The sequence below is a fragment of the Streptopelia decaocto genome (genome assembly GCF_964273445.1).
Source record: "Streptopelia decaocto genome assembly, chromosome: 2".
NCBI lineage: Eukaryota > Metazoa > Chordata > Aves > Columbiformes > Columbidae > Streptopelia > Streptopelia decaocto.
This window is the reverse complement of record NC_138655.1, coordinates 125,899,222-126,187,579: the sequence shown is the minus strand read 5'-3', so window position 1 is coordinate 126,187,579 and position 288,358 is coordinate 125,899,222. Positions and strand designations below refer to the sequence as shown.

The window sequence follows — 288,358 nt, the reverse complement described above, 5'->3', positions numbered from 1 at the left end:
GTCAAGGATTACCTTCTATTTCAATCCACTAACTCCACAGTTCAGGCCTTCTGGACCTATTGCAGATATTCCCACATAGACTCAACTGCATCAAAGTCTTAATAAAACCTGAACAAATACAATCATGTTACATGTATCAAGAGAAGTCAGAAATCCATATTCAGGCTTCCTTCTCCCCAGCAGACATGTTTAGTATTGCCCCAATATTAGAATAGATGCCTCGGTGTGAACTGTCACACAGCACAACAGCTCCCCATCATCTAGTAGCCCAGCATTCTTAAGTGTTGTGCGTCTTACCAAGTCCCCAGAAAACACAGTAAAACAAAACTCATCAACCCAGATGTCACTATTTACTAACAGGCAACACAGCACTAAAATATCACTTCTGAAACTCCTTAAAAAAAAAAAAAAATCTGGTTTTAAAACCTGCTAAAAGAATTGCACTTTTAATTAATGAAACTACCACAGACCACTGAAGAAAAAGTTTCTGTATCTATCTGTCTCCTATGTCAGGGAATAACCACTGCAACAGTGAGATAAGCCAAACTGATAGGTTCAGTTATATGAAAGCTATTGTAATATTCAGGTAGAAAGACCACACAGCCTTATTTCCCTGTCAAAACCAGAAGTGTCTCATCAATAAAGATCTGTTGAGGCAACACTTCCCTACAAGAGATTCAGCAAATAAGTCAGTTAACTATTTAGAAAGATCTCTATTCCAGTGAAAGTAGAATCAGAAGCAAGCAACCTCAATTAGCACTCCTAACATTTAGTGCTGTATCAGTAACTTTTATCTGTACAAGTGAAACATCTAACAGAGACCTGCTTCTTTTTCCTTTTAAAAAATTTACTCTGGTATTGTAAGCAATCAATTACGCATGTTTGCTCAAAATAAAGGTAGTTAACAGTCTTAATAGAGCGTAAGGAAAATTGTATTCACAATATAAGGTTTTGTCTATATGCTATGCATACATATCTTGACAAATGTTTTCAGGTTAATTACTGTTTGACATCTCTTAACTACCATATGATCTCTGTATGTAGCACCGAGTGTGAGAGCCCTCTAATGGCTGCAGTGGAAACACGATCTGCAGCAGCCTGGAAACCAACCTACAGCCCACAGGGCAGCAGCTCAGCACAGCGGGGTCTATCCCCACAGGTCTGCAGAGGATTTTCTCCCAGTAACTACAGATACAGCCTTCAGAGATTTCCACCCTAAGAGGCGTCTGAAAGAAAGGAAGATACTTTAGTAAGGGTACTTCACAAAGGTTTAGTATATTGACCTCCGACCAACTCATATTCTATTACCTGCCTTAATACCCTTCTAAAAGCCAAAGTGTGCACCCATCCCAGATACAAGTGTATTCCTAAAAGATTACCATGGCGTCTGTAGGATTCCATTTGCATGTTTTAAGAAAGGCATCATTCATCTTGCTTGCTATGATGCACAGGAGCCATTAATCCTGTTTAAATCATTTAACTGCTCTCTACATTCAGTTCAGAGCTTATAGCAAAAACTGGATGGCTGCACAGCTCAGCCATGTATGACTCTATGAACTGCTACAGGCCAAAACATTTTACACTTCTAAGCACCAGTTTTTTCCCCAGGGAAATGAGGGAACAACCCCTATCAACTGATGGGTTCAGTCCTAAATTGTTCTAGGAAGACTTTACATGAAGTTTAAGAATTCCTTGAATTCATAGTGTATTGAAGGAACCAACAAAACATAAAGGAGAAAAATTATTTGGTTAAGATTGCTCTAGCCAAAAAAAGGCATCACTCAGCAAAACATTATTCCTCTAAATTCAAGACAGAAAGCAGAGGATTCAGCCTGATTTATGCATCTTGGATGGGGTAGGGGAAAAGGAGAGCAGCCTCCTCCATAGTTCAAACAATACATTGAAATTTGAACACCTGACTTACAGAAGCACCAGTAGGAACAGGTTAACAGCTGGAAGCTTTGAGGGCACAATTACAAACGCACACCCCAAGAGAAAAGGAGTGCTGCAGACCGATAGGCAGAGTACTGTCTCACAAGCAGTACCTCTAATATTCCACCACCTCAGAAATACAGTGACTGACTGCAGCATCTGTCTTTACTGCACTATGTATCCAGGGGTTCTCAGACAGTTATTGTGAATTTAACTATGCTGCTAGTCCTAAACAAGTTGCCATATGGTTAAAGATACTTCCTTATTTTCAGCTCTAACATTGTATTCTACAGTTACATATTTTTAAATTTAAAAACTTGTCCTCATTACTCTTACTAGAGCCTGCCAACATTAAGCTAAAAGAATGAAAAATCCTTTTTCATTTTGTCTTGAGCACCAAGTACATAAACGTTCACACTACTGGAAAAAAACCTTCAAATTAATTCACAGTAGATGAAGCCAGAACAGTCACTGGAATAATACAAAGGCCTCTGTAAACTCAGCTAATACCTTCATTCTTAAAAACTCACAGTGAAAGTGTATTTCACTCCCCCTTCAAGAAAGTTTGAAGTTCACCTCAAACTTCAGAGTATAAATGGATTCTTACTTCAGATTTTTTCATCTAGGTTGCAAAACTACTTAAGCTTTTTCTTGAGATGCATGTTTCATCTGAAGAACCCCTGATACTTATTTTTTATAGCCTGCATCATCTTAATTTTTATTTTCTCAGCTACGCTGGAAGTAGACATGAAAGCTTTTAAATGATATGTCTGTCCTAAAATACCAGCCTATCAAGTCATTCCTGGTAAAAATATGGACTGTATACCTGTTAGAGGACTTCAGATATCTGTTCCATTAAGGTATGCAGAAAAAAAACCTGTGAAATACAATTAAGGGAAAATTCTTTTGTTTCTTTGTAGCATCAAATCATCTTAATGCAAGACAGAATTCAGCATCTTGGTTTAGATGCAAGACAGAATTCAGCATCTTGGTTTAGAACACATACCTAGAAGGAAAAAATATTTCTATTTTGACAAGGAATTAATGTCTGTGCCAGACAATCATTCTAATGGAGATCCAAGAATACCATCTGGCTGGCTGGCTCATTCCAAGAATAATTCTGTCAGGTGGCAAAGCTTGTAAAAAGAGCATGAAAAGGCCACAGCACCAAGCAGCTCACTGGGACACACCAGGTAAGAACCTTAAAGTGTCATAGTTCTGTAACACCAAGTACATACAAGCACTGTATTTTTCTATCTTGTCTAAACGATTGTTTCTTTTGATAAAAAGCTGTCCCACACAGAATGTGTATGTACCCGCCCGCTGCAAGCAGACAGATCCACAAAAACTCACTACTGCCTACTAGTTAACAACATAGGCCACTGGATTTGATAATATAAAGAGGCACAAATTTGCAAAAAGCTCCAATTGTGCACCTATTTTGGAAAGGCCTTCAGCTACAGTCATATTAAACAGATGTGTTTCAACTTTCTGAATGCACACAAAAGAGATTTACCTACTGTTTTTGCATTATGCTTATAGGGTACTCCTAAAGAACATTAAAAATCCACGTTCTTTGTTATAACTTGTTACTTTTCCTGGCATATGCTACAAAATGCACAACTCCCAGATGGGAAAAAAAAAAATTGAGTTTCCTATGGGTGAGAAATGGCTAACAAAACTAGTACAACATGCTCTAATGGAAGAGAAAATAAATGGCACTCATAAGGCCTGGGCTATGCATTTTGCTGTGATGAGCCTTCTCAGCATGCTTGTGAGAACAGTTCGTATCTAACATCACCATTTCAAACATAGCGAACAATCAACTAGCTCACCAGATGGTCCTACGGCTAACACTTGGTCAAATAAACATAAAATATGCACTCTATGTAGATATCTTCTGTTTTATTTCTTCCTTTGTTCTCATTCAAAAGTCTCAACACCAATACACAGGCACTTTGCTTTCTTACAGCTACAGCATAAAGCCTGGAATACATCCCAGGGCAATCAAGCCAACTAGAACACTAGGCAAAAATGAAATTTGCATTTGCAAAGTAACAATTCCTTTATCAATAAACTGACATCACAGCTTTAACAGCCTGAATAGGCTGTTTAGGAACTTAAGTTGCAAAGGAAAGGGTCCTGATATTCAAAAAACTCTAGGTTTATTCATTTTATTAATAAATACTGAGTTTAACTGTGTAAGATTTTAAAACTTCATAAAGAAGCTGCTAACACAGAAGTGAAGTATAATCAAGCTATTAACTTTACAACAGTATTCTGAGAAAAACATGGCAAACTTATGGGAACACTTGACACAGTATCTTTAGTGACATGTAACAGTCTAAGCAGAGAAGAGGTTAACAGCTTTGCCTTTTCAGATCAATTTATGCTGTCAGAACACTGGAACAACTCTGCATAAAGTGGCTCCAAAATCTATTCCCTCACCACCCCCCTTGGTTAATAGGATTCCATCCAGAACACTCCTGAGAAGCAGCCCTTGGATGTTTTTCATGCTGCAACCATATTCCCTTACATGTCCAGGTCTGTAGCAACTCAGTTTCCTTGCCATTACATGTTTCACTAATACCTACTTTCTGGGTAAGTCTCTGCCCTAAACCTTTTGGAAATTCAAAGCACGTCATGCAATGCTGTTTGAATGTATGTATACATTCTCAAAGAGGCATAATTTCCTTTTTAGTCTGGAGAGACTGAGGTGTTTGAGTAGGAGAAAAGTAGACTAGGGTCCAACATACACACAAGACTGAATGCAGTTCTCAGTTCTACTCCTTCAAAACTGCAGCTACTAACTACTACAAAATTAAGTTTGTCACAACAGATTCACAGTAACTGGAATTCTCATACAGGGAAATAAATATCAATAGCTTTAACAAATCTTTATTATGCGGTCTTTCTCAAGGTAGATTAAAATTAGCTCTAGTATTATATTAGCATGTCATTGGAAGTTTGGAAAGCCAAGTCAAAATAAAAATTTATTTTAATTATTTCAAAACATATGACTAAAATCTACATAATTATTAAAATAGGCTTACAGATATTCTTTGATTAACAGTTTGCATCACATAACAAAGCTGTATTTTAAATGCAGTATTTTCTCACAATTTTAACATACAGGTATTGCTAAAATTTTTCCAAGTAAAAAAGCATACTCTACTGAGTAGCCAATACAGCTAATTACATTCTTGCATCTTAAGTTACTTGTAGGAATTTTAGGATTCTCTTCATTACTTTCCCAAAACTAGTAGTGATGCTCAAGACTGCAGGTACATAAACTGTCATTAATGAACATAACCACATTGATTATGTAGTCTAAAGAAAACCAGGACTTAAAGGGCTTCAGTTGAGTTACAACTTGACATCTTCTGTTCCACTGATTAAGAGCTCAGTTTTAAAATACAACTTCTTGGGCAAATAACTGCTTCCATTTTTTAACTGCAAGAGGTAACTGGTCAGTATTAGTTACTTAAATTGTGGTGTAAGAAAAAAATAAGTGTAACATGCAAACTGTACCTTAAAGCTCAAAATAAAATCCACATGCAAACAGTTTCTCCCATGCAAACTCTTCAACATTCCAGTTATCACAGAAAGCATGCAAATGACTAATAAAACCTGGAGGTCTGTCAACTCTTGCAACTTTAAACTTCAAACTACTCTAGCAAAAAACCAACTGTATTGGAACAGGTAAAATAGGAACACAAACTTCAACTTGAAGCAACTTCTTGAACAAGGTTATACTGCATATATCACTAAACTGAACTGTAGTAACATCAAGTTAATGACTTTAGATACTTTAAAGTAAGTCCTTGTTGATCAAACACTTTTGAGCACTGCTCTTCCTTTTCTGAAGTGATGTGCCTTCCTCTCCTGGAACGGGATAGGAGAAAATACAGGATTTTTATATATAATATATATATATCTGTGTGTGTACATATAATTATCACAATAAAGCAACTGAAGTTTTGTGAAAAGTATCTTGAGACATTCTGTCCTCTATCCACCCCCCTCCAAAACTGATAAATACAGTTTCTATATTCCTGTTTCAAAGTACATGCACCTAATTCACCTATCATTTTAAAAATAAAGGAAGCAAAGTCTTCTATATAGCATCAATAAACAACAAGTTATACACCGTTTCAAATTTAATCAGTTAACTGCAATTCTACAAAGACTGAAGACATTCAGCAAAAATATGATGACCAGCTACCAACCTGGACTACAGTTCACTGTTTAAAGAGTAGAGATTTTACACAAGTATAAAGAGCCACTACCCACATTGAGCGCTTAACCGGTACAAAAATTATCAAGGCTCAAACTCAACACACCCTCTGTCCAAACTAGGGAATAACCCACTGCCCTTTCAGCAATTTGCCATTGAGAAACTATTAGCCAGTCTTATGCTCTAAGTGTCTGCGAATTGACTGTTCAGCAATATTTTTATGCAGTCTTGCATTAAATCCACTGAATCCAATTTCAGCACTTGTTTCCAGCATTAAGCAACTGAGAATTAAACACATATTATCTCAGCGCATGCACAAGAAAAAAATTAAAATGGCATTCCACATACAACTCCCTTCATCTTTATGGTAGCCTGTAAGTGAACAACGTGAAGGTCAGGTGTGTTTTAGGGATTTTGCTTCGCAACGTACCTTGAAGTAGTCTTCTTGTGATACAAAGGTGTTCCTCAGCCGGTTCTCAGGGTTAAACAGACAGGATACAACTGTTTGTATGCTCCTGTCCACAGACTTCTGAAATACAGTTACAGGTGCATCTACAACAATACTCATTTTCTTAGCCCGCTACTAGCAATGTGGGTGTGTCACAGATTTACTTTGCATTCAGTATGCCTCTCAGCTGCATTACGTTTCCTGAGCTTTTGGCCTCTTAATCTTGAAAAACATAACAGTTCTGACCAGTGACATACCAGTTCAGTTGTGGAACAGGCTGAGAGCTGCAAAAATGAAGTCTCCTTTGGCCAACATCTAACTCTGAGTTCAGTTTTCTAAACAGGGGTGACCTTCCACAAAAGAAAGCGCAGAAGGGAGTAAAACACTACCAATTCAGATGCTTGAAGCTTAAAATAGATCTTCATAAAATAGTAGGCAGTACTCCCAAACCTGCTTTCTTAGTGACTGTAATTTCCCCCATAATTCTCAGCAGATTAAGTAAAGCCCTGACACTTAAAAACCTTGTGTGTTCTACTTCATTAAGTACAACATTTTAACAGTCCTCAGCACTCCAGACAAACACTAATAGTTTCAAGGAAACATGCAAGCCTTCTGAAGTTGTACACAGAAATCAGATACAGTGGATTGAGCAACTGGCTAAAGTGGCAACTATAACCTCAATTTCTATTATACTGGTCAGAAGCCTTCTTCACCAAACCACATAACGCTCATGTGCAAGTTTCTGGAAATAGGATGTATGACAAGAAAAGTAATCATTAAAATTTTGAGACAGTGCTTACCTTTTGTGGACTGTTAGTAGATGACTGTGTAGGCTCTGGAACAGCACATTCTGTCTGTATAAATTCTGGATCCTCAGTGCAGTGATAGCTTACTGAAGTATAAACCTGTAGAGTTTAAAATACCGCAGTTTCAGTAACACTGAAAACATGCACAATTTTGCTGTCATTGGTCCTCACCGATTCATAAGCTATGCCAGCTTTATCTTCACACTTTATCAAAAGTTTCATGAGTGGGGTAAATACTGTGTCCTGTTTAATTAAGAGAGTTCAACTTCCTTCTGTGAAGGATACATTCTAATAAATGTCTTCTCTCCCCACTAATCACCCTTGAGAGTTAGCTCCTCAACCTACTTCCTCCATGTATGGGTTTTGCCATCAAGTGTATTGAGCAATGAAGGCATTCAGTAAGAATGAGACTACCAGCAAGTAACTTCAAGAGATTAAGCACTAAAGTCAAATGGAAGAAGCAGCAAAACATTTACTACCACTGACCTTCCTAGAGTCACTTTTCTCTATGCAGTTCCTTTCCTTCATGCCAATATACTTTTTTTCCCAAAATGTAAAAAAAGTCTAGAAAAGCACTTTTCCCAGGATCTCAGTGGCAGGGTTCAGCAATTTCAGGGGGCAAACTTCACACACTCCCCCCCCAAATTAGTCATATATTTACCCAGAATTGACAGTAGTTTTCAGTTTCCTGCAACATCATTCTTAAAAATGTTATTTGCAATTATACACAGCAACTGTAAGACACTCCCAAAAAGCCCTTCAACATCAAAACTGTAATTTCAAGCTGATGATACCAGGAGATACAGAAGGCTGAAGTGTGAGCAAGACTATTCCTTTCTGAACACCATCCCTAACAATCAAAAGGTGTATCATATCCGACCTCATCACAACCAAGGTATTCCATTTATGAATGGAAATTGTGACTATCCACCAAACAAATAGGTAGGTATAAAGCAGACTGAACAATGAAGTCTCCTATCTCCTTACACGCCTGTCCTCTTAAGTCTGTAAAGATTAAGTTGCTTAACTGAGATAGTTGTAAAAAAGTTGTCTGGTCATATAATCAAGCTTACAACACTAATTCAAACCACCATGTACCCCTAGTCAAAAAACTCTGGTTTGCTACCATTTAAGAGATATACTGCAGCTCTATCATGTTCATGGACATTATTCAACAAAACTTATTTCAAGCCTACAGGGTAATCAGTATTCCAGTGACTTCTGAACTCCAGTGTGTTTCAGCTCCCTTTAAAGCAAAGGTAATTCTCACTAACAGAAATACAGACTTGCCATGAAAAGAAAAAGGCTGCTTCTCTGATGAGAAGCTGAAAGCAAAGCTTAGTACACATTAAGTATTCTTCTAATATGATCAGAGACAATTGTCAGATGTGCACAGGCAGTAATATATATGCACAATTTTCTTCATTTTTCCCCCATTTACCTTCCAGACATTCTACAGACATCTGCTGGGAATTAGCCTGAAATATCCTTAAGAAAATTATGTATTACAGTTTTTGAACACTTAATAGAAATTGTACTCAAATATAAGATCATACCCAAAGAACAACAAAAATATCTAAGACACAAGTTTAAGTTCCAGCACTGTTAAAGAAGTACAATGTTTTTTTTTCCTCTTTTGTAGATGTCACTTATGTAAAGTCACAGAAAGCAATTTCTTTAGAAGCCATCAACACCATCTACAGCCTGTGACAGCCTGATAAGTAAGGTATTTTGAGGTCTTCTAGACTTTAGAAAAATGTGGAACAATAAGCACTAATATTATACAGATCCTTTAAGTCAGGACTGTACATCAGGTCACCACTTGTTTTTCCTTCAACAGTTCATGAAAAACCAATTCTGTTCATGTTAAAATTCCAGGATTCCGTGATCAGAATGTAGAGAGTACCATCAAAAAAACAGGTAGTTCTGTTCTGCCAGGTAGCTCCTGAAAAAGGACTGTCAGTAGCAAATCCTAAAAAAAAATTCCCTACTCTTTCAGTAGTTACTAATTTGTATAGAGCAGATTACATGCAGATCCAGTCAACAACAAACAGTTTTATATTTTTTACGTATCAAGCTGTCAAAACAGCGTGTTAATAGAGAAGACAAAGTTCCATAAGTTAAACTTCGTAGACTTACCGGAGGCATAACATAATTTCTTTGCTCCCCAGCAAGCCATTGTGGTTGAACCTTAAACAATAATTGGACAAGAATCAGCATTTATTCATTCATTTCCAATACAAGTAAGCAACTGCTCTTTAAGAGCCATTATTTATATAATATTTCATGTCTGGATTTTTCATTAAACCATAGTTTACAGTCTTCTGTCCAGCAAGATGGCTTTTTCACATGTACCTCATGTAGTGTTTAGCACAAGGTCACCCTCACCAGGTTCAACTACCTCCTCCTTCCTCTTCTCATTCCAAGTTGTTTTTTTTTTTTTAAATTAATATTTCTAAAGATTTCTAATCAGAGCATCCACACTAAAAACATCTCAAATCTCCCATTACTAAACTACTTCTACTTCCGTTTCAATAAAACAACTTACCCACTTCAAAAGTCACTATATTGACTAAGCACCTTCCCAGATATTTCTAGCTCTATACAGAGCTCATGTAGTCTGACAAGACTCAGCAATTCTAAGTAACTAGCATCAACTACCTGCACTGTATAGTGGGCAGAAATGCAAAACTTAAGCTCCTTCCCATGAGAAAAAGTACTACAGATCCATGTACTTTTTGCTAACTTGGAAGTTGTTTAGCATCCTGTGTTTAACCAGCATGCTAACTTATTCAACAGTTTTAATCACATTAGGACAAAAGCATCAGTAATTTTGTTTCTACTTTTGATTTCTGTGAATCAGGAGCTGAAGGGAAATAGAAATCACAGAAAACAAAACACAGAAAGATCAGACTCCAGGTAACATTGTTCATTTCATTCCAGTTTTTATCAGGTATCAAACAACCTTTCTGCCACTACTAAAGAATTACATACCTGATAGTTGTAGGCTGGCTGATATCCTACAGGAACTTGTTGCTGTATCAATAAAGCTGGTGAACTGTACGGATATGTCTGCAAGAGAAAACTCTTAAAAATTCAAGTCTGAAGCAAGATAAAAACACGATATTTGTAGATGTATTTATCAAGCCAGGAGCACACTTCTAGAAGCATACAATCACATTCTTACTTGAATTCCTGTTTCAAAGCAGCATCATTATTTAAGAACCCTTACAGATTTCCCATGAGGCTTCAGCACTTCAGGCACGATAAAACTCTAGCAATTTGGATTCTAATGTGTATTACATATCTAAAAATCCAACATTTGCTTGTAGCTGATCTTTTAAGTCATTTCAGAAGTACAACTCATCCCACAAGCTTTCTAAAGTAGATCTGAAACAGACCAACTACCATGAAATTACAGACTACAGCCTGAAGACCAGTTTCTTTGAGCTAACAGCAAGCTAAGTATTATAGCTTAGACAATTTCCTAGCATTTCTTCACTGCAAGTATTTTGACATCATGTTAACCTGGAACCTTCTCAGCTTCTTCAGAGAATATTTAAAGGTACATTCCAGCATTTAAGATAGTTAGCTTCTCTCTCCTACACCATTTCACTTTCCAATATAAGGGATACTATCAAGCTATCTGCCTTAGAAAATAAATATTTCCTGCAAGTCACTGCAGTTTGTTCATTTGCTTAAGAAAATATACAAAACATAATCAGTTTGCAATTAATATTGCCCTGTTGTATTGCCATATCAGATAGGGTTAACACAGGAAGAGGCTGTAATCTGGAAAGCCTTCTATTCACAGTGTAATACTCATAACAAGGTCAAAAGTACTCTGCCCACACCTCAGTAAGAATGCTTATCTGAAGTACCAATAAAGTCATATCCTGTAGGCATACTGTACTGGTCACAGCTGTTAACAGCAGGTGTCGTAACACAGTGCTCTTAAAAGGACACAACAGCAGCTCAGAAACAAGAAAGAGTACCACCGTCAACTTCTGTTTCCATGATTTGACAAGAAAAAGAAAGCTAACAAACCACAGCAAAACAAACATCATCACAACACAAAACCACCACATTTTTTTCTGAGACAGGGCACCAGTACGTTAAATACCTGGATGCATTTGCTATGTGAAGTGCATCTGCAAAAAGTAACAAGATCACTTAAGAACTGTTATAAAACTTAATCTTAGCTCCACCTTCTAACAGTTCTCATTCTCAAAATAAACAGTATCTCCCTGTCTTCTGTTTTATAAAGACATTACACACCACTGAGTAATTTTTCAAAGTTGCCAGCATTTTTTAAGTGGTTTGAAGTTGGGCACTTCTTATTGGGAAAGTTAACATGAAAACAAGCAGATAAGAGAAGACTAATCTCAATACATATTCCTGATGTTGTATGTACTCGCACCTTCAAAAATATTTAATTATGATTCAAAAATCAGCGGCAGGAACAGCTTTACCTGAACATATTGTGTTACTGGGCTCATTACAGCTGGAGGTTGCATGTACGTCTCCGTATTTTGATTACCCCATACACTATGGAACTGTGGTGCAGGAGGATTGAAGACCAGTGGTCTGGGATGCACATAAGAACCTTGTTTTAAAGCAAAGAAACAAAGTATTAAAGCATTTGCATTATGCATTTCATTAGTAATCTGAATTCAAGCTGCAAAAAAACTGAAGTGTTTTGACTCTGGTTTAACTCAACATTGACTGTATCGGATTGTGCTACTGACACCGGTTCTATTATCAAAACTGTACAACATCAGACAAGTAGTGAGGTCATAAAATTCAGAACCGAAGTTTAACATACAGACATGTAATATACATATTACATCAGACAAAAAGGATTAGCGAGGATATTAGCCTATAATTAAGAAAAAATTTAATACATATTTGTAATATGAACAAATTTGTTTATAAATACTCACACAAGTTTTGTTGCTTTCTAATTGCTGGTCCCAGCTTCAGCCTTTTGCCATGGAAGTTGATTTGTGACTGAAAGACAGATTTTCTGTAAGCTGGACAACCAGTGAGGTAGGTGGCGTAATTTTAAAGAAACCATACTCTGCTTCTACACTACATATCATCAACTCACACACAGGCTCAGCCGCCACCAGCCGCCACCATTCCTCTCTCCCACCTCAACACCTTATGCCTTTTATCTTTACATCCATTTGCCTACTCACCAACTCTCCAAACCTATTCTGTATCACTTGCCTCAACGGCAACAAGCACTACTAGTAGTTTGCAACTACCCTATCAGTGACTACCAGTCTTTTGGTTCTATACACACAGATTTTAGCTGTTCTTGCCTCAGGAGGGCTGTTAATGTAGAGTAACCGTAGCCTAGATTCCCTGGCAAACCCATTACAACACAACTCACCTTCCTTCCCACACACTTCCTAACAGGCTTCATATAACATGTTAAAGCTGTCCATCTGATACTAAAGGAAACAGAAGGCTGTCTAAGCACTAACGTTACCTGCATGTTACCGTATTCTCTCTAGTGAAATTCATGTGCATTCCTTCAGAACATCCAAGAAATGTGCTCGTATTTGACTACTTTGGCCAAAGCATTTATGCAGCACACAGACTAATCCAGAAAGAATGAAACTCAAATATGGTTCACACGTTCCTACAATACTCAAACCCAGGAATGCAAGCATCTGAAAGACTCGCAGAACAGAGCTGGAAGCACTCCTCAGCAGTCAGCAAATGCTCAAGACATATGTAACTTCTCATTCTTCAAGTTCCACCCAAAGGCTTGTTCACACAGAAGGCAGGATTTCAGACTTCCAAGGATCAATTACTGAAGAAAAATTTCAAGCATTCTCCCTCCCTGCAGAAGCTGGATTCTGTGTTCTTTAGAGAAACTGCTCAGTTTCACCAACAGATGTAGCCTGAAATGGCACCACAATGTCCTTACAGCTCAAGATCTATTTGGACTGACTATAGAAGACTACCTGTACGATTTTTGTCTCTCCAAGATTACAGTTTAAGCCTAGAATATAGAATGTTGCTTTAATACGTTTAAGCAGATATGTTTATTCAGGGACTTACGAAATTCTCCACACGAAGTTCTATAAAGGGAATTCACCTTTGGGTCTGATCTTGCACTCTGCCAAGATGGTAACAAGAAACATGTTCCCTACCTATGAAGGTGTGCTCAGCACACACAACACTACTCAAAGTAGGTACTCTGTTTTACAGTGCAGAGGGCTACACTGAGGCTTACAAATGCTTTATACATACCAAGTGCAAGATTTGTCTCACCCCAATTAACACAAATTTACTACCAAGTATTAAAATAAGTATTAGATGCAGATACATAGTCTATCTAGAGTTCCTACCTCATGCAACTCTAAAAACTTGCCTGCTTCAGAAGAAAATATGCAATTTGCAGCTACAGCAGATACCTCACTAAGGTTTTTCCTCCTGTTTCTGCTAAGGAAAGTGCTTTGAACATGTAACAGCAACTTAACTTTAAAAATAAGTAGAATAATAGTAAAAAAGTTATTTCATCACCTTCATATACTGATAAAAATAGAATAAAGTACAACACAGGTGGAAAAGAACATCTCAAGAGTTTGACAGGTGTTTTTTCAATTGATCCTGCAATCCTGTTGTGCCCAGAACCACAACCACACCTCCTACTTGAGCAGTGAGAGCACTTGGAAGACAGGCCTCCCCTCCAAGCAGAAAGATATCTGTTCTGAACTGCAAACAGATTTACTCTGGACCAGAGTGCAGTTATAAATAGAATCAGACCTAGATCAGAAGAAAAATACTTTCAGGTTGCACAGAGATAGGCAGATAAACACAGACATCAAGAGTGATTCTAATCATGGAGAAGCTTTATCTTGTTTATTTACATAAAACACTGTGACCACTCAATACAGATAATGACTTAAATGGTTTAATGAGGTATCTCTGCTTATGACTTCAGTTCTAAAATGCAGATATTAATTATTCCCGTTTCCATTCCCTCCAGAAGCCAACAGCTTTGTAAGTTGATTTTTATCTGGAGATGCTTCCTCCTGCCAAGACAGTAATTTGTACTGCTTCTACACCTGAAACTTGCACTAAAAAGAAAATCTGCCATGTACTTCTGGGTCTTCCAAGACCTCTGGTATACAAAGGCACATCAGTAAATACTATATTAATAGACATATACTGAAGACTTTTAGTTTTGAAGAAATGCTCACAGAAAATCAGCAACATACATGGCTCAAATGACAATGCTACTCAAGAGCTCTCTACATTAGATTGTTGCCTCAGAGTGGGTATTCCACACTGATCTAGTACAATAAATGCAACCCATGGTAAAAGAAGTATTCTCAGATAAAGTCTGTTGCTCAATACAGCAGTATTTTTTGTCAGCATACCATAAGACTTAAAAGAACAGCAAGCTTCTGAAGCCTTTTGGTGAGAATCAAGAGTCTCCTGCTGCAGTTTCCCTGCCCTCCACTTTGTTCAAACATGTTCTCTTCCCCCTTAAGGAGCTGGACAGCCAGTGAACACATCTGAACACACCACAGAACACTAAATTTGTGCATGGCATGTTTATCTGTAATTGTCTTTCAGATCTACTTCCCTATCTGAGAGCTTCAGAAGCAACTGAGAGAGTGTTCATCCTCCAGAGACATGGGAATTTTCTGAGACAAAGACTTAACAGAGGAATGTATTTCAATACATGCTATTTTCACAGTCATTGCACGCAGTTTTGGATGAAAAAGGGACAATAAAGTTTCATCTGTATGACCAGCTATCAAAACCAAACAACAGATTTGGTTGTAAGTGTTGAGAATTGAAAGACTTAAAATTTCTCTGATACTGAACTCTAAAAGCAGAAGTGCTGTAAACAGTTCTGCCCCTTTATCTCCTGTGTGAACTACAGGAAAACCAAGCGACATGTGAACAGCTACATCTTAAATTCAAGGAGGCTTAAAAAAATACTTGCACTCCAGGTGACATCCAAATGCATAAATATAGCAAGAAAAAAACCCACATATTTAAACTGCTGAGACTTAAGTAAAAAACAAATGCTGTTTTCTATGTCACTGCTATTCCCAATAGTAACACTGACAGACCTGTGTGTCTGCCATAAGCACAAGGGTTCTGTGACAATCATCCAATACAGAAAGCAAGCTGCCAAAAAACCCACAAGGCTTTCAAGCACACAAATGAGTGAGAATAAGCAGAAATACAACAACATGAAACATTCAAGCACACCAAGGCTAATACTAATTTTGTTTCTTACAGAAATATAGAGATTCTACCACCAGTAGAGATTTTAGCAGGTTTACTTTCTGGGCAGCCCTAGAATTCCCTTGTCTTAATTTACTCTACAGGGTACATGACTTGGTTTCCCCTGAACATGGTTTCCAGCCTTCACATATCAACTTCTTCAGATAACTTAAGACAAAGAGCTTACTTCTACTATTTTCTGAACATCCACATTGTCCAGAAAAGATACAAATCCATACCTGAAAAGAAAAAACAGGTTATTCAGTAACCAGATTTTGATTTGTTAGCTAAATTATTTTGAACAAGACCAGTTAATAGCATATACACCAGGTACATTATATTGCATGTCAAAAGTATCAAGTAGAGCATTAGTTTCGAATTCAGCATGAAAATGTATTTACTGCTAACCAGCAGCATATACTACTGGGCCACATGAAAAGAACTGAATGCCAGATTTTAGAATAACTTGAAATAGAAGTAAGGGCTATTCTTCCATTTGAGCTACTCAAAATGAGCACTTTTGTTGATACTACTAAGAAAAACATGCACAACAATCTCTTTAAGTGTTAAGATCTGAATTATCATCTAATTTTGTATTTACCACAAAGGTTGATCAAAGCATGCATTACAGGAACACTGACACTAGTGGGGGAAGGGATCCTTGAAGTTTTTCAATTTATTTCACTGCCCCCCCCCCCTAGTTTATATAGTCTATAAAATGAAGATACTTTCAGAGCAGTTATATCAATCAACAGACTATCCCAATTTGTTATCGGTACTCAGAATATACCCTGGCTAACTGCACATCAAAATTCACCATGAAGACCAGCAAGGTATTATGAGGAAACAGATTTCCAGGTCACATGTTACTGCATATGCCCGAAGTAAAAAACATGACTTTTTAGGATCCATTCATGGAATCTTAGAAAAAAAATTGGGTAGAAGGAACCTCCAGAGGGTGAAGACTCCTTCTCAAAGCAGGGATAACTTAAACTGGGAAAGCTTCCTCAGAACTCAACAAGCTAAGGTCCTACACATCCTAATTTACATGCTTCACCACACAATTCAGAATTTTTATATATTTCCTTTGTTTGGAGTTTGCTCACTTAGTTTCACTCTTCACCCAAACAAGTTTAGTTGTTTTCTCTGTAACTTATCTCAGTGCCAGAAGAATGCAGTCCCATTGCCCTGAATAAACCATATAGCCCTCCCCTTAACCATCCTGAACTCTCTCCAGATTGCTGTCAACTACTCTGGCCATCAGAAAAGTTCTACGGAAAAACTGTCTGCATAAGTATCACACACGTTTCAAACTTTCTTTCCACCAGCTAAGTGAGAATAACCCTCTTTTCCCTGAACAGGTAGACTGAAATCAGATAAAAAAAAAACACACACACAGCTTTTTTTAATAAGATTATACAGATTTAGGAGCAATTTACATTTACAGGTTTCACAAAGTTAATTCACCACCACAGAAAACTGAACCTAGTGTTAAGACCTAAGCATGTCAAGGATGTTGCTAAGCAGCTACTCATAATGACAGAATTATATCCATGTAAGCAGCAACTTAAAACAATTATTTATATTCTACTCACCCTTTGGAAACACCAGTTCTGTCAGTGATTATTTTCACCTCTTTCACAGTACCATATCGTTCAAAGAAACTGCGAATTTCTGCTTCATTCATCTGAAAGAAACAAAGGCTTCAATGTCTTCAAACACCTCCAACTGTTCAGAACTAATTTAAAGCAGCCAATATCATTTTTTAAACCCATCTTCTACCGTAAGAACTAAAATTACTCAACTGTTTCATAACTCCTTCATGACACTACAATACCTTAAGATTGGTGAAGATACTGTGACACTGCAATACCTTCAGATCAGTAAATTGACTAAAAAAGAAAAGAGACAGCACACACCCCCAGTAGTTGAATTCCCATCTCCTTCCCACTGAAGGGCCATATACCTACGTAAAAAATTCAAAAGATATAAATACCCTTATATCAATTCCACCAACAAAGACTGTGTTTGGCATGATTTTTCCTTCTGGTAAAACATATCCTTGACTGGTTGTTGACAAACGGGTATTGTCCTCGGAGACACCTGCACACTGGGCCTCTGCATTTGCAGACTGAAAAATTTAAACAGATATAGACATTTCAGTAAAATTATTATAGTACACTTTAAGACACCAGAGTGCCTGCACCTTCATATCGATATAGTATAGGACAACGAATTTCAATAGCACCTTTCCAACTACTTAACGGAAGTACTTGCTGCAAATAGACCATTCATTGGAAAAGAAGTTGAAGTGATTATTCTAAGAAGCTTTAAAAAAAAAATTAAACCTACCTAGGCTACTTTAAGTAGCCCTGTCTGACCACGTAAAGCTCCGTGACCATTGTTGCTACTACTAAACACACAGTGAGAACACCAAAATAAGTCATTTCAGAACTTTACCAAACTCCTTTCAGATTTAATCAATAAATAACATTAAAGATACTGTAAATTGATTATCCAACAGAATAAATTCCATTATCTTCCTGGTCAAAAGCTTTAAATATGTGAGATGTGTGTAAGCTTACAAACAGCCTCAGAGCCCAGGTAACAGGGTTACACTACAAGTTAGTTGTAAGATGGGAAAAATCAGACCTTGATGGAATATTAATGCCGTTCATTTTCTCGGGAAAAAGAACTCATTAACTACAACAGGTATACAAATGACTGAAGACTTGAGTTGTCTGCACCATGGTAGGTTCTCAAACATGCACTGCCCATACAGAACTGCAAAGAATGTTCAGATTATAGAGCAACTATAGTCACAATGTGCTTTGCACACCCAGGCTGCAGATGCACCCTTTTGGTTCTAAATTTTTGTCACAATCTAGGGATTACAGATTCATTCAGTGCAGAGAAGATACAATGCTCCATAAACAAGCAATGATTCAATATTTTGTTCAGATGAACAGACCACACGCAATTCCATTTCTTGCAACTGATGGTAGAAAAAAATGTGTTCCATACTCTCCATAAGGCTCAAAGTGTGTTTAACAAAGTTATTTACAAGAACTAAAACACAACATAAGCAACACAGGCATCACAAATTCAATCCCTTCTTTCTTCCTCCTGAATGAACAGTTCTAGCTATGTGCCATGCTTTGCCTGGCTATAAGAACTACTCTGACCAGTCCAGTGTTACTCATGCCTCTACATTAATGCACTCCAAAACACTAACAAGTTTTTCCTTATGACTCAACTGACGTGGCTTTATCTGTACTTCAGACACCCCAAACTTTGATTTAGTCATTTAGTTGGTATTTTGAAATCTAATAATTTGCAATAGGTGGCATCCAATTTTTCAATTTAAGTTTTCATCTTTAATACACATTTAAACCACAGCTCTGAGCGATGAGCACTCATTCAAACTGGACACCAAGTAACAGAATGTGAAAACTACAGGAATCAAACTACACATGCGGCACAATTTGCCCAGCAATTAAACAAAGCCAAAACTAGAATTCAGCCCTCCAAATACGGTATCAGTGTGACCGAGCCTAATTTACAACACACCATTAGTAGAAGTCAGAGAGGGTTTGCCCCATCTCTTCCTTCTCCTGTACCTCCTCTGCACAAGTTTTAACACCTATCAGTTCAAATTAAACTGCCTGAACTCAATTTGGCAGGCAGATTACCACAAAGCAAGCAGTTTTTCACCCAATTAGTATCCTTCTGTTGTAGAGAACTGTATCAGCTTACTATGCTAACAGCCAAGCAGCAGATCCACCTCAGGATCAGTGGATGCAGAAGAGGAAATGGAGGAGGCTGAGCCTCTTCTGAGAAGCACTAAGCCATCAATTCAGTTCAAAACCACTTCATGTTAGGATCAGGTTCCATCACACCAGATACTGTTGCCTATGCTCAATTTACTCAATTGCTATGCTTCCTATTGCAAATTCTCAATAAAAGTTACACATAATTGCTTTCCCTTTATCTTTTAAGAACTCTCTCTACCCCCAGTGAAGCTGGACACCACAACTTCCATTGTTCCATGGTGGTAAAAATTGTGTAATAGAACATTTCTGCTGTAAACACAAGGGCAGTTGTCACCCTTCTTTCCTATTGTACAAGAACATCACCACACAAGGTAATCAGTCCTACATGTCACAAGAGAAAAATTTTGTAGTCCTTTTCAGACACATCCACTTCAGATCCCACCTCATTCTACAGTTACATAAACACTTGTGCTAAAGTAAGAACACAACAAGGGCAAAAGTGAAGCAAGAGCTGAGCAGGAGACCACTTCTGTGGCTGTACCCCCAGCTGAAGGCCACCTGAAGTTTGAGACTGCAGCTCCAGAGCAACCTCAGGCTGACCTAACTGTTGTCTTCTGTTCCTTCTGGATCTGTTTCAGTGAACCAGGCTAAAACATAAGTATTCACTCTGCTGGACAATTTCTCTGGCAACCTGGAAAGTGAAACAGCTCACAGCAGAGACACCCAGCAAGTGCCAGAACCAGCACAAGACAGTGGGCAGACAGATACTGCTGGCACACAAGTCGCAGGTGGCCCTGGCTGCCACGGAAGTGTAGCACTTGATTCTTACACGAATGATGCAAAACAATTTTCCATGAAAATACCTTTATTAAATGCTTTAACACATCAAATATCTAAAACACAGTGTAAACAGGCTGCTTAGGCATTCTAAGAACTGGTCAACATAAAAAATAAGCTTTAAGACTTTTTAATACATGTATTTATAACTTCAAAGGGAACGGTTGTTGAAAAAAGCACAGTGGAAAAGTCTTGTGGTACAAAGAGAGGAAACAAAATCTCCTCCTTCAAAAGTTACTTTTCAAGTCTTCAATACTACAATGCAAAACTTCTGCCAATTCAAACAAAGTACTTCCCTATCTAAAACCAAGTTATTTTACCAGTGCAAACTGTAATTCTTATTTTAATACCTAACGTAGTACTATGTAAACAAATGTAATTCTACACCGTACAGGCAAAGAACTCACACTGCTGCTGAATCAGTGTACAAAGCCTAAGCCCCCACAAGTTTTCAAAACACAGAAAGTCCTGAAGTTTATCAATTTGCTACACTGAAATTTTACCATCAGCCTAAGTGACCCAGCCCTTCAAAAAACACCTGAAGTGAGCTTCATTTGTCTATCCATCTCATGCAGTATCTCCAAAATCAAGTTTCTAGATGTCAGGGAACTTAGGGCTTATTCATTTTTTTTTTTTTTTTTTCAGTTTACTGAAATTAAAAGGTTCCTTATTCCTTCCTCTTACCAGGAGGTAAATTTCATCAGTTTGCTCTTTGCATTATTCCAGCATCAAGTCTGAGCTGATGCCAGGAAACTGGAGTAACCTTTTAATTACAGCAGTAATGAAGCTGGTTACTTTTGACAAAAAAAAAAAAAAAAAAAAAAAAGTGGAAAAGGACACCGTTAGCGCCAGACGGTGGAAACACCCAACTACTCAAGTGGGTTACAAACATCACAGTCTGACGCACCACTAGATGAAAACCTTTACTTTTCCCTTAGCCACACAAGTCCCTACTTTCTCAGGCATCTGCCTCTCTTCCCCCGACCTCACACATCTTTCGTTTAAAACAGGTATTAAACTTCCTCTAAATGTAAACATCTAAACCCCCCGATACGTGTCCCGCTGCGCAGTTTCTGTGCGCAGGAGCCGGTTTCCATGGCAGCGCCCTCCCCACAGAACAGGACTCCCGCCTGGGGAGCGCAGCGTCGCCTGCCCGCTCGGCAGCAGGTGGAGCCATCGGCAAGTGCTGTAACACGGGAACGCCTGCGACTGGCAAAGCTTAACTTCTGTTGTTCTGTTGGTTTACAGAACACCCTACTCTTGTGTTGAACAGTCTAGGTTACAGTCGCAAATTTTTCAGGTAAAAAAAAAAAATAAAATCCTGAAGAAACAGCAGGTCGCATGGTGAAGGAGCAACGTGCGGGTTCAGGCAGTAATTCCCCCTGACCGCATGGAGTCCACAAGCACTACACGAAGCCGTTTTTTTTTGGCAGGTGGAAATAAAACAGAGAACTTGAGGCCAGCGCGTTACGGAGCCGCCGCCCCGCAGCCATTTAACGGCCTCCGTCCATATGGGCTTCGCACGTCGCCATTAACGTAACAGCGTCGTTACCAGAGGGGACGCGGGGGCGAAGGAAGGCGTCCCTCTGAGGACAATGGAAGCTGTTTGAAAGACCCCGACGCCGGGGGCAAGGGTTCTACAGCCAAAGCCTAACGACAAGTGGGGATGGGAGTGCAAGCTGGGGGCAGACGGAGCCGCCCGCCGCCAGCGCAGCCTCGGCCCGCCGGCAGAAAGCGGCCATCGGAGCGGCGCCATGTGGCAGGGCCGCCACAAAATGGCCGCTCGTGGTGTGAAGCGCCTCCTGTCGCCAAGTCCGCACCAGGCCATGGAGCCGATGGCTGCGAGCCATGACACCTGGCCTCACACAAACCTTAGGCTTTTTACTTGCCGTATCCACTCTGTGACCTTAATCCCTCACCTCCTCTTAAGACTTTAAAACCTTCAAGATATTAAAAATGACAGAAACCTTCAGGGGTTCAACCCAGGCAGCGGCACTACGGCGGCTGTGGGGACCCCCCTTCCTCACCTGGAGAGCAAGCAAAAAAAGGTTAACGCTCAGCCCTCGCCTCCGCTCCCCGCGGGAGGACCCGAGCAAACCACTGCAGCCCCCAGTAAAAAGCCGCCCCACAGCTCAGCGTCCAAGCGCACCCCCTGGCCCCGCCCGGGCCGGCCACGGCGCCCCTTCCCTCCCCTCTTCTCCACTCACCATCATTCACCGAAGCTGAGGCGGCGCCCACACACTTAAAAATAAAGCAGGCCTTTAAAACAAAAACAATACGAACTTTTCAGAGAAGATAAACACCGTACAGGCCTCTATAGTTTTTCCTTTTTTTTTTTTTTCTTTTTTCTCTTTTTTTTTTTTTTCAGGTTAGAGAAAGGCGGCTGCTGTGGGGTACCGCTCGTCTCCTTAAGTAGCCCCAAGTGGAAGGGGCGGGGAGAGGCCACACCCGCCCCCTCACAGCCGGCACCGGCGCGGCCTGAGGGGCTCTCGGAGGGCTCGTCACTTCCCGGCCTGCCCCGCTCAGCTCTTCTCCTGTCTGTGTTTTGGTAGTGTCTGCAGACAAAGGCTGGACGGAAAGGCCGTGCCCTTTCTCTTTGTTAAGAGATTAGGTGGGACTGTTATTATTTGTGGCCTTGCTGTTTGAGTGCTGTGTGGTAGCAGCACATGCTTGTCATTTTGACGAGAGCTAGCACTTTGCTGAGGTTTGAGAGTGGTGTGTTGTTGAAGAGGCTTTCACTCACCTTGAGACAAAAGCTGAAGCTTTTTCATCAGTGTTTTCATGAACCAATATGTTATACAGCTGTTCTGGAGCAAGCTGCTGCCACCATATCTCTGCTGCCTGCACTGGAAACCAACCTGCTCTCCCTTCACCAAGTTCCCAAGAATTTTCTAGAAGGAAACCTCTCCGGAAGACCTTCTGGTTCTACAGTAATAACAATAAATGGGTCTTGCAAATTAGTTTTAAGTAGTTGCTTGCCACTGGTATCAAATGTTCAGAGCAGATACAGATTTTCACAAGTTTCAAGGAGAGGGGAAACGTACAGTTGGATTTGATCTTAAAGGTCTTTTCCAACTTAAATTAATTTATGATGCCTCACCAAAATAAACCGAGCCTTTGACTGTACTAGATTTTTGGTTTATGGTTTGTGTTTTGTTTGGGGTTTTTTTTGGGCAGGGGGGAGTGACTTTATTTTTTGGTTTTTCTTTGTTCGTTTTGAATGGCAAAGGCCTACGAATGATGCTTGTTTAGGATGAAAAATGGAAGTACAAAGCTACATTGATAAACTGAAGTGCATATAACAAGTAAGCTATTTTTTTCTGTGAGATTTTATTTCTTCTAATGCATAGGTTTGGTTTGGTTTTTTTTTTTTAACAATGTACCGAGTATTCATCTTTTTTCAGATGCTGATATTAATAGTCGAAAGTAGACTGCTGCTCTAAATATACCTGGACCCAGAGCAGGTTTAGGTATTAGCGATAACAAAGCTTTCATCACGGAAGATGTATTTATGTTAATTGCACGAGGGACTTTGTTAAAGCTAGTGGGGTTGCTGTGTTATCTAAAGGTAAGTGTATGTGTGGGCTTTCATGCAACTAATGCCCATTTACTTAAATAAAATAGATGTTCTACAATGCCATATCAGATGTTTTTAATTTTTATTTAAAATAGCTGAGGCCTTGAAAATATTGTCCAACAATTTAGGGAAAATATTACATAATATCTTTTTCAGTAAAATGAGTTTATATTTGGCCTTAAGAGTGGCAGTAGGTTAGTACCACTGTTTTTTAAGTACAAAAAGAGTAATTCTCCTTTTAATGTCTCTTGAAACTAAAGCTAGTCTTAATACTCCAAAATAGAGCAGAAGCCAGACTGAGGGTGAGATGTGGGTGTTTTTTTACCTTACTTACCTTTCTATGGCCCTAACTAGAAGGAGCCCCTGTGTGCTATGAAGTGGAGAATAACTGTCCTGGAAGTGATAAAACAAATACTGTTCCAAGAAAAAGAATTCTTTACCTTTTATCATGGAAATGGTGAGTATTGTCCTCTTCTACCAAAACTAGTATGATTACATTGTAATAGCAGAGCTGTGTAGTTGCTATAAAAAGTCACCCTTACCAAGGCGTTATAGATTCTAGTTTTGTGATGGTATCCTGAGCTGTGGACTGGGTTTGAGTTGGGATTCTGTCCTGTTTTTTTTCTAAACTCAGCTTCTAAAATTGGAGAACATCTGTTGCTTACAGCAAAGGAGAGAGTAATTTATTTTCCGCTGTGAATATACGAATCTCAAAGGAGGTAGGAGGAGTGGAGCAGGAAATTATTGTCTTGGTTTCTTTTATTAGTATTGCTACTGGAAGGGTTATTGCTAAATAACTTTATTTGTTCAATGCACTAAGTAGCAGAAGAAGAAACGGATTTTATAATCATCTGTATCATTTAGTTCCCTTTAACACACATTGAAAATAAAAACTGAGTATCTTAGCTGACTTGTGTTGTCCCAGAATCTTATGATTTTTAAGTAATCCAGGAGCTATGATCAGTTAGTGTGATTGTCTCAATGTTACCATAAAGATGAATCAAGGCTTGGCTTTCTGCCTTTAGGTTGTTTGCCTTTTTTTTTTTTTTCATTAGGGTTACTGGTAAATCAAAATAATTCAGGGGGTGCCTCTGGTTTGGGATGTCAGAGGCTGCAGAGGGTGAGGATTCTACAAAAAGTCTGGTGAAAAGTCATCAATCTGATACAAACAATGGTGGCTACATCTTATAATTTAATAGTCAGAAGTACATACTTTAAAGATCAAGTTAGACTTAGTCTTCCTAGATGTAGAAGTAAAACTGGATAGCAAAAATATCATACAGTATCTGAATTTTAGTAGCATTTCTTGGAACTCTTCTGCCGTTTTGAGACCTTTTCTTGAGAATCAGGTTGAGTCTGTGAAGCTAAAGGAGCTAATTGCTCTTAGGAAATAATGTGGACATGAAGAGGGACATAAAAGCTATTAGGTTAAGAACAACAGAAGAAGGTTTGAAGTTTTTAGACACCTGGGCAAACTTGCTTAAGAAAAAGATGCTGAGTTACCAGACAGAATTTGAATGTGTTTTCTGAGTTTCCTATTTCGTCCTGAAGAGCAAATGCCACATGCATTTCACAGCAGTCAGCTTTAAGGGATCATGCTGGATCTGCTTAAATTTTGGACATTTCCTTTACTGCTGTTTGCATTGGGAGAGCTATTTAAGGGGATACACCATGATTTTGTTATGAACATCTGTACTTAAAAAAAAAAAGTACATGCTGTTATAATTCATATTGAAATCACTAGCAGAGTTTCCATTTACTTCAGTAAGCAAAACAGAATCAATGTTCTTAATGGCATGGTGAAATCCTTGGAAATGTAGTAGATCATTTGCTGACTGATTTTTAAAAAATATTTTTCCCCCTATCTCTGTAAGAAGTAATGGAACACAAATTATTTTAAAAAGACACAGTGAATTTCTGCATGTATAAAATTCCAATAATATTACTTGTTTTTTTCCTTGACTTGCATAAGTATTATTTTGAACATTAATCCACTGTCTTAATTTTCAGGAGTGGAATTCCTTTGGGAGCTTATTATTCTAGGAACTGCATTACTTTAGAACGCTTTAATTACTCTGATAATAGATTTAACTCAATGCAATATACAGGCAATAATTCAGTGAAAACTTAACACCTAAACTGAACATACTTGAGTTACCTATAATCTAAGCCAGGACAATGCTGAAATAATTGTACGAGATTGTTCTGTGGTCAAAGTTATATTTAACACTACCAATTAATTGTGATTAGCCCTTAGGCATTGAAATTCTGACTAATTCATTAAATTTTAACCTGAATAGCTTTACCTGAATAACTGTGGGAAAGCTTTAGTTTGTACTCTGGCATGACTGAAAGAAAAAAAAAAATAATATATTGTCCAGATATGTAATATTCTTCATACAAACATTTTACAAGAATGAGTTGTACAAGTATGTAGGAACATGTGAAAACGGCTCTATGTGGTTCAGATCAGAAATCCCTCTGGGTCAGGATCTGTTCACAGTTGCCAGCAGGAGTGCTGAGGGAAAGGATGTGAAGACGGGACAGATGTAGAGTGATTTTTCTTGCTTGTGTTTCCTCCTTGTGTTTGGCAACCTCAAAAGCATCCCTTGAGGCCCCTTTGGTAATGTATTCAATAATACTTGGTGATTTTTCATGGATATTTATCTGGTAACTTTTTGAACTCGACTTAGACTTAGGCCTGCACACCAGAGTTTGGCACTGAGTGATGCAAGGCAAATAGGCGTTGTTTGGAAAAAGTACTTGTTGGCTTTTCTCCTGATAATTTCATTAAAGCCATTTATTTTATGTCTTAAAAGCCAACGTTTGTCCTTTTGTCACATTTTGATGCCATTCATGGCTTTATATGCCTCTGTAGTAGCTACCCTTCAGTTGTGTTAGCTTTCAGACTGAAGAGGCTTAACAATATTCCCTCTTCTCAGGTTAACAGCTTTCAGAATGGGTGAGTGGGCAGCTGCCTTGGCTTGCTCAGCCTCTCCCAGGGCAGCAGCTCCTGCGTTTGTTTAATCTGCTTTGCCTGCCTGTGTCACTGACTCAAGGCCTCAGCTGCAGCAGGAGCTCAGGACAGATCAGCCACTTCAGGCCCAAGGTGTTGTGCTGCCCTCCAAACAGAAATCCAGAACACTATTACCTACGTGTGATGAGACCACTGAGCTGGAGTTTGGAAGTGTGTTTCCCTAGGTCTTGTCCTTGAAATGAGTTGTCCTAAGGTGAAAAAGGCTTAAACACCAAAAGGTTGACTTTATTTGCACTGGTAGTTAAACAGGACAAGATATATATGTATATATAATTATTATCATTATCATTGTTATTATTTTTTTTTCAGTGAAAGAAAAAAAAACACTAAATAAGATGGACTAGAAATAAAAATTGTGTATAAAGAATCAACTTTGTTAAGAGCTGAGAAGCCACTGAAACAGAGTGAATAGGCAAGGGCTGCTCTGAATCGTTACCATATTGTATGCCTCTAATTTCTAGGAAGTTTTTTCGTTGCAAGGGGAGTTTGGAAATGTCTGCTTATCTCATTATAATGTTTCTTGGGTGTGCTGCACGTTCTTCTACCTTTACTCTGACCCTAGAGACTCTCAAAACTTTTCTTCCCTGAGCATGGTAAGGAGCACAAGTTGCTTGCAATGACAGGAGCTGTGTCCCATCTTTCAGGGAGTTTCACTGTAGTGCCTCTTGTGTTGAAAGAACAGGGTGTAGAAGCTAGAACAGACAAATAGAACAAATACTGTCTGTCACACAGGTTTCACTGCATGATGGCATTACTAATGTCATCTTGTAGCTTCCTTGCAGAGAATCACTCTTCCATCTGCTGTAGAAGAAAGAGGAGGAGGAAAAGCAGCATCCTTTAATGCTTTTCTATATACTTTATAGCGGGATGCCAGCCTTTACGGAAGCATACACCCAGGGCTCAGAGAACCCTCTCAACTGTCTGCCTTGGCCCTGATGTACCACTTCTGTTGCCCAGCTGTTGGCTTCTGAAAGATTTCAGTGTGCTTCTGAGCCTAATGGGTGCTCACGTGGTGCACTGCATACTGTGAATAGTTCTTTCTGGAGAAACACTAAAAATCCCCCTGCAATTCAGTGATTCTGAGAACTGAAATGTTTTTCCTCTTATGCCTCTGAGTCTAAAGATACCTTTTTGCATATACCATTTGGGCGCATTCTTTATGGCCTAAATTTCAACCAAGAGAGACCTCAGCAAAGAAATTACTTCTACAAAGTGTGCATTTTGCATTTGATGAAATAAACCCGACAGTTTGGTTTTTTATAATTTTTTATTTTTATAACAATTGTCTACTAGAAAGTATAGAGCCGAGAGAGGGATAACAGTACTTTTAAGCCTTCTGTTGTACAAAATTCTAATTAAAACTGCTATTTACAGTAGATGTTATAAACACTCTGAGCTTCTTAAGATTGTTTCTGACGACAGATTAAAAATCACATAGGCATTTGTCATGATTGAAATAGTTGGTTGCAGTCCTATGTGCATATCCAGACTCTCGTACACTAGTGTATAGAATTGGGAAACCCTAAAAAGAAAACTTGGTACACTGAATCTGCAGATGTTTGCTTGTATTTTGAATCTTGGACAAATCTTTCTGATTTTGGGCTGGTTTCATCTATGGCTTAAAGTCCACAGGCTTCTGTATCTTGTGATGTCTCAGATTTCTTAATACTGATTTCTAGTTTTAACTTCCTCTTGCACTGAACTCTACTTGCTGGGTTTGTTATTCTCTTAAATTCAAGCAAACTGCATTCTACCTTCCCTGAAAGTTTTCATCCTATGTGCTGACACTATGAAGAAGATGGGAAAGCACCAGTGGATCTTTGCCGTTTTTGCTCATGTAAGGAAAACTGCATCTTTATGCAAATACCTGACGCTGAGTTCCTCACAGCTGTGCTGACTGCTGCATTTGCAGACAGCCGGTTAGAACCCACACTATGGTTTTTGGAAGCAAAATAGCTGACCCATACTTAAGCTAAAAGGGTTTGTAACATTGCCCCATCAGCTCGTTACAGGAGCTGGAACAGGGGTTAAAGCTTCTCTCTTGCTTAGGATGATCTCCCACCTGGCACATAATGAGTCACCCAAAACCTTTCTCAGGTCTCCAAACAGCAGCATTTGGCTGCTTGGATTTATTTATGGATGCCATTAGACCGACATCTTCCTGACTGAAGTGAGAAGGAAGAGGACAATGACTGCTGTTGATCACCTGCTGGTTTCAGTATCAGAATTACATATTTACAGGAAACACTACATTTCTAGCTTGTGTTCTCCTTTCTTACACAAAGAGTTAAACAGTCAACAGTAGGATATTTGAGTTGTCGTTGGTTATTTGAGAGTTAATAGCAGGTTGAGTGAGCTCTTTAACAGCTATTAGACCAGTAACTACAGACCTTTTACAGACCCAGTGCTGAATAGCTGAGGATTATTTACATATGACTGTCTACAATTGACAGGTTTACTGGCAAAGCTGCCCTTGTACTGGTCATATCAACAAAGTCTAATGATGTAAACACAATTCATATCTACATGACAAATGGGCAGAAAGGCCCGTTTTCTGAAAGCGGCTGTGTTCCACTAGAGGAGAAATAGGGTATATTATCCAAGTTACTTGTTTTGTGTAACTGCATTTGCAGTAGAACTCGTAGTTGCATGTATATACTGAAAAAAAAGTTTATTCAGTCTCTATAGCAAGCACGTTACGCCAAAAACTCTTGTTGTGTAAGTAAATCCTACAAAATCTTTTGCAAACTTCGTACCTCAGCCTGTTTTCTAAAGCATCTAGAATTCTTTAGGATGGACAGTAGCTTCCTAAACATGCTTTTGCCAAGGGGAGCCAACAAATATGTTCAGATAGTTTCTGGTGTTACACCACTTTTTGTGACTTGCAGAGGTCGGTACTCACTAAGCCAGAAGTCATTAACTGCCTGCAAATTGCACTTGATGTTAGAGAGGTGTGGTTTTCCAAATCTTTCGTAATCTTTTATCTGTCAGGTGAAAATAATATATTCAAATCATGAATAAGAAAGATATAAGGTACTGACTACTTAAGGGTTATCATTGTAGTGTGTCTCTCACAAAGCTGATGCACATAGGTTTATAAAAAACAAAGTGCACTTCTTTTTTTTTATTTCCTTCCCAGGATTACAATATCATTTCATGATTGATCATCTGAACAGGCAGCCAAAATTGTTACTTTTCCAGCATTCAAAAACATTTGAATCAAAGGAAACAAGAGGAATGGCAGGTCTCGAGAATGGGCTATGTACAGGTCTTACAAATGTATTATCAGTCTAAACATATGCCAAATATGCTAGGTGATGATACTATCGTGTTATCTGCAATACTAGTCCTGTGGCCTGGCTCTCTGAAATCCTTCCTGGAAAAGTTCTGTATGGGCATTTTCATCTTCTTGCTTTCCCATTCCACTTCAATGTCAAAGTGTTGAGGCACCTCATTCCATCCTTTGTGTCAGGACAAAGCCAAGGTGATATCTGTGTGTGGCAAACAGGTGAGGCTGCTGCTCTGGCAGACAAATTCCTTTATTGCACAAGACAGAGGAAGAGAGAGAGGTTCCAGTCCCATGTGCCTTCTTCTGGTGTAATCTTTGTTATGCAGTTATTGTGGACTATAAAACAGTCCTGAGCCTCAAATAACATCAGGTTGTTTATGAAGTGAAACAGCTACAAGGCCTGAAGCCTAAAAGCCCTTCAGAAACTTTAGAATTGTGTGTATTTCCACTACAGTGTATTTGCTTTAATTTTTTCCTATACCTATTGAAAAAGGTCAAAATATTACGCCATACTAATTAATATTTTTTAATCAGATATTTAATTTTAAATGCTCTTACAAGGAGATCCCCTAAGACAGACCACTAGGCCAGCACAAACGTTCTTGTGAATTAAAGCCTAATGATTTTTTTTTTTTTTTTACTCCCATTTGGTCACAAGAAATTAAAATAGTCTACAAACTAGTCTGATTAATTCCATGTATGGGCAACTGTCATTCCTGAACAAACCATTTTTTTTAAACTAAAATGGAATGAGACACTTCTGTAGTAAGAATGGCCCCATATGGAATTAATCAGGAACAGTTCCATGTGTAGAAAAGCCTTAATTAACTTTTGAATGAGTTTCATTTGCAGTGTCTTTGCTGGAACGTATATTTGGATCTAGATACATGTGTATATATATATAGGATATATAGGATACTAAACTACTTGCAAACTGGGCACTGAATCTTTGGTTTGGAGTTTTTGCCAGAAGTCTTAATGACGAATTTTTTTTCCTTTCAAAAATCTTATTGTATATCGGTAGGAAATCGGAGTTGGAACAAGAATCTTTTAAAGTTCTTAGTTTGTTATGCTTTCTGATTTTATGTTACATGAGCAGCACTTTCTCTTTTTAAGTTTAGGTTCTTGATTTTACTAAAAAAGCCAAATAGCATAAACCTCTCACATGCTTTAATTACACTAACTAATATTGAATGTTCTGAAGTAAACTTTCACACTGTCAACTTCATTGCCAGAAGGACTGGAAATTTCTTTATTGAGGAAAATTTATAGATTAGTATGTTAATAGATGTTTATGTTTATAGATACAGTTGGTGTCCTTCCTGAGCTGTTTGATTTAGGACAAAATGATGACATCATAAGTCTACTGTTTTGGTTTATGCTGGTAATTAAAGTCTCTTAAGTTTGAAATATAGTACGGTCCATCCGTTTTTATTTAACAGTATAGTAAATCCCACTGTTATATCTGTGAATATTACTTCTGCCAGTGAAACTATATCAATTACAGAATAGAGAAGGATGTGTAAAACTAAAAAATACATTATTGTCTTTTATTTGTTTCTTTTGAGTACTCCTGAGCAGTAATTTAGCTCGATCTTTGAGAATTTCCATTGATCTGTTCTGTTTTTCTAATTTCCTTGAATATGAATGTCTTTTCACAATCTGGCTAGGTTTGAGTGCTAGTTTTGAGTTAATAGACATTTCTTTGAATTCATTCAAAATCATCATTTTGCATGTATAAATAATTTTCTCATTAGAAACATGGGGATTGTTTTAATGGTGTCTAGAAAACCACTAGTCAACTCTGATGTATCACAATGACTTGTATGTAATAAGAGAGGAAGGAGTATTGGAGAACAAAGCAGGTTCCCAATACTTCTGAGTGGCTTTGTATATAAAGTGTATCCAAAATCTGTTATTTATTTTTGTCTAAAAAAAAAAGTCTCTGTTTTATTCTTTGCTTTTAATAATTTCTTTAATTCCTGAATAGGTCTGATGTCAAGGGTATGTCAAGCCAGATTACTGGTGTCCCCCGTTGGTCTGGCACTTCACTTAAAAAAAGTTTTAAAATGCTATTTGTCAGGTGAAAAAAGAAGCAAAACTCTCAAAATCTTGTTTCCAAAGTGAACCATTTATTTCCTCATTTAGTGGAAGCATCAGTCACCTGCTCAGAAAACCCTTGCTTAACTGAATTGTCTGAATTAAAGTTTACACTGTTCCTTTTGTGTCCTCCAGACATTCCTTGACTTGTTAATCAGAATTCCATGAGAGATCTACTTGAAATCAGAAACTTTCGCTAAGAATCTGAGTGTTCACCACTTTGTTGTGCCTACAGTTTTTCAAAACATGGATATGCTCCACAGTTGCCACGATAGACTGGAAAATAATTATACAGAATGAAATAAGTGGAGGTGACTGTAGCTACTGATTGCAGTGGTGCTCAGAAATGACCAGGCATTGGACACCGGACTCGCGTACTGGGGTGGTGACACCAGGCCAAACTAACCCAAGCGCTTAGGCCTGATACCAGTCGTTCAGTAGAATTAAGCGGGATGTTTGAGGGTGTTTTGTTGATATTTTCTTGTAGCATTATAGCTGCACAGAAAATGAAGATAGGGCTGCAAAAGCATACTGGGGAAACTCTGTCACTGTGAGGATAACTCACATTCTGACCCAGAAGATGCTGGAAAGCCACCAAATCAGGGATTTGGCATTAAATCAAGTAAGACTGTTGGAATTTTACTTAGGGCTGTCTACACAAGATCATGTAGCCCTGAGATGTGTTAGAAACTTTTTGGACAATTATTTGTTTTAGAAAATGCTCTATGTTAAACTTACTATGAATTTCTTTTTTAAAAAGAGGAGGGGTGGGAGAGTGATTTAAGGAAGATCTCAATACAGGTGGAATTGTTACCTGTGTTCTTCCTTACTGTTGGAAGGAGGAAAACAATGAAAACCAATGAAATTGTATGCTGTAGAGCTGATAGGCAGAAGCATGTGAATTTGGACAATATAATTGCCTCATCAGCCTTTGGAAAACTCGTTCAGTTCTTTACATAGTTGAATTGCAGACTTTCAGAATTGATTTATAATGGCAGTTACTGAATAATGTTATTTACAGATCTTAATCTTAGCGCCAGGTATTTGCTGCTATGAATGTAGATTACTGCAGATTCACACTTCAGTGGAGCAATGAGAAAATGATAAACTCAGTGAAAAACTAAATTGCGTATTCTGTTATTGTTAACATCACTGGAATCTTCCCCCAATTGCCCACACATGCTGTTGTCCATCCTCCCAGGCCTTCTGTTTATCTCTTTGAAAACAGATTATGACATGCTTCAACTTTCTTATTAATGAGGTGGTTTCTCAGTCTTGGTTAAAGGAAAATAGGAAAGGAAGTTATATGTAACGGTTCATTTTGGAAGCAAGATTTTGAGAGGTTTGCTTTTAATTCCACCTTTTCATTCACTTAGTCACAGTGGAATATTTTCTGTCAATTTTGAATTACTCTTCTATGGCTGTTTTTATAGATACTTGTAGCTATCCTAAAGACAGTACCTGACCCTTCTGTTGAACACTGTTTGAATATGTGATCCAGCTTATTTTCACTCTTCATGACTACCTGACACAGTGTACTGCTGTGTAGAGGTAGCTGAGTTGCCTCGAATCATGTTGTTTCCATGACCAGAAACGATCTAACTAAGTTGATGCAGAGCTGCTGTACATGGAGGACACAAACAGTGAAGTAGGGACTCTGATTTGCAGTCGAAGGGAGACTCTTCAAAGAAGACTGAACCTTATAAAACTCAAGTTATGTTAGAAAAGGATAAAGTTTAGTGATTCAGCAATACCGCCAGCCCTCTGGCATTTCCCACTGCCTTGCAGGGTTGTACATGAGGACTGTGATGTTCCATGCGTCCCCCACAGCAGTCATTGCTCTGGCAGCCCCCGTAAATATTTCTGCATACATATCGTTTCCACACACAGAAATAGTTGCTTGTTGCTGGAGCTAAATCGCCTCTGCAGTAAGTATCATGATAGATGTCGCATATGCATTTAGTGCTGGATACCAGCTTCTTGTCGTATAGATAGTTCTGTCACTCTGATCCTTGCATGTGACTAAGCCTTGGAAGCAAATCTTGATATCTTCCTAGCGATCCTGTCTCACATTTTTATAATATTGACATCTCAAGCATTAACAAATCATGGTCTAGGTCACAAGTAATTGTTACATGACTTAAAAACTAGAAGCTTGAGAAAGACACAGGTTTCTGGTTCTTTTTTTTTGTCTGCTTTCTTGTCTTCCAGTGCTTTGGATTTGCATTTTAAAGCTCTTTTTAGCAACCAAAAATTAGAAAAGTTTTCTGCCAAAACCAAGTGTTCAAAAAAAAATTATAGGGCTCCAAAAATAATTGATTTTAGAAGTATGACATTTTATAAAAATACTTTGGTGTGGATTTCTGAGTGGGTGTCAATCTTTTGCTGCACATGTACTTCATTCTTTGGTGGCCTAGTCTGAGGAACAATAAATGTGCCAGTTGTGATAAAAACTGCATCTTTTACTTACTTTACTGCATTATCTTGATGCATCTACTTAATATTTGGCTTATCCACTTTGTAGTAGAGCGAGGGGATCTGAAAATGCCTGTATGAAGCTCTCGTGAGAAGAAATTGGTTAGTTTCAGAGAATAAAAATAAGATCTGCAAAGTGAATTATGTCCTTTATGTATGTTAAGATACAATTTCTGTTGCAGAGATGAGGATCTATCTAAATCTAGTTATTACACTTACTGTGTTGATAAATGTGCTAGATGTGTGTGAAATAAAGGTATAAACAGTTACACATGAATTTAATGTTCATGTTCAGAAAGCAAAGCACTAGCTGGCAGATGCTCAGTACTAAATATTGTTGGCTCAAGTGACATTTTACTTGGACCTTGTGTAGTCTGCATTAAAGCATTGGAAAGGCAGCTCTTTTAACAGCTAATTATGTAAGCCAGGGACTGAAAAGACTTAGTAGGTCAGGATGGTCCTAGTTAGGAAAAGGAAACAGAAAAGCATAATGCACATAAAGAATTCTATCATAGAAGTCTTGGAACATGATTTTGAAACTGGTAGCTCTCGAGTGTTTTCAGCCCTGAGTCTATATGAGCTATTTGCTGAGAATGACAACATTTCTATACTAATTTCATCAGGCACTGACCTTAGGTAGCCTGCCACACTGGCAGTCCAGCATTAAAATGAGCTGAGATCCTTGACTATAATGCTGAAATAACACCGGTGGAAATGATGCTGCTCAGGCAATTACTGATAGACTTTTGCCTAAAAAAATAAATTACTTCAATGATTCAGTTAACATGACAGTTGTTCTGCATTTCCCATTCATTATAAACGTGTGTTTTCTTCATTATAAAAATTGTGCTATTTGAATGGTTGTACTTGGATGGCAGTGATCCTTAGCTCCACAAGCCCAGCATTGACAAGGTGCAGGTGCATGTGTGGAAACAGATCTTCAGGTGTCTTCAAGAGAGGTGTTTGTGAAAATGTAGGGTTTGAAATATGTGCGGAGTTTGATGGGTGTCTGGCACATTCTATATCTACATTCTACCAATATCAATGCCAAATCTTTTTGTAGGTCAAAGTGGGTATTTAAGTAAAAATAAGTTTTGCTCAAGGTATGATAGTGTGGCTCAAGTATCCACATGAATACCTAGAGTCCCAGGCAGGCTTATATGACAAACATTGGAATATGTTCTCTTGCAGCGCTCTTGATATGTCAGCTTGTTTGTTCTTAGGACGTTCAGGTCCATTCACACATTTCACATGACATTTGCCCCTGCAACACATTGCAGTGTTGTGGAGTGGGACTACAAATGGAGCATGAGCATGGAAAAGTGACATATTCTGTATTAGGTATTCTAAACTATAGTTCTTATGCAGGGAAGCAACAGAAAGTTAGCTTGTTACTTACCGTATTATTTCTTTCTATTTACAAAGTAAAAAAAAAAAAAGTAATATACATTGGAGTGAAAAAAATGAAGTGGAAAGCTGTGACATTATCTCAATCTTCCTTCCTTTACAGTGCCATAGATTTTAGGCGATGTGAAGGTGTGTGTCCTGGTTTTGTGATGATTAAATGTGATGGTACTGTGGTAGTTCTGTGACGTGGCACTGATTGTAAAGAGATGCTCTGATCTGCACAGTCTGTTTAGGCAGTTGTGGTCCAGTCTTTGCCGTCCTTCTCCCAAGTTCATCTCCTAAAGATTAGGATGGGTGGCCCTTGGCATCTTTGCTCTGCCAGGGAGAAAGTATAGGGACAAATGTTAGGCTATGCTATCCTTCATTTTATCAACTGATAGGGCTTTCCTTTCATGTAGTAGACAGAACATCTGTGCCAGACAAATGAATTTGAAGGAGCTGTGATCCCATTTTATGAGGTGGTGCTTTTGGAGCACATTGTCGAGGAAGAGATCGGTGGGATCCCAACATCAGCACACTGCAACCTCCATCACAGGATGATGCCAGGCAGGTCCTGCCCTCCGAGGCAGGTCCTGACTCCTGACAAGATCACATTGACAAGGAAGCAATGAGAGGGAGAGAGAGACCCTTATCTCTAGTCCTTCTTAAAAGATTTGAATGTCATGATACTTGGCAACATGATTTTATGTTTTGATATCAATATAGTGAAAGATTCAAACAATATTGCTTCCAGCAGCTGTGGAGAATGTTAAAAAATGCAAGACAGTAAATAAGAAACATTCTTTGTCAGTTTTTAAGAGGGGGAAAAACTGAAAACCCCCAAGAAAATGAGAAAACAAAGAAGCGTTGGAGTATGTTGTTCATTCAGGGAGAACTGATGCAGTTTTGAATACCAAATCAGTATTATAATGGGTAAATAAGATAGTCTTATGCATTTTAATTTTTGTTGCTCTTACCTTGCAGTTCAACTTAATATTCTTCAAATGCCCACAATAAGCTGTTAAAGCCCATCTAGTGACAGTATTTACAGTAACCTTTTTTGGCGGCAATGTCTGTTTTTGTTGTTGTTTTTGTGTGCTTTTGGGGGTGTTTTTGTTTTGTTTTGTTTTAATTATTCCTGTTTCTATACACTATACCTAGTAAACATGGCACATGAGAGCCTGCAGACCCTACTGCAGTGTGGAGACCATCAAACATTCCTTCCCCATAAACTGTGGGTCAGTTTTCAACTGAAGACAGAAAGTATCATCTTGATTTTGAACACTGTAATGCTAGCAGCTGGATTATTGAAAAAAGCACAGTTCTCTTCTAAAGACTGGGACTTTTGTATGACAACCCTTGTGAAAAGCCAGGCTTAATCACATGCCTAATTGATGGTTGAGCTTTAATGAATATCTCATTCAAAATGTTGCTGCTGATAACTTGGGCCACTTCACGAAAAATATCCTGTCTCCCATGATAGTAGACAGTGCTAGTTGAATTTTTAGGAGAAAACAAATAAGCAAATTATTTGAGAGCATGAAGAAAGCATTGAAATACATGTATCTAACCTCTATAGCTGTCATGTTAAAAAGTAGCCATAAGGCATCCAGCATTTGGAAACTGTGTGTAAAGGGTTGATTTGTCTGTTTTTAATCAGAATCAAAAGAGTCTCTTTGATTTGGGTAGCAAAGATAACGAATTCGAGGTTAAAACTCAATTTTGAATTGCGCTGTTGTATTGAACAATAATGTGAAAATTATATTTGAGAGTCTGACATAAGCAAAGTCATTCTGAGTTAAGGAGACCTAGTCCCTCCAGAGTAGTTGTGCAGAGTTACCCTTCCTCCCTACAGCAAACACTGCAGCACATATACTGTACGAGTCCTGGAATGTATTTGCATCAGGTGAACAGAAGATACAGGAACATATTTTAACTGTGGTATTAAATTTGTTTGTTTGGAGAACTAGAGGGTTTCTATGTTTTTTATTTTATTTATTTATTTTTTTAAATCTCCTCCATAAATACCCTGTGAATTTAAAATTGTGATATGTGCTTAATTTTTAAGGTTTTAAATAAGTTTGTTTCTAAAATCTTTTTATCACATAAGAAATTAGTGAATGACCTATTTCAATAACAGGACTGCCGTGCTACTACACTGCTTCGTAAGCTATTATGCAAATATTTATACCCACTGTGGAGTGTCTGTTTATGACCCATGCTGAATAGTCTATGGAAAAATTAAGTTTCTTCAACCTTGATTAAAGTAGAACTACCAGAATTTCACTCACAGTCATCAGGCACTTCTCACTATTTATGATTTACTTGATCAGAATTTATTTTTATTCCTACTTGTTAATCTTTTAGACATACTGAGCTGACTTTAAACTCCTAGATGTGTTTTACCACTGTATTTAAACTATTAAGTTGAAACACCCCATTTTTATAAGCGATGTCTAATGCTCAAGGTTTCTGTGTCCCTCATTTAGAAAGAGCTGTGTTCTTACTACTACGTTCCTTGCAGAAGCGATAGTTTTACTGCTGTGTTGCAAACCTAGTGTGTCTGTGCTGGAAGCACTTTGATTTCATTGACTGATACTCTAATCCTGATGGACTGTGGATAGAACAGCCCTTAGCTCAATTAATTTAAGAATGTGAGGAAAAGAGAAATGCCATGTTGTGTTTGGAACAAGCCTTCCAGTTGCAACTACACTCATACTGTTCCAGTTTATTTGAGACTGAAGTATTCAAGTCAGCAACATAAATGGTTTATCTAAATCAACACCTACTACAACACCAGAAAAATGGTGCAAAATACAAAATTTAATGTTGAGTTCAGCCAACACTTGTGGTTTTTACTTTAAATTGTGGCTTGTTAAAAATTGTGATACTAATAGTTCTGATGCTGATGTTGTGGTTACTGAATAATCACAGCCTTACTCAAATAAGAGGAAGAGGGTTTTTGTCTCAATTGAATATTCAGCTTTGCTGGGTATTTTCCCTGGTGGATTCTGTGAAACTGGAACATTATATAGAGAATCTGGGTTGGACTGCAACAATCCTCTGTTGCACAGATGTCATGACTGCTTTTTATTACCCATAGTTAAGGAGGAAAAAAAAAGTGACAATGGTTTTGTCTTAGTGTTTTCAGACGTAGTTTATTTGTTTAATTCTAGGTTTTGTTAGCTTTTCCTAAAGTATTAAAACTGTCTTTCCACACATTTCCAGCTGATTAAAATGCATTCACTGCTGTAACCCTCTGTACAAACTACTTCGTAACTATGTGAAATAAACTCTTACGTAAAACAAATCAGTGACAAATGAATGCCACACAGATCAGAAGAATCCTGTTTTCTGAAACTATTCAAGAAGAAGAAAATTGATGGTCAATGTGTAATTTTAAGGTAGCTCCATTTTGCATACAGAAGACAAGCTCAGGGCTTTTTTACTTGTGCTATCTGCCAAGAACACGGGAATGAGAGTTTGCGCAAGTGAAAGCATGAACAACTCTACCTACAGCTAAATTAACTTGCAGAGTAGACTGCTCAAAAAACTACAGAAAAAATACACAGGCACTGTGTTTTATAGTCTTTCCGCCCAGATTTTTGCCGTTCTGTTTCCGTGCAGGAACAAAAGTCAGGAAGAGGAAGAGAAGCAGTCTTGGTGCCCACTCTCAGCCATCCCAAGGAATGGACAGGCCAGTGTAATTTCATCCTGCCCTTCATTTTGTTAACATCCCCAGGGAGGAAAAAATGGCTGTATTGTTGCAGCACCTACATGAGAGCCCTGTCCTATCCAAAGACAACTCTGATGGATGTATTAAAGCCTTTATCCTTCATATAAGATTACTTGATAGCACAAAATCTGAATGAAACCTCTTTCTCTGGCATCATGATTATGGGCCTGATTTTCTACACTTTGGCCAGGTTATTTTTTCACTGAATTTAATGGGAGAGTTACCCGAGTTAGAAGTTACACAACTGGATACTGGAGTTCCTCCTCCTGTCAGAAATTCAAGACTCAAACTATTACAATTTCACTGATTTCAGTGAAAGTACATTACAATGGCCATTAATAGTGTACCTGAGAAAAGGATCGATATCTGCATGTTTTCTACCATGTGATACAACAGGTATCAAAACAAAAGAACATTGAATTAAAAAAATCCACTTTTTTGTGTTCCTTCAGTTTTTTTACATATTACTTGAACACGAAGGGGTGGGGAGAGAAGAATTATGCAGCACAATCCTTGAAGCATTTTTATTTTTCTAGCTCATATATATACCTCTTGGGAGAGATTAAGACTTTTAATCTGTTGTAGCACTTACTCAATTTTTATGTTCTTTCAGCTGTTGCAGTGCTAATTTGTATTTTCATTTTGAATCAAAGTGTGCTTTAGCTAATTTATCTTCCTCGTTCTCCCTCATAAAATTCAAATGACTAGAAGTCACTGAATAGTCTTATGTGGGACCTCGCCTACACAGAAGAGTTTTATTCATGTTGATGTCAATGGCTTTACATTGCAATGGCCTTGTCCACTCAGGATTTATGAAAAGACTCAAAAAGTTCCAGTGATTCAATATTTCAAGAATAGTATCTTCAGGCTTTTGCTAGAGAGCATCAAGAGAGTTCTGAACTGAGACAATGGGCTGTGATCTCAGCCAGGACCTCATGACAGGTCAGTGATAAGGGTTTGAAACGCTCGTAAAAGAAAAATAACCATCTAATTGTAATCCTCTTTCTTATTGAGGAGCTGCCCACATCTTTGTCATAAGCCATAACTTCTGCCAGCTCATGACTTGGAGACCAGTAAGGCTTTTGATATGAGAACTTGTTAAAAGCCAAGAGCTGTTCTCAGGAAAAAAAGGCTTATCTGAATTCCAAAGGATTAATAGATCATGGACTTGAAATAACCACTCAGCCTCACAGTCTTGTCTTCAGTTGACATCCTAGCACTGAGAACGCTCAATCTATAAATGTTGCAGGAGACGCCACAACGGGTAAATATTTATTTTTAATTAATTTTTTCCTAATTGCAAATAATCGCGTTGCATGGTTATAGCTACAGTTGGATTGCTTTTGTCACGTGCAACTTGACATGATTGTGTTAAGTGGATGTGAGTCAATAATCTTTGTGAATATGATTCCTGCATGGTAAAAATAGAGATTGTTAAGGGCTCAGTTAAGAACTTACCACAATATTAAGAACTTAGTCCTTTACCTCACTAACCTCAATCCTTGTAGCAGTCAGTCTGGTTCCTCTTCCCGCTGCCTCACTGTAACATCTGGCATACCTGAGTTTTAAAAGTCACCATAGAAAAATATTTACAAAGTGCCTTGCAAATCAAGAGCTAACCAGTACATGAAGTAAATGTCAAAGAGAATATTAAAACCTCCATCAAATGCAGTAGTTTTAAGCATTTTCCAGCTATGAAGCAGCATATTTTCGATGCTACAATATTTAAGGTGGTATCTTTGCAAACCTGAGGCCTATGAAAATGTGTAAAGTGGACACAGATTTGTAATCCTGAACATACTGACAAATCATTCTAAGATTCCATTTTATTTTACTATATTTCACTTCCCCTTAGCTCCCCAAGAAATTTAAATGCAATGTTATGTGCACAAATTCTTTAAAGTCTCTCTCTGGCTGTTCTAATAATCCAAGTAAGAGATGTCTTATCATTTATTTTCAGAAGAAATAGCTATGACATTTCAGGCTTTCAGAATGTCAGGTGTGTAACATCAAAGCATATTTCCTGGACTTCTCTCAGCCTTCTTAAGAAGAACCTTCTCAACCTTCATTGACAGAGATCATCACATCATCACATTTTCCAGTGTAAAAGTATATGTATATTTGCAAATGCTACTACCATCCACAAAATTAATGACTTTAATGGTTTAATGACTTCATGGCTTACAAGCTCTGTAATCATCCTGTTGCAAGGCAGCTTGCAAAAGACACAATTGCAGTTGTCACTTATATCTCTGAAAGCTCTGACAAATAATTTTCTACCATGATGCACAATAGCTGACAAACCATAATGGCTGAACTATCTGGGGGCTTCCAGAGTTAGACAAGCCTCTAAGAAATAATGTGAGCAATAGCTATAGAACTAGATGTCATAAACTATCTGTCTGTTTTGATTGTTGGAAGATCTTGCAGAAACTGAGCAATTAATTTCTTATCTCTGTGACTGCACCAATGATGCTGTCAATGATAAAGTTTAGTGGTGTTTGCCCATTACAGAGTACTTGAAGGCAGTCCACCCACTCAAACTCTACCAACACAGAATGTTTCTGAGCAGCCCTATGGTTTAAGTGCTAGCAGCAAATGCTCTAAAAACCACAATCTTTAACAAGTCTGGAGTCACATGAATGAAAACTGACAGTCTGTGTGGATGACTATGTCTGAAGTAACAAATAATCTTTGATTATGTCGTGACGGGGGATGAAAAAAAGTAAAGAAGTTCTTCCAAAATCTACTCTGTGATTCAGTTTTGTGGTGGGGCGGGGAGGTTGTGACTGAGGTAGTGAATGCAACTGTATGACTGTCAAGAATACAAGGAAAGTATCAAAACCAGAAATAAAAACATAAACCGTGCTTCATTATTTCATAATAGCATCATAAGCTGTAACCACTCTTGACATTTTCAAGTTGACTTAAGGACTAGGTACACGCAGATCTTTGGTAACAGGATATAAAGAGAAAAATTACACAAATTAAAAAAATATTTTAAGTGTTGAAGAGTAAACATGTGACGTTTACCATGTCAGTTTGATGCTATAGTCATTAACTTTATTTCTTGTCTTTTCAGTTATTATAGTAGACTTTTGAATACATTGGTTTTAAAGAAAGACCCTAGCCTGGAAATGCCATCTCTGCAAAATAATTATGCTATACAGAATTTCTTGTGACAACATGTCTCAATTTCTAGGTCTTAGCAGCAAGCCAAGTTCATGAATGTTAAATCCACACATATATCCTATATTCATGCTACCGAGAGAAGGAAAGAGAGCAATGCATTAGTGAATGCAATGAATAAAAAAGATCAAGTTATGAAAACCAACAGAATGCCTACCGAGGTACTGGAAACCAAGAAATTGTGCGCAGGAGGTAAACACCGGGCCACATCTGGAATTGCATCTTTCAAATCAGAGAAGCTGAATGGAGTTATAATAGTTCATGTTTGTTCAAGTGTCTTCAACAGAAAGGTCACAGAAGTAGGGACATGTTACCAAAAAGCAAAAGGCTAGTGTAAAGCAGTGGTGCAAACAGGAGAGATACCTGCTCTTTGTCTCTACTGAGTTGATAGAATATGTCTGTTTTGAGATAATATTCAGACAGTTTTATTTTCTAAAAGTATCACGAAGTTGATAATTTTCAAAAGCACCGTGTATCTGGCATCATCCTGGATCCTGTCCTCTGTCGTTAAAATTTGTGTCAAAATCTATGCTGAGCAGAGATTATTCTCCCTCTGCAGCATGTGCCACTGCCATTGTCAGAGGCAGAGTCTGGGGATAACATGAACCGCTGGCTGGACCCAGGAGGGCACTTCTTGTGCTCCTAATTACTGAATCCAACAGAATGGTGGGAGATCCTTTCCTGAGGCTACAAGCAAGGGAGCGGGGAGAGAACAGTAACACAAGGCAGGACAACTTCTGTCCTAGAAACCTACATTTGCATCACATTACATATAATAGGAGAGCAAACCTTCCCTGCCTTTACAGCACTGCTTGTTTGAGTTTGAACCAAGTTAAAGCAATCTGATGGCTGCCAAAAAAAGGAGAAAATATTATGACCATATATTGGAACAATTTTAGTGTTTTTATCTAGCACTATAAAGGCAAACAAAGTGAACATCTGTTCTATTTAAACATTTGCTTTAAGAAAGCATATTTCACACAAGCTCATACCATACACATGCATATACATAAAGGAAAACTTCAACTCATTTCACTGAAGTGAATTCACAAGAGATTTTAAACATACCAATGCATAGAACAGCATCGGTGGATTTCAGGGGTTTGAATATTTGAATATTTCCTTCTGTACAGCAGGAGGAAAACAGGGGTGAGACACATGTTCTTTGTCTTGTATCTTTGAGAAATCCTTTGGAGGCCAGGAATTACTCAAAATACTTTTTTTCATAAGAGGTAGGAATATGCAGAATGTGTTTCACCTGGCCCTGAGTAAAAGAATGTCTAAGAAATTCCTGAAGGAAAGTATTATAGACTGCTCTCTGTTCTTTTAAACTATTTTTAAGAGGGTAAGGGTGGTTTTAAAAGTAGGCATTCCATTCACCTGGAAGATATGTTTCATATTTGTGTAGCGTGGGTTTGTTTTTTTTTTTTTAAGAAATTCTACTATTGTGTTGTTGGCACGTCACCTTTAATACAGTGATTCAAGCATCAAAATCTTTGTTTGAAAAGTATTGTTTGCATCAATGGGCCCAAATTATTTTTAACATGCATAGATCTGAGAGCAGTAGCTGATCTCAGTGTTGGTATAAGCAGTTATTATGCAGATGTTTCCCTTTTAGCTCTACCACTTTATCACAGCTCACAGCTTCTTACCTGCTCCAAGCCTGAAAAAGGAAGTTTATTTTTTTCTGGAATGCCTTTAAATAGCAAACTTCTGTATATGCTTAAAATCAACCATGTAATTTAGCAGCAAGGAATAAAAGGAGAAGGTGAGTTAAAACGGGACTTTTAATATCTTGAAAAACAAGTGACTGTTCAAACCTTCATGATGTATGTTACTGCTTTTCCCTGTCTCTGCTACTTGTTCCTTGCTTTCATCTGAAAGGGAGAAAAATAGGTGATAGGTGTCAATGACTCATTTTCTTGCTATTGAGGTTAATACTAAACTATTGACATCTTCCTGCAATGCATTATTCATTTATGTATAAACAAATCATATTGCATTTTAGGGACTAAACGATGTAATTTTGTTATGAACTTCTGGATTTTTAAAATAAATTTTAAAAACTAATCTAGATGCTTTCTTTTCCATCTACTGTTTAAAATTTAGCCTGAAGAGAGATGGAAAAGGTTTAAGAATATTTAAAGTGAGAGATGTTCATATTTACTCTAGACCAACAGTTCCCAACCATTATAGGCAGTCCTTGCACTTCCCCATCCTACTTTTCTCATTTGCAACACCACCTCTCTTCTATAGACACAAGGTGCTGGGCAAATTGCTTCAAATGGAGAGGGAATTTTAAGTTAGGTTCCAGCAGAGTCTGTCCTAAGGTAATTTCTATTTAAACTTTCATCTAAATATTGGCTGAAAGAATAGGGCACTACAGAGACAAACAGTGTAAAATATTATCAAAAAGCATATGGTTAAAAGAAAAACAAGTTAGTTTTGGTACTTCAGTGAACAAAGAACCCTGAGTGCATTTATTACCTTATACGAGTACTCATCCCATCAGTAATTTTGTTGAGAGATGTCTGAGAATGTTTTCATGTCCTACATGACCATTTACTCTTCTTACTTCTTATACATCTAACATCTAATTTAATCACTTGTCCTTTTCCTCTAAGCTTCACTCTGAATTTTATATCCTACCGTCCTGAATATAATACCTTTGTTTTATATTTAATTTTAAATAAAATAACTAATTGTGTCCTTTTCATAGTAAGTTTTCATGTTGTAGTATTTTTGAAAATATTAAATAGTTATTTCTCTCTATTTACTTTGCCAAACTCATTTAAAGAAGGTTTTTATTTACTTTGATATTATGTTTCCTAAAAATAAGAATAAATGTCCACCTTTGTGTAACAGAATAAGATGGGTTATAGATTTCTTTGTCATGTATAGTGTTGACTATAAGACAGACTATTCATTCCATTAGACTACCTGCCCTCTTGTGATGGATCATTTGACAGGTACCATAGGATCTTCAGAGATTTAAAAAAATATCTTATTATTTTTGAACAATTTAGCCAATATCATGTTTTTGTTAGGGAGGTGTCTAATCTACTTCATCTTCCTAATATTGCAGGCTTTTCTAGATCCTTGTCATGTTTGCTACTTAGAAATTAAAAGGTAGACAATTCTTCAAGTCTTAAAACTGTTTTACCATGTGTTTTTCTGAATAGAAGTCCCAGTCGGTAAATATAGTTGTCCTTGAGATTTTATTTTTCCTCTTTCACCCCTTGAAGTTAACACTGTACACCAGGCTACACAGTGAGTATGTATTTTTAGCTCAGACTAAATGTCTCCATTCTGTTTCCTTACAGACACTTCTTTTCAAAGTTATCCTTAAGGGATTACTTAGTAAAGCTTTAATGTTACAAACTTTGTTCCAAAGCAGAATTTACACACCTGAAAAGCAAACTGCAAATGTAAAAGTTCTGTTAAGTCTGCTGAATAACTTAAGAAGCTAGAACAAGTGGAGCATTTAGAACATGAACTACAAATTAGCTTTTTATCTTTCTCGCTCATGCCACTCACAAGTCCTTCTTGGTCTTAGAATCACAGAATGTCCTGAGTTGGAAGGAACCCACAAGGACCATCAAGTCCAACTCCTGTCCCTGCATGTGACAACTCCACAGTTCACACCATGTGTCTGAGAGTGTTGTCCAGTCTCTTCTTGAACACTGTCAGGCTTGGGGCTGTGACACCTCCCTGGGGAGCCTGTTCCAGTGCTCCACCACCCTCTGGGTGAAGAACCTTTTCCTAATGTCCAACCTAATCCTCCCCGGCACATATTCCTGCCACTTGTCTTCTCAGGTACTTCCCTTTGGGTTTTTTTGAAGACATATCTAGAGCTTGTAGAAAGATGTGATTGCAGCAGGTGTCAGCATGCCCAGCCCAGGTTAGTTCCCTGTCGCAGTACAAGTGGGCAGTGTGGTAAGTGACCTGAATGCATGTCCTCTGCTCCACGAGAGTGACATCTGTGCTGCTGCAACTTCACCTCTGTGGATATTCAATCATATTCCCTGGCTACTGTGCAGATGTCACTTTTGTGTATGTAGAGTTAACCACACTGTAAATTGCACCTCTCCATCTAGGAGCAAGGAAGGGTATTAAATGTTTATGGATTTGGGTTATGCGGCTTTTTGTTAGTTTGCCATTTACTAAATAACTGCTCACAGCCAGGCAGGTCTGTTATCTGGAGGATTTGTCTGTTAACTGGGCGGTTGTAAAGTGAGGAAGCAGTAGAGTGAAGCTGGTTTATACATGATGCTAGAAGAACACTAAAGTATGCATATTAATATCTAGCATGATAAATGTTTCTTTTGCCACAGCTGATGGAGATATATTAGTGAAATATACAGCATTTTAATGTTGAATTTGCAGTTCACTTCTTCAGATGAATGTACAATCTTCTTATGGCGATGTTTCTTTACTTATCCTTTCTGTATGCAATTTGCTGCATTTTGAAACTCATATTTATCATGGAATTGAATGCATACTAAAATAAACCAGAATGTATCTGCATTCATCTGTCACTGTGGTATTATCTGGTGCAGCTTCCCACTTCCCTTTCTGCCTCCAATGCCATAGGACCTTGCTTTACTATTTATTCACCCTCAGTAACTGCTCTTCATCTCATAAATCATGTTGACAATGAGCTAAATCCAAAATACACTCTATTTTAATGCAAGATTATGTTTTGCCCCTCGGGCACAGTTAAAAAGTACATAAGAAAGCACAGATTTTAATGTAATCATTTTTCTTGCTTTTTTTTTAGTGCTCCTGTGATCTTTCTCACTATGACTCCTACTTATTTTCTCAAATGATTTATTCAAATATCACTTGATTCCCAGTTTTATTTCCTTAGCCTTGACCGACCCAACTCCTCTTAGCTTTCTATATCTGTGCTAATTTTCTTTTGCTCCTTGGTTCTTTAATCCCTTTCAATGCATTTTCTCCCCATTCATACTGACACTCGTGTTTTGACTTCCTTAAATTTGTGGGTGCTAGAAATTCATGTGTTTCGAAAGAATGATACACATTTCTTCATTGGCTCATGTATTCTAAACCAAATCACTTCTCTTCTTTCTTGGTACCAACTCACACATAGTTCACTTAACAATTGGTTCCAAAGCAAAAAGGAAAAAAGGCTTCACAAAACAAAGTTTCAAGCATAAGGTATGTATAATTACCACCTGAAGTATGTTAATATGTTGTTCAACCCATAGGGGTGAGGCCTCTCTCAAGGAATTTATTTGCTGTACATTAAAATGGAAATTTTATTCTTACTACAGTAAGGATTTACTGTGAAGACTCAAGCTGAGATGAAAAATGCTTATGATTTTCTGAGCGAATATAGAAAATATGTTCAAATATGTATATTCATGTTTGTATTTTGCATATTATTTGCAGCAGCTGAGCCTCTGTACTTCTGGGTGTAGAAATTGTTCAGTTGCTGGGTCAAATTGCTTGCTCTTTCTCTCGCCACTTGTAAAATGTGGATATCGTTTATATTTGTAGTACTATAAGAATTAATGTTAGTAAACCAAAGATAAGTTATTATCCCTTGGCCTGATTACCATCTCATTTATATCAATACAAATCCCCTGGAAAGGATTACTCCCAATATTTGCTAATTTTTCTTAATTTCCTTGAAAAAAACCCTGCAATTTCTGTAGTCCTTAGGAAATTTCACTGATACTTGTTCGTTAAGCTTTAGTAAGTGATTTAGAGTAAAAGTGATTTGCTGTATTACTCTTTTTCTAGTTTTATCTATTCGTTTACTTATATTGTTGCAGTATCAGGAAAGCACCAGTGTTTCATAGTACAAATACTTAGTAAAAGTATGGTCTTTTCCAAAAAGAGATCAAAATCTCAGCGTTAGTTTAGACTTCCAGCTATGACTGACAAAGTCTAAAAATTTTAAAATACAGTGCGAGAATAAACCTGTAGGCAGCTGGATTGAGTATACAATAATATCAGACAGTATAGCCAAACAGTTGCACACCTGAAAATGTAAATAATTGATGTTAATCTCCTGTAGTAAGTCCTGGAAATTTCTAACATTAATCGTACCATAAATAGAGAGTCATTCACTATATCCCAACTAACTCGTTGTTGTCTTTTGCTTTGATAATCAAAGGTTGATCTCTGTTTTGTTCAAGGAAATGTGATTTGTGTATTCTTGACGTATTCAATAACCTTAATCACTGTCATTACTCTCTGGTTCAAATGGATGTGTCCTGAAAGAAACTGAGTTTTGTTGCTTTACGGTGCATTAACGTTTTAACATTATTTTGTAATTTTTTATTATCTTTCACCTGAGCTTATAAAATATACCTGCAAATATTCCTGAAAAAAAATGTTGCTAATATTGGAGAGCTAAGCACAAAAAATTGCACAAAGTGTTGTTCACGTTATAATAGAGCAGTAGCTTTTAGATGTTTTATATATGTGGACTATGATACATTTTTTTAATTAAACAATCACACTATTTCTTCACAGGGCTGATGCCGCAGTCATGAAAAAAACAGGTGGTGCTTATTTGTGAGGAAGCATCTGATATTGCATTTTCTCCTAAGGGTCTGAGATACGGCCCTCTAGGTTATTGCTCAGTGTATGTCAGTCTGTCAGTCAGCTCGCTTTTGAATATTGTTTTGCTACCTAATTATGAACACATCGTTCACCATTCGGAAGCCTATGCTGTGCCACCTCAGGTTTGCAACTTGAAATCTTCCAGGTACCAAGTGTCAAAGGATAAACCAGTATTCCTGACGAGCCAGGGCCCCCAGCCATGTGCTGTGTTGCTGCTGTGATGCTGACTGAGGCACAGATTAACAGGCGAAAGGCATCTGGGAACAGCTTTTGAAACAACTTGGGTCAGGGCAGCAATATGTGATTTTACATCACAGGACTCTCTCTTCTTGTAGTTTTCAGACCAATTTACCACACAGTTTTCCATCTCTGCAGCAAACGAGAAGGGTGATGCGGGAAAGAGGCTCAATTGCCCCACTCACCCTTCACATGCAGCATTGTGAGAGGTTGTACAATCATTTAATTGTAGACCTTGTAAATACAAATATGCACAATGAGTTGAAATTAAAGCATCATGGACAATCTTAATACTGACATATCAAAACTTGTAAAAATGCTTAATATTTTGTATTAAAGACTTTTTTTTTATGTGCATTTGCATGTGCAGGTGCATGTGGTTTTATCAATGCATGTTGAATAAAAGGAAATGTCATGCTGACATCTACAGAGTTCATCAGCAAAGCAGTTACTGCTATGGTAGCTGTACAAACTCCCGCCAACTCCAGCTGACAGGCCAGCTTGTATCAGCAGAGTGGTTGTCATCCTTCACATGAGCCATTTCTAGCCTTCTTTCAAAGGCAGTTAACAACAGCAGTCACAGTGGGATCTCAGCAGTTTTGTCTCACCTTAAAATCCCTTTGATTGCTCCTACTTTGTTGTCTTCCTCAGCTGGAGAGGGCAGGCAGGATAAGCTTGATTCTGCTCTTTGGCTGTTGTGCAGGCTCAGCATCCCAGATGCTCGGCTGAAATCCACTGAGTCATTTTCAGCATCACCCTTTGCATCTTCCACATCTGCAGATAAATTTATGCTGCACACTGCAGTGCAGCGGATGTGTAAATCACCTACTTATATGTGTATATGCACAGGTACTGTGAGTGTCCTAGCGGCAGCAGTGTGGAGCTCAGATAGGTTAATTTTTCTTGCCAATAACTCTCATTTGACAAGCTCATCTGCTTCAGCTGCCTGCTGATACACTTGGCTGCACCTGTTCAAAGTATCCAGAAAGAGTGTGCATACCCGGTGCTGTGATGACAACCACCGTCAATGGTTTTGTACCTCAGGGAGACTCTTTGATCTAGAAAACTGTATTTGTAGTTGGCAGCCAATACATGTTTTAAAATCAAATGCTTGTTTAATGAAGGGGAACACTGTGTGTGTCTTTTGATATTCTGTATCTGGATTCATCACTGCTTACAGTACATGACAGGTTTTGAAAAACAAAGCTGCTATGACTTTCCTTTCTGTTCTACTGCCTACTGGGATCGCAGATATTATAAAGTTATTGTTGGAGCAATTAGAGCAGTGGCAGTAAAGACAATACCTTTGAATCTCCGCTTTAAAATTCTGCATGAATATAGTTGTAGTCTATAATTTTATGTAGATGAGAATATGTGGCTCCAGTAAGCCACACTGATAGTGACAGATTTGAAAAGATGAAGAATTTATCTGAAAATTTCTGAAGTCAGAAAAGTTCTAAAGAGACAAAACCAGAGCTCAGAGTAACCCTGCCCTTCAACAGGTGAACTTTTAACTGATGATGACATGTCCATAAAGTAAGTAAATTAAAATCTTTAAAATGCAAGTGTTAAGAAAATAGGAACTTTGATAGTTCAGAGACAACTCAATCTTCCAGTTTATAAGAAAATACATTACTGTGACATAAGCCTCTTTTGCCAAAAAGATTTCCACTAAAATTAGCAGCAATAAAATAATTAATAATGGTGGTCTCTGTATTTCCAAAGTTATGTTTCAGAACTTTTTACAGCACCCAGTCAGAGCTCCTGTTTCTCTGAAACTTTTGATATGAGCATAGGCCTGACAATGACTGACAATTTTGCTGTTCTTTCCCTAATGCAAGTCACCACATATGTTATCCTTTCATTTACAAATTTATTAACCTTCATCTTGAAATTACTTAGCTTTTTGTTACCGCTTTTTGTCCTGGAGCCTCAAAACTCTCTGTACATCAAAAATATTTTTCTGTTTCCTGGGTTAAATATATCCATGATCCATTTTACATTTCTTATTAAAAAAAACCCTGTTCTCTGCATTGTATTTTTCTCCAAAGTGTCATTTACGATGTGATTTCTGTGTGGTCATTTTCCCTGACAGCCTTCATTTCTGCAGCCTGAGTACACTGCACTCTTTCAGTCGCGTGTCTGCGCGGGGCTCTGTGCTCTCTTTGCCACCTGAGCAGCCATGGCCCAGTGGGAATTCATCCCTCCTGAAGAGTACACAGGGTGTCTGTAGCATTTGAGAGGAAAATCCAGCAATTTTTGAAAGAGCATTGTTCAGGTATCTTTGCTGGAAACACCCCCCCTTTCACATTCTTCTTGATACTTGCCATTTTTTGCAGCTAGGCACGTTTTGTCTCATAGTTTGAGTGGCTCACAGTTTGCTGACAGTTTCCTGTGACTGTCTTGTGTGTTTCTTTGCTTCTGGCATTTCCAGCCCCCGGCTCATCGTGAGGATTCTTCCTGTTGCTTCCCAGCAGCATGACGGAGCATTTACTCTACCACATTTCATTCCGTTTTATTATTCTGTTTGTTAATAGCATCCAGATTTTCCCACTCTATAGCCTGATCTGTCTGTGGGTTGATGACCAACATATGTTGTCATATGTCGTATGTTACTGCCAGAAAGCAGAACCAGAACCCTGCATCTGAATAAAAAAACCTGGTTGAATCTCTGGTTTTTTTTGAATCAGAACAAAACCCAAACCTTACTTAGGTGGCCTTAAACTGCAAGAGAGTTCTTTTTTTGTTAAAGCTTCAACTTAATTTTTTTAAACTTTTGTGACTGCAGGACTTCAACCAGCACAAGCTCTGCTTTTGTACCGTGATGCCACCCTGTGCTGCTCACCAGGCACCAGCAGGACCTCTTCGACGCGGTGATATCCCAGATGAACTCTAATTAAACTGCGTCTGGCAAGGGAGCACTGGCCATTGCTATGAGTCCTCTCCTGCCCCCAGTGCTGGCAGCGCTGTGCAGAACCTGACTGGGCTCCATCCGCCTGAAGTCTCACAACAATCTCACCCGGGTACTCCACTGGAGAGCAGCGTGAGGGTTTCTAAAGCTCTTGGCATATGTACACTTGACATATGCGCATACATATATGAGTTCAATACCCTGTGTATGCAGGAGCAGAATCACAAGGGAAGGAACATCCATCTTCACCATCTCACAGGTGTCACTCATACTTGCAGTTTAGTGCAGCATCACAAGCTCATTCTTGCTCCTCAACTGTACTTACCAGGATTAGGAGGGGAGACTGGTGTGCTGAAGCTCAGGCAGCAAGGACCCTTATGTGTGCTGGTTCTTTAAATACAGTACACGTTTACCAATTCCTGTCTTTAATATTTTAAATTAACGTTTCAACATTTTAGAAATTTCCTTTATAAGCTTAAGGGTAGAATCACAATTCCAATTTATTTTAAAGTATTCATTTTTTTAACTCTACTCTGAAGACACACTATACAAAATAAAATAGATTTAATGGAAATTTTTAAAATTCCTGTAACCGTGGAAAACATAGGAATCTTTTCTTTATCCTCCTGAGAAATCTAACTCTAACTGCATAATTACGTGACTGCAATGAAAAATTACAGCATCAAAAGAGATGTACCTGGTTTTATATCTCATCCAAGTAAACTCTGTTTTGGCGTAAACTTACACAGGACGTAGCAAGGAAGTATGGTAGAAATTCAATCCATGCTTGGATTACCCATTTGTATGTCAGTGCCCTCAAGCATCTCTTAATACCTATAGATATGTTATGAAATCTTTAATTTATAAAGCCTTTAAAATTCTTTTGCTATGACCATGGCCTTCTTGGTGCATTGTATGTGCCTGAAGGTGAAGGTCAACTCTTGTTTTCCGTGGAAAAAGCATGAGAACCTGACGTGACCTGATCAATGAAAAATATTTAGCTAATATTCTCTAGGTTATTTCTGTCCTAAAAGGTGCTGAAGTTGATAAACCATTGACTAGATTTTTTTTCTACTATCAGTTGTTACACAGCACTGAATCAAATAATAAAAAACCTGATTTTTTTAAGAGCCATCTCTTAATTCACTAAACATTACCAAACTCATCATTTTAGCTTTATTTTCCCTCTTCACAGTGGTGGAGGTCTGTATAGTAGTTATTGCCATGTTTATTGACAAAAAGTCTCAAAATAACATGTAAACATGATATAAACAGCACATAGGGGAAGAAATTACAGTGATCGACACAACAGATGGGTAGACAGCATTTTGATCTTCTAGTTACCTGCTGCCAAAGTCAATCCAAATAACATGGCTCTAAAACACTACGGGCCACAAGGGAGAGAGAAAATAAGTTGAGCTATTAGTTGACCTAATGAAATCTCCCTTCCTGGTGATCTGTATTTCACATCTGTGTGGTTGTCCAGCTTCCTCCTCCTGTTCCATGTCTCCTCTGAACTCCCCTCCATTCCCTCTACTCTTCCCTTGCAGCCACCAAGGAGATGGGATGGCACGTGGTGTGGCAGACTGTGACCTGAATGGGGGCATTAATTACTGTGCCCTTTCTATTAGGCTTTTCTGTCCAGCTGCTGATTATCAGAAAATTTGCAGGAGCTTACTGTGTTTGAGTTCTCTGTGCATCTCTCAAATTCGTCTGAAATGGGCTCGTAGTTTCTATGATTTTTGGGGGTCAGTGGAGATACAGTATAGCTGCAGAAGCCTTATTTCCCTAGAAAAGCCACTTAAAAATCGCCTGAAGATGAAGTAGTTTAAATTAAGGCTTTGTTTGTTTGCTTCAGTTAAATAAATACATACCTGTGGGGATGGATGTGAGCTGGGACAGACACTATGTCCTTACAACTTTGACATAAACAAGAAAAACATCCTCCTTCTGGAGCAGACATGGCAGCGATTCCTAGTCCTGGACTACTCTAGTGAAAACGCAGAGTTTGAGGCAATCCACCCAGAAAAAAACAGTAAACTTCTTGCATTTTTTCATCAAGGACAGTTCTTCAGAGAATTATGCAGTGAAGAGCATTCATCGTAGTCCTTATCACTCAGCTGCCTGCATTTCCACTGGAAAAATAGTTCTTTCCATCAGTCCGGTCCAATATAGATTGTCCTGTTTTTCTTCAAAGTATTCACATTTTTCCTTTATACCTGCTAGTCTTCGTTAACATATGTAGAATGGTTTTCTATCCTGTCATGGAGTGGGATGGATCATGCTGTTACTAATCTCACAAACACCAGTACCGCAATTTTCATTCTCAGAATCAGGAAACATCGTCTGGGAAAACCAGTGTGGTGGTGCAATTTGGGTGCTGAACAGAAGAGGGTGCCTTTCAGATAGCAACCAAAACCTTGGCTGTGGACAGTGAAAACAGCCAGAGGTCGGCAGACTCCCAGTGCAAAAGGAAAACTTTCCCAGTGCAGCGAGGCTGCGCTGTACAGCCCAGAGAAGGACTTGCTCACCTGCTGCAAGCTGCTTGGACAATGTCAATAAAGGCTGTGACAAAGCTCCACGTGAACAGCAGGAGTATGAAACTACTTGTCCCTGGACCAGTGTTTTGATGTAGATAGAAATCCTGAGTGCAGCGTGCTGGGAGCGAGCTGTGCTGTTAATATTTCTGCTGCGTTTGGAAGGCGGCGGCAAGCTTATAGATTTCACGTTGGATACTCACACCGGAGTCCCCATACTGTTCAAATCAGTGCTTTAGAAAGTTGTCACTTACTCAATCAAGACTGTATCTCATAAACCACTTGAGGAAACAAATCCTGAGCTTGGCTGCCTGCATGTAAATGAGATTTTTGACTCATACTGCTGGATTCCCTGACATGTCTGCTCCTACAGGGGTAAGTTTGTATTAGCTGCATTCAACAAGAGGAAATGCTTCCACATTGTAAAACACTCCCATAACATTGACTCAAGTTTAATCGATTACATGAGGTAGTGCAAAGAGTAGTTATAGCTGTGTGAAGCCTTTTATTCAGAGTTAGAATTTGCCTTAGGGTGATAACCAGGCAATAAATTCTGAGTCAGCTGTCAATTTCTGTAGAATTGAGGCATCACAAGAGCTGAAGGATCTGCTCCAAACGTTTCTATCAAATAAATCATATCTCCTGAGTGGATATTTCCACAGTTTTTGACAAGGAAGAGAGAAAATATTGTCTTTGGGTAGATCTGGGGAAGCTAAATAAAGCTGTAATGATTGCAAGCCAACTGTGTCTACATGCAGGATTAATGCAAGTGTTCAGGGTGAAAAGGTGCTTTTCAATCTTGATTTACATTCTGTCTTTTGCAAATTAACAGAACCCTCACAGCCCTCACATGATCCTCATCGGAACATTTTTGTGTTTAAAACATATGCCATATGTTTGATTCTAATGCTTTTAAAAGAACTAATGATCAGTGTTTTCAGTAAGCAGCCTGGAATCCAGAGTTATCTGATGAGTCATTAAACAAGTAGAAGAACATTTACAGGACATACTACAATACATCGGCTTGGCAGAATTGAAATTTCACTTTTTCACATGCCACTTCAGATAGAGTTGTCTTTTCAGAGGAATATACTTTCCTCACTGGAACTGAACCAGGCACAGAAGAAGGTGCTGTAATTGTACTAGCCCCTCCAGTAAGACCATGACAAGTATTTTAATCTTCCCCTTAATTCTTACATTATTGTATGAAAACTTCATTCCAAACTATGTTTCATGTGTAAAACTGTTTAAAGTATGAAATCTAAAGTGTCTCCTGAACAACTGTAGCAACACTTCATTTCGAACTGGTAAAAACTATAATTATGAGTAACCAGAGTTTATAGTATTGTGCTACTTTGTCTTTGCTGAATGAAGTATTATAGAAATGCCTCAGTGTGTTGTAGTCACATTTACCCCAAACACGAGGTCAACCCTCAGAAGACCATTATGAGCTCTTCAAGAACAGTTACAGAAACCGAGGGAAAAGTGTTCCAACCTTGGAGAAGAAATATTGGCTCTCACAGAGGTAATAGAAAAAGGGACATCCTGTCTTTTGGCCATAAATTCAGCTTCACACAGATCATGTTCCTTTGCCCATTATTGTACAGTAAAAACTGAAAAGACTCAGAGAAGTGCGAAGTAAAATGATTTTCTTTATATGTGACATAGAAAACAAATGAGGAGTTGAAAATGTGGTGTGTGGTTGTTTTGCTCATCTTTCTCTTCCCCAAATACTCTGAATGCTCAGAAGTAGTCTACTATGCAAGTAATGGAACAGATCAGATACGTCTTTGCTGCAGTTTCAGAAGAATGATATAAAGCTACTTGTTTAGTCTGTCTTGTTAAGCAGAAATTACATGGCATTCTGACAGCGAAATAGACTAATAATCATAACAAATCTAATTCATCTCCGCTATGCTTTGAACTGGACTGAACTTTCTCTGCAAGAAGTATTATTCTGGAGGAATTAGAGGCAAAATCAATACACTGTGCTCATGATGCACATCAGTGGGTTGTCATAACAGTGATTATAAGTTCTCCATCAGTAGCCAGGGCTGCATGCTCAAGCTACTCTAACAGTTTCTCTCACCTGACAAAACAAGAGTGAGTTTGTACAGGCTGATGCCACCCTATCTTTTTATTTGAGTGAGTGTAGGAAAAGCTGGCAATCAACGCTGTAGACCTCTCTGCTCATTTGTCATTAATGAATGCTATGTTCTATTAAATGTTTTCTTCAGTAAATGGCCAGAAGTAGCCTCTATCACAGGTCGCTCTGCTTCGGTCATGACTTTCCATTTACTCTTTTCAGCACGCAAAGAATGTCAGAAAACTGAGGTTCACAAACAGTTGACAATTCATATCTTTGCAACTTCAATATTTTTCCTGAGAAAAAGAGGAGCCTTTGTATGTAGACAACAACCAGCATTGTATCCTCAGGCTAATGAAGAACTAAATGCTGTGATAATGCTTTGAAAGAACGATAAGAGACTGCAAAACTGAAAGGGAAATGTGAGGATTTCTTAAAGATATAAATGGCCAGGTGAAATGCATCAAAGCTGAGGCAGATTTTCCAAGGAGAAGGTAAATGCTGTTCTGTTACAGGTACTTGGAGTAGAAACATCAGTGTGCTGGGATTAAAGAGAAACCATCCATTGAAAACAGGAAAAATAGAAAATGTTTGTAGATTAGTATTGTGCTACTGAGGATCCACAATTTGCAAAGAATCTGGTTGTGAGAATATATAGCCCTGTTAGATGAGAGGATCAGAGTTTACATCTCAGTGCTGTTTGAGGGAAAACAGGGGCCTACTACTGCAGCTTATCTGATGGATAAATATGAAAAGTTTCACTGTGCACATCTTACTTGTGGCAACGTGGAGGTATTTTGGCATGTCCACCTGTAACCTGTGCTTTCTGTTAGTCTTTCCCATGTAAGATGCACAACAGGAGATGGAGGACCAGTCCTGTCAAACCTACTTAATCGTCTCCATGAGATACAAGCAGTGCTGTGCAATTCTCAAAGGAGCCTTTAGTGGGAATTATTTAATTCTATGTCAGTTTGTCAGTTTGTTTTGTAGTCACTTGGCTTCTTCTTTCCTGGCTGCATAATTAGTGCATACTAATTGAATAAACTTCTGAAACTTCTTTCTACATGGCTAGATAACATGTAATCATGTTCAAAATCTGATGGATTAGTAGCATTCAAGTAATGCTTTTTACTTGGTCTCTTACTGTTTGTATAATTTTTTTTTTGATTGATAGCTTTTGTATCTATTTGCCAATGCAATTTTTGCAGAGGAGCAAAGGATTACAAAGACAGGAAATTCCTGTAAGCTTTGGGCAAGTGACTGTCCCCAGTGAAGGGCTGATGTGTGACTGCAAGTGTTACCTGCTCTGGTTAATCTACTGCTACCCCATCAGCACAGGTGACTTGTCACCTACACACTCGTAGGGTGGTCACATCATACACGGTCTGTGTGGTCAGAGATGCTGAGGCGTGGTGCCGATGGGGAGGTAATGTGGGTTGGGAATTCAGGCTTTTAATACAAGCAAGGTCTTGCAGACACAGCGAGGGCAGCCCTGGTGTTTTCTGAGTGGAGGATGCAAGAGGTAGAGGGAAGGAATCATAGTGTACATGAATCCATAACAGACCAGGATTCACTAATTCCACTGCTTGTTGAATGACCTCTCATATTAAGGCAACAGTAATGAAATTACGCAGAAACGTCTGTAGTAATGAAGCAGGTCTGAGGCCAAGCCAGGAAGCCAAATCAGCAAAGCAATCACGGGATCAGCAAAGGAAATAGCTGGGCATGGCCGTATCTATAGTGCAACTCAGGCGAGGACCGATAGCAAGGGCCTGAGCTCGGATGCAGCTCCTGAGCCAAGGGGCAGAGGCCCCAGATAACGCGTCTTTTGGCTCTTTCTCTTACAAAGCTTTTCAGAGAAGCCTGATACGAAGTTAAACACCACCGTATCAAAGCTGACCTTGAAGAGTGGCAGCCAAACCCCTGGGAGGAGGGCAAAGGGTTAAGAGCTTGTAATGTGTGTTTGTGCACTCAGAACATGACAACACACAGTGAAACAGCTTTAAGGATGCAGGGTTGTTGGTTTGGGGTTTTTTTCATGTTGGACTTGAGCTCCTAAATCTGTTGGGTTTTTCTTCTGGAATAAAAATTGCACAAAGTGCTGAATTATTATTTATTCAAAAAAGCAGTGATCCAGCTGTGGTTTCTCATATGCAGATAAGTTTGGCTCCTGTTCTAATAAGACTTTGACCATATCTAGTAATTACCCTCCATACCTAGCTTTGTGTCTGCAGCTTCTCAGTAGTGACCCCTGGTTTGTAAGACAAAGACTATCTGGTTATCAGAAAAAACAGCCACAGCTACAGCAGAAAAAGCAGCATTAGAAGGTGGATGGGTTGCTCTGACCACCTTTATTCATAGAAAGCAAGCTATTGTGGGACACCTTGAAGGAGTTGTTTGAAGTAAATGTGCTGACTGAACCATGTGGTACTTGGCGCAGATCCTTGGCCAGAAGCACAGGTGCCCAAGTGCCCTTGTGTAGACAAGTTCTGAGTCACGTATTCACAGAAGTGTTCACCATTGAACGTTACTGGAAAGAAAGGTCATTTTGTGGAAAATTGGGTTTTAACATGTATAGGCTTCAGGCATTTTAATTAGACAGAGAGTTGGTTTGCTACCTAAGTATTCCTTTTCTGAGCTTCGCGCTTTGATCCTGCTGTACTGTATGGAAGATCTTGGCAACTGGGGACAGCTCGTTGCATTCAACCCTCGATAAGGGGCTACTACTGCTCAAGTGAGCGCTAGAAGGCACACAGGAGCTCTCAAAGGATTTGAATTGCTCTGGCAAAAGATTTGATGTTTGGAAGATATTAGAAAATTCTCATCTTTTCTGACCTCTGCTAATGCAACCTAATTGAAAGCTTGCTTAAAGATTGGAAAGAGCTGTTATTAAAAAAATCTGCAGCTTTGCTTCAGCTCAGCAGCTATAAGCCATAACACTCTTCTTCTCCCCCTTCTTTTTTTCTTCTGTTACTGCTGGAAAAAAATAAGAAAATACAGGATAGTTATATTAAAGTCAATAGGAGGCTTCAGTTTCGTTGTCATTGCAATTTAAACTCTTTGTCAGTAAAACTGAACAGTTATATTGAATATGAAGTGAGGTTTATGAGAATGTATGTCTGTGCCTTGTGTTACATCCACTGGTTTGTGTATCTCTTGTATTAGGTTACCCTCCCCAGCCCCGTGCATGAGCAGTAATACGATTAGCATATCGGCAGGGGGAATTTTCAGAGAAAAACACTGTGTCCTTATTTTGCATGGTAATAGATCAGAATTTCTCACAAATTGTGGAGGCATTCTTAACTTATTTAGTGTCATATATAGCTAATATGATTTTATAGAAGACAGATGCAAGCCTATGTAGTTAAATAATTGGTTTTCAGGACTGCTTCTGTGATGGCTGTTTATCTTTGTTGTCACAAACTGTTACACTGTGCCCATCGCTCCACTGCGTTACTATTAGAAGGAGCTCAATAATGTCAGATCAGATGAAGTTACAATGAATATATCATTTCCCATGAGTAATTACTTCTGCTGTGTTTATCTTGCTTTGGTTTGAATTTTTCCAGCTTCAGTTTCTATTAGTTTGCTTTTTCTTTCACTAGATGACAGGCAGGATAGGACAATACCATTTTCTCCTATAGATTTTAGGGGGGCTACCATAGGGTGCATCTGCCTTAGATCCCTGGTGCATCCCTGCGTCTGTGCCCAATTGTGTCTCCTGCACTCACGTTGCTTTGGTCCCAGCTTCTCTTTTGGATCAGAGCAGCTGGTTCCCTGTAGGAGAAAACCTGGGTGTGTCTGGAGGTTTTACCTCGGTTACTGTTCCAGATGGGAACAGCAGAGATGAGACTGCACTAAATTAGGCTCCGTGCTCTCTGCCCGGTCCTCCATCGCTGTCCCAACATCACCTCAACCCCTATGTGCCCTCATGGTGTGCCGTGCATGCCCTCAGCATCATGTTACAATAACACTGCCCTCACTTATTTTTTTGTTGGCACTTCAAATGGAAAAGACGGGGGAGGGGAAAAAAAAAAAAAAGAAGTGATGTTTTAGGATTACAAGGGCAACAGAGGAGACTTGAAATTAGTGCTGAGCACAGCCACCTCTGTTGCTGGCCCAGGGCAGCCTGTGCGCAAGTCGCTCTGCAGCCCTGAGTGGGGAGAGTGCATGGGGAGGACACCTTTCAGAGGGGGGGATGCTGCCTCCGAATCAAATTCCCTTCCCTGACAACCAAACATTTCCACTGATGTCAATCGGCTCTCTTCGATGCACTTAGAGGCTGTTGCACCCATGATGTAGTCAGGGGAGGGAGGGGATGTTCACGGTTGATGGCACCACTGAGAAGTGGGACATGCACGGGGGTGTGACTGGTGGCAATGGGGGCTGCGCAGGTGGGGTGGGGACAGATCCTGCCCTCTCCTTCTCTCTGGCTGCCTTCACCTGATGCTGTTCAGATGAATGAAAATGAAACGTGTTGCATTGTGTTTCATTTAGTTGTGTTGAGTTGAGTTAATAAAGATTTATTTTTAAAAAGAAAATTACATTTTCCTATCTGTCATTCCATCTCCCTCTTAGTAAAAGGTATACTTGAGTGAACAAAAAAGTGACAGGAATATACCTTAAGTGGCAAACCTTGAGCTCTGGAAGAAGGATGGACAGTTCTGTATTTCTAATTAATGACATTCTTCTTCTTAGGAGATTTGAAAAGTATCTGCTTCATAAACTTATTTTTTACAATCATGTTTAAATTTGTGTACAATATCTCCTATACTGAAAAATGGTAGTTATGCCCATCGTCTGTAAGGCTTTTTACTAGAAAAGCATGCTGTATCAGATAGAGATAAATGCCACAATTACTTCTATAAGATAATGGAGCCCTGAGTTTTTCCAGTTCTATTTGCACATTAGCCTGAAATGAACTTTCTTGCTCAGTGGTTTCATTTATATCATCATTTTCAGTCACTAAACCATAAAAAATATACACTCCAATTCCCCAATCACTTTTTAGCACTTCCTGAATTAGAAAAAGATTTCATTACTTCTTCTCAACTGAGTATTATCTACCTTCATTTAAAATATTGGGTTATATATAACTAGGAAGACTTTAGTCAGTTATGATGCTTTTTACTATATTTTCAGTCTTTTCCTCCTTGACTGTTTTGCCTTTCTCTGTTATCTGCAGGGAGAGTCCCAGCCCTGGCAATTTGTGCCGTTGTTAAGGGTTGATCAACATGTAGTTATTCCAACGCGAGAAGAATGTGAGGTGGTAGGGTTACAATTTCTTTTCCAGTAGAGCTACATTGCACAATTCCTCACACGCACCATTTATAGAAAGACTAACTGCTGTAGCTTTTTCTGCTGTTCCATGAGAGAATAAACTATCACAAGGCAAGCACCTTTAAATTGATGTACCAGGATGACACAAGCTAATCATACTCTTGTAACTTGTGTAGAACAAAATGGTGTAATTTCTGTGTGTAAACACCTTTTCCTATGCCAAAAGCTTAAAACCCGATCCCTCAGGTCACCATGTTTCTTCACTGCTTCCCTTCACCCCTCTTTCAGGCCACGTATATGAAGTATGTAGATCGCAGCATGCTGCATATCGGGTGTCTCCGACAGCTGCCAATGCACTGGCAGTATGTGCATAGCACCAATATTTCCAAATGCAAGAGGGAACCCAAAGACTTCAAAGGTTTTATAAGGTTTGCTCATGAATTACATTTTCTTCAGGTGGTGTTTCCAAGTTTGAAAAAAATAAATCTGTGTTTTCAAACCAAAGAGATGATCAGCCCCAAAAAGCAGACACTCTACTGACCACTTTTATAAGTCCTGAAGGGCACTCTGGGAGTGTCCCCAACAGTTCTGTAATATAATTTCTATTTTAATTTTATATACAATTTGTTGTGCTATCTATGCAGACCTTTTCTTTATTTTTTGGAAGGAAAATATCTGTGACAAGAGATAACTGGAGCCAAAGCAAGTAAACCTGACATGGTAGAATCTGGAAACTATATAGCAAAAGTACTCCCCATTCCTTTTATTGGAAGCAATGCCCATGCTTCCTCATATTTTACTATTTTATTGTGATGTATTTCTTCATATTGTAAGTTATTTTACAGTATTTTCAATTATTGTTTTGTGTACCTTCTAAAAGTGACATCATTTCAGCTGTTTATATGATGAGTCCTCTGATGGCAGTTAAATGGAAATCCCAGCTGAGTTTCTGTCTTCGATGTGCTAATTATGAGACAAACAGAGCAAAATCAAATGGTTGCATCTTGCAGTGTGTTATCTGTTTTAACTATTTAACTATGCTCTCTCTAAAAGTGTTTACACCTTACAAAACAAATTGTAGGTTGGTCTCGAGGGATTTGCTGAAATATACAAATAAAATGTATTATTTTCCTACCTAAATGCAATGGAATAATTTCAAAAGTCACTTGCCTGACGTACAGCTATCTGAAGTTCAGACTATTGAAAATAAAATTTAAATCAGATGCCACAGAATGTTTTGGACAGGGTTCAGACAATTTAGTTTTGTTATTTAATCAGAGCATGACAGGCATATGCATTTATTGATGTAATACTGCTGACTGGAAGAGTCAATGCATACAGAAAGACCACTGGAAGCAGCAGCTGCCACTGTCAACAGATTAAAAATCAAGGGAGAATTTTAAGTATGTTTCTATTAATTGAATATGTAATCATTTTACTTAGAAGGATTTTAATTACACTTAGTCTCAGTGTCCTCATTACGCACTTACACGGACTAAGTGTCTGTGATCTTGGAATAAAATATGGTTAGAGAGAAATAAAATGGGAGAATAGCAGAAATTAGATTTTAAAAGAGTGATAAATAACCGAGAGTGAAGACACAATGTCTGTGTAATTCTCCCAGCATAACTGTGAGTGTGAAACAAGAGCAACTGGACTTTCATTGCAAAGTTTCTGGGAGGTGGGTTTTTTTGTTTGTTTGTGTTTGGTTTATTGTTGGTTTTGGTTATATGAAATAATGTCATATAAGCCAATATATACACAGAGATTCTCTAGATTTTAGTCAAGTATGCCATATCCAGAAGATGAAGCTAAGATTCCCTGCCTAAACACAGTTCCCTTGCCCTACAGTCTGTCTTTTGCTCTGGGTGAGAAAGTATTTGGCTGTGCCTAGCTTACAGCTCTCAGGCTGACAGGTCTTCATTTTGAGCACTTGCTCTTGCATCCCAGTTCTTGTCTTTTATTGAAGGCTAGAGTACTTCTGTAGCTCATGTTCTTTGGGAGTGTTGTTTTTATTAATTTGTTTCAGGAAAAAAAAAAAAAAAAGGCAAAATATCAATTAAAAAATCACACACTGAGCGAAACAGATTCCTGTTTTATTCCATGGTTTTGATTGGACTCTGGGACGTGAGAAAAAGCACATTAAGAAATGGCACTGAGTGGAAACAAAGCAGCATAAGAGAGTGCAATGCTTGCGATTGATCTAAGGCAGAAGAGCCATTTTGCAAGTAGGGATGGGGGACAGAGATGCAATTAAAAAAGCCCAGATTGTGACTGGGACACCACAGGGAGAGACTTCTTCCAGAAACAGAAATAAATCTTGCAGGCAGCTTCAAACCATGCACAGTCTGGACGGTGCGGCATAGAGCAACCCTTCCCAGAACTGCTGGAGAGCATCACGGCACAAACCAAGCCGCCTGTCATTTTCAAAGCAAATAGGAAGTGCTTTATTCATTTTAAGTGGTAGTCAAGCACACCAGGCCCTGCTGCAGCTGCAACAGCCACCTTAGCTGGGAAGAAAAGCCACAATCGGCAGAAGGTAAACAGGCAAAACTTGAGTCTTATTCATGTCGGTGAGAATATGTGAAGATGAAGAGGGGAAGTGTTTGCCTCATCTTGCTGGTGCTGTGGAAGGAGGCTGTCGTGCTGCAGGAGGTGTGAAATCTGGAGCACAGCACTTGAGCATGTAGTCAATGCTAAAAAGTGAAAGCCTGTGGGCACAGCAGGGTCACAGGCTCTGGCAGGCACTGGCAGGCAGAAAAAGGCTTTTGTCTTTGCATTTCGGTGGGTTAGCATTAGTCAGAGCTGATCATAAGCTGTTCATGGCAAAAAGGCCTGGCCAAAAAACTCCCTGAGAATGCAGGGCACATGTTTTAATCTACAAATACATGTTTACAAGCAGACTGCACCTCCAGAATAAACTGTATTGGTGGCAGATGCTGTCTTCATCATTGGATAGCAGTTCAGTGGAACAAAGACTACAGAGCTCATTTATACATATATTGATCTGGAAAGAAAAGTAACAACCAAATAAACCTGGCTGGACTGAGATGAAATATGGAGTCTGATTAACTAAATTATTTGTGAAGTTAAGAGCTTAGAGAAAGTCCTAAACATGTTATCATTGAATAACCATAACAATGTTTCCCAGTTCCGATTTGAAAATTAAAGGGGCAAATTTCAATTTTAACTGGGTTTTGAAGGAACAAAGACAGAGATTCTTAAGGTGTTAATATTAAAATACAGGAAAATTGATAAATGAAGCAGAGACAAGCAAAAAAGTCCAAGCTGGTAGCAGGGAAATTGCTGGCCTCATAAAGCAAAACAGGTATAGACTTATTGAGACAGGCTGAAAAAAACAATCCAGCTCCATTTGTCACACACCAGCAGCGGCCTGCTGCTGTTCAGCAGTCTGTCCAGACAACAGAAGGAAGATTTTCAGTCCACTCACCGGCTGGTTTTTAAAAGGAAGAGGGTGAGGGATTCTCTTGTGGTGCTCGATATTGATACTCCTTCATAGGGATGAATAGCAGCTCCATCTTGCCACACCACTTCGAAGGAAAAGCAGGGACGGAGTGACGCATGTTGTTCCCTGAGGTGTGACTTGAGTGTCAGCAGCTAAAGGCTACATCAAATTAACCCTCTGCCCACTCCAGATTAGAAAAGCTGTGCATGAGATTTGATCAGATTTTATGCATCTTATGCACCTGGATTCTTCTGTCCCTTCCAACCTGTAGCACTTCCTGGATAATATTAGAGCCAGGACCTTCTTTTCCATTTTCTTTTCTCCCTTTCACACCTGTCAGTCACTCTTCACACCTGTCAGGGAAGGCCATTCCCTGGGGATCAGGCTGCACAGGGGTTTCTTGTCTTTCTCCCAAGGCCACCAGCTGCACTATCTCCAACGTGGCCCTGAGCCCAGGAGGCTGAAGCCCCAGGAGCTCCTGGGTGATCTGTAGAACTCATTTCATCTATTTAATCAGGGACTCCATCCTATCTGCCACCACTGACTGACCCTAACCTTCATTGTGTCCTCCTTCTGGTGGTCTCCAGAACTGCCTAATCTACTCTATGCTATCACTAAACTGGGTTCAAGGCAAGTAACATTTTCATTGCTAAAAGGTCAGCTTTGTTTACCAGCTTATGGGAGCAGGTGGTTCTTTGAGCCTCCTGAATAACAGTGCTTTCTACTGAATCTGTAAAGTGCATTTACAACTTAGATTGCTGATACATCTTTGAAGGAATACTATCTACAAATTAAGTACATTCTGGTTTGCCACAGGCTACAGTTTATTGGGCAAGAATTTAAGTAGTTTGCAGAGGAGTACAGCTGAGCTATAGGAATTTTGGTTACCCTGACTGTTGATCATACAGGTTGGTGGAAATGTCAAAATGAGAAACAAACTATTAAAAATACGTGAAGCTAAACTCTGACTCATATTTAGTGTTACCAAGTTAGAGAACAGAACAAGTGAAAACCAGATTGTCAGTACTGACAATTCATTCAACTTTTGGGTTCGTAAACCAAGTATGATCACATCCTTGGAAACCGAGATCAGAAATGCTGGGGACTCTCAGAAAGATGAAAAGACGGGTAGATGGAGCAAACCACCAGTAAAATTTGGCTCTTGGAGTGCACCATTTCCTTGTGAAAATCTTCAGATACCTACAGTGGAAAATAATGTTTGAAAATGCAGTGCTACCACAAGAAATAGCCAATGGTTACGTGATTGTTTTTGCATCAGAAGGATGCAGATTATGGAGAAATAGTGCTGTATTTAAATACCAGGAAGGAGGGAAATAAGGGCATCGATGTGAGTATTTTGTGTAAGAAAGACTCAAGCAATGAGTACAGCATGGAGCAGCCTTCACAGCAAGAGAGAACTGCTCCAGAATACAGCAGCGGTGGATTTATTGCCACGTGACAGAGCTGGTGCCAATGCTTCAAGGCAGCACCTGTTGGCTCAGGCAGCATTTCAGAGTAATTCAAATACCATCAGCTAATATATTGACCAGTATGTGAAATTCTGAATTATGCTGTGTTTGGGAAGGGAAGTTATGAGTAACCATCTCCCAAAGGGACTTTCCTATAAACCCCTGTGGTTTGCTGTAAACCCCTTTGCTATAAACCCTTTGGGTTTGCTATGAACGCCTTGGGAACAGATTTTATTCAGAATTTCATATGCAGGACTAGAATCTAAGCAATTAAAGAAACAGACCTCTCTCTGAGCAACCTGATCTGGTTGAAGATGTTCCTATTCGTTGCAGGGGGGTTGGACTAGATGACCTCTGAATGTCCCTTCCAACCCAAACTATTCTATGGCTCTATGATTTTCTCTTGCTTTAAAGCAGTATAACTAAACAGATCCCGTACAAAGTCTATGTAATTTATATGCTTTTGGAAACCCTAGTTATTGCAAAATGTATTTATTAATGGGTATCAGAAAGCTTGATAAAATGTAAAGAACTTAAAATAACCACTTTGGGAATATTTCAGTAACTTCTGCTTGGCAGAGTGGGAGGTGTTTTTTGTTGAGTCAGAAAGAACAGCATTGCTGAGGCTACAGCCACTGGTGGTGGAAGGTCACATTCTTGTGTCCATCGTCTTCCACCATGGATCCACATGAATCTTCATCGAAAATCAATGTCTTGGTCTACTGGCTGAGAATAGATACCTATTTCCAACTTCTTTCAGTAGTTTTTTTAAAATGGTTTTTCCTCCAGGTAATACGCACTATGCCATGTACAAATTTTATCCAGTACTGTTCGTGAGTACTGGTTTACTTAGAGTTTCAGTGCTGTGCATGATGAGGGATTATATGTATAAATGGTAGATGACACAGTTCTTTATGTATATTAAAGATGACTTCCCCATCATTTATTTTGCATTTTAAAAATACACAGATAAAAATATGATTAGCAATTACAAATAACATTTTCAAATTCAAATAAACCCTTGTCTGTTAAATCAATAAGCAGTGATTAGATTCATCTGATTCTGGGGATTAATTCGGTAAGTCAGCTTACTGTTCAGATCTGTAGAGAAAAAGGAAACCTGAATGCTATAATTAAGATATGCTTCACTCAGAGCAATGAACGTGTTTTAAAACTAGAGTGCATCAGAAAATCAAGTTTGGCCTGAGGTTTTTGAAGCTTTTGGTCTATTAAGTTATACTGATGGCAAAAATTTAGTATTTAACTTAAGAAGTAAATGCTGCAGATTCTAATAATTCTTTAATTGCAACAAAAATGAATACGAAATGTGAGCTTATTTGACTGGCAGGAAAAGTAAAAAAAAAAAAAAAAAAAAAGAAGTATTTTTGGCATATGAGCAGAAACAACCTTAATCAGTAACGATCTTTCCTTTAAATTATGGCCTAACGTTTGCAATTATTATAAGAGTTTTGGCCAGACATTTGTTTTTAAGAGGGCTATTTGTCCTTCTTAAACGGAGACGTGAGGGCAGCTCTGTTAGAAAATATTCTCTGAATGAATGAGGTGAATTATTCCAGCAGACAGGGAGCAGATGTACTGCAGATGAAATCATTGCCCTGCAGAAAAACTAAGGAATGTTACACGGTACATAACGCATTGTACTGGGATTCATACAATGTGAGTGGGCTCTTGCATTTCTGATCCTTATCACGTCTGAGGGTTTGTCTTTGGATGTGGACATCACTGAATTCTTTCGCGCTAGGAAAACAGTCCTTTGGTTCACAAGCAAAAAGTTTCAAGTGACTGAGCATCTAACTTTGGATAAACATTTGTATTATTGAAATCAGATATGTAAATATGCATATACATATTCCAAAATCCATTTGTATATGGTTTTGGTTTTAGTGTTTAGAGGTGAAAATACAATGCACATTCTTTATTCCTTTCAAATGCCTGGTGAGTCCTTAGCCATGAAGCATGTTCTAGCAGTGACCTCTGCCCAGCAAAAGCTGTTTCCTGTTGTCTTTCTGCCACTGTGATGGCTCTTCTATACACTGCCAAGGCTTAGTGTTCAGTCAAGTTATCTGGGTCTTGAAAATCATCTTGATATTTGTCTTCAAAAAGTAACCATAGGTTAGTCAATAATAGGTTGATTAACTTTCTCTGGAGATGTACCTTTTTAGTGTTTATGTATTGATTTCTTCTTCTAGCTACAGCACAATAAAATAATATGACAGAAAGTATACACCTAATTTGGTGATTCTCACTTAAGCAGCATACAAAAGAGGAATTAATTTTTCCTCTCTATCATCAAAACGGGACAGTACAAGAAGGATGTTAAAATTCTAGAAATATCCTGGGGTCTTGTACTTTCATTTGGCTATGGATTCATTTTATGACTGGACAACATGGTGAGGGAAATAAATCAACTTATAACCTTTTTTTCATACAGTACCATTACTCCAGCCTCACCTTGCTGATTGTGCTTGCTGCTAGCCGTTGTGTACAGACTATATTTCTCCCATTATATTGTTACCCAATTAAAAGGAGAAAAACCAAAAGTGAAGCTCAATCCAGAAGAGGTGCCTTGCATCTCATCCAGACGTTTAGTTAGTTGACCAAGCAATTTCTTTGCCCATCAGCAGCTGAAAGACAGTTTGACTCCTTGGCTTTGGCAATGCTATGTGCCATCTTGCAAAATAGCCAGCTAGTCCAGAGATGAGTTTTTTCCTGCAGCCGATGAGTTGGTCACACAGATAATACCCAGTTCTTGGCTGTTTGGGCCACCTACAAGAAATTGTGTTTTCCCCAGTCTTCTGATGGAAAGTGCTTGTGGGCAAAACAGCCACTAACATTGGCCCTGGTTGCCTGGGGGGAAGCATGTGAGACCTGGGAGCTCTTGCTGGGCTTTCCATCATGTATGTCCTTCCAGGTGACATCTTCCTAGTGCTCCAGCAGCAGGCAGACCTGTGGGAAGGCTTGCTGGGGAGCATCGTGTGGGAAGTATGGGGAGGAGGAGAGGAGACCCTAACCCTGCTGAGCTATGTCTTTAGTGGCCCACACTCATAGTTTGTGTTGGATACTGTTGTCCTAATGTATTCCCTTTTCCCTCTTCTTCCCAGGTTGATGGGCTTTAAACAATCTATTTTGCCCACTGAAAAGATTGTTTTCCAATTGGCTTATCTGAAGTCCTCTTCAGAGCTCATTTAGGTTCACTTCACAGAAGAGGCATCAGTGTGCTATCAAATGCTTCCTAGACGAGTGGCAGCATCTTACTTCACCCTGTGTAATTTTTTAACTTCTCTTTTTCTCTCTTTATGATGTACACTGCATTTGTGGCTTTTCCTTAGTCCCGAGAAATCTCAGAATTTACTTTATTTTTCTCCTGATTGATGCAGCTTTCAGGCTGGTGTAGGACTTCTGGCTGAAGTCTACCCACTCCAGATTTATTCCAGCATGACTAACATCAAAGTCAGACCATGCTGCTCACTTGCTGTGTGATTGCTATACTTCTATTCCCATTCTTCTCTTCCCCCCACTTTGTTTTTATTATTTATAAGCAACAGTTGATTGAAGTTCTTTGAAGTAAAAAACATTTCCTCTTATGTGTTTGTACAATCTCTAAGATAAAGCTACCCTGTCTTAGGGTCTCTGTGTAATGCCTATAAAATACAACCAGTGGTGAATACAATTTGGTATACTGGGGAGGAAAAATTTTCGTTTAATTTCTAAACAAATTTTTGGGGTGTCTTGTTTCCCTTCCCCTGACCTAGGTAAAGATACACATTCAACTTTAAAATCAGGTCAGCAGACCTGGTATGCAAGTGGCCAGTGGAGATACAGTTCTACCTATGACACCTCATCTCATCCCTTTTGGCACTGAGCATTTCTGAAGAGACTTGCGGTGTCATCCACCCTCTACCTCTGCTCAGCATATATATACAAGTCAGGAAAACATTCCTCACCTATTGTTTCCCCTCTTCTCTTGGAGTATTTAATATAAAAACTTCGCAGAGTCTTGCCCAAATTAGCTGAAGTCATACAAAGCAAACAGTTGGAAGGTGGAGAAACAGAAATAATGATTTCTGTTATCTTCCTCACTTATACTGACTGAACTGGGTAATTCTGCAGTAGATCAAGATGGGAATTTGATAATAGGAATTGTAACTTCTGGTGCACTGCTCAGATTTACTTGGTCTTGTGGATTTTTAATTGTTCCATGTAGAGTTTCAAAACTTTAAAAAAAATATTATTCTCTTCTTTGTAGCAGTAGTGGTCCACATTAAAGTGTGTGGGGGTTTGTTGTTTCTGTATTTTTTTTTAAACAAACACCTCCCCCCCCTCAAACAAGCAAAAAACTGGATATAGATTTTTTCACAAAATAAGTGAAATTGTGTGGGTTTTTTTTCTCTCAGACAGTTTCTATCTATGCTAAATCGGATTTTCACTGGAATCAGGACATCAACCTGCTTATATTTTTTCACAGACTTAATATTTCTAGGGACAAGGCATCATGTCACACCTGGGACAGTAAGCGTGGCAGCCTTTGCACAGATCTGCTCTGCAAATAGTGATCTTCAAGATACATTGTCCATATATGCTTTCATCATTTTCTCTCCTTCCTCTGTTTCAGGGTCTCTTTTAATTTCTTGGGATTCTGCAAGAGATTAGGCACAATATACACTGTATAGCTGTGCTCGGTGCAGAATGTGAGAGGCTGTGTGTACGTCCATCCTAAAGATGCCGTTAAGTGAAAAGTGTTTGATCTTGAATGTCCATGTCAATGTGCTTGAAAATGTGACGTCTGGAATAATTCCAGCTACCTTTACTCTCTGTGATTGCACAACACAAATTTTACTCCTCGAAGTCTGCACTAGCTATGTATTCTGAAATGTCCATTTTCAGCTATATTTTAACTTTTTTAGCAGACTCCAAATGCAACACAATGGAATGAGCAGAATTTCAGAAACTCTGAACAACCACAAAGCTATGATCTTCCCACTTATGCAGACCTTCCTCAGGCATTGAAAATAATTATAGACAAAATTGCTGCAAGTATTAAGCAGAGACATTTAATCCTGGAATGTGCTTCATCCCAGGCTACTGGAAGAATCAGTGATATTCCCTCCCTTGTAGTTTCAGATTACCATATTCCTCAATCACAGAATCGCAGAATGGCTGGGGTTGGAAGGGACCTCCAGAGATCATCTATTCCAACCCACCTGCTAAAGCAGGTTCACCCAGAGCAGATCACACAGGAATGTGTCCAGGTGGGTCTTGAATGTCTTCAGAGAAGGAAACTCCACAACCTCTCTGGGCAGCCTGTTCCAGTGCTCTGGCACCCTCAGAGTAAAGAAGTTTCTCCTCATATTCAGATGGAACCTCCTGTGCTTCAGTCTGTGCCCATTGCCCCTCATCCTACTGTTGGGCATCACTGAAAGCAGTCTGGTCCCATCCTCTTGACATTCACCTTTGAGATATTTACAAACATTGATGTGATGCCCTTTCAGCCTTCTCTTCTCCAGGCTGAACGGATCCAGCTCTCTCAGTCTCTCTTCTCTCAGTCTTCTATTCCTCAAGACAGAACTATAAAAAAACAACCAAACAAAAAAACAACAACAAAAAAAGAGTACCACTCAAGCTAGTAAAATGGTTTTTAATTGTAAGGGCACTTTGAAATCCCTATCCTGAAAAGGCTGAAATCATTTATAGGTGTCTTGAAGGGAAGGGAAGGAGGAAATGTTTCCAAGAACAGCAGACTGTTCTACCAATAATAAAATATAATCAAAACTACTGTTTAACATTTAGAATTTACAAGCTGGCAGTGGCAAGTTACATGGCATATAGACAGTAATGAAAACAATCAGTCATGCTCTTTAATGCAGTACAAGCACTTTGTGCTATAAAACAGCGGCAGTGGCTGGCCCCTGGCAGGAGACCTGGCGCAGGGACAGTGGCTTCATGTAAAGTGTGTGCGTACCGTAGAGACCGTCTAGCGACATCACTGCTTCCCTCTCCTCGTGGTTGGCACAGCAAAGCAAAGGAGGAGGGCTGAAGGAAAGGAATTCTCTGACCACATTTATTTGGAGACCTTTCCCATTTTTTGTGACCTACAAGAAGCTTCCTCTAAGACAAAGGGGGCAATCCTGAGCAGCAAGGAGCAGCAGGCATCATGAGTACAAATGATGGGCAGGTTTAATCTTCAGATTTTCAGCCTAACTGTAGAACTGGCATCACTGAAAAACAGCAGAGGGTTCATTTCTGGTTACTGACACATTTATAAGAAGTTAGGATTAATACCTGCCCATAATGAACGCAGTTTGGATAAGATCTCTTCAGCAAGTGTTAGGGGAAAATGAAGAATTTGCCTTCACTGAGAAGTAGTGTCTTGAACCTGACTATGCTAGATGTGATGTGACTGGACTCTCTAATCACTGCTTTCCTTTTTGGTTTTTTAAAATTTTGTTTTAGCCTGCTTGCTGATCATGAATGATAACTTTGTTCCAAGAGGAAGGGAAGATTCCAAACTTTTTAGTTTTCCGATACTTCTGCAGTGACTTTCAGACTAAGAGCCCCCAGAACTGGTGCTTACTGGATCTCATAAATACAGTCTCACTTTGAAGTCTAGACTAGAGGAGTTAACTGTAAACCCAAGTGAAATACTCTTTTTTTCCCTTGAATATGAAAGGTTGTACTATATCTAGGAATACAGCTACATTATTGGACTATAGAAGCAAACACTGCTGTATAATTCTTCCAAAGAAGCAGCAGACAGCTACGCCACTTAGGACTTCTGTCATCTCAGAAAAAACTGTCAGAGAATTAACCCTCTGGGCCAAAGGTTAAGTGTGCAACCTGTAAAGTGGGCATCCCTAGGAGGAGAAAAGAGAAGCTTGACCTTGGTTTTAGAGATCTGGGACACTGGGAGGAAATGATGATCAAAACTACACACAGGGCTCTAAGTGACTAAAAGAGCAGTTATCACTTAAAAAATCTTTGATATCTACAGCAAGGAATAAGCATTGACAGATGAATGAGGGAATGGGGAAACCCAGGATATTCAGAGAAAATAACTACTACTGCTTTGAGGATCTAAATCTGGCCATACTAATCAAAATCTCTATTGCTGGTTTAAATGCAAAAGACTGCAAAACACTCAACTCTATTGAATGGGATTTTCAGGTGTATCTTTGAGAGTTAGTGATTTCTATACAGGGCGGAATGTAATTCCTTATTCTACAATGAAACTTGATCTGTAAATAATTTCTCTAGAAAGAACTGTCTCTCAATAAATCCATACTCTGAGAGGAGTTTGTGGTAAGTTGGTTATCTATATTTGATGTTGGATTAGTTACACATAAAAGAGACAGATACACATTAAGGATAAATGATGTTGTGATACCTGAACCTCTAAATGGCAGAAAGCAAGGGAGAAATTTAGGATCTGCGAGGACTGAGGAGAAGGAGAGGCCAAATACAAAGGACAGAGACTTTTTATGGTGAAATGGTATCCAGGAAGTGGGATAGGAAATGGAGATTGTTTCCTTGCCCAGAAATATGAGAACTAAAACATTTTCTGGCAGCAAAAAGAGCCAAAGCATAGAGCAGAAACTGGATGAGCTTCAAGAGCTTGAATGAATAGCGGGAAGGATAATAAGAGAAGATTGCAGGGTATGCAGCATGTACAGATAGCGTTCTGAGGAATGGGGGAAGGCTCTAACAAGGGAGCGACAGATGCAGGCAGACATTTATGATATTTTCTGATACTGTATGGTGGTAGGGAATAACCAACAGTACAGAAGGGATGATTTTGTATGTAGTGGTAGTAGACATGAAGATCCTGGATGTCGAAAGAATGAAGGAAACAAAAACAGGTCAAAAAGGTGGAAAAGATGGAGACTGGAGAGAGGAATGAAGGGAGGGAGAACATGGGGGCCAGGAAACGTGGAAGGCATTTAAAAATAAGGGAAGGAGGGGGAAAAGCAGATAAAGACAGTAGGGAGAGGGGGAAGGGTAAATTTTACAGTGGCCTGTAAATATGACTCCATTGAAAAATGCAATTTGTCTCAAAAAATTATATCAAATGAAGTATAAATATATAATACAATATACAATTCATTACATCTTTTAGCAGATAGATAATCCATAAACTCTTTGCAGGGCTGGAATATATAGGATTTGAGTTCTTTGCATAATCTGTCTCAGAGTGGCAGTCAATAAATTAACCATTGAAACAACATTTCCAATCTATTAAACCAAATTCCAACTTCAGAGTTTGTGTAATACGGTATTTAGTTAGTTGTAGTGCAGACAGATGCCACTGCAGTAAAATGCACTGCTTCTCTTTGTGGCTTATGGTAAATTTAAAAGTTATGCTACAATTTATTACTGTATTTTAAATTATGTAATAAAGGAAAAAGAAACCAAACACAATCTCTGAGCCAATGGACCCCACAGGCGAAGAAAAAAGTCACACAGTCCTATGTCTCCAGTGTTATGAATTATTTCAGCCTGCTGGAGAAGAAGAAAGGAGTAGGGAAAGAGCACTAAAACTAAAAAGTGAAGAGTGGGCATCTTTGTTGGGCGTAACCCAAAAAGACTACGGGGGCTTGATGCGTAGATGATTGCATCAGGTTCTCTGGCCTGTCATGCCTGCAGTCAGACTACACAGTCTCTACCAAAATATTCAGTAGAAGATAACATGGAAGATAAGAAGGTAACAAGGAGAAATGTGTTACAAGGAAGACAGTAACAAGGATGAAAAACTGATTTAGTACTTATCTGTTAAAGAAGTGCTTGTCATTACTACCTTTGAAGTAACTATTGAAAACTTTCATTATTCCCATTGCAAATGGCAAAACTATGCTGAATATTTAATTCTTTTGTAAATTACTTGGGAATACTGTATCAGGTGATACCTGGGACATTCTTCAGCATGGGGATGTGCAGTGATGTCGCCATCTCACAGCTGCTTTGCAAGTCCTAATATATGTAAGGCTTGGGCCAGTGCTCACTGTACTCAGAGGGAAGATTAACGTTGACTTTTTGCCAGTGTTACAGAATCATTTCCCAGTTACAGGAGTGTTTTCTACCTCAACCAAAATGAAAGGACTACCATGGTTTCTATCTCAGTCGTATTAAAATCCAAACTTACTGGTGACACAGAAGTTTTGTTGAGTCATAGACAAATAAAATAGCTTTACCAAGTTACAGAAGCATAAGATGTTACCTGACTACCATCAGGACAGACTTTGATAGCTCGATCCTTTCCAGTCTTTTATGGTGACATCTCCAGCCCTAAATTCGTTGGCTTGTTTAGGTATTGATTACATAAATTGGGGATTAAAGCATTATTAACGTATTTTCTTTAACTGATTATATTTGCTCATGGCATGTTTGAATACTGGCTGGGAATGTTTCCTGCTTAGCTTTAGAGCACAAATTACTTGGGGAGATACGGGGTAGATGTCATTTCTCATGACTGTTTTTTCCTCAGAATGCTTCATGAAACAAGAATTTCCAAACTGCCAGTCATAAATTTGTGTCTCTTCCCTTACCAGCCATGTTAATACATTTTGAAATAATAGAGGTTCAAGAGTTCACTGGGAAATTATTGGTTTTCATTGCTCATTGAAAAAGCTTTTATTTGTATGTAACTGTAATTCAACGTCATGTTAACGTCATGAGGGTACATAACACAGTAAATGCTTACAAGTTAAAAGTCAAACTCCAGCTAATTCTAACCTAATTAGTAAAATATGTTGATGGTTTCTATGGCATTCTGCATCACATTCTTGCTGGTTTGTTCAGGCTACTCCAAATCATTGTTGTTTGGATCGAGATGCTGGTATTTTTCCTAGAAATACAACTGTCCAGAGTGACTGTATTAGCAGACTGTGACAGCTACTCAGTTTCTTGGCAGCATAATTCCAAAAAATGTGTCTGGAAATTTTCACGGTCCTGTAATCTAATTTAAAAGTTCCGAAGTAGGCTATTTTTAAAAGGGTTTGTGACATACTACTGGAGTTCAGGCTTCTGATTTTGAAGCTGAGAGAGAGAATAATAACCTGTTGGAGTAAGGGAAAGATCTGGCATATATGTTTATAAAGATCATATTAGATTCCTCTAATATGAAAACACAAATTCTTAGCAGGTTCCCTTCCCACATGGACGCTCTCATTTCCTGGTGCCTTCTGCTAAGCCTTGATCATGTTCCCCTATTGGAAATAATCTTTTTCTTCAATGTTGGTGTTATTGCCAAGCCTGGATCCTTTCTTTGCCTGTTCTGATGTTCCATGCTCTGTGCTTCTTGTTCTGCCACAAAGAGGCCAGCAGCTGTGACATTTAGGGAAACATAGCTCTTACACAGAGTATATTGCTCCGTTCTTTTACCTCAGTCCCGCTTCTCAGTACTGTGTGGCTGTGCATAGCGTCAGGCTCCCTAATCGATGTAAGATATGGAATGATCCAACCTAAACCTCTTCCTACAGCTCCAGGGAATGGAAGCATCTCCCATGTCAGCAGCGTTGTCCTTGCTGTCCTTGGGGTGGTCTGGCTGTGGCTGGGACGTGAAGCAGCCTTATCGTGGCCGTGCCTGAAATGCACAGCCACAGCTCCAGAAATGTTGTGGGCTCCCCGGTATGTGAAGATGGAGGTATGAGAAGGTGGCAGGGGTCTGCTTTTTCCTAAAAGTCCTAAAAATGGGATGGGGAGGAAGGGAGGAAGAACACAGTACTTAGCTGAAAAGACAGAGGCTGGGTTTTTTTTCCCTCCCTTCATCTGATAATTTTCTTTCTCTCAGTACAATGTCCTGCAGCCGTCCTGCTGCTGCAGCTTTCCTGACACCTCTCTCTGTCTCCCTGCTGTTTGTCCCTAGGGCTGTGGCTTCTCTGCTCAGCACCAGCAGCCCACAGCTGGGAAGAAGCCTTTTGGGAAGGCAGCACGGCCCCCAGGGTGTTTGCCGGCAGCGATCATCCCCGCAGGCTCTGCCAGCCTCCAGCTGGCAGCTGTGTGCGCCTGGGAGCATTTGATGAAGCTACCAAAATACAGATGCTGCAAAGCTGTCAGGCAGGAAAATTCCCACAGGAACTGACCGTGCTCTTTTGCCCAAATAGTCAGTATGTCTAAATTAGTCACTCTTGGGACCTTTGCATTTTCCCCAGTTTAGCAGAAATCTAGATTATAGCCAGTAACTGAAAAATTGCCAATCTATTGCTGTGACTGCAGTGCTCAAAACAGCTCCTCCATTAATCCACTAAGAAAAGACATTCATCTACAAGAAAAGCTCTTGGTTTTTCAAGCTTTCTCTGTGCCTCATTCTCTAAAAAAATGCCCTGTTCCTCCTTCTCCCAGGTGTTCAGGGCTATGGGCAGGAGTGAAAGACACCTGAAGTTTCCTCCCTGGCCCTGAAAAAGGAGGGGAGAAGCTATGCAAGTGTAGGAGGAGCAGAGATGGACAGCAGACAAGATAGGATGATGAAGCTGATGGTTGTATCACAGGCTGCAGGTACCAAAGCAAGGAGAGACCAGTATGCGCTGTAGATGGACCAGTATTTATGGGACTGAGAAGATGCAGGATTAAGAAGTGTAGAATTAATTAATGTTGAGATGGTTGGCATGCAGGAACCTCTGACTGAGGGTGAAGGATCCAGATTTAGCCATTTGGAATTTAGGGAAAAAAATTAGTCTTTTGTGCAACCAAACAGAAGTCTGTGCAAGCATATGTAATTTATGTGAGTTATAGGGTATTTGTCATTGTTGCAAAATGTTGCCTGTTTTGAAACACTAATGGCATCTTGCATCACTGGGTGAAATTCTTCTTCAGTAACTGACAAATTCACCAGGACTGCTCAGACGAGAGAGTAAAATGTAAGCAATTGACTTTTTAATTTTTGGAGTCATGTTGCATAGCAATCGATGACAGTATGTTAAAAACATCTACATTGCAGTTATTAGATCAGTGCTTTTTCTAAGCTACAGAAAACTCATGAAAAATCCTAATGTCTGACTTTGAAGTCATTTACACCCATCTCACACTAATGTAAAACTAAAGATGCCCATAAAGTTACCACAGAATTATATTGATAAAGAACTATACTCTATTGAACCATATTACGCAAAATCAAATGCAAAGAAATTTAGACTCTTTAATAACCTGCAGGTAAGTCTGAAGGATATCTTATTCCCTATTACACGAATGTAAATGGACAGAGGAACTATTTACAGTTGAAAAAAGATGCATCCATACTTTCCCATTTCAAAACCAGTGCTGCACACTATCTCTAGGACCTTGTGCAGCAGCACATCTGGCGGAGCCTGTTGCCAAAACGGGAAGGGCAGTGGTGCTGGGTGGGGCAATGGCAGCCGTGCTCCAAGGCCTGCCTACTGCTGCCCCCCAACCCATCAGGGAGGGTTTGCCCAGAACCTCTCTCTTCTAGGGCAGCATATGGTTTGCTAAACATTTTTGCAACTGTAGGATGGCATGCATCCAGGTGGCTTTCATTCCCTGCCAGAATTTTAAAGAAATGTTAACAATGTTTACACTTTTCAGTTTTGACAGTCTCTAAAAATTACCTATTTAAACCTTCTTTCCCTCTCTGACAACACAAGATCCAGCTCCTCCTTCAGATGCAAAGTGCCACATGGCTGACTCAGTCCTCCCTGCTGGACTGGGAGGAGAGGAATCCTGCACCGGCATAGCCTGGGACAGCGCTGCAGCCCCCTGGGTGTCTGGGCTCCCGCCACCCACAACTGAGAGAGAGGAACATCACCCCACTCAACAAATTCAGTGCCTCGAATCTGTTTGGGGGAGTAGTGGTGGGATTTTAACAGCCGAGGAGCTTTTGTATTGTTCAGCCTATTATTTCTTAAAAAAGGGGTGGTTGATTTTAGGATATCCATCAATAACGTAGTGTGCAAGAGAAGCATGTTTGCTTGACTGGAGTGTGAGTCTTGATAGTCAACTCTCTTTAAAGATAAGGAACTGCCTCTCAATACTAGATCAGAACTTCCCTCTCATCCCCTTCCGAATAAACACACCTCTACTGTCAGAACAATGAACATATGGTGTGGGGCAGACTAATGAAAGCCATGGAAAGTACCTCCCTCGCTACATTTAGAAAAGGACGATAACGAGACTTCTGGGAGATGCTGCTAGTGGAACACGACAGCACACCAGGGGATGTTTGAATGAAATGTGAAGAACAATATTTTTTGCAAAGTTAAGGACAGACACCATAGACAGAATAGTTTGTTTCCAAATGAACATCTGGCAAATATTGATCTATGATTGTATTTAGTATGGAATGGAAAGTACAGGTTGTGACATGGGCAGTCAATAGTTTTTTAGACTATTGATCCTTACAGTGGCTATTGATTGGGTTTTAGGCGATAGCACAATCTTATTTTTTAATTTAGTTTAGCTTAAAATAATTGGATTGCAAATTGTGTGCCTGTATTTGTGGAAAGGGACTCAATATGCAAATGTTGTTTCTCAGCAACCTATAAAAAATAAATTCTCATTTTAAAAATATGTTTTTCTCTCCCCTTATTTGGTAAGACTACTCAATATTATAACTTGGATATTTTAAAAAGGGATATTGGCTTCAGGGAAGTTCAGATGCCACCAGCTCCCCTCTGCTGCTTGACTTCAACTTTTTTCTCAGAAAAATTCTACTTCTACGAATAAAGTCAACTGTTAGAATGAACACGTAAGGGATCCAGCTGATTCTGTAGACACATTGTCTTTTCACTCACTCTCGTCCCATCCGATTTAATTGTTTGCTTTCTTCTGCAGAGAAAATATGCTGTTGCCTACCACTTGGGGATTTTTATATAAGGTTCAGTAAGTAGTCTTGAGTGTACTGGATTTTACAAATTGTAAAATAAGCTGATGATATTTCTTGTTCAGTTAAAAGAAGCTGTACATAGAGAAGGACCAGCATACAAGAAATGGCAGTAAACTACAAGCCAGGTCATGCCTTGAGGTGTTAGTTCTTGTCATTGCTATTTATATTTCAGTGGAGACTGGAGTCTTTCTTTTGACCAAGGTATAATATTCCCACTACGGGCAACAGCCAGCTAATGCTCCAGCCATTGTGTAAATAAGTTAATCCAGTGTTTGTATTTGATTTCCTCCTGCAAGAGCTAGAAACAGAATTGAGGTGTTTATTGTACAGACTCAATGCTCATCTATGCTGACTTTTGGACTAAATAAAGTGTCAAATGTACGTGTTGAGCAATGCTATTTATGTTATCTAGACAAGCTGAGAATGCATCATTATGCTGTTCTGCGCTTTCCCAGATCCAAGAAAGAGAACCACAAATCTTTCTGCTGTTATCTAGCAAGTAGTTGTATGCCACTTTTGCATCAACAGCAGTAGGGAATGGAACTATTTTTTCAGGTGTCATATATATCCTGATGCACTGTCTGTCCTGAAGGTCATGACTGGTAACAGATTTTTATCTAGTCTGCAAACATTAGTCATTTACAGTTTTACATCTAAAGTAAAGCAAACAAAAAAAGTCTAACAGAAGTGTAAGAAAAATGAAAGCTACCCTTATAACTTTAAATTAAAAAAAATCTTATAAAATGATGCAATTTGACCACTGCAGAATCAATAAACAGGCTGTTGAGTATCCTGAGATTTCGCCCTTTACATTGTTTTAAGATAAATTTGTGTAACACACCTGTGAAGGCTACACACTGATACTGTTGCATACCTTTTTAGTATTTAAGAATTAGGGATTAAGAATTCAGTACATTGCATATTTTGGTGGGATTACACAGAATATTTGTATATAGTTAAAGACTCCTCTTTCATTTTGAGAGTGAAATAACTGCAAACGCCTTCAATTTCTTATCTTAGTTTACATAAAGGTGAATTTGACCTACAACGTGAAATCTGAAACCGAGTCACAACTACATAAAAGGACCCAGAGTTACTTTGGTCAAGACCTAGAATCAGACCTTTCTTGAATGCAACTTGATTCCAGATGGAGGGCTGCAAATCATCCCTTCTTCCCAATGATAATTTGGGTTAAGAGGTGTGTGGTTAGATTGGATCTGGGCTCATCTTTAATAACTGATATCAGAAGCAAAGATTTTTGGACAAACTGCTGAACTTTCTTGACTGTTTTGTTGACATCAAACCAGCAGGCAGAACAGGAAAAAAAAAATAACAAGAGCTTTGTCATACAGGCAGCATTTTAGTCTTTAGGACACTGAAAAGTACTTCAGCTTGATGTCTGCAGCTGCTTCATTAGTTTTGCCTTGATTGTAAGAGAAGGGCTTATGTAAGTGCCTGTTGAACCTAAAAGGCTGTTAATTTTCTGAGATAACAACAGAAGCAGCTTTCTTCTGCAGCGTGGTCTATTTTAGCATTATAAATTCACTTTGGATGGGAGTTCCTTTATTAGAGAAGAGGGCTTTTTCCAATCTCTGCATTTCTATGAAGAAAGAAACCAGCATTTTAAGCGTTTAAATGTCTTCTGGGCAGTAGCTATTTATCACACAAGATAGTATTTCAGGACATCTTTATTTTCTTTGAGAAACTCTGCAAAAATACAGTATAATGTCAGTTATTGCTGGATGTGCATGCAGAGCAATATTATTCTGTTGCCTGGTAACCAGTGAGAGGGAGGCACTTTGGAAACACTGATAGGAAAAGAGAAAGAGAAAGCTTAACTGCACACACTTCAGCAGAAGACTTATAAAGCTGGTATTTGTTCCAAGCAGTTTTGAAGAGGAGTTTGGGTCAAGGTTCTTATAGAGTTTTGTGAGTGTTTTTTTTTTTCCCATTAAAAAACCCAGAAGGTTATTTTCTTGTGTTAGAATTTAATGACTAAGCTTATTTTTTTCCAAGCCATGTTTAAAATGTGCATACTTTGGAAAGAGGAATGTTCCTTTTTCTTAATATACATTCTTGAATACTTTCTGAAGGTGTGTTCTCCTTAAAATAGTGCACTGATAGTGTTGAAACAAAATAAATATGCAGAAGTGTTATGAACTGATATTCTTAACAACTCTGGATGATCACAAATGTATTTTCAAAGCCAAAATGCTCTGACAGTTCCTGGATTACTGAGGTGTTAGGTATGGTAATAAAAAACAATTAAACAATAGATTTGCTGAGTCAAACAAACATGAAAGAAAAACAGAAAATATTTTTGCTGAAATTCAGTCTGGCCATAGCTTCCTGTTTTACACGCGACAGAAAGTCAGCATAAAACAAAGGCAGAAGGGGTTCACGGGAACCCGTTTAACCTTTAGCCAAGCTCAGACGAAGTGCTGGCGAGGATTTGAAGAGGCTGCATTAACGTTCCGTTCTCTGCCACCTCCTGGACTTCCTGCTTCTGACCAGTGTCTTTGGTCTTTTTGATTGCATGGTCTTTCTTACCATATAGTGAGCAGGAAGTGCTGGACGCCTGCAAGGCACTTTATTGCTGCAAGATTTACAACATTGTTTTGAGAAGTTAAAAGGATCCTGTAACCCATGTGAGATTTGAGATAAGTCTTCAAATTTTGAGGTGTTTGTTTGAATGGAACTGAATGCAACTATTTTTTTTTTTTTTTCTGGCAGTTAGTTAAACTCCAGAAGCTTTATAAACTGTTAGTTATACCTGTGGAGTAATGCTTTAGTTCATGCTGAACATTAGTATGCTATGAAGAAGGAGTGACACACTCTACTGTTTATTGTGTACTGGAAAAATTAAGGTCAGAGATCAACTCCTCTGTAATAACCTTCTGTGGCATTCAGCTGGTGGCAGAGAGTTCATGTGCAGGATGAAGAATGCATGAGGATGATGATACCCTTCAAATCAGTGTGTTAGCTTTTCACTTTTCCTTTCCCAGAATGTAATTTTTAAATATAAGTACACACACACACTGGAAAATTCTTAATTAGCATTTTACCAATTAATATTTCCTCTTTACTTACATAGGTAATGTGTTCATACCGGGATCAAGAAGTAATATTGCTCTAATAGAAAGCCTCGGAATTTTTGCTAAAATAATGAATCTAAGTTGTTTGATGGAAGTCTGAAGGAAGCTGACAGATGAGCACTGTTGTTCTGACTGCATGACTGTGTCACTAGTTAACAAATTAATTGCTCCCAGTAGGGTGGTCCACTGAGCTCTTAAGGCCTTGCAGCCAGTAAGTCACAGCAGAAACTAGCAGGATTGGAGAGGTCTGCAAGGGCCAGATATGGCTGGACTTTCCTATCAGGCCTCATAAAAGGGGTATCCTCTTTCTCTTCTGTGCTTGATACCTCAAAGAACGAACTGGTAAGTGACCACAAAACCTCATTCTTTCTGATTTTCTGTTAATGATGCTACACAGGAAAAAACATATCAGTAACGAGCACAGACAGATATCCAGTTACTGTAGAGGAAGAATAAAAACTAAGTCTGAGGTATGTCTTATATTGAATAATCAACTTGCTGGATTATAGGGTAAAGAACCAGTATTCAGCCACCACACTGCAATACCAGCTTTATGATTAGACAGACAACATAATGCTGAGCATCTTGATGTTATTTTTCCATCAGTGGAATGCTAGCAAGTTTGAAGTCTGGTCATTTGCCTTGTTTTAAAAAAAGCTCCTTCACAAAGATGCAAGAACTAGCATTGCTGCAAATGTTTGCCAGAGAGCTAACTAGGGGTGACAGAGACTTAGCCCTGCACTGTGGGGCAGATTTGAGGTCACACATGGACCCTTGTACGTCCTATCCTTTCAATCTCAACATCCCATGACATTGCAGAAATACACAATGACACTTAGAAATACCTTATACTTATTGCAAGCAATTGCATACCTTTTCCATGGGGTTGCATTGAAATTTGATTCAGTAATTGTTCACTGAGTATAAACTTGCATATTTCAAATAATTTGGGAGGTAATTATTGTTGCATAAAGCATTTGTGCGATAATAATATTTGTGTATGATCTCACAAAAAGTTCAGTCATTCAAAGTGCTGAATAGTCTATGCCCATCGAACAAAATATTTAAGGATGGGTTTAGCTTTACACAAGTAAGTAGTCCAATTGACCTCACTAAGGCCACTCATCTACTTAAATGTCAACATGTATCTAAGTGCTTTCCTGGATTAGAGCCAGAACATTTTGTCTTTTGTAAGACAAGGCCCTAAGAAGACCTGTTGCAAATGGCTGTAGTCTGTGAGAGTCACAGGAAGGTGAAGCAAAATTAAAAAGGACAGTATGACATTATAACATAGTTGATAATTTATTTAAGGAATGTAGTTTATCATTAATGATTGACATTGCTGTAGAGAAGACTTACTATATAAAGACAGCAATACCAGGGAATGGAAAGGAACATCAGTAGGTATTTGAAACATGGAATAGGCCTGGAAAACAGAGGGACTTTGACTGAGATAATGATTATCTTGTTAGCAACTCAGAGTTACGGGGTTCTTTGGCACTCATTTTGCAGTGGGGGACTATTTTGTGCTTTACTGCTTCTGTAGTACCAGCAATGGAGGCGGGTCATACACAAATGAACGTAGTTCCAAAATCAGGTTGCCTGAAGGCTGGAGTACACTCTTTCTCTCCTGACCCTTAGCTCTCTGAAGGGTCCTAAGACCATGAACTGCAGTCCATGAAGTTTCAGTGTCTCTGATTGCTCTTGGTCACATTAAGAATTGGGAAAATCTAAATACAAGCAATCCTCTCTATATATTGATCAAAGTGACTATAATGTGAGCCCAATGCATGTCTCTATGAATCAGATAGAATTCCCTTCAGGGCAGCTAAGATAGCCATGGTCTTGCAGCTCATACTCTCGGTTGGTGCAGACAACCTAACTTCAGGCTTACGTGTGTAGATAATCTTTAATTTATGTGTTGAATTTCTCAACTGCTGTCTTTTTACAAGCAAATGAAATTCTGTATGTAATTCTTTTTAGTTGAAAGCTTGATAAAGAACACCCTGAGAACCCTAGGCTACAGAACAAAATACAGATATTCAGATAATTTCTGTAAGTTTTAATTAAGTCACAGCTCACAAGATGTAAAATATGTAATGTCAAGGTGTTGCCCAGTGTTCCTTGTGTCTCTGGGAATAACTGTCCTCCTGTTTGCATTATACAGACTTTTTGCCAGTCTGACAACTGAGGGACCAATGTATCACCTTACCTAGCACTACTCTCTTAGCCTCAGGTAAGGGAGAAGAAGGGAGGCAATAGCTAAATATAGTTTGCATTGGAAAGAAAAGCAGCTCTGTATGTAGAACAGTATGGTTTAATACTTGGTGGATTTGTAATGTCAAACTGTTGTAATAAAGTGTAAAATCAAGATGGAAGCTTTGCTTTGCCTGGCAGATATTTCAGAGAAATTTGTGCTAGTGAACTGAAAGGTCAGTCTTTAACTGCCTAGAAAGAATTACTGTGCAGTTTGTATATGTTATATTACTTCTGTTCTAATTTAAAAATACACTAGACAGTTTCAAGAAAACTAGTTCACATATAATGAAACAATCTCAAAGCCTTAGGGTAAAGATTTTTTTTGCTGAATTCATTTTGGGTTCCCACTGGATCTGTAAGTCATTCACATATTAAAATCTGAAGTTGGTTCCAAACCCCAGAAATTCAAATAAAGTGCCCGTTTATGGAATCCACTCTTTTTCTGGCCGTTTTTTCCCTTTTCCTTGAGCAACTCATGTTTACATTTACAAACAGTATTTGTGAGGTGTTTCCCACACTTGATGCTGGGCAACAGTGCTGTATATCATTCTTTAGCTTTATTTGGCCCTTTCACATAGTTTGCCTTGCTGGAAACATCTATTTCATCTGCCTCATGTAACCTCATCTATTTTTCCCAGAGCATAGCTTTGTATTTTATCAGGGAATAATTAAAGGATGCTCACCACAGAATAGTCGTGAACATGTGTGTATGTGTGCATACTCATCATCCAGAAACCATGCTGATAACCAGTGTGAAACAAAGCATTATTAATAACTCAACAAGCTAGACAGAAAAAAAAAAAAAAAGAAAAAAAGAAAAAACGAATCAGGTTTTTTTTCCAGTTGACAAATATTTAAACATTTTAAGTGGTACCTCCTCAGTCAGAAGTAATGACTGAAATCATCAGAATTGAAAGTTTGGAGATAACTGGTCAGAGAAAAAGCCTAACTTAGTTCTGAAAGTTGGGATAAACACATCTGCCTTTCTAAATGCCTGGGGAGCCTTTGTGAGGCTTTAAAAGACACCAAGTAAATCAGACCCTGAATTTCATTGCCCATCTTATGCTAAAATGCTGCACTTAATAAAGATTAATCAAGATAATTTTCCTTTCATTGACACCATCACCCTTTGCACCTGTATATAATCATTTATGTAAAAAGGCTGTTATTATCATTGTGCCTCTTACTGGAGACTTCAAATAAGATTAGAGTGTATGAGGTGCCTTAAAATAATTAAAACAAATGAAAACACAAAGATCCAGACTGGTAGAAATCAGTGAAGCCTCTTGATGTACACTGGCAGATCCTTTGAGCACATACAGTGTTTCATTTCTTCACTGCTCTTTGTCCTAAATTCCTTCTAGGTACACACATATGCACCAGAAGACATTCTTCCAGAGAAGAAAGATGATCAAGTGTTTAGAAAGGGAGTCAGGAATTTTGGAGGTCCCAGATCCATTTACAACTGTTAGACATTTTCTAAATTACCCAGAGAATGTCTATGTGGTCTTTTGCGAGCAGATGCATGATAACACTGCTTGCGTTCCAAGCTGGATGGCCAGGTGCCAGCTCTGAACAGTGTCAGCGACAGTGAGCCTTGATCTTCACTGGGACACTTAGTTTTCTCTGTAATGCAGATACAAATAACATTAATTTTAAAATTATTAAAAGCAGTAATCTGACCTTACTCTTCATAGATACGCAGATTCTTGTGCTGTTTCTTGCTTAGGAAGAACTTAGGAACTTGGGGGGGGGGAAAGAAAAGGAACTTTAAATGGAGCAAAACCCCAACATCCTCTTTCCCCAGAAAGTGACTTTATTAAGTACTGAAATGACTAATGGCAAATAGTCAAGAAGGATGCATTTAGGCCTCAGCTCATTCTGCTGGACAAACTGCATATGGAACATATCAATGTTAGCAATTAGTGTGAAAGAGAAAATCCCTTCTTCAGCCTGTGTCTATTACTTCTTCTTTGTATCTGAATGTAAGGAGCTCTTACATTCATAATAATTTCATGAGACTGGTCTAGTTTTCTTCTTGCCCTGTACAGTCATAACCCTTGACAGCAAAGCAGGTTCTTTGAATTTTATTGTAATATTGTATCTCAAGACATTCTTTGCAATAATGTATTTTTCTTCCATCTGATCAACTTTTTTTTTTTTTTTTTTTTTTTTTTTAATTTTCTCCTGGCCTGTCTTCAACCCTCTTTTCCAATTCCAGTGGCTAACAGTTCTTATTCCCTTTCTCCTACCATGGCTTTTCATTTACCTGTTCCTTGTCTTTATCTCCCTCTCCAATTTCAACTTGCCCTTTATCTCTCAGTTCACTCTTTCCCTGTCACTACATTAGTGCTATACAAAATGATGACAGTAATTCTGAAACTTGTTATAAGTAAATGTTGTTAGTTTTTACCGTTATGTCCTTTTGTTCTTCTCTGCTGTTTCCCCTTTTAATTTATTTTCTCCATTCATCCATTTCTCCTAAATATTACTTTCTAACATTTCCAGGGTTTCATCCTTTTGTCCTTGGGCAGTGATTTAGGAATGCTCAGAGGATTGAACTTGGTTGTAGATTTTTATCTTAGCCGAAGAAGGAAGACGCGATTTGTACATTGAGTTCAAGAAAAGTGAAACATATAGATCCCTAACAGAAAGGAGGAGCTGACTGGGAGAAAGAAGGATGGAAGTATTTTTTCTGTACAAAAAGGAGTTAGAGCTGAGTGCCAGCTGTAACAACTTTGTTTTCCCAGTCTCCTGATACATACAGGCAAGAAAGGTGAGAGAACTAGAAATTCTTCATGTCCTGCTTAGTCTCACCATTGTCCCACTAGAGATTGTCCCTTCTGGCAGCTCTTCTTCCAGGAGTACATTACAGAATCACACAGAATCACAGAATGTTAAGGACTGGAAGGGACCTCGAAAGATCATCTAGTCCAATCCCCCTGCTGGAGCAGGAACACCTAGATGAGGTTACACAGGAAGGCGTCCAGATGGGTTTTGAATGTCTCCAGAGAAGGAGACTCCACAACCCCCCTGGGCAGCCTGTTCCAGTGCTCTGTCACCCTCACTGAGAAGAAGTTTCTTCTCAAATTTAAGTGGAACTTCTTATGTTCCAGTTTGACCCAACTACCCCTTGTTCTATCATTGATTGTCACTGAGAAGAGCCTGGGTCCAGAACAGAAGTGGGGCATTTCCCTTCTATTTTCTTGGCAGAAGAAAACTGGTTCTTTCTCCTTACTTTATCTGCTGTTTAGTCAGAGAATGAAGTTGCCAAATATTAACAGTGAGGTTTTATATATATATATATGTATGAAAATCCAGACAATACAGGAAAAGCTACATTAACAATCAGTACCCTGATTTTAATGGATGGCTTATACAAAACATAAATATTTCAGAGAAAAAAAAGGAGAGTATTTTCTGCCTACTGCACTCCTATCAGTTTGTGATAATGGCACAACAGATGCTTAGTTAAAGTCTTCTGACCAGATGTTTCAACTATAAAGCTATTTCTAGTAAAGAAGTTTTGAATATGGATGTGAAAGCATCTATAAATACTGTAACTTATTAGCATTTTTAGAGCTGAAAATAAAGAAAACAAATGTAACTGTTGACTTATGCTTCAGAAGTTGAAAGATTAGGTAACAAATAAAACGTTGAAGTTGACTTCTGTTAAGACCTGTGCTGGTTAGTGCACCATAGCAAACCCTACCATCACTATGGGACAAGAGCCAATGTTAATTTTACATATGTGAGCAATAGGAAAGAAATCAATGGGATTAAGGAACTGCATTACAAGCTTTGCTACAGGATACAATCTCACTGGCTGTTGCGAGGCATTCCTGCAGTCTCCATGTCAAACAGCATGAAAAACTATGTTGCACCATGTGTTAGTAACCCTTTTAAAAACTGTTTCAAATAAATTGTACTCTGTGATTTTTCTCTATTACTAAAAGGAAACACATTTGTGTCTTGGGGTATGACGAGTTTAATCAGCTCATGTTCTCCTTACACCTATTTTTGTTGGCATGTGTTAAAAATACTATATGATTTCTTGTAATTCAGAAAAGTTACTAGGCTGAAGTGAATAATGCGGATTTTGACTGCCATTCATTAAAAGAACATTCCTCTTTTATATATATCTTTTCCTCTTTCTGTGGTATTGTCTGTCGTAAGCTTTCTAACAAGAGACACTGACACCAGCACATCGTTAACTGTTTATCAGCAGAAGTGTGTTCATGTTAACTTTCTTATTATATCTTCATAGTGAAGACATAATACACTTCAATTCCAACTAAGCCAGTGTAAACCCAGTGTTTACCCTCTTGCACATAATAAAATAAAGACAATTTTAGAAGGATCTTGGCTGATAAAAATCAACTTATTTCCTTACTCGTGTAATGGAAGAGATGCAATTTTCTTCAAAGGAGTGAAAGTGTTTAATAATTTGCTATGAAACAATATTGCAAAGCATATCATCCTAAAATTACAAACTAAAAGCTTTTTTTTTCATTTTTTTCTTTTTTTTTTTTTTTTCTATGTGAGAAATTATTGAAAGGTTCAGATCAGTATTAACAATTTGGTTACTTTGCAAAGAAAAGTTTAGGTTTGAAGAAGTTATAAAAGCTCATTGTGGGCTATTTTCTTTCCATGCTCTTGTCATAATAGAGTCAGATGCCTCAAATCACAAAAATAGATGACTTATGAAATGCCTTACGTCCCAGAAGTCATATGCCTCTGTATATATCCAATAGTTACTAACAAATATAAGGAGGGACAAAATGAAATCCAATCCTTGCAGAATTCTGGCTCTCAGCCCATTTTGTAACTCTGTAACTTCTCCTTAGAGGGCAGAGTACAACACCAGGAGACAGCAAACACTGTTTGTGTGCTCTTTTTAATGATGCATCGGAAACACTTCAGGAACAGGTTTGTTGTTACAGTCTCTCTGGTAAAACATGTGTGCCTCAGCTGAAATGCACATTATGCAAGTTTTATCCACTGCGTCTGCATTTCCTAGCAGAAGAAAATAGAAATTTTGCTCCACAGAAACTTTACCCAATATAACCTCCAATATTATTGTTACAAAACATGTTTTTTCCAAATGTGATACTAAAATTAAAAAAATATTTGATTCTCAGCCTTTTCAACAGTGGCAAACAAACAACATGTTATTAGGGTATGATCAACTCTCATTTCTGGTTAAGATAACTTCAGAATACCCAACAGAATTATTCAAAATTACTGCCTAGGTCAAGACTTTCAAAAGAGACTTACTTTCTAGTTTGCAAACGGAGGCCGTAAGGGAGCCTGATTTACAGAAATTCCTTCATGTCTGCTCTTTAGTTTTCCATTAAGTGTCTAGTTCACTGTTTTAAAAGGTAGGGAACACTGTTGCTCAGATTAGAAAAACCTTGACCTTTTTAAAAAACATATAAACAGTCTTATTTTCAAAGCAAAGTGATTTTAAAGCTACGTTGCAACCAACTAACCCCACAGCATGGTAGTCTTAATAATAGACAGTTTAGAGAAGAACTTTTGAATGATCCTGACTCGGAAAAACACTCCTCCAGATTCAATAGTCTGTAGGGGAAGAGTTGATTTACAGTTAAGCTCTTGTTAATCCTCAACAGTCAAATTTAGTAGGCTGGTAGCCAAACTAATTGGCATGATAGGTAGCATAGAGAGTAAACAATCCTTAGGCTGCAACCAAGAGGCTAAAATGGTTGATCTACTTGATAAAAAGAAATCCTCGTACTAGTATAATGAACTTTCCAAAATTAAAAACATAATTAATTTAAAATACACAATGTTAACAAATGCTTTCTAGTAAACACATCTGTCAATTTAGCCTATGTGTGCCTACCTACATTTTTTCTGTCTTTAGCACATAGCTGTTCATATTGTACCGTCTGCTCTTTTTATGTGAGTAGGATACACCTGCACTTTACAGATGTTGTATACAATAATGCATTATTTAGAGCTAAATTTTGCTTTGGATTAATTATGAATTGGATTCCAACTGTAATGGGACTGCTTAAACATGTGTACTTAATTATAAACAACTATAATAAACAAGTATGTGCAAGCCTGTGACCTTAACAATCAAGTCAGGCAATTAGAAAAATTATCACTGGAATTGTAGAGATACAATGAAAAAACATATTTCAAGCAGAGATGTCAGAAAAGCAACATTTAAACAAGATAATTGCTAATTAAATGTTTAATGTTTGGAATAAAAATATTTATGATTAGTAATAATCTGGTATTTGTTTTATTCAAATACTGGTCAGTTAGTCACTGTTCAGGGGTTTAAACATAGCCTGTTTCTTGGCAGGTTTCTACTGCCACACTATTTGAGTTAGAAAAGATCAATGGGTAATATTAGCTTAGCTGTGGAACTCTGATATTTAATGAGATTTTATGAAAATAGCATGACAGCAAGTTCTCACAGTTAACTATTGTCACAGAGGTCTTTTTTTTATTCCATTATAATCCTCATTTCATTTAAAAATTAAACAAATAGAGCCTGTTGAGGCCACTGTTGAATAATGAAAATGAGAAAGTTTCTTCACCCCATGATCTTCAAAAAGTTGTGGCAAATGAAGTGTGTGGTTTATATTAGTATATACAACTACTGTGGAACCATGAGCTCACTGGAATAAACAAGGTGTCTACAGAGTAGACCAATCTTGGTGGCCATTTCTGGGGCTTCGGTTTATCAGAAATGCTTCATTTTGTATAGGGAAGTATTTTTCAACTTGATGCATTTAAAATTCATCTGAATAAGCACTTTGCTTTGTAAGGAACTTCTGTAAAACAGAACGGGGCAATAATAAAAATCAGTGGATGGTCATCACAAGAAATCTTGGAGTCAGATAAATAATTATTTGCTATCTCTGTCTTTCTAGCACAACCTTTCTAGTTTAGTATCTGATACCATGTTTTTATCAGTAACTAACTTTCAGTAATTAGAATAAGCATAATGCTTATCGACTGATGGGCATGTGTCCTTAAGATGAGGTTCAGAAGTTTTACCGGTTCCTTTGTATTAAATCATCACTTTTACAGCAAGAAGTCTGGCACTGTCTGCAGGTGTTGATATCACTCATTACAGAAGATAAATGATTTATTTTTCAGTGGTGTTATCTTGTTTCTATACAAGTTGGACAGATAAGCAGAGTTGAAAAGGGAGGGCTTTTTTCTTATTTTTTCTCTGAGACAGGACTGATCAAATTTCGCTAAAGGCCTTAAAAATGGTGGTTTAGTATGTGCATCTTAAGTAGCAACATGACAGATCGCACACATCATCTTCCTCACCAGTTTACTGGAAACACTCTGTGACAAATGATTCTAATAACATTTTGTACCTGTTGCGTGTAAATCTCATCCTCCAGAAGAAACAGTGATGATCCTAATGACAAAGTGTCTCCTGTAGGGAGGGTTTGTGATGCGCACATCTGCAAATACAATACCAAATGTTCCTTTAATATTCAAGGCTGTGTCTTCCTACTTAACCGGTGAGGCAAGATGTTCAGGCAAGAGATGTTCAGATAAGGACAAACAGTAAAATCACTGTATCTCCAGCTAATGAAAACCACAAACTTTGGCTATTTCAAATCTTAAGTTTAATATTAGTGTCTCTCAGTGTTTACAGCCTAAATCCTGAAAATGTCTATATGTGAGTGATGTAGCACTGTCAGGTTCTGAAATTTCTTGACCCACTAGAAATGACAGTGAACAAGTAATATCTTCCAAATAGGTTCATACTTTCTTCTAAGCTGGATCATACTTCATGGTCCCTTTTTCCTACAGTGATGAACACCATTGTCCAGACTTGCAGGCAGAATATTGTCTGCAAGTCATGGACCAGAGATTAATCACAGAATCTTGGCTTGGAAGGGGCCTCTGGAGATCATCTAGTCCAACTGCCCTGCTAAAGCACGATCACCTACAGCAGGTTGCACAGGATCGCGTCCAGGAACATTTTAAATACCTCAAGAGAAGGAGACTCCACAACTTCTCTGGGCAGCCTGTTTCAGTGCTCTGTCACCCTCAAAGGAAAGAAGTTTCTCCTCATACCCATGTGGAACTTCCTGTGTTTCTGTTTGTGCCTATTGCCCTTCATCCTGTTGTTGGGCACCACTGAAAACGGTCTGGTCCCATCCTCTTGACACCCACCCTTAAGATATTTATAAGCATTGATAAGATCCCCTCTGAGCCTTCTCTTCTCTAGGCTCTACAGAACTAGCTCTCTCAGCCTTTCCTCACTAAGAGAGGTGCTCCAGTCCCCTAATAATCTTCATAGCCCTCCACTGGACTCTCTACAGTAATTCCTTGTCTTTCTTGAACTGGGGAGCCCAGAACTGGACGCAGTACTCCAGATGTGGCCTCACAGGGCCGAGGAGGGGGGGAGGATCACCTCACTTGACCTGCTGGTCACACTCTTCCTAGTACACCCCAGGATACCATTTACCATCTTGGCCACAGGAGCACATTGCTGGCTCATGGTTAAATTGTTGTCCACCAAGACACCCAGGTGGGAGCTTCTTTCCAGCAGGTCAACCCCTAACCTATGCTGATGCATGGGGTTATTACTGCCTAGGTGCAGGACCTACACCTACACCTGTCTTTGTTGAACTTCATTAGGTTCCTCTCCACCCAACTCTCCAACCTGTCCAGGTCTTGCTGAAAGGCAGCACAGCCTTCTGGTGTATCAGCTGCTCTTCCCAGTTCTGTTTCACCAGCAAACCTGAGGAGGGTACGCTCTATCCCTTCATCCAGCTCTCTGATGAAGAGGTCGAACAAGACTGGCCTCAGTACTGAGTGCTGGGGACCACCATGACCTGCAGGCTTCCAACTAGACTCTGCACTGTTGATCACAACCCTCTGAGCTCTCCCATCCAGCCAGTTCTCAGTCCATCTCACTGTCCACCCATCTAACCCACACTATCTGAGCTTACCTATGAGGATGTTGTGGGAGATAGTGTCAAAAGCCTTGCTGAAGTCAAGGTAGGCAACATCCACTGCTCTCTCCTCATCTAGGCAGCCAGTCATGCCATCATAGAAAGCTACCAGATCGGTTTATAATTGATTACTTGTAATTATCAGGCACCTGAAACAGATTTATTCAGTGGGAGTGGCGTGGCACTTATGTGATATAAGAACAAGTGGGTTCCTGTACTAGACCTCTCGCCTCAAGGGTGGGTTGTTTGGTCCTTTCCTTGTTACCAAGACAATTATTTAATAACACCCATGAGCAGATTAGTGCTAAACTGCGGTCACAGTCCCACTTGTGCTCTGTCTTCTTTGTGGCCCAGTGTCTCTTTGATTCCTTTCTGTAGCGTGGCAGAGTTTCCTGAGGAAAATTATCTCACCAGACGCAGTGTGTAAGTTTGTGGCTGTCTAATGGCAGTGGGGATGTGGATGTGCAACCCTTCAAGAAGAGAGGGAATTGAAACACAGGCTCTCGCGCCCCAAGTGATCTAATCACTAAACATGGCTAGAAGAAGGCATCACCCCCGTGGCTCTCTGTATTTCAGAGGAGTGAGCTGTCCCTGGGTGTCCTGAAGGAGAAGATGGAAGTGCCTTCCCTTTGGAGACAGCTCAAGGCTGTAGGCCAACAATAGATGGAGGCACAGCTCTGCAGTCCGTGGTGGGGCCTTGGAGCTGAGGGACAGGACTGGAAATGTACTCTTCTCTCCAGCCTTTCCACTGCGTGACTCTCTGCACCAGCACACCGACAAGGGGCATTTATGCTGCTGTATACCAGGTATCTACAATAGGTGTCTGATCTCTGGTGCCAAGGCTCCAGACACAGTCAGTGATCTCCAGAGGGCAATTGGGGGAATCAAAATTAAAAGCCCATTTCTTTCATTCAACTATAATCTGAGGCTAGCTCCTGCATTAAGCACCTCAGCCAAATGCTGAAGGTCAGATGGTGTGGGCTGTCTTAGGTGTCTCTTTGCTCAGGGTGACTCTTCGTGCTCCTATTTCTGCGATTCCTAATTTTGCCCATGCTCTCGACGCAGCACCTCCCCGTCTGACTCAACTGCTGAATTTCAAGCAGAGGGCCAAGTGCCTCAACTGTGGCATTTCACTTCCCTTTACTCAACTTAATCACGAAATATCAAGCTATTGCAATACACCGCAGTGTCAAGATGTAAAAATAAATGTGCGGCTCTCTGAATTATTCCTCATACACGAAGTTACTGGTGCTTGTCTCACAGCAAGCGTAAACAAGTACGTATGGAGTATGTAAGGGCACACCGGCCGTGTTCGCTTTGTTGTGGACACACTTGTAACTGTCTGTCAAGTTGCACCTTCTTCCCTTTATTAATTACTGTATCTAATTGAAGCCCTGGCGGCAGGGCGAGGTCCCCTCTCCGGCGGCCACAGGTCACCTCCCGCCGCGCGGGAACGACCGTTGGGCCGCCGTTCCCGCGCGCCCCGCGGCCCGTGCGATGGGCGCGGCCGCAGGGCGGGTGGCCGGCGCGGTGCCCCGACGGGACGGGAGGGGCGGGAAGGGCTCGTGGCGCGGCGGGAGCCGCCGTCCGGTGCGCGCAGCGCCGCGACGCGCCGGCCTTGGCGGGGAGAGGAGCAGCGCGGAGGATGCGGCGGGGAGCGGGCGCTTTTGTGTTAGCCCAGAGCGTCTGCGCGGGGAGGCACCGTGTGGAGGAATCCAGCGATAACCCCGGGGCGCGGGAAGGGGCCGGGCGGTCGGGCGCGGGTCCTGCCGTCCGGCGGAGCGCCCCGAACTACCGGAGGGGGGTGCTGGCGGCGTGGCCGCCCAATCCGCACGAGGCCGGCCCCCGTGATTGGCAGTGGCGGGCGGAGGGGGGGGCGAGCCCGGCTCGCTTACTCTGCTTTCCCCGGAGAGTTTCCCAGCGAGGGTGGCTGGGGCTGCGTCTCCCTTCGGCGCTGCCGGCATTTCCCCCCTCGGGGCTGCTGCCGAGCGTTGAGCCGGGGGAGGCGGCGGCAGCAGCAGCAGAAGAGAGCGAGGGAAGCAACCACATGAATCAGTTTCTCTCTGTATCCGGCTCCGGGCAGAGGCGGCGACCATAGCGGGGAGGAGGGGAGAAGGGGAAAAAGCGGCTACCGCAGCGGCAGCGGCGGCAGCATGGGGGCTCCCCGTGCCACCTTGCCGCCGAGGTGGGTAGCGGGGGCGCAGCCCGCGGGAGGGGGCCGGCTGCGGGGTGGAGGCACCGCTCGGGAGGGCTGGGGTGTTGCTGCTGCTCGGGCCGCGGCTGGAGCCGCTGTGAGGCGGCTGGATGCCGGCAGGCAGCGGGGAGAGGAGAAAAGTTGCCGATGGCGCCCGGGAGGGTGCCCCGCGGGGCGGCAGCGTTGATGGTGTTCCGCCGCTTCTCGCCGTCGCGCGTGGCCGGAGAGGGGCTGCGGCGGGTCGTCCCCGCGGTGCGTGAGACGGGCTGTTCCCCGGGCTTGGGCCAGCGGGTTTGGGCTGTGTTGTTCTTCAAGTTCTCTTTTCGCTCCCGCTTCGTTGGTCTGCGATTTCAAGTTTCACTGTACCGGTGAAAACACCGCCATCAACGCCTCTCTTGTTTTCCTGGTTGAGCAGCCCCAACAGCGCAGTTCCTCCCGTCCCCCTCAAACCTTTCCCCTCCCCGCCGCCGGTGTCGGGCAGCGGTCGGGGCGGGCCGACCCCTCTCCCCCGCGGCGGGGCTGGGCTCCCTGCGCGCCGGGTTCCCGCGCGGCGCTGCCGGCGTGCTGCGCGGCCCCCGCGGCGCTGCCCTGCACCGGGGGAGCCGCCGGGTCGCGCGTGTGCCCTCCCCTCCCACGCGTGTGTGTGAGCGTGTGTGAGTGTGTGTGGTGTAACGCTCCCCCGCCCGCCGCCGCCTCCTGCGAGGGCAGACTGTCACGGTTGGTTTCTTTTTCTTCCCCAGGTGCTGAAGGACTGGTGCTCGCCGAGACGCCACTGAGAGGTTTGTCCTCCCTCCGGGAGCTACGCGGCCTCAGCTGCCAAATGTGCGGAGGGGAGAGACTTTTGCTGAAAATCCCCCGATCGTAAATATACAGAAAGCGGAAGAAGAGCCACCGCCGAGCGGCTGGAGGAGGAGGGGAGGGGGACAGCAATATTGTTTCTGCTGTAGTCAGGGAGGCTGATGGCGGAGTTTGGCAGCGGCGGCGGCACCGGCGGCGGGGGGCTCCCTGCCTCCCCGGGGCCGGTCCAAGGGAAGGTGGCATTCAAGGCAGGAGACGGGGAAGGAGGAGGCGGAGGTGGCGGCGGGAGATCCAGCTGTGACAGTGCAGGCAGCCGGGTCTCCAACGGGGACTGTGCCTTGGCGGGAGCCGGCGAGGAGCCGGGATCAGCTCCTCCGGCAAGCCCGGAGAGCAGCGGCAAGGAGAAAGGATTTTCCACCAGTCAACAACGAGAAGGCAAACCCGGCATCCCCCGGAGGAGCAGCATAATTAAGGTAAGAGCACTTGCGCCTCCCTATAGGGGTCTCGGCTCTTTCTCCGTGACAGAGGCAGGGAGATGAGGACGATAGATTTGGCTCACAGAGCCTTGGCTCTAGATGAAAGGATAGGCGGCTTTTTTTTTTTTTTTTTTTTTTCCCTGTGGTGGGAAGACTTGATTTTTCCTTTGTCAGAAGTGGACAACAGTGAGAGGATGGCTTTATACAGATCCACGCTTGAGGGTTGGCGGGGGGGGGGTGTCATGTTTTAAGGCTTATTGGAACAGAAGGCTTTAACTCCTGTTGGAGAAGGCGAGAGGAACTAGCTGGCTTGTAAAAAGACAACATGGGCACCAGCTTGGCAGGGAAAGACATGGATTACACAGTATCCTTGTTGTTTGGGATGCACCTGTGCAGAGCAATTTTGTGGCTCCATTGGCTTTTGTGTGTGACAGGCACACAGCAGGTGATGAGAGACTCGGGATCTCATTGGGCTGGGGGTGGGAGAAGGTAGAATAGGGAGCATTCGTCTTGTTAAAAGTGACAGCTCGTTTAACAGCAGGCTATGTTGCACTTCACCTATAGAAACATCTTTATTTATACTTAGCTCTGCATATTCTGAATGCTAATGTTTCAGCTTGAAAAGTAGGGGGAGCATCAAGGGTAGAATGTAGATTGGGGAAAAAGGAGTGTTTTTTAATACAGTCATTAATACAAATACAGTTGTTCTCTTTTCTTAAATTCACAGTTCCTGAGAGATGACACTTTGTCTTGGGTTAGCTTTCCCAATTCAGTGAAAAGGTTGAGAGAACACAGAGAAATTACTCCATTGGTATAATGGCTGTACTAGCTGCAAAATAAAGTGCAACTTCAGGTACTTAAGAACTGAGTTTAAGAAAGGTCAACTAGATCAAAATCGAGCTAGATTTTTTATCTTCTCGGATATTTACATACCTCTGAAATCAGCATATGAAGTTGTGTTGGCTGGATGACAGAAAAACACGTGTGGAAATTCAGGACTAGTGGTGTATCTCAAATTGTGTTACTGTCTCCTGGGCCTTGCTATAAAACCCAAGGGGAGAGCAAGGGCAGTCATCAGTGGAACACATTTGACAGCCGGCACCCACCCTTCCTGTTCCAGCAGTGATGCTGGGTGTGTACGTTTGTGTGTGTGTGTGTGTGTGTGTGTGTGTGTGTGTGTGTGTGTGTGTGTGTGTGTTAAAGAAATTATAACAATAGACAAGGGGCAACTGAGCTTGGTGTTGGATTGACGTAATGTTTACTGGATTTGTCAGTGATTTTTTTTGCAGGTCTCATATTTCCTAACACCATTTTGTTTCTTCTGTGGTAGCCCAAGAAAGATGCTAGTGTTGTTTGCAGTGTGTATCATGCCATCGTACTACTTGGTAGTGTGTGATTTGATTATACAGCAACCTTCTGCCTCTCTGGGGACCAAACAAGGATACAACATGTAGGGATGTGATGTATTAAGATGAAGAGGCATGAGATAAGGAAGTATGTTTTGGATTACATTTCTTGAATATCTAAGTCAAGTTTCTCAGTTTCTACAAAAATGATAGCACTTTGGAATATAAAATTATGCAAAATTCTGGTATTATTATTGAAAAATACCATTTTGTAAAAGTCAACAGTAATCTGTTTAGCTGCCAAGTACTGATTACTACAACTTTGTGTTATTGTTTGAATAATTATGACATGAGTGGAAAAATCTGACACTACTATATTTAAAGTTTTGTAGTCCATATTAATTTTAGATGTGACTATTTTAATACTTATGGGAAAAATCTCTTGTCTTCATATATACTGAATATTCTTCTGCCTGCTTAGTTCGGCAGTTCACAGGTAGTTTGAATCTGGTTGTGTAGGTGTCTAGTTTTCAATATGAAACCCTTTGGAAAATCTGGCATGAGTAATAAACCTTAAGATGCTTCTTGGTTTCTGCTTTTGCAGAGCAAAAGTCTGTAAAACAGAGTGGAAAAAGTAAAATGTAATCTATTTTTGGAAAATGTTCCTGGAATTTTAGTACCTTGGATCAGTGATGTAAAACTGCTCTTAAAGAATATATGGAATAACCTTAGGAAGCAGGTCCGTGCCATGCAGATGCAGATTTCATACCTTCATGCAAAACATAACATTGTTAGTTGATCTGTAAAATGGATGCTTATGGAATATCTAATACTTTAAATGCTTTGCCTACTGATTACTGTGTAGGCTTTTGAGTCACAAACAGAAAATTGATGTTTGAATAATAGTTCCAGTTGAGATGGAATTCTTTAGAACTGCATGTTTGTGTGTGAAAATCAGAAGCACAAAAATGTATTTTATTTTGGTTTTAGTCTGTGCTTCCATTGGTTGCCTGTTTTCATAACTCTTCTCAGCAGTGGCTGCCTTTTTTTTCCTTTCTTGTAGTCTCTCTTCTTTCTCTTCTTTCACTGGTTCCATATTTTTTGCTTCCTTTTTTTTTTTTTTTCTGTGCACCTGCATGATTTTTTTTTTTCTTGTTTGATACAAGAGGATATACTCTTTGAGGTTGAGGTGTCATCTAGGATGATGACAGGTGGTAGGGCCACTATTACTGGAAAAGCTAATACCATCTTCATACCATGGTAGTTTCCTTGACCTTTCACTCTCGTGTATAAGCTACATTTAGGCTGCAAGTGTTAAAGATTGTACCCTTCATTTGTAGCAATTTTTATGGAAGAGCCTACTTCATTGCTTAACTTTGCTGAACCAGATTTGAGGGCTGCAGACTGCATATCAGTGTTTATAGAAACTTTACCACTTTATGTTTCTTACTGTCCGTATTTATGAGATTTTTTTTTTTTTCAGAGGTGATAGTGATGACACGTTTTGCATTCATGGGATTTAGGCTCTTCAGACACCTGATTTGTGAACTAATTTATGTACCATTTATTTGTACATAGTGGGTTTTTTGGTCACGATGTTGTTTTTCCCTGAATTTACAGTGAGCCTATCTTGCAGCTCAAAGTGGATTTAAGCATCTTGTGAACTTCTCTTAGCTGCTCTAACAGTTGGCAGTGGGCTTGCTTTGTTTTTGTGTGAGGTTCCTTTGCATCTTTCTTAAAGAGACTTTGATGTGGTAGGAGTTTGAGAATTTTTAAGGTGTCAGATGACTTGTGGTGCATATTTTTCCTCAGATCTGCTTGCTTCCAGGGGTGTCCAGTAACAACAAATGCTTACAAAACCTCATGGCTTGTCAAAACTATAGACCTTCAAAACTATAGACCTAGACAGAAGAAGATCCAGTGGGATAAATATGTCTGTATTAGGAGAGATGTTACAGTAATAAAATGAGAAGAGATACACTTAGGAGAGACTGCAGTTATTTAGGAAGACAACAAAGAGAAATAAATAGAGAAAGGTGGCTTGGCATTCTGTCAGCAGGATTGTTCTTGTCAAAATGTGTCTGGAAGCAAAGTCCAGTTTGTTTGTTTGTAATACTGATCTCAGTGTCGATAAATTTTTTGGCCAATAACTTAAATCTTCCTTTTTTATTCTGCATGTAAACTCAAGCCTTAATTTTCTCAAGTCATACACTTGCTGAGCATTGCAATGTCTGAGTTCCAAAGTCTGTGAGAAGAGAGGAACCAAATGTAGCAGGTAGATATTCTAGGGTATAATTTTCAGCAGAGATTTGCTTTTGAAAGTAAACATTCTTATATCTGTGTCTTTCTGCAACTGGGGAGTTCTACGGCATATGCATTGAGACCTTTTTTCTTATTGCAATGCCAGCATACATTAGTTTTCCTGATCAATCTTCTATGATCTCTAGTTCATACTGTATACCTGTTTGTATGCAGTATTTTCTACCACTGTGACTGTTTTAAAGACTCTAATAAAGCTTTTTGGGTTCCTCTAAACTCTAAAGTAGTATTTTTGGTAGATCTAGGTTCTCTGCAGTCTTAAATTACCTTAGCCACAATGTTATGTTAGCAGGTCTTCATGGAGACCCAGGAATAGATCATACATGTTCAGCTTCCATCTAGAAGGATATAAAGGAATTAAGCTGCTGGAATCAGTTTAAAATATATGAAATCACCCAATTTTCAGTCATCTTTCATATTGGGAAAGAAACCTGTGTAGTGATGCTGTTGAGAGAGATGGATTTGTACCTGAGTAGCTTTTTAATGTGCTAGACATTTTGAATTAAACTTGATTGAGCAGTCACAGGCTCAAAGGTGCTAAGGCTCCTTAAGTTCAAAGAAAACAGCCTTATAGAGGAACAAGGGAGAAAACTAGCAGGTGCTTTCTCTATGCCCTTTCCTCTTGGAAACAAAAACCTACAGTGTGAGCTGAATTCTTCCTAGTTACAGAAGATCCCTGTGGAAGAAAGACATGAATGTCCCAACAATATAAGATACTTTGCTCAGAACACACAAGCTGATGCCAAAACTGACATCACAAAAAAAAGCAGCATATATTTAGGAAACAAGGCTGTGATAGTTGAGCTACTCCTACTCCTTACCTTGGCCAGGCTTTCAGCTAGACAACCAAAGCACAGATTTTTCTGAGGAGCTGTTGCTGGATTTGTTTTGTTTCTTTCTTAGTTTCTTCTTGTTGATGTATTGTAGATCTATCTCATCGTTTTGGTTTGTCAGATAGTGTGAGAGACCTGAATGGCTAGCTGCAGATTCATAAATCCTGGAGCTTTCTTTTAGAGGATACTTTCTCTTTGATTTGTTGGACTCTTAGCGAGACTATAGGAGGTTACCAGCACCTATCAGTATTTATATTCCTCTTTCTTCATCCTCTACTACTTGTTGCGTACTGGCTCCCTAATTTTTTAAAAATATAATCTATATTTTAGAGCAATACTTAACAGCATATAGTACCTCTTCCTAAGTCATGTATTCTGTCATACAGAAGCTGTATACGTTAGGTAGTTGCATATAGTATCATATATAAACATTAGACATATCCGGCAGTTTACTACTTGTTGACAGTGACACTGGGCTGAGATATGGGTTATGTCACACCCACTGAGTGGTTATGTTGTGCATTGCATTTGGTATATTGTTATTTGCATTAGTACTTTCTGCAGATTGCAATAATGAAAATTTTGTTTGGATACATATAACACAATTTAAAAAAAAAGTGTTTGTAGAAGTTTATACACAAGGATGTTCACTTTACCCTGGTTCAGCGTGTAATTTAGTTAGCTTATGTACTATAGCCTGTGAAGAGAATGTATTTTTTTCTAAAAGGTGACTTGGAGTGGTAGCTTAATTTGGATGAATTTTGCTTCTCTGACTTCTCTTCTGGGAGAGTTTATCTGTCTATTTCTGAAGAGCTTGGCTAGTGTGAATAATAACAACTCTTTCACCCCCTCCACCCCCAAATCTTTAGAATATCCACAAAACATGTAGTCTGTTCAGTGGGGAAAAATTAATTAATGGCATTTAAAAATCATTATGAATACCTGATGAGATTTTTTAATGCCTATTATCAGGCCTGATCAAAGATAAGAGTATTAGTTTAGACTTTTTTTAAAACTAGGAATTAGAGCAGTGGTCTCATACCCATAGCTCACAGATAATACCTTGCTCCTATGATTTAATTGCACTCATGGAAGATTAAAAAATTTAAACTGAGACTGACAGGACAAGTTAATTGCATAGTTTCCCAGGCTTTGCTGGTCCATGACTGATATTGGCATAGATCTTTGTGTTATTCCCACTGACTCTATTGAAAAAACCTCTTAAATAAAATTTGCCAAGTGTCTATATTTAAGCGTCAAATGAAGTTAAAACACGTATTATGATACTATGACATTAATTCTAAAATATTTATCTTTGCACACAAATGTGGGATTATGTTCAAAATTCAGAAATCTAAATATAAGCAAATGAACAGGTAGATTTTTCAGGGAAGAAAGGTGGATAATATATTTTTTTTAACCTACACAGGGAAGAGGGAAATACGATAAAAAGCAGCAGTGTATTTGTATTGAAGAATGTTTAAAAATAGGGCTAGAAGAGACCTCAAGAGGTCAGTCTCCTCTGCTCCACTGCTCTGCCACAGGATCAACTGTTAATAAATTTCAGTATGATGCTCTTTGTCTTTTAATCACCTTTTGTTTGTGATCCTTCTATACAGAATGGCTGGCTGATTATTACTCTTTGTGTATGGGCAAAAGCAATCATCTGCAGAGTTTAAAAGCTTGTACTTGTCCTACTGACTGCATTCTAATTATGTCAGATCATATCTTCAATTTCTCAAGTTCTTTCTGTTTTCAACTTACCTTCTAACATGCATGCCGCTCTTCCATCTTCAGGTGAACAGCCAGTTTTAGCTATGCTCTCATTTCATTCATACAATGATACATTATTTTTTTGTTAAATGATTATAGGTTATGGGTTTTAAATATTTGATCAAATTCAATACTCCATGGTTAAAATAAAAATCAGTTATTTTTACTTTTTACTGCCTGTAAACTAGGCAATATGATGTTGCAGAATCTAGTTCAGAAATACAATTTAGGAGAAAATGTCTGTCTTTCTAAAAATATGAAAATAATAGATAGTAAGTGCACATTTTTAATGTACTTACTAGATTGCAGTGTTCGCATAAAAAAGGCTGCACTGAAAGAGCTGGTTTGTTTGTCTTTAAGGAGAGTAAGTAGCAAGTGTTGTCTTTCTCTGTTTTGCACTTATGTTTATAAAGGCTATCATTACTGTTTTACAGTCAATTTTCACATCTGGCATGCCATTTAAAGACGGGGTAGTGCCATCGCTGCACTTAATCTTCCTGTTGTAGGAGATGACATCTGGAGTGATCCTTTGGAAGGCTCTTGATTGTAGTACATCTCTGACCTTTTACTGACTTAGATTCTTTTCAAGACCTGTCAGTATAAACTTACCTGTCCCTTGCTTCTGAAGAGGAGCATGCCCAAGTTCACCCACCTCTTCCCTCCTAGACCTTGGCCTTACAAAGCGGTGACGTTCAAGATAGTGAAGGGTGCAATACAGCATGTGACTGGAAATCAGCAGTGCTGAGGCTCCCTGTGTTAACCGCTGCAGCCTTGGGAAAGTTAAATAGATGTGATTCATTTCTGCCTCTCCTGGGATTCCTTTTAATGTCATTTGACCCTTTGGAGTAAGTAATAAAATATCCCTGAGTACTTCAGATTGTGTACTGTGTTCAGGGATCTTTTCAGACACCAAACTTTCATGTCCTGGAAATTGTAGGACACAGTTCATGAACGCAGGCAGATGGGAAGTGCTTTTAAACAAACAAACAAAACCCTTTGCAGAGAAGCAGCTGGGAGTTTTATAAAATGAAGAATATGAAATAACATGATATTAAGCTCCATTGCCAAATTTAATGTGAACATATCTACTTTAATAAAAGCAACCTATTTGCGGGTTCTATTTTGGTATAAGAAATCGGTACTCTACAAATACATAGCAGATAGTTGATATTATGCGTATTAGTGTCATGACTGTGCTAATACCTTTGCTGAAACTCCTGAAAATGGTTTGATATTTCCTCTAAATTATGAGATAATCAGTATTGCAGAAGGGAAAGAACTGATGCTCTTTTATCAGAAAGCACTTCCACAGAATTTTCAAGTTATTTTTATGGTTAAGATTCTGTGATTATAACTTATTTTTTCTTTCCCTATTTTTTTTTTTCCACTTGCTTTTTAACAGTGTTATTTTGCCTTCACTAAAAAAGGCAGAGTGTTACAAGGTTCTTCTATGCGTGATTCGATGTCGTAATGTCCATGTATGTGAACATATCCCCATCCTTTAGTGGTGTTTTTAGATTAGGATAGGAGAGGAAGATTGATTGTGAAATTCTGCAGCAGCTGAAGAGTCTACATGGTTTTTATTTTGTGAAGCAACTCTTATGATGTAAAATCCTGGATGCTTTATGTATTTCATTACCCAGTTCCCAATGACAAGAGTGTTTGACATTCTGTCAACTGTTTACTCTAACTGCATTCCTTAAAAGAAAGTGTAAATTACTCTTTATTTACATAAAACAAAAATAATTTAATTGCATTATTGAAGTGTAATTTGAACTAAAAGGACAAGAATTCAGCTCACTGTCAAATCTTTTGTTTTCTTCCTACAAGTTATTGTTGGTGCTTTCAGGATAGGCAGTTTTTTACTGTGTTTAAGTAATTCCTGTAAATGGTACAGGAAAAATTGTTTTTTAGGAAAAAAAAAAAAGCAAGACAACCACTTACATACTCTACCATGCTTCTTCTTTTACTAATTAGAAGCAGAACTAGTATATTTCATGGACATATTGTAGGAGAAGTTAGTTTCTGAGTTCCCGAAATAGTACTTGCATCCAGTGCAATATTTATGTGTTTACAAAGACATACATTTTTGCTACGTAAGTCGGGAAAACCTCAGTAATAGTGGGAAATAAATCACTCCAGGAAATAGCTTAAATCAACTGAAATGTATTTTGCCATTTACTGGGAATGGTCACCAAATCTTTTTTTTTTAGATATGTTGATGGTAAATTGTTGCAAAAAGCATTTGCAGTCTGAGTCCTGGAGTTAAAGACTAATATTAATGTGAAATTGGAATGTATTTAGTCATGGCACGTTACTACCACATAGTGGAGAAAGCTAGAGCAGACATAGGTAGTTTGAATTCAAATAGTGTTATGTTTTCTTGCCCTTGGAGAACCCCCAAGAGCATGTTATGGCTTATTGGAAGTACTTATTTGTTAAACTCTAACTGTCCTTTATTTTCTCTTTGTTCTCCTCAACTATAATAGTTGCAGTGATGCATCTCATAAACATTGTAAAAGTTGACACTTTTCAGCTTTATTTGCTCCTCATCTTAAATAAGGCATCCCGTGTGCCTCATGCTTGGTCTTTCTCCAGGGAATGGCCAGCCTGATTCGGAGTCTGCTCTGAGACTGGTGGGATAATGTGAAGTCACCAAGTGCTTTTGGTTGTGTTATCTTTTGGTATTTTGTAGATTTGGAAAGTAAGGCTGTGGAAGAATTCATAACATCAGTCTTCCACTATCCTGCTTGTCCTAGTTCTGGTTTGTGTCATCTTTTCTATTGTGTCTCCCTGTCTGCTTGTTTGTCCCCTTCCTTGGTGTCTCCCCATCCCTCATACAGTTTGGCTTTTCTGCTTTGGCAGCAGGGAGTCCGCAGACTGGCCATACTCTGCTTTTCTTCTTAAGCAGCTAGAGTAGATCTTCTGTTCCCAGCAAAGTGCTAGAGCAGAGCTCTCCCTGTGGTGTGTGCAGTACTGCAACAGTTTGTGTCTGCCTGGGAAGCCAGAGAAAAGGAGGAACAAAAAGGGAGTTCAAGTTCTAGCGCAAGGCTGTTCACCTTCACAGCAGGTTTAAGTCCCACAGGGTTTGAGGCCTGCACCTATGATGAAGGCTGATAGCACAGCTTGGGGTAGATACATGTTTCCCCTCAGTCTTCAAAAGCTGCCAGACCTTGTGAATTTAAGAAAGGCTGCTCTGGGTCAGACCGAAAGTCCATTTGGCTCATTAGTTTGCCTCCAACAGCAACTGCTATGAGACAGAAAAACAGAAAAAGCCTCCTTTCCTGACATCTGTTCCCAGACTTAAGTGATTTGGACCTAAGACATCTTCGTGTCTAATAATCCTTACGTGTTTTTTTCCATCATCAAAGGCCAGTTTGACTTTTGTAAACTTTTTACCATGGTAACTCTTGTGGCAGTTTCTCAACTGTGTGTTGTGTGCAGAAGTCCTCTTCTGCCTGGTTTTACCTGGCAGCCATTTATCGTTTACCTGCTATCCTCTGGTGGTTGTGTTAGGAGAGGTAGCAAACAGTTGTTTTGTACTCACTTTCTTCGTGCCACAAGTTAGTTGAACAGCGTTCATCACATTTGCTTTGTGTCATTTTGGTTTTTTTCCCCAGGCTGAAGAATTTTAATGTACTTAATTGTTCCACTTATTGAAGCTTTTCTGAGTTTTTTTTCATTCTGGTGCTCTTTTATGCATTTTTTTCCTTCCATTTAGTTATTTTTTTGCAGTGCAGGACTAAAATAGCATTCAAAATGTGTGCCAGACAAATGTGTAAATCCAGTATGGCAAAATGAAGGTTTAGCAATATTGTGATACTGAGTTGGACTGTAATTTATTTAATTTTAGTATTGTGATCATCAAAGATTTAAATGGTATCACTGTCACTAATTGCCAATGAGAGAGTGCTGTTAAAAACCTTTACTAAATATTTAAAACCTTCTCTTTGAGGAACTGTGTAGGAATGTCTGTTGGTGATGATGCCTGTGTTGGAAGTGGCTGGCATTAACATCTTTGCAGGAGGCTGAAGTTCTGTTAGAAATCTTTTAACATGTTATGAAGTCTTTTTATGGTGCTGGTGACACAAAACATTGCTGATTAGCACATCTAGCTTCTAGCTATGGTACAGTACATTTGCCTAATAGCAGAATAAAATGGCACGGACATTGCATAAAGCTGAAAAATACAGTACTAATAAAAGTGTTTTCATTTTATAAGAAGCTGTTAAATATGAAAGAAAGAGAGCGGACCTTGTTTTTGTAGATACAATCTGATAGTATTATGGATGTCCTAGATTTTTGAGTTTTAAAGTTCTTACCCAGCACTCAGGTTAATGGATTATTTCAGTCAATCTTACATTTTATTTGCTTTTATAAAGTGTGAGGCTCTTCAGGATGCCTGTGCCAGAGTCCAGAAGAGCCAAGAAGGCATTTCTGGACTTTAGAAAACTCACACAAAGTGTATAACAATAAGGTCAGATAGCATCCGGAAACAGAAGAGTATCTAATGTTTCACCTCAAAGAAGAATTCATCTGAGGATTAAAATGCTATTAAGTGGTTGCAGTAAGCAATGAAGCATGAAAATAACTGGAAGTTTTTAGGTCCCACAAGATAAGTACAACAGCATTATCTTGGAAGGAAATCCCAACACTTTGTCACTTGAGCTGTCGAAAATAGAAGTGGTGTGAGGTGTCTGTTAGGATGCTCTCTGCTCTCCTGAGATATTTTCCCCCTCTTTCTATTAATTTATTTATTTATTAACAAAAAAAAATTCTCCTTCCTTTGAGGAGGGAAATTGACTTCTTCTTCTTCTTCTTTTTTCTTTCTCCTGCTTCAGAATCTTCTGGCTGGTGACAAGGGGCATAATCCCTATTAGCCTATTCCTGTTCAGTCAGTCTGCTGTGTTGAGATGGGAGAAGACACTTTCGTTATTCCTGAATTCCTGAGGATTCCTGAATCCTCATGCTTTTGTGTGTCCACTTGTAACAGAGTCCAGTGCCTGACTCACAATTTTCTGAGCATCACTCTCAGCAACATTATATATTTCTTAAGCTTCATAGCTTTAGATAATTCTGCTACTTGTCTGATTATGTGTATTTTTCTTCTCTTTGAAAATGATATACACTCGGAGTAACAGGAATAGAATGTGAGATAGATTTACATTGTTTTACATGTGGAAATTAATATTTCTGTCCGTAAATATTGAACTTAACCTTCCAGAATAATAGTTCAGGAGTTCCTGCCTTGCCAGGAGAAAAATTACCTTTTTTTTTTTTTTGTCCTGGCAATTGCTGATTAATTTTTACAGTAACCAGAAATCATAGCTCAAATATATACTTTCAATGCTATCAGCTACAACAAATGTATTTTTTCCTTCCACATCTAATCGCAAATTCAACTCTGTCTTTAGTGGATATGTAAAATTTACAATAATAATTTGAGGGAGAGCAAGGTGAAGGGGATAAAAAAGAGCCTTGTGTTTAAAACCTTGGCCTGTAAAAACTGATTTGCAAGATGAACCACTTGCCACAGACCTAAGAATCTTGAATTAATTTTGTTTTATAAAAAAATTTAAATTTTTATGTTTAGATTTATAGTACTGTCTGAAAACAATCCCTGCATGTATTGAAAATATTCTGAAGTGAATAATTGATTACTGAATTTATTTCAGGTCTTTCTCACTTTTTTCTGATGAGTTTAATAAAATTACATTATGGAATACCATCAACTAAATGCATCTTTTACTGAGAAAACATATCACCTTGTGATTTAATATGATTCCTAAATCTCCACCATGAAACAGGTTTTGTATTAATTTGGTAGATGCTCAGAGTACTTTATTAAGTGGTACTTGTGGCTAAGATAATGGAAAAACAAGAATTTTCTGATGTGTTCTGATAAAATACAGCATAACTGTTAAATGTTTAAAAAATTGTATAAAACAAATACAAGTGAAATTATTTAGTCCATGAAGCGGAAATGTAGAGCAACATTATGTGTTTTTCTGTTTGGTTCAGAACCTACCCGTATCTGCCATGTCACTACATTTTGCAAGAGTAAAAATCAGTAATTGGGAAAGCCGCTTCTTTTTTTTTTCTGCTTACTACTTAAAATATTTAGAATAAAGTTCTGTATTCTAGAAATGCACACCTCATAATCCTTCCACACTTTAAATGTCTGATCTGCACCAATTACAGTGGTTGATTGGTGTAAGTCATGGGTTTCTATTGAAAACTTCTGTTTGCTGTTTTGATCATAAGCCAGGTGGACGCTTGTGTTTATTTACTTCTTTATTCCAGGATTTTTCCAAAATATTATACAGGTGAACTCTTGGTCCATTGATTTAAAAATCTTATATAATTGTTCACAATGCAGCTATATGAACACTCGTCTACAAGACATCACTAACAAACTTTTGGAGGCCCTTGCAGGACAACATAAACTGTGTTGATCTTGCACTGATAGCTAGTGGTGATGTTTAAAGCCCATCATAACCTTCCCTATCCTTGAATTCTGATTGTATTCAGGATAAGACCAATATTATTGTATATTCCTGTCCATGAAGCTGACGTACAGTAAGTCCTCATGAAAAGCATGCTCATAAGCGTAGTAGTAATTTTTTCAGCCTTATCCTTGAACTGAATTTTCCTCCTTTGTTGATCCCCCAGTTGCTTTAGACAGTGCATACTCTTTTGCTTACTTTGATAGCCCTTTTCTTTTATTTTAACTGTACTGAAACCTTTTGAGGTGAAGTGTTTGAAGTGCGTCTTTTGCATTCCTGTTATGTTTACCTACAGTATTGTCTAACCTTAACATTCAAAAATCATGAGTCAAGTCCTCAAACTCTGGATTTGCTTTAAAAATCATAAGACATGAAAATGAATATGTTGGTTTCCTTTCAGTGGTCCTTTGACTTAAGCCATTATGCAAGGGTGCTGTGTTTTCCAATTCTTGGAATAGGAATGTGTGAACACAGAAAATTTGGAAATTATGAGGTACAGGTATCCATAAGGACTTTAAGAAAACACGACATTTGCCATAGCATTTGGAAGACCATTTGATTATTACACAGACTGCCATTATGTTGGACAAATAACAGTAGACAACAGAATGTAATACTGATAAGCCATTTTACTTTTTATCAATTTACGTGCTTGGTCTTATTATTTTATTTCTTTAGTTGTTTTTCATTATCAAGATTAGTAAGGTGCTAATATATATTTTAAGTAGTTTCAAACTCTTCCTCTTGGCAGAGATTTCTTGAGTTTTGTTAGTTAATCCTCTAATGCTATGTTTAGGAAGGATGTTAACTGTTGTTTAAATTGATCCTATATTTAAAGTATTTGTTTCAGTAATTTGAGAGCAATTACCATATATTTCTGAATTGTGTTAGAATAGAGGCCTTGCAAGCTTTATCCACATACTGTGGTGATAACAGGAATCAGATGCTCACAAACTTCTGTTTAGCTGACTATTTATGAAAATGTCTCTGGAGGAAAAGAGAATAGGATAAGTAGTTCTACAAAACTCTCAAAACTTATAACCAGTTACAGAAATCTGAGGACCTGAAGTATATCAGTTTAAAAAAAAAAAAAGTTCTGATAGTTAAAATTTCTTAAAATGCTGTTCTTGAGAGGCAAAGCTTCAGAGTGGGGCTTCGGTTCAAAACTCGTACGTAATTCGTTATCCTCGAAAGGAAAAAAAATAGTTCTGTATTATTTCAGGCCAACAACTTGGCAGGAATTTAAACCTGAGTCCAGGGTTTCTGAAACTGGAGGCTTGAGAATGTTAGCAGGTTTCAGGGCTGGTAACGAAGGGGGAACACAATGATTTCACAGATAGCTGTGATATAAGTCATTAGTCACAATGTTTAAAGGAGTTACTTGAAAAATGTGGGATTGCATAGGATAACAAATAGAAAGAGGTGTGTGAAGTGTTGCAGATGTTCCTTGTTGCTAAGTAGTTTATGAGAACCGGTGGAAAAAAAAGAATTTCTGGGCATGGATTAAGATGAGTTTTATGCCAACAGTAACGCGACTGAATGAGGTAAAATATTTTTGAGTCTTACGCAAAACTTTGGTAGCTTATAAATGATTTCAGTATGGTATAGCACTGTGGAAGGCTACACTTATTAGTATTTTGTGGTGGCCTTCCCTTTCCCTTTCCCTTTCCCTTTCCCTTTCCCTTTCCCTTTCCCTTTCCCTTTCCCTTTCCCTTTCCCTTTCCCTTTCCCTTTCCCCTTCCCCTTCCCCTTCCCTTCCCTTTTTTTTTCTTCCCTTCCCTTCTCTTTTTTTTTTTTCTTCCCTTCCCTTTTTTTTCTTCTTCTCTTTCTTTCTTCTCTCTCTTTCTGGGATGCCAGTTAATTTCTTGCTGGGAAATGTCTTGGGAGATCTTATTGTGAGAGGCAGTTCTTGAGCAGCAGCAAAATCCCTCTGTGACTTGCCAAATCATCTTCTCTCAGCATTACAGTGTATGAAATTAATGTGACATTTCTTAACACTCCTTCTGGAAATACGGTTCTTTTTATGGTGGTTCTTAGTTTATAAGATTTCTCTATTAGTATAGGTTGAATACAATTTTGCGTCTAACATATTTTTCTTTTGTTTCTACCCTTCTTTTAATGAAAGTCATTGTCATCCTGGGGGGAAGCTACATTTTCTCTCCAGCGTTCCAGTGAGAAAACACAGGACTGCCATTCTTGCACCTGCTGCATTTAGCAAAGGGAGAGAGGCAGCACTTTAGAGAAAATAAAACATGTTTGGACTTCTGTCTTACATTGTACTACTGCTCAGGAGTAAGAAACATTCTCATCCACCTATGTTTATGTAGATGATGCAGGAGAATTCTCTTCACTATGACTGGGGTCATTCTGTGTGTTACACTGGCTGCTGTTCTGTGAGGCAGAAATTATACTGCTTGAAACTTCCTCATTTCCATCCCTTTTGTTTTTGTAGCTTGCCAAACTCATTATTTGTTTTAAATTGGCAGTGAAAGCCATTTCTCCTTGCCTTAAGGAAATCTTTGTTTTAATGTAATTTGTTACTGTAAAACACAATAAGAAATGTACTAAAACTGTAGGAGACTTTGAACCAAACTGTTACTGAAAAATGTACTTATCTCACATTTTTCATTTTCTTTCAGTGTTCACAAGAATTATTGGGAGAACCTGACACCTGCTAAAATTTTATGGCCCTGTTTGTTTACATGTGATAATGAAAAAAAAAAAGCTCTGGTTTTAAGCTGTAACACAAACCATGAATACTAGAAAAATTTCCAGCTTTTTCTTCAGTTCCTTGACCAAATTATTTTGAGATTTCTTATTAAAGGTATTTGTTATGCTCAACTTCTCACAATCTCTTTTCCTCCAGTACTTGCAAAGCTTGTTAGGACGGAGACACTTGTTTGCACTTCTATATCATAAAGAAACAACGTCTTTGAAATCAATGTGAGGGACAGAACCGTGATCAAGAAAATGTTTCTTAACAAATACTTTCGAAAGAAATCTAGCAGTTTATCAAATAGAAGGAAATAAGCACTTGATACAAAAAGCTGTGTTTTAAAATGGCATCGTGTAACTCCATTTTTAATTCCATCCACATGTTACCTTTTTTGTTTGTTTGTATGTTTGTGTATGTGTGTGTGAGACTGAGGGGAGTCACTTCCCTGGCCTTCCTGCTATTTGAGTTCTAGCAGTTGACCTATGTTGGTAGCTAAGAACAAAAAAAGAATAGTGTTTTTTTTTTTTTCTCTACTCTATGCATAAAATTATTTGATTATATGCATTTCCTCTTCTCGTAGTGTGCATGTCCATTGTGTATCACTTCATATTTTTGGAATCTTTTCTTTTAAAAGGTAGTAGCATAAAGTTATTGTCATTTTCTTTGGCCAAACTTGTAAGTTTGTTCTATTTACTTCAATGCACAGGATTAATTGAATAGACTACTCTCGTTTTGGTTGTATATATGTATTTTAAGGGGAAGACTAGTTTACCAGGAAGACAAAATATCCTATTTAATATGAGTGTCATCAAATAAAAGTTGTGGGTTTCATTGTATTTGTTCCTGATTCATAGGAATTTTCTTGATTTATAGGACTAATTGGAAGAGCCAGATGTGTGAATAAAATAGAATTCTACTTGCATTTAAAATTGTTGGTACAAACTTAAAAGCAGAGATATTGAAAATATTTCTTATTTAATTTCACAGTAATTAAAAATACTAGTTACCCTTCAGGTTTATTTTGTGGCTTGGAGATGATTAACTACACTGGAAGAGAATGTTGTATTGCGATGGTGTTCCAAATGCGCCAGCTGGCTTCTGGTCCAGAATTGATACCAGTTTGCTGTTCCAACAAGTTTGTATCGTTAAAAAAACACAGCACAAAGCAGGTCAGAGCATTAAGGGAGAGTGTTTATATAAAGGGAAAAGGGAGAGGTACAGGGTACTGGATTTGCACATCTCTTGTGCTCTCTTTCTTCTACATCTCATTTTCCTTTACACTTTGATAAAGCCAAGGAGAAAGGAAATAGCAAGTAGCTCAAAGCTAACTTATATATTCTTCTTTGCTGGTGGCCAGCCACAGATGTGTTAACAGGATCCTTGCCATGAGTGAAGGTAGCTTCATGAGTTGCTGCAAAGGCTCTGCGTTTAAGTTCCTCAGTAAAACTTGCTTCCTTCTAGCCGAAGCTCCTGCATGAAAGGAAAAGGTGGGTTTTGGAAGCTGTTAAACTGTTATTTAGCTGCTGCTCTGTACCAGTGGTGCGCTGTAAAGCAAGCATGGTGGTGCAACAATCTCCATAATTTGAAGTGGATCAGAGACTTAAAAAATGTAATGTAAATTAAAGTAGTTTATTCTCAAGCACACGTCTCTTTCTTGAGTCTTCTGTTAAGAATGGCCTTTCTGCATCTAGCCCATCATCCTTTCTATCTCCAGTGAGAGCAGGCATGCAGATGACTGCTAGAATGTAGGCTTTGAGAAGCATGCAAGGAAAGCAAAGCTGAAGGTCACCTAGGCAAAGTATGAGGAACGGGACAAAATAAACTGATGGGCGAGTGCCCACTGAATAGATACTAGATGTAGACAACCTGCTCAGGAAAGTTCAGGGAGTGAAGTTGGCACAGCATGGCAAAGGCTTAGTAACTGAAAAAGACATTTTAGTGCTAAATGTCCAGGCTGCCCTGTCCCTAATCTGCAAGCACTGCCTGGATTCTAGCACAGGGAAGGACAGGTTACCAAAGTATCACACTGGACCTCCTCCAGCAACCCAGGTGTTTCACGATGAGGTCACCTGGAGTGACACGGTCACGCTAGGGCCAGTGCAGCCATCACTGCTGCCTTTGCCTAGGCTGAAGCTGGGTGAGAGCCACAGCAGAGCAGCTTTGTGAAGCCAAACATCCAGCTGTGTGGCCTCGTCACCTCTGCAGGGTTTGAGAGGCCTCAGGGGGTATCCAGGTGCTAGAACAGCCTCTCAAGCTCCACAGCACTTGGGAGCAGGGACAGCATCCCCTGTTGTCTCAGAAACCTCAGTGTGGAGGAGGGAGGAAACAGGCAGTGAGTACCTGGTCTGTGCTTTGACTTCAAGAATAAAAAAGTTCACAGTTCCTCCACTCCAACCCCCACCCCACTTTTTGCAGAGAGATATGCAAGGATGAAGTAAGTATGTGTCATTATCCCTCAATATTGACCTAGTATTTTTCAGTGACCTATTGCTCAAGGGTTTTCTGAGTCAGAGGTTGTATTCTCTTATTATCTACATTCAAGGACAGGTTTTGCTCTCATTATTTTTCCCAACTTTCTTTTTGAATCCTGTGTGTTTTAGTGTCTGTAGCACGTATGGCTGTGTGTGTGGCTCAGAGTTCCATGTTTTAAATGTGTTTTAAGGAAAAAGGTACCATCTCTATTTTGTGACTACCACCTGCTAGTTTAATTCCATGTCTCCTTAATTCTTTTTATAGGATGAGATGATGAGCAATCATTCCTTATTAATATTATTTAGTTCACTTTTTAATTAATGTTCTGATGTCAAATTTGCTCTCCTGTAAAGTAGTCATGTATGGTGTATAACTTAGAAGATTTCTTGAGATCTTGGAATCATAATTTTAACATAACAGCTGTCCAGTCTACTTGGAAAGGATTGAAGTCTTTTATTAATAATGTGCTATGTCCTCAGCCTCTTTTTTATCTGTATATGAAAGTATCTTGGCCACACCTGGAATCTGAATTCATAAGGATCTTGTGATGTGTGTTGACAGTTAGTGTATCCGATTTAACTGTGGCACCTTTCACTGACAGCAGAACTCTTCCATGCTAATAGCTTGTTCTGACTTTGTGAACTTGTGTGCTGGTAGTAATTTGCCACTGGTTGTCTTCATTGCATTGCGTTTCTGAAACATCTGTCACATCAACATCCCCATTTAGTGTTTGGCATTCCTGTTTCTCCATCTTGTTTGTCTGTTTTGTTTAAATGTCTGTTCTGTTTTATCCTCATCCACTATGGAGGTGTAGTCACTTTCTATCCTCTTTCTTATTTGAGTATACAGTGTTACTGTGATTCTTCCACAAAGGATTAATCATCCTAAATTGTGTGCTAGTCAATCCTTAACGGTTTTTCTCAGCTATTAAAATTTAAAAGGTCACAGAAAAGTATTGAATTAAGTTGCTGACACTATTTCTTTTTGGTTTAGATAAAGCCTTCTTCCAGTATGTGCTCACTCTGTTTCTTCTAGTTTTGGCAAATCTGCTTGGAATTATTCTTCCCCAAATTAGCCTCTCCAGGGAGATACAAGCTCTATATTAGTTTATTTGTTCTCGTCCCTTCCATTCACCTCTTTTACCCATATAAAAAAGAAAACCCTTCTTAGTTCTGAAAATGATTGGAATGATTTGATGACTTCTGCCTGTTGGAGAGAGGAAGGTTATTTTCTTCATTCACGATGCCTTTTCAAGGAGTTCAAGCTGGCCTTTTGTTAGCAGAAATTGCTTGCTGGTTGAATCCATTAACAAAGTTCTTGCACTGAACTTAAGATACCTGTGGCTATCTCATGGTGGGTGCTGGAATTATTTCTTCATGCTAAGCAGGAGGTAAATGTGGTGTGTATGAAAGATGAAAATGAACAGAAAACTGCTCTGTGATTGTCCATAGAGTTTAGTAATATACTGATGGGAATTGATAAAATTCAGTTGATCTGGAGGGTCCTTAGTAGGGCAATCTGAATCATTTGAAACTGGAGAGAATTTTGCAGATGTGAAAGTGACAGTTCTCAGTGTTCATCCCTAAAAGCTGAGGCTACAGGAGAGGATTTCTTCCACAGCTCATGGTTAGGATTCAAGCTTTGTTGCTGCCACATTTTTTATTACTGATTGAAAGAAAGATGAAAACTATTGGTATTAACTTGCATGCTTTTTAAGAAATTATATTTGGAATTTTTTTAATTGTAGATGCAAGTTAGAACATGGAATTAAATGCAAACCCCCAAAACTTAAGGAAGATGACCTTGTAGATCTGGTTGCTTAGAATGGCAGAATCTCCACCTGGAGGATTCACAGGAATTTTAGTTTTGTTTTCAAGTGACAATTCTTTTGTTACTTTTAATACTAGTTGGTGGCTTTGAGGTTTCTGTCAAGACCTTTGGGAGAAATGTGCTTTTCTCCCAAGGGATATATGGAGGGTAAGTTTCTCAGAAGATTGTTGGACACATTTTCTGTCTAGAGTACTAGAAGCCACAGATAACTTGGAAGTAGAATCTAGAGAAAACAATCTAGACTGTGACTGGTTAGCCTAAACAAATGGCAGTTCCTGGGGTACTGAGAAAAATTTGGAATCACTTTCAACACAGCTGTTGAACAGTGTATTAAAATGACTCTTTCTAACTTAAGAATCTAAAATTGCTCCTGTGACGTATAGAAGAGTATACAGGTTTAGTAGCGAAGTAATGAGAATACAGTCCCAGAGGAAATTGAATTGGTAAGTTTTCTTAGTCAGAAATGTACCCATTTTATTGCTCGCTCTGCAGCATTTTTCTTGGCTATTTTTTCTCCTTTTCATTATTTATTTATTTTTTTACCTCCATATATTGGTCTTTTAAAGACAACAAGGACAGAGTTCTACTTCCAAGAAGGTGCTAGTGATGATCCTTTTAGCAGAAAACAGGGCTGGAAAGGATCTTGAAGTTACTATGTGTGGTGAGTTGACCTTGGCCAGCAGCCATGCACCCACACAGCCGCTCACTTGCCCTCCCCTCCCATGGCCAGAGGAGAGAGTATGAACAGCAAAAACAAGAAAACTAGTTGTTCAAGATAAAGACAGTTTAATAAGTGAAGGAAAAAATAAGAAAAAAACAAGTGATGCAAAGGAAATCACTCACTACCTCTCACAAGCAGACTGATGACCAACAAGTCTTTGAGCAACAGCCACATGGGAAGACAAATCCTCCCTTTCTGCTGCCTGAGTTTTATTCCTGAGCATGATGTTATATAGTGTGGAATATCCCTTTGACTTGTTCTGGTCATTTGTCCTTGCTGTATCCCCTGCCAGCTTCTTGTCCACCCCCAGCTCCCACTGGAGTGGGAGCCAGAGTGAAGAAAAAAAAGCCTGAACACTGCACAAGCATTATCCAGCATCAACCAAAAAACTGGTGTGTTATCCACACTGTTCCCCCTCCCAGATCCAAAACACAGCTCCATACAGGCTGCTATGAAGAAAGTTAACTCTTTCCTAGGCAGACCATAGATTTCCCATGTCCCAGAGTGGAGTCATCAGAGTAATAATACACTTCTCCCAAATAAGTATGGGTATGTATGCTTTGGAGTTTTTCCTTGTGTGTATTTTGGTTTTGTAGGCTGATGTCTTCTGATTCAACCACGTCTTGTGGTTTGGTGTTGATGAACATAGGGAATACAACAGATTTGTGATCAGAAAATTTGCATACAGCTAGTATGGTTTTGAAAAGTGATTTCCTTTAAATGCATAGCAGCTCTGTAGAGCAGTTAATTTTTTAAGTATTACATACATTAATTAGAAAATTTGGCTCAAGCTGTGATAGAGATTGAATCATTGCAAAACTGGCGCAGCATGCAGGCCATCAAGACTGGCTTTACAACTGCTTTGCCTTCAAATTTCCTTGGCTGCTGCTAATACCAGTTCCTGTCTCTTCCACAATTGGCTGTGCCTTTTCCCATCATTTTGCCAGCTGAGAACAGAGTGGTGTTAATAAAAAATCTCAAGGCCATAATGCGTTTTCAGTCTTAATGAAAAAAAGACAAACACTGGTAATTTGGAAAAGGGTGACAGTTCAGTGCCAGAGAGCCAAAATCTTCATGAGTTTTTCAAAGTACAGTTTAATTTTAGTAACAGGAGAGATTTTGATCAATTCTAATTTTCATCTGATAATCTACTCAATGCATCAGACTTCCTTATAATTTCAGTAATTGTATGTCAGTTTTTAGGAAAGATGTAGTACATGCAGGTCAAAAAGTCTGATAAGATAATAGTATTTTAATAACTTTTTAAACAATTAATTGCTCCTGAACTGTCAAAAACTTTTCTTGAATTCAAAGAGAAAGTGCTGTGGCTTGTGAACCAGTACTAATATATTTGAGAAAAGGAGGTTTATCTTTCACATAAAAACTGTCACACAGAAACTGTAGAGAGATGACCATAAATATTGTTACATTGTTCAGACTGATTTATTTCCTTTGTTACAGAGGTGAATAGCTTAACAGGAGTTGGTTTGAGAAACAGGTTCTAGATTTTGTGTTGCCTAATCTTCTTTTTCTGTGTGTAGGTATCATATTTAGAACAGGAACTTAACTGCTCTTGGAAGCCCTTGCTTATTTTTGTTTGTATAAAATTTTGGTTTAGATGGTTGACTTAATATAACTTAGAGGTGAGCCTTAAAGTTATTATCTTTGTGTAAACAAAATCAAAGATTTTTGATTCTCCTAGTTGTTCTTCAGTTTATGTAGGGATATTACAAAGTAAAGTATTAAATGCTTACAGAAAATGCAAAGCTTGACTTTAAGTGTTTTCCTGTAACTAACTACATTGGCACAAATAGGTGTAATTTTATACATGGATGATTTTGAATTAAATGAGAGATACACCAAGTGCTAAATTAGCATTAATTAAATTGGCATACATGTATTACTACTTTCTGTAGCCATCAGAATATTGTAGTTAAAGTGTTTTTTGTTTGACATGTGAACATATATTTACATTTGCTGACTAATGTTTCTTTGGCTATTTTAAAAAACAAGGCAGTGTTCATTTTACATCTGTATTGTCACAGAGCTTAGTATGTGAGTGCCCTTAGTATCTCAGGCTCTTCTTGTGGTTTTATGCAGCATCAACAGAGGAATTGGGAAGAAAGACCTTCTGCTATAGAAGTTGCACATTTTTTTACCTTGGAGGGTGTTGGCCTTGCATGCAGCAGCTGAACATGCCAGCAAACAGGTCATGGGAAGACTTGAGAAACAGTCATAGACCAAACTGTTACTAGTGGAAAAATAACATTCCTGAGCTTGGCATCTGAGTCTGCCACTGCCGAAAATATCTGTGAATGGTCTGTACTGAAACACATTAAGGAGAAAAGGAGGAGGAAGCAGTGCCAGGGTAGTGTTGGATTTATCCTCTGGACAGTTTTCTTTCTACCTGCAGTACGGTAGAGGCCAAAGTGTGAGCTGCAGTCTGTGTTTCGTTCACACCGTATAGAAGTTGCTGAGAAAGGACTCCTCTGCAAACAGCCACTATCAAACAAGCTTCCGTCAGCTGTTACTGAGATGCCAAACAGTTGTTTTTTTTTGTTTGTGCATTGTTAGAGAAAGTTCATTAGTCCTATTGAGGCATATTAGTTCTATTCAAACAGGAGTGAGAAACTTTTCGTTTTGAGATTTAGGAATGGAAGAGTACTAGAGTTGTTAATGCTGGAACAAGGTTATTATGCTATTAAAAGCAATTGTTTGAAGTAGGTATTATTATATTTTTTTTTTTTCTTCTTAGCAGTCTTACACTCCTTAGTTGTTGAAATGTAACATATAAAACTGGCCAAGGTTAAACAGAATGTGGGAAGAACATACTTGTTCTTAATTAGCATCCATTTAGAAGTTGGGGCATGGTGGTGGAGAAAAAAGACACTTTACAGAATCTAATATTTCTGCTAGATTCTAGTACTTGTATCTGTTACTATGTTCTCAGTTTTGAAATATAAAATTATTTTTCTTTTTTTTTAAATGTTTTAAAGCTTGGGAGAAAGATGATGTTTAGTAGATGAAGGCAGAAAGGAAATGTGAAATGTCGTAGTATGTTAAAGAGCCAGTGGTGCTGAAATGAAGAAGCCAAACCATACTGGTATCACTCTTTGCACTCACTGAAGTGTGAGTAAGCAGCTGTTATATAGCTCAGTGTTAAACACAGGAGTGCAAGGGTCGTACCAGTAAAAGCAAAAAATTAACTTTCTGTGTTGTGCTGGAGAGCTTCTGCCTGTGCTGTTCTATGAAAATAAACCTATGAAATAGGTTTACCTGTGAAAATAAACTTTCTTTAGATTTTGTGGTCAGCTGAACAGCATTGTTTTCTTGCCTTGAAATCAGAAATAATAAGAAAATAGCAGATGAGTTTCAGTACTTCGATTTCAAAGCAAATGGCATGAACAACACCATCTCTCTAAATTGCAGGAGTATATTGTTTGAAGATACTTGAAATTAAAAATGTAACTTTTCCATTTCATTTTAACTTGTATCAGAGTGCTCATAATATTCAGGCAGGACCAGTGTGTTAATAAAACACAGTAAAATAACAGAAAAATCACTCAAGCTTGAAGATAAATGAATTATTCTTAAGGTGCTTGCATATAATTCAGAAAAATAAGATACCAGAAATACACAAATGGAATGGCCACTTTCAGATCTTTTGTAAAAAGATTTGTACTTTTATAGAGGCAGTAGCAGGCCGGTGCAGGTGAGTGATTGACCTGATATTGTCTGTTCTTTGTCGCTCTGTAAATGTACCTTTCAAAGAAGTAAAAAAAGAAATTGTAGTCTTCATTTGTTGCAGAGTTACTGAGCTAAGATGTACATGTTCAGAACTACTGATTATTAATGAATACTTATTCCGAGAAGTAAGTTTGAAAGTAGTTCTACGTTGCTGTTTATGAATGTGCCTGCACAGCACCATTCTAATGCTAGTGCATTTACCTCTCCAGGGACTTGTGTGCTGGAGAAGTGGTATTATCACTGTTCTAGAACACAGTTCTAAAGATTTTCATTCTACCGTTCTGTTGTTTTTCAGTGGAAAGTGGCCCAAAGGTTAGGTTAGTTACCATGTGAAACATTGCTGAAGAAGTCACCAATTCCTCCCTTTCTTCCTCTCTCTTCCTTGTGAACATTTCTTAAGGCTGCCTTTGCCTTCTCCTCTAGTTTCATTATCTCCCAGGTCAATCAGAACTGCTTTCCTATCTTCATCTACTTGCACAGAATCCAGTCTTAATTTCTTAAAAATGAATATACAAAATGAATATGGCTTTTGTTGTCTTCTTCACCAGTGCCGTATGTTTTCCTCTGCTTGCCCTCATCACACTACTTGCTATAGTGATAAAATACCTTCTTGTTTCCCTCACTTCTCTATGCATCATTGTCCTTTTATTTTATTTATCACTTCCCTAGTTTCTACCAGTCCCAGTGGGATACCATCAAGGACTCTTACCTCTCTGTGAATACCTTCTTTATTATTTCTGGGAAGTTCATTCTGCGTGCCCTATAAGCAATGAAGGGACTATACCTCTGCATGATTTGATGCTGAAGGATCTGATCACTTAATGTGTGATAAAATTCCTCATCTTGAATGACACACTCAACCTTATTGTTTAGCAGTTTATAGACTTCTGATTTATTTTTGTAAACTCGGGGACTGGCAGTGTCTAATACCTATGTTCAGGTACCTCTCCTAACTGTACATCTAGGCACTATCACAACACACTACAGTAATTGTTTAGCTGATTTAGTTTTGCATCTACTTCTATGTAAACTTTGGAGGACAGTGTAGAGGTTATGTCTCTTCCTTCTGCTGCCATTCAGGAATTAGCCAAATGTGTGCAAACATTTGTAATCTCTCACCCAAGAGCAGAACAAATTTGCTGAGGTAATTCTGTAGTCAGTATGCTTGCAGTGGCTGTTAGTATTTGCTTAGATTTTAGAGCATGGCAGATAGAAAGGGGAGTATGTAACTAACAGAAATTAGTTAATTGCAAAGCAGCAGCTTGTACCAGTTGTAAATAATGATGGGCACAGAATGTACCACTAACATTAGCAGCTTGTTTTTGTGCTATGTTAATGTAAACATACTGTCTAGATTTTAGAATATAATACAGCTTAAAAATATTTGCCCTATTGACATCTCAGTTTTCTTCTATTTATTTTGGTGTATCTATGGCTAAAACAAAATTGCAAATATGATTTGAAAATACTCTCACTGTATTAAACTATGTAATTAAAAATGTTGTGTTTTGAAAGCTACTCCTGCTATTCATATGGAATATCCTCCTTCACTGAGGACCTCTTAAATGGAGAATTCTAGTGTTATGTATTACAAGCTACTAGAAATAAGGATATGAATTTGACAAGGTAATATACAGCGTAATGAGAGAAAAATGGGTAGGAAATTGACTTTAGAGTTCCCAGGTACAAATGAATGAATGTGAATAAATGTTGCCCATTGTTATTAAGTTCTGTAATAGAAAATGTCCAAAGCAATACACATACTTAAATACCTTAATTAAAAATTAGAACTTGAAAATGATTTTTGAACTGGTGTTAACATTGTAAGGTATATTGGTATATGTCTACTGATTTACACCATGTTGTGACAGATTCTCAGTAAAATACGGGGTTCAGGCACACTCCTCACTGCTTTACTAAGAAACATCAGCATTTTTTTGTTTGTTAAATTGTCAGGAGTCTCAGAAATAATTTTTTCCTCCCCTGACCTAACCAATTCCACATTTGGCATGGGAAGTCATCTGAGTTGCCCCAATGTCTCAAAGACTTGCACACCCTTTGATACTGAATCCTTTTTTGTCTATCAGATCATTAGGAAATATATCACTAGAAAAAAATGATGTATTTGTTTTCACTGATTGTGGCTGCTGCCCTTGTATCAGTACAGATAGGTAGTGTAATAATGAAAATGGAATGTGTGAACTACTGATTACTTAATAAGCATTATTACTTCAATTACTTATGTTTATCTGGGTACTTGACTGTGTTTGCTGATGCAATCAGAAGTTTCAGAACAGCTAAATATGTTGACTTTTTGTGTAGTCAAGTAGTAAGGGCTGGGAGAAGAGATCTCTGAAAAAGGTTATAAATTAATTGCTAATGCAGGTGTGGAGGTTAAAAGGGTTATTAGAGTTCAGTTGATTCTAAACTATTTTGGAAGTATTCTGAAGTGTTTCATGTGCTTCTGAAGTATTGATAGGTATTGCATTCTGCTGCAGCCATCAAACCCCGTTGGACTGGGTCATCTGAGCGAATTTTTTTGCAGATGTAAACATATACCAGAAGGCAAGTCTGTGTATTTTTATGTTTCAAGAAATAAGGTTCCTGGTCAGCAAGAAATCTTGATACTGATGTTGTTCTTAGTTGGTAAAGTTTTCTGATCTCATATAAGGGTAGATGAAAGTAAAGTTCATCTTTGGCCCCACAGCCGAGGAAATCCCAGAACTTGTTGCCAGAAGAGGTAATGACAACTGTTGACTTTGCCACATTCAGGAAGTAATTCAAAATAACTTTTTTCCTAGATTTTCAGAACATGTTGTCCTTATTTGCAAATTAATTTTAAAGAGAAGAAATAAATGTTCCTTTTTAATACTTGGAAAGTAAAGTTGAGAGAGCATTTAACAGTGTTGTGATGCAAGATTTCAGTTTCAGGTTTTATTTTTTAGAAACCCTGGACATTTATGTGGATTCTATACAGTTGTATGTGCATAGGAATAGGCAGAAATTAATAGAAAATACACAAAAACTATAGTCAACATAACAACTGTTATTAGCTGACAAGAAACCAATGTTTGGAGTCAGCTCCTCCTCCTCACCCTTGATAAAGACTAAAGTCAGGAGTAATAATGCTTGATTATTTGTTAAGGGACTCATGCTGAAATGTTATTGAAGATCTCTGGAAACAAACCAGAACATGTAATTGGTTTTAATATATCTCATTTACCTATCACCAGTGTTCAGATGTCAGATGTACCATTTTCTGCCTTGAATAAGTAGCACTAGCTCTTAAATGCATAGAACTAATTTATACTGCAAATCAAATCAGGTCATTAGTTTTCAATACTTTTAGCTGACTACAATTCTGTAAAACTCAAAATATGCCCATAATAGCAGTAGTAACACAAAACATGCTTTAAAAACTACATTGGTAAATTAGAAATTCTAGTGTAAAATGGCAATTGCATAAGCTTCAAATGAATCTGTCATTTTTCAAAACTGCATTACCTTCATCATAAAAATACTCCACTTCAAAAATATGAGATGTAAGCCATTGCGGCATTCTGTAATCCAGAGAAACTTCTGATATTCCGTAATCAGTTCTACAGCCCAGGGGGAATGGGATATGCTTTATTTATAGGAATATACACCAGGAGGATATTCTGGGGCTGATGAGAGATGTCTGATTACCATCTGCTGCAACTACTCAAGTTTCAGAGTGGATTAACTATGTATACCGAGACCATAAGATCCTAAATCCAGCTGTAGGCTGTTTATCAGTAGTGGTAGACAATGTAAAATCTTCTTGAGTAGAATGTCTGAGCCCTTGTCTACAGCAAAAGAAACTTGGCACTTGAAAGTCACAGTGTTAATGAAACGGTTTCTCAGTCAAACCAGATTTTTTTTCCTTAAATGCTACTTCTCCATTTTGGAGAAGAGGAAAATGGAAAATGGCTCTCTTGGGTCTAAAGGTGAGACAGTGGCCAAAATGGCTTTGTAGCAGTTTGACAAATCAGCAGCTACAGTTTTACTGTCTAAAGAAGCTGAAGATGAGGTAGAATATACTTTTGTTTGAAATTCTAAATCTAAGACAGGATTCAATGCAGATCTTAAGATTCTTCACTACTTCTGTGCATCTTTCTGGTTAGGGACACAAAGTGTTTTATGGGTAGTAGAAAAAAATGGAGCTTTACATATCAAACTTTACAATTATAATTGTATCTTTAGAAAGTTAAGAACTTCACAATAACTATGAGAAAGTTAAGAACTTCACAATAACAATAACTATTGTGAAGTTCTCCTGTTACGCCTCATTCTTGAAGAGGAAGCTGTGTAGGTAGCTATAGATATGCCAACTGGATGATGGGTTTTGATAAACAGCTTAATTTTGCCCACTTTTTCTAGTGAAAAATACTAGTTTGAGTCTTCCTCCTCCCACTGATTTTTAGGACAACTGCTGGAATAAAATGATGTTAACAGATGTCTGTCTCTTTTTACGAATTTAATTAAGATAGGCTAATACATTTAAAAGCCGTGAGTAGGGGACTGTAAGAAGGAAGGAATGACAACTAGGTGAATATTTAAAGTATTTACATAATGTACATGATCTTAGAGAAAGGTAGTTTAAAATATAGACTTACCTATTTCTGAAGGAAGAAACTTAATTACATCAATAAGGATGAAACCCCTTTTTTAGAACAATGCCAAGGCCTTATGTAACTTTTGTTGTGCTTCATTTGTCAGTCTCATAATTTTCCTGCTTGACAGTCTTCTATGGAAATTTTCCTTCTTTTTAGGGAGTCTTTTTACTTTTGACAGATGATAGCAATGTAGCTCTGGTACTAGTGAAGCTAGCTATTTTTTTTCATGAACCATAGTTCTTTATTGTAGCCTAACAAATAATTTCTTACTTGAATAGATTTTGCCTTCCTGTAATCTACTGTTTCCTTACTAACTCATGATTCCTGGTTGCTCTGTTAGTTGAACCCTACAGCCTGAAAAGGGAGCAGGGAATCTTTTTAATCTATTCTTAAAACAGCTGCAACAGGAAAGAGAATAAACTGTGCTTAAACTCTTTTTGGCTCAGTGTTTTTCCAAGCTAATTTTAGTAAACATGTGTTGTAAAGACTGTAAAATCAAAATACATGCTCTGAGACCTGTCTTTTTTTTGGATTTTTTTTATTAGAGTGGTTGATTAATGAATGTTTGTGGTATGATCAATGGCATTATGAGTTAGAGGCTCTCGTGGTTGAGGAATTGGCAAAAACTTTTAAACAAAAACACTGGCTAGTTTTTGCAGAATGAGCGGTAATCTTTTGACAAGCTGAAGTAGCATTAGTGGAAGAAGAAATACATTTTTGCTGTTGACTACAAAGCTTGCTTTCTAACTTCGTGTTATCACTGAATTAATAAAAAATTGTTTTCACTCTTTCTGTCCTCCTAGTTGCCTAGGAGCATTTTGGTTTACAACATTGGAAAGAACAGAATGGTAGAATTTCACAAATCAGACAGTACTGTGTTCAGGAAATGATGAATAATTTTGGCTTCTGTCATGAACCCTTTCTTATTTCACTGTAGTTTGTACTTACTTGTGGATGTTGACTTTACAGGACTAGAATCGGTTGCAATGATGGGTTGCATAGCAGACATGATCTTCAAATAGCTTTGTTATTGTCTGTTTTATGTGAACTGGATAAGATTTTTAATTATCAGTAATGCTCCTTTTTTTTCCTGTTTTTACAGATAAAGTTATTTCAGGTTAAACCTATAGAGTCATGTGTTAAATGCGTTGACATAGAGAATTAAAAAATTATCTGTATCACAGAAGTTCCAGATCAGTCACTTACGTACGTGTCTGTGTATATGCTGTGACTTTCTAAATGCAAACACTTCTAGAGGATGTTAGAAAACAATTGTGATTCTGAACATGGGTCAAAATATTTCTTCCTTTTCCCAGTCAGAATATGTGGCAAATACCCTTCAAAATGTTTGTTCCAACAGTACAGGACATTCCTTTGGCAGTAATCTGCTACTCACTTTATAGTAATTGAATATATCTACAAATATATACAGTGAAATGCGAAGGGCTAGCACTCTTGAGGGGGGACTTTCAAAACTTCTAGAATGTAGAGAATGTCACTTTATGTGACAACAAAGGTGTTTCTGCCTCCGGTCCATGGCTATGATCACTTGACTGCGTATTTAGAAGTGAGGAAATATGCGGAGAAGTTTTCTGACTCTTGATCCTGTGTATTAGTGAGAACGATGTTAAGTATCTTCATTATTATAAAATGTAGAGAATGTATTGTACAGATGTAAAGATGTAGAGAATGTATTGGGTAATATTTTGAGACCAATCTAAAGAAACATTTACCATCTAAAGAAACATTTACAATTCAGTTTTATTTTTCATTCCTTTTTGGCATATTTCACTTTGCTTTCAGAATGAATACCAACTATTCTTTTTTATTCACTGCATATCTGACGCTCTGATATTCTATGCATAATTTGGGCCTCAGATGTTGTGGGCAAACATTGTAATTCAAATAACATTTTTCACTTGAAGGAAAGCTACTATGTTTCTAGAAATCCATGTAAACTGTTTTTTACAGAGCTTACGTCTATAAATTATTGAATGCACTCAAAGTGTCCATAATCTACAGATCTGGATAATTCTTTCTAGTTGCAAAGCACTGGAAGATGAGCTCGAAATGTGTTTTGATTAAGATTTTGAAAGCCTATTGCTCTGAAATCAGGACACTACTACACGTGACATTATATGCAAACATTCTATAAAACTCCAATGCAATCATATTTGTGTCATTAATGCCAATGAGGAGAAAGTACAGGTGGCGATGTTTGGCTTTGGTTTGCCTTGTGCTTCTTTTCAAAGCAGAAACTATGTGAGACTGGAAGATGGATATTCCCCACCCCCTTTTATTGTTTTTTTGTTTGCATGCTTACATGTCTGTACATGTACACACCTAGAAGCCCTTAAATTTCTGTCTCCTCCCAGACAGAATTATTGCTGTTTCATTGTACATTCTGTGCTGTATTCATTTAGCACAGAGAGCATGGTGTGCTATCCTTGAGAGTCATGGTTTGTTCCCACTGTAAAAATAGGTCCTTTTCTCTTTAAGAAATGTGAACCTATACTGTGAAGTGGTTTTAACTCTAATAAATAAAATGTAAATAAGAGATTATTTAAATATTGAAAATAAAAAGTACAAGAAAGCTAGAGTAGTTTATCCCTTTTTTAAAAAACGTTTAAAAAGCATATTACTTTTTTTTTTATGAATGGAAAACTTCCAAGAGAGTCTTCACTCTTTTTTAATATCAGTTTTTAATTTTTTATTTTATTTTTTAATATCAGTTATTGAAGAGTGTGACCATCAGTTTTTTCTCTGCTACCACTGAGCTGAAGCAGAATCGGGTCAGCTATTCTGAAAGTGGTTCCAGAGCTGTGCTTCCTTCTGTCTGCAGTCCAGAGCTCAGAGAATGATGCTGAAACTCTACTGAAACTCACTCTCTCAGTGTATTCGGTTGAATACTTTTAGAAATAAAAGAACTCCACTGGATTTTTCTACTGAACTGATAGAAACTTCTACAAATGAGCTTTTTTCTTTATCCTGCAGGCTTGCTTGGCTAGTCCCCTTCCAAAACCAAGACATAATAAAGAGATATTGTTCTATATTGCTGGTTTAAAAACTTAGCAAGAGGCTTGTAAGCTAAACTAAATATAAAGCTGTGATTCTTTCAGAGAATAGTGCAAATTAGTTTGAAATGTAGGAGTGCGTATAGTAAACAAATTAGAAAGTTCTGTGTGGCAGTGTGACGTACTGTATAAACACTAAAATATTTTTGATAAATGAGAAGGCACCCCGGGTTTTACTGTGTTTTCTCGAAGTCTCCAGTCTCGTCTCTCCTATAAAAGCTATTATCTGGTTTTTATACAGCCAGCAGGAGGCTGATGTTTTGTATGGGCTTCCTGTCTGAAGTGGTCAGAAAATGGAAAAATAATTTGATTTTTAAGGTTCTAGGATGCTAAAGTAAACCCTTAAGATGATTTTTTTTTTTTAAAGGGCAAATGATAGTTGGAATGTATTTCCCATATAACGCGTTTTCCCTTTAATGATTGGAAGATCCAGACAGATTACAGCTCCTTACTTACATGGAAAAAAAAAAGCTGAAAGACAATGAGACGTGTAACAAACTAGTTACCTTGATACTAGAGTTTAATCCAAAGATTCCCAGTTGTATTTATAAAATTTAGATTTAAATTCTATGACGAGATAATTTTTCCAGCCACGTTTCCTCAGTAAGTCAGTTGCTGCATCTGCCTGCCACTGACTAATTTCTACCACACAAGGCTAACTGTAATTCAGTTTTTCTAAATGTCATGAACATTTACAGCTAGGTGGAGAAGAGAGCCACTGTTTATTCTTCATTACAATAACTGGGGAAGTGCAGTCACTATCTGTTCACTTAGTAGTAACTTTCTGAGCCAGCAACACATCTGTATTACCTCGCCTTCAGCACAGGTGTCGTTTGTTCTACATGAGTTGTAATACAACATGTGCAGTCTGCTGGCCATCCTGCAAACCGCGTAAGCAGGGCTCAAAAGGAAAGGATTGGGATTCACATGAAGTAAGAGTGTTGCTGGGATTGGGAGGGAACTACAGAAAATGGGGAGAGATAGAGGAGAGGATTGTGCGTGATTGCGAAGATCAGAGATGCAACTGAAAATGAGACTTGCAGCAGTTGTAGAAACTGGCAATGTGAGAAAACGTGGCTTCAGGCTGTGCTCAGATGTGTTGAGGCTGGGAATGATCGTTTTCTCCCTGTGCTTCCCTCTGTCAGTTGTGTTCAGAGGAATTCTCTCTGAAGCGCCCTTTTGGGCTTGGGCTGGCTTGTAGTGCTGCAGCAGCTGTATGGGCTCGGTCGGTGCAGTGGGCTGCATTCATGCATGGCACATGCAATTTTAACAGAAATTGAAGTCTCTTGAAACATCTGTAATTTACAGTAGCTGACGGTGACTTCAGAGGTTGCCCCGGTAACTGGTGTCCCAGTAGTCTCTGTAAATATACCCAAAAAGTGGCCCAAAGTCCACATGCCAGTGCAGTAAGTCTAAAAATACTGAGTAATTATGTTTATATTTTAAACAGGTTATGTCAATGTGGTTTTAGTAGCCTTCTCACCCAAATATAAAAATAAATCTTTAAGATAGCATGCACTTTGAAATTCTGTGGGTTGAAAATTCCTAAAAAGACATCAGTGAGCACTCTCCCACATTATGAGCTGTTATTTGATGATGCCTTCTACTTTTAGCATAATGACATAATTAACAAATGAAGTTCATTTAGTAAGAATTATATTTAAGTCATTAGAAGAATGACTTCTGCCTTCATATGACATAAAATGAAGAGGTATGGATCAAGGTACTTTGACACTTTGGCCTCTAGATGAAGAAGCAAAGAAGATAGAATATTTTAACTAGGAGACACAAATGATATTGTTGTAGGTGGTTCTTCTATAAAAGCTTCAGTAGAAAACAATTATGTGATGGTGGGGATGTTCAACTGAACAAATTCCCCAGAATTCAAGTCCATTATATAGTGGTCAAATTCATTAATAAAATCGATGAATTCATAAATAATTAATCTTTACATTAAAATTAATTAATTAATAAAATTATTTCCCCGCCTAAGGAAAATCCATATGGATTAGTATTCACAGTTGAATGTTTCATACTTTAGCAGAGTTTTGGTAAGTGTAACTTCTAATAAGGGAATAATTATCTTCAGTGTAAATATTTGTTTCCCTCCCTCTCTCTTAGTTGTGAACCCTGAGCAGGAAGCAGCTTATTAGTGCTGGCACCTTGTTTATGTCGTTCAGAGGAAGAATCAACTGTGTTTCCACCAATTTTCAGTTGGAAGATGCATAGTATTGCCTAAGTCATAGTGGAATACCTATTCTGTCATAGTTACCGTGTCTTCTGAAATGCTTTTTTCTTTTGTTTTGTGGATTTTCATGTCCAGCTATAAATAGGAATTGCAGAAAGCAGTCTAGTTTATTGCATTTAAGAAAAAGTGGGACTTGTGAATCCTTATTTAAATCTTGACATGTGGTGCATATTTAAATTTAGTAGCTGTTCAGCTTGGTTTCAACACATACCTCAATGGAATTTTCCTAGTAAAACAAGAATTGAGACCAGTGTCATGAAGACTTCCTGATACTACTGTAATTCCACTAAAATAAGAAGATCAGAATTGTTTACACCACTGACATAATTATTGGATGATGAGTAATATCATCAAACAAGAACATATTAAAATATTGAAAGGTGTAACAGCGCATACAATTACTATGGTTGTGTATTTTGTAGTAAAGTAAAAATGGTCCATTCCTGAAGGAAATGCTGATTTACTCTTCAAGGGAATCAAAGTGATATTCCTGCAACTAGTTTGTGGATGCAGAAGTAAGTTATCTAAATACTTTCGTTAAATAAAGAAAAAATATTAACAGGCGAATGTTATGACCATACCAAACAACCTTCAGAAGGTCACGCAGTCTATAAATACTGGTCTGCTGTGGCAACATGCAGGTAAAACGAAGAAAAGCATATATAAAAGTACTGCTCATCTCTGTTGCTATGTATTAGGGAGCTGACTGTGAGGCAGAGAATACATGATTGAGCCTCATGTCTCTCATACTTCTGAATCTTAGTCTTATCTTTATGTTCCTCATATTCTTTATCTCTTGTTATCTGATGATGCCAAATGAGCCTCTCCATTTTCCTCAGACTTTGGACCACATTTGTAGTATTTAAAGTCAGTTGAAACAAATTAATGTTACACAGTGAGTCAGAGTTGCAGTCTGAATTTAGAACATTTTCCTGAAACTTCCTAAAGTCTTTGGATGAAAAGCACTGAAAAGATTTACTGTTGTTTACCCTCTGGGTTCGGCTGTTTGTTTCTGCAACTAGCCAAGGACAGATGAGTGTGCAGTCTCACCATTAGCACTCATTGCCATCCAGTTACTTGTTTTTATGGCTTCTCCACACACTGCAGGATTCAGAGCTGTGAGAATTCTGCCAGTTTTTCTCGAGGAGTCTTGGATTGCCAACGTGTATGTTGTTCAGTTGTGTCCATGACAAAAGGATGTGTATGGCAGACTTGCTATTCATACAGTTACGCGTATACCTATAGTCTGGGTTTGGATATAGTAATTTACTTTTAATCTCAAGCAAAATTTCAGTCCTGTTACCATACAGCAGAGAATTTTGGGAAAGTTTCTGTGTAAACATTTCTTTTTAGCTGCCAATGTCTTATAAATCAATGAATAATATACTTGCATGCATCCATAAAATGTATCTCATTTCTCTGCATAACATTTTTTCAATCTGGCATGTGGGAACAAAACTAGATTTGTAATTCTGTAGCTGCGATACATTCATGATGAAGTGCAGTGAACAGCTAAATGGAGTAGAAAATTTTGGATGCTCTTCCTGCATCTTGAAATATAATGTTGGTGTTATAATATTGCTTCAACAACTATTAATTAGAGGATTGCAGTCCTATAAGATTTCCCTGAGATTGAAGATGCATTAACATAGGAAATTATTATGATGTTGCACTGTTCATTTTGGGTGCCTGACTTCCAGCACCTCCTTAAAGGAGCAACTGGTTTTTGCTAGCGGTCAGGAAAATAAATCACTGCAAAAAGTTTGCTGGAAGCAGCTGAAAGTTGAGCTCCAAAACTCAATAGCTGCTCCAGAAAGTTTAGGGGCATGTAATAACGACATTGCGTAATCTTTTTCTAACTTAGTGGGTTTTTTCTTTAGTGCATTTTAGTGTTGTCTAGTTTATAGACCCCCAGAGTTATCTTGTAGTATTTTAAGAGGGAAAGAGTCTAACAGCACTCTTGCTTGGAGTTACCTTTCATGTATCACGTAGAAATGATCCAGAAACAGAAAACCATGGCCTGCAAGTCATAAATCTTGAGGAGCATAGGAGATATTATCTTGAGGGTTTTCAGATTGTTTATAATCACTGTTAACAAGCTAAACAGTAAACTCTGATATTTGTAGTATTGTTTTGAAGGATTTTTAGCACTGCTTCTGCTGCTGCTTTCTCATTAACCAGTAGGTAGGCTATGTGCTGAAACAGTATTTTTTTCTCCCCAATTTAAAGAACACAGAACGATGTGAGAATCAACTGATCATTGGCCAGGCCCAAAGAGTTATGGTCAATGGAGTTAAATCCAATTGGTGCCTGGTCATGAGTGGTGTTCGCCAGGGCTCAGTACTGGGGCCAGTTCTGTTTAATCTCTTTATCAATGACCTGGATGAGGGGATTGAGTGCACCCCTAGTAAGTTTGCAGACAACACCAAATTTGGTGGGAGCGTTGATCTGCTGGAGGGTAGCAAGGCCATACAGAGAGGGATCTGGACTGGCTGGATTGTTGGGCTGAGGCCAGTTGTATGAGGTTTAACAAGGCCAAGTGCCAGGTCCTACACTTGGGTCACAACAACCCCAGGCAGCAGTACAGGCTCTGGGAAGAGTGGCTGGAAAGCTGCCTGATGGAGAAGGATCTGGGGTGTTGGTCAACAGCTGCCTGGATATGCGCCAGTAGTGTGCCCTGGTGGCCAAGAAGGCCAACAGCATCCTGACTTGTATCAGGAATAGTGTGGCCAGCAGGACTAGAGAAGTGATTGTCCCTCTGTAAATGCTGTGGAGATAAGTATATTTCTGACATGTTTTATGAGTCAACTAATACAGCCATAGCCAGTTTCTTTCTCAACATTCTTTCCTCAAAGCTCGGCAGTAGTTGATATGCTAGAGAGAGAAGCAATTTTCCCTACAACAATTAATGTAATGGAAGGCAGGTGACCTTCCATCACCCACACTGTATAAGCTGTCCTTGAAACTGTAGATGTTTTTTTAAGTCTGAGTTTGATATATTCAGTTTCTTCATCTTTGAGGCTGATAGTAGCTAGTGGAACAGGCTATTGAATAATAAGCAAAGGAGTTCCTAACAATGGTTAAAGAAGGCATGAAGAGCATTGCTACTTTGTTTGTTGAGAATGCAAGTAGCCACTAAATTATACTGAAATTATCATAGGTTGCAGCCAATATGAACTCTCTGCATAACTGATTTTCATTGATTTTATTTCACTGGACACATGACGTTCAGGAGCAAAGCTCCTAAAATGGATCGTGTGTAAAACAAGCAAGTGAATAGATATAGTTCTCACTTGTGATATAAATAATCAATACTATGTGTATCTCTACTCTGTTAACTCAACTGTTATTTTTCCTCTCTACAGTCCTTTAGCTATTTTTATCCTTTAAGGCCTCTGTCAATGAAACATGAAAATGTTCGTACTTTGCTGAAAAGGACCTTGGGATCCTGGTGGATGAGAAGCTGACCATGAGCCAGCAATGCACCTTTGTGGCAAAAAAGGCCAGTGGTATCCTGGGGTGTGTTAGCAATGGTGTTTCCAGCAGGTCAAGAGAGGTAATAATTCTCCTTTACTTAGCACTGGTGAGGCCACATCTGGAGTAGTTGGTCCAGTTTGGGTTTCTCCAGTACAAGAAAGATACAGACTTACTGGAGCAAGCCCAGTACAGAGCTACAAAGAGGGTTAAGGGACTGGACCATCTTGTATGAGGAGAGGCTCAAAGAGATGGGACTGTTCAGCCTGGAGCAGAGAAGGCTCAGGGGAGTCTTAACAAGGTATTAATACTTGGTGGGAGGGAATGAAGAATAGGGAGCCAGACTCTTCTCAGCAGAGCTCACTGACAGGCCAAGAGGCAACAGGCACATATTAAAAAACCAGGAAATTCCATTTAAACACAAGAAGACATGTTTTTACTGTGAGGGTGGTCAAACAACAGACGAGGTTGTGTAGAAAGGTTGTGGAATCTACGTCTTTGGAGATACTCAGCATCTAAGTGGACATGGTCTCTCTCTCTATGTGACCCACTTTGAGTGGAGGGGTTGGATTAGATGATCTCAAGAGATCCCTTCTCACCTAAAAAGTTCTGGGCATCTGTGTCAGGATGGCACTTTAGTGATACAGAAGTTGAAGTTTGGTGTGAGTCAAAACACAAAGCTTTTCTGGACCCTACAAACAATCTTAGCAGTCTAATGAAAGAATTCTTATTAGTCCAGTTATGATAGTAACACGGTTCAAATTATGTACAGTTAAAGTCCTTATAGGCACAGTTTCTGGTATATACCCCTTTTTCTGATGTTATGGTCTGACTTTCACTGCCCCTATGCATAGCTGCTACAGTCAATGGTTTCATTTGGGATGAGGCCAAGTGTCAAGGCAAATTTTCGTTGTCAGCCTTGAGTTGTCCTGTCAGCAAGCTCTCCTTTTTCAGGGAGAATACGATGTTGGTGTTTTGTTTTGTTTTGTCTTTCTTTTTTCATTTTCACCCTGGGATCTCCTTGGGGTAATTTTAATGTGCTTTCAACATGCTCAACATCTTGCTCATACCTCATTGTGTCAAGTTTTCTACCTATGTGCATATTTGTTCTTTTTTACTTTAAAAGTGTTCTTACCCACTTTCCAAGGTTGCATTCCTTTGGCTAACAGTAACGACTGTTAAACCCTTTAGATGTCCAGTATCATCCTGTGTGTGTACTTTCAAGGCCCCTGCTGTCTTTCCAGCTCTCTGTTCTATACTTTGTTTTTATTCTAGGGTCACAGAGTTTGTTCTACTTTATGTCTACTCCTTATTACTGTCTGTTAACAACAGAAAATATACAGTGTTACATTGTGCAATTGGCCAAAATCTAAAACAAAGCAGGTAATAATCACCTGGTTGTTAGATCATTGCTGTTACAGCAAGACAAACTAAAGCAAAGCTCCAGCCAGGCCAGGGCAAATCCAGAAAAAAACTTATGTGCCTGAGGCTCTTGGTATTATTTTAGAGCAAGACCTTTGCCTCTTTAGTAGCAATGTCTACAGAAGAACAGTTCTAACTTTACGAAGCTGTGATCTCCCTTAAGAAAATAAATGGAAATTGGGATAATCCGTACTGCGTTAAGACAGAGAACTTGTTTCTGAAATCTCATGGTTTAATTTAGATGTACTAATACTAATACTAATACTAATACTAATACTAATACTAATACTAATACTAAGACTGTCTTCATAAAAGGAAGTTTCATGACTCTTGTGTGTGTATCTGCCACTTGTCAGTACCTGCTAAGGCCAGTGAGATGGGTGGTTTGTTTTAGATGCAATTTACAGCTGTTTTGTTAAAAAAGAGAGCTGGTTTTAAGCACATCAGGCAATACATGAATTCCCTACATTGAAACAAACACCTATTTACCACAGTAGGGATTCTCACACAGTTTAAGGTCTGTTCTGAAACCTTTACTGTTCTGTCTCAAAATTGCCAGTATCTGCTGTAGGAAGGCAGCAGGTCATGCTCCCATGAGACAGGCTTCTCGGTGGTTTCTTACTTAGAGGAGATGAGGAGTCTTAGTGTCTGTAGTAGCAGAGAACATTGTCTTTGAAGAGGCACCTCGACACCTGCCCTTCTTGGAGCAGGGTTTCATTAGTAGTGTTCTACAATGAGATTTTGTTTTTCTTAGCAAGCCCTCAGCAGTTCTTGTCAATGGCGTTATGTCTGCTGAGGAAGTCTGAGCAAGCGGCAGTACAGGAAAGTAGTTCAGATGTTTAGGTCTGAGCGCTGTATTTCCTTTTCATTTATGGGAAGTCAGAATGAAAAAAAAATGAAGGGGAAAAATTGTTCTTTGGGCTAAAATTTTGCTCACCCGTGGAAGAGAGGGCAATGTGGGAAGTGGCAGGATCATTTCTCTGCTATGGACTCAGTCGTGTCTGCCACGAGGGTAATGGAACATGATGTCCAGTAGGGCTGTGTTTTCTTGGTTGACTTGGTGATCCAAGGAAATGTGAACTCTTGATCTTTTTTTTTTTTTTATATTCTGAATTTTATTGATTCTTTTTTTCTTCCTGGCTTCCTGGTTTTGGAAAACTTGTGGAGCCTAATTGTCTTTAGATCTCCTCTTTTGTCAGATGTAGTTGAAATTTAAGAAAAAAAATTCTAAAGTTAGGAAGATTATGTGATCCCTAGGATTATTTTCCTAGGAAACCATCTAAAACATAAAATATGGTTCATTGGTAGCCCTGGAAACAGCCTGCTTCTATCTCAATCACTTTTATCATCATGAGGCTTACTGTGCCATCATTTCATTCTCATAAATATGTAGCTTATTTTCAAGAACTTTTTTTTATTGTAACTATATGCCGTTGTGAGAAGTGTGCAAATACTTGTATTGCAGGGAACCTGCAGGAAATGAAGGGCATTTAAATGAAGGGTATTTATAATAAATTACTGAGCCCCAAATGAGTCTTTTACCATGTAATGTGTACAACTGCAACTATTTAAAAAATGCTTAAGTAAGTAATCTGGTGCAATAGGCTGTGACCAAATTGTTGTAGATTTTCCGAATCTGTGAAATTTGTGAACTTTGGTATTTTAAATTTATTTTGTTTCCTATTACCACAAGTTCGAATAGCTAATTTATGCTTTGGTAAATGATTGAAATAGAATTGCAGCATAGAGCAAGTTACTGAAATAAGGATTCAACATATATTTAATGTTACCAAACATCAGTGAAATGGTTATGCCACTAACTGTTTGTTCTTTCCTTCTAAGTTACACTGGCATTTAAAATCCAATGATATAGAAAAATTGGCCAGCAAGAAGTTACTACAGATATGAATAGACAGTTCTATTAATATTGCCAGAATGCTTTTGTTGTGTTCAGTTAACTTTGTACCTCAGAGGATTGGTTGATTTATAGCATTTTCAATTATAATGTAACTAGTTCAGAATTTGAAGTGGTTAGTAGATAATGAATTCTATATTCAAATGTACAAATATGGAAGATGCAGTGTTCAAATAATTTAATAATTTTGTTAACTTTTCAGTTAACCATTGCATCAAATTAATTAAGCAGATTATTTTCCCTTACATGTATTCTTCCTATTCTGACTAGTACAGAAATCTAAATCTTTTGAAGCAGCGTTACACTAATGGCGCATCTGCTTCCTCTCAGTTTTTACGCTTCCCTTTGGCTCCTCTGTCATTTCAGACTTAACAGGGCAAGTCATATTGCAGCCTGAATTTACAAAAATGTGTGGAAATCTGGGTAGTTGGTTAAAGATGTGCTTTTGAAATGTTTTACATACAACCTATTTTTAAAGCAAAAAAAAATAAAGCAATAGTTTTCAATTTTGATGCCAATGCTTTTCATTGCTTTTTATCTAATAATAACTTTGGCTTTGTAAGAAGTTAGAAGATTTACTATTTTAGTCTGTGTATTAGTTAAACTATTTTGAGAGGTGTTTAATATACAAAATGTAGTTCCTTCAGTTTTTTATTATAGCACTTGAATGCTTGCCTTTATTCTCAGGGTTCAAATATAAGTATTAATACTGAAGGCTTGTCTGCTTCTGACTAGATTTATTGGTATAGATGACATGAGAGGCAGCTCTATATTTAGGGACTACCCAGACTGCAACAGCAGACTTATTTTGCTGGTGTAGTTTAACTAGGGAGAGCAGTAAGCTAGGTTACCGAAAGGCGCATTTGCAGATATAACTGTGTCTATTCTAGTACTTTTCTGGTGCACTAGTGTCATTTACAGCTGGGATTTTCTTTATGTTACTGTTCACTGTAGAGACAAACTTTCCAATATAATCTAAATATACTCTCCACCACATATTGATTATACTATCTGCATACACTTTATGTATAAAAGTAGTTACTGTGATTTACTTTCAGTTCTGATTAACAATATTAGGAAAAGAAAACATTTTTTTCCGTAAATGTTTCTACGTTTCCGTGTTGAAGGTGAATGTTTAAGTAATTGTGAAATAATGAAATATGAACTCTTGAAATATTAAAATGTGTTTGGAAAGTTTTATTAAATCAGTAATTGTAACAAAATAGAAAAAAACAGTTGAATGTAATAAGCTGGGAGAGTGAGAGGCATGACTCTAATGGAATTGTTGTAATTTCTGTCTCTTTGCTACATTGAACAAGAACAAAACTTCTCATCATGAAGTCATTTAATCACTCTGAAGTTGCATTGTGAGTGGTTATCAAGTTGAGATAAGGAATATGAATATAGTTTCTAAGTATTATCTAAACTATTCTTCAGCCTTTTCTTGACCACCCTAAGCACATTCCTTTTTTCCTGTTGGTTCAGGCAGATGTGCCTTTGTGGTGGGACACTGGCATGATTTTGAAGGACAGGGATGTCACTCTTTGCTGAGAGCAGAATCAGTGGAGACCCTGGGTTTCAGAGTGAGCAGACAGTAATTCCATTCAAAATAAACATATGAGAAAAATGTTTTCCTTCTATGATTGGTTTCAGGTTTTAGATGTCGTTTGAGTTAATTTTTGTGCACTAAAATGTGACTTTTTGAGTATTTCTGATGTGTAAGATATTCAGAAAACTGTATACAGTGTGTTGAGATATGGTACATTAATATTTTAATGAAAAAATGGTGTTTCCTTAGTATGGCTTAATGACTTAATAAAAAGAGCCCTGTTTTCCTAGTAATTATCTTTTCATCTACAGAACACAACTATGGTATTACCATATCTTCATTATTGCCCATACCAAGTATTAAATACAGTGAGCTCTGAAAACTAAAAGTTGGATTATTTTTACGTGCCATATTATCCTGAAGTTTGAGTGCATACTGGATCTGTAGCCCTCCACATCTAGAAGGGTTGTAAACTTTATTTTAAGATATTTGAAATCCTTGCATACCTTCTTACCACCCCAAGTGCTAGGATTCTAATCTGTATTGAGAATTTGAGTTAAGATCATAAACTGCTTGCTATGATGCTGCTGTTGTAGATGAGATTTCAGAAATTTCAGAAATTCAGAAATTGTTTTATCTTGACTTTAACTGCTCAAAAGTGTAATGTCCTGTAGTGATGTTTATTCAGCATTCCTCACAAAAGAACCTTGTAGCAAACAATCAAAATAGACCCCTTTGAAATAGTAAAAGTCTGCAGAAAACTACCGTACCTGCTAATTTTTATTTGTTTAATTGTAATTGTTTGGTAAAGCATACAGATGACTTACTAGGTTTGGTTTGTCAAAGCTATGAACATTTATATGAATTTAAATTCTAAAGAGTGGATGCCTTGCTTATTGTTTGTTGTCTTAGGATAAACAAATGCTTTATACTGTTTCATTTTTGTACTCTCTCTCATGTCTTTCTGTTACAGGCATCTTTTATTAAATATTTATAGTTCACTGTTCTTTTCTAAGTGCTTGTAACTGTTATGAATGATTAAAGAAGAGAGTTAAGGGGGAAGAAGGGCATTGATGTAGCATTCAGAATTAGAATTTCCTATAATTGTTTGACAACTGTAAATTACATGCATCTGAAAATCAACATAGAAAACGTATCAGAAGCAGCAGTATGTGGTTAGCAAAGGTACTTGGGTTCACGTCTTCTCTGCTTGTGTGATCGCTGAGCAATGCTAGCCCAATGAATGTTTTTTGCCTAATTCATAAGAATTGTCCTCCTTATGAATAAACAGTTAATTATCAGTGCTTAATTATCGTTGCCATCTAAGTAATGAGGTTCAAGTAGCCACTCAAAGAAGAATTTGCAATAGCATATTTGTTTAGCAAGTAGTTAAGTTTTAAAAAGTTCCAACTTTTGTAATTAATACTGAATTAGCTACATGACCTCTTCATGGCATTGAAGAGTTAATATTGGTAATAGTCGCTTTCCTACTTGACAAAAAGTAACTCAAACCACAAAAGCAGAACAATTGATCTTGTGAAGTTCCACCTCTTTCTTTAGAGTTATCTTAGGAAATTTGCTAGTCCAATTACTATTAGTCAAGAAGCAGATCTGAAGACACCATCCGTCACTAGAATGAAGCAAATCGGTTGATGAATAGAAAGATGCAAGGCAGAGGTAATGGTAGTCTTTAGAATAATAAAAAGAAAAATACATATTTTATTCATTTTAAGCCTGAATGTTTACTTGGATAAAATACCCTTTAGGTGGTAATTTTACTTATGTGTCATTCCTGGTAAACACTTGCCATCAGGAAAGGACACAAAAAGACACAGAACTTTGCAAGAGGGCAGATGACATTTGAATTGAAGTTTGGATAAACTATATGAACTGGCAGTACAGGCAAAATTTCATTTTGCCACATTGCTGAAAGTCAAATTGTGCGATTTAGTAATAACCTTGTGCTGAGTGGTTGGATGGGATGTGTGGAAAAAGTCAGTCCTTTAGATTGTCTGAACATGTCCATGGTCAATGTGCTGCTAATTTTTTGTGAGCAAGAGTTGTTTGACAGTTAAGGGAATATAATGTAGACTAATTATCATAGTAGAAGAGAGACAATGTACTTTTATGCTTTCTGACTAAATTAGTCATAACAAACACAATTGTTTTCATTTGTGGGCTGCATTTGCAGCATTGAAAAATATGTGTCTTGCCTCATGGAGTCAGGTGTCCTTTTCCATACATTTATTTATTTATTTAGTATTTAAATGTATATAACTTCAGTTGCATTATGGAGTATGTGCCTATGATGGCACCCCAAGATACATGCTCTACAAGCTTGTTTTTGTCAGGTGGTTTATCCTCTTGTCTCCCTTAGCTATGTGTGACATGCAGAACATCGGAATGTTGATATTCATAAAGTGACACTTAACACAGTCAATTGCAGAAGGGCTTGGGCACTCCAACTCTGACTGAAAATAACTGCCCTCTTGGCATTGAAAATGTCCTTCAGCATGATACCTCAGAATAATTCCGTATTTGTCTTATGTGATTCTGCCATTTTAAATTATACAAAAGTGTGAAAATATACCGCGTACATATGTAGAGTTAGGTTCGTGAACTGATTCTCAAAGGTAACAGTTGAGAGGCCGGCACATTTTAGCAGTTTCCCTATTTTGTGAACAGAGGACCGCCACCTCCGTCTTCATGCTTCAAAACACCTTCAATGAGGCTTGCTTTTTTGGCACATTGTCAGATTTTTCAAAGGCTTATTTAATTCTACTTCGCTTATTGGGAAATAAAGCAGAAGCAGCAGTCTTTAGCTGAGGATCAACACATTGTGCTTGCACAGATCTGCACAGAAATTGCCTTGTGGGTTGTGAATCAGATAGGAGAGTGGGCCCATTAGGTGGGAAAGCTGGTAAAAAACAACCAAGCAAGTAACCAAAACAGACCCAGTGATTATGTCTGTGGGAATCTTTGGAAAAGCTGCTTGGAAGACTTTACCAACAGAAGTGGGAAAGGGTGGGGAGGCTTAAGCCAGTGCTCACACTCATCTCTTGCTGGTCCTGCTGGTGGCTTCTCTTTCCTCTCTGGTGCTGGAGAGGAGCTGCACAGGGAGAGGGGAAGCAGCTTTCTGCAGAGCCTGTACTGCATCTCAAATTACAAACGTTTTAAACGCGGTTATTGTGTTATCTTTGTAAGTCACCCACATGGTGTCTTTTTGCTTTAGACTGTGAAGCCTGACAGCTGTGTTACAGAAGTTACTTATTTTGCCAATTCAGTCAAATTGTTGTTTATGCCTGAAATGGGAAATGGAAAAATGCTGTGCTTTCCACCAGTGGAACTGACTTGCAGCTATGAATATTTGAAAAAATCCGAGATTCATCTTCGGAATGATTGCTATACTATTCTGCACATTAAATCTTATCAATAGGTCTTGATTAAAATGTTCATGAAAGTGTACCTTATCTATATAATGTTTGCGCATTTAAGACATTATTGAAGAACTGAAAATGGAAATGCTCAGAGTTAAATGGGTGGGCATGTATGCAGAAAGAGTGTCTTGCTGGTTTTAAGGGTCACAGGAAAGGCTCAGAGACTTCTTCACTCCTGAGTGCTACTGAAATCTGTTAAGCCAACTTGCCTGTTGGAATAATTCAGTATCTTCTTTGGCAGTGTCAGCTTTGTCATCTGCAGTTATCCTTCAAGCTGAAAGCATATATAACTATGATTCCTTTTTCTGATCGTTGATGACTGAAAAAATAAATGCTTGTAATAAACATGAGTTTCTCCATAGCAGTTGAAATCTATTTGCCATACTTCAGATATAATTTCTTAGTGCATGAGAAATTAGGAGTCTGACACAGTTTCTACATGCTTATCTAGTGTTATTAGCTTTTTCACTCCATTAAGTAACTTTTAACAACTCTGTCAATGCAGTTTTCTCAGTTTAAGACTGAACAGTACATAGTAGCTACTGTTTTTCATAAATAATTATTGTAGTTTATATGAATTTGGTTAAAATCCTGCTTGTTTGGATCCGAAATATACAAGTTTTGCTTTTACTGAGTTTTTGAAATGTGGATACCTCTTTTGCTTCCATTGGAAATAAAACCCAGAAGCCTGAACTGTAACTGACTCAATAAAATCAAAAACTTGGACATTCATGCCAAGCGTAACTCAGGCTTTGGCTCTCTCTGTGCTCACAGCAGTCTGGGCAGTTTCCTTAGATACTTCTTATTTATTTTCTTTTGAGCTAGACTTTTCTTCTTGTCTTTCCCTTGCTCATTTGTGTTGCAGATTAACTCATGAAACCAAATGCTCCTTTATTTTACCATCAGAAATATTCAGATATACTGACATATGAAAGAACACCTCAGTGGTGTTTGAATGTCATTTTTAGTATTGTATTTTAATATTTAGATATAGTATTATCAAGTTCTCTCATTATGTGTGTTGCTTTATAAACATAACTGCATTTCTGAGTTATAATAGTTGCTGCTCTAAGGCAAACATACTTGGCAGCATGAAACTGCAGAATGGCCATGACTTGGTTACTATATATATTTTTTTTTAATTTAGGTCAAAATCAAACAGTATAAACAGTTACAACTCCTTTATTTTCAGCAGAGTAAGCAATATCAGATTGTTTATACATGTTTGAAAGATGTGGATTTGTGTGTGCTCATTTAATGTATTGAAATATCACTTCGATTTAATATTTTGTTTTTTAAAAGCTGATTAATTGATCCTCAAGAGATATGGCGTATGTTTTGCCATTAGATACATGGCCCTAAGAAGAGATGGCTAAAGTATTTTGTTATCTAGCCTCTGTTATGATTGAAACTGAGGCTCAGAATTAAAACTTCAAAACACCTGTTGAAAATGTGGAAAACCTGGAGTGCTCTGTCTAATCGCCGTTCTGTCATCTAACTGAAGAACATTTTCTAAGCAAGCTGTGGTTTCTTTTTTGTTTTTAATGTAGAACTTAACCAACAAGACTTGCAAATGCTAACAGTCAGGAATATAATACAGTTAGCGCTTCGAGACATGAACTGTGTTCATGCTGCTTTAGCGAGTTTTAGTGCTGGAGTTGGGATATTCTCTTACCTTGCTCAGCTTGTGGCAGCTTGAAGAACTGAGCGATGGGGAGCAAGCAACAGCACGCGTGTGGATATCATGGGCATCTTGGAGGGACAAGCCTCTGTCTCGTAGCAGAGGGTCATGGGAAACTCCCTTGCGACATACTGCGAGACCATTTGAACTTTAAAGAACTGAAGGATAGTTTAGACAGCAACATAAAAAACATATTAACAGAAAAGTTTCTTTACTTTTGGTAAACTGATCAAATTACTAAATAAGCACTTCCAGAAGAAGTTTTGCGAAGAAAGCCTTAGTCTAGGCTTTATTTGCAAAGCCATATCCTGTTATTTCCTTGCTCATCGCAGTCGCAGTCTTTAACTGAGTTAAATTGTCTGCTCTAAAAGCAGCAAGAACAATACAGTCTACCATTTCTCTCTGCTCTTTCTAGTACGTAGTGTAGTAGTGATCTCTCTCAAATAATATAATATCCTCGTACATTTTCTGGTGTCTTGTTTTCTTGAAGTGAGGCAGAACAAAATGAGCCAAATGAGCCCCGAGAACCTAAATTCTGTTATTTCATGGTGTTTATGGTAGTTCTTGCCTTTATGTTGAATATGCTTATGAAATTGTTGATGTACATTCTGTGAGGTGGACCAAGATGAGAGATTTTGTTTTTCCCAATGACATTTGGTTCACATAGGATCTTATTTCAACAGAACAGTTTTTACTTCATGGATTTAAAATGAATTAATTTCTTGAGAAAGTGAATTATTATATTCTTCCGTCCTATTTTTAGTCTTCTCTCTGTTTCTAGTGGTTATTTTCAACCAGCTATGCTACTCGCCTGGTCACATTACAAATGGTTTCAGCTCACTAAAATTGCAGAAAACTTAATTCAGCAAAAAGGGATTTTTTGTTTCCTGAGGTGGTGAAGGGAGTTCACTTACTGTGTGTCAGACGGGTGCTAATATGGGCTGGAGGAGCTGGGGCGGGGAGAGGGCAGAGAGGTACAGCTGGGACAGGAGGAGGAATACACAGGACAGAAGATGTTTTAAGGGAGTTTGAAGAGGAAATTGATTTAACTGTATCATGAATGTCATGGTTTGACCCTGGCTGGATGCCAGGTACCCACCAAAGCCATTCTGTCATTCCCCCTCCTCAGCTGGACAGGGGAGAGAAAATACAATGAAAAGCTCTTGTGTTGAGATAAGGACAAGGAGTTCACTCACCAGTTACCATAATGGGCAAAACAGACTTGACTTGGGGAAATTAATTATTTACTACCAATCAATTCAGAGTAGGATAATAAGAAATAAACCCAAATCTTAAAACACCTTCCCCACACCTCTCCCTTCTTCCCAGGTTTAACCTCAATCCTGATTTTCTCTACCTTCTCCCTGCCAGTGGCACAGCAGGACGGGGAAAAGGGGTTGTGGGCAGTTCATCAGACACTGTCTCTGCAGCTCCTTCCTCCTCATGAGGAGGACTCCTCACACTGTAATCCTGCTCCGGTGTGGGGAAACAGTTCTCCATGAAATGCTCCAACATGAGTCCTTCCCAGGGGCTGCAGTTCTTCATGAACTGCTCCAGCGTGATTCCTTTCCACAGGACGCAGTCTGTCAGGAGCAGACTGCTCCAGTGTGAGTCCACTACAGGTACACAGGTCCTGTCAGGAGCACACTGCTCCAGTGTGGGTCCACTACAGGTACACAGGTCCTGCCAGGAGCCTGCTCCAGTGTGGGCTTCCCATGGGGTCACAGCCTCCTGGTGCATCCACCTGCTCCAGCCTGGGGTCCTCCCCGGGCTGCCCATGGATCTCTGCCTCTCTGTGGACCTCCATGGGCTGCAGGGGGACAGCCAGCCTCACCATGGTCATCACCTTCCCTCCTTCTTCACTGACCTTGGTGTCTGCAAGGTTGTTCCTGTCACATACTGTCACTCTTCTCTCTGGCTGCTGGTGCCCAGTTTGTTTTTCCCTTTCTTAATGTGTTACCCCAGAGGCGCTACCACTGTCACTGATGGGCTCGGCCTTGGCCAGTGGTGGGTCCGTCTTGGAGCCGCTGGCATTGGCTCTACCAGACATGGGGAAGCTTCTTCTAGCTTCTCACAGAGCCACCCCTGGCTACCAAAACCTTGTCACGCAAACCCAATGTAATGAACCATGCAATTAGCTGATCTGAAATAATATAGATAATTTTTGTTTGAATGTTGGAGCTAAAACTTCCCCCGTATCCATATTTCTTTAATAACAGAATTCCGTTAGTTTAAAAAAAAAAATAATAAAAAAGTTACCCTTGCAGCTAATCTTCATATTTTTCTTTCCTTCTCACTGTTATTTATAACATTGAGAATCTGGGTCTGGCTGGGGTCAGCCTACCACACATTGAAGCAGTACGTTTCTCTTAAAAGATTTCTGCAAACAGCAGATATGCTGTGAATACCAGTCTGGAAAAATATTCAAATGCTGAGCTCAAACATAGTGATTCACGAGGTGTGGGAGGCCTCGTGTTTTCCAAATAGCTGATGTTTTGTCTCCTCTTAAATGCCTATTATTTCAGCTGAGGACTCTTTACTTTGTCTTAAATAAAACTGTTCAGTGCTGTGTACCATTAAACAGTGGCTGCAGTTCCATTCAGAAACTATTGTACACGATGTGATTTAATGTGCTGTTTCTGAAGTGTTTGGAATTCTGTCAGCTGAACTGCTAATTACTTTGAGACTTTTTTCTTGTTTTGATTTCCACATGCTCTGCGAGCTTTGGACAGCTGTGTTAAAGCATTATATAAAGTACGTGCTTTCTAGTGAATTTGGGTCACTGTGTTAGTCAGAATCTCCTAGTAATAGCAACTTAAGAGGTACTGACTAGGAAGAAGATAGATACTTGACTAGAGGAGAGAGGCTGAGTGGTGGCTGTCAGCAGATTCTTCTGCCAAGTTGCTGATTCCAGGAGAATTAGGCTGAGAGAATTAGGCTGAGAGAGGGTACCCCAAGGATGTAGCCCCCTGCCTTTGAGGACGTGGCTCCTCATGCTGAAATGCCTTTCCTGCTCCACCTTCTCTCTTCTTTCCCTCCCCCTTCTCCCACCTTCTTCCAAAGAAGAGTCTCACTCTGCCTTTAACTGCATGTAAGTTTTGAAATAAAGGCTAAATTTTGTGTAACAAAGATGAAATGTTGCTGATTTTAGTTACCTGTTATTTTCCTTCCTTTTTTTTCTACGGACTCTTTCACACAAAAACATGCTTAGCTTCTTTTAGAATGCTGCATGTCACACTGGAATGAGCTGGCAGCTGTAGATAGGCAACCTGCACATAACAATTAATTTTGGGTTTTTTTAGTGTGTTTGCAAAAGCAAGCGGTCCTGTTTATTGTTGCCCTGTCAGTTAAAGATATTGTTAAAGAAAACTCTAAGTATTTTTGCAATGAAAATATTTCTAAAGAGAAGGTTAATATGATGCTGACATTGTATTTGTAACTCATTTGCTGATCTATGGCTGCATTTATATCTCTAAAACTACAGGTGTAACCTTGGAAAAGAACAAATTACCAATATAATATTTTTATTAAAATGCATTTAGAAATTGAATTTTTTAAAATACTGTCTTAAATATCTGTGGCTTTTTCATTTGAATACATGTAACTATACATAGACATACCTGAATGCTTTTTTAAATGTAAAGAAAATCTATAAAATTCATGGGGTTTTGTTTTGCTGGGTTCTGAACAAAAATGCTTAAGAATCTTAAATAAACAAAGCTTTTTTTTTTAACCACTTTCTGAAATAGGCTTATGTCATACGTTGTGTTGTTAAGCTAGGTGATTTTGCAATTACTGCTGAATTGCATTTGAAGATGACAGGCAGTTTTTCATACTCAAATTGGCTACTTAAGTGTCACATGCACTATAAAACCAAGTTGTCAATGAGTTCTATAGCGTCAGAAGAGTAGTTCACTCTGTGTTCATCATGAAGATCATTAAACTGTCCTCATCATAAAGTCGTGAATTGTATTGCAACTGTTGGCTACAGATGTACCTTAAATTACTTCTAAAACAGCTTTTACAGTAGTGTGATTTAAAAAAAACAAAATAAAATTAACCAAACTTAGGCATGGCCTGTGTTCTCACCTACTCATTAGTAATCATTTAGAGCATTGCCACAACACTGACCCTCAGATTCACAAACATCCCTCATTGCTCATTGGGCTCTGGTCTGTCATCCTGGGGAATCTTCAAATGCGCAGCTCCTCGTGTGCTGGCCACGTGCTCAGAAGATTAGGATGGAGCTGCCTTCTAAGCTTCCGATGAACCTCTGGTACATAAGCATGAATGGAAGTTTTGTACAGTTAGAGCATAAACAAGGAGCAGCAGGATCTGTCACTTGGGGAGGTGAGTGTCTCCCAAGAGGGCTAAACTCAGTGTTCAGGTCCCTGCTGTGTGGACTGCATTGGTGCCCAATGATAGGATGAGGAGCAATGGGCACAAATGGAAGCATAGGAGGTTCCATCTGAATATGAGAGCAAACTGCTTTACTTTGAGGGTGCCAGAGCACTGGAACAGGCTGCCCAGAGAGCTTGTGGAGTCTCCTTCTCTGGAGACATTCAAACCCACTGTCACGGTCCACTCGGTGGTGGACTTGTGATGGTTCGTTTACCTTGATCTCAGAGCGCAAAATCAAGGCAACCAAAACACCAAGGGGTTATAATTCAATCAAACAGTGTTACTTTATTATTTTGTCCATAAAGCGGCACACGATAGCAAGAGAGAGAGTAAGAAAAAGGAAAGGGGAAAAGAAACAGGGAAAGAAAAAAGTGGGAATGAGGATGCGTTTACCACCAGTCAAGCTTCAGAGGTGTCCCTCTGGTCTCAGCTTATGAGTGAGAGTTTCTTTTCTGTTTCTTTTCAGACAGGTGGATAATTTGGGAAAATATCCTCTAAGTTCTTCCATTTGTGCAGATTGATTGTGACTGCCACGTCTGTCAGGATGGAGACTTGCACAGGCAATCTGGTAGTTTGGGGTCATTGATCTCTGGAGAAGCAAAAACTAATGAAGGGTGTTCTGGAGTTCAGAGCTTTGAGAAACTCACAAGAGTATTTTAAAATTTGTCTGCATGGTCATCACATTCAGACAGTGATGTGTACCGCCAAAAGGCTTTATATGAATAAGCCAACTGGTGAGATTGCCTTAGCCTGCAGAAATGCAGAATATTGTGAAACGGGTTTCAAATTCATCTGGCAGGCAAGCAAAATAGCCTTACAGGTGGTAGATTGAATTATTCCTCTGATTCACATGTGTAAACTCCAGTTCAGTAACTAGAGTTGGGAATGGTGTTGCCTTAAGGTGGACCTGTTTACATCAGATAGCATCAAGAAACAGCAGATATTTGTCTCCCTTGCTATTTAGTCAGACACAATGCTCATCATAGGGAAAGGCACAGACCTTCCCTCTGTTTGGTAAATACTGAGCATGGTCAGGCAAGGGAATACTTCCCAGGCCTGGAGGGTGCTGGTGTCAGGAGATTATCTGTCAGCTGGCTCTCACTGAAGAGTTCAAGAAATACCTTCCTCTCCTAGATCTGTGACTGAGCAATCTGGAGCATTAAGGAGTTTCAGCATGCTTTATTCTAAGGCCCAAAGTACTGGGCAGGGATGTCATTCCTCATGTCTGTGGGGATGTCCCTTGCTACTTTGTCAGGTTAGAAAATAGATAGACAGGTATCAAGACAAGAAGCTGGGCTTAAAATAGAACAAAAATCTTCTTTCTTTTTTTTTTTTTTTTTTTTTTTTTTAAAAAAAAAAAGGAAATTTGCTTTTGTTTGAAAGCAGTCCTCATGCCCAAACTACATGTAATTAGATTCCAAGAGTCAGCCCTGTGCGGTATCCATTGCAGATGTTTGATCTGGAGTTGGAAATAAAACAGTCATCCATAGGATTATTCACTTCTACTGGTCTCTTGAGAACTTGTGTAAAGCAAGTTCTGCTGTCATTAAAGGTGCAAGAATTATGTGGTTGATTAATTTACTCAAACACAGAACAGCAAATATTAAGTCTTCTTACTTTACTAATAATTGTTTTCAATGAAAGGCTTTTCAGATGCTTATAAATTAAATTACAAAAGCAGAGTTCTGCATTTTTAATGTAATGAAATTAAACATACAGCACATATGCCCTGAACTGGAAATGCATTTTGTAATGGATGGTTTTTACTTGAACATCTGTTCAGCATAGCAATCATTCAAAGTTTTCTTTGCCTCTCCTATCTGCCATATAAGCAATGCTGATTTGCACGGGAACATAGTTCAAATCGAAAACTACTAGAGGGAAAATCAACATTCTGTTTGTATAAAGCTGGGAAAGTAATTTTTTTGAGCACTGCTGGAATATGAGAAGAATGCTTCTAAATAGGATACCTAACACAAAAAGTTTATTTCATGGAAGTATTATTTTGGACTAAAAGTTAGCTTATCAAGACACACGATGCTTTTAAAAAAACCCCAAACCACAAGATTTTTTAGTCTCAGAAAATGCAGATAATGAAAGCACAGAGTTTTCTGAAATTCATTTTTATCTCATGAGATTGATTGTACATAAGCAAATAGAGCTAGCTAAATTACATTATTTTTTCTTTTTTAGTTATTTTCTTTTAGTTTAATGGCCGTGTCCTATGTATTTCATGTAGTCAAGTGTGTATTAACATTTGTCTGGTGTTCATGAGGACCCTGTCAGCATGGTATTAAAGCCTTAGATTCTCTACTGACAAAGTTTAGCAAATATCTGTAGGACTGTATAAGGACTCAGAGGAAATCTTACTTTCTACTGTCTTAGCTGTAGAACCCTTTATCTCTGTAAGTAGGTTATTACTGAAAAAAAAGGAATTATACAGCATTATTATTTCATTAGCATTCAAATCTTGCTTTGTTTAATTTCTTGTTCAAACAAAATATTAAAAAAAAAAAGACCCTGGAAGATCAGTTACACAACCAAGAACAAACATTAAGCCATTATCAGGTTGGTGTTTTTTTTATTTTTTATTTTTTTAATTCCAATAGAAATGCTATCTTGCTGGTTATCACACATATGCTAGACCTTTTTGAATTACTTAATGAACTTTCAGCTGTAAGTTGAAACCTATTTCAGTGTTGAGCAAAATCATACTGATACATGTTTTCTTTTTTCCCTCTCCTTGTTTACCAGGATGGTACGAAACAAAAGCGAGAACGGAAAAAGACTGTGTCATTCAGCAGTATGCCAACTGAGAAAAAGATCAGCAGTGCAAGTGACTGTATAAATGCGATGGTCGAAGGCTCTGAGCTCAAAAAGATTCGATCCAACTCCAGGGTGTATCACCGATACTTTCTTCTAGATGCAGATATGCAGTCTCTACGCTGGGAACCTTCAAAAAAGGATTCTGAGAAAGCAAAGATTGATATTAAATCAATCAAAGAAGTAAGAACGGGAAAAAATACAGATATTTTTCGCAGCAATGGAATATATGACCAGATATCAGAAGACTGTGCATTTTCAATTATATATGGAGAAAACTATGAGTCACTAGATCTTGTTGCTAACTCAGCAGACGTTGCAAATATTTGGGTTACTGGCTTAAGATACCTGATTTCTTATGGAAAGCATACTCTAGATATGATAGAAAGTACTCAAGATAATATGCGGACTTCATGGCTTTCACAAATGTTCAGTGAATCCGATGTAGATAATTTGGGACATATACCCCTGTGTAATGCTGTACAGTTTATAAAAGACTTAAATCCAGGTCTAAAAACTAATAAAATTGAACTAAAATTCAAGGAGTTACATAGGTCCAAGGAAAAAACTGGTACTGAAGTAACAAAAGAGGAGTTTATTGAAGTTTTTCATGAGCTTTGTACCAGACCTGAAATCTATTTCTTATTAGTTCAGTTTTCAAGCAATAAAGAATTTCTTGATACCAAGGACCTCATGATGTTTCTAGAAGCAGAACAGGGTATGGCACACGTCACGGAAGAAATAAGCCTTGAAATTATTCAGAAATATGAGCCAGCCAAAGAAGGCCAGGAAAAGGGTTGTCTTTCTATAGATGGGTTTACGAATTACCTTACGTCACCAGACTGCCACATATTTGATCCAGAACATAAAAAAGTTTGTCAAGATATGAAACAACCTTTATCTCATTATTTTATAAATTCATCCCATAATACGTATTTGATAGAGGATCAGTTTCGAGGGCCTTCTGACATCACAGGTTACATTCGTGCTCTTAAAATGGGTTGTCGTAGCGTTGAACTGGATGTATGGGATGGTCCGGATAATGAGCCTGTGATTTACACAGGACATACAATGACATCGCAGATTGTCTTCCGTAGCGTGATTGACATTATTAACAAGTATGCATTTTTTGCTTCAGAATACCCTCTTATTTTGTGTTTAGAAAATCATTGTTCTATTAAGCAGCAGAAAGTGATGGTACAACACATGAAGAAAATTTTGGGGGACAAACTACATACACAGTCTCCAAACATTGAAGAGACTTATCTTCCATCACCGGAATCACTGAAAGGGAAAATACTAATTAAAGCAAAGAAGCTTTCCTCTAATTGTTCTGGACTAGAGGGAGATGTTACAGATGAAGATGAAGGAGCAGAAATGTCACAGAGAGTGGGGAAAGAGGGGGTAGAACAGCAAAACTCGATGACGGGGAAACGATTTCAGCTCTGCAAAGAACTCTCCGAGTTGGTAAGCATTTGTAAGTCAGTTCAGTTCAAAGAGTTTCAAGTTTCATTTCAGCTCCAGAAGTACTGGGAAGTGTGCTCATTTAACGAAGTGCTTGCTAGCAAATATGCCAATGAAAACCCAGGAGACTTTGTAAATTATAACAAACGTTTTCTTGCCAGAGTTTTTCCCAGTCCAATGAGGATTGACTCTAGTAATATGAATCCCCAGGACTTTTGGAAGTGTGGTTGTCAGATCGTAGCAATGAACTTTCAAACACCGGGCTTAATGATGGATCTTAACATTGGTTGGTTTCGACAAAATGGGAACTGTGGTTATGTCCTTCGTCCTGCTATCATGAGAGAAGAAGTGTCCTTCTTTAGCGCGAATACGAAAGACACCGTGCCTGGAGTTTCACCTCAGCTGCTTCATATTAAAATCATCAGTGGGCAAAACTTTCCTAAACCCAAAGGATCAGGTGCCAAAGGTGATGTTGTGGATCCTTATGTCTATGTTGAAATACATGGAATCCCTGCTGACTGTGCAGAGCAAAGGACGAAAACTATGCATCAGAATGGGGATAACCCAATTTTTGATGAAAGTTTTGAATTTCAAATAAATTTACCAGAACTAGCTATGGTGCGTTTTGTAGTGCTGGATGATGATTACATTGGGGATGAGTTTATCGGGCAATACACTATTCCCTTTGAGTGTCTACAGACTGGTTATCGGCACGTTCCTCTGCAGTCTTTAACTGGTGAAGTTTTAGCACATGCTTCCCTCTTTGTGCATGTGGCCATTACTAATCGCAGGGGTGGTGGGAAACCTCATAAGCGGGGCCTCTCTGTGAGGAAGGGCAAGAAATCACGGGAATATGCTTCTATGAGAACATTGTGGATTAAAACAATAGATGAAGTGTTCAAGAATGCTCTCCAGCCTATTCGAGATGCCACAGATTTGAGAGAAAATATGCAGGTACAGTTTTAATAATCAGTTCTTGTGTGTATTTTTGTATGATGCTTACGGAATATGTGTTTTTTAGAGCTGCATTTTGTAAGTTACATTAAGTCTAATGATGAATAGCTTAAAAAATGGGTTGTATCAAAGCAATCTTTTAGGTGATACCATCTGCTGAAGTAACCTTGGATGCATGTGTGTATTTTGTTGGGTGCAAGTGGAAATACGACTCTGGTGTTAGAACTCAAGCCCGTTGATTAGTCCTGTGTCTAAAGGAATACTATATACACTAGAGGAAGGTATGGCAATATTTCAGTTTTAGAAAATTAAGTTGAACAGGAATGCAAGAGGAAAATGTAGCTGATAGAATAAGGAGACTTTACTACTTATTAAAAAGCTTCTTATACGTGAAAGTGTGTTTAGCATAGTTTCAATGAGGTTTTGTTTTTTCCTCCTTCCCAATAGAAGGCAGTACTTTCAGAAAGACCATTTGCTTTCCACGATTCTTCTGGCAACAAACATTAGAAATACTTGTAATTAGCGCTAAGATATTAGAAGGCATCCTCTAGAAGAAATTACCTTACCTTAAATGTTAGTGTAGTAAACACATTGAATTTCAGGAAGAAGTACAGGCTGAGGTGCTTATTTTTGTGGAAGCCAAGAGATCCCACTTGAAAAATGCCCTTTTGGGAGATTCCAATGAGGATTCTAGGCAAATAAACCCTTTTAGACATAGATTAAAGTGATCTTTAAAGTGGTGGTTTATTTAATAAAGCTTTTAACTATCTATAAACTTCTGATGGAATACTAGCAGTGATCAATAAAATTAAGCATAGTCATTTCAAATGAAGTGACCTATTAAATCCTCTTATGTAACCTTAAGGGGAAACCTATTAAAGGAGATGCCTGAGACTTGATTCTGGATTTTAAAGGCACATCAGTGTTGAAAAATTTTCTTCATGAATGATCTTATATTGGAGAGATTTTAATAGTAACTCAGTTTTAAAACAAATTTTCTTCATATAAAAGAAGGAATTAGTACAGCATTATGGAGCTCCTCCATTCCATTTGGTATATGAAATTACTGTTCTAAAAGATTATTAAAAAAATACAGGGATGATATTTGACTCATAAGTTTCGTTTTATGAGCTACATATTAAGTGAACTTTACCTGTAGTTCACCTATTGAAGGATAGGCGTCCGTCTTATAAAGGATTCTGTATTTTAAGATAACTTTCAAGTAAGAGCATAACCTAAGATCTGAGGAAACAATGAAAACATACAGTTTTTGTAGCTTCTTTACTCGTTACTGTGTGTGCTGTAGTATTTTTCAGAACGGATATAATAGAAAACATGCTTTACAGTGTGTTTTCTTTGAACATGAGTTACTAAAAAGTATTTTATGTATTCCATCAGTTTGAAAGTTGTGCTATTGACTAAATCCATCATTATTATTTCTCAAAATGCTATCCAGAAGATATTTTAGAAACATGGGAGAATATTAGTTTTGCATAGCTTTACTGACAGATTAAATAATGTGTGCAATTTAAACACTGTGTTACTACGGGTGTACAGCTAGTAACAGTAAATAAACCAGTCAAAATAAATATCAACTTATGTCAGGGAATGTGAGATTTGTCTAATTTCTGTATTACTGAAATTTTGCATTATAAATTGTTATGATTTTTATGATACAGAAATACATAATGTCCCCATAAGCCAGATTATAAAGAGCGAAGGTTTGGGGTTTTTTTCTAATACAAGGTGGAAGAATAGAAAAAAAGAAAGCGTGCAGCAGTGAGTTCAGTGGTTTCTCTAGATCTTTATACACATAGCTAGCCTATTTTCTTTTGGTTAGGTACTACATTATCATGACAAAAGCTGATGTCGTAACTTGTTACATATTCATCACTGATGAAAGTATAACATGAGATGCTACTAAATGTTTACTAAAGTACACTGTGGCTGTAGTAGATGTAATTTAGTATTCAGGCGTGAATATGTAAGTCTGCTTTGGGTGTTTTGTGTCAGAAAAGGACAGCAAAACGCTCCATGTTTGATTCCTGTTTGCATTAAGGTTGACATTATGTCTCTCTGAGAAGTTTGTCCACAGAGAGGAGTCTTTCCATGCCAACAAGATGGAAAGTGGTTTTGGTTAAAAATGAAAATCTGTGTTCTAAAACTAGTCAGATATCCTACTTGGTTAAGACATGAGAGAAAGGAGGACTGAGCACATTTGTAACTTAAATATACCATGTTTTTGTTTTTGTTTCCTACAGGAACACAAACTCCAGACCTGCCAGAAATCACCAGCTCCCACTTGGTATAAAATTATAAATTCATTACAGTGCTGAGAATATTCCCATCATGGAATTTCAGTGGCTGCTTGGAGTCACATTGTATTTCTAATACTGGAAATTTTCTTCACGTTTAAACGTATGGTCTTATATTCTGCCATATTGGATATAAAATACAACTATAATAAATTTTAGGGGCAGGTACAAAATTGGTATTTCTATTAAAATACCTTAAAAATTCACCTAAGTGTGATGCTGTGATGGCATCAGTAATGGAGTGCTGGGTTTGCGAATCACACCAAATGGGAGCCAGCAGATCCACAGCACGTCTGGACTATAGTTCAGATATGTTTAAAGTTACAAATGGGCTTAATTCCTCCTTCCACTTCACTTTGCTTCTTTGGAACATTCAACACCTAATTTTTTGTTTCTCTTGGTGACATTTAAAGAATTACTTTGCAATGTCTTTTAGAATTTTTCAAAATATGTAACCAGTATGTGTTAGAATTCCTTTATTTGCATGGTTACTTTTAGTTCTGATAGAGACCAGACATACTTGTTCTTAATAGACTTTTTTTTTTCCCATGGCGAGTATTCTGTTTGAATTTTTAACATTTGTGGTAAAATAGATGTGTAATACTGGTTGCTTTGGAAAACGAGCAGTTCTTCAGGGAAAATCTGTGGTGATTCCACATTGTAGCTCAGCTATAACGAAGTATTTTATCCTGAAAGAATGAGACATTAAAATTCATATTTAACTGTAAAGGAAACTCTTTCTTTCCTTTTTGCAGAATGCAGTAGTTTCATTCAAAGAATTATGTGGCCTCTCTCCTGTAGCAAATCTTATGCAGTGCATTTTGGCAGTGTCTACGCGCTTGGTTGGGCCGGATAATACACCCTTGGTAGTACTGAATCTCAATGATCAGTATCCGACTATGGAGCTCCAAGGGATTGTTCCAGAGGTCTTGAAAAAGATTGTAACAGCATATGACATGGTGAGTAGTCCTTTGCGGTTATTTTATATGCTATCTGAAAGCCTTTCTTTTTGTAATATACAGTACCATGTCTGTTTTGAAAGGTCATTTTAACCTGTGACTTCCTACTTCATGCTTCATTACATAGGCTTGAAAGTCATTTCCATGAATGTACAGCAACTGAGAGTGTTTTCATATTGAGTAAAACATGGAGATTAATATACTGCATGCAAATATGTGTTTGTACACTTCAGAAGGCAAAGTGGTTATAATGAAGAGGATTTAATGTGAAGAGGATGTATTAATTTACCTATTTTGCAGTAACTTGAAGCTTTTTGCATGTCAATAAACCTCTTATATTAATTTGCTACTTTACATTTTCCAGTTTGTGGACCTTGATTTCCTTTGGCTTTGACTCAACATAGAATAGAAAAATGTCAGGAACTGCTTTTAGGAATTTTAGGTTTATAAGCACCTTGAAGTGTTAAATTCTACACATGCTTTTTTGTTTTTCTTTGCTATATCTTTCTTATAGATCTTATTTGATTAGGCATTTTTACATCTGTAAGCAGTTGTAATGTTAACTTCAGCCCTTATATTTCAGTAAATATGTAAATTGTATCTTTAGAGAGTGGAAATTGAAACATCTTGCAAGAAGGCAGGAAGAACTAAAACACTAAGTAAATACTGATTTACATCTGCCTTGCATTAAGCTGAAGTATGGAAGAAAGATCCAGACGAGTATGATTTGAAATGTCCTCCTTACTTAAACTGCAGTAATCTGGCACAGAGTAATTGAGCCTTTATTTATTTATTTAATGATTTCTTTAAGTTAATATATCATCTGATAATAAGTAAACGTTTCTAGGAAAAAATTGCATTAATTTTGTGTGTTAAAATGAGAAACCTCACTTTGCAGGATCAAGTCCCTGCTTTAAAAACAGTCCTTGCTATTTAAAGAAAGAAAATGAAGGAAAAGAAACCAGTAGCCCAGTTTCATATATATCTTCTAAACTGCGCGATAAAAATAAGCAGCTTTAGAACAATTCTAGACCAAAATCCAAAAAGTACTCATTTTTAATTAGCAGTTTAGGTAGAGTTTATGTAGTTTGGTGATTATGTCAATACAATAGAATTTGATCGGAATGGTAGCACAGTTACAAGAAGACAGTGGTATAGCCTCTTAGTGGTAGCTTGCAGGATATCACTATAATTAGGATGCGAACAAGCTTGATTGATGGGATTATACCTGTAGCATGTATGTAATGAAGTTCTGTCTTGTCGATGGAGATGTCTTTGCCTGCAGTTTTTTCTGATGTGGTGATGCTGTTGATTAGTTATTAAGCTATTCCAGATACTTAAAATCCTTTTGGAAGTCTGGATTAAATTTTTTGTTTGAATGTCAGTTAGATAGAGGTGCCTCATGACTCCAGAATCCTTTAAAATCCAAGACTGGTTTGCTCTTTGTCTCTCACATATGATTTTTTTCTCCCATATCCTGTAGTCTAAACATGATTTGAATGTTTGTTTTCTTTCTTCATATGAAAGAATAATAGAATATTTACTTAGTGACATGTTCAAAGCATTTTTACATTTTATCTTCCCTAAAGAATAAAGAATTAATTTCAGAGACTAGTGCTTCTAGCTCTAAATTTTATTGAACATAAGTAAAAATTAATATTATTTTCATCAAATAAAACTTATAAATTAAAATAATGAGGTGCGTTTCAATTTGTGAAATTTGGTCTTGCTAATACTCTGTCCAGTTTGACAGAAGGTTTTAAGCAATTAAAATTTGTAGGGTATATTGGAAAATGAAGTGAGCCATAGCAGTTGTAGTGGTAGCTCTTGTTTCTGAAAACGTTGTGAACCAGTGGCATCCTTCCCTCAAGGAGAGGAGGAAAGATGTGAAGCTACTTAACTCTTATATTGATATTTACTGTAGTAGCAGATGTTTAGAGTCTGATACTCTCACAGAATGTGTTCTTTTTGTGTGTTTTGGTATAAATTATTATAGTGAGCCCTCAAAATGACACATTTTATCTCAATGGTTGGTTTTGGCTTAGCGATTTTTTTTATATGATTAATTAACAGGTGGCTGTAAAATTCAGCTTCATAATGAGAAGCCTTATGCAGAATTAAGGAAGGGTAGATCAGAGTGATTATTACCTCCTTGTCTTATTTTCTGCTGGCTTAGGCCTCAATACAGGTCAAAATTATATAGCTATGCTCTTCCAGTGTGTCAAGTACTCTTTAAGTATGAAATCATGTTGAGAACAGGGACTGTGTTAAATATTTATTAAATAAACCTTGGTTACTGCCATAAATGCATAAGCTGTTATTACCTTGTGTGCATGCTTAATGTGGGACACATAATGATAGTCTCAAAGTACTGCTGTTTCAGGATCACCATATTTTTGGCTAACGAAGGGATTCTTCTTTGTCAGAAATACTCTTCTTTTTATAAAATGATAGTAAACATAGAAAGCAATATTCAGCCAAGATTTTTAATAATTCAGAATTTGTTTACATTGGGAGTGCTTAAAGGGCTCCTTGTTGCTCTGTTAAGTGAGAAAGGATGTAAGATCTTTACAGTGGCACAGTTGGTCCACATTGAAATAATTACAAATTATGCAATACTGTAGGGGCATGTGGAAAAGTGAGAAGTATTCAGCATGGCACAGGTACATATATATATTTTTAAAGAACCAATGAGGCAAATGCTAATAAGTTAATTAGGTTATCACTAGATAATAGTTTCTTTTTACGTGTAAACTATTAGCACATAATGCTTAAGTTGTCAGCATTCACTACTATGTTAATGGAGGAGCTATAAGTGATAAAGGCTAGTTCTGTTCATGGGTTAAAATCTTGTATTTTTGAATTCAATAAGTAATTTGTCACCAGTGTTATTGGAACCAGAAGTTTACCTAGGAAATACAAGGATTTTCTGCTTTCATCCATGTTGCAGGAGCTGAGGTGTCTTTTCAGAATAATGAAAAACAAATATAACTAGGAATTTTTTAGAAAGACAAGTTTAAGTTATGTATTTTGCTCTAGCTTCTCCAGGCTCCTGAGTATTTTTCACCCTAACACCATTTAACAATGTTTTATTTTTCCCTCTCGTTCATGAACTTTAGCTTCCTTTATGTGATCCTTCAGCATGCACTCTGTTGGTGTCATCACACCCATCACTGATCAGTGCTGCAGACTGAAGCTTGGAGTTAAGGCAAGTGCCTCTTCCACACCATTGCATGTTTTTTTGAAATGTCTTATAACCTTTAAGATAAAAACAGTAAGTAAACCGTAAAAAGTTATGCTATGACAAGAGAAAAAAACCCACAACTATCTTGTCCTAAGTCTGCAGCATTATTCAGTGATGAGTATAATAGCACTGCAAAGATGTGCTAGAGGATCGTACAAATGAAGCAGATATTGTTGAGAACTTGGCTGTCTCTGTCTGCCCGTAGTGGAGGATGAAGTGTCCCTGCTGATGAAGATAAGGTTTTCTGAACTTTGCAAGCACATGTTTGCTTCTAAGAGGAAAGCTAAGACAGGAAAGTCAGAGAACTCTACCTGGGTGAAAGAAGATAAAGTCATGCTGTTACAATAATTAAGATTAAATATTATTAAACCCTAATTAGATAGTGCTGCTAGGTCTATTTTTTCACAGTTTCTGATGGTGTTTCTGTGTTGTTGTGGTTTTGGTTTGGTTTATTTTTTTTAACGTTGAGGTTATGTAATTCAAAATGTCTGCAGTCTACAGAATAGGAGGTTTGTATTTGATTCAAATGAAATCAAATAAGATTAATAGATTTTGTATATATACCCTAAGGATAGGCTTGAGAGCAGAGATGTGTTTATTGGTGGTGGGGGTTGTGAGATGAAGAAAATGGGAGATGTCAAGATACAGAAAAGCTAGTAAACTGGAAAACAACATATGTTTGATGATTAGTAGCTCTGTAGTAGTACTGGTAAAATGTTAATACTCCTGCCATACTTCAGCTATTGCTCAAACCCCTAAATATTCTTTACCTTTAAAACTCACCTTGATATCTATAGATTAATTGGGTGGGGCACTTCTGTATTTGGCATGGTAGATTGAAGTTCATAATTCTGAAGGAAGCAAAGAATATATCCATTGCCACTTTCACAGGGCCTGAAAAAGAATGATTAGCAGATCTCTTTTGAGTTATGCTTAGCTTTTAAAATCTGTATTAGTTACCTTGTTGTTGATGTAGGTCCATGGTTATGGTTGCTTTGCAATATGGTGACAGGGATTTCAGTCATTCTGCTGTGGTTATAGAATTGTATCTTGAGAGAACAAGTAGATGAAGACTTTACTACTTCATCTCAGCATACTAATGTGCCACAGATGCTCAGCTGGGAAGCCTTTATTCCTCAAGTTGCTGTTTGAGGTTGCAAACCGCTGGGGTAACTAAAAAATATAGTACTAGATACAGTGCTGGTAATTACCAGTTTATCTCCAAAAATTGAGTGAATGAATAGGTTCCTTTAACTCTTGAGTACCTTTGTTTTGATCTGAATGCTTAATTTCTGATTGTGGCAGAGAAGGCTGAGTTCAAGATGGTCACCAATCTCCTGTAATCAAACTCAATCTTTGGATCTTGTTATTTCAAATCACGTGATAGCTTCTGACCACTGTCGGCTTTGTGCACCCAAAGACAATACAGATTTTTCCATCTGGTATATTTTCTGAGGAGTACGTGACTGGCATAGGCTGTGACAGCCGTGTTCTGATTCCTGGTTGGCTCAGAATGTTGTTCTTGAACCCATGTCTTCTGGAGTCCAGCTCCGTGGGTGTTCCATCCTACAGTTTAACTCTTAGCATCGTCTGACTTACAAAGCAAAGAACTTGGCCTTTGCACAGAAGATTAAAAAGCTGTTAATTCCTTGCTTTTATACTTAAGAGCATAACTACATTATGATGAAGAACTGTTAAAACAAAAAGGTAAGAGAAGTAGGCAAAAGAACAGACATTGTAGACGCTCTGAAGATACTTCACGGGGGTTTGAAGTACATATATACCACCTACCAAAAAACACTTGAAGAGGACAAAAAGGGGAGGAGGTGCTGTTCAAAAGAAGGAGGCATCTTCCAGAAAGCTGAAGGCACATGCAAATGAGGAAGAGAGGTTAGATATTTAGCCCTGGCATGGTTAAATAAAAAATAGAAGAAAGCCAACAGTGAAGAATTTCAGGATCAACCTGCAGAGACTTAAAAATAGCAGTAACTCTTTTCTGAAAATACTGGAAACAGGAAGCCTGTCAAAGAGTGTGTATGACCACTAGTTGATCAAAGTATAAAAGAAAGCTCCAGGAAAATAAATAATGCCACAACACTAAATTAATTTATTCATACATTTACCTGTGGAGATTAAGGTTTCAAATGAAACACTTGTTTATGAAGGACTTGTAGAATTCATTGCTAACTGAAATGCCAGTAGAAGATATTACATAGGACCAGCAAAATGACTGAGAAAAAAATTAGCAGAAAGAGGTGATATTCATTCAAGAGTTCTGAAAGATCTCAAGATATATCCAAACTGCTAATTGTTGTGTGTATCCTCTCACTTAAAACTGACTATCAAAGTTGTTAGTGTGGTGCCAATGTTTTAAGAGGTTTCCAGGGAAGATCATGAAATTACAGATCAGACAGGCTGACATCTGTACTGTGAAAATGGGTAGAAGCTGTTTTGAAGAAGAAAATGAGAGGAAACATGGAGAAAAATGTAATGTTGGGCAAGAGTCAGTACGGCTTTTATAAAGTGAAGGGCTCTTTGATCTCTTGGTGTTCTTTGAAGTCAAGAAGCATGGAGACATGGAAGATTAGTCTGGTTGGATTTTCCAATAGCATTTCACAAAGTCCCTTTTCAAATGCTCAATGTAGAAATAAAGTTTCTATTAAATTTTTAGCCTTTTAAAATTCTCAGCTCATTTCTGATAGCTGGAGTAAATGTTGAACTTAACTTGATGTTCCAACAGGAAAAGAACTGTTAAATACAGTTGCTTGTGTTGATTTTTGCATTAGAGTATATTTTTCCAGTAAGTGGATGGTAGCATAACTCCAGCAGCTTTGACCTAGCTAAAATAGCCAAGTACTCTTAAAGATGGAAGACTTAATGATGCCTCCAGATTTGGAAAGATCATCAAGGTGTGAGGTATGTGGATGCTTAGAGTTTAAACAATTTTCTCAGTCTTAGTGGTAGATTGTTATAATGTCTGTTAAAACAGTAAGTTTCAGAGTTGGCAATAGAAATGCAATATTTAAATACTGATAACACACACTGTCTCACTAGTTTCATTGTTGCCTCTGGCTTTGTACAGTATGTTTACTGTCATTATCAAGTCTCTGCAGAGTTAGAACTGTCTTTATTTAGGTAATAAATGGATGTAGTTCAGTGGTGAAGAGATCTAAGGGAAAAAAAACATCATTCATTGCAATTTAATATTGCAAATAGCCCAGGTAATGTTTTTTCCCATGTTTAATAAATTATAATAATTGTAGATCCTGGGTTTTGAGATTAAATAGTTACTGATGGTGTAGTTGTTAGTCTGTCACAAAAACTGATGGAAAACAAACTATTGATGGAAAATATAGTGAATAGCTTGGGCAGTTTCTTCAAAAAGGGTTATGTTGCTTATTATCAGTTTTTATTTTCCTGTTTTATAACAGGACAGTCATTCTAAACTGAAGGTTGCAATTATGCTTACAAACGCAGAGCTGCAGATGATAACCTCAGTTAATGTTGGGCTTTCCAGTCCACAAGGGCAGAAACAAACATCTAATTTTAGATATTCAGACTCTAGTGCCAAACGTTGTAAAGTATGAGCTGTTTTACATAGATTGAAAAGCTCTGATAATGACAACTCGACGCTTCTGGGAAGTCAAGATTTCTTCATTTTTTTTGTTAAGAGCGTGAAGGGGGAAGCTTTTTGTATCCTCTCGCTGATCCCATTACGGCTAATGGCTGAGTCACCGTATTCCTTAGAGCATAAAATAATATGACTACTTAGGAAGAAGAGTTCATCTAGCTTGCCGTCCTGTTTCAAATGTAGTCCAATGGAATGTTTATGGAAGAGCATAAAAATAGGTCAGATGCATAACAACTTCTCTTAAATGTACTCCGTATCTCCAATAGTAGTTCTCTCTTTCTTTCTCAATGAATTCCTAATTTTCTGTTTGTCGTTTTGACACTTTCTGGGTGAAAAAATTGTGGTTATTGCTACTGTTACTGACGGATTTAGTTTCAAAAATAACACTACATATTATTTTTTTCATAAGGATGATAAATTTATGCCCTTTACAGATACAGGATATTTTCCTTTCAAATGTATGTGATTCCGTATTGTCCACTGTTTACATAGTGTTTTCATTCTATCAACTTTAATTTAAAAATGTTAAAAATGATTTTGCTGTAACAGCCAGAGTGTCATGAAAGCAAGGAGAAATGACTGCTAGATTTAAAACAGTTTGATGTCATTGTGTGCATAGAGAGCTGGTAATTGTTTTATTTACTCTGTCTTCAACCTAGTCTTTCTCAAATACTTTACTCATGAGAAAGTAAGAAAGAAATAAGTCTTTTTAATGGAGAACTTGTGGACTGTTTGTTCCTTTGGTAAATTTTCTTGAACTGTGGGAAATCGAATTCATTTTGGGATACTGCAGAATTAAGAACAGATGATGTCCTATTTTTTCTTGGGCCTACAAGAATTAGTTTTGGTAAGTGGATTTCATCTCTTATGTTCCTGCACTGCATTATGGCATAATCTCAGTTTGCTTTTTTCTGAAGACAAAAAAATCCCTGTTCCATGTGTGTGTTTCCTATAATATAAAACATCTCTAGAAGAAGTGAGAGAGGAAAGAAGAGCTGAAAAAGTGAAACCATGAGCCCTTTCCTATGTTTTTCCCACTTATGAGGGTGTACTGCTACTGTCATTAGACACAGCAGTATGTTATATCATAATATGCCAGTGAGTTGAGGAGGCATAATGGAAATTTACTCTGCCTTGTCTCAGAAAAGGACAGTGTTTTGAAGTCTAAAGTGAAATATAGTACTTAGTGATATCATAACATATATGTTATGGTTAAGAGTGGTGATCCTTCCCCTCTGTTCAGCACTGGAGAGGCCACACCTGGGGTACTGTGTCCAGTTCCAGGCTGTCCAGTACAAGAAAAACGTGGACATATTGAAGGGAGTCCAACCAAGGGCCATGAAGGTGATGAAGGGACTGGAGCATCTCTCCTGTGAGGAAAGGCTGACAGAGCCAGGACTGTTCAGCCTGGAGAAGGTTTGGTGGGCCCCCTCGTCAATGTGTGTAAATGCCTGAAAGGAGGCTGCAAAGAAGACAGAGCTAGGCTCTTCAGTGGTGCCCAGTGACAGGAGAAGAGGCAGGAAATGAAACACAGGAGGCTCTAAACATCGTTAAACACTTTTTTACTGTGAGGGTGACAGAGCAGGGGAACAGGTTGCACAGAGAGGTTGTGAAGTCTCCATCCCAGCAGATATTCAGAAGCCATCTGGGCAGCCTGCTCTAGGTGACCCTGTTGAGCAGGTGGGTTGGACCAGATGATCTCCAGAGGTTCCTTTCAACCTCAGTGACTCTGTATTTCTGTGCTACATTTATTTTCTTGCATAGCTAGAGGGATAATTTCTAATTTAGACAATATGTTTGCTAAAAAAATGCTTGGAAGCAAATTTTAGTTTGATGTGAGGAGTCCTCTGTGTGTGCAGAAGTAGCAGATGGCATTTTCTTACTTTGACACTTTGGACTATACCTGGATACTAGAAAGATCAGTTTTTCATTATAGGGCAGCTTTGGACTGTCTGGGCAAAACCACACCTGATTTTTATGTATAATGAAGTTATTATTGATGGTTGTCTTAGGTCAAAAAGCTCAGTTCTAAAAACTTCTTTTGATCGGAGATGTCGACTTTGCCGAAACTCTTATTTACACAGAATCACTGAGGTTGGAATGCACCTCTGGAGATGGTCTTGTCCCACTGCCTTGCTCAAAGCAGGAGTAGATAGAGCAGGCTGCCCAGGACAGTGTCCAGTTGGGTGTTGACTGTTCCCAAGAATGGGGACTCTACAACATTTCTGAACAACCTCTTCCAGTGTTTGTCCACACAAGATCCCCACTGAGCCTTCTCTACTCCACGCTGAACAGTCTCTGCTCTCTCACTCTCTCCTCGTCTGAAAAATGCTCCAGTCCATTCATGAATCACCTTTCTGGCTCTTGCTGGGCCCTCACCAGTATGACTGGGTCTCTCTTGTACTGAGAAGTCCAGGCCTGTAGGCAGCACTGTGGACGGGACCTCAGCAATGCTGAGCAGAAGGGAAGGATGACCTCTCTCGGTCATCTGGCGATGCACTGCCTGAGCTGTGTTCAACTTCTTGCCCTCCAGGACACCCAGGTCCTTGTCTCTGCAGCTGTTTTCCAGCCAGTCGGCCTCCAGCCGGCACTGCTGAGTGCGTGGGGTCATTGCTCTGCATGCGTGGGACTCGGCACTTCCCTTGGCTGAACCCTTTTCATGGACTTCCCAGCAGCCCCCTTCTCCAGCCTGGCAAAGTCCCTCTGAGGAGCAGCACAGCCATCTGCTCTATCCACCCTCCTCCCAGTTTTGTCTCTTCTGTCAGCTTGCTGAGGATGCACTTTATCCCATCATCCAGGTGATAAATGACGATGCTTAAACAGTCGTAGCTCCAGGATCAGCCCCTGGGGCCCACCAGTAGTGACTGTCCTGCGGGTGGACTTGGTCCTGCTGATCACAACGCACTGAGCCTGGCTGGCCAGCTGGTTTTCAGTCCACCTCAATGCCCACTTACCTGACCTCTACTTACTTCCTGAGTTTGTGTGTGAGGATGTTACAAGAGACAGTGTTGAAATCCTCAGTAAAGTCAAAATAGAAACCATACACTGCTCCTCCTTCCTCCTTCATTGTAGAAGTCTGTCATGTTGGTTAGGCCTGATGTCCCCTTTGTAAATCCATGGTGACTTTCACCTATCACCTTCTTGTCCTTCCTGTGTTTGGAAACAGTTTCTATGAGGATTTACTCCACCACCTTTCCAGGGATTGAAGTGAGGCTGACTGACCTGTAGTTCCTTGGTCCTGCTTCTTACTCTTCTTGTAGATAGGAGTGAAATTTGCTTTCTTTGTGTTCTCAGGAATGTCCTCTGATTGCCATGACCTTTCAAAGATAACCATCACATCAATCTGCCCCCTCAGGACTCATGGTTACATCCCACACATATGTCTTTGTGTTTGATGAAACTGGCTTTAAACCAGACTCTGTTGCCAATCAATGCTTGATTTACTTAACAGGAATTAGTCAACTCATGGACCGGCTGTGATCTTTCTGTGTTAATTTCTGAAATTTCTCTGGGATTTGAAGAAAAACTTTAAAATAAAAACAATAATGTGTTCTGCTGGGGCCTTTGCAGGTTTTTCTCATCACTCGTCCGTGGTAGTCATCAGAAAGTTGTAATCTCTAAAAACTGTTCAACTATCTTTTTTCAGTTATTTTTTTCCATGCAACTTAGCAAGGTGTTCTTCAGATACTTTAAAGCTGTGCTAAGAGGTCTCCTGGAAGACTGCAACTGAAACTTGGGACAGAGAAAAGTATGTTGTCCCTTCTGTTAAGATGCTGCTTCGTAATCGCTGCAACATTTTTCTTTGCTGTATATTACTCCGTTTGAACTCGAGGACCTTGTGCTCTTTGAAAACTGAGTAGCGCTGAATTTGCGGTGATTGCAGTCTCAAGGGTGGTAGGTGTAAGGTTTTTATCACTGCTTATTGAGTCTTGAACTTGGCTCAGTAGTGTGAACATGAAACTCCTGATTGTTAGAATTCCACTTCTGTTTATGGTGGTGCTGGTTAAAAGGTGGACATTTCAGAATGCTTTTAGTGTTGTATCTGCATCATTGCAACAATTCAAGTAGTGAAGAGTTTGCAATCTGATTTGCCATTCATGTCCTTCCTTCTTGCTATAACACCAGTCTTCTGCAGTCGAAATCAAAGGCAGCATATGTAGTTTGAAACAGTTCTTTATGCAGCTTCAGAGCAAGCCAACCATGGCAATTGTCACTGAAAGGTCTAAGAACGATTCTTTTACTTGTTCCAGTATCCCAACAAAAATGCCTTCTGGTGCATTGACATTGAACACTGGACTGCTTGGATACAGTTTATACATATATTTAATGTGAACTGAACTTATTCTATTCTGGTGCTGGTACATATAATGGTTCTTGAGAATTCCAGTGTTTCTGTGCTGTCTCTACCAGCATTCCTTCCCTTGCTGTTATTGCTTGGGACAGTGGTAGCAACTTCTGACCCTCTCTGGTCACACACATTTTTTGAAATGGTGCAGATACTATTAGCAGTTCATGTTTTGTAGTAGTTTGGGATGCCCTGTGCTTGGTTTCCGTTTTGTTTTGTTTTGGTTTGGGTTTTTTTGTGAAGGGCTATTTGCTATTGGTGCTATTTGTACTATTATATACTTAAAATGTAATTTGCGTTTTCCAGACATTTTATTATTACTACTATTAAGAGCATCAGTTTGGCCACTGAATACTAAACTGTTTGCAGAAATGGTGTAGTTTGTGGTTTCAGAAGTACATCTAATATGCTGAGATTTGAGACAAAAGGATAATGTGAACATCATATTGTGGAGAGTGCCAATTTAATAAAGGTTTGGTTTATACCTACTCTAAGTATGGTTTCAATTTTACTGTTGGAATGTAGGTCTAGCAGTACTGGCAACACATATTCACAGATTTCTAAATGTAAATGTGTAACGTGCTTTACTTGCTAAAAATAAAGTTCTTCTTCAGTGTTGCAGCTCTGTCAGTGAAGGTATTTTCTCTCACTGAGTTTCATCAGCCAGACACAGTTTATTGTTGGCTGTTTTTTCCATTTTAAAGTGTGGCTAATGTCTCTCTTGCTGTGCTACCAACCAGTTCCACATGCAGAGGAATTAATAAACCCTGTTTTTTTGTTTGTGGGTTTTGTTTGTTTGTTTATTTTGATTTTGTTTTTTTTTAATTATTATTATTTCTTTCTCAGGGTCTGTATTCTTTGTTAAATGTGATGTTTAAAGTATTAAGGGTTGAGTTCAATCTATATCCCTAAGTTGCAGGCCTAAAGAGGATGTTCTGTCTTCTACCAGAAGAGCTGTCTTGTGAACCTTTTAGAAATACATCTTCACTTGTTCAAACTCAACTGCAACTGAATTAATGGTCTCAAATAGATGCAAGTGTACATACGTGGAAGCATTTACATACATGCATAGACATACGTAGCATTAGTTCATAGCATTTATCTCTGTTAAGTCTCTTTTGTTGTTATTTTTGTAAAAAAACCTTTGCAACATAAAAAATAAGCCTAAAGGGTAGTCTAGACATATAATTTTTTCTTAAATTTTCTGTAACTGTCTCTCTTACTGAGAGAATTCTATTTTGTTGAGGAAGAGGATAGATATATTTTATGTATATGACTTTTTATTTGATTTGTGAAGACACAGTCACATAAGTGGTAAATGGTGCTGTTTGCAACACAGCTCCATCCGTTTGAAGCAAGAATCACTTTGATTTCTAACCATTGTCATAATGCTTTTTAAGGAAGTGGCAATATATAATAATACAGGTTTCTAATCCTTGTTGAGAACTCTGGACTAATCATTTAGTGTTTATTTCTAAAACCTCTCAAAATAATTTAAATATTTTTCCATATTTCTTGACATTTGTCCTTTTGTTAGAATTACTGACAGTTTTCTTGATAACTGGGTAAAATGGTTGCATGATTTAACAAATAGAGTTCGACGAATAGATCAAACTGTCAGCCTGGCCTCTGCAAAAATGGGATGACGTCAAGGCTCATAAAGCATACCATTCTGCATTTCCCATTTTCCATTAACAAAACAAAAAAAACCCAAACCAACTGAAAAACCCACAAACAAACAAAAAGAAGATAGAAGATAGTGCAGTATGTAATGAGTAACAGAGCAGCTCACTGGTCATACTAAGTTTGTGGTAGGATGGGGAGGCAGAAATCAAAGTGAGAGATGAAGCAATTCCAGCAAGTGTTATGTATTCTATATTTAAAATATATTTGTTGGATATTTTGAATCTTTACTCCCAGAACAGAGCAACATAGGTTAGAGATGGAAATTAATATTTTAAAATACCTGCTAGAAAGTATAGCTAAGCTTCATGTAATATCTGTTCTTTTCTTGGAATAGGCATGGGTAATTTGCAATACATTTTTAATGATTGGCTGGTAGCTCGTTGTTCCCTATTAAGTTTATTTGAATTTCTCTTTCCAGTTTTGTCACTGATAATATTCTTAAAGTTGGCTGTCATTAGCAAATACCTGCTTATTGATTGGCTTGTTCAGTATAGGCTAGTCAAATATATACTAGACTCTACTTGGTCTTTCTCCTCAACTTCCACAACTAATTTGCCTTGAGAATTTAATTTCTCATTCTGCTGCAGACATACTGTTTTTCACACTGAAGCTCCTGCTTACTCATCATTTCCTACTTCGCTTTTATACTGAGCACATACAAGTATCACTTGGATCAGGCTAATTTTTTGTTTAAATATAACCATTTATACTCAGTTGTTCCATATGCTGTGTCTACCAAAAGTCTTTCAGTCTCTGTTAATATCTACATGAATGTTTTCGTGATGTTATAATTTTGGCTTGAACGCCAAAAGGAATTTATATGTTCAAACACTCCGTAAGAGTCATGTAACAAATATCCGAATGTGTACTAAAAGGTGCCTGCATGGTGAAGAGCAGTATCAGAATAAAATTATAATGAACTAATACTATTACTTTATTAATCAAACAGAACTGCAAGGTGACACCTAGAAATGCACACATAATACTGCTCTCTTATTTCTGTAGTGAAGGACATGAACAAAATTAGGGTGTAGCGTAATATTGATTGAACAGTAGTGGCAATCAACCCCTTAATTATTGCTAACTCAGCCAGTTTTGCTTAGTGGTGCTGTTAATCTTAAATCCACCGTTGTATGTATTTTAGAGATCAAAGATAAAGAAAGTAGTTGTTACTGGCCTTGGTAATACAAAAATTGTTATTAGAATAATTTCTGTCACGTGGAACCCACTGATATTTTTCTTCCAAAGTTGGAAAGAAGATGTTGCTTTTGATCTGAGAGTATTTAGGCACAGCAGCTTTCCATACCAAAACTGTGTCTGCACGTTATAATAAATTATTCTTCAGTGTTAGCTTTGCTAACATGAAAGAGCAATTAGTTTTGTTTCCTTTCATCTGCAGAACTAGCACAGCTTTCTTGCTTGTCAATACAGAAAGTAAACAAAGAAGTAGTGATGTAAGCATTTTTATTCATTTTTGAATTCTCTTGTTTCTGAAAATCAGTGCAAGGTCTCAAAGTAAGTTTTCTAAACTGCTGAGACTTGTTCTCTCCGATTTATAAATTATGAAATGTGCATGTAGAATGTATTGTATGAAGGAAACAGAGCAGATAGAGATGTTCTGTGTCTGGAATAGGACCTAACTGAGATCACTTAGAAATTATCACATACATGGGGTCAGGAACACAGAATAGACTAACATAGGAGTTGCAGTATTTCTTACAGTTCTTCCAGAACAAATGCCTTGAATAGGCAGCACATCTGGTCTCTCTCTGCTGTGAAATCCAGTCAAATGGGTTCTCAGGTGAAAGGATTCTTAGTAACAGAGAATCCCACTATAGTCCTCATTGTGTGTTAGCATCCTGACAAAACAAGAGCCATACATGCTCAACATTTCATTTTTCAAGGTGATTTTCAATGCAGCAAAAGCTCAGTGGATGATGCTTTGCAGTATCATTTCAGCTAGTTAGCAAAATAACATCAGGTATTGGAAGTATTATTTATTTGTGATTGAACCAAATGGTGTTTTGGTTCTCCTCATTTAAGTGTATTACAGAAGCAAATAAGTTCTATGACACACATATTGAAACAGGTAAAATCCTTGCCTTTCAAGCAAGTTTATAGTGGCTTTATTTCGATTTCTGAATACTGTTTTAAAGACCAAATAATAATGAAACATGGTGAATTGCAGCTTTTTCCTTGACGCATCAGGAATAGTCAGTTTACAGTGCTCCCTAAGGAAGCCTATCTGGGCGAAATGTATTCCCATATTTAAGTATACTTCTCTTTTTAAAATAGTTCTGTTTATTACACCTAATCATTAATTGGCATATTTATAGACAGCTTTTGCTTGAATGAATATTGATATTTATACTCAAACAATCCAGTTAAAAATGGTAAGCTGAAGTATTTCACTTGCAGCTTAGCAACCTGATCAAGTTATTATTTTTTCCTAATTTATTATAATTTGCCTTTTTTTTAAAAAAAATGATATAAATCAGGGTAAATAGATACTTTGAAATTAAATACAAGTTAATCAAGATATGAAGATTAAATTAAACTCTCTAGTACAACGACCTCCACATACGCTAAAGTTGTTTGTTCGTATGTGGTTTGTACATAGCATAAACATAGAATTGTGAGTTTGCCGAATTTTCTTTATTCTCTCATTTTATATTGTGATTATAGGAACAGAATTGTTTTTAAATGCCTTGTAATTTAAATAAACCAGATCTTTGTGTATCTGGAAACAATAGAAGTATCTGGAAATAATAGAAGTCTGCAGAGCAGTTTACATCTGTGCAGGTATTCCTTCTCCTTGCTTGCACACTTGCCATCATCAAAAATCTGAGGCTTACTTGCTTTTCCAAATTAATTTATGCCTTAGAGCAATGTTAAGAAAAACAGCCTCAATGTCACTCAGCTGGAGAACACTTCTATTACGTGTGAGGAAGGACTACTCTAGTCATGCCTCCTGAAGCGTTATTTCTCTGAGGAAGTCTTAGAGAAGGTTGTGGTTATTTTTTTTTTCTTTAACATGGAACATTCCTGCTCATAACAGCAATTGTGGTCTCCAAAGGAAAAGCAAGTTCTATATGAACACCCACATAAGTAACATGTCAAACTTTAGTCATTGTTTTAGTGATGAGAAATCCGTCTGCTTGAGCAGATAGCAGAGATGTCAGTGGTAAGGTGTGAAACAAAGTCGTTACTTCTCAGTACATACCCTAGGCTGAAAAATCTGCACAGTTCCATCTTAATCAGTGTGCTTTCAGCTGAGCTTCCATAAAATACTTTTTGTTTAGAAAGATCAAGTAAAGGAGGTGTTTCTTATTTTCTTATCCTCCAGTACTAGCTTGCAGTGATTTGTTTTCCTCTGTAGAGTGTTGTCTCATACATATGTACAGGTCAAGCCACAGAAAGGGAAAAAATGTAGAGGAACAGATCTGGAAAAGCAATGAGATGATCCCTAGGAGAAAGGAAGCACTGGGTGGTGAGTGGTCATCATCCCAGATGTCAGAGTGAGGAAGAAGAAACCTGCTGCATCCAGGGTGTCTTACCCAAGCCACCAAAAGCGAATTACCTGGTAAATAATGGTATAATTTCCACTTGCTTTGATAGGCAGTGAATTATGTAGTAGACATTTTACTTCAGGGTTCACAGATCCCAGCCAAAAAACACAGTATTTTTTTATGTTTTTAGGCCGCATTTAGGACACTTCTCTGTCTGGTCCTGACCAGGAAAATGAATGTATTCATTATGTTAACAACAAATATTAGATTATTGATTTGAGTTCAGATTTTAACTTTTTTTACAGATTAAAATTTTTCAGTAAAAATCGAATTTTACTGATATTTCTGTCTATTCTAATTTATTTTCTCTACAGATGATACAGACCATCAGGACTCTAGTTGAAAGTACAGATAGTTTATATGAGAAGATAGTACAGTGTCAGAAAGCAGGTAAGTACAAGCTCTTTTTAAAAATGTTATAAAGAACTTACTGCATTTTTCTTTATTTCACAGAACTATTAATTGAGTTTATTTATTCAACCATAGGAAAAACAACCATAACCTGCCCCGCCCCCAACAGACAAAAAATCTAATTTGGGCACATACAATAATAGGGAAAAGGACACATCAAATCACAGAAATGAAAGATCCATAGAATTACAGCTTGACTTTGGAAAGTGTCAGCATTTTATATATGGACAGTAGCTTGCTTGTCAGTATAGTATTTCCACAAATGTAAACATAGGTTTACAGGAGAGAAAGTGAATTATCTTCCTTCACAATGAAATCTTTTAAGCATTTACTCAGATCTCCTCTTTTGCTATATGATAACTTTTCCCCTTTTGTCATGGTAGGCTTAATGTCTTCAAGAGCCTTGGTAAAGTGTCTTGCCTTCTGATAATTACCTGACAATAGTTCAGGTATTTTGTCCCTGCATTTCTCTAGATCTGCTGGGTGGATACCCTCTGGTTCTGCTGATTCGTTACTATTTTATCTATTCAGAGTAAAACTGGTTTTACTGACAGTTTTACTCAGACAATTACATGTATCTTCTGTGGCAGGCTTTTCAAACCACATGGATGCAGAAAGTCTATTTTTTTAAACTTTGTTATGACCCATTGGTCTCACAGATTTTCTGCATTTTTTCCTGTTTCTGATATATATTTGAAACAGATTGTACCGTTAGTTCTTAATCCCTTCACAAATTGCCTTTTTTTCACCTGATATATTGTAATGGTTTTCTCATTTGAACACAACTTTAAATTTTGAAGCTTTCTTACTATGGATAGCATCCCTAACCTTGCTGTTTATTCATGTTTCTTTTCTTTTGGTCTTTTAAAAGTATTTTTAAATGATGTTATAAATTTACTCAGGGTAGTGATGCATCACATTTGCATCAGAAACAGGTAGTCTGCCCGAGAGTCACTCAAAGTGTCTACAAACATGCCTTGTGTGACTCAGTTGATTCAAAAGATTTTATATACAAAACATTTTCACCTATCTGATATTCAGCATCCTGCAGCTCCCATCATTTTCCATTATTTTCATCCATTCTTTGATCCACTTCTCTGCTGTCCTATGAATTTTGGTCCCTTTTCTTTATTCTCTTTTCCTGAAAGGAAAAAAAGAATGCTCTTCCACCCTCACCCTCCCTTTACAAACTCTTTTCTGTTATCAGTGTCTTCCAACTCAGATCAGCAGCAAGAAGGCTCACCCACTCTGAATTTCTAGATCTCCCCTTTATTCACAGCACACATTCCTCAGACTGCGTGAATTTGAGTCAAACCATAGAAGTGTCGAAATACTTAAAAATTTTAATTTGTCCTATTTACTTCAAGCTGTCAAACATAAGTAATCATAAATGCCATGAGTGACAAAATATTATTTCATGTATCTTGTTAGTAGATGCAGAGATTCATCTAAAATACCAAACTCAAAATACATCATGCTGCCTTAAGGACATTGTCTTGTAGGCTTACTTCTTGAATTGTCTTCCATTGTTGTGGTGATGGTGTGCCAGATTTTTTTTAGCTTCATCAGTGTCTCAGGCTGTTTAGTGCCCTGGTTAGAAGTAAAGCAAAAGCTAATTCCCTGGTTTACCTCATATACTAGAATTGTTGCCCTTCAGAAAAGATTGCTTTATACTAGCTCATACAGATTCAACTAAACTTCCATTTTCTTGAGTCTTACAGCCTTGTTTTACATGAAGTGCAGCTGGGTCCAAGGATCCTTTGTTTAAGAATGCTAAAGACTTAAAGCCTATACTATATAGTGGAGATTTTTATCTCATTTAAATGAGAAAACTCCAGCATGGTGACATAAGCCTAAGTATGGATTATGTAATAGATCCTGCTATTTAGGGCAGCTTTAGCCCTGCAGGGTCAAGGTACTTTTTAAGATGAATGAGCTGAATTGAATTGCCTTTTAATATCAATGGTTTTCAAAGATTTTCTTGTAATTAATCTCATGATCTTGGTGCATGCTACTCTATTTAATTCTGAGTAAAAGATTATACGTTTTTCTATGTAGTTTCTTGATATGGAAAAAAGCAAAATCATGCCCTTGTCTGGCTTTTTTTTTTTTTTTTTGTGTTCTGGGGCTCAAAGATCGAAAAAGCTGCTAAAATAAGAAGAAATACTCAAACTGCCAATAAGCAGTAAATTATTGTTGTCATGAACAGGCTCGTAAGAGAATTCTCTTAAATAAGCAAAGTGGACTCATTCTATTAAACCATTTTCTAACTGAAGCTTAATAATAAGACTTTTGGCTTCCTTTAAAATTCAGAACTAATTTTAAAACACAGGCACTGCTATTTCTTTCTAGGTTGATGGCCTATTGAATAAGCAAAGATACAATTCTTGAGGTGGCTTTTTTTCAGGATTCAGGTTCTTTACTATTAATATTCTCTAAGAACATTTAACTATAAACTTCTCTCATTTTGATTCTTTAAAATTAAACTATATAAAAACTTATCTTCATATCAGTATATTAATTTTAGCTCAACACAATATGTTCTTAAATAGCTATTGAAAGCATTTTAGATACATTAATTAATGAAAATATATGATAACATAATATTGCTTTGGTTCCCACTGTACTTCTCATTCTTTAACAGAATTAAGAAAAAAAATCTGCATAACTTCAAAATGATTGCAGTGTCATTTATTTTGTTGATATAAAGACAGCTAAAGATCCTGCAAGAAAACAGAACGTAGGTGCTAAAGGGAATTTAAAGATAATCTAGTGCACCCCCTTAATCTGTTAAAGACCTAAAATGCTCCTGCATCTTCTCTAAAGAATTTGAATGTCCAGGTCTCCTTAACCATCCCCAGTTGCCTTTGTACCCAACTCATATAATTCTTGTACTTGTCCTTTGAATCTTCCTTTGCATTCTTTTGCTTTATAATTTAAATACTGACTGAGCTAATCACTGGTTAAGAGAGAGAAAGACAGCTTAGAAATTAATTTTGGTGTTCAGCAGTGGGAGCTCAAAAGGACTTGCGGTATTCCAAGTATTCATTACATGATCGGGGAGCAAATAATGAGCAAACACAGTTTGCTGGTGACAAAGAATTATTGAATGTAATCAAATGTAGATACGACCGTGAAAAAGTAGAGGAGGATCTTGTGACACTGAGAATTATAAAACAATGTGTGAAATGTAACATCAGTAAGGGTAAGTTAATGTGTGTAGGGGAAAAAGTAGCCGTGACAATACCGACAAGCAGTGATCTCTAAGGTTTCTGTTTTTATTCAGGAAATGAAGCTATTATATACAGGTCTAACAATGTCAATTTGCTGCTAATATGCATTCCTGCGTGCTGATAATTCAGATTGCGTTTTTCTGTATGGTTTTAGAGGTGTAACCTTCTCTAGTCAGCTGTGCATCCAGAACTCTTGTCCAGGTTCTTCTGAGATCTCAGCTACACGTTCCTTTCTCTGAGTTTCACCATTATAGTGTTGCTTTATGTACATCATTTCCCTGCCTGTCATTTTGATGATGTCTGTCCCTATATTCATTTCTATGTTTTTTCCTCATTGGACGTCAGGACTGAGCTGCTTTCACTTTTCTTACGTTTGCTTACTTGGTAGCAAGAGTTTCCAGTGCCTGGTAGATTGACAGCCATCGTCATGCGTTCTATCATGTTGTCCCACAGGCTCACTGCAAACATCCACCAGGCTACTTCCTTTGAATTGGTTTTCAAAATTCTCCCACAAAGATAGCTAGATTGACACATGTCCTCCTACCACCTTCACCAAAATAGTTTTCAATGCTTCCTTGTACTCCCCACTCTTTCTTTATCCATCTGTTCTCTTTTTCCCTCATACTTTGATTCTGAGTTTTTGGAGCAGGGATTGTCTTATTTATTCCATCTGTAAAGTGACTAAAAAAGCAGGAACTTAGTTTATTAAATAATGCAAGTACTAAAAGACATTAACTGAGTATATTTTCTAATGTATGCTCTGAAGCAGTCCTTTGGCAGTGGCGGAAACAGGATATGGTTTCAAGAAAGGGAATAACCAGCCATTCTGGATGCTGTTGAAGATAAACACAGTGCACAATAGGATCCATTTTTTTCTACATTTTTTCTTCCTACTTGTCTTTCTTCCCCAAGCAGTTCCACTAAGAATCTCCAGGTGCAGTTCTAGAGTAGCTTAAGTTATCCTGGCATTGCATATACTCCCTGACTCTGTAATCTCTTTCCTCTCCTGTGCCTTGAGTATTCTCAAAACCACATTCTGCCACGGCAGAGAAAAAGAGGAAGAATTGCACTTAAATCAGCTTATGTAGTGTTGATGAATTGCTCCTTGTACATAGCTCAGTGTGATACCTTGAATGTAGTAGTTAGTTTGGGTTTTTTTTTAATCTGATATGTCATACACAGAGGTGGATGCTCCCTAGGATACACCTCACGTGCTTTTAGATGTTCTGAATTATCTAATTTGCCGCTCCCAGTGCAAAGACTTAAACTAACATAGACTTTTGTATTGTTTTCCTGAGTTTGCCTCTTCACATTAAGCCTTTACTTCCCTACTGTTAATGCAATTCTTCCCCAGTAAAAGATTGGATCATATTAATTATGACTATCTAGAGCTGCATGTTCCGCTTTTAGCAACCTCAGTCAGCAAAAATGACTGGAAAATTCGGTTATGTAGTGGAAATCACAATAGCATTGTAAGAGGCTAAAATAGAATTCTTGATTTTAAATAGCCTTTCCCAGTACAGAAGTATTTACAAAATCAATCTGTTATTATATATTAGCGTGTAGTTCATATTTTTAGCAGTTGCCTTGTACCTCCAAAAGTAATTGAAGAGACAAGTTAATTATATCTCTTAAGATATAGAGAAGTAAATTAGAGTGCACAAATACAGTGGGCATTTTATATAGTAAGATCTGCTCAACGGTCACATGGTTATCCCAACTGCAATCTCATCCAAAATGGTAGGAAAGGATGAAGAGTTAGTTTATTACCCTGGGGGCTTTCTATATATACACGTGACAACATAACTAGTACAACAACTGATGACTGAGACTAACCAGCAGTTCCAACCTGTCCATAGATGGGGGTTTAGCAAAAGCAGAGGTAGTAAAATGTTGTAATCAGTATGGTTGAAAGACAAATTTTGGAACATGCTTTATTAGCTGAAGTGTGGAGAAGTTGAACAGGGTTTCAGATATACATTCCCTTTTTTGTATTTTAAACAACTACAACTGTTAAATACAGGTTGGGGAAATGACTCTGAGTTTAAATTAATTGTCTTAATCAGCCAATTTGAAAGAATAAGGTACCCAACTTCTCTGGTGCAGAAGGTGTTAGTAAAGAAAGGGGAAGTTACATTCCCGCAGAAGTGAAAGAGATAGTAGTTACTATTGCCAGTGAAACAATGTGGGCTCAGCAGGATCTGAATATTTGGAGAAGTTATAATGTGCCATAAATCAATGTCCTTACTAAATCTACTTTCTAGCACTCAATAAAATCAGATTTTTATCCTTATGCTTTTGTTGGTGTCTCTTGAGGTCCAAGGCTGGTAAATAAAAGAGGGAAACAGCAGTCTGTTGAAAAAGTCCTCTCTATTGTAGCTCTTTGTTTTTTCATTTTATTGACAGCACTGGTTCATTCTCATACATAGTAGTGGCTTAACTTCAACCACATTCAGAAATGCAGCTTGTCTTTGTGGAGAACTGTTCTTGTGGATGAAAATCTTCTGTACATTGAGGGTGGAATACCATGAGTCTTCAGAGCAAAAGTTTTGATATATGAATGCCTGGTTTTCTGTGTATTTTGGAGGTGCAGAAAAGTGTTGGTGTGTGGGGTTTATGTCTTGTGTAGCTTGATATGTTTTTTGTTGACTTTGATGTCTAGAAAGTTAATGTTACACAGCAGTGTCTTGAAAGTGTTTGAGGAAGGTAGAGCTGGTTACTTAACTCTTGAAAGAAACCGAGTTTTAATTAAATCAAGGCCAGATGTCACAGATGTCCTCTTTGTAACATAACAGTGTAAGCTTGGAGCTGCAACTACTTCAAAGATCTTCTGACAATGGTTCAGAAATCAGTGACCATCTTATGTCAGAGTGGTTCCCCAGCATTAAAGAAAGTGTCTTATGTTGAAAACGGAATTATTGTGATTGCGCATGGAACTGCATGAGTCCCGATTGGAAGACTAACTACTAATTTTGTTCTTGCAGAGAGAATGGCTTTTGGCAATCTGTGATGCCATTACCATTTGGGATGTTGGGATAAGAAGGTTATCTCAGGCATAGAATTTGCATTTGCTGCTGTTAAAGAATATAAAGGGGCAGCAGGCACCACAATGTATTTTTAACCTTCTAAGTTCAGGCAGTACATGACTGACTGACTGACTGGAAAACATTTCCACTTACTATAGAGATACTGCACATTGTGAAAGAAGTTGAAATAACTAAAGAATACTGAAAAACTAATTTAATTAGTGCATTGTTTCATCAAGTATTAATCTAAATATTTTCAAGGCAAATAATTGATACCTAGAGCTTCTTGATGCTGAAGCACAGCACACTCAGAATCTGCAAAGAAATTCTAAATCTCTAGTTATGATGTCAGATGTTTTGAGTGACTTCAGTGGGAAGTAGGTCCTTGGAAGTATTTGAGAATCTATAATAGTGCTTGTTCCTGTTAAGACTTAGTTTTTGCAGTTAGATAATACAGAGATGCTCTAAGTACTGATTTATTACGGTTAATTTTAAATCTTTGTATGAGAGGTAATCTATAAACAAAATGTGTGAGAATTTACAGGTATAGTGATTTCTGTTGTTTCCCTAACCTGATTTATTGTTGATGTGATCTGGTAGCCAGATCACTTTTCTGATAAATTTTGTTTGAGGGAAATTGTTTGTCATGTTGAACTACCTGAGTGTTTAAGGAATGTAATCTGAAAGAAAAAATGTTGAGAAACTTATTTAATTCTATAAAAAATTAAAGCCCTGGCTTTTAAAGATGTGGTCAAGTGTAGCGGTTGTATGTGCAGATGAAATATTTATGTGTGGAAATGAGCACTTACAGCTTAAATTCTTTCCTAGAATTCTTTCCTTTACTATATTAGCATTTAACTTACGCAGTTTGGGAAGAAATATTTTAATATATGAAGTGCTTTATTGGTTTTTTTCCTTGTCAGGAACAAATCTGTGTGTGCAAATTATTCATAGAAACTTTGTAATAATTTGAGAATAGAGTATGTAGTAATTGAGCTGCAATATGTGGTAACCTAATCAAGAGCTGTATGATATTATCGTTGCATTTTAAGAATATATAATGTTTACTTAATTTTTATTATTTATTACTCTTTTGCAAAGTATTTAATTTGCCTTTAAATCAAAGTTCTGTATGAAGAATGAATAAGATACATTTGGCTTTTGTGAAGTTAAGTGCTTACCTGCAGTATTATCAGTGTCACTTTATATATATATGGACAGATACTTGCTACCCATTTCATATTAGGCATACTCAGTATAAACGTTTATTGACAAAATTTTACCATCCTTAAATTTCATTGATAAAGTTATTTGTTAAGACAAAAAAAAACAATACCGAGAGGAGCACACCTGCTGTATAATCATGTCTCAACTAGGTTGCAAATCATGCTCTTGTCAAGAAAGCTTTCATCAAGGAAAACAAAGGAGTATGTCAAGTAGATGTTTGGCTTTAGAAATATCGTACAGCAGGTGTGGTGCTCGCTGTTCTGCTAAAGATTCCTTGAAAGATGAGTATCTCAACTCTCAGTTAAAGATGTGAATTATTTTCCTATAAAATGACATGGTGTACCAGGGCTTTGTGATAGTAACTCTTACAAAAGCAAACAAATTACAGATTTCCAAACAGTCTGAACTCCTGCCTTACACACACACACACACACACACACACACACCAGTTCTCCTTGTTACAGTCTCACGTCTTGATTCTAATAAAAATGTAATTCTCATCCCAGTTTTCTAGCGAAGATATATGTATTGTACAGTAAAAAGGCAAAAATATAAACACATGCAGCTCAGTGACTTAAAGCTACTTGTGTAATATATGCAATATATATGCATCAAGTAGTTTAGAAATAGCAGAATCACTTCTGCTGCCTTACTTGTCACATTTTAATCAACATCCTAAGTATACTACCTTGGAACTATAGTGAAACTCCAGTAGTGGGAGGAATTGCTAACCAAATTTCAAGAGGTGTAATTTCTGATTAGTACTTAAGGACAGTGAATTTCATAGGAGGTTGTTTAATTTTGAAGAAATTAAGAGACTGTTTTTCCCAAGCTAAATACAGTTGGAGATGAGTAACTTGTAATAGTATGTACGATGTTGTTTCTGAAATATATCCCCAAATAAAACCTTTTCCTGGAGGTACGATATTGGCTCTACAAAGCTGACATACCCAGTATGCAGGGCAGCAACAGAAATACATCTTCCTTGTTCCAGCATTTCAAGCATCAGCAAAACAATAACATGCATATTATAAGCTCACATGCTTGTAGTTATGAAAGGTTTCGTATCTTCTGAGCATATTCGTGACAATTAAAATATTGATTATAAAGTACTATAAGCTAAGATTCTAATCTGGAAGTTATTCTGACAAGTGATGGGTCAGGTTTCTTATCAGCCCAGCAGGACTGTTGTATTGCCTTGCATGTTTTATTTAGGAACGAGATTTTTGTTATTGAAGTATGTCATAGGGATCGGACACGCCAGTGTCTATACTGTCGTATCAGTTCTTGATCAGTTTATAGACATGAACATTCCATCAAAATATGCTGAGCATAAATTAATGGAGGTTTGAGGTCTGCCATGTAGTAGTATTTAAAGGAATCATTCTGCAGCTGGTTGAGGAAACACAGGACTGGAAAGTCCTGAAGTTCTGCTCTCAGGTGCAGTTTTTGGAAACTGATCATGTTGAGCTCTATTTTAAAATCAATATGAGTTGTTGCTTTAAGTAATTTTGTCCCTTTCCAGGCTGCTTACAGAACCACATCTACAATGGTTATAAATTTTACATAAATTCCAATTTTACTGATGTGCATTCACCTTAAATATTGTCCTTTAGCTGAAATAATTTTGATGCCCAAGGCCTTACCTGCCTGATGTGTATCTAGAGAGCGGTTACTCCCCTTTTGGTTTTCTTTTCGCTAGATTAACCAAGCAAATTCTTATTAGTCTCTTCACATGCTGTAGGGTTCCTATTGAATTGATCAGCTTAGAGAACTTCTCGTTTCCTCATGCTGTTTGAAGTTATTGCAAACAGGAAAAAATAATTGTACATAAAATTTCAGAAAAGCATCTTGAATAATAAGGTATTCTAGGAGGGATGAAGAAATATTAAAGCCATCTAATGCATTCCAGGGTTGGGGAGGGAGGGTACGAGAGAGGGGAAAGCTGAGACAATCATGAAGTTCAAGTTAAACTAATCAGCATTCACTGAGGAACCAGAAAGTGATTCAGCACTGAAGACGAAAGTAATTATTTGGAAATACTAAAGGATTGCTTATGAGAATGCTTTTAAAAAAAAGTAAACTGCAGTGGAGAAGGATATGCTGTGAAATCTTTGATTATGATTGGGAACATTTGTTGGCAATATTTTGTTCAGTTTAAAAACCTGCTGTTGAATCCTGTTCTTGCTATTTTGTTACATGTATTAAAATGTATTTACATGACTTAGGGTAGTTGGGGTGAACATTTCACTGCAAAACTGGCCTTTAAGGTGGAAGACTTGGATCGTATTATGAAGGTTGGAAGTTGTTTTGCAAACACATAGGAAGTGGTATAGCTTCTGTCAGCTAACCCTTACACACAGTGGTGTAGGAGTGACCAGACTTCCAAATTCTGCTTATGCAAACTAAGTGCCCTAGTATTCCACAAGCAAAAGCTCAGAATGGAATCAAGTAATGGCCTTTGAAACCTCATCATGCTGTCAGAAGCAGTAGAGTTAGCACAGTTCAACAAGTTCAAGAAGGATAAAAAGTAGGACCGTGCCAGTCAGCCTCACTTCAATCCCTGGAAAGGTGGTGGAGTAAATCCTCATAGAAACTGTTTCCAAACACAGGAAGGACAAGAAGGTGATAGGTGAAAGTCACCATGGATTTACAAAGGGGACATCAGGCCTAACCAACATGACAGACTTCTACAATGAAGGAGGAAGGAGGAGCAGTGTATGGTTTCTATTTTGACTTTACTGAGGATTTCAACACTGTCTCTTGTAACATCCTCACACACAAACTCAGGAAGTAAGTAGAGGTCAGGTAAGTGGGCATTGAGGTGGACTGAAAACCAGCTGGCCAGTCAGGCTCTGTGCATTGTGATCAGGACCAAGTCCACCCGCAGGACAGTCACTACTGGTGGGCCCCAGGGGCTGATCCTGGAGCTACGACTGTTTAAGCATCGTCATTTATCACCTGGATGATGGGATAAAGTGCATCCTCAGCAAGCTGACAGAAGAGACAAAACTGGGAGGAGGGTGGATAGAGCAGATGGCTGTGCTGCTCCTCAGAGGGACTTTGCCAGGCTGGAGAAGGGGGCTGCTGGGAAGTGCATGAAAAGGGTTCAGCCAAGGGAAGTGCCGAGTCCCACACATGCAGAGCAATGACCCCACGCACTCAGCAGTGCTGGCTGGAGGCCGACTGGCTGGAAAACAGCTGCAGAGACAAGGACCTGGGTGTCCTGGAGGGCAAGAAGTTGAACACAGCTCAGGCAGTGCATCGCCAGAAGACCGAGGGAGGTCATCCTTCCCTTCTGCTCAGCATTGCTGAGGTCCCATCCGCAGTGCTGCCTACAGGCCTGGACTTCTCAGTACAAGAGAGACACAGTCATTGGCGAGGGCCCAGCAAGAGCCAGAAAGGTGATTCATGAATGGATTGGAGCATTTTTCATATAAGGAGAGAGTGAGAGCAGACCCTGTTCCTCCTGGAGCAGGGAAGGCTCAGTGGGGATCTTGTGGGGTCAAACACTGGAAGAGGTTGCCCAGAGTGGTTGTGAACTCTTCATCTTTGGGGACAGTTAACACCCAACTGGACACCATCCTGGGCAGCCTGCTCTATCTACTCCTGCTTTGAGCAAGGTACTTGGACTAGACAATCTCCAGAGGTGCCTTCCAGCCTCAATGATTCTATGTAAATAAGGATTTGGTAAAGGTGACACCTGCAATCAAAAGAAGTTTTTAGAACTTATCTTTCTGGCCCAGGACAAGAATCAATAATAACTTCATTACATATAAAAAATTTTGTGCAATGGGCCCAAATTATAACTCAGGAGCTCCATCTGAACCCATGAATAATACACATGCTATATAATATTTGTGGTCAGTCAGGAAGATGAGGATAATATCCTTTTTAACATCTGCCAGTATAAATGGAAAACATGAAACATGAAACTTGTGCCTTTTGGATTAAGCAGGTGGTATATACAAAAATAGATTAAGACTGATAAATCAGGTTAGTATTGTGTCTGTTATTATCTTAAGAGCTCTCAGGCAGTGCAAAATTACTAATGGACTAATAATTCTAGAAGTAATTAAGCCTTGTAAAAGCAGTTTGCTTATTATATCTTAAGGAGAGTGAGAACTTAATTTTTACTTGCAAGGAGATAGAAAATTCGGTGTATTTATTTTATTTTTTTCCCTTTTTTTTTTGTTATTTTCTAAGAAAGTTTCATTTTGGTATTTAACACTTTAGTTATTACTTTGTCACTGGTAATGCATGAAGTAGTTCCAAAGTAAAATGCAAGAAAACCAAGCAGGGGCATAGAAGGGGAATACTAAGAGAGATGTAGTCAACAATGAAATGCTGTGCTGCATTCATACTCTACATCGATCATGCAGGCCCTCACCATTATTCTTAATATCTCTCTGAGTGGCTTCAGTTCAAGGTTGTTATCGATCACTACTGCCCGTGGATTTGAAGGACAATATTTCTAACAATGGAAATGAGTTTAGCAGTATAATCTCAGAATTCATGGTACAAATGAGAAAATTTGTATTTTTGTGGTAGCTCCAGAAATGTAATGTTATAAATATGGACATGTGCATAATCTTTCCATTATCATATTGGGCGTTAATTTTTTTGGATGGTGTGAAGAGGAAATGGATACTTGGAAACAGTGATGGATGAATGAACATTTATTTCTCACCTGGTTAGAAATCTGTTTTGGGGAAACAGAATATGAATGGTTTACTTGAGGCTGTACTCTAGAGGCAGTCAGAGTTATGGAGAAGTGTTTAAAATAAAAATGACACAGTAGTTTAATTCAGGGTTTCCTTGTAGTAAAATTTAAATAGTGAGAAAAACTAAAAACAACGATCTTGTTTTTCAAATGAATTTATGAAATAATTCTTAAAAGAGGTGTGTGCATATATATATGAGAGTAAGGCAAGGGAATGTACAATGAGATCATTCAGTTATATCTCATGATGGGACTTGAGTGTGGGGTAGACAGTTTATGAAGAACAGATACTATAATGTCCTTGAAAGTCAGTCTACTCTAGGATTGACAGCCAACGCAAGTTTGTCTGGTTATTCCATGATAATTAATTACATGTAATTTTTGAAGCACATACACTCACTGAGCAAACAGAAGATTGCAATTGATATAATTAAAATGATGATTTGTTATTAAGCTGTAACTCAATTTTATGTTCATAGGTGTATGTCACAACCACTTGCCAGCTTTTGCCCTCAAAATACCTTTTATGTTATTACTGAGGGTGATCTTGAGAGCACAACTTAATGTATGATTTTCCATAGGATAATTTATGTAATCCATGTTTGGTTGATGTGTGTACTCGTGGAAGGACATTTTACTTCCCCTGTAGGAAGGAAAATTTCAAATTTATTTTTATATGACTTCTAAAAGCTCAATGGAAAGCAAATTATTTTTCTTAGATCTGTGCAGTGCACTGGGTTAAAACTAAAGCTCTGGTCACTCTACTCAATGTTTAGGTCAAGCTAATCTGAATTTTGCCAAAAATTTTTGTTTGGGGTTTGTCAGGTACAGGTTTTGTGGACATAGTAGTTTACATGGGTGTGGTTAAATGTCCTTGGCAGTTCACTTGGCGCTCTTCCTGCACAGCAACGCCTTTTCTCCTCAGGGTACGGTGAGAAGGTTATTTTCTGGACTGGCCCCATCATGTAAGCTGTTATCTGGACAACTGTCATATAAATGTAGTGCATAAAAGAGCAGGGCACAAAATAAATTTACTGGGATAGAGTATTTTGTTAAGTTACTGTTTCCATTCTATAGCAACTCACAAAGAGGTTTTTACATGTAGTGCAACAAATTTGGCTGTGCTTAAAGAATATTTTTGTGTAGTAAATATTTGCTTGGCTCTGTGTGCATATAGCAGTGACCCAGCAGGTACTTCAGTGTGGATTTTGGCTTAGAGGTCTGTATATATTGGCATGTTGTATATCATTGCACGTGACTGGGTCAGATACATTTGTGCTTGAAGAACAAAATTTCAGAAGCTTTCTCACTGTCCTTTTGCCTTATGAGTTTCAAATCTCTCTGCGATCACAAAAATGTGTTACAGTAGTTACTATATTCTTCCCTCTTTTATTCTCCACAGCAATGGAGTTTCATGAAAACCTGCACAATATAGGAGCAAGAGAAGGCTTAAAAGAAAGAAAACTGCAAAAATCAGTAGAAAGTTTTACGTGGAACATTACAATTTTAAAGGTAATGTGTCTTCCTTTGGTTAGTTACTGTATTTTTCCATTCACAACTGATATTCTAATATTGTTACTGATCATTATTCTGTGTCATTGTTCAATTTGATTTATTCACTTACATCATCATGTTCAGTTTAGTTTACATAACTTGAAAACACAACAGACTCTCAATGAGGATTTTTCTTCTTTTCTATTGTTGTAGAGGGTTGTTTCATTTGGTTTGTCTGACAATTTCTTCTTACAACTTTTTAACGTCAACAGGATCCACTGTGATCTGGAATACATGGGTGAAACAATGAGTATTGATTTCTATGAAGTGACTGGGGCTGGGAGGAAATGATGCTGCCGCTTAGATCCTGCTTTGTGATTTGAAAGGGAGCAAGAGTGTTGAGGTTAATGCTGTCACTAAAAAAAAAAAAGAAAAGGAACCTGTTGCTACTTCAGTCAGTGAGGAATGATGATTAATGATACATGCAAATTGTATTAGTAATTCAGACTGGAGTAAGTTGAGTGTATATGGACTGGGAGATTCTGTTTGCATTTTGTTGAGTGCATTTGCTTACCTTTTGATACAACAGTAAGTTCTAAAGTATAAAAAAGCTTTCAGGCAGAAACCCTCAGGAAACTAGAATGTGGAATAGTTCAGATTTCTTATTGCTGGTCTTTCATCTCAGCAAAGTATATAAAAAGTTACCGAGACAGCAAAACTGCCTTCCTTAATTTATTCCCTTGACACTATCCTTCTAGCCCAAATTATTCAAGTTTTGTGTTTACATCCACTAATGAGTTCTTCTCTCCCACTCAATCAAATACTTCATCACAACATTGAACTAGAAAGTCTGTTTTAATTATAGAGAAAATAATTTTCTCACACGTATTTTTTTTATTTTTAGTTCTTACTGAAAGTAGAATTCCCTATCATCTCTTTTGACAGTGAACTACTACAGAAAAGCAGCAATACACATGTATTTCTCCAGCTTTCCATCTTGGTTTTAAGTGTTAAACTTTCCACAGTGTTGCTTGGTGCTCTGGTCCCCCTTGTGTTACGCCACAAAATTCCAATGCAGAAGAGAATCAAAAAGAGGAGAAATTTGCATGTATAGTTAATATATTCTACAAATATGCATCTGAGTTCTGTTTATAGGTAAAAGGACCAGACTATCACTTTCCCTTTACTAGAGCGGAGTTTCCTGAAGACCGTGTATAGGACATGTCAAGTACCGTTCCTGTGTGACCTGGGGGATAGAGTGGAAGGAAGTCAGTTCAGTAGGTTTGGAAATGTCAAAGAAATAGTTATCCCTTCTTTACTTTTCTGTCAAAGGTATCAGATATCAGCCTGGATAGGCATAGCTATTGTAATGCTGGCTGAAACAGCCATCCCTCTGCTTCACCTCTGATTGGCACCTAGAACACAAGGGTTGTGGGAGGAGGAGGTTTGCAGCTGATGAGCAACTGGAATGTGAAGTTGTGATTTCTGTGTAGGCCTGGAGCTGGAGAACCCGCACGGCAGATCTGGCTCTTCAAAGCACTGAAGGGCTTTTATGCGTATCCTTGGGATTAACATAATTATGAAGTAAGAAGGCCTTCCTTTTGAAGAGATTATTGAGAAAATCTCTTCAACATTGACTTGGGTTTTTTCCTACTCGCTGATTAAGGTTCTTTCTGTAGGAGGGTACAATTAGTCCCGTACTTGATACTTTATCCAAAAAATTGATGAGATGTCTAATCAGCCTGTTGCTTAAACTTTAACAAGAGGTGTTATTAGGGAAAATTCTTATGTGTTGGTAGATCTTAAAAGTGATTTACAAATATTACTGTTCACATAGACATCTATTGTTATTCACATTTAGATGTACTGAAGTTAGGGGTTGTGATTTGTTTGAAATAAAACATGTTGTGTTTTTTAACTGCAGACTCTTATCTATAGGCTGTAACCATAACTTGTCTTGCCTTACATAATAAAATAGAAAAAGTGTATCAGGTTCTAAGACATTACTCTTCCTGTCTGTAGAAAAAGACCTAGAGTTATAATTTCAATCTAATGTAATGTTTTTTCTTTTCCATATTTCCAGTTCTCTAAAAAGTATGTGAGGACAGGGATGGAAGGTAAAAGCCCACATTTTTTAGAGTAAGAATTGATCAGGAAAGTGACAATCTGGCCCGCTTTAATAATTTCTTTTTTCTATTGAATTCCTTGCCTATGTGAAATTAACTTCCCTCTTAAATACCACAAAAATAAACCCCTGCCTATTCAGTGTCCCCAAATTTTGCTGTTCAACAAGCAAGACGGTTGAACAACCAACACACCAAAGGTAGTGCCATGCTTAGATATATTTAACTTTTCATGCTTTCTGTAATTAGGAACAGTATTTTACATGGTCTTTTGTCTACGATTTAGGAATTGCTGTGTGGCTCCGAACAGCATTACTAAATAATTCTGCACAAGCAACATCCTCAGCTCCCTCACAGAGGAATCACGGAATGCTCATAGTGTGGCTGATGTTTTTTCCAAACTGATTAAGTGGCATTTTACCCTCAAGATGCATATTGATCTTTTTTTTTCAGTTGGGACATTTTGGCTACAGTTGATGCAATGGAAAGTTTGATAAAATAACAAAATTGACAGCTTAATTGTAGGGGAACTCTTTGTTTAGTACATCTGACGTAGCTATTAAATATCTATATGTGTGTGTGTGCACGCATGTGCATGTTACAGTTACTGTTTTCAATGATTTTATTTTTCCTAATTTGAAGGCATGTGGCCAAATTTATTATTGGTATAGTATGTTTGAATTCATCTTAAGTATCTCTGTTCAATTTGTGAGTGTGTATATGCACACATTCCCATTCTTATGCACCCCATATATGCACACAGAGATATTTGTTTAACTTCAGGGCATCACTCAGAGTAAATTTAGTCTGTTTTAGTAAACTTTGTTGCCTGAGAGATTTAGAGATTGTAGAGTGTTAGAATATTGCTCTGTTTCAAGTAGGCAGTTTGCAAGATCATTTGCGAGTGATTTATTTATTATTACTCAGACTGATGGCACTCTCATTTTCTAAACATAGATAATCACACTTCCTGCCAGGAGTACACAGTTGAAGAAATAAAATCAGTGTAAGTGCTGTTGCAGACAAGCAAAACTTTGAAAAAAACTTAAATAGGCTCGGAATTTGAGATACCCATAGGAAGAGCATAACAGCGTCTTTAGATGAGTCTCTGCAACAAAGACCTGTTCTAAACACTTACAAAGAATCCAGTGTAAGTCCTCAGAATGAAGGTGGGATTCCTAACTCCAGCATTTGTTAGATACTTCTTGTTGGCTCTGAGTTTTTAGATGTCATGTTAGACAACATCAATTAATTTGACTTGAAAGAAATCCCAAGGCATGCAGTTCATGGCATCTGTTGTCTCTGTAATGACATGGGTTCTGCACCTAGATTATTTTTTATAAATGCATTTAAAAATGGAACACTCTAGGCACTTATAGGGGTGCAACTTCTTAAATATATATATTAATCTGAATTTTGTGGAATAAATCTACAAGTGGATTCAGGCAGCACTGTTGTCACTGTGGGGCATTTGTTAAGCCTCTCATAGCTGCAGCCTATTCCTGTAGGCACTCAGGAAACCTCCACATTCCAGTTCCATTTCACTGTCTAAAACTACTGGTCCCTTGATGTTGCTGGTTTGATGGGACTTTGGCTGCTAATTAAACCCATGTTTATAAGTCAAATCCTTTATGTTCTGATTCTGTAAATGCAATCAGAGCACATCAGGTGGGCATGGAACACTGCAGTATGTCCTTTTGTACTTACCAGCCACCGCTCAGGGAAGCACTTTGAGAAAAGGATGCTGGCTTCTTACATTTCCTGATAAAAGCTTTGGGTACCAGAACCCGAGCTAAAGCCCAGTCATTACTGATAGAGTTTCTTGGGATTTTTTGGGGAGGAAGACTGCTCGTGCAGTTATTTCAAATGTCATCTCTACAGTTTTACTTTCATGTTCACACACTCACTGAAGAACCTGTTAACCAAAAATCATGAGTGAATACATACCAAATTATAAAGGCAGCTGTGCTGAGACATTCTAGTTGACCCTGAAATGATATGTCATTTTGTATGTACAAGAACTGATAGGAACCATTTTGGTTTTGCTTTTAATTACCTTTCAGGAGCTACCTTTCAGTGGAAACATTGCCTTTTAGCCACAAGTGTCAGAACAAACAGAAGATTGTTAATGTTGATTAAAAAACCACCACCACCCCCCCTCCCCAAACAAACAAACAAACCCAGAGTAGTTTGCACAGGCATATTGGGTCAGAGAGGTATGAAGGGTATTGAGTTTGTCTTCCACATTAATTCACATCCTTCATTGTTGTTGTTTATTGAAAGCTTATGAATGAATTTCAGTTTTGTTCTTTGTTGTTATTTAAGGTCTTTTTCATGTCTGCCTACAAAGCAGCTTGATGCTTGATTAATTTTCTGAAGCTTGTCAACATCATTATGTGAAATAGATATTAAAGTTCCATAGTGCTCAGTTCTGTTAGTGGATTTTAACCACAGTGAAGGGAGCAGGGATTGCTGTCTGCTGCCATGGGGACAGTGCTCTCCCAGTGCTCTGCAAGGCCTGTACGGGTCCTGTTCCTAGATGGGAATTATCACAAAATGCCTTTTATCCACAGTCCTGGGAGTAAATTTGAGTTTTGTGGTGTGTTTGCCAGACAACACTAAAGTACTGAATTCATTCCCAGTTACCTGGGGTGAAAGGCTGACAGAGCCAGCCCTGCCGTATACTGAGAAACGTCATCTGGGTTTGGTTCTGCAACTGCTCCAGATTCCAGCATTGAGTTGTCTCTGTGGACCAGCTTTGTATCTTTGAGTGTAAATTTTTCTTTACTTCCTTATGCTAATTGTGCTTGACTAGGGTTTGAGCCATTTATAGGTATAGGTTTCTTGTATTTGCTTTACAATGTGCATTTTAAGAGCATGTAGTGTATGGCCCTTTGGGGCTGGTAAGAAGGTGAAAGGCCTCCCAGTACCCCATAGATGCAAGAGGTTCTTGTGTTTCAGCTTGTAGTCAACTGGCTGTACTATTAATTTACTTATTAAATCAATGGCACAGGATCTTATGCACCTACAGAATGCATAGAATATAAAGAATTGCAACTGAATCTTGAGAGCCCTTGGACAAGAGACATTTGATATATAGCTAGAAGAAAGGAATTTGAGTTCTTTTAACTGAGTGTGTGGGGACAATTTTTTCAGATCTGGATGACTTTTTTACTTTTCTGCCTTTCAGATGCTTTGTGTTCCTGTTCAACAGCATTCACTGTGACTAAAACTTGGATTTTTAAGATGCATACTGCTTGCTTTCTCCAGCATATGGCTTCATGATGGTCCATCAACAGAGCAAGGCTCTTTACATCAATTGCACAGACCTCTCTCACTTGAGCTTGTGCCATATCTGGTAGCAGTAGCTGGCTCTTTTTTTTCCTTTGTAAACATGACATGCCAGCAGATAATGACAACACAGTTGATTTCACAAGCACTTCTCTGAGTTCAGTGGCATTCAGAAATCAATTGTTTCATTCTGAGTGTTGGAGAAATGTCTAATGTACACAGATTAATTTTTCTGTTTCACGCTGGTCCCTCAGTTCAGGAAAGACATTGAAGTGCTGGAGTGGGTCCAGAGAAGAGCAACACGACTGGTGAAGGGACTTGAACATAAGATCTATGGGGAGAGGCTGAGGGAGCTGGGGTTGTTTAGTCTGGAGAAGAGGAGGCTTAGAGGTGACCTCATCACTCTCTATAACTACCTGAAGGGAAGTTATAGCCAGGTGGGGATTGGTCTCTTCTCCCAGGCAGTTAGCAATAGGACAAGGGGGCATGGGCTTAAACTCTGCCAGGGGAAATTTAGGCTGGATATTAGAAAGAAATTGTTTACAGAGAGAGTGGTCAGGCATTGGAATGGCCTGCTCAGGGAGGTGGTGGACTCGCCGTCCCTGGAGGTTTTTAAACTGAGATTGGAAATGGCACTTAGTGCCATGATCTAGTAAACGGACTAGAGTTGGACCAAGGGTTGGACTCGATGATCTCTGAGGTCTTTTCCAACCCAGTCGATTCTGTGATTCTGTGAAACTTGGTCCCACTTGGCCAAATGTGTTTAGTGTGAACTGTTGTCTGCAGTAAGCCAGCCCCTTATCTAAGAATCTCTCTTGTCTACAAAGTTAATCTTCCCTGCTGAAAATCCAGCCATTCCAGCTAACCCCTCCTTACCCTCTCTCCTCCATCCAGTATTCTGTTCCTACTTGGTGCCTGATTTTCTCTTCTGTTAGTTTTGTCCCATTGCTTTGCAGTTCATATTGCCCCCTCTTTGCCTCTTCTAGTGATCCTTCCTGATGAGTCTTAATTTTAGCTTTCTCATCACCTTACCTGATTTCATTGTAGTCTGCAGTCTTCTCCCTGCTTTGCATTTTTGCTTGTTTTTCTCTCTCAACAGCTTTTAGTCTCATGACCAAGCTCTCTCACTCCTTTTGAGCTGTTAGTCCTTCTACTTGTCTGTCATTTTCAGGCTTCTCTCGACATGGTGGATTTTGTCTATCTGTTTTCTTTCTGTATTCAAATCCCAAACGCTGCCTCAATCTTTCCCTTTCTCTGCTCACTTATGTGATCCAAATTCATCGTCGCACTGTGTTCCTTTTCCATTATTTCAATGTCCTCTTTCGGTGACATCTAGTCTCTACTTCACGTAGTACAGTGCAGCTTCCCTTTCTGCAGTCGCGGACCTCTTGCCAGGCCAGTCCCAGAGATCACTCTTGCCCTCTCCTTCTCTCCATCTGCCTCCTCACCAGAGTCCCTGTCCCAGGCTCTTCCTTCCCCTCCTCCAGTCTAACTTTGGACTTCCTGGGTTGGCAACTAAATTGCGGTGGTAGTACAACTTGGAGAAGCCATACAGGAAAAACCAAACTTTTTCTTCTAACACATATTCATTATTGCATGGGAATGGAAAATGCATTCTCTTGCCACATGCTGAAGCTGTCAAGAAGTGAAGAATGATTGAGAATTAAATCCTGAGTGATTTCATTAGCCACGTTCAAAATCTGATTTTTGTTTATTAAAAACTCATAACTTGGATCCACTACTCTGAGGCCCTAAAGTCATTTGAATTACAAGTCCCTACCCCAAGTGGGAGTGGGGAGGGAAGAGTGGAAGATTGTTAAAAAAATTCTTACAGCATTTTCCTCTCTTTATTTTCAGAACTGAATGAACCATATGGATGAGATTAAATAATAATATTAAACAGTAATAATAATAAAATCTGCCAAAGGCAAAAATCCTGCATAGAAAGTATCAGCTTGAGTAGTTAAGGTTTGGCAAGCATATAAGCAACTGAAAGCAGGGGGGGGTGTTAAATGAGAAGTTTTGGGCAACCTTATTAATAGACTGTTGCTAGCAGCTCTGCCTATAATAAACAACTTGATTAAAGTTCCAGGACTGTATTCTACTAATCCATGTAAAATGGAACTTGGTCTAGAAACAGATGCACTCCAGATATGACTCATTTAGTCTGCTGTAGTGTTTTAAATTAGCTTTTAGTTGTTTGTCAGTTTGAAAAAAATATGTGATTAAAAAAAAGAAGTACTCACGGTTTTCTTTAGAAGAGAATATTACTGAAGCTTGTGCTCTGATTGGTGAACTTCTGGATTTTTTCCTCTCTGGTTGTGAGAAAAAAGCACATTGACTGTTATAGTCTCGGATAAGGGGAGAAGGGGCATTATTTCTTTGAAGAAAGCTATATTTGCTTTTGATTTGTGTGCCTCAAATGCATAATTCTACTTATTGCATAGGCTACTATTTATGTTCTGAGTTGCTGAAGAAGTAAGGCTGAAGTATCACACCGTGAGTGCACAAGCTTTTGTCTGACTGCCATTCTACCTCTCCTCCTTTCTTTTTTAAATCAAAAAGTAAAGTTGGATTTCAGTCTTATTTGGGGAGGAGAGGCAACATGGCTGTTATGCCTCTAGAAGAGACGTCAGCATCTCTTGAAGAGAAGTGTCTGTGAGGAACCAGAATTTAACACAGGCCAGACATGAATACCCCAGTTACAGGAAAGGGTGCAGTCAGTGCTCATACCTTATTAGACATTATAGGAACTGACAGTCTCAAGGCACGTCAGTACCTGGGGTTGGTTGATCGATCTGTGTGTGTGTGTGTGTGCTTTCCCCTTCCCTCCATTGGAAATGAAGCATTTGCTTTCCTGTAAGCTGTGCGGCAGTTCTCCCTCGGGAGCACAGGCACACCGTGGTCCCTCTGGCCCTTGCAAACTTTCTGCACATTTGTGAACTTTGCTGGGTGAACCAGAAAGACACACGTGCTCACCACGTGCTGCAGCTTTGCTCACTGTCTGCACATGGGCAGGGCAGGTAACGTCTGCAGGAAAGGCAGCCCAGTCTGCATTGAGAGGCCTTTAATCAATACAGAGAGATGGAGTAGCTAATACTGCAGGACAGAGCCAAATCACCCAAGTCTGGGACAGTTTCACTTACAGCTTTACTTAAACCTTAATTACTGTGAAGAATAAGTGCAAGTAAAGAGGGACAGTGACAGCGCTGAACTGCAAACAATCCTGTGAAGCTTTTGTCATCACTGTCCTTTTTACATGTTGCTTGCCAACCTGTGTTTTCATATATCATTCTTTGACAGACTTTGATCCTTTACCATGCTACTATTGAATGAAACAAGTTGCTAAGATAAAAAAAAAATCTCAAAGAACAAAAAACCTGGAACAGTTTAATGGCTTCCTGAATTATTAAAATCAGCCTTTGCCATTTTGTCCATGCAGAAACTCTTATAGTCTTGGAATAAAAATACAGCATAGATTACTTTCCTGAAAGCTGTTAGGTAGAAATTATCCCTTTCCCTTTGTTTATGCAACCAGTTGGCTCCAGAGAAAGCAAAGAGCTTGGTTCTTACTAACTTCAAATAATCCATTTCTTAGTTTTGTTGGTTGATTTTGGTTTGTTTTGGATTTTTTTTTGAGTTTTGTTTGTTTGTTAATTTTCTTCTTTTTTTGAGCAGGGCAACTGTACCATTAATCTGAAACAAACAGAAGGGGGAAAAGGATAGTCCTGTTATCTATTGTGTATACTGATTGCATTTTTTTCTTACAGGGACAAGCCGATCTGCTCAAATATGCTAAAAATGAAGCACTGGAGAATCTGAAACAAATCCATTATGCCACTCTTACGTGTGGACTCAATAAGCCAGGCACTGAAAATGCAGAAATCTCCAAGCCCCGTCGAAGTCTGGAAGTGATACCTGAAAAAGCAGGTGATGAAAATGGAGAATGAGAGAACGCTCTTCTCGTAATTATGGAGTTTATAACTCTGTGACCAATTGTAGCTGCATAGGACTTTTGCTTTGCACTTACTGTTGGAAAATATTTGGAATTTTTAAAGCACAACTGGAGAAGCTAATTGCAATCTGTTGAAACTGTGAATGTATGTAGCAACTCTGCTTGTGAAGGCAATGATATTGTGTAACATGGAAATTACATTATTGGCCAAAATATAGTATATATGTAAAAGATACTGTAATTCAGTAATAGCGTGCTGAAAAGTTCATTATAGTGCCATAGGGAAATGAGCGTTTGTTGAATGAGCTGTAACTAGAGGGAAATCAGTTGACAGAATTTAACAAGATGCCTTGATTTTCAAACAAATTGGATGCACAGGTTCTTTATTTCTTTGCACAATTTGTTAATTGTGCTGGTAAGGGGAATTATTCTTTTGAAAATCAGGTCCAAAAAAGTAGAATCCATGTGTTTCACACTATATGTAATTCAGCCGCTCAGATATTTGGGTTTGAAGTGGTATTGATTTTATTGTTGAGCCATAAATTAAAATGAGAATGTAATTAGACAGTGATCACTGACTTCAGTGCACTATAGGAGAGCCATTATGTAAAAGGAACGTGCAATCAATCTGATAGCCTATGTCAGAAGAAGATACATACCTATTTTGCCTAAGATCTTCTGCAAATGTGTGTAGATAATGTGACCAAACTGCAAGCAAAATGTTGTAAATAGTTTTTCATTTTGTGAAGTGAAGTGCTCATATTAAAGAGTTTTATGAGATTGCTCCCAGACAGTAAAGCTTTTAACTAAATTTTAACTTTTTTATTTTTCAAGTATTTTCTTCCTTACAGAATAGATGATATCTCAATAAGCAGGTTTGTCAAAAGAAAAAATTGTTGTTCTGGTTCTGTTTTGGTTTTCTGACAACATTAGGTAAAGGTATTGTAGCTGATATGCTCATTGTAAAATGACTATACCAACCTAGAGTGTTCTCTTACTGTTTCTGATTTAACAATAAAATGGACTATATCATTACAGAAGCTAATAAATTTGAAGAAAAACAAGCAAAGCCCTACAAACTGCAGTTTTTGTTCAGTTGTGGGGAAAAAGGGAAAGATGGTGATGTCTGTTGAAGAACATTGTTTTAATCGGAGGTCTTCAAGACACGCGTTCTACATTTTTTTCAACCAATTCGAGATGCTGTTTCTGCATTCAGGTTGCCGTGAACATTAACATATATATAACATCCTGTAAAAGTCAATGGAGCGCTGACCAAGAACATTGGTATACTTACACATAATTTGAATTATCAGGAACTTAAATTTATTTTCTAGTCATTATAAAATTAAAAGGGACAGGGAAGATGAAAACAATTTGTATAGTAAATGTCACATCTAGATACTGCACTTTTAAATGTCAAGCTGCATGGGTTAGGAGCAGTTTTAGAAGGTGCTAAGCAATTTCAGTGTCTAGTGACAGATTGTATACCTCAATGTTATGATCCTACCAGGAGCAAGTTATATTCCGTGTTGTACAAAATGAAACATTTAACCTGTCATAAACACCTGCAAGCATTGCTTTTTAAATAGTCCTTCTCTGTGTTGTCAGCTGGAAGTCTTCCAATTGTGCCTGAAGTTGATGGGAAACAACATGAAATTCACCGTTGCTAACTATGCTCCAAGCCAGTATGAAGTTAGTCTTACAGGGCCAAATCTATCAGATCTAAATCTGATTTATCTATTGCAAAATAACTGTGTTAGATCAAGATTCAGCCGAGCCAGAAATATATAAGGTTAGTTTCACTTTATCAGAAAATCCAAAACCTAGACTGTTGGAATTTTACTATTGACTTTTAGTCCTAATTGAAGGGTGTAGCCTGTGGGCAAACGTCGGTATGGTTAGCATGACACTTCAAAGAGGCCTAAAAGCTGGGAAAGCTCCATTAGTGGTCCTGGCCCACCACTGTCTGCATGGCATTTACTGAATGATGTCATTTATATCACACATGAAGCATTTCTGTGGAGTTATTTCTGTGAGGTTATTCTTAGTATTTGTATATTTCTGTTTAGCACATTACAACCTGGAAGGAGATGAGGAAACATTGAAAGGATTAAACATAGTTTGGTGGGGTTTTTTTCCTCATTTTAAGGAAAAAGGAAAAGTAAGTGAAGGATGAGTATCACATAAGCTAGAGCCATCAGATTTTGTATGTTCAACTCTACAACATATGTAACAGCTTACTCTGATCCTGTTCTTTCTTGTTAGAAAGGAAGAGAATACATTTTTTTTGGAGTAATATCCTTGCATAGTATCTGCTTAAAAAAAAAAAATAGTTAAAGTACATGCATTTAGCTAAGTGACCATTTAAATATGTTTGGATACAAGTGTAGTGCTGATTCCTTAAAATGGAGGTCACTGTTGTGCATTATTCATACTCAACCCAGATCTGTATGTACCATAAAGCCTTAAAATGAACTCAGTCAAGCAGATATTTTGAACGATGATGTGTAGCTAAAAATCCTTTAGGGGGTTTACATGTTGCATGTTAAAAGAACGCAGGATAAACACCTGCAAGCAAAGTATCAGGCTCTATTGTTAACCCAGTGATGATAATTTCAAAACCAACTTTATTAGCGTATTTTTCTCAGTTGCACATTCTTAAAGCGTTCTTTGTGTTCTAGTCCTTTTTACAGTGTTCAGTTTAGATTAGACAGAAGAAGAAGCACCCAAGAGCTGGGAAGTATTCCAGATAAAATTAATCACAGGTTGACTTTACAGTTTTTTTTGCCTTTATTTTGTTAAATGTGCCGTAATACAGTGGAACTGTTTACATAGTTTTGAACTATGAAAGATGGAGCCAAAACACAAGTGACTATTTATCTGACTGCCTTTTTGGCTTTTGTTTGGCTCCAGTAATTAGTGAGTGAGTATGGGTGTGTATGGAGATCTGAGTGAACATATTGCTAAATTTAAAAGAAAATACTAATTGGGAAAGGAAAAGTTCACACACAGATTAACCATGAGGATGCTAATAGTGAATTCGCTTTTTGAATGCAAGAAAAAGGCTGAACAGTGACTGTTAGAAAAAGGAGCATCTCTCTAAGCCTCATCTGCGTTCTTCCTGCCTAAACTCTCCTCCTTACCGGTTGTGCTTGGTGTGGTACGTAGCAGCCATTGAATAGTTAATTACAGAGCCCAGGACCATGTCCTCCATCCTCTGACCTCACCAGCCAGCTACAGAAGACAGCTCGGTTCTCCAGGAATTCCCGCAGCAGCACTTAGCCAGGGGCACTGCTGAGCCCGTTGATGCCACTAAAACAGCAAGAGCCTTCAAAACAGAGCTGGGGGCGAAGCTCTACTGATGAAGTTCTGGTCCTTCTGCTGTTGGCAGTAGCCTTCTACTCCAGTCAGTGGGATCACGATTTACATGCAGTGTTGCAAAATTTCCCTTTTTTCTCAGGTACCTTCATATTCTCAGGTTACTGCAGCAAGGAGTACTAGATTGGTGCCCCACACAATTTCACAAGCTTGCTCTTGCAGCATGGTGAGATGCTCTGTGACTCAAGCCTTTTTTCTGCTACTTTGTACAGCACAGGAACATTTTATAAGACTCCATGGCTGGTTACTGTATTCACTTTTTCCTGTTTTGAAGTTGAAGCAGCAGAGAGATGATTCAGAGTTGCCAGCATGAAAAATGGAAGTGAGTTCCAAGATGACTAAAGATTATAACTCTGGTCTACTAATCAAATGAACTAATCTGAAAGGACTGAATCCTCCACTCTTGCAGTGTATGATTTCCTAGTTTTCTACTGCATGAATGTTATTTTATTGCTAACACTGATTTCTTCTTGCTGTGTGCATTGTTTACTGCACAGATCAAGGAAACTCCTGAATGTTGTGTCTTCAGTATCATCACCTTTCATTAAGCCTTAGCCTACCTAGGTTTACACTTGTGTGAGCCGAAGGTTCAAAATGAATGTAAAGAGTAATATTTGCAAAAAGGCCACCATGCAGCCATATTTATGGTGCAGTATGTACATGCAATGACATTTATTTCACTGTGAAATTATTTTATCCCCATACAGCTAACAGTTGGAGAGCTGCTGCCGGAGGATGACTCGCCCATGGGGTTGTAATACCATGAGCAAAATTCTGAAACTGGGGAAGTCAGCAGTTTGCCACTTTTGACTGTAATGGGTGTAGAACTTCACAGCTTTTTTTTCTTTTTCTATTCACACCTACTCATTGTGACCAATGAAGCTTTCTAAATGGAATATTTAATAACTCAGTTTAAAAATTAATAGATCTGCATGTATTTTATAATGACCTCCAGTCTTTTGAACTCCTGTAATCATTAAAAAAAAAATCTCCACAGTTCTTACCACCCCCTGATTCCTTCTGCTCTCCGTATTTTGAAAGCAGCTGTGGGACAGGCCAGTTTGATAATATTCAGTACTAAACCATGTGATGCTCTTTGTTCATTACAACTTGTTTTCAGAAAAAGGCAGTAAAACTCTTGAGGTTTTCTGGTTATTTCTGTTTCTGGACACTATTAAACTTCCCTTTCTGAGTCATCACTTCTGTTCTCTGGGTAGCTGTGGAAAGAATGGGTAGCAGAAAGATTAGAAACAGGACTTCAGTACAAGAGAAGCAACAAGCCCTCAGAGGCTTAGGTGGAGCGTCCATTGTAGTCAATTGAGTTGGATTTTCAGTTAAAACCAGAGATTTGGCTGTTGTGAACATCTCCTGCTTTGTGAAGGGCAACCCAGTCTCGCTAAGCCACCTGCAGTCCATACAAGAGCCTTCTGAGATGTTTTATTAGTTGTCTGTTTCCCATGGAGATAAATGTGGACCAGCAGAGGATCTTCTCGCTGGGTGCAGCGCTGACCTGTGCGGTGGTGACCGTCTGGGAGAAGGAAAGTGGCAGGGCCAGGAAACAGCGCAGGAACTCAAAGGCCTGAGCTTTGTTCTTCAGCCCTCAACTTCCTGCATCGATAAATTGGAGGAAATGACACCTACCACTTTTTGAAATAGCAGAAGAAACACACTATGTCATCGCAGAAAAAAAATAACCCCCACAGAAGGCAGCTAAGAGTGACTTAAACTGACATAAATAGTACATCGTGAGAAGGCAGCACTTTTTGTGTTTAAATGCCACGTACTTTAAATTTCACTAGATTCTGTTTTCCAGTGTGCACTGATCCCTACATAGTTTTTCAGTGGCATGTACTTAGCAGACATACTCAAATGTGCTGATTGGTTTTGAAATACAAATCCTATCAGTTGATTATAAATAAGAATGTCTGCGTGGGGTCCCAAGACCTGGAGAGTTCAATATTTTTTCTGTCTAGTAAGAGCGTGAAAAGATTTTGTTACATTCTTATAATATGGGCTTTATGCTGTGGCTCACAGCACAAGTACTTTTTATTTCAGACATTATTTTATTAATTAAAAAAAATACCCTCCCAGAAATCTCAGAAAAAGCTGTAGGGTTCAGCTCTAGATCTGCCTCTGTCCCGAATTCCAGAACTGTGATTTTGATACAGCCTTAACCAAATAATGATTACATTTCTCAAGTCTGATTACGTAACAATATCTTCAAATATCTTTTTATATAATGTACTGGTGCTGCTACTTGTGCCAGGATTACTGAAAGAAAGACAGAATTTCTTTGGATAGAGAAATAAGGATCACCTGTTAAAACAGGAATCTGTAATTAGAGACATACTTTTTAGCAGGGCCTATTGTGATAGAACAAGGGGCAATGGTTTTAAACTAAAGGAGGGGAGATTGAGGAATCTGTAATTAGAAACAGGAATCTGTAATTAGAGACATACTTTTTAGCAGGGCCTATTGTGATAGAACAAGGGGCAATGGTTTTAAACTAAAGGAGGGGAGATTCAGGCTAGACATGAAGAAGCGATTTTTTGCTATGAGGGTGGTGAAACACTGGCCCAGGTTGCCCAGAGAGGTGGTAGGTGCCCCATCCCTGGAGACATTCAAGGCCAGGCTGGACGGGGCTCTGAGCAACCTGATCTAGTTGAAGATGTCCCTGCTCATTGCAGGTGGGTTGGACTAGATGACCTTTGAAGGACCCTTCCAACGCAAACTATTGTATGATTCTGTGATTGTGGAAGTGGGTAGGGAGCTACCCAGGAGAGAAGTGACTGTCCCTCCATTTCGGAGACCCTCATGCCTGTGACAGGGAGCAGTCAGCAAGCAGGACTGGAAATATCATTTCCTGAACATCCTTCTCAAGGGTGCAGTATTTTGTGCTTACATTTATTTGCATACAGTTTTACAGAACCATACATATTTTTTTCTGAGCCTTGTTTCATGATCAGTGTTCAAGGTTTATTCCCTTGGAGAGTGTTATACTTATTTGCTAAGTGTGTATTTTTCTAGCATTCTTTCCAACATTATTTTAACCGCTAATGGTTTACAAACAGGAAGAGCCTGGGAGCATGAAGAGCACCAGTGGTGTCAGCACTGTGACAACACATCATTTTGGACTGAAAGTCTGGTCACTGTAATGTGAGTATAGCTTAACACTGGGGGAGGCCGAAGTGGAGCCAGTATTAACTGAGGAGACCTCTTAGGAAGGGAGGGCAGCAGCAGTTACAAGGTTAAGCACAAAACTGGGTATGAGAGGATATATTCAGTCCTGGAAGAGGAATCAGCTACTAAATCCAGCTCCTTCACGTCCCCCGTGTCACAGGCGAGACTTCTCAGATGTGACAATTTAAGATAAAAACTCAATTTTGTATTAGAGATAAGTTTCTGTAAGTGATGGTCTGTCACATGTGATGGAGCACTCTGACAGCACCTCCCCAGAAGAATTTTGGCAAAAGAAAAATGGCATTTTCTACCTACATAAAATCTTTGCCACAGGTCAAAGCCTAGAGGAAAACTGCAAGAACAACGATCAGATACAATCAGTGTGTTTCAAGCTAATCAGAAACACCATTTGTAGTTGCAGCTTTGTCTGCTGCAACTACATTACTGAAAGTAGTATGATCCTAGTAGTAGGACCCTGAAAAGATAATACTCACCTGTACTGGTGGGAATGCACAGAAGAGGTTGGATCACCATATGTCCTAGAATCAAACAATTCCACTATTTTCATAATCCAAACAGAAAAAGACATCCCCAGTCCATTTTCCAAGCCATGCTATATTTTTTGCATACTTGCTTTCTTGTACAGATACAAACTAGTAAAACAGTTAATAAATAACACTGTTATGAGCAACACTCAAAATGCAGTTTTTGCAAATTGCCTAAGTATATAAAATGCAAATGATGTTGATGCAATTCCCCCAAGTGCTGAATTTCTCTGAAAATCAGACCCTCACGTTTAAGATTCTGTTATAGACTTTTCATCAGAAGAGCAAGATTAAAATCATCTTGTGATCTGCACTGCAAGTAATAATACCTATAATACCATGAGTGGCTATATTTGATATTCAAATATGACTGTTTCTAAGTTTTGCTGGACTGTTTCAAATACAGATGAGGCAGGTAAATCGTGAAACCCTTTAATAAGACAAAAGGCTGCAAAATACAGAAATCCATAAAGGCAATTTTTTTTTTTTATAGTAGCGAGTAGTCACAGCCACAGGATTTCATTGAGGCTGACTTATTCAGCAAGCTCAAGAAGGATACCTTGCAATTTATATAGAATGTCAGAGTTACGATGTGTTGCACTAAACAAGGGATGATTAAATGCCATACATCAAGGCCTAAAATAACCTGTTTCATAATGTTTGAGAGAACTTTGAGCTATCTACTGTAACAACTGGTCCAGGTAAATGGCCAACACAAGCTGCTACAGTAGATCATGCATTTAAAGCCACAAGATAATTCCTGTGTTTTTTAGTAAATTTTAAAAGATATCTGTTATATATTTAGGGCACATGACTTACAATTACCATTATTGTACCACAAGAATGTTAAAAGCAGGCCTCCTCCCCCCAGCATTGCTGACACTATGAAGGACCAGACACAGATTCCAGAGCTATTCAGACCCACGTGGCCGCGTTGAGTCCCACAAGCCCCGACTATAAACTGGAATGCAGAAACCAGGTTATATATCTAAATGGATTTCCCAGTGGTGTAGTGAAGTATCCATGAAATACCTGACATCAAGAGATGTCTTTAGCTTAGCAAAGCTGCTGATGGACACTATGTAATGCTGGAGAGCCAATTTGAAAGGCAGAGGACAACAGCAGTGGAAGACACTCAGCTGGGGGCATTCAGGCTGGCTTTCAAAGTCCTCATTGTATTTGTCAGCTCACGTGATGATGCTCAGGAAAAAAAAAAAAATCTGAGTCGATTTTTCTTGGTTAGGCCTGTGATGTTTCTTCTGTTTGCCACCAGCTATGTGTAACACAAAGGTGCTTACCCCGGCACCAAGAAGGCAGCAAGCATAGCTTTACTTGTGATGCTCTGACAGACTCTTCCCAGGGAGCCCAGAAATGTGGTTTTCTCACACCTGTGTTTCACGGTGCTGGCAGCTTCCAAACCTGCCGCTTCCATCACAGTTACTGTCTTCTCCTGCCACTGCTGCTGACCTGGGGGGGCTGCAGCAGGGCTCAGACCGCCCCACAGAGCAATTTTGAGGCAAGGGTGAAAGAGTCGCAGAGATGAAGACCTACAGCTTTGATGAGCTGCTGATGGAACTGCAGGACCCAGCAGCCTTGGTGTTATCAACTGTAAGAAGGACTGTTCTGCAAGATGTGAGAATAAAAGGGGTTGGGGCTAGCGGTGAAAGCCCTTCCGAAACAGGAGTGAGGGAACCCTGCAGTGTGGGGAGCCAAGGGTCACAGAGAAAGGCACTTGAAAAACTGATGTCCTGCAGAGCTGTTGTTGTCACTGTCAGTGAGGACTCTCAGTTTCCAGTATGTCTCAAATGACTTGTCATATCTTTAATTAGACTGGAAGGAAGAGCAATCATTTCTGAATAATCACGGTAGAAGAGAAGCAAGTGATGTTTGGAATGCAAAGAACAGGATCAAAAAGATGGTGATTCTATAGGGATATAGTGAAAGAAGGCATGAGAGCTCTCCTGAACATCCATCTGCAGTGTGACGTGGCATGTTCATACCTTGGACTTAATTATGGTTTAGGGAAAGACAGGCCCTAAATGGAACTTTATCACATTCTAAGTCTTCCCAGCCAAAATCAACAGCTACATGCAGATAAGCACATATATTGTCCAAATTAGACAACATCTTTGGCCTGGGTCATTTCTGGTTTTTTTTAGACTGAGTGCGGAGGAAAAAAATGAATCCTTTTGCAGTGATTGGTTCTGCTACTGTACTTATCCCCAATTTTCTGAACTGTCAAGCCTCATTTCTTCTGTTATGTAGATTGACAGTGCTTTCAATAGTAATTCTCATTATGGTTTGAAGGACACCATGGCCTAGTTTTCTGGAGTAAGCACTGAACGAGGGAAATGTAGCCTGCTATTACTTTGTCCATGGTGTTCTATAATGCTGATAATGATATTGGGTTCCTTCTCATGTGCTGGCAATTTGCTAGACAGGGCGATTGACAGAGCTGTAATTCATCAGCCACAGGCCTGGGTGTAATAGACTGTGGCAATGTGGCAAGTGTCCCAGTGTAGATGATTCAAGATGAACAGAATGGGGAGATTTCAAAGGTCCAGCTGCTGTTTTCATGTATTTTGATGCAGCCACATGGAATAATAAGTCACTCAGGATTACAAAGGGAGAGGATGGGTTGCTGAAGAGAGAGGAGGAACTTCCACTAAACTGCATGGTGGAAGGCAGGGTTTTCCCTGTGCTAGTCAGTCCTCCTCTGAAATAATATCTTTCATAGAATTCTATTAATTCATTACCAATTTGATATGAAAAAGGTTATGGTTCCACCAAGACTTTTATCCTTTAATTAGATTTTTCTGTTACTGATGCTCTCGTAATAAAGGTTATGTTTGAGTGGAATTTATACACTTACATGACATTCAGAACTGCACAGAAACACTGTGTGAAGTCATTGCATGCGAAAGTGCTATTAAGTGCGTGTCAGCATCCAATAAACTCTCTGCACTTTTAATCCTTTTTTAAGATTTTGAAGCTTATCTGATGTTGTGACATTTTACGGCATTTAAATGTCTCAGCAGTGGGACTTTGTTCTTCTCCTCATTCACACAGCTCTTCTAAGACTGAAAGAGCTCTAACATTGCAGAAGCAGGGAAGATGACAAAATGCCAGCTATTTCTCAAGTAAATTGTTGTAGCCAGCTGAACTGCAAACACAAGCTGAAAGCTCAGACTTTTCCAGTGGTTTGTAGCATGCTGAGGGGATTTGGAGTTGGAAGGACGCTTGTGCCGTAAACAAAAACTCAAATTCAGCTGGAAGGTCTAAAGGGAAGAAGTACAAAACACTGGTCAGGTATCATAAAGACATATTACCACATACTGGATGATCCATTGTGAAACTGTTCTCGAAAGCTTCAAACTGCCAACTTGTTTCAGGCACAACACAAGGGATTTGTAAAATGAAACCTGACACAAGTGAAAATAGTTTAAACGGCCGAGTAACAGAGTGTGCTTATTTCATTAACCGTTTCCCCTGCAGTGCCTTGAAACCTCGTGTCACAGCAGCGGGCAGGCAGCAAGCAGCCCAAAGCCACTCCTGATGCAGTAGCTGCCCCCATGTGCGACACAAGGTGAGGAAGAGGATGGCGGAGCAGGGCAGCAGTCAGGTCTCTCCCTTTTGGTAATGCAGTAAGGGGATCAGGCACTTTGCAAGTTGTTATTCTCTCATGCACTCTGCATGAGGTGTGAACGCACATCCCATCAATGCAACAGTTTTTGGCTTAATGTTGTCAGCGGCTGACACACACGTGTGGCCTGACTGTCTGTCACCAGGCCTTTTACACTCTCGGGTAAGTATGTGACCAACCACAGCTGCATTCATCCTCTGCCGCAGACTGACCACGCAGACAGACAGACAGGACTCAGCAACTGATGAGCTGATAATAGAAAGTACAATAAATCTGAAAGAGCAGCAGCAATGGTTGTCTTTATTGCTTGTGTGCTTGCCTTGGGTTTGCCCTGCCAAGGGGGATGCTGACGCACAGCACTGACAAAGGAAGAGGATGTCAAGTCTTGCTGGTGTATTAGAGAGGGCTGCCCTCACAAAAGGAGCTTCTGATGTATAAATCTTTAAATCTATGCAAGGACACAACAGCCTCATACAGGTATGAGCAGACCTTGTCATGCATATCAGGTGCATTTTGAGGTGAAATCCAGTATGAGCTCTTCCTAGTTTCAGCATCTAAGTCAACTCATAGCAGATCTATCTGTCTCCAGAGACCTGTATCAAATGGTCACACCAGAGGTGGCTCTCCTGCTCATTCTTTTACGGAGACAGGAAAACTCTCTGAAATCAAGTGGCTTTGTCTTGCAAAGAGTGGCCAAGACCCTTCTAAGAAACACAGTTTCATCTTTTTCCAAGTAGCATAAGGCTTATGCTTGCCAAGTTTTAAGGGAGACAAATGCAACTTGTATATAGGGGATCTCTATCCTTCTGCCAGCCAGAAGATGTGCATACCTTCAGAAGAACTGAGCTCAGCCTCCAAATTGATTCCCTGAGGAAGCAAACTACGAGTAGAGGAAAAGTTGTTTGGTTTTCTGCAATCCAGAACAGAAATGAGATCTCAAGGGTGTTTGGAGACTGAGTTGAGGTTGGCCTGGCCTGGCCTATTTGGAGAGAGAAATATATTTTTGTAGACCTCAAACCCATACTGCATTCTTCAGCCCAGCTGAACATATGACTAAGTGTCTGTGGGACTGAGCATAGGTGTGCTGCTTTCCTGGGATCTGGCAGGAAGGCTCTGTATGTTTTATGTGTCACATGTTATTGGGGTACACCACAACCTATTTCTGGCTATTCTGTGGCAGAGCTATGGATTTCCTCTCTGAGGATACTTCAACAAAACTAAACTACTGCCAAGCTCAGTGACAGACCTCATGCACTGTTTAGAAGGGACTCAGGTCTAGGTGAGCAAAAGTTGGGCCAGATGGATGTCACCACCGCTCCTGGGAATGGCAGACCCATTTTGCTAGACCACAATTCTCAAAATAGAGCTGCACCACTAAAAATCAAGATTTGTTGAGCTACACTTCTGGGACCCAGTCTTTGAAAATGTCAGTCAGAATGCAAACAACCATCAGATGTCTTCCCTGGGGTACTTTAATCATGTAAAACATCCTGCCTTTAGTCACTGACAGCTATTTATATTCCAATTCCTCCACACATTTTGTGTAAATACTAGTCTGTGGTCCAGGCTGAGGTTGTTTCCAACTTTATCTCAGTTGGTTTGCCTGCCCTTATTTATAACACTCTTGCCACCTTTCCTGAAAGTTGCCATGCAGCTACATTTATGATCTCACCAGCCACTGTTAATTCTTTACCTCTGCAGAAAATGAAAGGAAATATCACTGCTCCATCTCCTTGGCATGAGGGATGCCACTGTGTGGGCTTAAGTTGGTCTCAGATGCACTTTACTGAAAAATTCTGGCAAACACTGTTTCAACACATGAGAAAAAGAGGCATTCAGAGATTTAGGTGGAAACACTTCAGATAATTTAGTCTGCCTAACACCAGTTATAAACACTCATTCACCAAGTGCCTCCTACCTAGATCTTTCACCTGCAGCAGGTCTTTATATCCACATCCCTTCCTTCCTAAGAGCCATAAAATTATGAAAATTAAAAATGAAACCATTTTCATAGGTGATTTTTTTCAAAGGCTAATTTTTCTCATGGTAAAACTTGCACTTTATTTCTAGTTTGAGTTTTTCTGCCTTGAGCTTTCACTCATTCACCAGAAATCTTTCTTGTAGTCTAATCATGCTGAAACATGAACTATATTACGCATCAGTTTGAAGTATCTCACTGAAGTGCATTGTCAAGACCTCAAGTCATTCTTTTGCCTTCCTTGTTAATAATTTTTGACCTCTAAGCATAAATTCTGGTCTTTACGCTATGAAAACATATACAGCATTTCAGGAATGACGGAGATGTGATCCCTGCTAGTGATACATCACATGGGGTCCCATTGCTAGTCACACATTTCTTCTTTTCTAAATGTGTTTAATGCTGTCACATAGCTGAGTGATGTAAATCCATGTGTATAAATCACTTCACCTCCCTTTTATTTATACTTCAGTCATATGTGTCCTCTGTAAATTGTATCCTTTTCTTTTTTATTTCAGCTCAGGATAAAGAAATTGAAAGCAACAATCAGACACCACATGGCTCCACTAGAAATGCTTCTTCAGGATGGTGTCTTCCCATTCAAAGTTAATTACAAGTGAATAGCATTAAGTTAATTTTAGGCATTTTTAATTATTTTAAATCGAAGATATCAGGCATGACACCAAGTCTCAGTATGCAATCATGAAGTTACAATCTCACCAAATAAGAAGATAAACTACTTGACATTTTCCTTAGTAAAATATTTTTTATTGAAATATTTTAAATCATCACCCTTTGATTTCTCTCACTCTCACTTCCATTTTTGATTAGTGTAAGTAATACATTAAGCTTTCTTTTCCGAGACAGCAGAAATCATGCCACCTCTCTCTTTACTCCTTTAGAATAGTACCTGTCTTTTGGCTTTTCTGTCCTGAGAGCTTTCTCAGTTTACCATGGTTCATTAGGAACAAAGTCAAAGGTTCAGAAAGTTTCTGATCAGTTCTTTTAATATTCCTGCATGACAAGGGGGATCCAAATCTATCCTTTTTACTTAAGGGTACCACTACTTTAGCTATAAACACTTGGTTGAAGTAATGTTGTACAACTCTGAAGCATCTGATGGGCACAGTAACAGCAGAATGTCATCTTCAGTGTGAAACGGGGGTTTGTGCTCAGTAAACAAAGCACAGACCAGGGCTTGGGTTTCGTTACTGAACATCATGTGAGTGTCAACGCTCCCCAGCAGGAAATACGAAACATAACATTGACTCGCTTTGGTGTCTACTGCAAACCCACAAAACATCATTCGTTGAATCTCACAAGTCTCAGGCTTGGCAAAGACCATCCATTTATGCACTTTTTCTTTTTTTTTTCCTTCCTTTTAAAGTATGATTTCCTCTGAAGAAATTGGTAATGCTTGTGCTTGCGCAGTACTAGGACGCTGAGAAACCTGACATAGCCACCTCATTGCCTTGGCTACCTCCCCTTACAGCACCTTTCTGCTCAGTTTAAGGATAGATTCATTGTACTGAAACCCTCCTCTTTGGGAGGACAGCAACGAGCAATCCTAAGTTGTATTCATTGCAAGTATCCATCCCCCCCAAAAAAAGTTTTTGAGCTTGTTTTTCAGATTTTGGAGCAGACTTGAAAACAAATTTTCAACAATCAAAACACAGCAGGTACCAGCTGTTATTTCATGAGTGGCAGGTCTCATTCAAGCTAACTCGCACTCTTTTTTCCTTCTTTTTATTTTTTTCCCCCACCTTCCTTTCTGGCACTGAAATATAGAGCCAGACTCTTTATGATAACTCTGTTTTGCTAATTAATCTAATTAAGTGCTGTATGTAATTTTGCAGAGTAGAGCAAGCTATTCAAGATTATCATCATTAGGTTAAAGAGCTGACAATTGATGGAGATAATTTTTTCTTAACAGGCTGTAACCTTTCCGCAAGCAACCCCCTCCCCCGGGGGAGTTCTTCAATTAAATCAATAAAGCTTCTGGGGAGAAAGAAGAACTTTGCTTTTTAAGAATCGTGTAAACAGATCTTCAGCAGCTTCTTGTTGCTTTGCTTGAGAGGAAAAGCAGCAGCTGGTTATTAATACCTGCTGTGCTCAGCTTCAACAAGCTTGCGTTTAAGAGTAGCGGCCACTGTCTAGCTATGGTGCAGGTTGAGAAGTGAGGGTTTTGAAGGTGTCAAGTGGGGTCTGGAGAAACTTTGGCAAAATAATACAGTACCTGGATCGGGTAAGTGACAGACTTGAAGTGGCTCCTAGGCAGGGTGGGGAAATGAGGTTTCAGCTGCTGATATATTTGTTATTGTTCAGATACAAGAAGACCTGACAGGAAGATAAATGTAACTAGAGGAAGAGGTGGGAGGTGGGGAAATCTCATCATGATGACTCTTGCCAGCCTCAGAGCTTTAATAAGCAGGACCTGGAAGGATATTTTGGGCTTTTTAAACAAATGCCAATGTTTTGCCTGCAGAGTACTCGGTGGGCTCTGAAGCCTGGAAGTGTACCTGTGTCCCCGTTGCAGGGAGCCACTCAGTCCTCAGTGGTGACCAGACACTGATGTCCCCTGCCTAAGCAAGCTCTGGGTGAGCTTAGCAGTGACTGCGTGCAGCCAGGACTCTGCCCACGGAGCAGCCAAACTCCCGTGGGTCCTCCCCATGGCTCTGAGGACTCTGTAAATGGAGGCTTCTGCGGCAGCCAGGGGGAGATTTTCTAGCGCTTAATTTTGCTTCAGATGCCTGGTGAGCTCTGAAAGCAGGGCGTGTAGCAGCTGGCTCTGTCTGGGTCTCACCTCTCTCCCTTGGCTCGGCTCCTTCCCTCTGCCCAATCATGGCGTCCTGAGGATGCGGCCACAGAGATGCCTCTGTCTCCCTTCCTGCACAGCCTGACCTCACGGCTAAAAACCTCGTCTTTGTTAGCTCCTGGTTTTGTGTGAAGAATCTCCTTGTTTATAGCAAAGATGGCTGCCTTTCTTTTATTTCTCAGCCCTGACCCTTTAACCATGGCAGTTTGGAGGAATGTCCACTGCAGAGCGTGTTCTCCTGGGTGGATAGGTGCCAGCTCTGTTGCACAAGGATCTGGCTGGTTTGGGGAAGCACATGGGAAACAAAACTCGCATGAGGTAATATAAAACAATAAACCCAAGGCTTCAGCAAGAAGCAAGCCTGGAATATCTCAGCAGCTTCTGTGTTTGGTGCATTTCAAGCTTTTGTATGATGTTACAGATCACTCTCAGTGTGGCTGAGGCAGTTAATCTACCTCCACTTAGACACTATTGATTAAAAACTCCAACAATATGTGTGGTGTTTCTTCTCTACAAAACATCTCCAAGCACAGGTCACCAGTACTGATAAAGGAAGGTTAAATAAAAACAGTCCAGATCAGAACTAAACCAGTGGTCAGGGATCCCCTCAAGCAGGGACTATTTGGACAAAATGAATTTAGGGAATTTTCAATATGAATTGAGAGATTTTTTCCATTTGAGTCCTCCTGCCTGGATCCACTGAACTAATTTCTAGCAGGTACCTTGACTCAGAAGATGGTATTTTTTTTGCTCTGGCTTGAGCCTTTAACACTACAATGGGTAACATACAGCCACAAAAACATACTGTGGTTTCTTCTTCATTTCTTAAATGGGAATTTGCTACTGCTACGGACTCTAAATGTATTCCATTCCCTATATCACACAATTACAGCATTTGAGTTTCTGTCCTTGGCTCTTAGAGCCAGGAAGTTGCTTAGTGTAATGAAGGAAGAGAAGTATAGTTTTTATTAAAATGAGAAACCAGCTTTATAGGGGGGTTGGAGGTTTTATTAAAATCTTTACTTTCACCATCTTTGCAGTATTCAAAGTTCTCCCACAGGTGCACACAGCAGGATGCTCATATAGAGAAAGTGTCCCAGCAAAGCTGATTGTGCCATCAAGAGAGGCAGATGCACAATGTGACTTCTATGCTATGGCCACAACTGGGAGCTTTCTCTTTGCATCAAAAGCAATGTCTGCTCAGAAAAATTAGCGGGGAGGGGGGGGGGGGGGGGCGGGAAATATTGCTTTTGTGTTCAGTGTGGTTTTAGTGGCACAAGAACTATTGACAGGACTCAGAAGTGATATCACAAGAGGCTCTTCATGTAGCAAACGTAGTACCATTATTTAAGAAAAATAGACTGAAGCGTAAAGTCTTTGAAACTGAAAAATGGGAGTGCGAATTGTGCACCGGATATTATTTCTCCTGTGGGACATTTACACTAACTATGACTGTAACTAGACTCAGCGTTACTTTTGAGGGATTGAATGATGTGCTGATCAGCACGCAAGTGCTGCTGGGCTATTTATGAAGCTACTTGTCTGTAACCGATGCACTAAAGGAAAGGGGCTGCTTTGACCTGAGCCAGCGAGTGCAGAGCGGTGAACACAAAAGACCTGAGCTCCCCTTCCTGACATTGTCATTCAGCGCGTCAAATTACGCGTGGCAAATCAGCTTCCTAAGCTCTGTACCTCAAAAATGAAACAGATGGGTTGTATCAGCGTCCTCCCACTGTTAAATGAGGATGAAGCACATATTGATGAAAATGCCCCGTGGCAGATTGCTCTGAGGTCTACAGGCTCCAAGGAACACAAAGGATTAACCTTTCTGAAGGGTGACTTTTTCCCATGTTCTAGTTTTAGAGAGAAGGGAAGTTTATTTTTAATATTTTTCCATTTGGATTTTGTCTTAGTTTAGTTTTTGAGGGTGGATCTAAATTAACACAATGTTCATTATGCTCACTGCACAGATACAGGCACACAGACAATTTTGCCTTTAGGAGGGGGAAGCACAAAAATGGCAGCGCCATTGGTGTTATAAAAGCAAAAAAAAAGAATCCATGCTTCTGCTGATCCTGCATGTGATTTAAAGGGAACTAGATGTACATTAATTTTAAAAATCCAGTTCTGTGTAACATATCATTTTTGTAAGAAAATAACATTTGACACACATTCACCAACCAATTTAAGTCAAAATTGAACTAGAGATCATAGATCTGTGTTACACTCTGATTATCAAATGGACAAAGCAGCAGTGTAGGTTTATACATTCATATATCTTGCTTAACACTGTTTACTTCCTCTAATGACTTCAATTCACTCAATCAATTTTCCTCAAGCACGGCTCCCGGCTGGAGGGTATTTTGGACTTTCTCAGGCATCTCAGAATACTTTACAAATAAAACAGAGGCAACTGACCATAAAGCATATGATATTACCAATGGCATTATTAACATTTTCTCAGCAGAAGTGACCGAGGAGAGAAAAACTCACTCCCTCTTTGGGAAATGAGAGCTACATCTCTGGGGGATCGAAGAAGGGAAATGAGCTTGGAAATAATCACTCTAGATCCTTATTACATTGATACTATTTCACAGGACAGGAATATGTTTTGGGAAAATTACTGCGAGACTGATATGAGCCTTCTTTATATTCCCTGTGAAATCATGGAGGGATTAGATCTATGTTGTTTGGGATCACATTGAGCAAAGGGTGCTGTGCTAAGAGTGACCTAAAGCAGCTTCTTGTGATGGGAACAGGAGTGATCCCTTTCTGTGCCGATGAATCTAGGACATGGGATGGCTGTATTCAGCATTGAACTGGCAAAACAAAATAAGGAAAACTAAAAAAGTCAAATGTAGCACATGAATGAAAGAGGGGACTTGAAGCAAGAACTAAGAGATTGCTGGAATCTTGTCTGTTTTTAAAAATAAAATCTTAGTCAGAGTAAGGGGAAAGAGTATATTTAGAGCCAGCAAAACAACCTGGCTTTCCTGGCTCTATATATACACTGTTTTGCCAGGCTCCAGCTAAAACCACCCATTTTTTTTTCCCTCAGAAGCAAACAACCCTCTTTGCTCCCAAAACTCAAAGAAAGCTTAATTCGCTTTAAGCTGCTAAAAAAACTTCCTGCATCTTGTGTTAGCATTGTGTGCCAGGTTTCAGCATGCTGAGAAATGAAAAAGTGCTTTGTAATTGAAAAGCTAGTTCATTCCTTGCTACGTGGTGCCACAGTAATAAAAAAGAAAGTTGCAAACCTTTCCCTTTTAAAGCGGCCAGAATGAACAGGGGATTAATTTAAAGAGTTCAGACTCAAGATCACTGTGATGAAAACTATATTCTCCAGCCATTTCCAGCCTCGGAGAACAGTGGTTTCCTCGGATATTGGGTAATTCAGTGAAGTGCATGATAGAAAGAGAAAGCTGCGTAAAGCCACTCAGTGTTACAGAATGGGAGGTTAATGAAGTTCATTTAACAGACCAGTGGTGCAAACCTGTTATCAGATGGCTTGTGCAGATCCCAGATGGCTTAAGCAAAGCTGGGAACTTAAACAGGTACCTCACATTTTGTCATGGGATTAATAAAGCATCAAGATACTCACAGCTCTTCTGCAGCAGAGTTAATGACCTTCCATAACCATGTGCTTTAACTGAGAAGGAACACATTTTAGCACTGCGTACCTCTAAGTCGCATTTGTTCTGTCAGCTAATTGAATTATTTTTGTCATATCAGAACAACATTGGAAAACTTCAGACGTTGTCCTCAGTTGCTGCACCACTTTGTGGATGAAGCAGCATCAGACTGAATATGAAGTGCTGCTCTTTCTCCTCCTCTGTCAGATGAGGAGCCACATCTGGCTGCTGCAAGTGGAGACCAAGTAGCTCCCCACTGCATCGCTGGCTCTGCAGTGCCTAATCCTGTAGCACCAGCCTTTACACTTGAATACACCTAATGTATTTATATGTTTGTAAAACAATTACCACTAGTGCAGACTTTGACTCTGTAGTACAGTTTATTCTGCTGTTGGCCAGTTGGTCATCCTGTGTAGATACACCAGCAGCCTTTCTTGACGATCTTGAATCCCCTCATCATAGTAGATGTACAGCATATTACTGTTACCAGTTGCCATTTGCATATGGCTTTCATCATCCTCTTCTGCAGACCTGTAAGGAGTGTTTTTACAACACAGTTCTTCCCAGAGCCGGAAGACAGGACAGCAAATGTTTTGTTGCCCTTCCAGGAATAAAATCCGAAGCAAGGTCTTGCAAGAGCAGGTTCAGTTCTAGTTCAGGCAGGTGATTTCTGTGAGATTATGAAAAGCTTCATGAGGTATACACTGCGTGTGTAGATACATATATATAACTCCTCTTCATACCCCAAGGCTATGTTTACTGTAAACACCTACAAAGCCCTGTTGACTTCACATTTGTCACCTACCACCTAAATGCTTTGCTGTTCAGCACCCTGAAAGACTACCTCTGATTGTGTGCACCTCCATTAGATGCATGCTTGTGGATGGTTGTGGGAAGGTGCCCCAAGCAACACCTTCAGGAGGGACACCAACCTCCAGGTCCTTGGACCACCCAGCAAGAGCTTTCCTGCATGGACCCATGTCCTGCACTCACCTGGACACACAATGCGTGGCCCTTCCGGAGACTTGGGACAGCAGTGACAGGGAGAAGACTGGGTTGGGAAGGCAAGAGCCCTGTGACAACAGCTTCCTGCCATTTCCCTGCATCTATTTGCAAATTTTCTTGGCAGCTGTTGAAGGACAGAATGGCAGCCACCAACCTCATGGGCTGTGTCCCTGTAGTTTAAATGCTTTGCAGGATGCCCTTCTTCCTCCACACTCATCCCAGCAGGCCATGGCCACATCTTCCCTCTGGACAGAATAAGGCCCTGTCCATGCCTCTCCCTGGGGAGCCTGGAGCCAGTACACCCCCCCAAGGACAGATGTGCAGGCGCTATGGTGAGAAGAAAGACACCGCTGGTGCCCCGGCCCTTCTTCAGGGCATCAAGCTGCAAGGCCTGATCTCTGTGGACGTCAGGAAACATCGCCTCTGAGCCCAGCCCAAGGGCAAGGCACACACAGGGGCCTCAGCAGCACCCTGTCATGCCATGGGACCGGCAGTGTCTGGGTGCAAGAGGAGATTTGGCACAGATCGGGGGACAAAAGGGATGCTACAGGTACATAACAATAGCATTACCTTTAATAATATGCTGTTTTCACTGCCCCAAACACAGCATTTTAGTTAAGACGCTGCATTTCACTTACATCTGGTGTTTACACAAGCCAGTGATTCAGTGCCAGACAAATCCTGCATAATGTCTTTGGTAAAGTACTGTTAAAATAGCTGCCTGCAGCATTTCTTCTCTGTCTTCTCGCTAGAGGCGATGGCTGGTTCTGCAGGCAATAAAAACCAATGACACTTTCAGCCTAATCAGTTCATTCAGGAGAAATGCCCAGAAAACAGCAACAATTTTATGTATCTCCAAAACTGGATGACTCAGTATAGTAATGTCTTCAAGGTGGCTCTCTAATCAGCTCCCTTTTATATGTATCAAGAATGACAGCATGTGGCATCTATGAAAGAAGAGATTTAAAGCTATGGAAGTTAGCTTTAATCTTATAGAAGAGTACAAAAGGATGTCTCAGCAAAGCTTTATGGAGGTCACTCAAAGGACTTCTGCCAATGTTGCTTAAATAAGAGTTAACTGAGTCATTAATTCCTTTTTTAGTCTCTGTTTTCTTCAAGTTCCCTGCCTAAAATACCTTAATCTTTTTTCTTTACTCTGTGCCTCATGGCTTAACAAAATTAGTAACTTGGAGTTTTGGAGTGTGGTGGGAGAGGCTGTGTTATGCAAGGAGCTTAAGGTTGGTTTTGGGGTTTTTTTTATCCTTTTCAGAAGAAGTCTATTCCACAAAGAGACAGCCAAGTTGACTTTGTGCATTCCTGCATTTATGAAAATAAAAATGTGGATATCAGAATGAAGGGAAGAAACAAAGAGCTAGAATGAGTTATCATACACTCATTCACAAACCCTCCTGGAAGTGAGGTCCTGCTTGAAGATAAAACTTTTCTTTTTCTGTGACAATGTATAAAAGTAAGTTAGCATTCTTTGCTGAGATACTTAGGGTTCACTCAGATTCTTATTTGGGTGCTGCTTTGGAGCAGAGAAAGATGGGATGGTGTGGACAAGATTGGTGGATTAAGGTTAGTCCAGCCAACCACATAAGAAGACTTAAATGAAACCATTTTATGTATCCAAAGATAATTCACCAATAGCATGCAAGTATTTTTCTATACTACTCAACAGAGGCAGTACATTATGCCTATACAACATGCCATACTAGCCAGAGAGGGAAGCATTTGTCACTTGTTTCATAAGTGCTTTCTCTTAGGTTGCAGGAATACTTACTAAACTTTACTTTGGAAAGATTGGAGAGATAATTTGGGAATGAAAAGAATCTGTAAAATCCTGAATGGCTGTCACTGTCTACTAACAAAACCAGGACAATGGCACAGCCAAGGATATAATTTAAATTATCCCATGTTATTGTATATCTGCATTGTTCTAGGAGTGTGAACATGAATGCTTGCTGTTGCTTGGCTTGCAGTCTCAAGGATACTATTGTGAGAGAGGTGAAGCTAGTTCTGGTATTCTTCACTGTATTCTTCCTCCTCAGGACAAAAATCGGTACGAGGCCCTTGACAGTGGACTGGGAAAGACAACCTTTGATGGGGAGAGGGGGAAGAAAAGGCTTACATTTGCCTGTCCACTCTCTGCTGGAGGGGGAAGCACCAGCCAGCTGGCAGGTTCTTGCTTCTCCATTCTAGCCATACCTGTTTGGAGGCAGCTCCTAAATTTCTTGTGGGATTCAGCCCAGTTTCTCTTGAAGTGCAGAGGATGTGAACCACAGAGCACTAACTCCTGCTAGTAATAGCTCTATAACTTGCCATACACAAGATTCCTGTGCCAAAATTAAATATCCTGAAGAAACACATCAGAGTTTTCTGCAAGAACAGTAGCAGCACTGTTCAGAAGCATCACTGTGCAGCAGATAAAAACCTTTCAAAGGGTCGTAGTAAAACAACCATAAAATAAAAGAACAGGAAAAGAAAAAGCCTGTCTCAAGCTTCACATTAACCTGCCCCCGACTGCCTTCATCATGTTAATTTTACATTTTAGATATGTTGGATCAACAGGGAGCACAGGTGGCTGCACTCATATATGAGACTTCAGACACCCACTGGGGCACCAGCAGCACCTCTGTCACCTCCCTGTAATGTGGGGAAGGGGGGCCCCTGCCAGCCCAACAACAGGAGTAGGTCACTGAAGGTTAATAAAGGCAGTGAGCACATAATTAGCACTTCCTCATTAGCCTCAGCCTCTCAGGAATAAATTAGAGGGACAAAGTACAGGGAAGCTGTGAGAAGATCAGAGTGGGGTGGCACCTCTTTGTGCTACAGGAGATGAGAGGCACCTTCCTGGAGGTCCTTGCTTCAATTGACCAGGGTATTTTAGAGGCAAATACATCTATATGGGGGAAAGAATTAATGTTTGAATATTTTAGCTAGCTACATTAATTTTCTTTAAACATTTAGTATCACTAAATATTAATCCAGAGAAAGCATTTTTTCCTTCCTCCTTTATGCACTGGCTGTAGGCACACCTGTCAGATGGATTGTTTTCATCCCCTTAGTTTCTTGATCAATCTCTGCTACTCTGGGCCTACAGTAAAAGAGCCGCTTTAAGATGATTAATAGTGCTCTTGAGACTACAGCTCCTGCATGCAGAAGTCTCATTTGCAACAAAGATGACAAGAGCTCAATTAGCCAGGTGTAAGCAATGAAGACAAGGCTTTCTCTGTATCAAGTTAAAGCAGCAGATTAATTCCCAAGGCAGAGGAGTTGCAAAGCAGGGTTGTTACATTTGCAATCAACTTACAGTTAATTGTTTCATCTCAATGCTGTCAAATAATGCATAAAATAGCTTGGGCTAATGCACAATCAGGAAACACTGGTCACAGCCCTAAAAGGCTGTAAGTCACAATTCTGACTGATGGCAGAGCAGGACGAACTGAAGGAGCATAGGAAGTCCAGTTTTTAGATAGGAGGCAGAGTGATGTTACAAAATAGAAAGTGTAACACATAGGGCAATTCTGCTCATTGTGGGAAATCTAAAAGTCAGAAAGATAACACTCCTGGTGTCACTTCTGCACTTTCATTATTAAACGCTGCTCTCCAAGTAGTTGTTTCCCCATTCACTGGTAACACATACTAACTTCTGAACAGTAGCAGCAACCATAAAAAAAAAAAAAAAAAAAAACCAACATGTAACAAACCTCCTATGAAGGCGGCCATAATGGGTGAATAGTTGTTTCTCTATGGTGTAAGTAGTGGCAGAAGACCTATTGGCTGGGTTCCCCTGATAGCTATGCAGTCTGGAATATCTACTAGTCCTTTACTTAAACCTTGGCAATCTTTGCTATGCAGGGACCAGCCACAGGGACAGCTGCAGGGCAAATTTCCATGAGTGGCACTTAAAACCTTACTTGATCACCACTAGTACCAGGGGAGGTAAGCAACTCAGAACTGGCATTTGCCCGTCCTCCTTCAAGCAGACATGTCCTCCGTCTCTGTGTGTTCTGCAATGGGACAACTAACACATGCCATTTGAGAAAGCTGGCCTCCATGGAGCAGAAGCATGCAGCTATCAAAGCCCACCTGCTGCTGTAGCTACCCAGTCTTCTCAAGGTAATGAGTGGCTGGCCACTGGGACTGCCCAAGTATGTCTTGGGTTTATCAGGCACCTCCTCCTTTTCTCAAAAATAGATTTGCTTTGATGCCAGCTGGTAGTACAGGTTGTGACCATCCTTGGCTGTTTATAAGTGTTGGTGTCCCCCCCCCGCAACCCGCACTGGAACAAATCCATAGACAGAAGCTGTTTATTGAATAAATAATTTAATTACGATCATGCCTTCCTATGTGGCCAGACAATTTTATCAATAAAAAGAAAAAAGGAACATTGAAGGAGGGGGAAAGAAGTCACAGGATGACTTTGAGCGATGCAATTTTAAGAAGATGATACTGTGGCTGCAGAATGCCTTCAGCCCCCAAAGACCGAATATGATGCCAGTGTCAACTAGTTTTACAGTGCAGTTCCTTACAGCTGAATTTAGCTGCTCCAGGTGCTTACACCCAAATGCCAATCATCTAAGTTAAACTTGCAATGAAGGCAGCTCTATAAAGAAAGCTGGTGTGGGGTTCCTAACCCCTGCATCTGCATACACCAGACTGCAGGGCTCCTGCTGCTGCTTGGCTTCTGCCAGACCTGCTGCCTCACCTGCATGGCATACAGAGGACATTTTCCTCATGAAAAGTCCATGAGTTTAAGTACAGGGTCCATGGAAGTAATAAGCAGATTATACAGTAATATATCAGAGATCTGATGTACGTCCTATGTGTCCCTGCTCTGTAATAAGACAAAGATTTCTAAAGTATACTCAAAACACCCAAAAGATCAAAAAAACTCAATTAGTGAAATCATACCAGACAGTAGCCTCTCAAGTAGGTAAGTTTTGAACCATGTCTGCAGGTCACCCTTCTGTGACATTAGTATTCCACAAGTCACCAGAGCCATTTTCTCAAGCCTCATGTGTTACTAGTAGTTTGTCTGTATTTCCCCCCCCAACATTCCTAGGTTTCTCTTCTCAGACAATTTTCCAGCAATTGAAAATGAGTAATTTCTGCTAAACAAACCGAAGTTTTGATTTATAGCAACTGCAATGATCTCTGTGTTGCCTTGCCAACTGCAATAAGAAAATGATGGACACAAAAGTAAATAAGAAGGGAATGGGGTGAACAGATCCCTTTGTGGCTGCAAGTTCCCGAACTCAGATCCATAGACTGAACACAAAGGTAGGCACCTTGATGAAGTCAACAGAACAAAATAATTTCTGCCTTTGCATATAACCCTTTAAAATAATCTCTGAGCCTCGGAGTGACACAGCAATATAGTCTGTAAAGTCATTGCCAGAAACTTCACGGGTCTCCATCTCGCTACGGTGAGTACCAATTCCCATCTTATGTTGTATTCTTAACACTGAATATAAAATGCTTGAAAGCTGTGTGTTCAGGACTTTCTGTGAAAGTTGTTCCCTTATATTACAAGCAATCACTTGTCTATAGGCAGGTGCTGCTGAGTAAATCTGCCAGCCACTTCCATAAAACACCATTCTGGCCAAAGAGATTTTTATTTTCCCATGAGAAAACCTTAAGAGAACATATTCTTCTGCACAGCACAACAACAATGAAAAACCTTGAGCAGGCTATGCTTCTTTTCCACATTATCTGTACTGAGCTGGAGCGCAGCCTTGCAAAGCTGAGCACCAGTGACTCCCACCCTGATCCACAAGGACCACAATTTTACCACCTGAACAATGACTGGCTTTGGCAGTGTAGTTCTTGTACGAAGAGACTCTGATAAGATTTTACACCACATGGCCTCTGTCCTTTGCTATACTACTTTTGAAAGGTGATCCAAACTCCATGACGAGAATAAAAAGTCAAAGATTTTGTCAGAAAACAGCACCCCCCCCACCCCGTACCACTGCTTTGTGGAGAGGTGAGACAATCTGACTTGTGTTGCTTAGTCATTTAACAGGTTTTTGTTTGGGAAAGACTCCAGAAACAGCTATTTCCCCAAGGACTCCATAGAAGGCTATACTATAAACTAATTCATGGGAAAACAGCAGCTTCATGGTGTTCAAATGTGTTTTACCTGTGCGTTGTCGAAAGAATTGAGACTTCAGAAAATCTACCTGAACACCTTTTTTACCATTGCAAAAACACCCAGCCCTTTCTCCCTCTCTATCTGTTAAACAACCTAAAAATATCTAATTGAGTACAGTTGTACAGCAATGTGACGTTTTTACTGCCAGCTCCTCTCCTCTGATTACTCGTTCCTGTGGCTGCCCTGTTTCACAACAACTTCCCGTGGCTCACGCTCTGCACCAAGGCCTGGTTGGCATAAAAGGTTGTATACGGTAAGTACAGCAGGATCAATCCATCCCAGTGCTGCCTCCAGCCACTCCTGTTATCCTGTTTTTGCCGAGATGTACAAAGCTGAAGTGAAATGTGCCCCTTTTTGTGTTGCAAGGATGCCTGCTGTGAAGATGCAGTGATGTTGGTGCTGAATAATTAAGTGACAGTGTAATAACTGTGGGTTTGTGCTCCATTAAGTGAGATCCTGCTGACTGCTTAATGAGCAAACAAAACCTCAAACCCCATTAATATTATTCCCGTTATATTAAATGTAAAAAAGAAAACTTGACTCCTTAGCAGTAACCACATGGGGGTCATCTTCTGAAAACACAGACCAAGAAGAAAATAATGAACCATCCCATTGATGCATTTCGAAAAGACTGCGAAGTTTATTTTCTTTTCAGAAGGGTGGAGAATTAGGTAACAATACTGAAGGGTTTGCTATTTCCTCTGTGCAACATCTGAATCCTTTGTTGCAAAAAGAGCATCGATAGGTCTCCTCTTCCTGTAACAACGCTGCAATGACTGTAACGCAGAGGCTGTGAAACATGCAGTTCCTTGGCTTGTGTACGTCAGTAATATGAGGAGAGTCTAGAGGAAATATCCTTATTTATCAATATAACACACAAGATTTACAAAGGATCTAAAATATTCAGTGGTGTTGATATGGCTGCAATGTTCGGGAAGAAGGAAGTCCAGAGTCAAAGTTTCCTGCTTGTGTTTCTCCTGCCAGGGCTGTGAGTGAGTGTAGCATCTTTTCGTGAGGAATTGGGTGAGATACGGCCACTGTGAGGGGACCCATCGACCCCAGCAGCCTCAGGCAGCCAGAACCTCAAGCTTTTAAATCAAAACTGCTGCTTTAAAAGAAAAAAAAAAAAAAAAAAAACAAGAAGAAAAGAAAAAAGCCAGCACGGTTCAGAGATTAATATGAAGTTTAGTCTTCACACAAATGGTGACAGTCTCAACACAACAAAGCAAGTGATAGCATTTTAGCTTGCACCATTATCTTGCATATGATCTATGGAAAGACAGCAAAGCCTAGATTCTATTATCTTCCCCAGATGGTCTTAAGGAAAAAACATGATGTGAAGTTTACAGCTCAGTGCCCTAATTTCTGGAGGTCTGTTAGCTGAAATGGAGCTTCTAACAAAATATTTATATGCTCTTAGAAGCTTTCTTATGAAAAGGAACAAGAATTATTTGCATTTTCACTGCTTTTCTTTGAGAATCCTGGTCAACATAAATTATTCAATGTACAGAATTTATAATCAAAGCATCAAGATCTGTATTTGCTTAAGAAACCTTTCCTAGAGAAACATGCATCATTCCCAAGTACCACAAAGGTGTATAACACTAGTTTCAAGATTTAGTACTCTATTAAGGAACTGAAACTTCGTACACAAGTAACATGAACTACCTGCTATTTCAACTCATAATAACCCGCAGCAACAGCCTGGGTGTACCCTTGTTTACTCCAACCAAAATGCTGAGCCTCACAGGAAATACAGAGAGATAACATGCAAGAACGACATCTCTCCACTTCCTGAAGGACATACTTTTTAGTATTAATGTATCAACAAGGACACTCTCAGCAGGTGATTTTTTTCTCTCCTGAAAGTACCCTGATCTATGTTATTTAACACACTATCTGAAATGCAAGGGCTTCGTATCCTTAGTAATGAAATTTGGTAGTTTGTAAGAAATACACTAATGACAACAAAACCAACAAAAGTAGAAAAGAACTGGGGGAAACAGCACGTTGTCATTCCATATTTATAGTTCTTAGCTCCAAAACAGATCTCCAGGGGTGAGGTGAGGTCCAGCTCTGATCTTTAGGGTATGCTTTCCAGTGAGCTCTTGGACACAGTTCTGTCCTCTAGGAACAATTCTAACAATGTTGGTAAAATCCTTCTCCATCATAAAGAGAGTTCTGCCATTTCTTCCCTTCCCCAAAATGATTGAAAATCAGTTCCAGCAAAGTAATAGCTGTGCCCTTTTGAGTTCTGTCTTTTGCCATATGAAGATTGGGAGGTCCATTAGGGATGTCTCTACCTAAGATGCTCAGATATGGAGGGATGGGAAGCTGTTTTTAACACAGCAATTGGCAGGTGAAGATCATTGTAAAGGATCAGTTTGGCAATGTCAACCATCTGGCAGTAACTTCTTTGCCTCATACTGTATCAGAGGCACACTGGGGGATTTGCTTTTTAAAGGTAGCTAAGAGCTAAAGGAACAGTCTTCTCTGTGATTGGGATGACTGTCAAATACCATGATGCTAATATTTCATTTAAGGACAGATAAACATTGCAGGCTAGTTATTTGTTGTTTTAGCAAAGTTTTTCATTACATACAAAGGAAACAAGTTAAAACATAGCAACTGCCAAAATGTTTCAAACCAATTGGAAGCAGGTTAGTTTTTGAACTCAGAGAGGTCATCGTGGTCCAAAACCCCTTCATCCTTGCATAAAGGCTTGCTTATATTCCCAAAAGATAGTAGGTTCTCTGTTAATGTTAGAGTTTTTCAGCCTGAGGAAGATTATTTAAAGTCATCCCATAAGTAAGAGTTCATTGGTATCCTTCCTCAGACTTTCTAAAAGGAGAAATCTTGTTTTCCAGATTAAAACACCAAAGCATACCATATTTGTTCTGCACAGGCTTCTACAACTCAGGGTTGTGGTGGTGGTGGTGTTTTTGTTTTGTTCTGTTTTGTTTTTTCCTGCAGGAAACTTCCCCTCCCACAAAATAAATGAACTAATGAATTCAAGTTCAGCACTTCTATGTAAAAATAATAAATACCCCCAAATAACAAACCACACATATACACAGATTTACTCCTTCTTTTTTTTTGCAGAATAGGTTGAATTGCAAAGATCTGGAGCTGTATTGTGTGAAAGACTCTCAGGAAAAGGACCTGCTCTAAATTCTTTCATTCTCTCATGCTGCAGAGAGGTTGTTCTACATGATATTGGCTAAATTGGCACGTAACAGTGCAGAGGCTGACGTATCCAACACCCTTTTTTCTCTGTGCTGGATTTACTCCTTAATGAAAGCATAAAACTAGTCCAGCCTTTATTGTTAGAAACCACATGAATGTTAAAAACAAGCATGAATTACTTTTCCAGTCATTGGCAAAGAAAAGGCACTCTCTATATTCTCTGCTTTAGTGCACGTAGGCAAGTGATAATTCAGAAGAAGTCATGCATCTGTCAGTCAATATTTCCATGCCCAGAGAGTTATTGCAGTCACAGAATGATTTGTCAGGACAGCAACTTTATTTAGATATAGCAAACGCAGTCTCATCCGATTACTTTCGTTGCATGTACCTATTTGATCCAGGCTGTTGATCAAACATGGCCTTAATCTTGAATTCTGTAGAAAATCCAAGTGGAGAATAGCAGGTATGCTCTCAGCATACAAGCCATTGCAGCTTTTTTTTTGCAGAGTTTCTACAAATAAGTATGTGCCATTAGTGATATATCGATAATACCTTTAAACTTACCTCTGCAGCCAACTAATTTTCTTTAATTTCTAAGTTTATAGTCCTCAGAAATGCCATAATCAATAAACCCGCTCCAACTATCAATCCAAAGTAAAGCAGGGTCTCCATATGAGCTTAGCAGCAGAGGATACAATTTTTCATACATTCATTATGCAATATTAGTGAAACGCTATAGTTATAATCTCCAGAGCTTGGGAAATGGCATATAGAAGAGCTAAGACAAGATTTCCAAAGCTGCCAGCAGTATTGTCAGAAGCATCAAAACGCATCAACTATCACATCCAAATATCCAATTCAGTGGTATTCAGGCACCTGAGCCATTGAAATGTTAACTCCATCTGGTCCCAAATCAGCATTCCACCCACCAGCCCACTCTACTCTTGTGGAGCACATGGGGTCACAACCAAACTAGAGAGGAACCAGCTCCTGCTCTTCCTCAGTGCAGCTCTGCCCACTGCTCTCTGTCAGGACTTTTAGCTTGCTGATGAGTTGTCGCATTGGTCTTCTCCTACATCAAAACAGAAGTATTGGAGTCCTTGATTCTCTGTATGACACTTGGGTAGCTGGTAGACCTTGACAGAGCACAGCATATTCCCCATTTCCATAATGACTGTAGAGACTGTGGCAGAGACTGCAGTGTTTGCCCTCGGAGGATCTCAGACTTCCTAATCACAGGTCACCTGAGGAAGACAAACAGCATGGGCAAGTGTCCAAAGTGGGGCAGAAAAGGAAGTGCTTTGCCTTGCATTGATTAAAGGATAAGTGCTTGGCAGTTTTCATTTGTTATGAGCTGAATCCTTCTGGCAGCCCCAGTTTCTCACACTGCTCTTACCAAGAGCTGGGTGAAAGTCCAAGCTCTGTGCAGGCTCTACTATTGGCTTTCATGTCCTCTGTTAATTTACTGCAGGTAAAGTAGCATCTGGCAAAGCACAGATACTAGAGGTGAATGTCTAACTTTCTTTCTCCAGTTGATTGTTAATCCTGAAGCAATGATGGTTATGCTATCCTCGTCTTGCTTCCTAAGCAGCCTATATAGTAGACAAAGTAAAACAAGAATGTACTATCAGATCCATCTTAGTAAATTACTCCTGAAGGGATAGTGCTGCAAAGCTGCTATTTCATAAACACTTCATTAAAGCCTAATGTGACTAATGCATTTGTTATTCATGTGTATTTAAATTTATTCGTTGAGCTGTTTGTAAATCTGTTTCGAGGCAACTAGAGTCAACAGTTTTCACATTGCTCTCTCATTCTCCCCTCATTACCTTGGTGCAGTTAGTTTCTTCTTCACTCCCACACCTTTACTTTGAAAAACTCATTTTCAATTTTTAGCTGAGAAGGCAAGACACAAAATCACAAGGAAACTTGTAAATTTTTTTAGAAAAAAAGTATTTTTTATGACAAAGAAAATGTGTTCTAGTTAACAAACCTTCCTAAAAATATCCCCCTAATCAATATTGCACAGGCATTTTCAGTGAAATCTCTTAACCACTTTCATTAAGTGATATGAAATGTAAAATAAGGAAATTCAGGAAAACTGAACGCAACAGTAATTATGGTGCTAAAACATGGACTTGAGTTTAACAACAGTCTAATCAGATATTAATGTTTTGTTTACTGTCTAAAAAAAAAATCTATTCAAATGTAAGAGTCAGCAGTAGCTATGAGCTCATGCTCAGCCTTTCCGCTCTCCCCAGTCTTGTATCTTGAGATCTATTTTGAATGCTGATTCAGGTCAGCGCAGATTCACTCGGCTGTTGGGCATTTGCAGGCCGCAGGGCAGCTCCTGGCCCACACGCTGCTCTGCAGAGGACCTTTGCTAACGGGGTTCTTCACGCTCAGGTTACCAAGATCCTGGTACCACATGTCCCCACAGGAGCAGGGCTCTGGGGCGCATCGGTGACCCATGGCCACCACCCATGGTGAGAGGCCATGTGCCCCTTGCCAGGAGGTGGGTCACTGCACATTTAAAAGAAAGAAAAAAAACCAACACTTTCCTGGATTTGAAAGAGAGAAGAACACCAATCCTTCCTCCCACTTCCAAAAGGTGCAAAGGTCTTTCTGAGTTCAAGTCCCAAGAACAACTCTGTGAAGACTGTCAGCAAGAAGCTGATTACAAGCAAAACAGGAACGTTTCCCCCCAGATGTCGCCTAACTGGAGGACACATGGATGCATCAGCCTGTATGAGGCTCAGTGGCTGTTAACGCTGAAAGCCTTTGCAAACTTGTCACTACCAGCACAGCAGCCCTGAAATAGTGATCCATAATGCTGAGGCTGGGGAGCAGAGAACGGGAAGGAGCCCTGGTGGGGAGCGTGCTGCGCACCATGGATCCCCCAAAATCAATGCAGCAGCTGCAAAGTGGCCAAGGGCCAGGTCTGTGCTGTCCATATGCTGCTAGTGGTCTCGGTGAGGCCACACGCTGGCAGGTGTCCTGTCCTCTCCCTCCCTGTCATGGAGACACCCAGTGGCTTGTGATTCCTCTGCTAGACTTTCCCTGAACTGAGGCGATCACTTCCAAGAAGTGGCTGCTGCCACCGTCCTTGCTGGGTTTTGCTACGTGACTGAACACCATTAGCAGCTGTGGCGGGAGCCAATGGGGAGGATCTGTGGTAAACTGCTCACAGCAGAGGTGTAAAAACACCTCTAACACAGGTTTTATACACAACCGTCTGAACCTCAAAGTTGAAAGTGTGGGCCGTGCCCAGTGTTTTTGAAGACCAAGGAGTGCTTGGGGGCTGTGTCTGCAGGGAGCATTTCCAGTGACCCTGGATGGGACAAGGACCAACATCTTTTCTTATGGGTGTCCTAAATCAGGAAGACACACCTGCCATCAGCAGAGATGAACAAGTGCTAGCACAGAGGTATTTCAATTGAGCAGGAGGGGAGAGAAGGCTCTCCCCAGCATCCAAGTTACCTAAGTCACCAGTGCAGCAATATAGCTGGTATGCAAAATGCTCTTAATGAACTTAATCTCTGTCAATTTTTTTAAAGATCACAAATTTTAACAGATCCTTTTATCAAAAAGTCAATTAAAAATTTCCCCTCGGTGGCTGCTGTGAGGAATTGTTTCTTGAGAGTGTTTGCATTACCTTGACTTGCTGGCTTGCACTGCCACCCCAAGCCTGGCAATGAACCATTGATGCACATGGTTATCCAGGCCAGCAGACACCAGGTGCAAGAGAAATGTACCTTGATCTCAATAAGCTTCTGTGATGGCTGGGGTGAGAAGTGTGATGGTTTGGACCCAGGACAGATCTGATCCAAACAGGCTGGGTCTGTGTTGAGCACTCAGGTCTGTGCTGCAGGCTCTGACAATGAGGATTTACCTCCCCAACAGTGGCTCTGCATCTGTGATAAGGTTTGAGAGTGCCCAGCACAATGCTAAAAACCTTGGTTAAACTAATGTTCTTTCATCCAAAATATGGTGAATGCCAATCACACAGCTAATGGTTTTGATATTAGTGCAGCATGCTCTACAATACAGACAGACGACTGAGCACGTATAAAGGACAGCGAACAGACACTTCTGTTTGCATCAGTGTATGAACCATCCCTGACCATACTGCTCACTGGCTCTCCTACAGGACTGAGGTTTTTCAGGACAGAAACCTTCCAGATCCAGCAGCCAGCACCCTAAAACACCCATCCTGCCTGTGAGGGCGTAAGCTGCAAGTCCCACTCTAAATCTTATGTCTCAATATTAAACTTGCCTGGCTCTGTTCCTAAGGAGCATCCTGCAGCACAGGCCCACCCTCCTGATGTAGATTTTAAGGTCCCCTTCATTCAAAAATCAGTGATTTGAAAAAGGAATTTTAAAATGTCATGAAATGAAAGACATTGATGAATTTGAAATGTTTTGTATGTATTTATTTTATTTTATTTTTTTTTACTTCCTGTAAAAGATTATGTAAAATTTCAAAATGAAATTATTTTGAAACAGAAGGACACTTTCTCTTAAAGAAAATAAAAATAGCATATTTGGAACTTTAAAGTTTCTTTCTGAAGGACGGGGGTGGTATTTCACAGTTTGTTGAACTCACCTGTTTCCCACCTGATGTTTCCATTTGGTCTCATCAGAGTTATGCAGTAGAAATTGGAGTTTGCATTTTTTATCACCAGCCCCCAGCATCTGTATATATCTTGATCATTTCAGCATCCACAAAGCCAGACCCTTAACAGCCCGTGACTCTTGTTATGCTTGTGGCTTTGTAAGGTCAGAGAACCAATCAATTTCATTTTCTGGCAAGGTGTGACTTGCTGTTTTGTGTCGGGCTGCGATTTGTGTCGTACCTTCACATCCCTTGTTGTGGCTTTCCCAAAATGATTTGCAACTGGACCGCTCATAAATCCTGACCTGGGGAAGGCGGCAGTGGGGGGGGTCAGATGGTTCTGCCGGATGTGCACATGCCAGGGTACAGACAGAGGATGACAAGGAGGGAAAACAAACTGTTGCTGTACTTTAGAGAAGCACCACAAGAAAGTATTTACAGAAAGCCAAAGATTTCACAATGCAACAGGAATTTTTACAAGCAAAAGCATGTAGTGATTTTATTTAAAAAAAAGTTATGCAGAAGCCATATTCATCATAACATTCTCTGGTAAGGCCAGATATACCTTGATAAGCACTGGCAGAAAACGGTTCTCTGCTCACAGAGTTGGGGAACTGTAGACATTTTGCCTCTCTCCAATGTGTCTTCATAGACACTGTTTTCCTACTCCATGCAATCTACCAGACATACTCATCCCATCATGTAAAAAAACCCAACACTTAGTTTACAAGAACTTTAAAGCTGCTATTTCTCTTTTATTTCATTTACTTCAAAACAACGGATACATTGGAGATAGAGAAGTTGTAACAGTCTCTCTGTCGTCTTACATCCATAACAACATTTCTTTAAAAAAAATCCACATGCAGCAAAAATGCCAAAATGGGAGAAAGGAGATTTTTTTTCTTTCTTCTTTATAAGATGCTGTACAATGTAAAATTTGCATCCTGTAGGAAGAAAACACTGAGGAAAGCACATTGCAGTGACTGCAATGCCAGCGCAGTTAATGATGCTTGACAATTGCAAGCATTTTTATTGATGCTGAAGGTTAAAGGTCCACAGAGGCAGCAAACACTAATTTCCATCTTTTGATCCTCCACCTTTCTAGCAACACTGCAGCCTCTGGCCCTTGCACAAGGATGAGCCCTCGGGGGGTCCCGTGTTTCCTCCAAGTGCAGCCATGGGCCACCTTGCCCCATACCCAGGGGCACCTTGCCCTATACCCAGGGGCACCTTGCCCTGAATACGGCCATGGTCCCTCCTGAGGAACATGGGCAAGTTCTGGTACCACACAACATCGGCCTCCTTGGCCAGAGGCTGTTCTCCCTCTTTGCAGTCTCACCAGAGGGGATAGTGAAATTTTATATTTTTTAAAATAAAATAGCACAGCTCTGTTAAGTATATTATTTGCCCAGTTGTGGTCCAGTGTGTTTACCAAAATGTGATGTTTTTTTAAGAAACTGAAAATATACACTATTCCCATTTACAGTTTTGTAAAGCTGATGCTTAACTCAATCTCCACTTACTCAGTATGGGAAAAGTTTTGGAAAAATCAAAGTTTTGTTTCAGCATTTTAAAGACAAAATCATATGATAACTCTACCTCATAACCAGTTTAAATAAACATAGGCCGTTCTACAAGTAAAAGAACCTAAAATCCTCAGCAAAGATACTTTACCAGGAGAGGTAGGAGGGAGGAAAGAAAAAAGCAAACCCTTTTCGAGCTAAGCCAATATTTTTCTTCTAATTTTTCCCTGATTGTAAGAATTACAAAGAAAGTGTGGATAGAGAAAATATTAGGCAATAAAACTTACAATAAAGCTTACCACAGGGAAGTTATGAGGGCTGAATATGGATACCACCTGCTGTATAAGTATTATGAGATTTTTCGTAAGATTTCAGATTTTACATGAGAACAAGGAGCACACTGGCTGGGCTGGTGGCCAGGCTGCAGGCAGAGGGTACTGGAGTCCTCCGATGATGAACAGCTAACTTTGATCACAGCGACTGAGAATTCATTTATTCAAGAAGATTAAACAGCTGAAGTCTTTATGGGTTATGGCTGGTATCACAAAACTGCCAGATGGCCTTGACTGTGGGAAATGAGAACAAAAGGAGTTTGGAACGAGGGTTTGCTGGGGAGATCACCCATCACAGCTTCTTCACAACTTAGTAAACATGTGCAATTCATTGCTCATATACTGGAATTAATTGTCTCCAGATTTTGAAAGTTATTGGTCTGAATTCCAAAATACAAGAAGTTCATTGTGGTCCTAAACTCCAGCTTTTAGGTGCCTTTTGAAGTTGTACTGTGGTATCACCTGGAGGCCAGAGTTTCATCGCTGCATGTGCAATGCACGAGTGATGCTGAAAGTCTTGCAAACCTTAAAATAGAAGATCAGAAAGGAAAGACACTTGTGGATAAAGCACAGGTAGGGATTGTGGGGCAGTAGTAAGTAAGGAAGCCAAAAACTGGAGAAAGTAACATTCAGAGTGCTCACAATGAAACCTGCTCTGAGAGAGTTGAACCCTTGGGTTGCTGGTGGAGTGGGTATTACAGTGACTGTGGGTACAAATACTGCAGCAATACAGACAGCAGCGTCAGGGGTAAATGCAAAGGCGTATGGTGAACAAGCAATAAATAAGGAAACAGATTTTAATAAGAAAATGTAACACTTTTCTAAGCTGGGTGAAACTTAATTGAGACCTCATAATCTTTGCAAGCCTAAATAAGCTTTCTGTGTATTTATTTATTTATGAAACATTTTGATGTATTTCAATCGTTGGCTCTTTAAAAATGTTTTTAAGAACAGACTCGCATGCACATTTTCTGCCATGTGTTCTGGGCTGTTGCAAGTCTCCCTGTTTATAGATGAAAATGTTGTTCATCCCTGAGTATTGCACAGAGGTATGTAATATGCAGAAAGCTATATGCCACCTCTGCAAATTTGCCTTTTAATATCTGTTTGATTGATATTTTGTCTTATTTTGAAGGGGAATTTAATGCTGATCTCAAAATGCTGCTATATTCCCCATCCCCCGAATTCAATTAACATAGCAGGTGGAAAATCAAGATACCATAACAGCTACTTCTATTCTTCCACCCCAAAACCATGTAGCAATTTTTACTCCAAGAGGTCTCAAATACTGACATGATGATTTAGAGCATCATTGAATGCTTCTTTGTCCCTGTTAAAAATTCAGATAACACCTAACCTTGCCACAGTCCCTGAAGCTCACAGAGAAAGGCAAAGCTGCAGAAACTTTCCCAGCTCAAAGCTCTGCGACTGTACATGATGACTTCAGCAGCAGAGGTCCCGTCAGGTCTCTGGAAATGCTTACAGGGTTTTTCATGTTGTCACCATGGAAGAGAGCAAAAGTGTTATATCAGTGGGATTTGAAAGATCAAATTCTTACCATTCATAGAAAGTGGAAGCACAGCAGCTTCCCTCTGCAGCTGCTGTATTTTAATGCTTCCTGTATCTCAGTGTCAGCGCCGATTTTGCAAGTTAAGAACAAAGACAGGTTTGCACAAACTTACCTGGCATAGTCAAAGGAGGTACACAAGTACTACATAAGCCATCTTTTAGAAAATACTTCCTATACTTTACATATGTCTGGAGATAAACATTACTTTTTGTCTTCTGCAACACTGTTGTCCTGTTTCTGGTGTGGTTTTGTTTTTTAACTTATTTATTTAAGCTACTGCTCTTCAATTGAACTTATTTCAGCAGTGTGGGGCTGAACTCCTCTGATACAGTAGTGCTGCTATCAGCAGTTATTATTATTGGATTATGGCTACCTTACTGTTTGAAAGAGCAAACCCTGGTGAAATAGTTAGTACATTATTACTATTACACTAATTTTGACCGCATCTGTGATTATTGCAAACTATGTTAGAAGCTCTGTACAAACTCAGAGAGAAAGATGGTTCCTGCCCTGAAGAATCTGTAGTTTAAGAGTCTCACGCTGCATCCCTTCCAGCTCATCACCTGTTTCTAGGGTTAAGCACTTAGTCTCTTGCAGGATCCTCCCCCGTATCTAAAACCTCCCTCACCATTTTAGCGGTTAAATATATTGCGAGCAGCAGGCAAACAGGTTGCCTATGAGCACGGTTCAAGTTGCTGTTTCTCTGATGACCTTCTTTCATGCTCTTTCATCTCTAAATTTAGCTAGCTACTGAAGTGGGAGTCTAGCAGATTCGGTAACACAGGAAACACTAATACAGAGACTGCATATAATCACTCTTTAAAAGAACAGCACAGATTATGAGACAGTGTAGTTACTATTCCGTAGCCAAATGAAGTTTATTTTACGAAATTTCACCTTTTCATATCTAATAAACCATTACAGACATTCACTCAAGACCAGCACATGCAGCACAAAAATCAAAAGTATTATTTAAGGGCTGACACCCAGAACTTGGAAATCTGTTCACGACGTTAGGATTGCTGTGTCCGTATTTGAACAGATGACATTGTAACTGTCAGGCACAAACTCACCTTAAATCTGAAATTTAATCTTCTAAATAGATGCCTCAGTGCCATCTAATGAGAACATACTGGAGAATCACAGGAAACATTTAAGAATGTGAAATAAAGCACTGAGATTCAGAAAAGTACCGTACAGACCCTGTGACTGAGACACAATGATGTAACTATACCAAGTTTCATGAAATTGCAGAGAAGTCATACCATGTTAAATTCTGGTTTGTTATTTTCAGACACCATAAATATGGTAAAATAGGAAATGTTCTATGTTGTTTGGGTGAGATAAATGACAACCAGTTTTATTCCCTGGATCATATATACAAAATATGATTAAAATATTAATAATATTTGTGCTTATGTAATGATATAGTTTTAAAGTTTTTAATCATCCTTGTTCTCAGAAATCATAATTCCAGCATTCTAGTCAAAACGTTTTCCTTCCTTTTTGAGAAAACAGCACAAGCACAGCCCAGAAAATTTGTTAATTCTTTCTTTAATAAAGCGGGCTAGATGTTCTTCCAGAGTAAAGATACAAAGTTCCACGACTAAATGAATACCCAGTCAAAATATGATACTGCCTTTCTGCAGTAAATACAACTGACATGACATGCAAGAGACTTTAAACAGTCACAAATTACAGACGTGAGATACAGTACAACAGCCTCAGATAGATATCTTAATCTCATATTAGTTTTCATCAGTAATTTGCAATATGTATAAATTTTCTATCTGATTATTTTTATCCATGAATATTACAAGCAGGTCAACTTTGGAGAAAAAGAGTAATCTTGTATTTTAAATGACAATTTCTTTCTGGGTATATTTTTAACATAACGTAAGACAAGGTGATGACTTGACATTTTGTCTAACTTACAAGTTTCTGACTTAATGAATATACAAAATTTTAACTATCTCTGCATTACGATCAAGTATCAGAGACAACATATTTGAGATGTGGAAGCACATGGTATAACCAAAGCAGATTCATTTACTGGGATTTGCTCTGATCTTATTTGTATAATAATCTCTCTGCTTCTGAAGATTTTTATCATATCGCACAGCGTGATAGCCATTCGGCTCATCGGTATTCACTGATCAGTGAAAACTTGTTAGAAACTCCCAAAATCTTTATATACTTCTAGTGCTGTTCTAAAATATGCAATATTAAAGATACAACTAACTTACAAAAATAAAAGAACTGTACAAATCACACTCTTCCATTGGCAATGAGACTGTTCAAGAAAATAGCAACGTGATCCCTGAAACAAACAACCAGAACAGAAATCAAAAGACTGATGTTTAAAAAAATAATTAAAAAAAAGAAGTAAAAACATATTCCCCTGCCAAAGTTCTGGAATCTTTGAAGGCTTATGTATCACAGAATATAAAACTTTGCCCCAGAATATTTCTTTCCTCTTTCCATAGGTACTTCTTGAACAGACTCCCCTTTGTTGGTGGTGTGGCACAAGCATGGCTGGATGGGTTAAGGCTAGAAAAGCTTGCAAGACCTAAATAAATCAACAGCCACCTAATCCCCTGGCATTCAAGCAAACTCAGGGAAATAAAATAAACCTGAAGGCAGGCATGCATGCTGAATTCAAAAGTGATTTTCTACGAAGCTTAAAATGAAACCAAAATAAACACCTCTCTGAAAGGTTATGCATCTAAGATCTTTCATCTAAACAGTCACCTGACTGTTCATACTGCGCTGTCACAGAGACGTACGATGCTATGCCTGCTCACAACATTCTAGCATTTTATCATTTTACAAGGCACAAATAATCTCAGAAGAACGACACGGTGGCTTTTGAGTGTGTAAGGATACGGCAGCTACCATGTAATTACATGACAATTATCTCTTCATTACAGTCACTGACACAGACCTTGTAAAATCTAAGACCAGCAAACTACATGTCATCTCATCTTTGGAATACGGTACTTAACTGCATTTACAATTACAGACTAAGAAGCAAATAACTACCACTTCTTAACTCCATACAAACAAGCTTTGCCATGCAATTATGAAGTTGTTGCATGGTATAATGTGTATGTATCTTAAAAGTAAATAATGTAATTGTTTTTGCTGTTGTTATAAATAGAGTAACTTTCTAACATTCCTTCCTCAAGCTAGCTCCGTGTAGGCCCTGCAAGAGCAGGTGTTCACTCACCACCAGTTTCTTTTAATCAATTACAGCAGAGTTTAAAGGGATCAGCAAGTACAAACCCCTTCCCTTATTTACTCGAAAAACTGTTATTAGAGGTACTATGTACTTGATGGGAAAGAAATACACTTTTCCACTGAAGAACAAGTTCTAGAGTTAATTAGAAACTTTCTGTTGGTTAATGCTGCTGCACCATTATGTTTTTCTTGACTAGAAATGTGGAAATCGTATAGGTATATATGTAAACAGAGTCTATAGAAGATAATAGTAACGAGACATAAAGTGCTTTTAATTATGAACATTTCATTTCACTTTGCACCCTTCCCTGGAAAGTTATCACGCTCAAGCTAGTTTTAGTTCAATTGGCTCAGGTCTACACTATGAAATACCGTAATTTCCCTTGCACCTACTGTTTAAACCATGGTAGTCTCAGTAAAATAAAAAATAATTCATGCTGGGGGAGTAAAAGTAGACAGATATAAAGAGGGGAAGAGGTAAACTGGGAACTCTCAGGGGCAAAAAAAAAAGTAGGCAAAGGGAAATAAGGCTCTGTTGTGTAGGTCCCTGTTCTCAAGGAATTTGTCACACATTTCCCGGTAAGACAGCACTGAGGAACAACTGCACAAACTTCTGCCTGGAACACACCTCAGGCTACTGCCGGATGAAAACGAAGAAACTGGGATTCCTCAACTGAGAACAAGCCTACTGCCAGGATGATGCTTTTAATCTTTCTCATATACATTCCCTACTTCTCTAATCTCAGTCTCTGAAGAAACGGTACCCTTCCCTACTCAGAAAACCCAGATGAGTGTATTTTGTAAAAGGATGATATTAAATCTAGCTTGTCTTTGCTGTTTCAGGTCTGATGCCAAGTACCTACATATTTCCTAATCCATTATGGTACGTAGCATGTACTATTCTATGTTTAGGGAAAGAAACAGTTCTATAGTAACAAAGCTCCTAAGTAAGATAACTCTACAACTAAGAATAACTGTATATTAGAACCGGCTTTTACTGGGTCTTCTTTTAAGGCAGTTATTAAAAGGTGTATATTGTTTTTGAAGGTTGCAATTTATGGGTTTTGGTGTTTTTATATATATATATAAAAATTTAGGCTTTTGGCAGCTGAAATGGGTTACCTTTATCTATTTTCTGTCTTTCAAATCCAAAGAACTATCCAGCCCATGGAATCATAGGAATTTGAACTGAGTTGCAATCTCCTAAACTTTCCCAACCTGTTTCTTTAGATGTCCAGCGGGCTGACAATAGCAAAGTCAGAATCTTTGCTGTTATTACTACTGTCGTCGTCAGGGCTGGAGCTCAGGTTGCTGGAGGAGGCTGAAATGGAGCCCATCAGTGGGTCAGAGAATATCAAAGAAGAACGAGACGGAGCTTCTGGCTTCACCACTGACTCCTTGTGTGCCTGATGGGACTGAGCTGGCTCCGTGACAGACCTTCTGCTTCCTTCCTCTTCTTTGGAAACCATAATATAGTCATCAGCACTCTTGCTCTCACTAGCGCTCGAATCAGTCGTAGTCTGTCAGAGAACGGCACAGAAGGGACTTAAAGTTAGTACCAGTTTTACCACTTAATGAGGTTTACGATGCACGTCAGTGACATGGAAAAAGGAATAAAGGAATAATCGTTATTCAAAAGTAGTAGTGCCCAAATCAAGAAGTAAAAAATAAAGTGAGTATTAAATCTGGATGAAATAATTTATTTGTTATTTACAAAAGCATAAAAGCTAACACTTAAAAACCACATTATTAGGTATAGCAGTCTTATATGTTTTATTGTCACAGGGCATGTGATGTAGTGATCACAGCTGCTAGGCACCTAACACATACATTACCGTCATGAAGATTTTCAGCAATTACATTCTCGCTGCTGTTAGTTTTCTGTAGTAATTCATGAAGTAGTACTGAGGAATTTTTTTGCCAGTTTGCACATACAATGGCATTTTGGACTTGTCAGAATGGTTAGATGATAGAAAATTTCCTAGTAAAACCCCAACCTGTGGAATCTGAGCTGTACACAGACCTGGTTTAGTGCTCACCAGTTCAGGTTTGGCAGATCAGGGCTCCCAGGGCTTCCAGGCTCAGTGTCATTTTTCCCTCTTCTGTCTCATTAGACCTTGGGAAATGTGTGCACCTGAGCACTCTGGTAGTGGATCAAGACTACGCATCAGTGCACCAGAAAAACCTATGAACTGGCCATCTTACACTCCAACTAGCCATATTCTGGAGAAATCCTGCTTTTCAGCAGCCAGAGCTACATGCAATTAGAAGGGAAGACTGCCATATACAGCAGAGCAGGATTTCTCACTTGTTGAACAACCAGCAGCTTGAGTGCAACCCAAACAGACACTGCTTTGTTTTCTTTTGCAATAGATGCATTTGACGCCTACCTAGCCCTGTGTTCTTCTAACAAGAATACAACTGCTTTCTTAGCTGCTCTCACACAATTTTTTTCAGTGTAATAATGCAATCTAGCAAGCAGCCTATGGGGACAAGCATCCTGAAGTTGTGTGATATTGAATACAATATATTTGATTACACTAATGCAAGACTGAGAAAAAGAAGTAAAGAGGCAGCTGTGGAAATGTGCATGTCGACCTGTGTGTCAACTACAAGCCCTTTAGCTGTGTCTCTTTCAATAAACAAAAAAATGCAAATTCACTTTGGGGTAAAAGGGAGATTGTAGGTATCAGGGGAAAAAAAAAACAACCAAGCAGTAACAAAAAAGAATAACAGGAAGAATCTGAATGAGATAAAGTTAGATGCTCAGTACAGTATGTAAAATTGGAGTATGGAGGTCATCACAAGTATCAGCAAACCACAACTTGGAGCCATGGCCTCCAGCAAAACTTATTTTGCCCAATTTATTATTACAGCTGAAAACAATTTTCCATTGCTCTGGTTACTGATTATAGAGCAGAACTCTCTTGAAAGGGAACTTTGGAGTAGCTCAGGCAGCAAAACCCGCCAGAGATTAAGAGTGATTGTAATATGAAACGAGGGACCTGGAAGTCTTTGGTTGTTATTTACATAGTCATTCCAAGTTGTTAAAAGCCAGAAACAAGACAATGTGAATGTGAAAATATGCTCAAATACAGAATTGTGACTTGTTCCCTTCCAAAATTTGTATGAACAAGGAGTTAAATGTCTCCCTTTGCATTAAATTTTTAAAACATCCTGTTTTTATAATCTATACAAATTTTTTTTGTGTTATCTAGATAGTGTCTAGCTATAATAATATTATATTATTATCTAGGTATAATAATACATAGTATTCTGTTTTGTAACTAACCCATTTTAATACTTTTAAATTCAAACGGAAATAAGATATCTAAGTCCAGAGTATTGGTAACAATTTTTAAAGGTCCCAATGTAAGACAGTTGTCAAACTGATAGAAATTTACATCTGTTATTTTTTGATAATAATTCATTTTCCTTAGATGACTTAATAAAATTCATACCAAAACAAGCATATTGCTTTCAGAAATACCAACAACCATCTTGTGCTGAGAGCTATTAATATTGATCTCAAGCTTCATGATCTCCGTAGAACCAGGGCAGTTCCAATATCAACAACTCCAAGCACTTTCCATGAAGTTAAAAACAAACAGACCTATCCTACAAGGAAGGATACTTCCAGTACTTAAGCACTTCTGAGCTGAGACATCGTTTGTTATTAATTAGCTTTCTGCTTTCATCTGCTCTGGTTGAAACGCTGTCTCCATGAGCTGTCAGTCAATGGGCTGCCATCCCCCGGGGGCTGAGGACACGGGTGGCACATCACCGCTGCTCTGCTCCACCAGCCTGTGAGAGCTGCCTGATTTCATAGGCACCCAATGCAGCCACAAGACAGGTCCAGGCGACGCTTTTTTGGGAGCTCTAAATGCCACGTTCAAAATTTCAGCGCTTCGTTTCCATCCCCGCCGTTAGTTACAGCAGAAATATACGTTTCTTTAAACAACCACCGTTGCATAATTCACCTGGCTTCTTTCCACACTGCTATTTAAAAGCTCTCAGGGAATGCAGTACAGTCTCATTTCGCAAAATTATACAGTTTATTATCCCAAGCTATCAAGATCACGCTATTTCAGTCCTCGCAGCCCTCACATCCGAGATGGCTCCACCTTGCGTGGGGCAACACAGATGTCACCTAGTGACACACTCGCCCAGCAAGATTGGTAGTTTTCTCACTGGCACCCCCAAGGATGCTAACGGGGTTTCTTCCTTTTGGCAGTGAGCTCCACCAAGGAACCTCTGTCCTAAACACTTTATGCTGGTGTCACAATTTCCTAAATTCTGCTTCCAAAAATGTGCTCTTGCGCAGTTAAAAAAAGCACCCTGCCCTTTAATAAAGGGAAAGGAAAGAAAACTACGCATTCCGATTTCTTTTAGTGTTGTGCTTTGCAACACTGCTTTCCACTCTGCCCACACTTCTTGGTTCAGTTAAAGAGACCTATAGCTCACTGAAGTATCAAAAATCAGCAAAGCGTAGGTATTGCCTTCAAAATGGTACAAAAGGGTCTCCCATAAATGTTTGCCTATCGTTGGCATACATTGGTATTTTGGTATCGATATTTCCAGAGGTAAAATACCTCCTTCTTTCTTCCTCTGCCTGTTTCTGTTTCAGGAAACTCATGCTGACGCGAACCATGTTTTCTCCCATCTGCTGCCACTACTGAATAAATGAAAAATGACAGAATTATACTTCCAGTAGCTTTGAAAGTTAACAACCTTACACCCGTTGCCATATGGCTTCTCCAAACATTTTTTCCTGATGAATATCAGCTACTAGGACCAGGCTTATTTCAATTGCCTTCATGCTGTGAATGAGTTAAAACTAACTGTAAGGATACAATTCGGGAAAGCTTAGAAGAACAGCAACTCATTTTGCTTCCTTCTTTGAACAGACATAAAGGCAAGATAATGTGTTAATTATCATTCATTATTTAGCAACAGAAGCCTTCTGTTTGTCAACTGCACATTGCTACCAAAGCCAAACATTCCAAAAAATGCTCTATTTCTTTGAGCCTTTATCTTTTTTTTTTTTTTTTTTTCATTTTTAATTTTGCAGCTTTCCTTTCCAAAGAAGGGCTTTATCCTTATCCTCATTTTCCAGAAAGGGATTTTGAGGCCAAAAAGAAAGGAAGACCACTTTTAAAAGAAGTAAAGATGATAAATAATTCATACTTACATAACAACCAAGCACAAAAGACCAGATTTTAATCTCAATTACACAATAGCTACACCTGTAACTTTTCCATCTGTCCTAGAATATAACCCTATAATTCCACCAGAGAAAAATCTCTATATTGTAAGTGCCATAAAACAGAATTACATGCGTTACCGAAGTCACAGAAAATGTAAATAGAGTAAAATTTTATTTATTTAGCAAGAAATGCATTAAATGGTCTATAACTGGTCAGAATTTTTCATCTTCTTGCAGCTCTCAGTAAGTACCCCTGGCTTGACCCAGGGTACCAGTACAGCCCCTTTTCTTCAGGAGAGCCAAAAGCCTGGGCTGTGGCCCAGTTTGGGCCAACAACCAGCCCCACCAGTTAACAGTCAAATGTCACAGCCCACTCAATTCAGCAGTTTTATTTCCTTGTGTTTTATCAAAAGGGGCCCAAAGCTCTTTTTGTTTGATTTTAGACTTGGTGGTAAAGATGATGGGCTCGGAGATGGCACAGACTGACAGGACACTAATAGTCCTCCTGGACTGCCACTTCCAACCCTCATCTTTTTCTTTCTGTCATCCCTGACTACACATTGGGATAAGACCAGACCTCATTACACACTGCCCCACAAGTTTCCACTGGAAAGAAACCTGCAGAGATCAGGCTTTATCTGCTCCACTCTCAAAGGCCCAGCGCCTCGGCTCAGTGACACGCGGTTTAGACCAGCGTCTGAGTCAGGGCCCCTCCAGCACACACTCATATAGCATGTTGTCGTGTTATGTCACGTTCTACCTTCCCACTTCTAGAATAAATCCAAGTGAAAATAATAAAAAAAAGTACTATTTGCATTTTGGCAAGAAAGCAAAAGCTACTTTGTATAAAATGCCAGGAGACAAAGGGAAAAAATAGGGGGTCATTACATGAAAACTTTGTCAGTTTAACCTCTGGCTTTATTATGGCAGAAAGTAGTGATTGTAATGACAACAGCTAAACAAGCAATAAAAGCTTTCTAGCAAAGCTTTCCTCTTTGAATCTGCCATTACTAAGTAAAAGAAAAAATAAATCTTGGTATTGCTTCTAACAGTGAAATACAATTAAAATATGATTTTAACATAAAGTGATCTAACTCAGTAGGACTGTGTGTAATAAATCAAAACAACCCTGTGTCATTATTTGAAAATGGGTAAGTATTTCCTGTAGTTCCTAAGTAAACTTGTCAAAAGTAAACTTATTGCAGACTCAGACTCTGAGGTGACGGTACTGCCACTGATTTAAAAGTGTGCAAATTGGTAGTGGGGTGGCAGACTTAACAGAACTACAACACAGAAATGTGCATATACAAAAGTACTTATTTTTAATATCACATCTGAGTCAGACTGAGTCTTAGACAGAAAGGAACCTTTCCAAATGAAAGGAAAATACCTCTTTCTGTGTACGAACTTGTCCTGTGACTGTACGCTTTGCATGTGAAAACATTGTTTACTGATTCAAGGAGAAAGTCAATACAATGGAGTAGGAGGTAAAAGCAACCTCCTCGCTATTTCCTTTTTGGCACTGGCCATGGATACACTGCAATGCAGATAATCAGCTCTTACATAATGGGATTCAGGAGGACAAGGACAATGAGAATAATCATATGAGAACACTTTTTATGGGAACATTTTTTACACCTTTTGGTAGGAAATTAATTTGTGATTCTGTGATTCAACAGTCTGAAAGAAGAACCCCCCTGCAAACACTGCATAACACTGAAAAACACTGAAATATCTGTGTGTGGAGCATAAGGCTACAATAAAAATAATCGGTGGGAGCTGGACAGTAGCTAGAGAGACACTGAACCATGGCTTCATATGCACCAGCAATGCTGGTGTGCTCCCATCTAGTGTCTGGACATGTTAAAAGAAGTCTCCATAAAATATCAGAGTAACGCCATCAATGGCCTGTTTGAGATACTTTTATCTTACCTGTCGTCCTGAGATGAACTGTTGTTTTGTCATAACAGGTCCCTTTAGAACATCACCTGTCCCCTTGTTCTGACTGTTGGAACAGTAATGATCATCGGCTATTGTGATCTGCTCATTTTCTTCAGCTTCCAGCTGGCTCTGGTTGAAACGCAGGGAACCTTTCAGGATATCCTTGATCTGTTGTTGAATGGGAGGGGGAAACAACGTAAGTTAGAAATTTGGAGGAATTCTAAATTTTCTGAAGCTCCATGCAGCATACTTTCATAGACCATTTCCCCAAAATATTTGCCTTGAAGAGACAGGAAACAAGTCAATGTTCCTATCTATAGTGGTTAAAGATATAAATATCAGTGAAATGTGGTTGTATCAGAGTCTGGAAAACAACTATCCAAGAAATCTAAAGAGAATGAAACTGTTAAGATTATTCCCTGCCTCATTACAGGTTTAACATATGTCACATCCTTCCGCACAAATATATTTTAAGGGAGCAGAGGACAGTATAATCAGTGCTACAGATGCTCAGCAACATTCTCATTTTATGTACGTAGTATTTTTTCCTTTAATTCAATGACATTCAGGCATTGTCACATTTAAAAAATGGGGACATAGGCATGATTATTGCCTAGAGGTACATCTTGCATTAAGAAAAATGACACTGTGGCTCAAGTCCAGAACTCGACGTCGCGCTGCCTCAGTTCTGGTTCAAGGTATCCAGAACGTTTCAGGGAGCAAATACCGTGCGAGTCATTTATAGTACTCTTTATAGCTGAGTTTTACCTTTTAAAATAAAAGTATGCTGCAATGTTTGATGCATTAATATTAGCAAAACAGCTGCAAGATGATACAACAGCAGTGTACAAAAAGAAGAAAAAAAAAAGATAAAGGACTTATAGCACTGACGGATACAAAGAAGTTTAATTAAGCAATAGTTATACCTGCTTCAAACCAGCCAAGGAAACCAGAATTTCATCTTCTTTTTCCAAGTGTTCTTGTAATATGACTTCCTGAATATTTCCTGCAACATTGAAAGGAAAAAGGTAAACAGAGAAAATTCCTTAAATATTCTCTAACGTGCTGCCACTTACTGCTGACTTATGCTCTCAAACCAAAATCCTGTGACCTGCAAACACAATTTCGCACACAGACCTAGAGACTGACAGCCTCATTAGCTGTGGAGGTGAGGCCAGGCCAAGCCTGGTGCTGCTGCCAGGAGATCTCCAGCAACGCTGTATTGCTGCTGGACTCCTGCTGCGCCAGTGTGCCCAGGGACTCAGGCTACTACTGGCCCCTAGAAGAAGACATTGACCTCTGTGGTTAATGGAGTTACATAAATCTTTGAGCCTGCAAATGCTTTGGAAGCACTGAAGAACTACTGCAGGAATCTGCTGCATCTCACAGAAAGGGTTAAGGTAGGAGCGCAGCGATATTCATCTCAATCTTGTGGCCACTGCAGATGCTCAAACACTCTTCTTCACAAAAACAATGAAAGTTTCATTCCCTTTCCAAACCCTTACCTTATAGGTAAAAGACCCAGGGCTGAGCAAAACTCATTTGACAGAAACAGCGGTGCTGTGTCATCACTTTGGAAGACTCCCACCTTCTACACCTATAGCACTGTCCTCTGAGGATGCATTTCAGTGCCCTGGCACAGGGTGTTTGCAGGAGTCAGGGCTGGAGGTTGGTTAACACACCAGAGCTGGAGCTGTGTTGGTCCTGCCTGTGCCAGGGAAACCCCAGGAGATGCTGAAGCCCAAACCAGCCCAGGTAAACTATTGCTCCAATGGCTCTGCTTACTCTTCAAACTACGCCAGGTCCTTCTCTGGCCTCCTAGCTCCTACTTGTCCTCTCTTTAAGAAAACAGCAATGATTCCTAGTGACAGATTTACAGAATGAGATGGCATCTGTCAACTGAAAATAACATCAGGATACTCTTGTGCCACTTCTGTGTCACATACACAGAGCTGAGCCCAAACCCCCCACTGACACTCATTTGGGAACAAGGCTTTGCTGCTCATGAATATCGGTATCCTTAGGTGCTTCACAATTAGATCTTCATACCATTAATTCACACCTGCATTACATTCGTTTTTAAAAATATCCTACAACTTCAGGGCCAAAATCAGTGAAAAACCAAAACAGTTGTCACAGATTATGCTGACAAGGATGAATACGATGACACTGCCAACTTTGATACAACGCAAAGTTTCAAGTAAAAGCATTGAGCAATCTGGCCTAAGTTTTGTGTTTACAGAATAAATAGCAACAGAATGAGATGTAGGAGACTGGACAAGGAGATTAAAAGTAGAGACATGGATTTAAAACCCACGTATAAACACAGATGTTTGAAATTGTGTGAGGGCCTGTAATCAGTAATGGCTATAAATGAAAAATGGAAAGGGCAAAGAGGGGAAAGGATCCAAGCCTAAGCACTAAATGAACTGCTAAAGAAGTAATCTGAAAAGTAGAAGGAATAAAAGAGGCTGGAGCCATGAAAGATGGTAGATGACAAGAGATGGTGAAAGGTGGTGTGCTCAAGGTCAAGAAAATGGTGGTTGGACAATTCAGCTTTGTGTAAACAGCCTATCTGAACAAGGAGACCCATGTTTACATTATTTAGAACTCATTATTTACCACATAACAGCAGCAGTGTCCTGCAGCAGTGAACTCAAATGTAGTACAATTGAACAATGCCTAGTATAGATTTTATATCAGAAAGACAGTGCATTATGAGGGCTAGAAATAAAATAAAACTAAATCTTTCCACAAATATGTAGCATCATGAATTGAGAGAAAGTGTAACTAATTCAACATTTTACTTGCTTTTTTACATTTTACATCAAAACTGTCTAGTCTCTCAACTTAGTAAATGAAAGATATTAATGTTTACTTATAAAATAAAACTTTAGGTCCTGATTTCCACTATTTAACAATCAATCTGTGATTTCCTACTTTTAAAAGGTTCAGAACTCGAAACATCAGAAGTCCAAAGTCTTCACAGGCAAGAAAGCAATGCATAATCACAGCCTGAATCACTGAATTCAACTGTCTTTTTCCTTTCGCAGAATTAGAAAGAAAAGCATTTCTACAGTGTTTGATCCCCAGATAAATTAAAACCATGCATTAAAAACCTAAGATATGCATACTGACTAAGCAGATGGACCAAGAGAATAATTCAAAACAAATCTTCAACTTGCTGAAGACCAAATAAGGGCAATCTAAAAAATCGGGAAAATAGGAGCGAGAGAACGAAAGCTGAAAGACATTCCACACAATGTGAATATAATCTACTATTATTTCTGTTCTCTAGAGATGTTTTAAGTCATTATTTCAAAAAATGGAAAAGAATCTGTCATTGCTACAAAAAACAGCTGTAACTACGTTTGAAGAGCCAGTACATTGAGAAATTTCTAAGAATTCATGAATGGAACTACGACAGCCAGCAGTAAAAATTAATAAAAATGTTCATATCATCACATATTTACTGTAGCAAAATTAATACCAGATTTTAATATTAGTTTCAGAGAAAAAAGATGAGGAGACAAAAGGCTGGAAATACAGGAAATTTTCTAACATTAAACTACTGAATTTCTAACATTGTTTCCTTCAGTCTGCAGTATGTTTTAAAGTACAGTGTGACATATGTCTTGGACATGTAAGGTCTATTATTTTGTGTCAGTTAAAATCACAGCAATGCATTTTGGAAAAAAATTTCTCTTGGAGTTTCCTCTAAGACACAATTTTGGACTCACAGAGCACACTTCCACTTAACCCAGAAAGATGCCCCAAGATGCAAATCACTGTAATCAGCCACTTTCCCCCTGCCATTAAGTAACAGTTGTGACATAAGGTCATAAATCGGGCTGCCTTTCTCTAGTACAACGAAGCAGAATGAAGGTTTCCCTGTGGAACTGGCAATGGATCTTTCTTCTGCTAAGTCTATCCTTGAACTGCACATGGCTTCTCATCTACTACCCTCATCCGTTTTGAATGCAGAGTTTATTACCTACCAAGTAAGTGATAAGTATGGAACGCAAATGATCAGCCCTTATTTTTCCCTGGCTAAAGAGTAGAGAGGAATTTAAAAAAAAAAATGAAAAAAATCCTGTGCCAGGGCTCAGCAGACCCCACCTGAGGGACTTTCATCCAAGCTGCTTCCCACTGCTGGGGGTACCTCACAGGGCAGTCGAATGCTGAGACGAACTGGGAAACTGAGCTCTCAAGTACAGACAAAAGCTTTTTACTTTATCCTTCCGTATCTCACAAGATACCTTTGTAACTACAAAGACTTCTAAAAAGAGTGCTAGGAAGCACATTTGATAGGATATTGCTCAGCTGAAGGACTTATACATTAAGCTGAGATGTATTTAATTATTCTTTTCATAGGAGATCTTACTGTATGTTGAGGGAAGTGCTTTACGTATAGAAATGAATTAGACATATATTGATTTTTTCTTTATCTGATGCTCTATATCAGTACCTTGCAGCTTTAATTATTTTTTTCATAAAATAATAACTATATTTTTAAAAACACCCCACAGATGTCAATTAGGAACTGAAAACATCTTCCTACCTGTAACACAAACATGGATACAATGAATCAAACAAACAGATTATGTGATTTCTAGATTATTCAAAACTGAGTCCAGTCTGATTCTATGCTATAAATACCTATCTTATTCGGACAGCTGTTGTCACCCAAAAGTTAACAAACAACTCCTAAGGTAGTTAGAAGACTAAGGCTAAGGTCAAATATTTCTGACTACCTTTTTTTGGTTTGTTTCTGACTTCAAGATTTCATTTAGCTGATGCCAAATGCTTTCTGCAGAAAAAGAAAATATTTCTGTTTCAGTGAAGTTCTTACCAGAGTAAAACCAAAGGTGAATTTTGCAACCCGCCACCTGGTGGTTTGAACACTGCTGTGAGATGTAGGACATCTCAGCCAGCCATTACGATTCTGGATTTGTTTCAACATAATAGTAACAAACGTCTAAGTTTCACAAAATGAACTGTCATAGCCTGACTGTATTCTTGACTAAGCCTCAGAAATACCAGAGCTGTAAAAGCAGTTGTACCCTTCAGAAATCAGTTATGGCTGCCCTCAAACAAGACTCGCAACCCAAGAGATGCCTTTTATATAACCGATTAGAATTAATTTTGTCAAATGAGCAGGTTCGTTTAAGTTTGATAGATACTAGATCAGTAAATGAATAACTACTTTCTCAGCAAGACTACGATCAGCTGCCTTTAAAGCCAACTGTAACTACAGAGCAGTACCATGAAAGTGATTGCATTCTTGTTCTTATTTTCTACAAAATATAGAAAAACAATGGATCAAGCAGTGATTTGGGTAGCAACAGCTGAAACAGATAAAAATTAAGATGGAATCTATTTTTCATTCCTTGCTCTTACAGTTATCCCAAATTGTAAATGAGTTCACAAGCAAACTAAGTGTAGAAGTATTTTTTTTTTGAAAAATCAAGGTTTCTAATTCCCCTCCTTAACTTAATTTCTAAAATGTAAACTGAAGACATGCTATCATCTTCTATACAGAGATCAAAGAGGAAAATAATCTGCAGCAGCTCCTAGCAAGGAAAATTAGAGAAGGCTTATGCTCTTTGATGACTGAACTGCTACATATTGCATGATGGTGTGTGGAGCCACTGCTGAGCTCCCTACCCAGGGAAAGGGGCTGTTCAAAACTTTCCTCTCTGAACCTGGAAAAGCTGTTAGGCTTGGTTTATCTATTTTAGAGGCTTATTAATTAAACTAACTTTCACTGAAAATTTTGCATGCATTCAATACAGATTCTGCAAGAAACCCACCCAGAGCTGTGTTGAAGGAGTGGGAAAACTAGCCTGCTGTAGCCAAGGTCCTCTCAGGCATCCCTTCATGCCTGTCCATCTGGAAGACAGACCTGCACCTCTTCCCTTCCACCAGAGAAGTAGGAGATTGTAGAATCACAGAATGTTTTGGGTTGGAAGAGTCCTTCAAAGGTCATCTAGTCCAACCCCCCTGCAAGGAGCAGGGACATCTTCAACTAGATCAGGTTGCTCAGAGCACCGTCCAGTCTGGCCTTGAATGTCTCCAGGGATGGGGTATCTGCCACCTCTCTGGTCAACATGGGCCAGTGTTTCACCACCGTCACTGTAAAATATTTCTTCCTTATGTCTAGCCTGAATCTTCCCTCCTTTAGTTTAAATTCACTACCCCTTGTCCTATTGCAACAGGTGCTGCTAAAAAGTCTGTCCCCATCTTTCCTACAGGCCCCTTCTAAGGACTGAAAGGCCACCTAAGGTCTCGCCAGAGCCTTCACCTGCCCAGGCTGAACAGCCCCAACTCTCAGCCTGTTCTGACAGGAGAGGTGTTCCAGTCCTCTGATCATTTTTGTGGCCTCCTCTGGACCCTCTCCAACAGGTCCATGTCTTTCCTGTAGTGAGAGCTACAGCCCTGTGGGATGGAGGCACAAAATAGACTTAACTTTATACTGACACAAAATCAGATGGAGGTGGAGAAAACCGAACCCGGGGATAACTTTAACATCCTTGTTCTCTTAGGTTGTTTCTCCTGTATGGCTGCCTTTTTCAGTGCATCTCCCTCCTAATGATTTCTATTTTAAGCCGGTCTCTGTGGGGCCTTTCCAGGAAGATGAGTCCTGCTGAGAGAAGCTAACTCGAAATAGCTGCAAGCTTTATTTTGGATGCTGCCTTTCTACTACTAGCTCCTGATCAACAACTTGTGAACAATTGACAGTGCCAGAATCATGTTAAATAGACTTTTTTTTCACCCTTGCTTTCTGCTACTGGGAAGGCAGCTCGAACCCAGAATGCAAAAGTACCTTCACATTGCCAAGGTAGGCAGCAGTAAGGGAAGAACTGAGTGTATTACTTCACCTCCTTATTTTTCCAAAAAAGGAAAGTAAAAAATTCCCAAGGTTCCCATAGATGTCAAGGGGCAGACAACTCTTCAGACTTTTCCAGTCCTTTTGTATGATAGTTTTTATGAAATCAGGGTTTACAGAAAATGCTTCCAACATTTCCTACACAATATATTAGTTGATAGCAAGACTGTTTCTTCACTAACATTAGAGGGCTGGAAGGATGGACTGGGAATTTAGCTTCTGATAACCAATTTTTCCTTCTTTTCATAACAAATACTTCTTCCCTATCTGAACTTCATCTGACTTTAAGCAGAAAAATGTGCCCTCTCCTTAAATTTGGACAGAAAATTTAGAACTTAATAGTGGTTTGTGTCCTTTCTAAAAAGACTATAGCCCATAACATAGTGATATCACTGCTTAATAATGCAGCTCAGAGTGTTTCCAAATACTGCATTTTCTTTCCAGCATTAAAATTACAAATGAGAGGAGTTATATTTCCTTCTCAAACAACAGAATTTGTGATCTAAGTGTTGATGAGGCAACACCACTAAGTAGCCTAACTTTCTTTTATCTATCTCATTGTGAATGTCAACTCTTATTGTAACGATTAAGCATTATATTAAAAGCATCACATAGCAACATTTAAGTGTTCAAGAATTTAAAGATCTTAAAAATCTGAAGTATTAAATTCTTTGTGAAATATTGCATTCTTTAAAACATTTATTTTAATATAAATTATGTATTTATACAGCATACACTTCTGATTCATGTGTCTTGTGTGGAGCACCAACACTTTATCAATATATAATGTGTAGTAATGCTTTGTGACATCAGAGAAATATGTGCTAAGGAGTCACCAATCATCAACGCATAGAAATGCACAGAATTGCAGATGTACAGAAAACGAGGTTGGTAGGGTCATGAAGTAATTTTGTCCATCCTTTGCTCAAAGGCAAGATCAACTCTTCACTATGAACTCTAATTTATACATCATAAGCAAATTATGCTTAACAAATACTTTGTGTCTGTATCAGAGCCAAGGTGTACCAGGACAGGAGGGTATTCCCAGCCATCCTGTGGTTTCAAAGAGAACATAAAAGAGCACAGGCACCATGCCTCCCATGGTGGATGACAGAGCATGCTTCTCCTATCCAGAGCTAATTTTTCTGGAGAAATCTTGGTCCTGATGGTGATGATACCAAAGACTGTACCATCTCACACTCCTTAAATGAATGTATAGTGCTGATCATTGTTGAGACTAATGACATCTGTGTAGTCAGGATCCATAATTTCTGCTCACTAAAACTCTTTACCCATGACTGCAAACACCTGCTAGGGCCACCAGCCTCTAAGCACCTCCAAGCAACATATTTTTCTTAAAGTTCAAAGCAAGTGCTTTTCCTCTCTCTCCTTCTGCAAAATTCTTCTCTTCCTGTCACTGTTTCACTAGAAATAGAAAAATTACTCTGGTGAGAAGTGACAAGCAAATGAGAACTTGTTCTTCATAAGTGACAAATGAAATAGCCACAGGAAATGGAAACTTTTCCTAAGGGGAAACTATACATTTTCACTTCCTTACAATCTGAACAATTCCTTCATACTGCAATAGATTGCAGATATTACACCTTAAAATTGCTATGGTTGTGTAAAGGACAGTTATTGTAGATCACGGAGAGATTTTGAAAATGTAAGGTTTTCTACTTGCATGGCTGAACTCATTAAAACTCTTCCTGTTTTTCCAAGTAGAATGATTTACTCAAATACCATTGTGGTAAATGCTACACAAAAACCTGGACAGATTGAGAGTTTTGAAAGCAAACATCCATAAATGCCTGAAATTCCATTTAAAGCATTCTTAAAGGATTTTCTGTGATGCATGTCATATACAGAATAAATGACAACAAACTGCAAAAGCCATTTTCAAAGCTTTTTATGAGATCATTTTCTCCAGTACAGAAGTATCATGTTATCTCAACCTGTGTTAATAAATACTTCTGACTATATTACCATGTATTTTTTTTTAATTGATCACTGTTTAGTGTTTTCCTTATGAGTATGAAAAGCACTATTGCAGTTATTAATTTCTACCGTGCTGTCAACCTAATTGCTTCTGGTGAGGGCTTACAGAAACAATTAAGCATACAAATTATTTCATTCCAGTCAGCTTTAGTGTTTGACCTGTGTAGAGGAACTCGTGTGATGTTAAAGCATTAAGCATCTGGTTATTTCTGTGTGTAAGATAAGTATACTGTGTTGCATTTTATGCTTTTTCCTACTGTAAAGATTTCATTATAAAAGGCTACTGTTGCAGACTTTATTCTTGAAAGACTGAGGGTCAAAGAACATACAATAGCTCCTCAGACAACTTGTAAATTATGGATCAGGTACATCAACATTATCTTGTTTAAATATTTACCCAGGTAATTGATATTTAATAACCATAGCTGAATAACTTGCATTGATGGTGTGTATGATTTTACTCAGTGCAACTTTTGCCTATGTAAACAGAAATATACGGCAGAATTATCAGTTAAATATTGCATGCAAAAGGTTAGTTTACATTTCTCAATTTAAAAACATCCACGCTTTTCTGTGCTATGAAGCTAATGAAATTGTGCCGTCATTCAGAAAAAAGGATGTTGCAACTTATTTCAGATTAAAATCTCCAGAGTAGTCATGGTTTAAATCTTGAATAGTTTTTGTTTCTTCTGGGGTGAACAGGAAACCATTGATACCAACACAGGAGATAATAAATACATCCAGTACATGTTACTAATGTAATTATTATGGCTGCTGCTCACTAAATAGTACATTTCCTGCAGCTATTCTAACCTGAAAGAAAAGCTAAAGCATGAAAATTAAGACTACTCTTTATTAGGAAGGAATATGCAGTTTGAAACAAGTGCATCCACTTTTCAAGTAGTGTATACAAAGAAATTATGGATCCTGACTACAACTGTAGGACTTTTCAGTTCTTTTTAAGGCCAGGGGTTGATATGGCAAAGACACTTATTTGAAGTGTCTCCAGAAGTCAAGGAACAAGGAATGGGTGTGATTTATAAACCTCACTGTATCATTCAAACTATTTTGTGTTAACTACTTACATATTTTGTATAACTTTTTTTTTTTGACTTTTTTTTTTTTTCCCCAAAAATTATTTTTTGAGATTTTTTTGAGACTTTTATGATTACTCTGTGGTTAGACCTTCACTTAAGAAATCTCGGTGTATTGACTATATTCTCTCTGTTTATTACAAACCTTTGTTTCTAACTGACGGCATTTCTGTAATAGAAGAACATATTACTATCAAACATGCCATGAGGAGGTGGGAGATCACTCATAAAATTGATGTTATGCTATTAAAGATGCTTTAAGTATCCATGAAGTGTATTTCGGTTTTGTGTAAGATGACTGCAATTTCTGTTTTATTGCCTGAGAAGCTGGATGTCGGAAATGAATGAACTGGCTTGGCAGAAGAGATTGTAATTTACAGTAGATATTGTGAGCCCTATGACATATTTGTATCACTCATTGAGAAGTCCTTAGGAGCAGACTGCTGACAGTAGTGCTGGATTTATGCGGAGATTATAACTGAAAAACAAGTCAATCCAGGCTATGAAGTGTGGTTATGTTCATGTTAATAAAAATAATTAGAAACACGTGTTAAAGGGAAGTTATTTTCCTCTGCCTTAATTTTGTTCCCTGCACTTCTGAATATCTTCTGCAGCTTTTATAAATGTACTGATTTTGTTTGCTACCCCTGTACAATATTGAGTCATGCTGCTGCCCTGTTCTGAAGATGGGGACTTTTCCATGTCACCTGGCCCATCTACCTACTGCAGTCCTCTTCAGTGAGAACAGTTTTTCTGGGGTTATCTGAGTAACTCTGTGCCCTTCCTCCAATGACAACACGTGTTCTGAACATGGAAGGCTGAACAAAGCGTGAAGAGTGAAAGAAATGTATAATATGCCCCTGCTCACCTGTTAGGTTATAACACAGCTATGCGGATTTAAAATAAAGGTGGATCTTGGACAATATAATAACAAGCAAAACCGTAACTATGGCAAGGTTTAGCTATAATAATACTGAAGATCTTTATGGAAATAATGGGGAAAATAAAAATTCAGTCATGCTGAAATTTAGCTTCTGCCAAGGTTTTATTCCTCTAAGGCTGACATCAGAAATCACTGCCTAAGAGATGGTGGGAAGGGAAGGGTGGTCTGTCAGCGACTGTCAGCAGCAGGGAGATGTTCACCATACAAATGGAAGGAAGCAAGAAGCTGATGGAAGTAAACACTGTAAAAGGAATTTGCTGAAACTTGCAGAGAAAGGTGTTCATTTAGGTAATGATGGGGTGTGTAAGCTTCATCATTTTAATCTCCTTTTCATCCAGACTAAGAGGATGAAAGGGTTTGTATTAACAGGTGCCTAGCAGAGTTGGACTTTCAGGATTGGCACAGTTGTTGTAGAAAGAAAGTAGCTCTCTATCAGCTGAACTGTGTGGTTTTGACATTAAGAGTTACCCTCAAGGGATAAAAAGGTGGTTTAAAATCACGGGGCATGAAGAATTACACTTTTATTCTTTGTACATATATATAAAGCATGAGTAGAAGTGAGAGTCTGAAAGCCAAGCTACACAATAAATATTTGTTTCCTAGTAACCATTCCTATATCCAGTTTAATAAATTTGTTAATGTTCTTTACTTATAAGCTGTTTGAAAAGGTTCTTTTACATCATTATTCTTAAGCAAAGGAGCATCCCCTTAGACTCACAGGGCTGTGTTTGATGTGGCCTTTTTTACTTACAGCATTTCTAATCACACTGGGTTTATAAACTATGGGTTATTTTATTTATGTCATAAGCATAAGATAACTCATTTAATGCTCTTATTACCTCAACAAATGATGAAGTATTTAATTTCAACCCAGGGCAGCAGAATAATTTCCATTTCATTTTATCCTTACAAAAATGTCATAACCTTTCATCTCATCACGTGATACATAAAACAAGAATTCAGTGCAGTCTTGCATACATTTAACAAGTACTGCATCCAGATCTATATTGGGCAATATATCAGCCCCTATATAATGAGCAACTAAGTCAACTTTTTCCTCTCTCTCCCCCAACTGCAAATGATCTTTATAATGAAATGCATCCTTATAACAATAGCATTGACTATTAAAGGAAGAATGGATGAAGCCAGTCTAATTAAGCCTTTAAAGGTGCTATTTATTTCACACAATAACTAAAATTATCCTAGCAACTATATCCTGTAAGTTTTTGTTGCTGTATTTTTATATTTTCCTTCCTTGCTCATGGTGCTTGCAATAATCACAGCAAAGAGGTGGCTTTGAACTGTGTTTAATGAGTGTTCCAAATAATATTTGTCTGGGAGATGTCAGGCAGCGTAAGCGTAAATGAATCTCACAACTGCCAGCGTTGCCGGATGGCTGTGGCAGGGACACGTGCTGTGATCCCATCTCAAAGAGCTCTCAGCTTTCACTTTTTTGTTACTGTGATGCCATTTTGTTACTGTGATGGGCATTTTGTAAATACGTACAGTTACCTACAGGCTACCCATGAAAGCAAAGAGCTGGTGTGTCATTTCGGTGGCAGAATGCCGGTGGTGTTTACAGGAATGCGGGATGAAAACATCATCTTTCCACATCCCTCCCATGACCCAGGACAAGAAGTCACATTAGAAAACGCACCATAAGGACAACCCAACCAGTCATGTATGGGTAGCTCAGAGAAGGATTTATTTGCTTTGGCTTAGACAAGCCAGCATGCTTAAGCATAAACATACTACATGTGGGTCGGAGCTTAGAGGTTTTTGTGATGGCACCTCCAATTCAAGAAGTGATTTAAAACCCTGGATACTGAGCAAGGTATTTCTGAGACCCACCTGAATGTCTCTCTAGCAGCTGGCTCAAGTTTAGCAGTACCTCTACAAAGATGAAGTTAATAAAACCAGGCAGACCTATATTTCTTTTGTATAACTGGGTACCTTTGCACATATTTCTAGGGTTTTATGCAGAACTCCATGAGCTAACTCTTTTCAGAGCTAGTATGAGTCTGCATGGCTTATCAGCTGAGGCTCTATGCTGTGAGAAAGCAGCTAAATTGCTTCTGAATCTCAGCTGGCTGGGGAAGCAACCTTCTGCATTTACATAGTGCTGCCCTTCAGCAAAAGCCAGCGTGGAATGACCCTAGTTTCTCTGCTTCTATAACCTGATAAATTGCCCAACGAAAAAAGAATAGTTTCTATATAAAGATCTCCATATCCAAGTTAATACCGAACCAATGTTCCTTCAAATTGCTTCTTGTGAAAATGACTTCCTGTACTATATGTGTAATTATTTAGTAAACTTGCACATACTTGGAAGTCTGAAACTATGTCTCTGTTGGAAGCAAATCATAGGTTCTTCTGTCTCAGAGAACAGTGATGGATTGGTTCCTGTCCCTTATAAACAGATGACATTTTAAAATTCAGTCCTTTCCTCTCTGGAATAAAACTGGCAAGCTCATAAACATCCTTCACAATCTCTCATAGTAGTATTTGCCTATGGAGGACTGATACTTCTCTAGGGTTTTAATTTACTTTTTGTTAAAATCCTGGGACAGAGCCGACACACTCCAAGCCCTAAAGATACCAGAATAGCAGAAGGTGTCAGATGGCAGCATCATTGACTGGTGTCACTTGAACTGCCATTGAACAGCACTGCCTTGGCTTGAGCCTGGGATGTAATGAAACTTTGTCTTGGAGATGTTCCAGATTGACTTAATGTTGAACCAACACCTCAAACTCTGTTCCATGTCAAATGTGAAGGGCAAGTGAGGAGCCCTGCAGCAGTGGGACCCTCTGAGTGATGTTTGGGTGCGTGTCTCCTAAAGAAATTAATGATCTGGTCTAAGACATCAAACATATAGGTCTGTGAAAATCTTCTGAATGCACTTGCTTGCTTGATGCTTTTCTTTCCACATAGTGAAAGAAAGGAGGAAACAATCAAAATACTTCAAAAAGTAAATAACATTCTGACAGGTTATATTGTAATACTTAACTGGTATATTATAGCTTTCTGAATCACTGAGCCTTAAGGTATTTATGTGCACTAACGGCAAAGCACCTCACAAAAAGAAAAATGCTGAAGAACATTACCGTATTACTGAATGCACCAGGGACAATATTATTTCCAGAAAAAGGCCAGTGTGTGTGAAAAAATAACATCAAGAAGATGTATCTGTGATGATGCTGGAGCAGTAATAGCTATGGCAACTATACATTTTCACTACTACTCTGCATTCATGTTGCAAACAAATCTGCAGGACAGGCTTACAAGATTGGATATATCTTCATTTCATTAACGGAAAAATTGAACACAGGATTATTATTATTTTTCTTTAAAAGCTATGACAAGCTTGTGAAAATGGGTGGGAAGAGAAGTAAAATTTGCTTTCCTGTCTGGCCATTTTACATATAAAAATTTCAACATTTGTCCTTGGAGGCATTAAAAGGCATTCCATCTTAGCAGTTCTTCGGTGGTTAAGGGAGAGAGGGAAGAAAAGTAAAACTCTTTCTAATACACAGTTCTAAGGAGGAGACAAAGATCACAGAATGACTCTCCTCCATTTTCATTGTCAAAAACCTATGTCTAATTTCTACACATGGCACTAAGTAGTAATATTTTGAAACCATCATTCATTCCTACAGTAACATCCCCTGATATTACAAGCAGTTAATTATGTTGTTGCCGTGTGGCGTAGTGTGGTTTATTTATGGAAGGAGATAAACATTTAATGAAATAACCTTTAAATATATGAACAAAATAAAAACTGCCGTTCTGTCCCTCTGGTCTTTCCTCATGGTCTATGCAAAGAAAATGCAGTATTAGCAGATATCTACTGAAAACTATAGAAATACAATGCTCTTGGTTATGTAATATCATTTTATGGCAAAGTCTGCCTGAGCTTTTAATTTATTTTTTTTTCTTAAAAGACACCGTATAAAGATATACTTGATATAATTTGATTTGATATAAATAGATTATAAATTACTAGGGATTCAAAACAGAATAGACGACTTCATACTTACTTTGATCATTTCTGAACTACAACACATGACAACACTGTCATGAAGTAACTGCCCCTGACTGTCATCAAGAACCCCCTTGTAAGGTTCTTGAGAAAAGATGGCCAAAAAGTTCTGAATTGTTTTACTGGAAACTGCAAAATGAACATTCTATAATGGTTTGACATGCTAAGCAATCACCTTCCTGAGCCCAGTGCTAGTACAGCATATCCTGATCTGATTAACCCACTTCAAAAGGCATATGAAAACCCTGAAGAACTCAAAGGAAGACCACAAAAATGATTTGGTCTAAAAAGCAATCCTTATAAAATGAATTTGAAAGTGTCCTACTTAGCAAAGACAGTGTGGAGAGATTACTTAATCACTGCATATAGCAGTTACATGAGGAGTTTGAACTTTGCTATCAAGAACGGTACAAGACCCAAAAGCTGTGTGATGAAGTCAGAAAAATTCAGCCTCACAGGAAGAAGTATATCCTTGAAATTAAGCGTGCTGACAGATTAAAAGAGGAGTGATATAACTCACCATTATCTGCTCCGCGATCTCTGAAATGAAGCAGTTTTCATGGGTAAAAGGTACCCGGGGGACAATCAGACCAGGTGGAACAGCAGTCCCCACTAACTTTTCCCTTAACCCAGGAATGACTAGATATGCTCTGAGCTTTATTTTCCTGACATTACCTGAAGCCCTGAGCAGCGGATGGACACTGGAGATAAACCTCAGGGGGTGTTCTGCGATGCCATGGAGAATCCATTTTATTGGACAGCCTGCTGGCAAGTGCTGCTCACATCACCAGGATGAATGTGACAGACAGATTTCAGCAAGAATCCTGGTGGGTTTTTTTCCTGCCTTCCCATGGATCATTTGGGGATACCTCACTTTCTCAGTTTGCTATAAGCACAGAAGCTGTGAAGGTTGGTGGTATCTCAGTCTCTCTTGTGCTCTGTTTATTGCATGTAACTGTTAATCTCTACAGGATTTAAATGCACTAGTGTAACCCAAATTTACGAAGTTAATAGCCCATGATGTTGACAAGACATGCAGGAATATTGTGAAGATGTACAGGGAGTGGGACTTGGAAGAAACTAGGCTGGAAGGCTCTGAGAGAGTTTCAGGGGTGCAAGGATGAAGCCACTGCACCCCCGGAGCCAAAGATGTACAGGGGATGGCTTTCTCCTTCCTGCAAGGGTAACACACCGCCCCACAGTGCTCTCAGGATGCTACTGCCCCTGAATGTTTTTGTTTCTAATTTATTTGGGAGAAAGGGTTTAACACCTGCACATTATCACAAATCTTTTGCTTTAATTTCGTGGATCCAGTGCTGAAAGGCAAACTGCTTCAGATATCTGTGTCTGGGTTTGTTCTGATCGCTAGTCCAGAGCCATTGCTACTGAAAGGCTTATGCTTGTACTTGAACTGATACCCCTGCTAAACACTCCTCGTCTTCTTTCCTAAAGGAGAGAAACTTCAGCTTTTCTTCTTGACACAGTAATCTTTTCCCTATCATATCAGCAGCTAAAAAGTTATCCCTTTTAGTCTCATCATCGCTCATGTACCTTCACAGAAGCAATACAATACATCAGACTAAAGCTGCTGGGGTTAGAGGTTTACACTTGGCTTTCGAAGGCTGTGATTCCAAACTTTCAAATAACACAATATTTATAGCTTTTCCTAGGCTCATAACAGTGGCTACTAAAACACTCACAGAAAAGAAAATGAAAATACAAGTATAACACGGCTTTCACATCTGATCTTTTTCATCTGGCAAACTTAGGTATCATATACTTAGTTCCAACCACTGAAATATTCAACTTTAATTTATTTTGCTTAAATGTTGCAGGCTATAAATAAACCTTAAAATTATTGCAGTTGTGCTCTGATTTCTTAACAACAGTGCTTTTTCACATAACTAAATATACTAACTTTTGGAGTTCAGTTCAGCATACCTTAAAAATGCTGCTTTTATCATAGCATACCTAAGCATATTTACATCTGAACTGATTAAAACTTTTTGTTTACTTTCTCTGATTTGTCTTGGCAATATACATGTCAAATTTTAAATTGGAGTCTTTGCTGATTCTGTTCCCAAAGCCTTGGCTTCTATCTTAACATATTTCTCCTGGTCTGAGAAAAATATTACAAGCTAGCCAGCCTACAGTAACACTTTTTTACATTCTGAAGGTGATCAGCATAGATTGTGAAGATGCAACATTTAGTGAAAGCATATGAATTTTATACAACTATCACCACATGCATCAAGTATCATTCTGGGGCTGTTGAACTGCAAACTGGCTTAAAAAGTGTCAGCTCATATGCTGTGAGCTCCAGCATGTCTCTTACAATACAAGAAATCTTAAGAATAGACAAAGGGTATTTGTGTCCAAATGTACCTACATTTTGTTTACCATCATCAGTGGCTATCATACTTCCAAATTTAAAAGTACGACAGTATAAAGATACATAGTTGGCAGCATCTGATAACTAGGTACATCTATACATCTATTCAGTCTTCTTTGTGGCTTATAAAATAACATGCACTGTACTATATAAATATTATTTTAGTTCTAATGCAAACATGGAAACAGCCTTTGCAGAGGTTTACAGGGTTAACACAGGGTAGTGCACTCACCAAGATGTGTGTTCATCATCTTCGCGCAATATTTGCACATGGCTTCCAAGTCATTTAGTTGGCCTTGTAGAAATGAAATCTGGGCCTCCAGTTCCTCCTCCTGCAATTAGGAGGTCATTAGCATTAAAAAGCACCTTTAATGATACACAGTAAAATTGGTAAGCTAACCATTGACATGCTTAGACATCTTCTAATTTCTCCTATTCCTTTGTTATTAAGAAAATTTTGGAAATGGAGAGAATCACCTCCCAGCTGATTTATTACAAGAATTTTAAATTCTTTTATCATTTTGTGGAAATAGGGTTTGGTTTTAATGTTTCAGTGTTTATTAATACTACCCTTTTTCCTTCTTCAGAGGCAAACAAAAATGTGCCTACACTGATCCAAGAAAGGTTAAAACTTGTGCTTCTTTTACAGATTAGCTACCTGGTTCAGCACACAAAGTACCACAGCAATAGCTGAAAAAATTCACCAAATGAGAAGAATTCTCATTTCAGTCAGAGCAATTTCCACAGCAATTCCTTTGAAATCTCAGCAAAATTAATGTTGTTTTTAATGTCAAGGCATATATTTCATAAGACCTAATTCCATACCTCAAAGATGTGTTATTGCCGTATATTTCATGCTCTATCTGTACAAAAAACTTGCACTTCCATGCTCAACCAACTGCACTTTCACATAATGTCTTACATAATATTTAGGTGAAAACTATTTTCAACTCACATACTATAAAGCGGTTACTCTAAATTATCAAATATGTTTAAATAATATGCATCAAGTGTAATTTAAAATATTATTTTGTTTAAAAAGTCATGATTTTAAGGCCCAGGAGAAGGATTATTATCAAGCCACATGCCCTGTCTGAGCAATGGGAACTACTTCAACTAAGAATTCCTCTTTGATCTCCTTTGCTTGCCAGTTTACAAATGTATCCAGTCTTGACTTTGAAGACAATACTGCAAAGAAAGTTCACCAGTCCTTTGGAAAAAATCTTACAAGGCTTAGTCACGTATAGTATTAAGGAGGTTTTGTTCGTTTGTTAAAGTATGCGAATGAATTCAAGCAGATAAAGGCAAAGTAACTTTTTAGCCTCCTATTTTTCTTAGGAGTTTTGAAGTTTTATCGTACTCTTGTTTGATGGAGATTGCTGAACATTAGAGTGTGAATTTCATTTCAAATGAAAAAAATCCAAAACTGAACAGCAAGGATAAAGAGAATCAATCGATCTTGATTTAAAGGTGCAAGGGATCTTAATCTCCATCAGAAACTGAGTCTGAGCCATAAAAAGGAAATTTTGCTCTAATATAGCACAGATCCAAATGGAACTAATAAATAAAAATAAATTTAACGGTAGCATTTTGCAAGATCTGCCAATATCAGTTTTTCCCTACACAATTTTTCCTCACACAATCTACAGACATTAAACATTTTTTCTCTGCTATTTCCTTAAATTAATATACCTTCACCTTATTTTACTCAACCTTGTACTTTGATCACTTAAGCCTCCAAGGGATTGATTTTATATTGGCAATTTATAGCTGCTGAAAGACGAACCTCTTTCAAAGTCTGCTGTTCTGTCACAGCCTCTACAAGCATGTCTGCATTACTTTTTCTATTCAAGCTACTTCCCTGCAGAACTTTTCCTAGTACATATAGCTAGAAATTGCAAGAAATAACCTACCATGGATTTTAAGGGAGATAGGGAGATAGTGAGATAGGGAAAGGTGACAATGTTTGAGTATTTTACTATAAAATAACACAAATTCTAAAATTGTTAAGCCAGCAATTGAAACACAGTTTATCTGCTGCAAGTGAATAAGCAAATTTAACTTCTGGTAGTAAATATTCCCAAGTCTGCAAGACTATTTTTTCTTGTTCATGGATCACAACTGCAGCAAATCAATGTTAAAATGCTTTTGGACAGCTCTATCAACTTGGGCAGATTCTGAAACCAACCTCTTCAACTGTACAACAGAACCTCTTAATTTCGCAAGTGTAACCTACATCCACCACTCTTTTGGCTTGTTAGGATCCAGGATGGGGAGCAGAAACGTTCAGCAGACCCAGCACTACCTAGGAAGGTGCTGAGGCTGGGAACTCACAGGCAGTGCAAGAGGTTATCTGCCAAGTGGGAAACCTTGCACAAGGCGGAGTGAAGGCACCTGGAGTTCCTGACTGACCTGGCACCCTCAGGAAGGGCACCAAGGAGTGCTGCCAGTGGAATGTGCAGGACAGTTAACTTGGCACACGAGACAACCAGATGTGTTGTTTGCACAGGAAGACAACACCCAAACAGTGATGACTTGCTAAAAGACACAGCCCCTGCCCTTGCTTTCACTGACAGTGCTGTGGCAACTTCTGTGCAGATGGAGCCCCGAGGGTGATCTCCGTGGAGGGATATCTGCTCTTTTGTAGTTGCCGCAGCAGCGGGTGAGGAGCTGCAAGAAGAGGCAAGCGTGTTTTATTGCAACAAAATGACAAACAGGTGATCAATGGCATCCTTCAGGGTGTAAAAGCTTATACAACAAACAGGAAAGATGCAACTGATGCAAGATGTGGTGCGAAGAAGACATGCACTCCTAAAGGGGTGAGCACTGAAAGGCTGTGACTTCTGGCAGAAGGAGGGCTGCCCGGGGTGCAGGGCCCAGGCAGCAGAGGGGAAGAACAAGCTCCCTCAGAGGAAGAATCCAGGTTGGACATGCAATCAGAGCACTACCAAGACAAAGCAATGAGTGACAGTGAGCGGGTGGTGAGTCTTGCAGCCAGACCCGTCAGCTAGGGAGGTTTGCTGCTTGCCTGGAGCCTCAGTTTGTGCTGTTGCAGAAAGACTGTTTGGGATCACCTAATGTTCTGATGTTTTCTGCTTATTCACGAATACACTAATGAGATGGTGATGTGAAACCATTTCAGTTTAAAAGTGACCAGGCAACAGTGAAGGGTACAGGATTCCTGGTGGTGTTCCTCTTTAATTCTATGGCAAAAGGGAAAAACCTGGATAGCAGCAGATGTATCCAGTGGCCCACATATGGCTACATACTTGATGGCACTAGTTGGGCTTCAACTATTTTTCTTGTTGCACCAAATGAGATGAGAAAAGACAACTTAGAGAATAGGTCCACCTGGCAAAGACAGAGAAGAACATTGTGAACGGACTTGCTAATCTAGTGGGGAGGACTTCGTCTGTCATAGAACAGCGACCTAACCCAGACATATACGAGGAAGCAACACATATGGAGAAGGTACGCAGAAGGTCCACTTGGCTGAGCGAGAGCTTCTTAATGAACTAAAATGGAAAAAAAGAAAGGAGATGGAAATGGTGGAAATGGAGAGTGTGTATGTGGGAAGAATGACAGGAAATAAAGGACAAGTACCCAGTCATTGTTTGGGCACAGAAACAAAACTAAGAAGGACAAAACCCAGCTGGAGATAAAATTAATGGGGACATTAATGGGTAACAAGAAGGAATTTTACAAGTATGAGAACAGAAAAAGGAGGTTCAAAGAACATGTAGGTCTATTGCTTACTAAGGGAGATAATGGCAGAAAAAGCTGCAGCACTCCCTACCACTTCTGTCTCTTGCTTTTTAGGCAAAGTGTGCTCCCAGAGTTCTGCATGTACAGTTGGGGAAGGAGAGGAATATCTAAGAGTTGGGAGGCAATAGGTTGGTGAACACCTGAAGAAGCAGCATGTATCCAGATAGAAGGGGCCACATGGGACACATTCATGGGTGCAGAAAGAGCTGACAATGTGATTGCAACACTACCAGCTACCATCCGTGAAAAATCACTGCTATTACAGGACATCCTTAATGACTAGAGAAACACTAAAAGAAAAGTGAGAAGGAGGATCTAAGAATCTATATGATGGTCGGCCTCACCTTAGTCCTTGGAAAAATCGTGGAGCATGTCCTCTTGGAATCAATTTCCAACATGTAAAGGAGAAGATAATAATCAAGAAAAGTCAACAAGGATTTACCAAGAGCAAATCATGCTTGACCAATCTAGTTGTCCACTATGGTGAAATGATGACCATGCAGATGAAGGGAGAGGACTGAATAAAATATGATAAAATACATTTTTACTTTAGTTAGGCTTTTGATACTTATTTCCAAAAGCATCACCATTTATAATACGAGGAAGTATGAAATGAGTGAGAGGATGTAGGTGGGCTAAAAATTGGTCAGATTCCCGTGCTTAAAGACTAGAATCAATGGCTTAATCTCCAGTTGGTGGCTGGAAATGAGCACAGTAACCAATGGACTGCTATGAAGATACTGTTCAGAATCTTCATCAACAGCTCATATGAGAAGACGGAATGTACGCTCAGTAGGTTTTCAGATGATACAAAATCGGGAGGTGTGGCTTTCATCCTCTTTGGTAGAACTTCAATTCAGAAACATGATAAGACATTGGAAGCCTAGGCAAAATAAACTTTTTTGAGGTTTCTGTTTTAGAAACTTCAAGAAGTGCAAAATTCTGCATCCGAGGAGAAAAAACCCAATGTACTGTGGCAGACAGGCTTCAGGCCTTCTGGAAAAGATCTGTAGGCTATAGTGACTGCTGAGCTGATTATAAACTAATAAATTTTTCTTATCACAAATAATGTACACAGTGCACTGGGCTACATTAGGAGGAACCTGGTCAGCAGATCCACGGAAGTCATTACTCCCCTCTACTCAGTGCTTGTGAGTCCTCTGAATAATATTTTGGGCCTCTGGTTCAAGAAGGCTGTTGAGAAACTGGAGAGGTTCAGTGCAGGGCTACTGTGATGGTTACAGTAGGACAGGTGGTGAGAGCTGGACTTGTTTATTTTAGCAAAGAGGAGGCTAAGAGGGATCTGCTGGGAGCCTGCAACTACAGGGAGCTACAAAGATGATGTAACCAAACTCTTCCCAGCAGTGACAAATAATATAGAAGGGACCATGGCCCCAAAATGCCCCTTGGAAGGTTCAAATTGGTCATTAGACAAATATTTTTCATTAGAAGAGCAGTGTAGCACTGGAAGAGGTTACTCATAGAAGGGGTAGAGTTTCTATTCAAAGTCACTGACCTGATCCAATGTTAGTTTTTGTCCTGCTTCAAGCAGCAGCTTATAATCAACATTTCTAAGACTAACCTTTCCACAGTATCTTTCTAAAGTTGTACTGCAAATTATGAACGTTTTAACGTTTTGTAAAGGTAAGCAGTAAAACCACAAAGTCCTCAGAAAAAAATTACAATTTTGTTTCAGTATTCTAAAGTAAAATTCTTTAACAGTAATAGATGAAAAAACTGATTTGGAGCCAGTATTGTGCAGATACTCTTGATCCTCGTCCAGACAGTATTCAGAGCACTTTTCTCCAAATGCCAACTTTTGTGTTTCATTGTGCAGAGACAGTGAGTACCCTAGATACCATTTTTCTTCTGTGTACAAATTGCAGTGCTGATTTGATCCCTCTTATGCATGAACAGAGAGTTACAAATTCTTTGACCAGACCAAATGTAAGTCAAGAGAAAAACATTATGGTCTATGCTTCCTTGAGAAACCAACTTTTCGGCTGATCTGACACACACAGTAACAGAAACATCTGAAACGTGATTCAAGTTCATTCAGTCACAGCTCTCAAAGGTTAACCAGTTGACCACAAAATAAAAATCAATCATTTAAATAACTAACCAAAGTAAAAAATCAATATCACCTTAGCAAACAACATGTCCTATGAAGCATATAAGCTCAAAATTTTCCAATATTGGGAGCTGCATTACGAGGAAGAAAAACAAATCAAGCAGCAAATCAAACAAAGGAATCACTGCATCAGACAAGGGAAACCAAGATGTGCAAATTTAATGATGCAATCTTGTAGAAAAATAAGTCAATAATACTTTCTGAAAATTTAGTCTCGGGGTCCTCAAAAAATGTTTTCCACTCTTTCAACATGCCAGATGACATAAAGCCTTACCAATGATTAGTGACATCTTGAACTGAATATGAGAGTAAAAAGGAAGTAGATTATTTGTGATGCCACATTGATTTACATTTCACTGACAATATAAAGCAGGCTAGTATTTATGTTTCCAGTCAAAGCAAGACTCTATTTGAGTACCTCCTTATACAGGTCTCCAACTATTTCCTTGTTGTGGCAAGACTGAATTTGCAAAAAAATTGACTTACATTAATGTTCCTCATATTTGTCTTCTTATCATCCAGAGCTTTGCTTACATTGTTACATTTCCTTTTTTCTTTTGCCTTGAAAGTGAATTCCTTTTATGATTAATTATTTGCCATTTCTTTGCTATTTTTTTCCCCAGTCTATACAGTTCTGGTGCTCTCCATTTGTCCAAAGCTCGCTCTTCTCTTTTTATTACCTTTCCTTTCATCTATCATCTCACCTTTACAAAGATGGCCATGGAAATAAATTTTTTATATCCTTCCTTCTCTCCTGAGCTCATAATGAAATCAGCGATGCCTCTACCATACCCCATTTTTCATCAAATTTTACTGTTTCAGAAAAACAGCCGTGAACTAACTGAAAGTGGTCAGCACCTTCATGAAGAGATTACAGAAAGTTTTACAGTTTTGACATTGCAATCCTATCCTTTTACAGCTCATCACTTTACAAGCTGCAATATGGTTTGCGGACATGGGTAAGGGCACTGAAATTTAGCATCCTACACAAGCCAAGGTCTCGCAAAATGTAGTTTTGGCAGAAGCCACTCTTTCTCAACCTTGTTTATAGCAGTTAAAACACGTTTTCTCCCCAATACATGACGTGTAGCTTAACAAAGAAGTAAAAGAGTTGGAAAACACAGAATATGAATCCACAAAACCAGGACTGTAACTTCTTTCTTTCATGCTAACATTTACTGTTTAGGAAATTATAGAAAAAATGTATTTTTGCCTGTTTTACTCATGTAGAAACTCAAAGAAGAGTAAACTGTTGTTAAAGGCTTACAACAATGTATGTCCAAACACTTCATTCACAAACACTCAGAATGGGAAAACTCCATCTTAAAGCTGAATCCTTCCGAATATGAATTAGCTTGGCAGCACCACCATGTGTTAAGTGCAGTGGAAGATAAACTTCTTTCAAAGAGAAGAATATTTAGAAGTATTTAAGGTGTTTAAGCAATAATACTGCAATTAAAAACACCAAAAAGTGACAGAACTAGTGTTGGAGGGATGGCCCTGTCTTCCTGGTATCGCATCTGATGCTGGGCAATGATGGGCAAGGTGAAGCATAATGAAGAAAGTGTGGGGTGTTTTTTTTTTTTGGTGTAGTTAGTAGCTACTTGTCCTATATTAATCTGCCCGGTCACATTTTCAATTCCTTGAGTATTCATAGTAAGAGCACTAAGGAAAAAATCCCCTGAGCTCTTGGAAAATGGGCAGAGCAAATTAGAAAATAATTCTGATGAGATATTGAAACATTTAGAGGGAAATAATGGGAAAAATGAGATTAATACAGGGAAATCCTGAAGCCAGGGACTTGCTAAGGGTCTTGGCAGTACTTTAGTGCTTATTTATAAAATATACACGGAGTATACCTTTTGGATATTGGTAGCATTTTACATGTCAAATAAGATTCAGATGCATGGCATAAATTGCTTTCTCATTTAATTTTATGCAAATTTCCCTGGAGTAAAAACCAGTGGTTTCTGTTTCCATTTTGTGAGAATTTATGTAGTTTTCTTTTTCTAATCTAACAACTAAATACGAGATTTAACCTTTTAATCTTGAACCACTGACAGCTGAATGTTGGTTGACACCACCATAATTTTTTTATGATCTATGCCAGCCACAGAATAGTCAACAGCATATGCTGACATTTAAACGATAAACCACTGTTTTTGAACAATCAATTACATACAGTCGAATTTAAAACAACATTTAAATGTACCTAACTTACTAATTTGACTTCTCTATTATTTAATTGTATCACTCATAGGCACTCATCAGGACCAAGACCTCGCTCTGCTGGGTGCCGTACACACATAAAGAAAGAAACTTGCTTCTCTAAAGGACTTAACAGTGTAAGCCAAAAGGCAACAGATGGCTCCAGGCACACATATGGGGAGGACATGGGAACAATATGGCTATTAGTCAGTACTACAGATATGGCTTCTGCATGTTAGCAACCAAACTGTTGTCATTGGAAAGGTGGAATTTTTAGGAGAGTTTTCATAAGGCGTTTGTTTTGCAGATGTTCAGAGAAAGTTTTTTCTATGTGGAAGGGGCTATGAAATTATTAGATGCAAGTTCACCAAGCATATCAGGGTCAGGGATGGAATATATATTGTCGCTTTTACATTGAGAGTTTTGCTACTTGTGAAATGTTTGCACAAATTGGAATTATTTCAGATATTAATATATTACCCTGGGAGGACACAAAGAAGTTCAGATACTGCCTTCAGGTATTAATTCCTGCAGAAGCAGAGGTTATGTACTGATTTCCTGTGCTGAACTATTACCTGACAATATTTGTGTCCCTGTGCTAGCTCAAGTATCCCCATGCTTAATGTATTTCCAAATACATCTTATTCATGTTTTGTTTTCTTTGTATCTTCATGACTGCCAGTTTTTTATTATTTTGAATATACTTTCAGTAATGTTGGACATTTTAAGAATAGTATTTTCAGATAAATCCTACAAACATATTTTGTTTCTTTGGACTGTGTGCACAGTGAACTTGAGCAATGTTTTTCATTTTACACCATTTAAATTCTTTCTTATCTTTTTGTTTTACACCATTTAAACTCAGGCTGCTTCTATAATCCCTTTCTCTCTTGATTTCCCTGTGCAGTGGGAGGCATAGCTGCTCAGAGTAGCAAATAGGACTTTATACTTGCTAATAGTTACATGCTTATTTCAGTGCTTTCCTAGATCAGGATCCTTAAAGCACAAACAGGCTTTCTGTCAGATTAACAAAGGAAATGGTGTAGTTATCCACATCAGAGGAGGAGAAGGGGAATACAACACCTACAGAAACATAACCTTTCTTTTTACCTCTTTCCTCCTCTGCCTGGATTATTACTTTGAACTCTTGCTTTGCAACATGGCAATTTTGCTCTCTATATGTCTCAGAATCCATCAGGGCACATAAGAGTAAGCACAAATGACTTAGCTAAAAAGTAATCCTAAAAGTCTAGGTTCAAAATGCAACATTTCAGAGCATGATGCAACCTCTGCTCAAAGAATTAAACTCAGAAGAATTACCTATTTTAAAACCTGAAGGAGGATGGCCACTGCATAATCCTTAGTGAAGATTGTCCGTGACAACCCTCTGGAAGGGGTGGGAGAACGGAATTCAGAAAAATAAGAAAATAAAATGAAGGATGAGAAGAAGGTCAACAAAATATTCATCGTGACTCCTAGGAGCCAAGCTAAATCAGGTTATGCACCAATGCTACAAAAAAACATTAAAGTATTTGGTTCAGAGGGCTCTGATTGAAAACAAGTATCAAAAACAAGAAAGGAATTTTATAATACAGATAAAAATGTTCAACTAGGATGATACCAAGAAAAAATTGCCAATAAATTAAAATGCTAGAAGGCATTCAGCTGCAAAGGCACATATTTTTGGGCACTAGTACAATCCTGACTTCCTCTGTGTGGCTTCAGTAACAAGACAGAGAGGGATGGCATCACACACTGCTTTCCCAAGCTATGCACATGTAAACAGAACCAACAGATTATTGGTAAAGGATTAAATGAATAAATAAAAATTTCAACCTTTCTGTGCTCAAAACCCCATAAACCAGCAAACAAAATCCAACAAAACGGAAAGGGTTGAAACTCTGATTCAGAATAGCCAGTGACCCAGGAACTCTCTCTTACAACATTCAAATTTCCAACCCTCAAGAGTTAGCATTGTTCAGGGAGAACCACACTTTTCAAATCCAAGAAAAAATATGCTTTTCTTACCCTTTAAAAAATTGAAAATGGGTGAAATACATATACATGTGTATTTTAATGCATTATGCATCTGTAGCTTTTCTGAAACATAAGAAATATTAATTTCTGGTCAGCTATTTCTCATCTTCTGAACTAGAATAACTCTTTGTCCCTCTTCCTTGCCGTCTGGTTTTATGAGGTAAAAAATACTTATTTACAATCAATATTTATTTATAATCTCTACTAAGATTAGTGACTGTGAGTCAAAATATCTGTTTCATTGTGTTGATGTAGAATTATCTAATTATTTGATTGATTGTCTCTTGAAACAAAGCTAAAAATATTTACATATAGTGACATTTGAAAGAAAGTGAAAGATGGAGCCACAGAGGGTCTCCCTAGCCCCCTGACAGAGCCATTTCATTTCAATTAAAATGCTGAAAATAGCTGAAATGCTGGCTCACAGCTTCTGAACACCAGGTCCTGCTGTTGAATTTCCATCTTAAACAGTTCGAAGTCAATTTGACAGTGCTGTGCTGTTGGAGTCAGCCTAGATTGCCACTTCTCACCTTGCCTGGAGATGATAGCAGCAAAAGACCATGGGCTTGGACATTTTCCAAAGCAGCTCCCACTGTCAAACCTATTACTGGAACGGCTTCCAGGTGCACCAGCCTCTATGTCGCAGAACTGGAAACCAGCACCTGTGCTACTGGGCATGAGCAGGACTTTTTTCCATCTAACCTGGGTATATTTTCCTCTTAAAAATACCCTACTCCTGTGATCAGATAATCTCTCCTTAGCATGAAGACGGACAAGGATAAACACGAATAATGGAAGATGCTCTTGCCTAGAGACAAAGAAAGTAGGGATGGAAATAGACCTCTTCTTCAAGCAGCCACAAGACGTGTGGGACTTATCTACCTGCTGCCTGCACAAGTCCACCTGCTGGCACTGCTCTAGGGGACTGTGGAGACAGTTTTAAAACAAAAAAACTGGAAGCTGGAAGATGTACAGAATGCAAAACATTTTGCATAACTGGTTGTGGACGGGTAGGCACTGAACAGCTGAGAAAATTGGTAGTATTTCACTTGTTAAGGGAATAGAAAAGAACAGAAAGAGCTGTAGGGTAACAGAAATTATCCCTTTGAATAGAAATGCTGATAAAAGGTTTATCTCAGTGCTGCTATTGACACTGTTGACTTAACCATATTGGAATATCTCTTCATAAATAATAAAACAGAGCTATTAATTTAAATGGTATGACTGTAAGTATTTTGGAAATAGTTATAAATAAACACATATGCGAATGAGAATCCCATTACCTCCATTATATTTCAGTATCACATCTGATGGGCTTTATGCCTGTCTGGTACACACATTGCTGCATAGGCCCACAAGGGCAAATATAACAGAAATGTGTGCAGAGGAAATAAACCCCATCATTTTACGATTTTAGAGCTTTCTGAAACAATGTAGTAAGTATTCTGAATGCATATGGATATGCACATGGAATGATTAATACATAGGTACTCTGCAATGAAGAAAGTTCATGCTCCACGCTTCAATATTATATTACGGAAGTATTTGGTTGAATGTTATTGAAATGGTTGATTTGGTGTGATATACTTATATACTTATGCTTCTTAATTTTGCTGCCTGAATAAGCATTTTAACATACACACAGTTCGATGTATACAATCCTTTATGAAGGGCTCTCGAAGTTTAATTCATACTCACTAATTTTTTTTAAGCATCAGTTGCAAAAAAATTTGACTAACCCCTTCTCTGTTCAGGCTGGATGTATTTGACCTTTGATTTGGTTCCTAACATGACTGAGGACACAGACCATAGCAGCATCTTATTATTTAGGGTTTTTAGAATCTCTGATTACATTGTTCAGAGTTTAAGGAGGCTAAAACTTAAGTATAATGATCATGCAGGGACTGTAAATATACACCATTTGTACTACATTGTTAAAAATCCAGAAACACAAGTTTTGTTGTTTTTATAGGGAATTATTTGATTTAACCATACACAGACAAAAATACGAATGAAGCTATTAAAGACATACCTACAATTTATTTCAGTGGGAAAAAAAATCTCCCCAAACAGAAACCCCTTCTGTTCAAGAAAAGCTCCAACTAAAACGATATCCTGATTTAGAGCAATGTTTCTCATCCATGTCCATGTTTTTGTTGAGAGTTCAGTACAAGTCTCTCAGCTCTTCACAGAAATGCAATTTTGTGGTGTTTTCTTAAAAGGGCAGGATGAAGGGATGAGATTTCCACTGAAGAGGAAAAAAGGGCAGCTCAAACCACCAACAAAGATCCTCAGATGATACATTTTCCTTTGCCACTGGATGCTGAAACATTAACTTCATGATTAATGTATGGAAAGAGGATGCACAGAGCAGGTCCTGGACCTGCTGCTGGTCACACGATTGCTGTGGAGTGAAAGATCACACTTCTTGGCTCCTAAGTCACTTTGAACCTTTTGTAGACGTTGCCAATAGTCTCATTCACTCATGATTTTGCTATTTTTTGTTTTCTCCCTCACAGTTTTAAAGGGCTGCCCAATAACTTCAGAAGTTCTCACTGTCTTCTTTCAAGTGATATCACTCTAATTTGCTTCTGTGCAGAAGTTAATGGCAAGTGTGATTCAACTGCACGTATCTGAATCTCTTGTACCAGAGAAAGACAGCAGTTTACACTTTTAAAATCTTCCAAATGGCCCCACAGATCTGCTCTGTATACATGTTTATTGCTCCTAATATTACACAAAAAGCACTGCAGAGCCACTTGGATTTTTATTAATATATTTTTTTTTTTTTCCTAAGCAATTAACTTCTTGTTTTTATCACAGTACAGTTTCTTTTTTCCTAAAATGAATCACTCCAAAAAATGTAAGGAGCATTAGGACTCAAAGCTGCCACTCATGCATACAGCTGTCGCTTTACTAAATTATATGAAACTTGGAAGTATTTCTAATAAAATACTTTGAAAGGCAGCTTATTTTCCCTTGCACTTTTTTTTCAGCTCTTTCATTTGCGTCACAGCATGTTGTGGGAGCCTGAGGAAGGCAACAGAGAAAAAAAGTCACATTTCCAAAATACCTCATAGGTTTTTCTATGAACTCTGTTCACATGACCTGGTGGCGTCTCAGATTTAATGTTCTTTTCATCTATCCTTAAAATTACACAAGCGCCGAAGTACTAAATAAATCGCATTTTTCAGGTGTCTGAGTTGGCCTATCACATCAGAATAAGGAAGACAAATGTCCTCTAGTATTAACTGCAGTTAAATGTTAAGGCACTGAAGTTCATTAAACTTAATGGCACTGAGAACAATCGTCAAGTCTTTAACTTTTGGCCTAAAAAATCCAACATACTGATCAAGGAATTGGCTGCTGAACACAGATGCTAACTTATTCTGGGCACATTTTATGATGCTTAACTAAAAAATGACATGTCATCATAGCATGTGTATTTCCAAATAAATGTTTGGCATTGCTAAGTATGGACTGACAAGTATTTTGCTTAAAACCTTTTGAAGATATTTTAAAAATAATGGTTAGGGCAAATTTATACAGGAATAAAAAAAAAGGCTTCAAGATGTGCACCATGCACAAAAGACAAGTTCTTCTTTAAAGGAATTTTTGCATGTATGATTTTTTGTGTGTGTGGTTGTGTAGTATTTATTATCTCTTTGATTTTTGTATACTGCTTCTACTTGAGCAAAACTGTCAAGTTTGTATGCCTAAAATCAGGTTCCTAAATCAGTAGAGCAGATGCCTATTTAATTGAAAATAATGGTATACATTAATTTTCTAACCTGTAGAGGTACTCATAACTAACTTCAAATCAGCCAGACTAGCCATGTAAATCACAGACAATAACAGTTGTTTCTACCTGCTTGTGGGGACAATAGCATATGTTGTCAAATTTGTTTTAATTAAAAAGTCTGTGCAATCAAAATCAGCATGATGCATGACACTTCTGCTCAGGATTTTTTTTGCTAAGAAATGAGAATTCTAATTGACCATGTTAGTAAATTACTTTAGTAAAGAAAATAAACTGCTTCAGATTTTCCTTACAAATGTTTCCTTCTTGTGAATTTTTTAACTAACATTTTCCAAGTGGATAATTTGATTTTTCTTAACTTGAAATATTTTATCTAGAAATTTACTTATTAAAGTACACAGTTTCTCTAAATAAAAACTTTATTTTCAGCCTAAACCATCTTTGTCCTGTGTTTTTTTTTAATGTAAGTTTTAAAAACATTTAAATTGTTCGATACAAAATCCTCTCTCTGGCACACCTCAGTGGTTGAAAGCAATTTACAGAATATTCTGCCAGAAATTGAGACCAGCCAACCATAATTGCCAAAATTAATGTTTACGCAGCTTTGCTATTTGCCAAAACGACCGTCCTTGATGGTTGCTGGAGATGTAAATGAAACATAATGAGAAATAAACAGGCCACAAATACACCCAATTTCCCAACTCTGCTGAAAAGGAGGGGGCAGTAGGCAGGGTATGAGAGGAAATTTTCTAAGACTTCATTCCAGCAAGACTGACCCAACGAGATGACACCAGGCACTGGAGTGCATGGGAAGACAGCTCCAGAAACTGCAACCTAAGTTCTTATGAGAAAAACTCTGTGCTAGAGCTAGGTTATGGTTGGACTCGGTGATCCTGAGGGTCTCTTTCAACTGAAATGATTCTATGAAAGCCACACACTATATGAAGAGGTAGGGAACCATCTCACTGCTGAGCACAAAACAGACTTTCAGACACATTTGGTGAGCCTCATGTTGAGCGCCACTCAATAGTAACATGAAAAACATCAGGCTGTCTTGGGTTGCCAAAACACGATCTGAAGCTATAGATTCACTTCCTTAACTAAATAAAAAAGGGGACATCTGTTTCTCACAACACCAGAGAAAAGTCATTCCATTGATCTTTGTATGTGAGAGGAAAAAAAAGAATTAGAAGACTAAATATAATGCAAATGTTACTACCTTAAGAAGTCCATAATATGAGAAACGGACACATCCTATTCCTGGTGGCAATGAATCAAGTTAACTACCAACTTTGATTACAACTGTCCCAGAGAAAGTCCAGATTGTTGGACAGGCTTTAGGAGAGAAAGAATTTAGACAATTTAGAATTTAGACCATGGCAGATTATCCTGTCACAGAATCACAGAGTGGTTGAGGTTGGAAGGTGATTCTGGAGGTCTTGTCCAACCCCTGCTCAATATGAATCATCTACAGCCAGTTGCCCAGGATTGTGTCCAGGCAGCTTTTGAATACCACCAAGGATGGAGACTCCGCAACCTCTTTGGGCAACCTGTGCCCATGCTCAGTGACCCTCATAGTGAAAAAGTGTTTCCAAATGTTCAGACAGATCCTCCTGTGTTGCAGTTTGTGCCCATTGCCTCTGGACCTGCCACTGGACAACACTGAGAAGAACCTGGCTGTGTCTCCTTTATACTGTCCATTCAGATACTTAAAGACTTTGACAAGATCCCCATGAGCTTTCTCTACTCCAGCCTCTCCTCACGGGAGAGATTCTCCAGTCTCTTAATCATCTCGGTGGTCCTTTCTTGGACTCTCTCCAGTATGTCCATGTCTCCGTGGGAACCCAGCACTGGACACAATGCTACAGGTGCCACCTGTGGTGATGACATTTCTGTTCATCCCATGACAGCATTATGGTAATGTCCTCTGGTCTGTGAAAATATATATATATTTTTTTTTACTTCTTGTTGAAGGACATATTTTTACGTCCGTATTTCACTTCCACTTTGCTTGGGAAGGGCATTAATTAGAAGCACAAAGATGACGAGGAAATGGATTGTCTTTCATCCATCACACCAAGAATGACCGATTTTAAAAGCACCTTTCCATAAAGTGATTGATGCATGGCCATGTTCCAACAAAGGTAATTTCCCCAATACTTAACAGTAAAATCTGTATAATTATTAGAGACAAACGTAAACATATAAACCAGTTTGGTTTTACAAATAAAACAAAGATGTGAACTGATTTTTTTTTCAAGTTGTCTTTTGCCTCCAGAAAACAGCTGTAAATGAAGCAACTACGAGACTGGACTATTCTGATGCAACTATTTTGGAGTCTCAGGATGAACTCTTAGGGATTTTCTTCCCTACATGGAAAACCAGGTATAATGAAATCCACAGGAAAACAAAAACCAAACATCGTCTTGAGGAACAGAAAAGAGATTCTAAGAAACCTTTGCCTCTTGCAGCTGCTACAAATTCCTTTTCCCAGTGTTAAAGGTGAGTCAAAAACTGAATGTAATGAAATAGATCTTGGCAGCCTAAAACACTTTCTAACTGCTTAATCATAAAATGCTACAATATGAAGTATATATCACAGTCAAAGAATTCTTTTGAAAATTTACGCTCTGCTTAGCTTATTGTGATTACCAGTCTACTGAAAATTATCATAAGGACTACAAATCCACTCCAATGAATACTTCTTTCTCCAAAATACTGGAAAGAAATTTAATAAATTACCACAAATTTGGGAAGTTATTTACCTGAAAAAAATGTTAATTGTTAATGGATTCTTACTGAGTATGAAGACTATAATGGAAAATTCTCCTAAGTGTCCTATTAGAGAACTAAGGTGGAATTATTCTTATACTCTCCTAGTGCAAAATACCCAAATTCTGACCTGAACAATAACTGAAAACAAAACCTGGATTTAGATCTTGTTAAACCACATAAAAATTCAGTATTGGTATATTTATTTTTCTTCAACTCAAGCAGAGTGATATTAAGTTGCTGTTTTAGCTTTAAATTCAATTCAATTTTAGCTTTAAATTCGATTCAATTCAATATGTCTTAAATGAACACAAACCAAAATTATAGCTTCAGTTTGACTAACCACAGAAAACAGCTTTTCTTTAGGCAACATTAAAGCATGTGGAACAAAGATTAAACCCTCTCTTTCAGTGAACAAAAACTGAACAAAGTTGTGCATTTCATTAGGACATTTTAAATGTCAAATTTAAAATATGATGTGACTTAATAAAGATTCTGCTGGTTACAGACAAAAATGCTGAAATGTTCAGATTAAACGTCTACATACTATTTACCTCTGAACATCTGAAGAATTCTGTTAAACAGAAATACTGCTATTACAATTCCTATTTATTGAAATCAATAGGAACTTAAATGAGCATACATTTGTGAAAACGGAATAAGAGAACTACTATGCCTTCATGTTACAAAAAATACAACTTTTCACAACTACTATGTAGCTGGTTATTAATTAACAGAAAGGCAATGGGATACGTGTATATAAAATAGAAACCTCCTGCTCCATGGCATAGGAGGTTTACCAAAGTAGTGCTCTTAAAAGATCTTTGATGGGATGAGAATTTCTTTGGAGCACACCCATGGTATGAGCTGATTTTCTGGGATGAAAACAATCTGCTTAAATAATAGTATCTTGTGGCCAAATGGAAGGTCAGGGCTGTGCGAGAAATAGAACTGTGACTGCAGACTACAGATGCTACAGACACTGGGAAACCTCTGACGTATTAAGGAATTTCAGGGACAACAGATGGACAAGTTTGGATCTGCTGAGCATTTGTGCTCCCCACTGAACTGTTTATTAACTGCAGGATTACACCAAAAGTCTAACAAAGCAACTTACAGAACTTCTCTTTCTTAGAGGGCGCTTTCACAGTTTCATTTCAGGTAGGATTATGGGATGGAAGCCATAATGGAGACAGAAACAGTTGAAATAGCCTATTTCTGCTTTTGCCCTTAATGTGTGCTTAGGGAAACATTTTCAACTGCAAGTGCTTAATGAATGGAAGAAACGATTGGCTCTAACAATTAATGCGGTGTGACATTAAAATAGCTCTAAAACTTAAAGAACTCACCGATTCTTTTCTGCTCATGGTTTTGCTTTGGGAACGGGAGCGGGAGATTGTACTGAAAAAGGAATCCTTTTTTGATGCAGATAACGGTGGAGATCCTGTAAATTCACGTCCTCCAGGCAAGCTTTCTATGCTTGGGGATGAGCTGATGTTTTTAGAATTTTGGCCTGTAAAGCAAGAATAAAGTAATACAGGAATTAACCAACAGGCAGTTTATTTTCTCTGCAAATACTTCTTTGTCTTGTCATTCACCGAGATTTACAGATAGATCAACAGAAGATGAAATGTTGAAGTATGTCAGCATGCACTGTGAGACTGAAGGACTATGCTGACATATATGGAAATTGATTTTTGTATGAGAGAAAACCAGAAAAACTTAGTGTATATACAGATACATATACAAACACACACCATATAGTGTATATATATATATGCTAAACAATATATACACACTTATATAAAAATACTGTATCAGTATATATAGTCTGTTATATCCATAGACTGAGGACCTTCTCTTCCCTGTGTGGCATAATGAGCAAAAGTGCCATCTTATAAGAAAAAAAAAAATCTAGTATAATCAACACTACAATGGAAACCCTATTTCTCTTGACAAACTGAAAATAAAACTTGGCAAAGGAAGCTAAGAACAAGAACGTTAGATTCCAGTAATGAGCTGGACACTGAACATCTAGATGATGATATCTAGACTTACAACAGGAAAAAGCAAGGTAGGTTTTGGAAAGAACATAAGTTCTCATGCGTCAAATCTTCACCTAACAGATATTTTGATGAAGACTACTCACTATTTACTTATTGATATTTCAGGCAGCTTTTCAGAAGAATCTAGTGATGTCCACTGTCTTAGCGAAGACATCTGGGTAGATGCCTGGGCTGTTTCACCATGACACTGTATGCAGTCAGGCAGCCATTTGTTCCAGTCGAGACCCACAAAGTGTTTTGAAATATTTAATTTAAAATTTTATTTTGAATAGCTCCAGAAGAAAAAACAATATGTCAGTTTTCCTTAGGACAGATACTACTTTTAAAAAACGCTTCAGTGAGGTTTATGAGGAAGTCAATCCAGTGTGACATGATGCAATTCTAGAATTTTCCATTCTGAAAACTATAATAGCACATAAAACTAAGGCTCTAGAATTCTTCCTTTTTATTGTTTTGCTGGCTATTCTGATGAGTCTGTTGATTTTCTCCCTTCTTCCTTTCCTGTGCTTCCGGTGTGCTTTTCCTGCTACCATCTATGGCATCAAGAAAGATCCTCTGAAACAAAATCATTCAGATGTCACAGGTGCAGCTTCATCGCCTCTGCAAGACTGTGATTGTATTTGAAACCAAGTCCCTCGCCGATGCCAGTGGTTCATCCTTCTTTACTCTGGGCTGCTCCCACTCTCTATGCCAGTTTTACTCCCAGATATGCCACATATTATTGGACAGGCCTTACAATGTAATTTGTGTTTTGTCATTGTGGATGCGCTACCAATTCTGAAGATACAAAACTAACTCCTTTTGTGCAATGGGTCAGCCTCCCCTTCATTGTGCACTGTGGTCTTCCCTATGATACAGGTTTCTAGAGGAGTAAAAACTAAAAGACAGAGAAATGAAAGAAAACAGAGGCAGAAAAGGCTGCAGAAAACACAGAAAGAAATTTAGATTTAGATACAGAAGGAGACCAGCTCTGTTGAGATCAAATATTTTAAACAAAAGGAAACAACTAGCAAAACCTACTCACGCCGAAGCGCCTTAACTTAATTCAGTCATTTAAGATCTAGAACAGTAGCTGTCCTGGAAGCGCTGTGGCAGTCAGCAGTGCCACGCTTGGCCACCTGCCGGGTGGGGACAAAGCCCAAGCCAAGTTCTCCGTGGTGCTTGACCTACGCAGCATATATTGCACAGCCGCAGCCACATGAAACGAGCAATTCACATTCTCTTAAGGAAATAAATATAGATCTATTAAAAATGTCCTCTTAGCAAGAAGACTTAAATGCAAAGAGACTGAACTAACAAAGAAAAAAACATCGCATGTGACAAAACAGACCAAAAAGGACACAACCCAAGAAAGGATCTGGGTTAAATAATCTCAGCATTTTCTGGAAGAAAAATGGCATATAAACTGCTTCCCACGTTCTCCTTCATTCTCTCCTGCCTGATTTTGCTCTTGGCTCTCACATTTTATGTCCTGCTTCTCATAGACCTGAGGACTTTTCTTTGTCTGCAACCTCCTACTCTTCTGCAGACCCCTCCACGTTGCCGCTTCTGCCTCTGCAACTTCTTTATTCCGACTTTTTCCTTTATATATTCTTTCCTTCCTACCAACCTCATTCAACTTCATTTTTCTGTTTCTTCCTGGCCCCCATCTCATCCCTTATCACCTACCACTTAGTCTGAACGATAGCTGTAGATTTCACTTAATTTTTGTCCTCACATTTTATAGAGAAATGGGATACACATTAACCAAGTGAACATGAATCTCAGATTCCGTAAATAATTCCAGTGGTAGAAAAGGAGAAAACACTGCCTGGCAAACATCAGCCATAATTCATTCACAAGGAAGATTTCAGAAGATTTCTAATTTCAGAATAAAGTCTTGGCAACACCATTATCCATACAGTTGCCTTTATGTAAGAAGGAGACTTTTCATGCATTTCGTAGCGGCAATTTACAATGGAAGTGCGGTTTTACAGTAGGTAAAACTTAAAATAGTTTTGGAACGCATGAAATTACACATTTTAGCAAATCAAGTATTTACAAAAGAAATTCACGCAGCTAAGCCAGAGCAGCCAATATAGATGCTAAACATAAAAATATCTATTTGGTGGACAGAATAAAGTACAATGAAAGAGTATTTTATTACGTATAAATCGAACTAAATGGGTCCTCTTTCCCATCCAAATAATAAGAAGATATTTTCACATGGGCTCAAGACTAAAAAAAGTGTTAAACAGGAAGCACTGTATGTTTTTCACATACCTCCACTGCATGGCCTGCACTTAACCCACTTCATCTGCAAAGACGCAGATATGTGGTAAAATTTCACCGATAACATTAAGAGAGGGACACTAAATATATTTCAGGTAACTAGGCACATGAAATAATATAGCTTTGTAAAATGATGGAAAAATCCATTTTAAGGATTTTTTTTCTACATCTGTCTTTCAGCTCTAAGGAAAAAAAAAAGTCCAAAATATAATAGGAAACTGAAAAGACAGAGAACCATCCTTATGGCCACCACTTTGCTTACTAAGCAGCTACAGTTCCAAAGATGGATCACTGCTCTGAGGAATGGAATATGCAACTAGCATAACCAAGCAAGAGAAGAAATATGTATAGCTGGGATTTTGTGGACAGAATGATACAATTATTCTAAAAGGGAATTTGCTTAAATAACACCAGGAGCTTTGACTAATCTGGTTCTCATGGCCTATAAAACATAATGAAGATAAAAGCAATGGAAGATGTAATGAAGCAAAGATAGAGATGCAGTAAAACAGAAGTGATAAAAATGCTGGTTTTGTATGTTTGATACCCTGGTAAGAAGAAAGCTTGGGATGCACCTGATCCTAATGCATGAATAAGCAAATCTGAGAAAATTATTATCAGGAAACACTGAATTTTTACTCTGACTCCAGCCCTGTGAACAGCACTGTGACATGAATTATTTGGGGATGTGATTAAGAATTAAGCAAGACAGAAAAAACAGCATTTATGTATAATTAACAGTGTGTTGCAAGTCATAGAGTTCTTGGACTGTAACAGGCTCTTCCAATTTCCAGAGAAGTCATCATTTTTACAACTGGACATAACAAGAACGCTGAAGGACAAGTCACACCAATCACGTCTTGCCTAATGTAACAAAAAAGCCACCTGTCATCTTCCCAGCACAGAAGTTGAGGGAAGCTGCTACGAGAACAGTTAACTGAAGTGACCGTGATGCTCTTGAAGCCTTTCAGATGTATTTTGTGTGCACCGCTTTCTGTGGCATTAAGAACCCTCACGTAACTCTGGACATAACACTGTAGCACCAACACAGAGATTTCAAGCTCTCGGGAGGATTGCACAAAACGTCATTTGTGTCTTCTCTGTGTGTATCTCACTGATTCTGCATCTTTTTCAATAACCAGTGTGGTACGTTCTCACTCAACAGCTTAACAAGAAGGTTATTCGACAGAGTTTCTAATTTTGGATTATTCCTCAGGAAAAAAAAAAAAAAGAAGAGAACTCTTACCCCTCTTGCCCTCCATGTACAATCAAATTGTATAAAGTGATGCAGTAAACTACAGTTAATAACTAGCCAAACTCATCTCCTTCTTTAGCAGCTTAATCGGCAACCCGAGAACATCACTGAATCAAACCTCATTTGCTTCTGCTCATTCTATCAATCTCAGATAAATACATTATGCCTCCTCGAAAGAAGATTAGAGAAACCTAATCTCTGACCTTCTAAATGTATACCAAGAGGTCCTAAAGCCCACATGAAACACGCTGAAGAAACCCCAAACACAGAAACCCAATAGATGCTTCTGAGGCACACAGAACAAACAGCTAAAGATCCCTGACTTGAGCAGTAGTCAGAGCACATTACTGAGTAGGATGTTTCAAAACAATACATATATGCAGACTAAAATGCATAAATAGCTCCTAGTAACAAGGCACAGCATTTAATACACAAAAAATACATCACCTTCTGTGGTGAAAATGAGCAGCATTACCTCTGTTGGCATCTAACTGGATCACTACTTGCCTGCTGCTAATGATTGCTGGGTTACAAATGTGCTGTATCAAAACCATTTGGAAGATACATGGATATGATAGCGGGAAAAGCAACCAAACTGTTGGTATTGTTGGCAGGGCAGAGGGTGAAGACACTGAACTGTCATGAAAAGAAGCAGGAAAGTTTAAATGTAACATGATCGATAATGAGGATTTATAATAAAGTAAAAGAGGATGGTGAGAGTGGAGAAGACTTCCAAGGAAAGAAAAGCAAGCTGCAGGTTTTATCAAGTTTGAGTTAAGTTATAAGGGAGATAACCACGAGCTTTGGAGGTCACTACTAAAATATATGAAAAATCAGAGGAAGATGCACGAAACACATAAAAACCTGATGGCTCATTCTGTTTGGCCCCTACAAAGGAAAAGAATAGCTTTCA

General features: G+C 38.7%; 3 protein-coding genes and 1 long non-coding RNA gene across 20 annotated transcripts in view; 1 reads left to right on the top strand and 3 right to left on the bottom strand.

The window, feature by feature from the left end:
• Positions 1-5,763: 5,763 nt before the first annotated feature.
• Positions 5,764-22,123, bottom strand: DAZL (deleted in azoospermia like; the record flags this gene model as incomplete). Its single annotated transcript, XM_082044599.1, has 11 exons — positions 5,764-5,817; positions 6,600-6,698; positions 7,418-7,522; positions 9,563-9,613; positions 10,418-10,495; positions 11,896-12,029; positions 12,367-12,433; positions 15,873-15,924; positions 17,281-17,372; positions 17,682-17,816; positions 21,848-22,123. The coding sequence occupies 11 exons, from the start codon at positions 22,121-22,123 to the stop codon at positions 5,764-5,766; spliced, it is 1,143 nt and encodes a 380-aa protein (XP_081900725.1).
• A 35,778-nt stretch (positions 22,124-57,901) lies between these two features.
• LOC309436213 lies at positions 57,902-66,461 on the bottom strand. The gene is made up of 3 exons (XR_014183310.1): positions 66,184-66,461; positions 63,603-63,695; positions 57,902-60,428 (listed from the first exon to the last, which is right to left on the bottom strand). It is a non-coding gene; the product is annotated as an uncharacterized lncRNA (long non-coding RNA).
• A 31,038-nt stretch (positions 66,462-97,499) lies between these two features.
• On the top strand, positions 97,500-200,967 carry PLCL2 (phospholipase C like 2). 5 transcript variants are annotated; one of them, XR_014183397.1, is made up of 7 exons: positions 97,505-98,018; positions 98,768-99,298; positions 154,157-156,643; positions 159,714-159,917; positions 163,037-163,125; positions 176,707-176,782; positions 190,415-190,472. XR_014183397.1 is itself a non-coding variant. In XM_082046160.1 (7 exons), the coding sequence occupies exons 2-7, from the start codon at positions 98,987-98,989 to the stop codon at positions 199,868-199,870; spliced, it is 3,369 nt and encodes a 1,122-aa protein (XP_081902286.1). In that variant the 5' UTR covers positions 97,519-98,018; positions 98,768-98,986; the 3' UTR covers positions 199,871-200,967. The 5 variants fall into 5 exon arrangements, 3 of the variants coding, with proteins under 3 accessions (XP_081902288.1, XP_081902287.1, XP_081902286.1); XM_082046160.1 differs by lacking the exon at positions 163,037-163,125 and adding an exon at positions 199,691-200,967 and having other exon boundaries at positions 97,519-98,018; positions 190,415-190,524; XR_014183396.1 differs by lacking the exons at positions 163,037-163,125; positions 176,707-176,782 and adding an exon at positions 199,691-199,828 and having other exon boundaries at positions 97,510-98,018; positions 190,415-190,524.
• Positions 200,968-241,262: 40,295 nt separating this feature from the next.
• TBC1D5 (TBC1 domain family member 5) overlaps positions 241,263-288,358 on the bottom strand; it is a 315,400-nt gene continuing 268,304 nt past the window's right edge. For all 13 annotated transcript variants that reach the window (XM_082046566.1, XM_082046568.1, XM_082046562.1 and 10 more), the window contains 5 exons: positions 283,203-283,366; positions 265,413-265,512; positions 248,751-248,830; positions 247,816-247,992; positions 241,263-242,197 (listed from right to left, as the gene is read on the bottom strand). In XM_082046566.1, the coding sequence (XP_081902692.1) occupies positions 241,904-242,197; positions 247,816-247,992; positions 248,751-248,830; positions 265,413-265,512; positions 283,203-283,366 (815 nt within the window). In that variant the 3' untranslated portion in view covers positions 241,263-241,903. The remainder of the gene's footprint in view (positions 242,198-247,815; positions 247,993-248,750; positions 248,831-265,412; positions 265,513-283,202; positions 283,367-288,358) is intronic.

Coding starts and splice junctions, on each gene's coding strand:
- PLCL2 (XM_082046160.1), top strand. CDS start 98,987: ATGGCGGAGTTTGGCAGCGGCGGCGGCACCGGCGGCGGGGGGCTCCCT. Junction 176,783..190,414: donor AGTACAGTGTCAGAAAGCAG/GTAAGTACAAGC, acceptor TATTCTCCACAG/CAATGGAGTTTCATGAAAAC. Junction 190,525..199,690: donor GGAACATTACAATTTTAAAG/GTAATGTGTCTT, acceptor TTTTTCTTACAG/GGACAAGCCGATCTGCTCAA.